Raw genomic sequence first — 221,834 nt, 5'->3', positions numbered from 1 at the left:
GTGGAGATTATTTGTAATAACCTTCATTTTTGATGGAATTTTGTTTTTTTTGTTGTTATATAATCTTTTGCTAACAGAATAAAATACGTTTTTTACTAGAATAATTGATTTATAAAGAAAAATAAAAGACTAAAAAATGATATATAATACAATTTTGTATAAAAGAGCACCTTAATCAATGTAACTCTCAAGCTCTCTTTTCAAAAATACGATAAATTTTTACTATTTTAAGAACCTTTTATTAACTATTAGTATTAGATTTAACTATTTATTATTATTATTAAAAAAACAATACATTTTAATATAAATAAATTATTGACTAATTAAAAATATAAAAATATTTTTTTATTTTTTTTAAAATAATACAATATATTTAACTTTTTTTTATCCAAAATATACGAAGACAAATAGAGATTTTGGCTATAGAAAATGACGGAGCTATTTTTCGTTTTCTATTATTATTATTATTATTTAATATAAATTTGTTCGTAGCTAGCACTGCTCTCCCTCAGCTGCCACCCTCTACTCTCTTCACAGTCATAGCTCCCGCTCCCTCCACTCTCCGCCGGCGAACAGCGTCACAGCGACACAACAACAGTCGCGTCCCGTCCAGCCATCGCGACAAAGCAACAGTCGCAGCGCCCTCGCCTACTTGCCTTCCTCCGTTCGCAGTCGTTGTTGCTTTCCTCCGTTTGCAGCGACGGCATTCCTCCCTAGCCACAGTCGCCTTTCTCCGTTCGCAGCACCGTCGCCTTCTTTGCAGTTCGCAGCGCAGTCGCCTTCCTCCGTTGCAGCGTCGTCGCCTTCCTCAGTCCGTTGCTGCCATCATCCTCCACACCTTCCTCCACGCTCTCTGAATCTCTAGAATGGAACGCCTCAGGTAATTTTATTTGTTTCTAAATGATTTGTTTCTACTTTCTAATTTTATCTTGTTATAATTGATCACATTTCATCTTTTGAGCTTGTGCTGAAATTTTATTTATGGAGTTGCTGAATGCTGCCGAACAGAATTTGTATTCGTAGGGTTGCTGCTAAACTGATTTTTTATTTGGTTCTGAACTGATATTTCTTTTTTCATATTATTTTTTGTTATGATTATGTGTTCTTGGTTCTGATTTTTGGGGTAGGGTTTTGGTAATGTTCTGAGTTTTGGTTATGTTTATTTGTTCTTGGTTCTAATTATTTGGTTTGCCCCTCTCTGCCATGTATTTCTTTCTCTGTTTACACCTCTGAAATCTATGTTTACTTGCAGCTCCGGGGTGGAGGAACTTCAAATTACTTGATTTTTATCATCACCATGTTTTGATTTTATGTTGATTCTGTTGCCATAAAATCAAATGCCCAGTAACAACAGTAAATATCATTGTTACAAACCCAAACCTGTTATTCTTCCCAGAACATGCGTCTTCGCTACCCTCACATGTTACTTGCCACCATGTCCATGACCACCCATCCTTTCTTCCGTCCCACTGGCACCCATCCATTCTCACCTCAACTGCACCATTTTAACCCCTGCAGATCCATTTTTACTATCCTCTGTTCCAGACCACCCCTTTCCAAGAACCATCCATTGCCCTCGCCACTCACATCCAACGGCTATTCTCGTTCTTCTCATGCCACTGTCCCCAGGCCAGGTATGTTATTTTTTTCTATTCTTCCGCCGGTAACCACTTTTTATTTTGTTTTATCTTTTGGAAGAGAGGAAACTAACCTTTTTTTTTTTTCTTAAGTTCATTTGGAGAACCCGGACGAGAATGAGAAAGAGAGGCGATTCAATTCGCTGAAATACAAGTTGGAGGCTGTTGGGTTGGATACTGGAATTTGTGTACCCGGCCAGTACAATCATTTGCTTTGTCCAATGGTATGTTTTTTTTGGGGGTGTTAATTATCACACTTTGTCTCCAGCAGGTACATGCTTTGTCCCTTACATGGGGACCAAAATAACCACATGTACCTACATGCACCAAAGTGTGCACTAACCTTCATCTTTTTAGTGCGTAATTTTGGTGTGCTATCATCCTATATTTCCATTGAAATTCTTCTCATGAATGGCTATTCAAGTTCGTGAGAATTAGAAGACAGCTAGTTTTGCAAAACATAGAATTGGATGCTGTTAAAATCATGTTTTACTGAAAATAAATACGAATCTAATCCATTTAAACCACTCATCAAAAGCTTTTTCCCATATTTTTCCTGCTTCAAACAAGGACAGAAAATGGGGGCATTTCAGGTACAAGTTACCAACTTTAGTGGTTTACACATTGGAAAGTATTTCCCTTGTAGTGGCTGTATATCATACCTTTGAAGACATAATCCTTTTTCATAGCATCTGTTATTGGAGTTGGTCATGTTATGGGGTGTTGAAGTTCTTTGTGATAATTTTGCACAAATACATTGTAAGTAGCATAGTCTTGTTTGTCCCTTTCTTTTTTGGGATGGAATTAATTATAATGCTTTAACTATGGTAGTCGGTATTATTTGTGAAACAAAATATTCAATGGAAGACTGTCTGAGAGTCTTTTGAATTCAGTGCATCTAACTTGGCTGTTCTTATGATTGACGAATTAATTTTGATGTCTTACTTCTGCCTCTAAGGCTCTAATACTCATTTTATTTCTGGCTTATATGATATATGATGATAGTAGCTCATTCTCTTTGCATATATCACATTTTGTTGTTTACTGCTATCAACTGTAAACCTTTTTTTGGTTGTATGTTTACTGTTATCTTTTGTGTTCCAGTGTGAAGGTGGTGAATCAGGAGAAAGAAGCTTATCTCTGTTCATTGCACACGATGGGTATGGATCAGATTTTTACGATCATATTTCTCGTATCTTATCTAGTTGTTGGTTTACCATACTTGTACATTGATATTTTGACAATATTTGAATTTAGCGGGTCTGCTGCATGGGTGTGTTTTCGTGGAAAATGTGGGTGGAGAGGTAGCACACAGGTTGGACATCATTTTCAAATGCGACATATCTTGTTTGACACGGGTGGCTTTGTTAATTGTTTCCTTGTTTGGTCTCTTGTATTGCAGGCCTTTGCTGACAGCCATTCACTCTCTACAGCAACGAGTCAAGTAGCCCAGGTTAAGAAAAAAAGAGAAATTACAGAGGAGGAGTTGCAGCTAGAACCACTTTGTAGCGAGGTCATTATATTTTACCTTACCTAATTCTGTCCTGGATCTTTTTGAACTCTGCCTGTATCATATACTTTTTGTAATAATTGGGAGTCATAATTCATTCTCCTAATATTTAAATGATTAAAATTTTAAATATATGTTATTTTTTGAAAACATAAAAAAAGATAAAAATTTGAAAACTTTTTCTATTTAGAATTTAGGAGGATAATGAAATAGGCCAGATGGCCTATTAGGGCCCTATAGCCTAGCCTAACTTGTTGTAAAATAGGTCCAAGCTCAGGCTGTTTTGAAAGCCTAAAATAGGCCAGTCTCAGACTCATAAATTAGTCTTATTGTCTTGTCAGACCTATTAAACATAAATAAATTATGTAAGTAATTTTTTATAATTTAAAGGGTTATTAAATATTTTATATTTATTATATTTTATTATAAATTATTTTCATATTTTAAATACTTAAAAAGTTTAAATATTCTTGTAAATGTTAAATTTGATATATTACATATAAGTAATTTTTTTATTAAAAAATAGTTTTTTAAAATAATATTTTTTCAATTTTTTATTTTCGTAAAATAGATGTCAGGCTTTTAAAATGCTTCAGGTCAGGCCAGACTCAATAACAGGACAAGTTTAGTACTTTGAAAAAAAGTCTATAATAGATTGCAGGCTAGGCTCAGGCCAATTAATTACCTTACAGGCCTGGCTTATTAAGGGTGAAGCCTGGCTTGACCTGTTTCTTCTACCCTTAACAATTAGGAAGATGAGTTAGTATTCTTAATAATTTTTCATATACTTTATATCTGGTGCAGACATTGCCTGTGGGAAAACACCATGCATGGTTCTCTTTATGAGCATGTTTCTTCTCTTAAAAGCAAAAATTTTAAGGTTTTAATGAATTTTCAATTAGAAGAAATACTTAATGGTTTTTAACTGAAACATAGAATTGCTTGTTCTAGTTAAAGAAAAAAGGGCAGCCTAGTGCAAAGCATCCTACCTTACGTAATTCCATGACTTAAATCCATGACTTTGAGGTCACACAGAAACAACTCAATTGTAGCTCCAAGGCTCCCCCTCTTTTTTCTTACTAAAAAGATCCTTTAAAAGGTGAAAAGAATAAGCACTTTTCTCAAAAGCCAATCAAAATGCATCCTGAGACTTTTAGTATCATATTCCTTCATGCCACTTCCTCAATAATATATAAATGTGATATCCGAGAATAGCTGAACCATTTTTATTGGAATCATGGGGTCCGACTGCTCGGGTCCTTCAATAATTTAATGAAGGATGCTATACCTTTCTCTTGAGGTTGCTTGTTAGCTATAGATTAAGCATTATGGTATTTCTAATTTGCAGTGTATGCCCCCATGGAATACTTTTTACTCATTCTAAATTTTTGGAGAGGAAATCAAATAAATCCGAAAACTTTGCAAGGATGCACTGTAGTTGGTTGGAGTGGAATGCTAGGCTTTCTAGCCAGTTTCTTGTCATTAGAACTATTTCTTGATCAAATTTTTATTTCTTTTCTGTGGTGTTCTTGTAATGTTTTCATGTTCATTTCCTCTGGGAGTAGTTATGGTGACATATTTTCTTTGATAGTTGTTTATGTTATTGTGTGTAGCGTGCTGGTTGAATGTGCTTAATAGAGGCAAATGGAAGTATTGATTTAAAAATGTATTTTTCTTCAGTATTATTTGTGTGTGTGTGTGTTTGTGTATATAGAATAGCACAATTGTGTTTAATTGAATTAACCATTAATATTATTTCGTAAGTTCTTCGGGTGCTATTCTTATGATTGCTAATGTCTTTGTTGGGCTTTTCATTTACTCATAATCTGGACTCAATAAATTTATCATTTTCGTCTTTAAAGCTTAGTCACCATTAATGATTGGTTAGATCTCCCTGATTAAAGGTTTTGTGTTTGTTTTAGACTTTTAGTTACTCGCCTAATGAGATTAACTTTGAAGCATTGATGTCTCAGGGCCCATTGGTTTGTGAAAATATTCCTGTTTTTGTTTTCAATTTTTATTTTCCAAAAATAATTTTTGTAAGCTTTCTGTGTTTTTGGAAAGGTGATTGGTTTGTCAAAATAGAATTCATTTCAAACAAAGGAAACAATGAAAATATGTTTGGCTGATCCATTTTCCAAAACATATTTTCAATATTGAATTAAAAAATATATTTGTTATTAAATGATAACATTATAAGTATATTCTATATTTTAGTTAATGCAGTGCAAATAATTTTATAAACTAGCTAGTTTGACTGTAAGGAATTATTCAAGAAAATAAAAGGTTTAATTACTCTATTGGTCCCTATAGTTTTGCGAAATTTTTAATTAGGTCCTTATACTTTTTTTTCTTTTAATTGGGTCTATGTACCAAATTTTTTTTCAATTAGGTCCCTCTTAGCAGTAATTGGCTTAATTGTATAGGGATCCAACTAAAAAAAAAAAATTTGGTGTAGGGACCCAAATAAAAGAAAAAAAAAGTGTAGGGATCCAATTAAAAAAAAAATGGTATAAGGACTCAATTAAAAGGAAAAAAAGTATAGGGACCTAATTAAAAATTTCGCGAAACTATAGGGACCAACAGAGTAATTAAACCAAAATAAAATAATAATAACAGTTCAAAATGATAAAATTTCATTGGATAATTTTTTCATTAATATAAAGTAACATTGATTTTTTTTTTTTAAGAAATAGAGATAAAAAATACAAAAAGGTGCAAAATCGTAAATATAAAAAAAATAAACATTGATTTATTTTAAAAAAAAGGCATATGAAATACAATAAAGTGCTAAAAATAAAAAATTAAAATTAAGGTGGAAGTGTTTGAATTTTGCACCCATTTGACTCCAAGTAACCTCTTTTACTCCAACTAGCTGTACTGTTCTATTTGCACCCTTTGTCATTTTCAATTTTGTGTATCTTTTCAAATTCATTTTCAATTAAAGTATTTTTAAAAATGTATAGCCAAACATATTTTCAAATTTTTTTCATTTTCACCGGAAATGAAGATGAAAATGGACAAACCATTTGGCCCCCAACGTTTTATCGAACAAATAAAGAAAAAAAAAGATGCTTTTAATTTGTTCTTCAATAAAGAAAAAACAAATAAAGAAACCATTGGCCTGCTAGGTTGGTTAGTTACATGGATTAAGTGACACCACAATGCCCTTATAATGATCTTTATGTGTTTAAACTATTTATATTTGAATTTATTTTAAGAATTTAATATAAGGTTTTCTTGTGTGTCTCTGCTACAGCTCTCCCTAGAGTGCTCACTCATTTATCTAAGCATCTTTATCTCTGATTGATTCATTTAGTTTCCAGTATTTTTGCTAGTAAATTGTTTTTTTTTTTTATAAATAATTTTTTTGTTCAAATTCAAGTAATGTAAAGCAAATTTTGTTTACCCTTTTTCAGGTGCTTGCATATTTTTCAGAGCGCTTGATTTCACAAGAGACTTTGGAGAGAAATGCTGTCAAGCAGAGAAAATATGATGATCAGGTACAATGCGCCACTTCGTTATTTAGTTTGAGTTACATAGAAAATTACATGTTAAGATGTAGGTGATCTAATTGGTAAAATGAAGCAAAGCTAGCTGGTACTATTTTTGACGGGATAGATTGTGCATATACTTTTTCAATGATAAAGGTTTAGGGATATAGTAGTCTGCAGATTAATATATACCTTGAATTAATATTTGCCTTTTATTTTTTTTGAATTTATTTTATTCCTTTCGATTGAAGGGGAGATCAAAGCACAAAAGATTTAAGGTTTTTTTTTTTGTTTTTTAATAGACAATACCCCGTAGTTCATGTGATATGGTTTTGACATTGTTTAGACAGTGATTTTCATGTGAAAGCTTGAGGTCTTGAACGGTGGGGACTAAATTACAAAATTTAATTTTGTTTAGGGACCCAATTACAAACTTTTAAAGTGTAAGGATCAATTTGCAATTTGAGTGAAAGTATAGGGGGCTAACTGTGTAATTTAACATTTTTCCATGGATTATTTGGTCATGTGAGGAGGATTTCTTAACCTTTTTTCCTGCCTTGATGCTAATTTTCTTTTTAAGAAAATCAAAGATGTTTGGAAAAGACACAATGCTGAAAATAAGAACCTTGCTATTTATGTAGTGTATTTTGGGTCATAGTTGATGACTTTTAGATAATGTAGATGAAGAATTAACTGTATTTGAGATTATCAATAAACATTTATTCTAGTATTTTATTGTAGCTGGTGCTAATTTTTTTTTAGGCAATGGCAGACTCTTTACTTTGCATGTCAGTGATGCTTTCTACTAATTTTTTTTTTCTGTAATATACATTTGGTAGATTGTTATTGCATTCACCTATCGTCGAAATGGAGCACTTGTTAGTTGCAAATATCGAGACATCAACAAGAACTTTTGGCAGGTAAATGCAATTGCTGATACTTATCTAATATGCTTCACATTAAGTTAAACTACTGTGACATAATTACATGGAAAACAACAGCCTTTACCAACTAGTCAGGTCTGTTACATTTTCAAAGAAATGTAATTTAATTCAAGGTCTTCTATATCTGTCTTTCACTTGTTTGTTTCCTCCATCTGATTAACTTCTCCCTTAGTTCAATTTTTTGTACTCTTGTTTTATTCTGATTATGTTAGAAGACATTTATCATAGTTTTTGTCAAAATTTTTGGTTTCTGCTCATGTCATGCCCTTTTAAATTTTTGGTTTCTGCTCATGTCATGCCCTTTTTAATTTATGAATATTACATCTTTTTTCTTGATATCCTTTATTTCAGGAAGCGAACACAGAAAAAATCTTATACGGATTGGATGACATAGAGGGACAAAATGATATTATCATTGTAAGTTTTGTGGTTCTTCCTTCTGTAGAAATTGATAGAGAAGCTGAGTATAAGATCTAGAAGAGTCCGGAGGCTACTAGAATCTAGAAACTGTTAGAGCAGTTATAAGAGCTGCCAGCTAGGATCGATTCCCCTAACAGTCCCGAATGACCTTTCTACCCCTTTGATCTAGAGTGCTGAACACTCTTTTTATTTATGTGTAATCACCACTCTAAAGTGAAAATAATCCCATTTTCCACAATTCTCAGTTTCTCCATCTTCTCTCTCCTTCTCTCACTTTCTCTCTATTCTGAAACATTATCAGAAATTATTCAGAGGTTACCGCTTGTTTTTCGCTTTTTATATTTGTTATACTATAGGTTGAAGGTGAAATGGACAAGCTAGCAATGGAAGAAGCTGGCTTCCGCAATTGTGTGAGTGTTCCTGATGGTGCACCTCCATCCGTCTCTTCAAAAGAGCTGCCCCCTCGTGAGAAGGTTTGTCTGGAGCTTAACATATGTTTTATCTATTGTTATTCTTTACTATGCTCACCCTTTTGTAATTTTAAAATCTGATGCTTTTGTCATCATCATCATTTTGTAAAGCTAGGATACAAAGTATCAGTATCTATGGAACTGCAAAGACCAATTGATGCAGGTCTGTAACTATTATTCTTCTTTTCACTCTGATGCACAGAAGTTATTGGCTTTTCTCAACTTTCTCACTATTCTAATGATAGGCATCCCGAATCATACTTGCCACTGACGGGGATCAACCTGGTCAAGCCTTGGCTGAGGAGCTTGCACGTCGCCTTGGAAAAGAAAGGTTCAAATTTACTGCTCATGACTTGGTTTTTCCCCATCCTTTTGAGATAAATCACAATTTTGTTTTTATTTTTTGATAAGTTAGCATTATATTATCATGTGTGAGATTCAATTTCTTACAAAATAGCCCCCAGAAGAAGGAAAGTCACACAAGGCACCCCAGAATATTATAAATGTGTGACAAGATCCCCAACCATGATGCCGTCAACCCCGTTAACGGAAGTGCCACTGTGGCATTGTCACATTTTGGGACTTTTGTCACACCTTTATAAACTTTTTGGAGCGTCGTGTAACTTCTCTTGCTTCTGGGTTATTTTGTCGAAAGTGAATGTTTCAATTGCCAACATGGTGGTTTACCATTTTTGATAAAAGAGGGATTTCATTTGGAAGAAGAGAATAATACAACATAGATGATAAATGTTCTGCTATAAAAGCAAAACAGATAATAAGATTTATCTAATAGAGCACAACTTTGAAACTTCTCAACATGTTTGAGATGGAAAGTCCTCTAAGGTCATGAGCTTTACATGAAATAGATGCTGGAGATCTAATCATATGCCATAAAACTTTGGCATCTACGGCACTTCATAACAGGTCACAATGGCCACATTTTATCCAACTAGCCAACCCCACCTAATGAGACAAGACTTTATGTCATTGTAGTGATGTAGGGCTGATGGAAACAGGTTTGGCTTAGTTTACAAGAGGAGGGTTAAGTAGTTGACTGGATGATTTTAACTGTTTAGTCCCTATTTGCTGCTAGTTGGCTGTCTATTTGTTCTTTTTGAGCTAGTTTAGTAGGTTTAAGAGCAGTAGTTCTAGTCTTACCTGTTGCCTATAAATACCAGTGGTTAGCTAGTTTTTCAATTTAGTCAAATTTCTGTTAAGTTTGTTAGTTCAGGAGAGGAAGAACTTCCTCCACAATTGGTAGTTCCAACCGTGTATTCCAACAAGGGATTATGATTTGCAATCCCTAGTTCATCAATAAAGCCTACTGATTCTGCTAATCCATGATCCTATCCACTGCTAATATATAAAATGTAAGATTAAACATGCTTATTGTTCATGCCAATTGTTCTCAAGATGTTTTTGTCATTCATTTTGTTCTGCATATTTTGCAAATTTATGATGGTTTATATGATAGAATGGTGGTGTCTTTGTCTGCTTTTTATTCTCTTATAAATTTTCTGTTGCCTTGAAGATAAGATTATTTTTCTGTTTCCTTGTGTTATTTACATTCTCCCCTCTTGGTTAATTGTATGCATTTATGAGTAAAACTCCTCCTTGTGTGCTTGTAGATGCTGGCGGGTCAGATGGCCAAAAAGAGGAAAGGGAGATGAAAGTTTCAAAGATGCAAATGAGGTCAGCTACTGATGCACTAGTTCCACTCGGATGTAGAATTGTGTGATCTAATTTTGCTCCATGGTAACTGTAGTAAGCCTTGTAACATTTAAGCAGGTTCTCATGTATTTGGGTGCTGATACACTGAGGGAAGCAGTTGAGAATGCCGAATTGTATCCAATACGTGGATTGTTTAACTTCAGAGATTACTTTGATGAGATTGATGCATATTATCATCGAACCTTAGGATATGAATTTGGCGTCTCAACTGGGTGGAATAATCTGAATGAGTTCTACAATGTAAGAGCAGTTAGTTACATTTCTCTATCTTCTACAATGTTGTCTTGTAGGGGTTTTTATTTTGACTTTTTTTTGGTTGCTTGTTTCTTTCTTTTTGGGATTGAAATTTTAAATTGAAAGAAAAATTAGTTTATATGACAAGGCATAATGAGTTGTCACAAAAGCGAAAAACAAAGATTCAAATTTTTAGTATTTTGTAATAAAAATAAAAGTTATTGATTCTGAATATGTAATAAGATTTCACTGAATTGTTTCAACAGGTAATGTATTGGTAAAATTTTAATTTAAATCTAAATATTCAATAACATATCAGTGGGTTATTTTTCACATATAACATGAATGACAATGAAGTTTCAATTTTTTGGTTGTTTTGAGAAACAACCAAAAATTGATTCTTCAATAATATGTTATATTATTATTGTTGGTGTTGTTGTTGTTATTATTATTATTATTATTATTATTTTTATTAATAATTTCGGCAATCTATTATGACACAACAAAATTTGGATAAGACACCATTGTTAGATGTCAAGAGTTTTCAGTTGGCTGGAGTTTACAATCCCGTTCTTTCCTACAGCGAAATGATATTGCTACTTCTGTTTTTGCTTAATGTATCAGTAGTTTAAAGTCCTATGAAGTACCATAATGGACACTCTATATGACAGGGATACAGACACATATTTCTAAATTGATAGCACATATAAATGGCAAACAAATATGTATATTTTCAAGATTTACACAAGTTCAGATATTCATAAATTTCAATCTATGTATCTCCTTCATACATTCCAGGTTCTTCCTGATATTATTGAACATTCTTGATCTATGTCAAATTTATGAGATTACTTACCATTGCTAAGTTTATCTGAATGGTTTGTAGAGTATCCTTTTTATTGACATTTTACTCTAGATTTAAGCTGTGATTCAGTTGGTTTCTATACTAAAAGGAAAAGAATATTTGGTTAAATAGGATTGTATGTATGGTGGGTGGATGGGGGTATCTTTGAGTGACAGACTGATTTGTGTTGGACACATGGAATGCCATTAAGTTCATGTTGGTGCTTTCTAGTTTAAGTCTGAATCTAGATGGAATGAATCTTAACAATAGCATCGCCTAGGTGTTGTAGTCCTCCAAATTCCCGAAGTAGCAAACAATCTCAGGAATGCATATCCAAAATGTACATATGCCGCATAAAAAGTAGTAGCCGAACTTTCATAAATCAAAGATTTTCATATAAATGCCTTTCAGAAAATTCCTGAAAAACATATCATTGGATTGTATGCAAGAGATATTTATATATCAAGACCTTCAATATTATAAAGTCACTAAATTGTTAATTTTGAAATTTCAAGGACCAAATTAAACGTTTACTCAATCAGTGATGTAATACAAAGAAAAATATCCGGTGATACTCTATGACATGATCCACTCTTCATTCTTTTTTCTTTATTTAAACAGAAGTATTTGTTAAATGGTATATAGTAAAGATAGAAGTTTTTGTATTTCATTCAAAACGGAGATGTTAGTGTTCTGATTAATTGCTTTTTATCAGATTGTACCAGGAGAATTGACTCTAGTAACTGGAGTTCCCAATTCAGGGAAGAGTGAGTGGATTGATGCCCTTCTTTGCAATATTAATGAAATTGCTGGCTGGAAATTTGCACTTTGTTCCATGGAGAACAAGGTGAGCTATTTCATTTGTGATTTTCAAAATTTGGGTTTGCTATGATGGGACTTAACAGGATTGCGCTTAGATTAGAATGTTGATTGACCTCTCCTTCTAACCTTCATTGATCTTTTTTGTTTACTAGATAGAAAGAAATATCATTAATAAGAAGTGAAGGATAAGAGAGTGTTTTGTTTGAGTTTACATTTTCTGTTTTTCATTTTTAGTGTTTTTTGTTTTTAGGATTTTGTGAAGAAAAAGAGAAAACAGTTTAAGCAATAAAATCCTAAATAATGATAGATATGTAAAAAGCGGGTCCGATGACGTCTATTCCTAATCCTAAATGGAACGGAACGACGCAGGGATCTAAAATACTAATTATATATATATAAGACGATAAGACGATTTTTTCGATTCCTTTTTGTATCTAAATGATATATAATTGAATTAGTATTTTCTGTTATCATTTTGTTACACACCCAAATATGGGGTGAGAATAGAAGCTTTTAAGACTATGAGGGGACAGATTCTGCCATTACCTTTTCATCACAGCAGGAAGAGGAGCGTAGAGGGTAAAAGGGGGAAATAATAAAAATGGGGATATTCTTGTAACTAACATATCATCTGGCACTAGTAGTGAGAGAAGTGTGAAAGAGGGTCAGGGGAGTGATCCTAATTGAATTGGTTGTGGGTGTAGGAGGGGTATTAGTAGTAACAGAATGAGTGAGAGATAGGAATTGAGAGAATAGGAAGGTTTAGGAGAGGCTGGCTCTCCAAATATCACCCAAGCATCTCTATACTGTTTAGTTTTCTTTCATAATTCAATAATATCAAGGGAGTGTGATCATCCTGATTCACCCCTTTTCTTTCTGTTTGGTTGTGTGTGTGAATTCTTTTTCTCAGGTACCAGTTGTTACAACCTCCTATCTTCACTTTTTTCTTCACAAAAGTTTGAAAACAAAACACTGAAACTGGAAACAAAAATTGGAAATGCAAACCAATCAGACCCTAACTTCAGTTTTAATTGATCTGTTTTGTCAACAGTTTTTTGTAGGTTGAACCATGATAAGTTATTTGCCAATTTCTCATACTTATTCTTCTTTTGTATGTTTACTTATAACCTATTTGTTATGTAAACGGTAATTAACTTTGTTTGTAATTCCTTCAATGGTCTCTTGTGGACATCTAGCAATTTTTTGGTGTAAAGATCATCATTTTATAGGAGACTTTTGCTGTCAGACTGGAGACCTATGCTTTATTGATAAATCTTTTGTTTTGTTTTGCTTTTGTATAGTGGAACCGTTATTCCTAATTTGTATTATCATTCTCATCTTATTGAAATTCTTTATGTATATATATTGCAAATTCTAGTTTGAAGATTTTTCGGTGGCTATACAAGTGTTACTAAAATTAAAATCATACTTTTTTTTATATTTTGGTAATAATTATTTTTTAAGTTAAAAAGCATTGTTAAATAATACAAAAGTGTTACTTTAATTTTAGCAACGTTTTTTCAGATACCGTAGCCACCATAGCATAGGGATCCTAGAATGTACCTATATATATATATATATATATATATATATATATATATATATATTCTGCATTTCTCTGATTGTTTTTTGGCTCACTTGTAGGTTAGGGAACATGCTCGAAAACTTTTGGAGAAATATGTGAAAAAGCCTTTCTTTGAAGCGCGGTGAGCTTTCTCTATACAATAGTTATAGTTAACACTTCTGGTCATCTTTTGTCAGCTCTCTTTTGTCATGTTTTTCTTTGTTTATATTCCTGAAATTGTCTTTTACATTTTGCATGATTTTGAAGTTTATAAGGTCCCCGTTCGTCATTATTGTAGGTCACCTACAGTTTGGAGGATTTTGCCAATTACATAAGAAAATCTTTGTTTTGGCTATAGGTTATCTGACCTAACCTTTGCTTAAGGGCCAAATTTTATAATCCTCTACATTGATTCGGCCAAAACTGAAAATAAGAATTTGTGTGTCCACATCCCCCTTCAGTATTCTAGGTTAAGATTTCAAGAATTTCGAATATTTTTCCTTTTTGTTTTTTTTTTTTAATTTTTTTGAAAAGTCCCCATTGTACTTTATATTCTCCTGACATCCTTCATTCCTAGTGGTTCAAATATTATGGTATGTGTTGGGATTGGGTGTTAGATAGGAAATGATAAAGCTAAATGAATGTTACTTATATAAATTGGCGCCCCGGGGGGGGGGTACCATTTGAAAACCATCTATTATTCTTATTTAAAGGAAATCCTAATTGATAAGGAAATAATTATGCAATAATAGTAAATATTAAAACTCATTCTTGGAAATCATCACAGATACTCCGTGATATTCCTAGAGATGTTATAAGATATTCTTTTATTTTCTAATAGTGTGCATTATTTTAAAGTTGTTAACCTTGTTGATTAACATATTTGATTACGTGTGCTTTTTCTTTGTGTCCATAGTAAACGGCGACTTCCACAATAGGAAAGGGGTGGGGCTAGAAAATTTCTGGGGCGAACATATACATGGGTAGGATTTTGGAAAATAAACAGAAAATAAAGCAATTTTTACTTCAATAGAGAAGTAGGAAAAAAACAGCTTTAATAATCCACGAAATGAGATGCCATAGAGGATGGCAAGACATACTACTACTGCTCTATTTCGGGCATCTCAATTATTTTCTATTTAGCTTTCAAATGACTGCCTTGAATGTATAGGGCTAACTGCAGCTTACCTCTCTGAACTTTGACTAATGTGCAGTATACCCTCTAACGTTTCAAAAGGTGCAATTTGATCCCCTTAATATTATCAAATTATGAAAAAAGACCTTCTTATAACCTTTCTTAATTGAAGGGTAATCCTGGAATGAAAGTTTTGCATGAGTTTCTAGCACATTTTGAAATGTTAGTGGGTAATCTGCTGGAGTCAAAGTTCGGGGGGGGGGGGGGGGTAATTTGCATTTTACCCTATGTAAAGAAGGGAATATTTGGGGTGTAGAGTCCATGATTTTTTTGCAATGTCAACAGTTCATGAGACAGAAAAGTTCATATGATTTAGTTGGATAATAGGCAGTATATCATATTGTATGAGCTGATACTTAATATTTTGGCGGGAGTTTGGGATTCAATGTTAATAACTTCCATTGTTCTTTTTCCAATTGTTTCCCGCTGATAAAATTTCTATTAGGATGAAGAAAGGAAAGTGTACATAGATATAGGAGGACAAGAGTCTGTTAGGGACTTGGGTATTATTGGGTACCCAAAATCCCACATTGGGAAGTTTGGGATGCTTGATATTGTATCAGTGTCACATGTCTTCATCTTCCTCAAGTAGCAGAGAGGGAGAGTGAATGAAAGAGAGTAGAGTGTGTGTGAAGAGGGAGAGTGAATGAAAGAGAGTAGTGTGTGTGTGAAGAGGCAGAATACCAGATCCAGAAAAGAGCTTTAGGGTTATTAAAATGACAAAGACCCTTAAAAAACTTCCAAAAAAGAAAACCGCCAATCTGCCTTACATGTATTGGACTGCCATGGCACCATCGCCAATGCGGCCGACATTTGCCCAATGCCATTTCCGCATTCTGGACACCAAAGATGGCAGTTAACCCAAAAACCGCCACACCTTAACTCCATGGCACCACCATGGCAGCAATTTATAAACACTGATCAAGTTTGATGGATTACTTCATTTTGTTATTGACTGCTTGTCCCCATTTTTTGTATCTCAGAATGTTCTATGACTGCAATAATTGTGGACATTGTTATGTAGAATTCTTTGATCATCTTAGTTGACTTGCTTATATAATGATAGTTATGGTGAACATACTGAACGGATGTGTTTGGAGGAATACGAACAAGGCAAGCTCTGGCTAAGTGATACTTTCTTTCTCATAAGGTTAGCCAATTACAAAAAACTCTTCTACTAGTGTTTCCATGCCACTCATTGTGAGATAGCTTCTCTTTTTCCCATGAATTTTGGTGCTTCATTGGTGTTTACTTTATTCATACTTAATATTTGAAAAGAGATGCATAGTATGTTTACTATTACGGTTTTTGTTTCACCACTTGAGCTCTGTTTCTCTTGTGAATGGCTTGAAAGTCAGTCTACTTATGAATATATGAACTCAATATATAGAATATGTATCTAGTCAAATCTCTTAGATTTAAGGATTTATGATTATGTGGTTATAGCAATACCATCTACATAGAAAACAAGATAATGCATTGACTTGAGAATGGATGATTATGGTTTACAAAGTGTTTTCCTAACTGTTCACTACACTGCATACAAATTCCATATGATAAATTTTCTGAACAATGCCTGTATGACTGTTTAAGACCGTATAGGGACTATACATCTCAATATGAAAACTAGACCTGACTCCCTCCAAGCAAAATAGCCCAGTGATTTTTCAATGTTGACTTCGTACTGTGTTACTGTGGAGAGGCAACGCTACCAACCAGAATGATAACATAGATGATAAACAAATTAACCAATGTCAACAAACATCTTGAATTCTTTTAAATCCTTCCCACAATAATAACAAGCAGAGTATAGAATAGAGAAAAGGATGAAGGTAGAGAGATCTAGAATAGAACAGAAAAGAGAAATAGAATAGAATAGAAATATGGAATTGTCTCATCCAAGCATATCAGTGTGATATTCCCAGGTCTGAAAGTATGTTCAAGTATGATGTATGAGTAATATGTGTAAAGTATGAACAGTAACAGAAATGATAACTTGGCTTTCGAGAGGCCAAGACTCTCCACTAATTCCACGCACCACTTTCCCGAATACAAAGGCATTTCCCTGTTTCTATTTATATCGCTCATTCCTTCTAACAGATTCCCTAACAAACTCGGTCCCACTCCCTTAATTATTTAAATTTCTTTCTTCTCTGATATGTAAATTCCAGAGTGGGGATTCCCTTTCTGCCCTTCCACCACTCTGCTATTTGGGTTTGTAACAATACCCGCCTCGGAAACACCTGCTGCAACTTGTCAGCCTGTTTCCAACTTCTTTCAAACTCAGGCAAGTTGAGCCATTTAACTAGGACTTCTAGCTCCCCTTTGGCATTGCTTCTGCTGTCCAGGACCTTCTCAGGAGCCACCACCAACTCAGCGTCTTCTGATAACTCATCCGGAATAGGCTGCGGAGACATAGAGGGGCTGATACTCTTCTTGAGAAGAGCGGCATGGGGAACACCTGACGGATCTTGGCTGTCTCCGGCAGCTTGAGCTGATACACCACTTCACCAATCCTCTCCAACACCTCAAAAGGCCCATAAAAACGAGCCTAGAGCTTCTCATTAATTGTGGATGCCAAGGACCCCATCCTATATAGATGAAGCTTCAAATAGACCATATCACCCACTTCGAACACTACATCCCACCTCTTCTTATTGGCTTGCTGTTTCATCAGATTTTGGGCACGGTTTAAATGAAATTGTAGCTCATCTAACATCTGATTTCGTTCTGACAATAGAAGTCTTACATCCTCCACAGCTGATTCGAAACCACCATTAAACTCAGGCGGTGGTTCCCTCCCATACAAGGCTCCAAATGCAGCATCCGAATGGAACCATGGTAGCTAGTGTTGTACCAAAATTCTGCCGAAGATAACCAAGCCGGCCACTGTTTCGGCTTCGACCCCTGTAAGACACCAGAGATAAGTTTCCAAGCATTTGTTGACAGCCTCCATTTGCCCATCCGATTGGGGATGATAGGCAGACGACATCCTTAATGAAGTCCCAGCTTGTTTGAAAACCTCAGCCTAGAAGGTACTCATAAAGATTTTGTCCCTACCTGAGACGATGAATGAGGGAAATCCATGAAGACGCACCAATTCTTTGATGAATAAAGAGGCCACATCCTTTGCACTAAAGGGTTGAGAAAGGGGACAGAAGTGGGCATAAAGGCAATCAACCACCACAAAAATGGTGTCCATTCCCTTAACCTTTGGCATCCCCCCAATGAATTCCATAGAAATGTCTGCCCACACATTAGCAGGAATTGGTAAGGGATGTAGCAGACCTGCTGGTTTTAAAGTGGAGTGTTTGTTATGCTGACACACCTCACACTCCTTAATGAAATCCATGATAGCAGCCTTCATACCTTCCCAATACAGCAGGGAAGAAACTCTCTTGTAAGTGTGAAAGAACCCAAAATGTTCATATCTTAAATCTTTAGGTTTTCAGATAAAATTTTCTCCAAGACATTCATTTGGAAATATAAACTTGGGTCTTTTGTTTGGCATTTCATCTTAGTTGGACTAATAATAATGGCAAACTACAAACGCACAATCTTCTGATCGCTTTGTGTTTTATATGTACTTATAGTTCAGAATTAATGTGTCATTCAAATATTTATTTATTTGTTGTTGTCCTGCTGGGATTATCTTGGATCAAGCTTTGAGAAGTTTGGGGATACCCCCTAACAAGCCACATAGTTTTTTCTTTTCTTTAAATTTTTTCACTTGATTTTGTGCCTTTGGAATTTTCATATAAAATAAGCTAATATTTTATTTTTTATTGCAAATTTTTATTTATTTGTTTATATTTTGCTATTCTATGTTGTCTTTACTATTTAGCTAGAAAAAAAAGCTAGAATTTCCAAGGGCTATCATATTTTGACAACATTTGGATATGGTTGCCTACCTTACATCCATGTGGCATTAAGCAATTCTTTTTTTGGTGTCTTTGGTAGATATGCAAAGTTTGGCATGTCTAATTTATGTGGCTCAATCTTTAGGACTTGTTACTATTTTAAATTCTTGTGAGGAGACCCTATTATCTAACTATGTGCACTTCTCTCTTACAGTAGTATAATTTTTTTTCTCTTAAAAATATTGTAATTTCATGTCAAACTAATGAATTATGGTGGTGGACTACTAGGTGTGAAGATGATTCCCTTCCAAGTATAAAGTGGGTTCTTGACCTTGCAAAAGCAGCTGTATTAAGGCATGGGGTGCGTGGACTTGTGATTGATCCTTATAATGAGCTTGATCATCAACGACCTTCGAACCAGTAATTCTCCAATTCTGAATATGGAAATTTGTTTAGCTATGTCTACGTTATTTTTATATATGACTTCATCTTCTATCAATTAAATATTTGATTTCATCATCGATACACCTTTTCTCTTATTTTTTGCGAGGGGTAAACAAGGAACAAGAAGTTATAGTCTTTTATGTTTTTCTTTTAGTTTTTTATTTTTAATTTTTTTCATCATATATAATTACAGTTTATGAAAAGAGAAGTGTTATTGACTTCCCACCTGTGTATGCGTTGTAAATATACACACTTGAAAGATAGGATGATAACTACCTAATCCTACAGCAGATAAGATATGAGATAAGCCTCATCAGTAGTTATAATATCTTATAACAGATTACGAAAACCTTTTCACTCAAGCTAAAGCTTAGTAATCTATCTTTAAGCATGTTACAAAATAGCTCAAAATAGCAAGAAAAGACACCAGAATTCAGCAACATTTTAAAGCCAAGTAACAAGACGAGATAACTAGCTAGAAAATGGGGCCATACGACTGCTGAAAATTTATTTAGGACCATACAGAACTGCTGGAGTTTGAACCATGGTTATATGGGACTGCCGGATGTTGAACTGGGGCAGCATGGGACTGCCATATAACGAGCCATATGTTTTCTATTTGAGCGAATACATAGCCAAGCAATGAGACTGAAGTTTGCTGGACCAGAAGACTAAGAAACAGAGACTGGGCAGTATTTTCTTTTTATTATCCGAGACTGGGCACCATGAATTGATGTCTGCTGGACTAGAGTTTATGACCAAATCTCACTTTTAATGGGCACTATTACACATGATAGATGCTTATTTCTGACGTGAATAAAACCAATGTCACCCCTTGCTTTGTTACTCTGATCATTCTTTCTCTTGTACCTCAATGTTGTCCATTTGGAGAATATCTAATTGCTGTTGATTTTCTGTTGCAACTTGCAGGACTGAAACTGAATATGTAAGTCAGATGCTTACCTTAATCAAACGTTTTGCCCAATTTCATGGATGCCATGTTTGGTTTGTTGCACATCCCAGGCAGGTTAGTAATAATCAACATACAACTTCAACTTCTTCTTTTTCTTTCTTTTTCTTTTCTTTTCTTTATTTTTTTATTTTTTTATTAAATTGTTACTACCATATCACTCTGTATGATATTCATATCTAATTTCTCATGTAATCTAATAGCTTCATAATTGGACTGGTGGTCCTCCTAATCTGTATGATATAAGTGGAAGTGCACACTTCATAAATAAGTGTGACAATGGAATTGTTATCCATCGTAATCGGGATCCAGAGGCTGGGCCAATTGATCAAGTTCAGGTGATTGTTTATAGCAAAATTGTGGATAGTTTGTTATCATTTAATATTCATATACTAAATAAGATAAATATGTTCTACTGTGCCTTTGGTTCAGGTGTGTGTTCGAAAGGTACGGAATAAGGTCGCTGGGACAGTAGGTGATGCCTTACTGTTGTATAATAGGTACAAAGATTATCCCTCTTGATCCTTTATTACTTTACTGCCATGCATTCTCCAATTGTTCAGTTAAACAAAGTTTCATCAATAGAGTACATGATCAGGGATTATGATGAAGCCATACTTAAGTGCTTAGTCTGATATTGGTTTTACAATAAGTTTATAGTGGCAATGGGGTTACTCTACCTTGTACCCTAAGTTCTTGTAAATTTAATGGCTCTAGTCAGCTTTTTCATCTCAGATAGCTTGTTTCTTGCTTTCTTAGTAACACCTCTGACTTCTTTTAACTTCTTTGGATTAAGCACAGTATTGCTTTTTGAGAAGTTGAAATACAAATTCTCAGAGTACTAAAACCATCCAAATATCCTTTTCTTATTGCAAAGATCCTTTTCTTCCTATAATCTTTCATACCTACCTGCCCTTTCATCCCCACCATAAAAAGATAAATAAAAATAATCTGTTTGGTTCTTGGGCTAATTCTTATAGTTTGTGTTTACTAAATTAATTATTCTTATTATTATGTTGGGCAGGGTAACTGGCGAGTTCACGCCAGTTGATAAAAAGAGGAAGCAGTGAAACAAGTACGTCTTGAAATGATGTTACCACCAATGGGCATACATGGCTATGGTGCGACATCTTATGCTTTGCAGAATTTGAATGTATTAACGTGTAATTTTGACCAGATTAGGTTTTTGTATCTTAGGAATATATCTTAGAAATTTAATGTAGTTGTTATGCTTAATAGTTGTACAGTACAGATATAGATGGTTGTTACCTTTGTAATGACCGTTGGATCCAGATTGAATGAAGGGTTGAAGGGTAGTGCAGTTAGAGAAGATTGCAGTTCTCAATCCAATTAGAATTTTACTCGGACTATTAATCGGTTCTGTTTTCGAATGTTCTAAGACAAGTTCCCAGGAATAATTCCCTGGTTGATATTGTATTCATCTTGAGTAGTAGCCGTCATGCCAAAGGATGTGACTGAAGACAGAGCATGGTCAACGTTCCAAAATCCCAAACCTTTATATCTTGAAAGAAAACTTGTTTTCCAATGTAGTTTAGGAAAAATCATAGCTACAAAGACAGTTGCTGAGGACTGGCTAGAGCACACTGACCGATTATTATTTAACTTAATGCAGATAACATGGGGGGATGTTTTAAGATTTATATAAACACTAACAAGGGTAAAATGATTTCTTTGTTGGTACGTTTAATGGGAAATATTTTTGAAAAACTTACATCCAAAATTCAAGTGCTTAAAGGGTCTTGACTAGGGTTAAAAGTTAATGATCATTATCCTTATCATTAGTCATAAACATATCAATTATTAAGAGTTAATCTTGTTTCGTTAATCTATACTACACAAAGTTAAGTAGGCATAATTGGTCTTAATTTACTGATTGAATTTAGTACAAAGTTAGTAAAAACAAGATTAACTAATTGGTTTTAACTCACTAATTAAATTTAGTACAAAGTTAGTGTTAATGAAAACAAGATCAACTAACAATTTTATAAATTACTATACCATGGGTGGGAACTAATGATTGGTTCTCTCTATAAAGATTTTGGATTTGCTCAAAATGATCAAATTATATTTGGTCTTGTTTCCACATTTTCAGTCATTTTAAATATTATTATAAAATATTAAATTTTTGTTATTTAAATCGAAAGACTCAAGATTACTTAATTCTTCAATCTCAAGTCAAGAAAGAAAAAATTTATTCTATAATCAAAATAAATATTTTATCAAATAGTTCATTATATAATTTTATTATAATAGTGTCTAAGATAAATAAAATCTTGACTAAGAAAATTAAATCAAGTAAAAAAATATGTTTGTTAAGTCATTTACAGTTAATAATAATAATAATAAATTAAAATTTAATAATTAAACCATATTTTAAAAATTTACTTAAGAACTAAAAAAATAGAAAAAAATTATATTTTGTTTTCCTCAAATTTAGTAAAAATATATTCATCCTATCGGGTCTATAAATGAAAATAAATTAATAAAACCCCCCACAAAATTTAATTGACATATATTATTATTTATGATTGATAAGAAAAATTATTATAGCTCAGTTTCAGTATTAATCATAAAATAAAAATTAAATTATATTGAAAATTGTTGTAGTTATTTCAAACTAGTTTCATTAGATACAGAAATTAAAGAAGAGAGGAAGGAAGGAAAAGCAAAGCATCTTTTGTGGAAAGAAAAATGGAGAAGGCGTTGAGAGCTTACGCGGAGGTTCTTCGTCTGGTTCGGCGATTACCAAAGGAGTCGAGAGGTTACTACGCCAAGTACGCACGCGAGAACTTCGTGAATTACCGCGACGTCGATCCCTCTGATTCCACCACTCTCCATGACCTCTTCCGTCGCACTTACAACCACTCCATTTGGCTCCTTCACAAGGTCCTTTCTTTTCCTCTCTCCCTTCAATCTTAATCTTTACTTACTCCATTTCATGGCCTTATCGTTCGTATGCAGTATTCCGTTGATGATTCTGCCGCCGATAAGCTCAAGCGGATTTGTTGCGGGTAATGCCATTATGTACCACTGTTGTGCCCTAATTTTTGTTGCTCACTTTGCGTATTCTTTAAAGGTTGTTGGACGAGAGTTGTGGCAATTTTGTTGTTAAAGGTAGCTTAAATTTGATTCACTTATTATGCTGTGTATCCAAGAACATGAATATTAACTTAAATTTGCATTTTGAATTCACGTTCTTTCTTCGATGGTATTGTTCTTTTTGTCCAAACAAAGCTTAAGATGTGATCTATTTTCCTATTTGTTGCTTGGTCGCCAACAGAACACATCCTTGTGTGATGCTTATCTGAAGTTGGGGACATGATTGTAAAATTGGATTAGTAGGCAAATTAGATATGAATCTGTTAAGTATCTAAGGGGGAAGAACCACTCTCCTTGTATACAACATCAAGCATCCCATACTACTCGATGTGGGACTTTGAGCACCCCATAATACCCAAGTCCCTAACAATATACCGGCCCTGGAGAGCCAACGTCCACAGAGGCTTCACTCTATCGACACTGACCCAACGGTAGCCACTTTGCTACGGTCTATCAATATTCGGTATTCACCTTAATCCAGCCTATAGGTAGCCCTTTCCATAGCGCCGACAACCACGCTCTGATACCATTGTTAAGTATCTAAGGAAAGTGGGAAACCACACCTTAAAAGCTAGCTGTTAAGGGGGAAGAACCACTCTCCTTGTATACAACATCATGCATCCCATACTACTCGATGTGGGACTTTGAGCACCCCATAATACCCAAGTCCCTAACAGAATCCAATTCCGGTGGTATTGTCCCCAAGTATAAGTGTAATAATGTATTACGGATTGAAGAGTTAACTATTCATAGAGCTACATGTGATGACTAAGAGCTAGCAGTAGATGCGCGTAAAGATGCTTAATTATTCCCCATGATGCAGGAGGTGGCAGCATCTCCCTGACCTGGTTTGTGCCGAGAATTTCGCATGCCATGGAATTGGGGAAGCTGTGTCCTTCTTTTGGTGTTATTTTGGAGAAAATGTATATTTGGGTGTGATCTTGAAGGCTTGTTCTGCTGCAGCTTGAGCCATTCATAAGCTGTTTGAATTTTCGGAGCTGTCACTGGATGATTGGATGTGGTGGAAATTAAGGAATTGGAAGGTGAGCTTGTTATGCAAACAGCTCCTCGTACTATAAATACCAAAGAGCCTTCGATAGGTTGTTAATCTCCGCAGACCGAAACCTCGAACCATTGACCGGGTTAGGGTTTTGGCTGGGCATTTCGGTTGTCTGTTTCTTGATTCTCTGATCTGGTCATCTATTTCGCTCCTCCTGTGCTCTCTATGCTGCACCTCGCCAGGGTGCTTGCCTCAGACAGACACCCTTGAGCCTCTACACCGTGTCACCGCCATCTCTTTTCAGAGGGTTGTGCACTCCTGCTTCCTCCGGCTCGCCACACTTGCCTCCTGCAGGTAAGTGAGTTGAAATTCTAATTTCCCAATTATTGTACATTCCGCATTTGCTTATTATTGGGTCGGAATCTGAGTTTATAATTGTATTGATTATTGTGTTTCTTCCCCTTTCTAATTGTTGTTGTACATTATTTTTCTCTTCAATTTGTTGTTGGTTCTGTTGCTGTTGGAGTATCGTGCATTCTGTTCCTAATTTTTTCCGGCTAGGGACATAGGTTGTAGTCTCTATTTCTCTTCTATTTTGTAAATTTTTCTTTGTGACAGTTTGTAGTCTGCGTTTCTCTATATATATATTTTTTTCAAATAAATAAATTTAAGAGTCACTTTTGCAATCCGTCTTATGATTCTACGAATTATTCTACACATTATGAATTTGCATCTTCCTTCTTAGTTCACTACCTTCGTTGTGGAGATTTTATTGTTATCTAGAACTCCACATGATCCTATAATCCCCATTGATGCTTGGATGAGAGTTAATGTTAGTGAGTTACAAAAAAATCTAGGATAATTACGTTTTGAGAGCGGCTCTATTTTCAACAATGACAAAATCTAGGTGTTATTTTCACTGTATCATGAAATGTGTCATTTCACTTTTGAGAGTCCTAGGTGTTATTGTTCACTGGGTATTTTGACAATTTTAAATGATTTCATCCCTGTAAATCATATTACGAATTTTACTTTGGAATTGATTGTAACTTTCTCACTGGTTCATGAAATCCAACAAAAGCATAAGTTCTTGCAAGTTATTTCCATGGTAAAAGTTTCTTGATGCTGCTACTATTGCAACAGTTGGTGCCAACATGATGCTTAGTGAACACTAAAATTGATATCAATTCGATCTTTGGACTTTGTTCTGCTGAGCATGAAGCATAGCACTGACATTTTTGCTAGTGTTTTATTCTGCCATTTTCATACATGGTGGCAAAAATTTCTTGTGCTTTTATTAGGTAGTGCAACTTTTTTAAGCTTATTTTGTTTTTAAAGAAAGTATTATGGCAATCTAACTTTCTTATTATAAAAAGAAGCTAAAGTAGCAAAAAATACCTTATCTCTGCATGTAAATCTGGGAACTTAATTCACATGTAGAGTTCTTGAATATTCAGTGGGACTTTTGTACATTTTTATAATTCATATGTAGAGTTCTTAAAGGTACTAGGGTTGTTTGAATTGTAGGACCTTCTGTATCCTTCGCATGATTTTGACTACTACATAATTTATTTAAACTCTTGGACGATGCATTAAATTTAGCTAAATCTTTTTTAAGTTTATCTATATCCTTAAGATGAGTTTCACGATTCGTATGATGAATTTTGATCTTCACATTTTTGTTTACCAATAGTATTTTCATTTTTCAAAATGTCTAACATCTTTTTTGAAGTTGCAAAACTTTTTTCTTTATTTGACCATCTTTGTGAATTCTTAAAATAATTCATCATAAGATTCTTGTAACTCATAATAATAGTTAGAAAAATTTGCGGTCTGAGGTTGGCTGTAAGATAGAAGTTTGCAACTTTGTCTTCATCATCTAAGGAAGCTAAAGAAGCGTCGGCATTTTTTCATGAAATATATGCTTGTTGCTTCTTTTGTATCTTCACTTTTTCGTCTTTTTGAATTTTCGAACAATTGGGTTTGATGTGTTCCTTCACTCTAGATTAGATTCATAGCATTTTGAATCCCTGTGTTTGCTTATTGGTTGTTTTGTTAAATTGACTTTTCTTAGAGAAGTTGTTGAATTTTCACGATGATAGTGCAAATTCTTGTTCATCATCGTCTTCATCGTCCTTGAATGTTGAAGCTTTGAGTGCTAAGCTCCTCTTATTTTCCTTTCATTGTGATTTCTTAAAGAAGAGTAATCTGATGTGATAAGATTACCTCTTAATTAATCATAAGTGAGGTCTTCAAAATTCTTCTTTTCTTGAATAGCATGTACTTTGGAGTCCCACTGATGTTAGGCTCCTTAGTATCTTGCTAATTATGTCTCTTTCGAAAAGTTTTCATCAAAGCAAATTTATTTTTGTAACAATATTTGAAAATCTTTCAATCATATCTTCAATTTTCTCGTCATCCTTCATTTGAAATTTATATTCACGAACAAGTTGATCAATCTTGCATTGTTTGACGTGGCTTGTTCCTTCCTATGTAATACTTGTCGAACTCGTATCTCTTTGGTCATTTCATGCGTTAAGATTTTCATGTAATCACTTTGAGTGATGGCGTATTGAAGATACATGATTACTTTCTGATTGAACTGAAAGTTTTCTATAATCTTTGTCTGACCAAATATCTCTTGATTTTTCTTTGAGAACAGACCCCAATCTTTATCATCGTCTTTGGGCCTTATTCTCGTTGCTGCTGCGGACGTCTCTACTCAGCTTCTCTCTCTTCAAGCTCGCTCTCTCTGATCTTACTCTGTCTCACGTGAACGTCCCTACTCGCTTGTCCTCCTTGTCATCACCTCCGTTTAACTGCTCGGCGATCACCTCCGTTTAATTGCTCGGCCATCACCTCCTTGCGCACGTCTCTGTTGCTTGGCTGTCTTTTCTTCTCCAGTGAGCACTTTTTCATTGCTTCTTCAGTCCTAAATTTTAGAGTTCCGCTATACATTCAAGTCTTTGGCAACTAAGTCTAACCAAGTTGGCCCAAATCTAACAAAAACCACTTTCACTATATGCAGTGTGTATACACGCACACTTCACTAGCGCAAACATATCCTCCTCTTCTTCGCATTCATTCTTCTTTTTCGTCGCGTTCCTTCTTAGAGAAGGAAGAGAAACGCAGAGATGGAAAAGAACGTAGAGAACACAGAGATGGAGGAGAACGTAGAAAATGCAGAAAACGTTGAGAAAATTCAAAAAAGAAATCTGAACTTGAAAATACAACGAAAGCATTTCTAAAATACACCAATTTATAATCCAAATACACCAAAATGGGGACGAACAGATTCATCAAAATAATACAATTCGTCTTGGTTCAATTGACAGTTTGAACTTGAATTATTCATTGTCTTTGAAAATGAAATACCTGTTCAAAACTGATTTCATTGCTTAATTTTAAAAAATTTGATCCAAATCTGCAAATCATATAAGAGAGTATTGATCTTGAACGAAAAAAATACAGAGAACGAAGAGAACAGAGAAGGAAGAGAAAAACCAAACCAAGTCATCCAAGCACTTTTTTGTAACGCGCCTCCTCCCTCCCTCCAAGTTATGTGAAATAGACGTGTGCCCCCCTCCTCCTCCTATTAACGTAACAGAATTACATAAAGCTTTTTTTTCAACGTAAACATTCTTCAATGTTAACAATCTGATTGCAATTTTTGGATTTGCTCTGCTACTCGTCGTTTTTCTTCTTTTTCTTCTCTATTGCTTGTTGTTCTTCTTCCTATTCTTCTTCGTTTTTCTCTCCGATCTGTGGATTTATCTTCTTCATTTTCAGATTTCAATAGGCTATCAAAACAATGAATGATTCAACTTCAAATCAATTGAATGAGAGCAATTTGGATTATTCTTTTGAATCGAATCAAGCGGACAAGGTTTTTATTATTGAATTGAATTGAATGCAATTGTTAAATTGTAGACGCTGGTGTTCTGATTTGGATTGAACTGAATTGAATTGAATGAAATGCAATCTCTAAATTTTAGATGCAGGTTTTTCGAATTTGATTATATATATACAATGTTCGAATTTGAATTTATATAATGAATAATGTTCCGTTCATTTAGTACTATATAATGTTTTCACTTTAGTAACATGTTCGGTTCATTATGCAGATAGTTGTTTAAATTTGAATTTATATTATAGATAATGTTTTGTTCATTTAGTACTATACAATTGTTTTGCTTTAATAATGTATTTGGTTCATTATGCAAACAGTTGTTCGAATTTGAAGTTCATTTAGTACTATACAATGGTTTTGTTTTAATAATGTGTTCGGTTCATTATGCAGACCAGGTGTGTTGTGGATGAACAATTTGTCTCAAAAGTTGGTATAATTTTCAAAACACTAGAAAAAGTTGAAAAGTTCTACAAAAATTATTCTAAACTTGCTGGTTTTTCTACCAAAATAAGGAACACGACTCATAATGGATATAAGATTAAGAATCAACTAATCATATGCAATGGAGAGGGGCTCTTGATGTTTAGGTGTTTTTGAAATTGAATACTAATATAAAAAAAATTTTCAAATTAGCTTTCTGCAATAGTGCTATATAGTATATACACTTTTTTCGGTTCATCTAGTGTATTAATTTTGGTTCATTTGTGTTTTCGGGACTTTTATGTTTGATAAATACCTTAAATCTATTCACTGTGAACTTAAAATAAAACAGCAACTCAAACAGCTTCAACAGATATATACATTAACATTAGATTTTTATTAACATTTACATAATATTCATATATATACATTAAAAAAGAAGTGATTGTTTTTTTAAACAAGTTAAACAAATTAGTGATAATTACGAGTAAAAAAAAACAACTTATTTACTATCTATATCACCATATGTGAATTTACAAAAAGGGCTTGAGAGGGCAACAGAAGACTTGGGGAGTTTTATGGCTTCAGATGCCTGAATCACTTGGTCTCTTATTTTGTTAATTTTGTTCATTGACCGCTGAGTCTGATATATTCTGCTTCAACTTCTTCTCCATCCTCCATCAAGGATTTTGTCCCAGCATAAACTCTCATCTGGGATATTATTAATCCCTGAAAAAGATATAAAAAATAAAATCAGGCATAAGGAGTGATTGAATAAAACATGATAAATATTCAATCAGTAAGAAAAATATTTTCTGTATGCAAATGAACTCAAGTGAACACTTAACAATCAAGTGAATGTAAATCACCAACTATAATGAACCGAGTTATATATCACAAAAAGTAAATAACAACACATGTCCATTCGTATGACCTAGTTATGGAAAAAAAAATGGAATTAGAATAAGTCGATCTACTAAATGAACCAACTCAATTCACTAAACCTTAAATCGAACTAGGAGAAACGCGAGTTTAGCGCGAAATTAAATGAACATAATAACAATAGTTTTTCTCATACCTTGGGGAATTTTTATTCTTGTTTTTGATTGTTGTTTCTTCTTCTTTTCAAAAGTTTGACGCGATTTTGGAGCAGCGGCAGTTTTCACAGAGAATACAAATGAGGTTTGAGAGATTGAGTGAGATTTAAATTTTTCCAGTAGTAGTTTCGACAATGAAGAATGAACGTTGTTTCATATTCAAGCACAAATGGTAACGTTTAGCGGGAATTTTGCGCATGTATACACGTTTCATTTAATGAGATTGAATTTTTTTTATTTTTACGCTGTTTAGATGGACTTGGATGAAAGATTGTTTGGATGTGTAGTTCAACAATATTTTTATAATTTTGAATTTGTTTGGATTATATTTTTTATTTTTGAATTTAAATTTTAAAAATTAGAAAGAAGTTTAAATTTTGTTTTAAAATATTGGAGAGATAATAATGTGCAGAATAACAAATCTACGCATATGTTTGAGGTTATTTTTTATTTTACATTTTTGTAAAGAAATGGCTGTAAAATAGATGATTTTTTATGAATATAATAATAATAATAATAATAATATTATTATTATTATAAATAGATAATATGCTAGGTGAAATTTTGTAAAAAATTTTGATTTAAATCAGTTTCTACACTCTCTCTCTCTCTCTATATATGAGATAAGTCTCAATGTAGTCCCTGAAGTTGCACTCGAGCCTCATAGTAGTCCCTGAACTTAAAAGTTCTTCAGAATCATCCCCGAACTTGCACTCCGGGACTCAAAGTGGTCCTTCCAGCAATTTCAGCACACGTGGCGCAACCGGAAAGCTTAGCTGGCAGCGTTGGTGACACGTGGGACTCACAACGGCTAGCTGATGTGGCAGAGTAAACTCTTCCGACTCAATTTGGTCCCTCAGGTGAAGTTAAAACCCTAATCCCCTTTTTGAAGGCCACATTGTTCACTCTGCTATCTCCTCGTCGGTGCTGTGCTCTTCTGTTCTCCCTCTCTGAAGCCCGAAGGTTATGGCTAGCACGAGCAATGCAGCTAGGAGCTCGAACAACCCACAATCGTTTGGAAGTATCATGAGGAGAATGAACAGAAACAGAGAAGCTCGTTTGCCAAAAATGAAAAAAAAAATCATGAAAAGCTTGGTTTCTCTGAAAGAGGTAAGCCAAAAATGAAAAAAAAATGTGGTTCCTCTGTTTTTTGATATTATTGTTAATCTAATATTCACAAAAATCTAGGCCGTTTTTTTCGATTGTAATTGGTGGGTATGAACGCCTCTGTTCTATTCTCTGTGCTACGGTTTGATCACTACTGATTTTCGTAGTGGTTTGGCTAAGAAAATCGTAGAGTAGGAGTGTTTCTTGTGTTTTGATGATATGAAAACGTGTTCTTTATGTGTTAGGGTTTACTGCTCTTAGTGGAGGAGTTTCCAAACTGTTAATGTGTTTCAGGACAATGACCCTGATCAATGAATTTGTTAAACAGAGTTTGCATGATCACAGTAGAAGTAAAGATCTTTTGGGAGTTGAAATTTTTTGTAACTCTGATAATGGATTCTGAATTTGAATGATTTACCTAATTGCCTTTCTTTGTATTGGGTTGGTTTAGTTAAACTGAATGTAATATGTAATGTTGTTTAGTTAAACTGAGTGTGTGATCATAAAGGATTCTTGCATACATAAGTTAGAGTAATATAAAGTAAGTTTTGCAATTGCTAATGAAATTAACCTAGCTATTGGAATAATCAAATTGTTTGATGAATTTGGTCTGGACTAGTGGATTAGTTGTGGGAAAGGGTATGTAAATTTGAATGATTTGATCCACCAAGATTGAAGTTAGAGAACTGCTATCCTTAGTTACACCAAAATAATGTTCTTGATTTCACACTTTCTTATGTTCACATGACACAAATCATTAGCAACATGATCAAAATAAAGGTGAAATATCATATAATTTAAAACAGTTAACAACTAACAAAGTTAGGCACTCTATTCAATACTCCGGTCCACAATAACCTTTTCTAATAAAAATTTTGAAAAAGAAAACCACAAAATAATAGAAGACTTAACTTATATTGTTAATTTGAATATAGTGATAATATAGCACAGTGAAATATTAGAGGGAGAAGGAGAAGTAGAAAAGTAAGGGAGTGGTGCTTTTGTTACCAACTATCAAGTAATAAAAAGGAGAGAGTGAGAGTGATGATGAAAATGATAGAAGAAGATTAGGACTGAATCAATGCTATGATATGAAGAAGATAACAGATGCCATTTAATGAGTTTTCATTAACTACTATTTACCATTACTATTTCTAGATGGTTTTTCTTGTTTCATCTCCACCTTCAGTGTTATATATTATTTTATTATTTTTTAATATCTCTAGTTAGTGATTATTTTAGCTCCAAATTTGACAGATTTTCTTTATTTCTGTGTGCCTTTTTTTGTTGGTAGTAAGTTGTAGTTGTATATATATATTTTCCTCAGTTACAAAAGAAAAAAAAGGGTCTTGGTCTTGGATTTTGTGAAAAACTACACGGATAGTGAAATTTGGTGCCTGTTCTTGTGATTTATTTGCGAGTTTGATTTAAGGCACATATTGCTGATTATATATGCTGAATTAATCCTGGACTGATTATATGATGATAATACACTGGGCTGCTGTCTATATATGCAGAATTAATCCTGGACTGATTATATGTTGCATAATGTTCTGTCAATCTATTGTTACTCATTTATCCTGTTCTGCATAATGTTCTGTAACAGTGCTGTGTAGGGATTAGTTTGATGTCACTTACATAAGTCTAGGGACTAGTTTGATGTCACTTGAACAAGTCTATGGACTATTTTGATGTCACTTATAAAACTGTAGGGACAGTTTTGCTGCCCGAAAATAACTATCTGATCCATTCTTTGGTATCTGAAATAGGGCCTTATAAATGCAGTTAAGGAGGTTTTTCCAGATGTCCATCACAGGAACTGCTACAAGGCTTGCAAATTTCATGAAGTTTGTGCCCAACCCTGGATTCAAGGCACCCAGACACAAAAAATGAAGATTAGGATGATTATGTTTAGGAAAAGTAGGCTGTTTTTTGTATTTATTTTGTTGATGTTGTTTACAATGCCTAAAATATTGTCCCAGTGTTTGGGATTTTAGTATTTGAATTTTATCCGGTCAATATGTCAACAACTTTGATAAACTTGGTGTTTTGGCTCTATAATGCCTTTTTTTAATCAAACATTACCAATATGAATTATGAATTATGTCTTTATTGAATTGAGTTTTCTCAGCCTTTTGTTTATATCTTATCCTCTGTTACAGATTTAAGAGTAATTCAAATCCTGTCCATTTCTATTTCATTGAAAAGAAGTCCAGGAACAAAAGTATGCATATAATCAAACACTTTAATTTCCATTTCTTTCAAACAAAAGGATAGGAACAAGTACATGAACAACGAATGCATATAATATGCATGTCATTTGTTTTTTTGCTAGATACAGTTGACCCTGTTATCTATCCAACTTTAATACAAGAACACCAATTACAATCAGTAGCATGAACACAAACATCAAAATTTCTCCCATTTTTAGAACCCTAATTTCAGCTTCTAATTTACCAAATTTTCAAGCCATCTTCATCTTCCATTCTTCATCATCAACTGAATGTCTTGTTCTATCATCACATGGCATGGCATCTTCCAAAACTTTATCAACCCACATAAACAATCCACACCATTTCTTACCCACAGTCTACACATCAAAGAAAATTCAATCAGCAAAATTTATATCCATAAATACAGCAATCAACAACAATAATACTTACATTGTAGTTCGGGCAACCTAGGAACAGTCTCCATAGATTAGAATCCGTCCCTGACCACCGCAGCACCGGTCTCGACCCGTAGGCACACCATTCTGGCAAACGAGCTTCTCTGTTTCTGTTCATTCTCCTCATGATGCTTCCAAACGATCGTGGGTTGTTCGAGCTCCCAGCTGCATTGCTCGTGCTAGCCATAACCTTCGGGTTTCAGAGAGGGAGAACAGAAGAACACAGCACCGACAAGGAGACAACAGAGTGAACAATGTGGCCTTCAAAACAGGGGATTAGGGTTTTAATTTCACATGAGGGACCAAATTGAGTCGGAAGAGTTTACTCTGCTACATCAGCTAGCCGTTGTGAGTCCCACGTGTCACCAACGCTGCCAGCTAAGCTTTCCGGTTGCGCCACGTGTGCTGAAATTGCCGGAAGGACCACTTTGAATCCCGGAGTGCAAGTTCGGAGATGACTTTGAGGAACTTTTAAGTTCAGGGACTACTATGAAGCTCGAGTGCAACTTCAGGGACTATATTGAGACTTATCTCCTATATATATATATATATATATATAACCGATATTTCACAAAACAAAGTTAGGAAAAAACTAATATTATATGGGAACGTATTTAAGCCAAAGATTTTATATATATACTTTTTGTAACAAAATTTTAAACTTTAGATATTATATTATCACCATTTTTTCTAACTTTTTAAAATGAGTTTTAGTACTCCAAAGTTTGAAGGAGTATGGTAAAACTTTTACTATTTAAAAATAATTTATAAAAACTAATTTTTAACAGATAACTTTTTAAAAAGTGTAACATTTATGTTTAGTAAATCAAACTAAAAATAATTTTTAATAAACACAAGTAATAATAATCATATTTAATAAAATAATTTCTGAAATTTAAAAATACTATAAAAGACATAAATTTAAATGTTAAATTTAAAAATAAGTTAATATACGAATTTAAATTTTGAAAAACATAAATTGAAAAACTTCACTTTAATTGCTTTTAAAAAGTATTTTAATTTTTTAAAAGTGGCAATTTTTTTTTAATTACCAAACACAGAATAGAAATTTGTGCTTTTAAAAAACACAAACACTTCGAGTGTGAGGCTGACATACACGTATCATGGGAGAGGTAGTTGATCAATGGGCAAACATTCATGAAGATATGTTGGACGAATTTACAAAGCGGTTCCATTTATATGATGACTATCTTCAACTTCGATTGATTTGCAAGCAGTGGAACTTCAAACTTCCGAAGATCCTCAATGGCAACAAAGCTCCCTGGCTGCTGTTACCTATTGGTGGCGGTGCTGCTACTAATGAAATTCTTGAAAGTAATAGTCTTGAAGAGAAGGGGATTTACCATCTCACACTTCCAGACTTGCAAGACGGCCTTATCCGTGGTTCTTGTTATGGATGGTTAATAATTGTATCCATGTATGAAGGCACCATAAGAATGTTAAATCCATTGACAAAAGTTTGCTTGGATCTTCCTCCAATCTCAGATCTGCCGGATGTAATTCAAAACGGGGATGAATGTAGTTTTTTCTTTGCTGGACACTCCATGATCACCGAGGAAACCATCCTGGCAAATAAATTTCTAGTTTGGAAGGTTATTATAAATTCAGCTCCTGATGACATTAATTTTATGGCAGTGGTTTTATATGGATCTTGTAGGTTGGCTTTTTACAAGTCAAGTAATCGGAGATGGCTGAAATTACCAACAAGGCCTCGTCCATATTTTCAAGATGTCATATTTTTTCAACAGAAGATATATGCAATACAACATGATGGGCAGCTATACGAATTTGATACAATGACAAAAGCAGAGCCCGTGGTAAGAATTTTTAAACCCTCAACTCCATTTGATACTGTTACAAAAGACATTAATCAAAAATATCTGATTGGGACTGCTGATGGAACTTTATTGATGGTGGTAAGACATCTTATTAATTTGATTTGTGAGGAAGAGGAACGTTACTATAAGACTACCAGATTCGATATTTATGAATTGAAGAAAGATTCAAATGCATGGTCAAGGATTAGTAGTTTGGGAAATTATATACTGGTAATTGGATTTAATGCTTCTGTTAAATTGTTTGCTGGCGATCTTTTAAATTCCAAAGGAAATCAAATCTACTTTACAGATAGTTTGGTTCAAGAGCAATCAATGGTAGAGACTTACTATCATAACATTGGCATCTTCAATTTAGAAGATGGGAGTTGCCAAGATGTGTTATCAGATGTTAACTTTTTTTGTCCTCCTGTTTGGATACTCCCTTGACTTTGTTTTTCTTTTTTGTATCTTAGACTTTTAATTTGTGCTTTTACAAAGTATTGTGTTTAGATCATTTTGCATACTCTTCAGTCTTCATCATTGAATCTTTGTGTGATATACAAAGTTAACTTATATTTAATTATTTTAGTCAGATATGTTTGATAAAAAAACAACATCATTGAATCTTTGTGTGATATACAAAGTTAACTTATATTTAATTATTTTAGTCAGATATGTTTGATAAAAAAACAAAAGTTGTATATCCGAATATAACATTGCTTTATAAATAGGGTTTATTTTTTTTGGAAGGGTTCAAATATTTAAATTTAATCATTTTTAAATTAATAATATTTAAAATTTTATAATTTTATGTAATAATTTATTCATATTTTATTATTAAAAATTCACAAAAAAAAAAATTTTAATTAGCCTCCAAGTTCTAAATTTTTTCAGCATGAAGTTAGTTGATCAAGAAAACAAGGACCCGTAGGATTAAGTACAAGCATTTTTATGACAGTCAAACTAAGCTAGTTCAAGTTCGTATACATTACCACTTTCTCCTTCTGGACACTTTTTTTTTTAACACATAATTTTTTGTTGAAAAGTACAAAAATTTATTAATATAGTACAAAATTTTTTACACATAACATAAATCTATTAATATAATATAAAATTTTTACATATAACACAAATTTTTGCTTTGCTTTAAAAATATTTTATTAGTTGAATAAGTCAATATTTTAGACCTATAATCTTTTAAAAATTTATATATTATTATTAGTTGGATATCAATATCTTTAACATGTGATCTTTAAAAAACTTTTATACTGTGCATCAAAATTTTTATATTGTACACCAAAAATTTTATAATGTATATCAAATTGCTGTACTAAGTAGTTTTACTAAGCATATATAAAAGAAGATAAAGAGAATGACGACGATAATAGTAATAACAAAGGAGAATAAAGAATAAAAAGAGAAAAATAAATAAGAAAAAAGAGGAGGAAGAGGGGACATCTGAAGAAGCTTAAAGATCCAACAAGAGAACTTGGTTGGACTCGGTTTAAAAGAATTTGGCTGCCTAATTTTATTGCAAACTATAATACAATTCGAAATGTAAATAATAATCGAAGAAGAAATTTATTTTGATGGCCAATGAATAATAGCTCAAATGGCATAGTTTCCTCATACTCAATTAAGAAATTGCGAGTTCGAGTCTCCTATCTTTGGTTAAAAAAAAAAAAAGAAATTTATCTTGATGAGAGATAAAAGTGAATTGCAAAAGCTGCTTAACTCAAGAATTCGTGATATCCCAACTCCTTTGCATGTATGGCGGCAAAGGTGCTGTCAACGCAAGATTCCCCACTTGGTTTAGATCGTAGTGGGGTGATTGCACATCTTGCAGTGCTCGATATATATTGGGCAAAACTATTTGCTTGCAATGAAGATGTAAACGAGGACACCTTTCGGAAATGCTTCCTTTGTTCAAAGTGAGGCCAAAGGGTAGCATTTCTTCCTTGCAAAGCTCCTCACTTGAGTCCACGTCAGACAGATTATCATGTCCAAACTTCCTGTGAGCTTGCCATCCGTACTTGTAGTCCCCAACTATCGGTGTGCCCAACACCTCGGCACAATGGACTCGAAGCTGCGGAACCAGCAAACACTATAAGCAACAAAAACACTGGATCTCATTTGAGTTGATAAATAGGTTCATTACCAATTTTTTTACCTGGTGCTTTCTACCGGTTAAAGGGTACAGCTCAAGCCAAGTGTAACCTGCATTATTAGAAGTGGCATAAGTCGGATTCTCAGGAGATATTATATTCATGAAATGAGTAAACTACTATTTCTATCTACGAATGTTCAGTCAAACAGAGCACGGAAGGAATGAGGCAAGCTGCTGATAAGAAATGGCGTGAGGTGGTTTTTGCTGTCGGGGATTTTGTGTATTTGAAGCTCCAACCATACAGGATGAAGTCCCTAGCAACCAGGTCCAATCAGAAATTATGTGCTCGATTTTATGGTCCTTTTGAGTTCCTGGAAAAGATTGGTCCCTTACAGGCTCAAGCTCCCTGATTCAGCTTCCCTTCTTTTGAACCTCAACCTCTACCCGACTTACTAAGGAAGGGGAGCTTGTGGTTCAGCCTGAATGGGTCCTGGAAACGCACTGCAATAGGCTTGGAGAGCTAGAAGTTCTAGTGAAATAGCAAAACCTAGCAGACTTTGAGAGCACTTGGGAGTTGGCAGAGAAGTTGCAGAAGAGGGGGGGGGGGTGGATATTGTGACGCACCCAGCAGCCAAGAAATTCAGCGGCAACACGGATAAATTACCCCTCTCAAATATACATATAGGAGGAGAAGAAAAAATAACTAAATAAGTGTTGAGAGCAACTTGACTTTAGCAACTGGTTGGAAGAGAAATATATATATATATATATATATATATATATATATATATATATATAGATAGATAGAGAGAGAGAGAGAGAGAGAGAGAGAGCAACTGGTTTCTTTAGGGAGAGAATTGGCCTCCGGAAAGCCAAATACCCTTTTCTGTGTTTGCTTTATACAGTTACACACTTATTTCAATACATACTTCACTGTTCTGGAGATTTTCACATTGATATATCCTGCGTCCGTGACTTGCTTCATTCTACTTCTTATTCTACTGTATCTTAGCTTAATTCTCCTATCTACTCTACTCTATCTCTGTACTGGATCTGTTGAGTTTTACGATTACATCTAGAAGTCTTACAAGGTGCAGAATGACCAAAAGCTCCACGGCTTTATTCAGAATCTGTTGCAAGTTATACACACACACATTTGTTTTCAGATGAAGCACAGGAAGCTCATGTACAAAGGGAGGTTAGTGAATGCAAACACTTCTAAGTGGATTCCTACAATCCTACAAGAACTCCATGGCACCAAAACGGTTGGTCATTCTGGTCTCTTTAGAACTTTCAAGGAAACTTCTGCCCTCATGTATTGGGAAGGGATGAAAATTCCCATTCTTTACTTTGTTTAGAATTGTGAGATATATGCCAACGGAATAAATATTCCACTCTCTTCCCCGCTGGGTTGTTGCAACCTCTTCCGATTCCCACAAATGTTTGGGTTGACATCTCCATGGATTTTTATTGGGTGCTTACCTAAGGCCTCAAGCATGACACTATTTCTTGTAGTTGTTTATAGAATGACTAAATATGCTGCAAGAGCTTGGTACCACAAATATTAAGACGAGGGAGATGCAGAATAAGAACAGATAGTGTAAGAATAGTAGAGAGGGGAGATTAGAAATGAGAGTGAAGAAAGAAAAGAGAACCTGAAAGGTATCAGCGTGACAGCATTCCAGTCTGAGTGTATTAATGGGAAAACAAATAAAGAAAAGTAGAGAACAAGGTATTTAAAGTAGGGTTTATTACTAACCATGCGATGATGATCCAATCACATGATACTCTGTAATTGCATGCTGTGAAGACAATAATGTTGAATTGTCAACTATGGTTATACGATCAGATTTTCCATTGTCAACCACAACCTGCAATCAAACAAAAGAGTTTACTACATACGATGAGCTTTTTATGTTCGTCAAATCAGTGACATGTTACCTGATAGTTAATACAAGAAGCTAATTTAGATATTATTAATAGAAAGACGGGTCAATGTACGATTTTTTTTTTCTTTTATCTTCAGAAAATGGGAGTTCATATTTTGGTATGCACATGGCATATTGTTAGCAGCACAAAAAGCTAAGACCAAGTAAAATTTTTCATATATGCAGTGTATGCAAATTACTGTATTATTAAGTTCAAGTATTCAACACATCTGAAAATTACATGAGTTGTTGTCAGGATTGATGCAGCACATGTGAAGTGTATTGCAAAATGCAGATCAGATAAGAGTTGGGGGAATTAGCAACCTAACAAGCTTCTGATAAACAAGTGGCAAGACCGTTACAACCTTACCGAGTGAAGCAGTAATCAACCCCCTTGGACGTCTTGGACACCCAATGACCAGCGCAATATACCTTCTTTGTAGGATTCTATTTTCTGCATCAATCTATTTAAGATCAAATGGCACCATTCAGTGGGAGAAAAGGAACAAAATCAAAATTGAAAGACCAATTTAAGAATCAATGTTGCAAAGATTCTAACAAGCACATCAGCACAAGTGAAGCATTCGATAGAAAAGCAGAAATCACCCACATCATCTGATGCTGTTGAAGTTTTCTCCCTGAAGATGGAATGCAAAATGGTAGCACTGGTCTGTGTCCTTCCCATCACCAGAATGCCAGAACAGTCTCGGTCTAGTCTATGTACCTGATATACATATTATTTCTCAAAGTATCAACACCAGAGCTTTAATAAGAGAGAAATGTAAGTTGATTATACCAACAATCCAACATACAATTCATTAAGGAATAAAATTTTCAGAGAGAAGCATTTAATAAACTCGAAAATAAGCTCACCAGGCGAGGGGAGTCCGGGTACTCGAAATTTAAACATGCTGCAGCTAAGACATCTAAACTCCTCTTGATGTTGGTGCCACCCTATTCATACACAGAAACCATCTGATTATAAGAAAGAGAAATGCTAAGGAGCCGTCAAAATTTATTATTTTTTGTCATCACTTAGCCATCAACACAATTCATTTAGTCTAGTTCCTTTAATCTAGTAATCCAACAAATACTTTATCCCATACTTTTAAGGTGCATGCTATGGTGCCTATATACATTTGCCTAAATATATATTTAAATTAAAAAATATAAAAATAAATAATTTTTCAATATTTAAAACTTACCATAAAAGCCAAGTTCGGCAATTTCGACACCAAAGTTATAGGCACCACAGAATTTGCCTACTTTTAAACATTAAAGGCAAAGCGACAGCCAAAAACAATAAATGCTGATGACCCTCTAGCATTCCTCTAAGAAATATCATTATTAAAGCTTTCTTTTTTTTCAAAGTTAGTTAATTACCTGCACTGGCATTCCTGGAGGTTTGTTCAAGACAAGAACAGCAGGATCCTAGTTTTGATAAGTGCGTCGCAGTACGAATTCCGAGAAAGATAAAAACAGGTTTGAGATAGCACTAGAGAAAAAAGAAGGAAAAAAAATTGAAGAGAAGCTAAAAAGTGAAGAACCTTATAAAGGACAAGACTGCGGACAAATTGAATTTGGTGAGGGGTGAGATCAGAGTGACGTTTCACCTCCGTGGGAATGTGTTTAACAGATAGAGGAAGAAAGATGGTATCTCCTGAGTTCAACGTATCCTTAGCTGCCACCTAATGTTGATGATATGGTTAGGACTTAGGAGGGAAGAGGAGGGGAAGGTAAAAAAAAAAATTAAATTAATAAATAAATAAAGTGAAATTGAGAGTAGAAGGAGCCACCCGTTTGATTATGGTAGGAGAGGAGGATCTTCGAACCTGCCTGAGACGGAAAAGCTTGTGGACGAGGGGTTTGGGAAGGTGGGGGCAGCAGCGGAGAACCCATTTGAGGGCAGTAGTGGAGGCGGAGGCGGAGGGGGAGAGAGAAGTAGGAGTGGGAGAGAAGGGAGGAAGTGTATGCCATTTGTTGTTGTTGTTGGTGATGGAGAAGTGACGTGTACTCAACACTCTGACGCGGAGGAGGACCATTATGGACTCCGCTGCCACCGCAAACATTGTAACCGAGACTCAGACTCAGCCAAGGGTTTCAGGGTTCTACTGCACTTAAGAGGCCTTTCTCGGCGTGTGGGTATTGGATGCGTAAATTTTTATTCACCCAAAAAATATAAATTGGGTAGTGCTAGGGAGCCAATGGCTTAAGTGTACAATGTGTACAATGGGCTAAATTTTTTGTCCATGAATAAAATGAACATCACCATACTAGCTAGAATAACCATCCGATACCAAGGATAACCATCTGGATACCAAGGATAATAAACATCTCAATAAAAAGTTAAACTGATTTTGGGGTTCACCAAGGATCGAATTCTTGACCTTTCGAATCTAGAACTCTAATACCATATCTGAAACCACTCCTCCCAAAAGCGTAACCTGACAGGACAATATAACACTAATGGTCATATCTCTAATACTTTTTAAACCTCCATTGTACACATTGTACGCTTAGACCATTGGCTCCCTAGACTTTTTCATATAAATTAGAGTAAACGCCTAATTCGTTCATTTTTTATGAATGAGTAAAGGATAAAGTGATTTTTGTTAAAAAAAAAATACTTCGACTCTCAACTTTTGAGAATGGACTTTTTTAATTTTTTTAATATTTGAGAAAATAAAGTTTGATTTTTTATTATTAATTTTATAAGTAGAATTAAAATTAAATATGAAAAAGAGAATAATAAAGGGTAAAAGTTTAAGAGATTACAATTGACATCATCTAATTTTTTTTACTGGAAATGATACACTCCCTCAATCTTTTTATTTTAGGACAATACGATTTTTCTGTTAAAAAATTTGTTAAATAATAACAAAAATTACTTTTGTGAAAATTTTATTTATATTTTGTAAAGAATTTTAAACTTTTATAAAATTCTTTTTAACAATTTAATCAATTATTACCACTATCTTATTATCATTCCTACGTCTATTATTCATCATTATTTTCTCTACTATTATCATCACTAATATTAATATTATCAACATTAAAGTTCTTTTCTTTCATTTTTTATTATCAACATTAAAGTTCTCTTTTTTATTTTTTATTCGATGTTTTTTTTTTTGCATCATTTTCATCAATGATTTTTCTTCACTTAACCATCATCGATAAAGGAGTTTTTCAAAAACAAATTTATTGATAGTTTGTGGAGGTTTAAAAACCCCCACAAAATACAAATAAAACTCTCCACAAAATTAATTTTTGTTATTATTTAACGAATTTTTAACAAAGGGATCATATTGTCCCAAAATAAAAAAGTTGATTATTGAAGTGTTCCTTTTTTACAAAGAACGCTTTGTCCTTCATGAAAATAGACAAAAACCGGATTAGGTGTTTATTCTAAAACAAATATGATAGATCTTGATAAATATAGAATATACTGGTAACCAAGCTGAATTGATTTAGTGTTAATTTATTATTCTATTTAAGTAAGTGTATATATGTAATAATTTATTGACTAATGACAATTTTTTAGATAGAATTTAGTACCACAACAAATTAATTCTCTATTTACTGAATTGGGAGATACATAAAAAACTAAAAAAAATAGAATACAGAGATACATAAATAAATATGTATATTTTTATTCATTAAAATTAATTAATAAGCTTAAGTAAAATTATTATTATTATATTAAAAATAAATTTATATTTTTTAGATAAACATTAGAGTGAATAATAAAAAAAATTAAAGAGAAATTACTCTAAGAAAAATAGTCCGTTAGAATCAGAATAAAAATTCCAAGCATTTGAAGCAAGGTGGATACTTTTTTGTAGTCGGAATAAGCCCATCTCCACAGATGTACTTGCTTCTCATAACTTACAACCCTTGTTTTGGATCAATTTCGTCACTTTGTTATCGGCATCCAAGATAAAATTTCTTAGCATGATTCACAAAAAGCTTAAGAACTCAGACCGGACAAAAACTCTAACCATATTCCAGTTGCTTTGATAAAAATAAAAGAAAACTCAAATTCACAATTTTTAGATAAGTACAGAAAAATTATATCATTTAAATTATAACTTATTCGCAGACCGAAATTATTTTATTTAAAAAAAAATCCACATTTGTATTTTTTTTAATATGATAATCTGATTTACATATTAGATGGAGCTTTTTTATATAATAATGAGTGAGTGACAAGCCTAAACAACCATTAAGCATTTAAAATTCATTAAAAATAAAAATAATTACTGAACATTTAAAACTCACGTATGAAAATTAAATTGCTAATTAGATGACATTTTTTTTAATTTACTAAAAATTAAAGTGTTACTAGGTATTAAAATTATAGCTAGTGACCCACTAGTGATTATAGTGATTTAAAAACTCTTCAAACATTAAAACTAACATGAAAAGATAACCAAAGATATTCTAAAATATATAATAAACAACTTATATGAATTTGCCAATAATAATATTAAATTTTAATGTTTTTTTTTTCAAGAAGAGGTATAAATTCGAGAGGTACATAATGCATCACTACGAATCATTAGCCTTAATTTAAGCACATGAAAAATATTTTTGAGAACTTGTTTTTTTGTAGAAAAATCTGTCAATGAAAACAAGGACAAAGTCACGTCATTTCTACTCTGGAGAATTCCTCTCGCAACCAAAAGAGTTTAGTTATATAAATTTTCTATATCTAAAACTAAGTTTCATTAATTATTTAATATTAATTTTATGGTAGGACTACATTAAAGTTAAATAATTTTTTTTAAATATAATACTTTAAATCTTAAAGACCAAAATAAAATTAATAAGATTAAGTTCAAACATAAAGAATCAATTTAATATTTTATCTAAAATATTATAAAAATATATAAAATTTAATTTTTAATATAATTATTATGTATTTATTAAAATAAAAAATTTAAATTTTTTATTAATAAAAAATTTAATTTATATTTAAGATATATATTAGTTAAATCTCAAAAAAAAATAAGACATGAATGTTACCAAATTTATTTTAAGGGATCTATAATTTTATATTTTATATTTTATTTATGAAAAAAATCCTAATTTTGGATCAAACCCTTCTCGCCTTTAATTCAAAGAGGGTGGAAGTTGCATCAATAGATGTCAATAGAGAAAGAGAAAGACAAAGAGAGGTGGCATCAGCATGGTACACAATGAGTTGGTTGGCTGTTAATCTCAATAAATTCAGCCACCTAAAGTTAGGGAACCGGTTTCCAAGTGAAGAAAGTCACTCTTGTATTTATTTATGAATTTTGTTAGAGAGTTAATAGAGTATTTGTATAATGTGTACAATAGATTATTTATTTGATTCAATATAAGTTAAAAAATAAATATTTAGAATAAAATATTACTAATTTTTTAAATACAATAAACTTATACTATTCAAAATAACCATCCAAATATCATGATAATAAAGCTCTGATACCTTTCTGAATCGAACATCTCTATATTTTATTATAGTATAAATATTCTATTGGCTCCTTATATTTTTTCATTATTTATAATAACGAGAACCTACCACCCTCTCTCCCTTGATAGCCCCAAATTTTACCCACCCAAGGCAGCTTTAAAAGAATCTCTAGTTGTTGTTGTAGTAGATCAAAGGAATCAAATGGGCGGTGGGTGCAGAGTAGCGGTAGCCCTTGCGGCTTTAGTCCTGGCGATGGCAGCAAGCTGCGGAGAGTGCGTTTCGCCGGCGGCAGCTCCGTCGCCGGCGGAGAACGTGTGCTTCACGGCATTGCTAAACATGTCAGACTGCCTGACATATGTGGAAGATGGGAGCAATGAAACGAAGCCAGACAAAGGGTGCTGTCCTGAGCTGGCAGGGCTGATTGATAGCAACCCGATCTGCCTGTGTGAGCTGCTTGGGAATCCAGACGCCGTTGGAATCAAGATTGATCTCAACAGAGCTCTTAAGCTTCCTTCTGTTTGCCGTCTCACCACTCCCCCTGTTAGCACCTGCTCAGGTATATCCATTTCATTCCTCACATCTTCAACTTAGTTTTATCATTAAATCCATGAGCAAAGTTTATTATTAGTTGAAGAAACTTGATTGTGAGTCTGTTCTATTTTACTAACTTGCACAAAAAAATTAGAGCAAATAAACCGTTGAAGAACGGAAATATTTGGTAACAAAATAAAATCAGCAAAAAAATAGCCATAATTTATCTTAGTTAGTATTTATTAATTGTTGTGATAATTAATGAATATTAAATAAAATAAATTGTGGTTGTTTTTTTTGTCTTTCTAATATTATCCATTAAAAAATTAGTTTCTCAACAAATACCAATAAAATTTTCGAAAATAATAAACATAAACACCAACAAGTTAGTTTAAATAAAAGATTTTACTGATAAATTTTTTTAAGATATAATCTATTTGAAGTGTAAATTTTCGTATGTTTATTAAATAAATGGTTAAATTAGTTCTTAAAAAATTATTAATTTTTTAAATTATTAATTCTTTAAATTTTCGTATTTTATTTAAGTAAATGTTTACTGTTAATTTTTTTAAATCAAATTCATCCTTTAAAAAAATTAAATTAGTTATTTTAGTTTTTTTTATTATTTTATTTATTAGCAGTGTTAAAATTTACTGTTGTAAAACATTAAATATACTCCAACATATATTTAGAAGTCTTAATTAATTATTAACATAATAAATTTATGAAATTATATCAAATCAAAATTTAATTGTGAAGAGAACTTGAGGCATTTGAATTTCTTAATTTGAAATTATTTTATCTAATTTCATAAATTAATCATGTTAACAGCCAATTAAGACTTTTATATGTGTATTGGAGTGTCACTTAAAATGTCGTATTAATAAATTCTAACACTGTAAAATAAAATAACAAAAAAATTAACATAAAATTTAAAAAAAAATAACAAAAAAATAAAATAAAATAAAATAATTAAGATAAAAATTGACATAACTAATTTAAAATTTTTAAAAAAAATTGACACTGTTAATTTTAAAAAAAAAATTGACACTGTCAACAAATAAAATAACAAATTTTTTAAAAAAAATTGACACTGTCAACAAATAAAATAACAAAAAAATTAACATAACTAATTAAAAATTTTTAAAAAAACGAATTTGATTAAAAAATTTTTTTAAGGATATTTCGAAGACTAATTTCACCTTAGATTTACATTATGTTTATTTATCCTGTACTCAAAAGGATATTTTTTATTCTTTATTTCATTTTCAATTGAAAACAGCTGTTTTTGTCCCTGGTCTTAACAAGTGTTTCTTTTGTTACAGCTGTGGGAGTCCCTGTGTCCTTGCCTCCAAGTAAATCTGCATCACCAAGTAAGTTTTCAGTCATTTGATTATTCTTTACTTTTACAGTTGTAATTATTTTACTTACCGGTTTTGTTAGGAAATGTTTTTGTGGCATTTGTTAAAATTATCTATAATAGAAATTTAAATTTTTTTGGTAAATACATTATAAATTATTGATAAACTAAATTTTCTTTCAACAAAATATTTTACTGGTAACCTTAACAATACAAAGTACTTTACCATTTACTGTATTTTTTAAAATAAAATTTGTTATTATTGAAACAATTGTATATTATTTAATAGGTTTAATTAAGATGGAGATCCCCGTAATATCTTTTAAATTTGTATATAGATTTTTAGGCATATTCTTGTAGGGAATTAATTGGTAAAACTTATAAAATATATATATATATATATATATATATATATATATATATATATATATATATATATATATATATATATATATTTTAATTCATACATATTTAAGAACTATGAGGATAGTTAGGAGAATGAAATATGACTTCTAATCATTACTAATCTATATTTAAGTTTGTATAAAATAATTATTAAACATTTGTTTCCAACAAAATAATTATCTTCTATTATACTTTTTATAATCACAAAGAACAAACAATTAAGCTTTCTTTAATTAGAAATAAAAAGAAACTTCGATATATGATAATACAGTCTAACTTGCAATTGAGTCCTTATTTTTACATTTTTTTTAAAATTTAGTTCCTATAATTATATACTTAAGAATATTCTGATTCTTTTCAATTTTTGTGATGCTAACAATCTAATTAATTTTTTTTTATAAAATATGAAAATTTAATTACAAGTTTTAAAATATAAGAATCTATTTATAAATTTAGTAAAATTATCTGAATCTCAAAAATAATTAATCCATATTAAAATATTAACTAATATTTTTCTAATTTTAAAATCCTTATGATATGATATGTTAATAACTTAATATGAATGAACTACATTTACTAAAAGTATTTAACTTTTCCATTTCATGGAGTATGTTGTTCTTTGTTAAAAATATAAGGGAGAGAAATGTAGTAAAGTAAAATTATTTGTCAAGGGAGGAGAATATAATATACTCAAATTTTTTTTTCTTAAAAAAAAACTTATAAACTTTCCTTTTTAATGCCAAAATAAAGTACTGTATTGAAACCGCATATGTTCTAACTAATTTGTTTGTGTAAATAAATAATGAAGGTTTGGCACCAAAAGGATCAACCGCTAATTCTTCAAGTGGAGTTGCTCCTAGTCCCGGTATATACCACTTGAATTTTATACACAGTTCGATATTCAATTCCTTATTAATCAACTTTGCATTAATTTAGTAAAATAATAAAATTCACTTGGAATAGAAGTTATTGATCTCTGAGAAAATATGTTGAGGTTAAAGCCATCCTTACGAAAGTAATGGGTCTATTAGATTGGTTTTAAATTTTTTAAAAATTTAGTCGTCGAGAGTATATTTTTTTATGTAAATAAAAATTTTTTGGATAAAATTGAAACAAAATAAAACTTAGGAGTATTTTTGAAACTTTTGTCAAATTTTAGAGACAAAAAATATACTTTATCTTATATAATATAGAGAAATTCTTGGGAACTAACAATTTTTAGTAATTTTAGTCATTATTGGCCAATACAAATATTAAATTATTTTTAACAAATAAATTTTATTAATTTATGTGTGTAAATTTTAGAAAACGTGGATATAAATAGTATTGATTTATGTGTGCAAAATTTGGTAAATACAAGTACAAATTATATGTTTTTTGTGTACAAAACATCTGTAAATATAAGTGTAAATTATTGCTGGCTAGATGCGGGCTAAAAATGATAATATTTGCTGGTCATGTAACATTGTTCTATAATACAAAAATACTATTCGTACACTAAAATTAGTCACCATTATATTTGTGTATAAATACATGTGTGATTTAATTTATTTTCAACGGATATTTATATTTCAGCATGTATTTTATAGTAGTAGCTGATTTTGGTGGCTGATTTTGGTGTACACATATCATAATCCATCTATAATATAAATGCATAACAATTATTTTGGAGTTTTAACTTATTGTAAACAACATCATTCAGGTAATGCAAGTCCATCTTCAAATGAAGCTGCTGCAAGCAGCCCTTCAGGAATAAAGATAATGCTAATGGAGCTCCAACCATTCAAGCCTCTGTCCTCACTTTCATTTTTGGCTTCATTGTCTCTGTATCCATGTTCTTTTAGTTCTCCATTCTCAATGTCATTTAGTTTTATAGATATTCAATTTCTTGATTGTTTCTATGTGGTCGACTGCTTTTTACTCTGAAGCTTTTATTGTAATTTAATGCATTCTTCCAAATTAAATACTACTATTATTATGAATAACAATAGCGAATAACTCAAGTTATTGAATTTTTCATTGTGTAAAGAAGAAGAGAAAACATACAAATAAAGCAAAAAGTTACTCTGCAATATAAGATAAAGAGTAAAAGACAAATAGGTCTCTAAACCTTTTTGTTTGTGGACATTTTTGTCTTTGATCATTGAAAAATACTTTTAAATTTCTGACGTCCTTAAAAGTTGGACGAATTAGTCCTTTCATCCAAATGCCTCTGTCAGACCCAATGAAAAAGTATGACGTGGCTCTTGTCACGTGCCTGGCAGACTTCCCTCTTAATTAATGGAGAATTCATGACGACGCGTACACGTGAGAGGAAAGTCTTCCAGGAGACGCTTACGCGTGACAAGCATTACGGGAGCCACATCAAACTTTTTCGTTGGGTCTGACAGAGACATTTGGACGGAAGGACTGATCCGTCCAACTTTTAAGAACGTCAGGAATTTAAACATATTTTTCAATGGTCAAAGACAAAAATGTCCAAAAAAAAGGTTAGAGACTTATTTATCTTTTACTCTAAGATAAATAAAACAGAAGAAGGAGTTAATTGTGCTTGTACTTTTTTTAAATAAATGAAATGTGTCTCTCTATGAAGATATTTTTAAAATTATTTTTGTGTTTATTACTATATTTTCTAAGACAGATAAATACTTTTGAGATGTCAAAACGACTTAGACATATTTTTTTATTTAACTTTGAATCAAAACATTCCATAACTACACGAAAGAAAAGAATGATAAGGTTAAGAAGATAAACATCGGAAGTATATTGGTGCCGCTAAAGAGGTTACATCCATTCCTCAGAAAATCTTAAATATTCTACTATTTGGATTAAACAAATATTCTTTCAACGAGTCTTTTCAGGCTTAAACTTGACTCAAATTGAATCAAACACCAACCTAACATTGTAATTAAATTTTTTATAAATGTATATTTCAGTATTTCACATGATGTCTTTATTAGGTAGCATGTTTTGAGGTGTGTTTTGAGGTAATGGAACGGAAATAGGAAGACTGAGATTCAAGATCATGTTTGTTGACTCAAGTACTAAAATTTCAATCTCTGTCTCTAAAATTTATACTTCCAAAAAGTGGAGACACAGTGGATCGAAATTTTTTAGAACGAAAACTGAAACTTTAATAACATTTTATACCTAAAATACTCTTATTTCAATTAATTAATTTCAAATTCTCTCTTTGTGCAAATTAAATTAGAACTTCATTTTTATTTCAGTTTCTATCTCCCACTTTACACCAAACACAATACTAAAACTTATTTTCTCTTAGTCTCTGTAGCTCTTTTAAATGCTATATTTTAATTTTTATTATAAGAAAGCAATCTTCACTCTTCCTTTGGAAAAAAAAAAATTACTCCTTGACCCTATTAAAAGTAAGTAAAGTGGTGGAAGAGTGAAGGCATAATCTGATGAATACAAAGACTTTCTTGCAGCATCTTACTTAGATGATGATTGGCTGTTCATAATTAATGGCTGTTCTGAGTTTGAGTAATTGCATCTGCAAAATCTTGTTACCTTTGCTGCATGTTCCTGATGGCAATATCGAAGATCTAATAAAATTTAAGCAACCACCAAGGCATCATGACAACATGATAAAATCATTTTCATCACAATATGCACAGTTTTATTATTCTCAGTACACAAAACATGTATACCTGATGTAGCATGCACAATTATTATTATTTTTTTTATCCTTTTTTTGGTTGTTGTAGCATACACTATTCTAAGTAGAGCAGATACAAAACAGACACCAGGATGTTCAACCCGTTTGAGCATTATCAGGTTCCTTATCAGTTTCTTCCGCAGCTTCTATTTCTTCATTGGTGTCTGCAGTTGTATCTTCTTCGACCTTCGATACACGAAACATAGCCAGATGGGTGTCTCCTGACGAAAAAATCATGATTATTGTAGTACTTCTTTTGTTATGGTATGCATTTCATGAGCATATCATTTTGAAAAACTATGAAAACTTGAGTTGTGGACGAAATGTAGCATAAACACCAAAGAGATTTATGTCAGAACATCTTAAAGTTCGACATAGCAACATCTTTGTTGGACACTAGAATCAGATGCAAAAGTAGAAGCAAAAGCAAAATTGTAAGAAAAGATACTGTATTATTGTCATTGGTGGGGATTGTTGACAATTTTTCAAACTTCAAAGGACTTTAGAGAGTTCCAACTCCCTCTTCTGAGACCAACTAACTTCCCAATCAATTGACCAACCTCTCTAACATCATGTAATTTTTACTTTCTTACCCTTCTACCTTATTACCTCCATCTCTGTTCTTATTTACAACTAAACTTGGAGCTCAAGCTAACAAGAAAACTAAGAATGTATGAGAATGCGAACATTATGGATCCTTGAGAGTTCCTTTGCTTTTCTAATTCCTGACTTATTAATAAGAGTAAATACCCCACCCGGCCCCTGACAATTATCTCGAAGGACAACGAGGCCCCCAAGAAAAAAAAAAACACTCAACCCGGCCGGGGGACTGATTAGCCCCTGTACAAAAAAAAAACAACATTGACTTTTTTTGGCACAACGGCTAATCAGTCCCATAAAAGTAAAGCTCAGGGACCGGGTTGGGTTTTTTTTATCAAGAGCCTCGTTGTCTTTTGAGATAATTGTAGAAAACTAAAAGCATCTATATTATTCAATGCAGTTCTAAGGTTTGCGTCATAGAAATATGTATTCACACTTCTCATCCCACACTAACTACTATTCACACCTCTTCCAACAAGTCTAATGTCATCCTCCACATCAACTAGTCATTGGAGTGACACAGAAGTGTTCATAGGGAGTAACATGATTCATAGAAAATATCAATTAACAAGTTAATTCAAATATTTTTTTTCATGGACCAACTTGATTTAAGCACCAAATTTCAAAGAGTAACATGAGCATGCACTCGTTTTTTCTTTTCTTATAAGGAAAAAAAAACTCCTAAGTGACATAGGAATAACCCCTTTTACGTTTAAATTCATTTATTCGAGGTACTATCTCCAGTAACATATTTTATCACATACTTTTAAAATTGATAGCTAACTAATAGCCAAAAACAATAAATTCTAATGGTCTTCTAGCGTTCCTTAAGAAAAATAACCAAGTGGATAAAGATGTGTTGCAGTAGGTACCAAATGTAATATTACTCCCCGGAGATACAGTGGTAACTACTCCCGGTCTCAGCCGCTTGTCGTCGACGAATGTACCATTGGTGCTATCCAAATCTGTGACAAGAAGATTTCCTTGTTTCTTCTGAATGCGTGCATGCACTGCCGAAACTGCAAGTGTAAGAGCAAATTTTATATTTGACATCAGATCACTGAATTGTTAATTGCCGAAATAGTTCAACTTGAATTGGTTAATTTAATCGATAACAAAGCATAGTGCACAAAGAATAAAACAGATGCGTCACAAAGTGGTACTTTTCGAGAAATGCTAGGAGCTATCAGAATTTATTGTTTTTGATCATTACTTAGTCATCATCTCAGTTCCTTTAGTTTAGTAATCCAACGACATATTTTATCCTGTACTTTTAAACATTGACGGCTAACTGTGGCAAAAAACAATAAATTCTGATAGTCATCTAATATTGCTCGTACATTTTACCTGTTGCAACAGGAATCACCAAGTCAGCTTTCTCCGGAACGCGTCCAACTGTCACCTCACGCTGGATAATTCAAAAAGAAGCTAGTTAATGTGAAGTATATTCAGCCATATAAAAGTATAATGATTCATATACATCTATCACTTACAGAAGCAATTTCATATGCACCTGGCATCTCAACTTTGAAGCCTATGTGCCTTGTATCTCCATCTCCTATCAATGCAAGTAGATTAGATCAGTTTTGTTTCCAAATAGAAAAAAACAATCCTATTCAACAACTAGTGCTTTAAGCGGGTAACTGAAGAGTTCAAATGGATAACTTTATGAAGGATTGAGCTTATTAGTTATCTAATCCATCGGGATAATTTACCAAACCTGTACTAACATTTTCATTTTGACAAAATGATCTAATCATTCAAAGTGATGGGTTAATGATTAGAGCATTTTATCAAAAATAAATGTGTGAGTCCGTTTTGACAAAATCAAAATTTTAGATACCAAAATAACTATTTATTCTAATAATAATAATAATAATAGAGATTTTTTATGGCTCTCACTTAGGCTAATTCTTTTAGTTATGGAAATTTAGAATATGTTATGCTCAATTATAAAAAAATGGTGTGTTTTTTACGGATATAGAGATAAATTAGAATTCACAAATCGGAGACTTAGTTTGGTTTTGGAAACAAAACTTAAGCTTTCATTTGGGATAATAGAGAAATCTGAGCTTCAGAATTGTGGGGGTTGAAAATTTTTTCAAAGGATAAACAAATCGAGTCAGTTTTGTTAAAACAAAATTGTAAATCACAAATCTGACCCTTAGATTTGATTTTTTTTTTAAATTAAAACAACAAATTTGACTCTCGAATTTATGGTATCCATAAAAAAAATACATGAAGTATTCACATTGCTGAAAAACACCATTTTGAATCACAATGCTAAAAATAAAAAGCCTCTCACACTTAGTCATCAATTCTCTAATTCCAATCCAATAATATACTTTATCCTATTTTTTTTAATATTAATGATTAATTGATAACCAAAAACAATAAATTCTAACATTTCTCGTAATAATAATTTTTCTGAGTTATGAGGTGATGAAAGTTATTAGAGTGAGGCAAAAGATGGAAGTGAACTGACCAACTGGCTGAAGAAGCCATTTTTGTGAAGCATCAGAGGCTGAGGCGTGTATGGCTCCCAAAGCCAGTCCCTTTGATTTGAGTCTGAGGCTTGGCAGCTGAGAAAACAAGCACTTGTGGCTTACGCCTACACTTAGAGAAGTTGCATTTGAGTTTATGACTTGATACTTTGGAATTCTTCCAATGGATACAGGATGCACAATGCTTTCCATTTCATACCTTATCATATCACACATTCATTCTTTCTTACATTATGAGCACTTAATCCCACATCGACTGGTCTATGTGGCGCCCATTTAATGCTTCACTAGATTTTGGATAATATCTTCAATTCTTCTTGGATCACCTATTCACTAGATTTTTTATTTTAATAAATAAATTAATTATAACCAAGTTGGGTTGGTCTAGTGGTTAGCTCACTAGTTCGCTTAAGCAAGTGTCGGGGGTTCGAATACCGCCTTGTGCATGCAGCAACCCATTGGCCAGCGGCAAACCCTTAAATGGAGCTCAGTCCTGCGACGGATCAGTCCTTGACCTGGCGGGTTAGGGGATACCGTGAAAAACCAAAAAATAAATTAATTATAATAATTACTGAAATAAATAATTTAAAAAATATTTACTAAAATAAATATTCACTTTACTTATTTTATTTTTTTTACCCTGAATTAGAATATTTAAATTATTTTGTTTCAAACAAAATAAAATCTACATTAATTTTTAAAATAAATAAGTGTGTCTCCAAAAACGCTATAATTCAAGCATTATTCAGCACTATCCAACTTAATATATCACAAATAACAATTAGAATTAGACCGGACGTGTTAGTCCAAATTTAAGATCACGTTTGATTTATTAATAATTGAATTTGTTTATAAATTTTAAATTAATTTTACTAAAGCTCGTAAATTAATTCGAGCTCACGAATTAATTCAAATAATATTAATATAATTTATAATTCTATATAAATAAAAATTTATATTTTTTTAATTATTATTTATGTTCTCTATTATAATTATATATAAAAATTTGTATGTATGTGTGTAAAATATGGAATATATATTAATATAAATAAGTAAAAATATTTTTTTTTATGAGATGTCTAAATGATATTTTCATTTTTTTTATTTTTAAAATATATATTTTTTCTTATAATAATAAAAGAACATACACTTTAGTCTATTTGATTAAAATATTTTTTAACAAATTATATATATTAGTAATAATAATATAAAATATATATTTATTATTAATATAATAAATTTAATTTATTTTTAATATTTTAACTGTGTTACAAAATATTATTGAATTTAATATACTTTAACGATAAATATATTATTATTATTATTACATAGTATAAAATATTTTAACTTGTTACAAAAACATTTAATCTAAAATTTTTATATATATACTTCATGATTACACATGTACATACATGAGATCGGTTAATTTCTCAAATTACTCAACTAAAGAGTTTACATTGATGAATATGATTTATTAGTTTAATTCTAATTAGAGTTTACACAAAGTTACAAATTATGTAGCCAAAATGATAACAAAACTGAGCCAAAAAAATTATGATATTTTTTTCAATTTCTGTCCAATACTTATATCCATCGATAGAATATATATGCTGTTTATACACTGACCCAACACTAAGGCTCAGGTCTAAATACACCAAAAGGCACAATCCAAAGATTGGCCTTCGTTATTCACCGACCTCTTTAGAAGAGGTCGGACTCAACACAGACTTCTTTCCAAAGAAGTCGGGCGCAAGAGATAGCTGGCAGATAACACTTATTCAAATAAGTAACTGCCCCTAAAATCTCTCTAACCACTTCTAGAAGCCATATCCCAACAATCCCTAGATAAAAGGGACGGTTATCCACCTAAAAAGGTGGCACTACTCCAACGGTGGTTATTGGATCACCACTATAAATACCCTGACACCCCTCAGGTATCTCAAAGTTCCAATACATTCTAAACCTGCTTAACCCCATGCTGACTTAGGCATCGGAGTATCTTTGCAGGTACCACCCCCCATCTCTTGGAACACACAACTCGGAGGCGGCTCCCAAACATACACCAAGTCGGAGACCACACTCCTCCAGCGCTTGGGCCTCAAACAAGTCCAACCACCGTCCGGTTCTAGGTAAGCCCCGGAACATATGCTATTTTTATTAATTATGTAAACATTATTCTTTCCTATGAGTTATGAACATTGTGAATGCTATTTGGTATTTATATGAAAAAATAACATATGTTTGATATTTTTATATTTTGTTGAATTATAATTATATCTAAAATTCCAAGTTTAATATGGTATATATGAATTTTAGTTAAAATTTATAATTAGAAAAGTAGTAATCTTTATCTATTACTAATTTTACAATTAAAATGTTCACATGTCACTTTTTTATTGTAATTGAAATCAAATATCTTTCCTTTCAAATTAAAGAATTCTCTCCGATCCTTCTCTTTCTCTCTCTTTCTCTATCTCTCTTATTCTTATATTTACTTTATCTCTTTTATATATCATTATCAATGGCTAATTACAAAATTAAAATATTAAAATTAAAATATAGCTATATATTATATTATTATTTAACAACTAAAATATGTCACATGTCACTCTCTTATTAAAATTAAAATAAAATATTTTCTCCAAAATCAATAAATTTTCTACCTTCATCCTCTTATCTACCTCTTTCCCCTTTTTTATTTCTCTATATCCTTTATAACTTATAATTTATATTTTATATTAGTAAGTTGATAAACTAAAATATGTCACGAGATATTCTTTCATTACAATTATATTAAATCTTTCCCTTCAAAATTAACAAACTCCCTCTCCTTTTTTTTTATCTTTCTCTCTCATTCTCTATCTCTTTTTACATTTCTGTTTTATAAAAAAAAATAAAATTAATAATATAATATAATTTAAATAAATTCATAAAATTATAAGAAATATACTAAATTTATAATTAAATATAATTAAAAAATAATTTCATAATATTATTCATATTAATATTCTATTATTATTATTATTATTATTATTATTATTATTATTATTATTATAATATGCATATTTTTTTAGTTTTTTTATTTAGTTTCAAATTTTTATCACTTATCTTTTTAATTTATATTTTTACTTCTTTTTCTTCAAATATTTATTACATATAATTTAGCTGATGGAAGCTTTTTCTCATATGATCTTTTTGTAAAAGTAATTTGATTATATAAATATTTAATTTTCTGTCATAATCTATAATATTAAAATAACATTGATATAGTTTTAAAAGATTTATACTCCCGTAATGTTATTACGGACAAAAACACTAATAGTGACTGATTTAATGATCAATTTTAAGATTTTTAGATTACGTATTACTGACTGATTTGGAGACTAAAAAGTTAGTTGCTATCGAGGGATAAATTGAAAATAGTTATTAGCGACTGATCTAGCAACAAAAAAAATTTGCTATTTAGCCATCAATTTTTAGTGACCATATCAATTTAGCAACCGAAAAATTGGTTACTATTTAGTAATTGATTTTTTTTGTGATGAATCTCATTAATCAATGGTTTGGTGGTCCTTTGGTAAAAATCGGTCTCTAAATATTAGTGGAAGTCAGTCCCTATGTTTAATTTAGTGATGACTCGAGTTTTAGCAACTATCCAAATCAATTATCATTTCGATAATTTTTTTATTTTAAAAATAATTGATAAGAAGTGAAAAAGATAAAAATTTTATCTTTTAAACTATAGAAAAAATTTAAGAAGTAAACATTAATTTAACCAACAATTTAAAAGTTAGGCAACAATGGAACATTAAAAGGAACTAACCAAAAACTAAAAACCATAAAAACATAAAATAAAAATTAAGTAAAAAGAACACTTGAAAGTGAAATAAAGTAAAAAAAAAAAATGAATAGGAGTAAAGGAACAACTTAAAAAACATTAATAATAAGTCATTAGATTTGTTTGTTTATTTACCGAAATTAGCTATTTTTTGTTGATACTCTAGTGAACTTATTACCAAAATATATACATATATATAGAAAAAAAATATATAAACATCATTTTCCATGGCTACATTACATGTCTAATATCACAGGTTAAAATTTATAAAGGACAAATGAACATTCAATCTTCAAAATCCTGGCGGATACGTTATGTCAAAATAAACAATACTTAATTTTGAAAGTCAACAAAATATAAATAATTAAAGGGAGACACTCTAATAAAAATGTTTAAAATGTCTTTTTTTTTAAAATGTTTGTTATGAACTAAAATTTAGTATATATATAATTGATTAAACTATATTATTTTTGTCAAAATTATATCAGACAAATTGATTTGGTCAAAAAATCAATAAATAAAACTTTGAACCGATTTAAATTAATATTCTCTTTTATAGAAAATGACTACGTACAATAAATTTATTATAAAAAATGATTAAAATATTTTTATTATATATATTTTTTAATTTTAAAAATCTTAAATTATAATTCTATAATGACACAAAAAAAAAAAAGAAAAGGATTAAAATTGATGATTCTTAATATATATATATATATATAAAAGAATATTTTAATCATTTTTTATAATAAAAATATTGTAATTATTTTTTATAAAAAAAATTATTTAGACCGGTTCAAAATATAATTTATCAATTTTTTGGCCAAATTAATTTATCTTATCTAATTTTGATAAAAATAACATAATTTAATCAAATATATGTATTGAATTATAATTACTTTAAAACATTTAAAAAAAAGACGTTTTAAGCGTCTTTATTTAAATAACTCTTATCCTAATTAAAAATTACCCATTCAACTTCAATGCCTTTGTTCAAACGCCAAGTATATATACATTGATCATAGTTTTGTAAACATATTAATTACAAGTCCATCCAAAAAGAAAACGTTAAAACTTGTAAAATGCAAAATCTTTCTCAAATTTTTGTCCTTGCACAACAAAAGTTGGTTATAAAATGAAAGCATTTTTCATTTCCGGTGACGCATTAGACCATGATAACCACAATGTCGATGATGAACATGATTTTAGCGAGTCTGCTTCTCGTGTTCTTCATTTGCGTTATTGCAGAAGCACATGCGAGGAAAACACTATACACAGATGACGGTATTTGCAAGAGAATGGTAGAGACACAGGGTTATACTTGTGAAGAACACAAGGTAAATATTATTTGTATATAAAAAATTAGTCACTAAATCAATTATAATATATTTGTGTATAAATATATTTATAATTTAATTTTTTTATATGTATTGTATATTTTAATATATATTATACACTAGTAGTTAATTTTAATAACTAATTTTAATATATATTTAGAATATTGTTAGAGAGTTAATAGAATAAGAAATCTGATACCATGTCATGATACCACTCATTTCAAAAGTTTAAGTTGATAGAAAAAAGTAACACTAATGATTATAACTCTAATATTGAATTGGACATCCCTAAACTTTTATTGTACACATCGTACAAATATTCTATTGACTCTATATACTTCCTCATATATTTATTATGATTATATTATTTTAAGTTTTATATTATTTATGTTTGTCATTATATATTTTTTTTCAAAAAATTAAATTGATAAAAAAATAATATAAATAATTATTATATCTTTTCCCGTTTCTTCAAGTAAGTTTTTTTATGAAGAAGTATAGGAAGCTATTGAAGTATCTGTATAATGTGTACAATGGAGATTTATGAATGTTTGATTCAGTAGAATATCAGATGTTTATTATCCTGTATCCGGATGGTTATTCTAGATAATATGAGAGTATTGTGTTTGAAAAATTAGTAGTATTTTATTCTGAATGTTCATTTTTTAACTTATATTTGACCAAATAAATAGCTCATTGTATACATTTGTACAAATATTTTATTGACTCCCTAACAAAATATTTTTTTATATACCATATCATGATATTAATTATCTCAAAAATTTAAAATAATTAAAAGAGACAATATGAATTGTTATATTTTTACAACGCCATTAATTAGAGGCATTTATTTTTTGAGGGATTTTTTTTGTTAAACTGGATCAGGTTACGACGGTAGATGGCTACATTCTTAGCCTGCAGAGGATGCCGGCGGGGCGATCCGGTAAGGCAGCAGACAAGCCACCAGTTCTTTTGCAACATGGTCTCTTTATCGTAGGTGCATTGCTTGTTGAGACAACAATATTATTGTGAATTTTATTAGGGAGCCAATAGAGTATTTATATAATGTGTACAATGAGTTATTTATTTGGCTCAATATAAATTAAAAAATAAACATCCAAAATAAAATACTACTAATTTTTCAAACACAATACACTCATATTATCTAGAATAATTATCCGAATATCCGGAATAATAATCGTAAACTCTATTGTACACATTATACAAATACTCTAGTAGTTTCCTGTACTTTCTCTATCATTGTTGTTGCTAGATTTTTTTTTAACTTTTTTTTTTTTAAAGGATGCTATAACATGGTTGTTCAACACTCCGGAAGAATCATTGGCATATATCTTAGCGGACAAAGGCTTTGATGTGTGGCTTGCCAACACTCGTGGGACAAAATATAGCAGCGCCCATACATCATTTAGTCCTAATGACATGGTTCTTTTATTTTTTATTTTTTAGTAAAATACACTTAGCCCTGCTCTTGATGTTTCATAAAAGCTATATCCAGATGAGAGCCAACTTTTATTTTGTCAATATTAGTGATTTTCTTTTAATTTTAAGATTTTCATTTTTAAGAGAATTTAAAATTTAGGATTTATAATTTAAATTGTCTAATTAAATATTTAGAATTTAGAATTTAAATTTTAATATAAACAAAATAATTTTTTAAAACCTGAAAAATTTGGTTCCTATCATTATTTTCAAACTACATAGATTCACATTCATATCTAAATTTGAAGCCAAATAAATAAGATTTCCAACTTTTTCCTTTACAATTTTCAAACCCTTTTATTTGAAGTTCTCTGCTTCTTCTCCTAAAAAGTAAAAAGAAAAAGACAGAAAAAAGTTGTTAATTAGTATTTATAAATGTACAAATAGATATGAAATTCCACCTTATTAGTTTTGAAATTTACACTCTATGTAGGTTTCTACATTGGTTGCTTATTTTTTGTTAATTTTTGTTAATTTACACAATCGTCCATTGCCTATCACTAATAGATCCTCGTTTCATTTCTCTACCTCCTAAACATATGCATATATAGGACAATAAAATAAATATTTTATTTATTAATATATATTTTTTTGAGATAATTTATGTATTTAAATGTATAATCACATCTCAAATAGACAAATACCATACATGCAAATAAAATGCCGGCAGATTTCGAACTTCATGCATCCGAGATATGTATTAAGAAGCCAATTTGGTAACCTCTAATTGGTTGGTTGTTAATTTATTCTATTATTATAATAGGCATATTGGGATTGGTCATGGGATGAGTTAGTAAGTTATGATCTTCCTGCTTCACTCAGTTATGTATTCAATCATACCGCTCAGAAAATGCACTACGTAGGTCATTCCTTGGTGAGTTTGGGTTTAACTTTTATTATTTTAATTAAATAATTTAATTTTAATACACTCTCAATGTAAATTTTACATGTGTATTTAATTACATAATGCCACAACAGTAAAATAATAACTTTTCACATTAAACACTTGAATAATCATTTAAAAAAACGAATATAATTGAACGATTGTGTAAAATTTTTATTGTCAGTATATCAAAATTATATGTAAATCTGTGTTTATGCGTAAAGATAACATGAAATTTAATTTTAGGGAACTTTAACAGCATTAGCTGCATTCTCTGAAGAGCAACTAATGAATATGTTGAGATCAGCCGCATTACTTAGCCCGATTGCTCATTTGAATCAAATTATGTCGCAACCAACAAAGCTTGCTGCCGACCTTTTCATAGCAAATGTAAGATATATACTATTTGAGCAAAGAAAATTTAAAATGATGCAAAATTATTTGATGTAATTTTTTTCACTTTATATTTTGACAGGATGTTTACTGGTTGGGCCTTCATGAATTCATTCCCAATGAGTATGACAAAATCATAACTGAAAATTTCATTTATTATTATGTCATTTTAATTTTTACTGTATATTAGACTGGATTTAGGTCTGAAAAGAGGATTAGACAAGAGACGGAAAACAAGACACAAAAGATAGAAATACAAAAATTAGTATTCTTGTATTTTATTTGGTAATAAATTAGAACAAGTCAATTTTATTTTCATTTTTTATTTAAAAAATTTGAAAAAAAATATATAATAATAAAAAATATAATTATGAAAAATTAACAAAAATAATAAAATAAAAAATAAAAATAAATTATATTTTTTGTTATAGTTTTTATGTCTTTTTGTCATGATGAACACAAAATGTACTAATTTAGTATTTCTAAACACAATGTCTCTATCCATGTCTCATCTGCCAAATACAATTTTGTATATTTATCTCAGTGTCTCGTAGTTATAAACAAACGCAGCCAGAACACTCATATGTGATATTAATTTCTTTTGGATATAGAATCAACTAACACAAATCTCTTTTTTGACAATATATTTTCTAATGATAAGGAATGTTGCATCCAAATTTCTAGAGGGCATTTGCAGAAGCTTAAAACTGAATTGTTCAGATCTAATGACTGTTTTTACAGGTACTTAATGTTATTAGAATGATGATTTTCACTCATCAATGCATGTATATGTTGATTCCACCAAAATGAGACTTTATTTTAATATTTGTTAATTAAAATTTTAGGTCCCAATTGTTGCATAAATTCTTCGAGAATAAATATATTTCTTAATAATGAACCGCAACCATCATCTACCAAGAATTTGATACATCTATCACAAAGTAAGTATTTTAATTAGGTAATGTTTGAGAATTTATTACTGTTAGATATTTTTCCTATTAGATATTTTATGTTGAAATACTTATTTTATGACTAGTCAATAAAGTTTTTGACTAATCATTTTATTTTTGTAACTAGTTAGATATTGTTTGAAATGAAGCATTTTATTTATAGAATAAATTAACAAATAAATCCATGAAAATTTATATTTCGGACAGAATAGTCTCTAAAAAAATTATCAATAAAATTCTTTAGAATAATAAATATAATACATTACTTTCAAATTATTTTTTATGATTAGGATAAAAAGTTTTAATTTAAATTTATTTGTCTATATTTATTATTTTAGAAGAATTTATTAGTACTTTTTTGAGTGAATACCCCATCCAACTCTTGAGAATTACCTTGAAAGGACTATGAGGCTTCTCAAAAAAAAAAAAATCAATCCGGTCACTGATTTTTTTTGGACTGATTAGTTTTTGTGCCAAAAAAATAATATTGACTTTTTTTTTTTTTACACATAGACTAATCAGTTCCATAAAAATAAAGGTCAGGGATTGGGTTGAGTTTTTTTTGTTAAGAACCTTGTTGTCTTTCGAGATAATTGTCAGAGACCGTTTAAGATTTTTTTCTTACCTTTTTTTTATTTAAAAACTAATTTGTCCAAAATATAAATCTTCAAATATTTATTTATCACTTTACTTTTATTTATATTTTGTAAAATTATAAATTATTGAACTAATACTTCTTCATATTCATCTATAGCTTCTAATAAACTTCACTTTTGTATGAATTATGAGTAGTGATAAGAACAGGAAAAATAGCAAAGTATGATTATGGTAATGAAGAACAAAATATACAACACTATGGAGAGGCTAGTCCTCCTCTTTATGATATGGCTAGTATTCCAAATGGGTTCCCACTTTTCCTAAGCTATGGTGGACAAGATATGTTATCTGATGTAAACGATGTCAAGCTTTTGCTCACGGACCTCAAAGATCATCATAAGAATAAGCTTGTCTTCTTGTTTATACAAAACTATGCTCATGCTGATTTCGTTATGGGTGTCAATGCTAAACAAATTGTTTATGATCCTATTATGGCTTTCTTCAATGATAATTGATTACCAATTGTTATTCACTTATTCAACATCAGATCAGATCTGCTAAAATAATCAAGTTTATATCAAGCTTTAATGAAATATATGTACTATATATCTTATGTTTTTTGCCAATCAAAACATAATTTTTTCTAGTAAAGTGACAATTAGATTATCGAGGATTTCAATTTAGGATTAATTAGTCATTGAAAAAAAAATTAATATCAATTAGGTCCTTAATTCACAACTTTAAACAGTAGACACATATGTTCTTCTGTCAATAATAGATAGTGCAAAACAAAATGAAATTGTCTATGTATTTTGTAATACCCTATTAAATCTCAAATCATGTCATCAATAATATTGTCATCATCGTTAATCATAGCCATCATCACACATCACTATAATCAATCAAAGCTTTCTTCATTTTTAGAATCCAATGAGTTTGTACTAACAAGCTGACAAATTCTTAAGAATCCGCTTTCCTCTAATAATCTATAAAAGCTTTCAAGACACATCTCTTTTGTTGAAGTTACTCAGATCAAAAATCATTTTAAAAAACATGACCAAATACTCCTTCAAATTCTTGGGAAAATTTTCAACAGCACCTCCCCAAAAATTGGAGTTTACCACCCGTCACGGGTTCCCTCAAACCAATCTCAGTACCACATCAGCATTGCAATTTAAAGGTTTCCAAACGATTCCTCTGAAACCGATCATTACAAATCTTGATCTAAATCCAAGGTCACCATGACCAAACATCATAGCACTCATCTCTCGAACACAACAACTTGTACTCAATCATCATCTAAATCTGATTACGCATCAAATGATAATTTTCTCATCCGTTTCAGAACCATCAAGGCTCACAGCCGCAATTAATTCCAATTATCTAGAATCATTATCTGTATAAGCTCACTAAACTTTTAAGTACTCAAAGCATAAGGCATTTCTAATCATATCCCACTTTTCCTTACTATTACCATATTATGCTAACGCTTTAGCAACCTTCCGCTACGCCACTTTGATTTCTCGTCAAGTATTAGCTCCATCACTTATTTTCTCAAGTACCCAACCACAACTTAGCATGATTGGCATTTCAAATCAACGTTTCCAAATCCATCATTTAGGACCATTTCTTATCTATTTAAATCAAAGGAACTAAAAGTCACGGGTCAATCCGTTTTACCAAAAATCTAGAATTCATCCAACTACATAACAAACACAACACATCATTCTCAACAGAAAATCATTTACATCATAGGCATTTATCCATTTGTATTAAGGCAATTCCTTACTCGGACCATCCGGTTTGCTTCTCAGTCTAATATTAAGCTCGACATTCTCAGTTTAACTGTACAGGCGGTATTATAAAATCATGCACTGTCCTTTAAGCTTGATGATAATAATTACCTCAATCTTACTGTCGCAATCGGCCCGTATCCTGACTCCCTCCTTGTTGGCAATTTCTTGATACATGCCCTGGTGACCCGCACTTGTAACATACACCTAACCCCAATCGGCATGGCCTATTTGGGTGATGACTTCCACACCTCTGACAGCTCAAAACATTAGAAGCAGCCGCTGCCCGTTTTCCCTTACCGTTTCTTTGGGACTCCTCACTCGTCGCAAAGTCATTTCGCCTTTGAGGAAAACGTTGTGGGTATCCTCTTCTCTTAAACTCTTGACCCCTTGTTGGGTATTCTTGATTGTGCTCCCTGCGGTGGGACTCCCAACGGTCATTCTTCGCCTCAACAGCCTTCCTCACACATTCTTCAGCAATACAGCTCTTGTTCACAAGTTCGGAGAAGACCCTAATCTCCATCGGTCCAACGGAGTTCAGGATTTCACTTCGAAGTCCTACCTCATACTTAATACACTTCCATTTCTCGAAGTCTCCCGGAGCTCCCTGACACATGCGGGAAAACCTGAATAGCTCCTCAAATTTGTCTGTATACTCAGATACGGACATAGCACCTTGCTTCAGCTGCAGTAACTCCAATTCCTTGGCTGTTCTGGCGGAATTCGAAAAGTACTTCTTATAGAATTTCACCTGGAAGGCATCCCAAGTGATATGATCATTCCCCTGTTGCAGGATACGTCGAGCCCCTTGCCACCAATGCGATGCTTCCTCCATGAGCAGATAGGTAGCAAATTCAACACGCTGCTCTTCAGGAACCAACTGCGCTTGCAGCGCTCGCTCCATGGCCTGAAACCAAGTATCAGCTTCAGTCGGATTGGTGGTCCCCTTGAACTTAGGTGGATTAACCTTTAAGAAAGTTGCCAGTGTCATCGGGCCCTGAGCTTCCCTTCCGCCATTGCCATTATTGTTTATCTGTTGCCCAAGAGCCTCCGCAGTGGCTTGCATAGCAGCAGCCATATTCTCCAACGCCGCCATAAGGTTTACCGGGTTATTCGGGTTGACTTCCGGTTCCTGCGTACTAGTACGATCTCTCTCACGTCCCTGACTGGGTCCACGAGGCGCCATCTGGTTCCTATGACACCAAACAATCGATATCAAGTTGATCAGTCTCAATATCGGAAGTATAGTGCTTCAAAGTACCAAAGGTACACTCATGGACTTCATGCTAGATGTATCAGTTAGATACCCTAACTAGCACAGGCACAGACTCAGAGTATGCATTGAAGCATAAGCAGTTCCATCCCTCAGGCTCACGAGGACGAACTGCTCTGATACCATAATGTAACACCCTAATATTCAAATCCTTATGCTCGAGTCATAAGTCAATGATATTACGGTGGTACGACTCTCAGGTGGATTTTTTTTTTAATATATAAATATAGGTAATTTCGAAAGGAGTATTAATCGAGAAGCCTGAAAAGAGTAGAAATAAAATCGCGAAGACGTATCACTCACGTTTCGACAACGAAAAGATAAAACGTGAAGCCGAAAGCGATAAACGGACAAGGCATAAAGGAGATTAAGAGATAGATAACGGATAGATATATATATAACATAAGTAATAGCCACTAGTCGCGACCCGCGAAGTTTAGGCCGGCTAGGGTACAGTATGAAAGTAGTTGACAACAGTACATCCTAATCTCTCCCAAAGGAAACATAAGAGCCTCTATAGGCAAGTTCTAAAAGAGTTCAGCACATAATATAATCTTTTCAAAACAAAAGTGGAGAGATTCTAAGGAAAACACAAAGTAGAGAAAATAAATATCTTCGCCGTCCCTCAGACGAACCGCAGCTCACTTCTGAGCACCTGAACCTGTATCTGAAAAACAAGAGATATATACGGAATGAGAACCCCGGGCCCATGGGTTCCCAGTATGGTAAAAGTGCCAAATAAATACAATGCACTGCAATAAAGACTCACTAAGCATCCTAAACTCCTTTTCACCAAATATCCAGCCTAGATTCTCACTAATCCATAAATAGGCATCTGACGTAAGGGGATACTAAATCTAGTTCATATTACACATGTTTTCCCAATCCACTGATTCTTTCACGAATCAGACTCAGGATCATAATCAAAACCATTACCAGTTGTTCTGCCTCAGCAACTCTATATCAATACATCATACCCTCGCCTGGAGCTAGTGAAATCACATCACTACGTCCACCCAGGGGGCTCAAATGATCTCATTCAAAAATCATCATCATTATGCAATCGCATTATCAATTCATCTCATCAAGAACAGCCCCCAACATCCACCAACACCATCATGAGGGATCTCTCAGTTGTACAAACACAAGCAATACAGACAAGTAATACACAAATAAGGTACAAGTAGAACAAGTAGCATGTAATCAGGTAACATAGCATATATGATATAGAAATCCAAAACAAATAGGCAAACCCAAACAATTCAAACATATGCAAATGATGTATGCCTGCCCTATGGCTGATGATATCATCTGTCGGTTATATAGCCAACCCGACACGTCCTGGTAGCTAACCATGGACAGAAACACCCCTTGTGGAGCAAGTAGGTTTGAGCTACAACCCCCTTGCTACTACCCGCTCAGCCCAGAGCCAGTGGAACAACCACTACTGCGGCTACTACCCAGGCGGGTGTTTAACAGCTCAACCTGGAGCCAGTGGAACAACCACTACTGCGGCTACTACCCAGGCGTCACAATCTCTGACCTGGAGCAAGTGGGATGAACCACAACCCTTGCTACTGCCCAGGTATCTTAAGCATTAACCCGGAGCAAGTGGGACGAGCCACAACCCTTGCTACTGCCCAGGTATCTTAAACATTAACCCGGAGCAAGTGGGACGCGCCACAACCCTTGCTACTGCCCAGGTACCTTAAAAATTAACCCGGAGCAAGTGGGACGCGCCACAACCCTTGCTACTGCCCAGGTATCTCAAACATATATTCATTCAATCTCAATTCAAATTATCGATCCTCATTGTTATCAAATCTCAAACATTAACCTGGAGCAAGTGGGACGAACCCCAACCCTTACTACTACCCAGGTATCAGAGTTACATTCATTCAAAACTCCATAATTAACTCATTTATCATAAACATCCCTTTCCGTCTCATACCCGGAGCAAGTGGACAACGCCACTGCCTACTACCCGGGGTTACACATCACATTTCAACATTTTCCATTATTATCCATTTAACACATTCATTCATTAATCATATATGCATTTATACTCAGCCATAATCAATAATGGCTTTGCCGTGACCCGGCAATAACTCAGCCATCCGGCTCATGGTTCAATCAAGAACCAGTCATTTATCAATAAATATAGCCCTTCGGCTCATGGCATACACGGTACTCCCACCGTCATCCTCCATATCTCATATAATCATCGTTGATCATCATTGATCATAACTTTTCCCCTTGCTTCACTCGCAAGTTACCACATCCCCTAACTCTTTTCTCATTGATAGGCATATCATAATGATTTAATACATAAGGGGTGAGATCGGAGGCTTAAAAGTATGAGATTTGGCGTTTAAAACTCAAAAGTCAACTTTGGGATGAAAACAGGGCCACGCATACGCGTACTCCACGCGCACGCGTGGATGGCCACAAAACTTCATCGGCGCATACCCGCCATTCACGCGGACGCGCGGATTGAAAAATAGGCAACGACGCGTACGCGTCAGCCACGCGTACGCGTGGGTGCATTTGCGCCCCAGGCACAAAACTGGTATAACTCTGGCACAACTCTCGGGAAAATGGCTGGGCATTGGGTGCAGCGCATCGACGCGCATGCGCACACCACGCGCTCGCGTGGATGGTGCCTTCTCGAAGAACGACGCGTACGCGCCAAGTGCGCCTACGCGTGGAGGGTCATTCTGCTAAAAAGATTTCTAAGTTAAAAGCTGCAGAATTCACAGATTCAACCTTCAATCTTCCGACGGACATAACTTCCTCATTTTAAATCGTTTTTCACCCGTCCTTCGAACGGCATGGACATCCCGGATCCAATTTCATTTCTAAACAAATTTGGCACAAAACAGAGATCCGTAGTCCAAGTTATGTCCCGTCAAAGTATGCCCAAAAAACCATGTTTTCATATAAAACCACAAAGTGCCATTTTCAAAACAAGCCATTTTCAACTCTTTTCAAAACCAACCAAAACATGCCAATTTCATCCCTTTTCTTTGAAATTGATCAAAGTATATCAAAATCGACAATAAGCCTCCTCAACTCATACACTAACACATTACCACAATTCACAAAACCATCATATAACCATCTTTACCCATTTCAAGCAAATGGCTAAATTACAAACATATCAACATGTCATACATCCTTCCTCATCTCAATTTCCAACAATACTATTTCCAATCAACCATCATTATACATAATCAACATCATAATCACTATCACGTGGTTTCACCCACAAATCAACCTTAATCATTCCTCAAGCATATATCACAATATATATACCTCTCATGCATCATCATACCATCAAGGCATCAATAATCATAATCACATATATGACCACATAATATTTCTCAACCCAAAACCACACATACTTCATCTATATAATTTCACCCTTCAACTCCTCAAACCTTATTATTCAACAATCAACCCAATCATTCGCATATTCATTATATGAAATTCATCCAATCACTTGTGTCATCATACAATGCACACATCAACTTACCTCCCTTACCTCTTTCCGGCCTCCGGCCCAAAATTTACGGCCTCCGGCCCAATTTCACAATTTAAATACATAAACCACAAATTAATACTCATTACCCAATACATCAAATTTTCAATACACCAAGCATACAAGGCCACACAATTCTCAACCCAATCATCAATTCACATTACATACCAACTATGCATATTAGCATCAACCATTTACACAATCCAAACTTAATCCTAGGGGCATCTAGCCTAGGAATTCTCATCACACCACACGGTACTTAAATGAAACTTAAACCGTACCTCTTGTAGCCAAATCAATTGAGCCCCTTCTATGGAAATCTCCACCAACTCTTAGCTCCAAGCCTCACCAAAGCTCCACAAGCAATACCAACCTCCCAATTGTGCATCAAAATCACCAAATACACTAACATAACCAATATCACATACATACATCAACCTAGGGCTCATAAAAATGACAAATCACAAGGGTTTGAGCACTTCTTACCTCAGCCCATATGAAGTAGGGATAGAACTCACTTAGAATTCATGTTGGAGTCCCTAAACACCCAAAATCACAAGATTTCAACACTAACTTCCTAAAAACGTGTAACAGTGGGGAAATTCGAAAACTGGGCAGAGATGAATGGAATACTCACCACAAAACTTAGATAGAAATGTAGAGGATGAGAAGAGCGACGCGTGGCCGCAAACGGCTCGTCAATCGGAGCTCCGTAGCTCAAGTTATGGTGGTTTGAAGATCAAAGAGAGTTAGGTTTTCTCTCTTCTCTTCTCTCTTCTCAAATCAGCGCCCCACACTCCTCTTTTAGGGTAAAAATGAGCTGAAATGTTCATAACTAATGTTTATATATGTTGGGTCTTGGGCCCACTTAGGCCCAGTTCACTTATTTTTGTCCGTTGGCCTAATTTTGGACCAAAACCTTTAAGATTAGCGCTTTAAATCGCACTTCAAATATTTCTACCTCCCCTAATTATAATTCCTCATTTCTTAATCTTATTTACTCATAATCAATTTTCTCGGCTGCAGTACCAGACAGGTCTCAGCCAGTACTGCCGGTCAAAATTCCACTGCGCGCTTTTACGCAGAAAACTATGTCTTCCGACTCGGAAAAACTCACTGAATCCAAATATCATATTTAAATTATCAAATTCCAATGGCCAAATCTTCCAACCATATTCGCTCCTACTTAACTCATTATTTAATTAATTTCGGTTAGACCGGGTATTACATATTTCGTTGTCTATAGTAGTGTATTTTTCCTTGCTGTCACAAGAGCATGAAAACCATATAGTTTTGGATAAAGAATCATTTATTATTTTTTGAATTTTTATATAATTTTTATCAATTGCATTTTGTTTATCATAAATCCTACTAAATTAAGTAAAGTTTGGCTCCAAAAATCATTATCTATGTAACAATCTTTCATAAATAGACTTAACAATATATATAAGTATTACTATTAAATTTCACGTGATAAATTAATAAAAAAATATAACATATTCACTGTTTATCATCATAAAAGATAAAATTAATATTTTTTTTTCAAAAACTAATTAGTCCAAAATTAAAACGTGATGGTTCAACAACCTATCTACAACCTACTATTTTCACATTATAGTATTCAAGACTTTCTTAAAGTGGTTATTCTCGTACTTAATGCATTTTCATTCTTTGGACCTCTCAAGTGTACCTTGGCATACTTCAAAGAACTTGACAAGTCCGCCAATTTGGTGTACTCTATCATAGTCATGTTTTCTTGTTTTAGTTGCATGAGTTTCAGTTCTTTAGCCGCCCTCACCATGTTTGAAAAGTATTTTTTATAAACTTCAACCTTGAAAGCATTCCAAGAAATGGCCTAATTACCTTGCAAGAAGTAGTGTACCCCTTTCTACTAAAACTCAGCATCCTCCTCCAAATTATAGGTAACAGACTCCACGTATAGGATGATTATATATTTTTTTTTAAGTTTTTCATAGATCTATATATAAGATTTTTTAATGCAAAATATTTATTTTTCAGTCTTAACTTTTGTCAAGATTACAGAAGATTATGACTTTAATTTTATCTTTTTAGGATGTTTTATTATCGGCCTTAATTATATCTTTAAGATATATTGAATCAAGATGAATTTTGACATCTAATATTTATGATAAATAATTATCTCTAAATATATTAAGAGTATTAAATTTAAAATAAGAGAGTTTTAACATAAATTTATCCTTTTAAGATATGTTATTATCAGCTCTAATTGTATCACTATCTCTATCTCTAAGATTCATTGACTCAAAATAAATTTCGACATCTAATATTCATGATAAATAATTGTCTCTAGATATATTAAGAGTATTAAATTTAAGATAAGAAAATTTTGTTATAATAATGTAAATTTATTACCTGTGCTTTTCTGAATCTTGATCAAAGTCTCGTGCTGATAAACCTCTCATATTAACATAATTATTTGATGAGAATATAATTTATTATTTATATTTGTATAACATAAATATTTGATGAGAATATTTTTTTGATCTTTTAATTTGAATGATTTTAAGAGTTATATTAGGTTGTAATTATATTTTAGTATGTTTGTTTATATTTTAATTATTATTTTATTATAAAATAATTATTTCGATTGGACTATAGTTGAACCAATAAATCAGTAACTATTTGAACGATTCGATAATCGATTTGTTTTTAAAAATTTTTTATTATTAAAAATTTGTCAAACACACAAAAAAATAAAAATAATTTTTTATTGAAAAAAATCTATTTCTACCAACTAATAACATTCAAACAAACTCTAACAAAGCAATAATAATTAGGATTTTAATTTTAGATTTTTTATATAAATAAAATCAAATATCATATTAAAATTTTATTAGAGTTCTAAGAATGTCAATAGCAGGAGGAAGGAATTTTTCACGGGTGTCTCTTCTATTCGCATTACCTAAAATTTGGGCAAATATTTGGAGGGTTAATCTTTACCATGCTAGAGTTATTAGAGCCTTCTTTAATGGTATTGTGGACAAGATCAAAAGAAGACTTACTAATTAAAAGGACAGACTTCTAAATAGAAGTGACAGACTTTGTCTCATTAATTTAGTGGCGGCCTCCATCCCAACTTATTGAATGCAGGTATCTTTGTTCTCTTCTTATATATCTGATAAGATTACTTTTATGATGCGGCTTTTTTTGTAGAAGGTTGATGGAAGGGGTTTAAGTCTGACTAATTGAAACACAATTGTCACTCCAAAGAAATTTGACGGGATTGACATTAGAGATCTGGCTTGCGTTAATGTTGTTCTGATAGGGAAGCTAATTTGGCAGCTCTTTAACTGTCCGAACAAGTTTTAGTCCAACTAATTTCTCATAGATACCTCAAAAAGTTTGATAATAGTCACTTTATGCCTTCCAAAAATGCTTCTCATGTATGGAGGAGTATTTGCAAGGCCTTTAATTTTTTGAGAAATGGTTTCACGTAGAATATTGGTTCTCTTAACCAATCCTTTTAGTTTGGAAAATGGAAAATGAAAGGTCCCTTAACTAAAGAAGTGCCGTATGTTCATATTTATGATTTTGAGAGTAATATTAGTGATTTTTGGGTGGATCGACAGTGGAAGCTTGAGAGGTGCTACACTTCCTTACCTGACCTTATAAAACAGAGTATTCTTTCTTATCATTCAGACTATCAAATAGGCGAGGGGATTGGTTGGAGATGGTCAGCAACTCCTTCTAATATTTATTCTTTTAAAAATGACTACTTGTGACTTTGTAAATGTATTTTCGGTTGGGAGGAGCAGACCAATTGGCTTTGGTTATGGCGGATCCGAATTTTCAGAAAGTTCAAAATTCTCATTTGGCTATGTATTCATGATGTAATTCCCACTGCTGCTTTTCTTTTTCATGGATGTTTGGGAAGCTCTGATTTATGCCCTTGGTGTAATACGGAACCTGAAATAATTTTTTACTGTCTTCGTGAGTGCCCCAAAGCCAAAGTTATCTGGTATAGTTTGAATTTAGAAGTTGATGGTCAACAGTTAGATAACTGGTTGTGCAGGGACATAAATTCTAATACCTTCCTCTTCTCGAAAACTACTTGGTGGATTTGGAGAGATCCTAACAATAATATTTTTAATCAGGGGCGGAGCCAGGTATAAGGAAAGGGGGGCAACGGCCCCCCCTAATTTTAATTTTTTACATGTAAATTATATGTAAATTTTAATTTAGCCCCCCTTAAAATGTTATTTTAGTCTTATTTTATTGTGTAAATATTTTTTGCCCCCTTCTAATATTTTATCTAGCTCCGTCCCTGTTTTTAATCCAACAAATCCATAGAGAATGGGCAAGATTATAGTTTTTATACATGTTTTTCAATATGAACTTCATAAATTTTTATCTATGTATTATGTGTCTACTCCTTATTTGCTGTTTTTTTGGTCTCTACCTATTTAATTTTTGGTTAAAGTCAAATGTGATACTAATAAATTTGGTGAATCTACTAATTTTAGGTGTGTGTTGTGTGATTGTAATTACTTTTGGTTACGGAATTGTACTGGTTCTTTACTACATGTTATTATTTTTTAAACTTTTTACAATCTGATGAAGACTAATTTAAATATGGAAAGCTGGTTTAGAGAACTCACTTGCAAAACAAATTATTTAGATACTTTTATTCTTGTTAATGGTAAGAACAACTAAATAAAAAATTTAGATAATGATTTAGTGATTAAAATAAAAAAAATTAAATTAAAATTAAAACCTAACTCAATCTAATTCAAAGAAATGCTAACTAAATTGCCAATGCCTTGACTAAGTATGCAGTATCTAATATCATATAATACAATAATTAGAATGGAATGAGCCTTAAAAAATTTAATGTGTTTCCTTTTTTTTCTTTTTATCCTTTGACACACGAAAAAAAAATTATTAAAATTTTATATCATGAGAATTTAGTAGCCCTCGGTGAGACGAAGACCTCTTTCCCTCCCTTCTTATCTCCCCTTTATAGGGAGAGGCAGGTCTCTATCACTATCAGACTATCACGATATCACGGTAGTCCACAAGGACGGCAAATCTCCGTTTCATCTTTATAACGGATCTCTATTCCCGTAAAACCTTGTTTTCATGGCGGGTATTTCCGAGATTACTCATTTTAATTATTACGGACCGTAAAAGTGAAGGTATAAGAAAGGTGTTAACTTGAGCGGATAGGGTTCCGGTAGAGTTGTAAGTTGTAACCCTAATCAGAAATCAGAGATGCCTCTGTCGGTTGTCCACATCACTTTCGCTTCTCCTCTTCAACAATCCATCATCTTTCACACTCTCACCCCTTCAACTCTGCTTCCCAAAACCCTCTTCCCTCCCTCCATTTCCCTAAGACGATTCAACACCTCACTATTTCCCACCATCAACTCCAACAAGACCAAGACCGCACCCTCCCGCGCCTCTTTGATCGAGACTCCAGTCCTCTGGCTCGGCAGGCTCTGCATCTTCTACGCCCTCCTCAAGGCTGGACTCGCTGGATCTCATGCCAATCCACTTGTCTCAGGTCTCTTCACTTTTTTGACACTCTTTCAGTATAATAGCTCTTTGCCATTTGGGGATGAGTGCTTATTTTGTTATTGGTTGTGTTTTTTGTGTCTGATCCAGATTTGGAAATCAGTGACGTCAATGATTCTGCTGATTTAGGGTTCTCTAAATGGACACAGACTATACTTGGAAAACCAGGTCTGATTGAGCTGTTTCCTTTTTATACCCTGTTTGAAAGGATTGCAAAGGAGGGGGATGACTTTATTTAATTGAAGTTGGTTTCAAAAGGAATTATAAATAATTCCTAGGAATTTTAAGATGGGAATATCATATTCCCACATTTGGTTCAAAGTTTGAAAAGCTATTTGTAAGCAAGTTTGATTCCCGGGAATCAAAATACCATCATTTTAATTCTCACCTCCTCCTTGGGTATCTTTGATTCCTATGGGAATGGAATATTTATAACAAAGTAATATTTGAACCACACACACTCAAAAAGTAATTTGAAGCCTGGATTGGAGTGAGTATAACTGGATTGGAGTGATAGCACATATTTCCATTCCCTTTCTTGCATTTCGATCCGGTTGTTCCTTTGAATAATTGAATCTTCCAAACATGCTAAAGATTCTGTTGCTTTATATCTAAGTGTAAATATACTCGTACTTTAGAATCAGGCTTACTTTTAGAGGACTCTTATTTGTTAAGTTGGTTATACTTTTCCCCTAATTTACTTTTTAATCATTTGGTTAGTGAAGACGCGAAGTAAAAGTCATTGATTTGTATACTCCTGTAAAGTAGTTCTTGTGGAAGTACTCTTTGAATGATCAAAATTGATTGGCATACCATGATCAGGTTTGTGTGACTAGTTTAAATAAACATGCAGTTTAAGTTTATGGAAATGGGGTATATTCATAAAAGTTAATAGTAATACTAATTGGGAATAGTCATTTATGGATGATAATAATGTTATCATACCATAGAAGGCTGATTCAATTCTTCTAGAAGACATGCTTGGTTCCGCAGATAACTGAACTACCAAAGATGGAGATCTGTCAAGTTATAGGTACTGAACTACTGACAAATTTTGAATGCTATGACTGTAATCTAGTACAAGATTAGGAAATCATGTAAATTTTATTAATAATCAAGAAAGCAATGGTGGAAGCTTGCGTTTTAGTATCCTTGCATCTCCATCCTTTATAAGACATACCATGATCCCATCCCATTTCTTTGTTCGGTAAACCTCTTTTGCTAAATCCTCTGTCTCCCCCCTTTTGAGCTAACCTTAATAACAGGTGACATAATCTCTACATGTGTATCCTGTCATTATAAGATGAACCTTTTTCGCCTCTGTGATTGAAAATAGCATTTCTTTTTTTCTTATTTATTTATTTTTTTCAATTTATAGAGAAGCAGGTTTCTGACTGATTTCTTAGAATCACTTTTTGTAGTTTTTCCTAACCCCTTCCTTATAGTTTATCCAGACACGCCTGTTCTCAAATAATAAAATTCCTTATATACCTGCATTGCATATGGTTCTGTTGTAGTCAATTTTTCTTAAATCAAATATTTGTCCATTGCTTCGTAATATAATCTTTTACTTCTTATGTTTGTGGTGCTTGAACTGAAGGAAGAAAAATGGCTGGGGGACTAGAAATACCTAAAAATTGGCCATTAATTTGATTTTGGAAACAAAATGAAGCTTAGATATTGGTATGAAAAAAATCTGAAGGGTTTTTAAAAGAAGCTTTTCATTAGGTGCACCTCCCTCACTCGCTAACTTTTACCATGTTCTAGCTACAGTTGGGGCAGAAATTGGACATACCCTTCTAACTTGATTAGCCATATCTGTGAGAAGTGTTTCTATGTGCATTAATTTTTCTAACTCTGCACCCATCAAGGAGTCATGTTCATGCTTCATGCTTCATACTGTTTCTATGTGCATTAATTTATTTGTTGTTCATATCATCTCCAGTTGCATAATGATTTTAACTCGAGAAAAATCAATGTAACGTGGAAATAAATAGTTGTACACAGTTACACATGATGAATCCTGTGCATACGTCCTGGACTGGCTTCTGTGATTCAGTGCATTGAATAGAATTAATGCTAGATACTTACAGTATGTTTAGTTTTGGAATGTATTTTAAGTTTCTATTACTATTTTTAATAGTACTAAATAGTATTTATTCAATGAATCGAGGAAAACAAGATAATTTGTGTTCACTGTATCTTTTCAAAAAGTTCTAAAAAGAAGAAACACGATGTAAATAAGATGACATTTTTGTACTTAATATTGAAAGCGAAACACATTTTCTAAAACCAAACACACCATTACATTGTGATAGGGATTGTTTGCCATCAATGATCATTAATCTAATACTAATTTTGGATTCCTATGCTTTATATTCCGTTATTGGTATTATTGTTTCAATAGACTTGTTTTCAATAACAGTGAATCAGTTATATCTGTTTGTTATTTGATCAGCAAAGGAAGGAGTTAATGGAAGAAAATTTGTGAGCAAATGGCATCCTACAACAAAGGGTACACTTAGAAGGAACTATAGAGTTCCATCGAAGTTCGAGGGGCGGCGTCTTCTTAAAGCTATTGCATCCTTATTATCAGAAGACGATCACTTTGTTGATGCTACATCTCACAAGGTATTGCATCTTTCTTTCGCTTGACATAAATTCTGTTTCTATTAGGACTGTCTTTCCTTTTTCTTTTTCCCCACCCCCTCCTCTGCACAATTGAGTTTTCTGACATCTTGCAAAATCATTCTAGGGTTGTCAAATCCGGAGGGAAAGTGCTCATGGAGAAAGCGTTTGCTGCAACAACGTGAGAGCACTCTTTGATGAGCTCCCAACTCCTCATCTCACTGTGGAAATCACACCTTTTCCCGCTGGACCACTTACAGACACGGATTACACCAAAGCTGAGAAGCTTGAGAGGGTTCTTAGATCCAGTCCTTCTGTTTGAGCCATCTTATGTTGAGCTTCATGTAAATATCCTTTGCTAGTTTGTAAATATTGTCAATGTCGAAGAGAAATTTGCTTCATCATCTCTTTACTTTTTACTTATTGAGTTGAATTGCGGTTACACCTTTCAAAAACATTACTAGTTTTTTCCTTGATCAATTATCTAATGCCCAACCGTGATAAGTTTTAATTTGTTCAAAATTCTTACAACTCACAAATCCTTTTGAATAATTTTCCTGTTCATTTTTCTAATTTCTAAATTTTCTAAGTAAAATTCCATTTCGGTTCCTATTCATTTTCAATTTGGACAATTCACATCCTATCGATTAAAAAATGACAAATTGGCTCTTGAATTTCAGCTCCGTTAGACATATTGACCCTTGTGTGAATGTCTCAAGTAAGCCTTGCAGGATTTTGTTGACATGTCATGTTAGGTTCTTGAGCTGGCCTGCACTTGGCTAAGATAGATGGTAACGATTTGTTTACAACCCTAAGTTCCTGCCTAATAATCAAAACGATGTTGATATTCGAATTGATCCCATTAGGTAACTTAACAGAAGTAGCTAGTCTTAGAACATGAAGCAAACCATGAGTGATGCAGATCAATCCTCAAATTCTTAGTGATGTGTTAGAGGGAGGAAGACTGTAAAGTTCGTGGGCTCGACTAGCAATGCAAGTGAAGGTAATAGGAGGAGAAAATTCGAGTACTCTAGATACGAATGTAGAGTGCATGCTGTTATGCAAGAATCAGGGACGACGGAAAATCCAGAGAGGATTTTGTTTGGTTGCTGCTACTATCATATAAGTGGGTTTCGATTGCTGCTTAAAAGTATGCTTTCAGTAGTTCGAGTTCAGAGTGGGTTTGCCAATGCTGCATGAACTTTGATATTAATTTGGTTGATAGTTTTGGGATGTTTGCTTGTACTGATTTAATGAACTTTATTTTACAGTGATCGACCACATTGCAAGTTTTTTGTGTAGCTGGATGAGCTAATTTGGCAATTGCAAAAGGGTGATATAGAAGGCAGAGTGAGCATGGCCAATGAGTTATTGCATGCACAAAGCGGGATTCAAATTCCGACCCTTGTTTAAACGGACTAGTGAACTAACCGCCACACCAACTCAACTTGGTTAACTAATATGCTATATAACATCAACATAAATACTCATTACGTTGGCAACCATATCTAGAGGCCCAACGTCGTTTTCTAATAGAAACATTAATGGATTATACTTGAAAAACATGATATTGGTCGTAAGAAGGTGGAAATAAGGGAAAACTGTAGAGCTCCACGGTACATTGAAATAAATTAGTTAGATGCAGTGAGGTGTATTAAAGAAAATGCCTTTTTTGTGAACGTCATTCTTGTATCAATACCTACTAATATCATTGAATTTTGTATGTTAACTTGACTACTCAGATTATTATTTTCAAATCAATAAACACCTATTTAGATTATGTGGGTTCTATCTATTTGCATTTTCACTCCCTACCAAGGGAACCCTCCTAACAAGAATCTGCATAGCATTTCAACCCTCCCACACATGAGAAAATCCATATGAATTGGACAATTGAGTGACACAAAAATAGCATGCTATGTATGAATATAGAAAAGTTGATTTATGCTTCTTTTCTTTTCTATCTGATTTAGGCATAATAATAATATGTACAGAAAGAAAAGAAGAATTGTGATATCTAGCGGCTATGCTATGTAAGAAGTAGAGAACTAGAGAGATATGTTATGAGAGAAAAGGATCCAAATAACTTACAACAACACAGATTGTGATGCATCACACAACAAAGACAACAATAACTATTCTACAACATAAAAACAATCTAAATCATACTCCAATTTCTTTCTTTCCTCTTCCTTTTAAATTTTAAAGGCCTCAGCAACCCTTCATTGCAAATTTCAAAATTATAATTAAAAGAAAAAAAAAAAGAGAGAAAATAAAAATCGATTCTCTTCCGTCATTTTCTATCACCGGCTTGCTGTCAGAGGCGCAGCGCAGTGACGCATAGCTCATCGGCGGCGAGATCTCCGGCGGTTGCGACATCGTCGGCATCCGGCGCGGGGAGGTTCAGATCGAAGGGTAGAGGCTTGCGGCGGAAAGAAGAGGTAAGGACGCAATCATCATCGTCGTCAACGACGGAGGAGGAGGAATCGCAGTCGCTGTGGCAATCTTCAAGTGCGATAGGGTTCACGGGCCTTCGGGGAACCATCGAGGGAAGAGGATTGGAAACCCTAGGGCCGCTGAAGGACTCGACCGTGCTGCTCATGCCGCTGCTGGTGGGGCGGCTGGCCTGGACCGGATCGAACTTGGAGATGATGAGATCGGAGGCGGGCTCGGGTGGGCCGGGGAGGGGGAAGTTGGTCTTGGCTTTGGGCCCGCGGAAGGAGCGGGCGGCGGCGTCGTAGGCCCGGGCTGCAGCCTCGGCGGTGTCGAAGGTACCCAACCAGACCCGGGACTTCTTCCATGGGTCTCTGATCTCGGCGGCGAAGCGGCCCCATGGTCTCTTTCGGACACCGCGAAAACGGGTTTGGGTCGCTGGTTCGTTAGGGTTTATCGATGATGGTGCTTTGGTTGGTGGATCGGTGGGTCTGGCTCGGGGCATGGGTGTTATGTGAAAAGAGAGAGGGTTTGAGGGGAAGAATATGAGTGGAGAAGCAGAAGAAGAAGCAGAAGCTCACACCACACCAGCCAGTAGCCACCACCAAGGGGAATCTCTTAATCTTGCTTCTCCATCTCTCTCTCTTTGTCCCCCCTCTCTCTCTCTCTCTCTCGCGGTCGGTACTTCTTTCTTTCTCTTACTAAAAGTTTGCTCTCTCCGGAATGAGAGATGGGGTCGGATTGCTTTTGGAGCATTGAGCATGGATTTTATAACTTGGAAAATGACAACGTTGCCCTTATCCTTTGTAGAATCATTGCCAGCAACGTGTGCCTAGCAGGTAAATAACTTTTGGGTCGCTCTACGGTACCAATGCAAATTGGTATAGATATACAGATATTCTTTTTGGTTCACTGTTAGATCGACAAATAGAAATTGGTGTCAGAGTTTGTCTAGGTGATGGTGGCTGTGGCTGAGCCAAATCTATCTATTGCTAGCGTTAGTTGGTGAATTTTTAGATTGGGTTGTGGCAGCATTGGATTGGAGGTTTCAAATAATAAATTGGATCTCAAATGTTTGGATTTTGTTAATAGAAAAAAAAAAAAAAAAGAGAAAGCAGTCCATGTTTAGCAATCAGCAGTAATAATGGAGTCTCAAATGAAAATTTAAGCTGTCTTTATGTCAATTTATTTTTTTAATATTTTCTAATTCTTTTAATATTTATCTGATTGAAAAAAAAATTGATACAAGAACTCAATTAAAAAGAAAAAAAAGTATAGAAACTTAATTGAAAATTTTATAAAATTATAAAGACCAACAAAATAATTAAATCTTAAATTTAATCATTCATGTAAATTATATCTATTTAAATTTCAAATTAAAAATTTTATACTTCAAAATTTTAAGTTAAGTGAAAAAAAATTAAATTAACTTAGCGAATTAAATGAGTTAATCTGTTTAAATCCGCTTTATTTATAAGCCATAATTTTTTAACTCGAAGCATAATTTTTTTAGAATTGAAGAGAATTAAACTCATTTAAAATTTCTTTATCTGTAAATGCATATTAATATTAGTTTTTTACACAAGTCTCTTGAAACAATTGTATTGCTGTTATATTTATTTTATTTTGTTGATTCAAACAACCTAATAAATCTTTTTTCAATATTTTATATTAATTTAAATGTTACAATGTAATATACACTTTATATTTTGACTCTACAATAAATTTAAAATTTATATTATTATGATAAAAAATTATAATATAACATAATTGTTATTACATAAGTACTTATTCAATAAAATATCATAATAAATTAGAATTTATATTTATACAAAATATAATTTTTACATTCATAAATATAAATACATATGGCATAAAAAAATTAAAAAAAAGTGATATGCATAGCATCAGTTAATATGATCCAAAAATAAGTGATATCCAACAGCATTTTGATTTAAGTGATGAAACCCACACAATATTTCAATAACAAAATAATAGCCCAACAATGATAAGCACATCCATGATATTTCTTTCCACCAGCTTAGCTTCAATATAGAACTATATAAACGAGTCCTACAAACACTGTAAGCTGCTCAAAAAGATGATCAAGTTGTCCCCCCAATTATTAGCATAGATCCACATGTCACTTTTGTATTCAACTAAAGAGAATATATGTATATATACATCTATACCCTATAATTTTAACAGAATAAACGCACTATTTATACTCACGGGTATTCAAAATACTAATAAATTTATTTACGAAAATATAAAATTAATGTTGTATTTATTAAAGAGAATTTTTTTTAAATAAGTAAAAAATATTTTATTTTTTAAAATATATAATTTATAATATTTTTATCAAAATTCATCATATTTCTTATTTCGTTTACAGTGGAAATGAAATAAGGTTGTATATTTTTCGTTTATACTATAAATGAGATAGGTGAAGATATATAACGTTACTGTAAACGAGATACATTCCGACAAATTCTCAACACTTATAAAAAGATGTGCAACTCTTTGTATTCTTCACAAATATTTCACTTCTTCTTTTCTTCCATTTTTCTTCCAAAAAATAAGTCAGAATGTCTAGTAGTAGCAAAAATGTGGTTATAAGTGTGTATCCCAATTGTCATATGAGAAACAATGATACTGGCGTGATATTTGAGTGCGAGAATTCTATTCTATTGCGTATCCGGCGAGTAAGTTCTTTGTCAGAGTTGAATAACGTTGGTGGTGGCAGGAGAAAAGAGATCGGAAGTGTGGGGTATCGGTTGCTAGCATCGATAGGAGATGTAGTCTTTCGATTTCATCTGTTTTGGCTCCATGGCGACGAGCATGTGCATCTCATGTTTGATATCCATGGGAGAATCATGGCAGAACAAGTGATAGAACTTTCTGCAGTGGTAGGTGATGTCGGTGGCGGTGGATTTGGCCAGTCGAATTTTGTGTAGGACGATACTCCTTTCGCACCACCATCGATACACGTTGTTAGTTCAGTGAAAGGCATAGACGTTGATGGCGAGAACTCTGACGAAGAGTATGTTGCGGATAGCAACAGCAGTGGTTATTCTGAAGATGAGGAAGAGGAGAAGTTTGTACCAAAGACATCAGTTGAGCCATAGTTCGGTATCTTCTGTCCGCCCCGCACCCAATTTCGGCCTTATCAGTTGTACCCAGTCACCATCATACATTGAATCTAGACACGATGCACGAGACAACTTGATTTTCTAACACGGGTGAAAACGATTACAACTTAAACGGTGCTGTGGAGTTTTGAGTTAGCCATAGGTTCAAAAAAAGAGATGCAGTGATGTATGGTGTAAAGAATTACAGCATTCGCAGAAGTGATGTGCACTGAGTTGTGGAGTCGGATCAATTAAAATACGAGGTGCGTTGCTGCCAATATGCAACAGGCTGTCCTTGAAGTCTCAGTGTTGCTTTCCGACAAAATCTCGGATATTGGTGAGTTCAAGTTTATCGTGATGTATTTTCTCATTTATGAATGTTATATTTGGATTAAATGCCAACCATGTATGTGATATTTCGTTAGAGAGGTGCGTAGGGTTGGAGGACCGCACATGTGTTTAGCACCCAACATGTCTCAAGATCATCGACAGTTGGACAGCAGTCTCATCTGCAATGTCATCTTGCCATTGATACAATCCAATCCATCCGTCAGCATCCCGGTTCTACAAGGTGCAGTTAGGCAAAGCTATCACTTCAAACCCTCATTCATAAAGGTCTGGATGGTGAAACAAAAGGCTATTGCGTAGAACATGGTGATTGGGAGGAGTCATACAATAAGGTGTCGAGGTTGCTGCAAGATAATAATTAGTAACAGGTGGTAAAACATGATAAATAATTCATATTTTCATAACTGAATAAAAGAAGCTCGCTTATGTCATCTAACTATAACTGATCCAATGCCTGATGCCATCGGAGGACTCTCTACTCGTATTGGTCCTTACTCTGTTGCGTCATACCTATCAACCTGTGGACATTCACAAGAATAGCAAAGACTCAATTTATCGCACATCATATCGAATTATATAAACGAAGAAGAAGAAGAAAACCATAAATAACAGTTACCTCACAGCCATGGGATACGTATAAACTAGTCGCTCGGGTGGACACTATTAGAAAAATTTCTGATATATCCAAGAGACTAGTAGCAGAGTGCATCCTGTAATGTCTGTGGTGGCTGGATGTGCTGCAGAGCATAGCGAGTGGTACATCCATGTAAGCACCACGAAACCCCAAGATAGAGAACAACACCTCTAAAAGTCATCAAGCAGTGACAGCCATCGGAGATGGACCTAATTGTTTGACTTGTCGGTCATCAGGTAACCCCTAATCATCAAAAGTATGTAACACCTCGTGTACTGTCGGAGAGTGTCTAGATCATCGATATCGGGCATCTGCCGGAGTTGCTCCTAAAGCCATGCCAGCTTGAGGGAGAAAGACCCCTTCCTCTACGCACCTTGCTGCTGAACTGCAGTAGGCCTGGCACCAAGTAGCCGCCCCACTAACTCCCATGTCTCAGTCCCGTACCATGTGTGGAAAAGACACGCTGTCAAGTGAGGTGGCACGCAGGTCAACCAGCAGGTCGGGCCGGATTACACACATGTCGGTGGAAGGCGCTGAGGCTCGACACGTAGATGCTCCTAGATCTATCGTTGATTGTCGCTGAAGATCTAACGGTTCTGGAAGCTTCTGGAGAGGAAAACAATGGATGCGGACAGTGACCTTGCGGTGGCGCGTCTGGAAGTTTTTTACGACGGGGCCGGGCTCTGTGTACTCGTGGCGATGAGACAAAGACAATGATATGGTCTGTGACGAAGGAAAAGGTCGGGAAGGTGAGTGAAACAAGACCGAAAATTGTCGGGAGGAGAAAAAAAAGAACTATGAACGAGTTCTCATGAAGAGAAAGAAAGAAAAAAGGAACTAATAGAATGGGTGCAGACAGAACTATTAGAAGAAAGTGTAGATGGAACTGTCAGAAGGAAGCGCAGAGGAAATTGCCATAAGGAAGCGCAGACGAAACTGCCGCAAAAAAAGCTCAGACGAAATTGTCGCAAGAGTGGCCAACTGCCAAAAAATTGCTGAAAAGATGGCAAACTATCGGCAGGTGTCGAAAAACATATGGTTTTTCCATGAGAATAAGTAAGTAGTGAATGAACTAATTGATGAAGTGAGACATCATCAAAGTATTGACAAAAGAAAAGAAAAAAAAATAGTACAGAAAAAAAGTATGAAAAATACAATGATTTTATCGAAGAAAAATAACCTATCCTCCTCAAAAAGGATACTATGACTCTGATACCATGTTAAAAATAAGAGATTAAAATAAAAACAAGTATGATGTATTATTGAGTAAGTTCTAAAGATACAATGTATAAGAATATATATATATATATTAAAAAAATCAAAACAATAAAAACATAAAATTCTATAATAAATATACAAATATACTATATAAATATAAATAATACTAACTGATTTTAATTAATCTTACTTATACTCTAACAGTCTCCTTGTGCGACCACATTGCCAGTTTTTCTTGCTGTTGGAATTCATCTTCCATGATGCTACTTGCCATCATAGTATTACAAATTTACAATACTTATCAGGTATCAATTAATTGTAGTGCCAATTCATGATAAATACAATCTAATCTAATTTTGGTAATGACATTAATTAAACTTATTGAATCTTTTTAACTTAAGAAAAATATATAATTCACAAACGAGATAAGAATCAAAGAAATCTTCCATTGTTTTAACATTTACGTACCATGTAAAGGAACACTAAAGAAAAAAGGAATCTAAATTCATGAAGCACGATATTCTATAAGAGAAATATTAGAATGTTATTAGAATAATTTATTTTTGACTATTAATTAGTTATTAATATTTAAAAATATAGAATAAAGTATATTGAATTATTAGACTAAATAAATTAAATTAAAAAAATTGAATTAATAATTAAATAATAATAAAAATAATAATTTTTGATAATTTTTTAATATTTTTTATTGTATAAATCATGAATAATCTTATGTGCATAATTTTTGCTGCGCATTAAAATGGCTGGTAGGAAGTAAAATAAGATTAAAAGTTAGTCTTTAATACCGTAAAACAGATACAAAAGAGATCAAAACAAAAATAATGCAAACATCATTTTTCTTAAATATTGTGCTGTTATTATTTTATGCTAAAAAAAGTATGTTATGCAAGTGACAATGTAGTTTGTACTTTGTACCACAGTACCGCTTAAGAGAAATGCTTATTGTCTTTATTTGTACCTTTATTTTTTATTTTCAATGCTTAACTGATCAAATTTAACATTCATTGTGGTGTTTTATTTGAGTTGTTTGTATAATTACTAGAATTGCATAATATTTGAAGTTGTTAGTTGTATAAATATTTTGGATTTAAATCTTTTATACCGACGAGGTTTTGTAACATGAGAATTTGAAAAACGTAATTAGTCTTCCATGGATCAATTAATTTTCAATATGCGTGGGTTCTGATAAATAATTTAAAAGTAATTAGTCTCTTGCCGAAAAATATAATCTATTTAAAGGAAATCCAAATAGTTTACACCAGAATAATTTTAATTGGCAAGTTATTCTAGATGCTACCAAAGTTTGTGAAACTTTTGCTCATAAATAAAAGGGTCTTAATTCTTTTAGTACTATAGTTTTATTAAATTTGTAATTAAATTTTTATTTTTTAAATTAGATTTCTATATTATTTTTAATTTTAAATTAGATCATTTTTAGTGTAAAAAATATTAGAATTAATTGGCTATTTTTTTTGTAAATTAAAGATATTTATAATTAAAAATCTAATTAAATTTTTGACCGCATATATTTTAGAAGAGATATTCTATTAATTTTAACATTTTTGACATGAAAATTATCTAATTACAAAATTTTAAAAATTATAAAGATTTAATTAAAAATTAGGTGAAATTATAAAGACTAATAAAATAATTAAACCTAATAAAAAAAGGTTATGAAAGTTTTAGTTTTAGCAATTTTGAATTATTACAAAGCTTAACACATGCTAAATTTTATTTGGGAGTGAATCATCTTCAATGGGAAAAAACTGGATAATGTTCAGTGTGTGATTTCACAATTCATTGTTCTCTCTCTTATTAATTTCTGGTCTCATTTATAGAACTAAAGGTGAGAGATCACACTTTATTCTCTCCAATAAAAAAAATGGAAAGGATTCATTTCCATTTTATTTATAGTACAATAACTGATGATTTCACTAGTAACACTCTCATTCTATGGAGCTAGTCAGCTGAAGTTTCAGTGGGTAGAGCGATATGACAAACTCCTTGTATGGTCAGTTCTGTGTTTGGTGGGAATTTTGACTCTCATTTTTCATGATCATGATACTGAACTAACTTGTACTGGAGTACACACACATAAAAACATAATTTCCCTTTGAGAACTAAAAATTTAGGCTTTGTGCAACAAGCAAAACTTTTTAGAGATTCATCACACTGGTTTGTTAAAGTGGATGTATGTAGCTTACTAGAAAAAGAAGACAATTATATGTTGGGTTATGATAGGTAACTAATGATTTTTTTTTAATAACACGAATAATTATCAATAAAATAAAAATATACTACATCTCCAAATTATTCACCTAAAGTTTAATATTAGAATAATCATTTACACATCTAGTAAAATAAACATCTGATATATCTATTGTTCACATTGTTAGTGTGAAGTTAACAAATACTGAAATTCTTTTCACTAAATATTAGTTTATATATTTTTCAGTTGCATTGCTAGATTCATTGTAAACTAATAGCATAATCCTACGTACCATTTAATTAGTTTTTGCATTTTTGGGTGATTATAGAGGAATGGATAAAAGAAATTTGAATTCGACTGTTTGTGAGGATTTAAATGAATAAAAGAAACCAATGAGCACGAAAAATGAGACAAAACAATAAGCGGTTGTTGTTAGACCACCGTTGTATTTAAAATGATTTGGTGTAATCTTGTTACTTGCGTGCCACCATTAAAAAATTACATGTATTAAGTTAAGTGCCACATAATTAAAATTGGTCCAGCATTTTTTAAATTCTTAAATTAATTTATTATCCTTAAATTTATATTATTAACATTTAATTTAAAATTTAAATCTCTAAATTAATTTTAACTTGGGATCAAGCCATAAAAACAGTCACGAGTATAATTATCAGGTTAGACTACATACATTATCCTCTTTAAGTGCGATTTTTTTTTCGAATCATATATTGATGTGAGATGATTGTGCATCCCTTTGTCCTTTTTTCAAACCATAAAACTTAAATTAAGAATATTAATCTTCATGAGATATGAAGAAATCTAACCCCAAATTATAAAATTTAAAAAAATATATATAAATATACAACAAATATTATTAAGAATTTAAATTTTATATTATTTTTTATAAAGACTTTCTTAATTTGTAACTTTATCATGTGTCTTAAAAGCATAGGTGAGCTAAACCCTTATTTAAATCAACATGTTGGAAAATCTCTAAAACTTGATCCTAAGATGATTCCGTGCATATAAGTGCAAAGACTTAGGCATAGGCATTCATGGTTCACTTACTTGACCTTGCACGATTCAGTCCATCTTTTTTGTAGTAAATCTTTGCCACCCTCGTAATGGAAGAGTTCTATTGTTGTGAAGGAGGTTAGAGGAGTAATTGTGGTGGTAAAAAAGGTGGCACTAGCAGAAGATGAAAGAAGGCAAAAGATGAGACTGAAAGTTATGAGAGTTCAATCAGAGTGTTAATACAAGCAATATTACGGATAATATTATTGTTTCAAACATATTATAAAAAATCAATAATGTTGATATACACAAAAAATGATTACCATATACAAACATATATATTTGACATCTCATACAACCTTTTTTATTAGGTGAAATATATGGTAAAGATGTTGTTTTAAAGATGTGCTATGTGGCAAAATCTGAACCACTCATTCAAAAGCCACACTTTTAACTTAAAACTGTTGCTTTTTACAAAGAAAAGCGTCACCTAATGGAAAAAACTAGTAAATTAGAAGATTTAAGAGAAGAAATAATTAATTTATCAAAATTAATAGATCAAAAACTAATGATCTTAACTAATGTTAATTGTAATGACACCAAATTCTTAAAATCAATACAAAATGATTTTTCTCAAAATCTTTATTTTACTATAAGTTTTATTGAAGGTCTTCAAAAACCTGAAAAAACTTATATTTCACATGGAGTTTCTAAAAAATGTTTTCATGGAGACAATTATCCCCATCTTCATCATACTTTTAATCCACAATTAAATTCTATAATAGACATGCTTGAAGAAATATTAGTTTCTATAAAATTTCAGAAAAATAAAGAAAAAGAAGAACTTAATATAATAGATAAAATTGAACAGATGCTTGATAAACATTTTCAAAAAGAAATTCCTAAAAAAGAAGAAGCCCAAAATAAAATTGATATAACAAATCTAAAGATTAGACCACCTCTAAAATTATGAATATTGATGAAAAATTAGAAGAAGTTACAATGCTTTTTAAACAATTAAAAATGGCTCAAGAAGACAATTTTATGGAACAAGGTTTTCAAATTAAAGAAGAACCAGAGTTTTCTGAAAGAGAAGAATATGTTTTAGACTATTCGAGTGATGAAGAACCAGTACATCCAGTACAAGTAAAAGATGAAGCTGGAACATCTGGGAATAATAATCAAACCCAATTTAAATGGGAAACAGGTTTTGAAAATTATGCCTTCAAAAAAGGTTTTATAAGAAAAAATTCGAAATACACTAAAATACCATCTAAATACATTCCTAAAATTCAAGATCTAGAAGGAGAAAGAATGCTTGATCTAGATTGTAAAAAGAATGAAAAAGAAATTTTTGAAGATTGGATGAACTCTTTTCTATTAGAAGCTTATACAAACCCAAAATTAAATGAATTATCTGAAATGGATATTTGGAATTTCATAGGATTCCACACTAAAGGAACTATAAGAAATTACATGTTAACAATAGATAATAAAATAATAAAAGAATTAGCTGAAAAAACAACAGCTTATGATAAAATAGCATATATAATGAGGGTTCTATACAAAGAGTTTTTTGGAAAAAATGTCATAGATCATGGAAACGAAATTTCTGAAAGAGAGTATTTAGAAGCAAAAAATCATTTGGCCAATATTCAGATATTTGATCTTTGCTATATAGAATCCTATATTTGTGAATATAGAATATATTATTATAAATTAAAAGAAGAAGACAAAAATCATTATCTCGACATGTATATCACAAAACTTCCATATCCTGCTAATGAAAAAATTATGGGAAGATTTATAAGAGAAATAAATAATAAAACTATTGAAAATAATTTCGGTGGAGCAACTCTTGCTATAAGAGAGGAAATAAAAGAACGCTGTATGCAAGAAGCTACTCAGAAAAGGTTTAACAATATAATTAGAATTTGTTGTCAAGATAATGAAGAAATTCCTCAAAAATATGGTTCTAATAAAAATATTCGAAAATATCATCCTTATAAAAATATCCAAAGAAAAAGAAAATATCACTTTAGAAAAAGAAAATATTATCCAGATTGGAGAAAAAAGAGATATTTTAGAGAAAGAAGTATCAATAAAAAACAAAAGAACTATTGCCCAAATAAAAAAGAAAACTGTAAATGTTGGTATTGTCAAGAAGAAGGACATTATGCTAATAAATGTCCAAAAAAGAAGGATAAAAAAGACCTAACTAAACAATTGGAAGTTGCAAAAACTTGTTTTATGGAACCTCTAGAAGAATCTGATGATGAACTAAAATATATTTTTGAATATGTCTCAGAAACAGACTCAGAAACAAACTCAGGAACTGAGTAATAGTGCTACGTTTATTACTGTAAAAATTACAGAAAAATTTATTAATGCCTTCATAGACACAGGAGCAACAAAATGTTTTGCAAGTTCAAATATAAGACTTAACTGGAAAAAATTAGAAAATCCACTAAGAATTAGAATAGCCGATAAATCTATACACAAAGTTAATTTAAAAGCAGAAATGGTGGAAATTTTCATTCAAAATTATAGATTCATTGTTTCATCTATATATAAATTAGAATCTGGAATAGATTTAATTATAGGAAATAATTTCCTAAAACTATATCACCCTTTTATCCAAGAATTAACATATATAGTTTTAAAAGCTCCATATGATTCCTCTTTAAATCAAAGGGCAAAATTAATAAAAATCCCAACTACTACTATAAACGAAATTTTAAAATTCAAAATATTTTCAATTCTAGAAGAATGTTATTTGAACTTATATTTCCAGATAAAAAGTCCAAAAAATGATCTTGAAATCAAAATAGAAGAACTTTTAAATGAAGTTTGTGCTGAAAATCCTCTAGATATTAAAAATACAAACAGAGAATTAATAAGCATTAAGCTAAAAGTTCCTACAAGGGAAATAAATGTTCCAAATAGAATTCCCTATTCAGCTAGAGATAAGGAAGAATTTTCATCTGAATGTAAGGATCTTTTGGATAAAGGAATTATAAGACTAAGTAAAAGCCCTCATGCGGCCCCAGCTTTCTATGTTGAAAACAATAACGAAATTAAAAGAGGAAAACGAAGAATGGTTATTAATTATAAAAAAATGAATGAAGCAACCATAGGTGATGCTCATAAGCTCCCAAGAAAGGATTCCATTCTAGAAAAAATCAAAGGAGCAACTTGGTTTTCATCGCTCGATGCGAAATCAGGATATTGGCAACTTCGTTTAGACGAAGAAACAAAGAAATTAACTGCTTTTACTTGTCCAACAAAAGAATTAACAGGAGTATTACTCTACGAATGGAATGTCCTACCATTTGGGCTAAAACAAGCTCCAGGTATTTATCAGAGATTCATGGAAGAAAATTTAAAAGATTTAAATGATTTTGTTCTAGTTTACATTGATGATATATTAATTTTTACAAAACAAGATAAAGAAGATCATCTTCAAAAATTACTAATTGTCTTAGAAAGATGTAAGGAAAAAGGTTTAGTCCTTAGTAAAAAGAAAGCTAAGTTAGCAAAACAAGAAATAGAATTTCTTGGATTAATTCTATCTACTGAAGGGAAGTTAAAACTTCAACCAAATGTATTAGAAAAAGTAAATTTATTTCCTGATAAAATGGAAGATAGAAAACAATTACAAAGATTTTTAGGATGCATAAATTATATTTCTGATCAAGGATTTTTAAAGAATATAACAGATTATACTAAAAACTTATTTTCAAAAATAAGTATAAAAAAGATTTGGAAATGGGAAGAAAAGGATAGCCTGCAGATTCAAAAAATTAAAGAACTTTGTAAAAATCTTCCAGAACTTTATATTCCAAAAGAAGATGACTATTTAATAGTAGAAACAGATGCTTCAGACAAGACCTGGTCAGGCTGTCTGAAAGCTAAAAAAGCTGAAAAAAGCTTGAACAAAGAAAAAGAATCACTAGATTCTAAACATTCCTCAAAGGAATTACTATGCAGATATATTTCTGGAACATTTACACCAACAGAACAGAGGTATACTACCCATGAAAAAGAAACTCTAGCAGCAATAAAAACTATTAAGAAATGGAGGATTGATCTGCTTCCAAAGAAATTTACATTACGAACAGACTCAAGTTATTTAACAGGTTTTATTAGATATAATTTACAATCTGATTATAATCAGGGTCGTCTGGTAAGATGGCAAATGTTTTTATTACAATATCCGATAAAAATCGAGTACATTAAAGGAAATAAAAATATTATTGCAGATACATTGACAAGAGAATGGAGTTCATTGTCAACACAATGAATCAGAAATCCGAAAGCAGGAGGCTAGAAGTACTCACAAGCCAGGAGGGCAAAGAGGAAGAAGCCAAGGCGATTCTGAAGTCTGATCACCAAAGTCATTAGAAAAATAATTCTAAACTCCCCTCTGGAGTTAATTTGTAAAATCTCCCCTCTGGAGAAAAACACCTATTGTAAAATAACATTAAATAAAAGTTCATCTCCAGAAAGGTACATCTTCATCTCAATCTTTTTATATTATGAATCATTTAGAAGACTTGGAAATAACTGAAGAATCTGATTATTATAAAATAACTGCTTTACTTGATAATGAAAAACAAGCTATTTTAAAATCAGAACTAGATCTTAAAGCAAATGAGAATTTTAAACAAAGCTTTTTAAAAGAAATTTTTAATAGAAAAAATATAATATATTATGGAAAAATTCAAATTGAAACCCCAATAAAAATACAATCCGCAAATGGAGAACTTGAAATAGCTCTGATAAATGAACAAGACGTAAATAAACAAATTGGAAAAATTAGAGATCAACAAAAAAGATCTAAGATTGGATGGATTCATATTAGTACTATTCAAGTTTTAGTTAAATCCACATATATGAAAGGAATTAATTCTCCAATAAGTCTGGCAATTTGTGATAAAAGAATCACTAATCCTAGAGACCAAATAATTGGAATAATCCATGGTAACTTGGCAAATGTAAATGTTAAATTTAATGCTCATATTGGATACGCTATTCCTTTATCAACTGAAAACCTCGGAAGATCTTTAAGTTTGGCTTATAAATTCCATAAAATAGATTTAATGGAACAAAATGATGAACCATTTTCTATCACATATGCAATTAATTATGCACTGACAAATAGTCATCATAGTATAGACTTCAAAGATAAAGAAAGAATTTATGTCGATGAACTATTTCAAAAGTTTGTAAAAACAGAAATTCCAAGAAATAAAGCTATTGAAAGCCCAGTTTTGTTATTAAAACAACCATCAAGAAATTCATTTTCATCATCTAGTTTTAGAATAAGAGAATCTAAAATTAACAGCCCTCTAAGTTTATCTCATTTAAAAGTTGAAGAAAAAGATTCTGAAATAAAGGAATTAACAAAAAGAATTGAAAAGTTAAATGAAACTCTAAATAATAAATTATGACAATAAATAAAGAAGAAATATACGTGTCTTATCAAGATAAGAAACAAGAACTCTTTGAAAGAGAAAAACGTTTAAAATACCTAAGGTTTTCTACAATAAATCAAAAGGCTTTTGAGACACTACTTATGATATATAATAATTTAAAAAAGGAGGTTGAAGAATTAGAAAAAATAATAGAATCTTTAGAAAATAATCATGAATCTATGGCAGAAGATGCTGAAATTTCAATATGAAAGATTTCCAAAAAAGACTTATTTCCTTAAAAACTGCTAAAAGAAATATGAAAACAAGGTTTTTGGCTATAGCCATGAAAATAAAAAGACTAACAATTGAATCTTCAGAATTGGAAGTAGAAATAAAAAAGATAACTAAAAAAATAATTAAAACAAGAAAACTTTTACAACATATAAAAACCAAGAAAACAGTTAAAAAACTAAAAGAAAGTATTAAGAATAAACGTATTTTTCGTAATCGAAGACTACATTATCTTCATATTCAAAGCATGATTGCATTACAAGCTTTAGAATCAAGATTACATGTTCAAAATATTCAAGTAATGCAACCTCTACAGGTTGAACCCCTAGAACAAGTACAAATTGAATCTGAACAAGAATTACAAGTTCCTTCATCACCCTTACAAAATTCTATAATTTAAGAAGCATATAAAATGCCTGGTTTAGCAAATCAAACACTACAAGAATTAAAAAATGATTTAGATTTTCAGAAAAGTCAAAAAAGATATTATGAAGTAAGATTACAGAATAGTAATATTTACACAAGAAATAGAGAAGAAGTAGAACAATTCTGTAAAAATTGTATAGAAAGCATATCAAGAGAAATAGAAAAGTTGTTAAAAGAAATAGAAGATTTTAATAGTGCAAACCCAACCCAAGAAAAATATTTCAAAATTTTGCATTAAGAAATCCATTAGAAAAATTGGTATCAGAGCCAAAGTAACGATTCAAAAGTAACACTTTTCTTTTAAGCAACACTTTTTAGTGACACGCTTTTTTGCCATAAAAGACAAAAATCTGTAAAGATGCATCTTCACAGTAGATGGCACCTTTTTATTATACTATTATAACTAGATATAATTATTCTACTAGATTTGATAATTCTTATAATTGATTATTTAATTGAAAATTGTGTGGAAAAAAAATACACAAATACAGAAAAATTGATTTTTAGTAAATATGTAACATTTTTTATTTAAGAATTTAAAATTTATGAATTTGTAAAATTTACTTACGTTAGATTTGAATTATGAAATCTATTTTTAGGTTACGTATGATTTAGTTTTAATTCATTCTAAATTGTGATGTAATATATATTTACAAGGAAAAGTCTAGAAAGCCAGCAACTTTTGTATTTTGTGATTAGTACTTAACCATCAAAAGAAAAGTAAGTGATCTCTCACCATTAGATGTAATCTCACACCATTAAAAATACTATTAATGACTAATTAATGATTACAAAATACAAAAGTTGTTGATCCCCTAGCACTCCTCTATTTACAAAAGGTGAATGGCATTTATGATCTGTTACGGTTCTATGAATTACGACTTGCATCTTCCTTTGAAGTTCAAGTAAAAACCTAGTTAACGGGTTAGTTTTTTTTCACTAGAAAAATCAATAGAATCATTGCGTTATCAATGAGCAAGATGGCTATTGAAGCCAACTGCACATGAAAAACAATGCTATGAATCGTGGTGGTGGTTACATATGAATAAATTCAGTTCAACGATCAACAGCTGCTAAAGTTGAAAATATCATAGCTAAAATCTTAAATTATATACATATATGCTGGATGGAAAACATTCTATCGTAAATCAACCACAAGAAGCCGCATCTTCTCTGAGTCTATCACTCATAGACAACCTTCAAAGGAACTCAACTGGGTGGTGAAGGGAATTCTGTACAGTTCTACCGATCCTAATGGCCTCTTATTATCCTGAACAGTTGCAAGTGATTTGAATAATGATAATCTTGACGAAAGTTTAAAACATAATTATATAATAATGAATAACGGGACAAACCACTATCTTGGCCCCCTGGCCCCCGAAAAATTATAATTTTGACAGAATAACCCCTCAATAAGAAAAGGCACGTGTCCTCCTCCCAAAGATCACGAATGCCTTTCTTTTATTCAAGGACTATTTTGTCGAAAAAAATATTTCCAGTACCCTCAACTTATGAAGAATGCTTTATAACTTGCCTTCCCAATCGAGTCAACTCAGGTTCTTCCAGTAGCATAGCTTGGAGTGGCTTCATGTCGATTCCTTTATCACCAGAGCTGCAATAATCACAAGGTATGTAATTTCTGTCATTAATGAAATAGTAGCAGTTATAAGTTGTATGTGCAAACATGCGAGTTTTGGGAAAGTTAAGTGATCCGTTGAATATCCTCGCTATCTAGTCATTTTTGCACAAACATTAATTCTTGGTGATTTCTAATTCCAGTAATAGGTATTAGGACCAAATTGAGGCTTAAGTATAGTTCATATTTATCATGGAAATGTTGAAAATGCATTGTAAATTTCAAGGCACCCTTGTACCAAGTAAATTCAGCCACTGATTTCGAATACTCGGCATAAATGAGCAACAGAATGAAAATGCATGGAAATGAAAACCAACCACACATAATTGTTATGGTCAGGTCCATAAGTTTCCCTCTTAAATGGGAATCCATCAAATCTACCCCAAACTTCCCTACTGAGTATTAATCTAACGAATTTTCGCAAGCTTTAGAAACATGCCAACAAAAGTTCAGTTACATAGCATAGAATCAAGAACTAAAGCTTACCCAAAAACACGATCCACCGAAAGTAGCCTGTGGTGAAGTTTGTAATCATTGCCAACATATGTGACAATTAGGCTACCTGCATCTGGGTGGGGCCAGCTTCTTGAGGTGGGGAATCTCAATACAAATGTACCTGGTTCTTGAAGTCCTGTGGGACCTTGAAGCGAAGCTTCTGCTTCCTCCTTAGTTATGAATCCTTCTATCCACTTAGGTGATGTAGAATTCCAGATAGGGTTTATCCGCTCCTTTGAAATTATGTAAGCCACAGGGTACAACCAGCACCATAACTTCTCAAAGTTTTCTTGGGCTAAATACTCTTGACATCCAGCAATAACTCTTAGAAGCTCTAGGTCCTGCAACAATTATAAAATTTCTTAGAAAAAGTAAAAACAAAAAATGACCGCTAATAACTCATATCTCTTTCTAATTTTTCAGTGCACAGAACTGGAAAGGCCTAGCTCTACCATAAGATATTAGCCCAATATGGCAATAATTTTCAATAAAGAGGATAATGCAAAAACCTAGAATACTTGGACATATATTATTTATAGGATTTCACGGTTTTGGAACCAAAATGTGAAAAACTGATGACATGCCCCCATAATGCCAATTACATATCTTTGCTGCACAAAAGATTTACAAACGAAAGCAACAATTGGAGAGAAAGTTAATATGGTTTAAAGCAGCAAGAAGTATGACAAAACAATGACAGCAACATTCCTTCATAGTAATTTAAGTATAATAATCTATACATATTTTATGAAAATTCTTATTGCTTCTGCAAGAGCTCAAATATCATGCATATGCTTATTTTGGTTTTAGAATTTCGAAAATAGATTTAGGTTTTCATTTACGGGAGTGGATCCTTTCAATTTTTTATCCTCGATTGTTTGGTAAAGTATGATCTTTTACCATCCAATATCTTCTCTTATATGTTTTCTCTTGGTCCCACTTAAAGAATGTAAGATGAAAGATCACACTTAACCAAACAATTGAGAAAAAAAATTGAGAGGATCCATTCCCTTCATTTACCATTCGTATTCATAGTTTGCTTCATGAATTCCTTGAAACAGAAATATCATCTAAAATAGTTGAAAGTAAACAGCAGCAACATGTTATCACAACTGTAAGTGATTTCATGGGCAGTAACAAAAGAAACGACCTGATGTGAGAGAGATCGCGAACTGCAAGAAGCAATCTTCATGAATTGCTCTTCAATCTCATATACTGCACTCTCCCAAGGAACGTGGTTGTTGTTTGGAGACATCACCTTCCAAAGATTAGTTCCATCTTCCACCAATTTTTTGGCAATTAATATTTGATTTCTGATTTACAGATCAAGCAAGTAGTTAAAAAGGAATAGGCATGATAAATTACAATAAAGACAAGCGATTATGTTGAATAATACTAGAAGAAAATTGGTACACTTTGTTTAGAAAGTCAAAATACATGGATAGAAGAATGCCGGAATACAATCTGTTAGGAAAGAAAGATCAATTTTAATAGAGTGAGCTGAGTAAAGAATCTACAAGAGTCTAGAAGCTGTTAAGGCAATTATACAATTGCCAGGTAGGATAGATTCCCTAACAGCCCCTAACTAAAGTATGTAAGGACTTCTCTACCCTCTTCAACTAGTGTGCTGAACACTCTTTTCTCACTTGTGTATATAAGTACTGGTTCAGTACTCTCTCTCCCTCTCCCTCCCTCTTTCACCTTTCTCTTCTTTGAATTCTCAAACTCTATTATGGTATCAAGAGCTTCTGATTGCAAAAGCATCGATTCTCCTCCATCGCCTCTGCTAATGAATCCGCCAACACCGACTGATCCTCCTCATCTGCCTCTGTGTCCTCTTCCCAATCGTTCTCTCCGACTTGGTGATCGAAACTTTCTCTGGCGCAGCCAAATTCTCTCTGCGATCAAGAGCAATCGTCTCTTCAGCCTCATCGATCGGTTTGCTATTCAGCCTCTTAAGATGCTCTCCACAATGAAATCTCAAGTGCATACGAATTTCACACTAGTGGTTAATTGCAAATTTTCATGGCAAGCGTGGGAGAAGCTCCTACTTTGCGTCAGAAACAAGAGCGCACGTCCAGCAACTCAAAGCTGAGTTAAGGTAAGGGGTACTAATGCAATTATATAACACTACATCAATAATAACCTTACCCATGGTGTGAACATCCTGAATAAAGTGACACATGATGGGCCAACTCTGAAATTTCTTTCTTTGAGGCCAAGGATGCAATCTCCTTAAGCATCAGCGATCTCTCAGCCAAGCCAGCCAAGCAGTACTTAAAAACAGTCATGTCAGATATTGGATATCTTCTACTTGCCACATTATTTGAAGGTGAATTTCTCTCCCCTATACTCTCTGAATCAGACAGAGTCTCATATGCCTCGTAGTTAGCAGGTGTGCCATACAAGCCAGTTGTAAGCCCATTCTCAACCTAATTCACAGTAAATTTGCCGTGATATTCAATAATTAGTAAAAGGAAAATCACATTAAGAAAAGAGCTATTTAAGATAAATCTCACACACGATTTTAAGACAACTATCCAAAAGAGACAATTTAAGACAAATATCCTAAAGAGATAATTAAAAGAAAAATCACCTAAACTTCCTAGTGTCTATTTTTCAATAACTTTTTTTTTTTTCAATGAAGTTGTATCAGTATAAACCAAATTTAGAAGCACATTTAGGTCATTTTTCAAAATGTTTTGGAGAATAAGAGAATATATAGATTGTTTCAAAAATGTTTTGGAGGATAAGAGAATATATAGCTTGTTGTCAACGGAAAAAAATATTATAATAATAATAAATAAAAAATTATTAGATAGAGATAAGGATAAACAACCAAAATCGCACCAGATTTTTGGAAACGCTGACAAAAATAACCCTCATTTTTTAAAACGACAAAAATGTCCTTAAAATATTATAAAACGCAACAAAAATAACCAAAAATAATATCATTTTTTTATAAGTAGCAAACGACTTTTGTATTTGACAAACCGCTTATGCATTTGATCCAAATTTGTAGGAATATTTGAATAACTATTGAGAAAGTATACACACAAAAAATCGGATAATAATTCGATTTCTAGAAAAAAAAAATATTTTTTAAAAGTGTTATTGGTCATTTATAAAAAAGAATCGCAAAAAAATCTACTTAGAATAAAATTATCAAATTTAAAGGATAAAATGGTCTCGCTTTTCTAATCATACTTGCAAAAAGCCGCATCAAAATCCAATTTCTAAAGCACTTTTTGAGAATATATATTTAACGTTGGATATTTTGTTGCGTTTCAAAATCTTTTGAGGACATTTTTGTCCTTAACAAAAGTGAGATTTTTTTATAAGCATCTTCGAAAATTGGGTATGAATTTTGTAGTTTACACTAGAAATAACTTAAAATTGGTTTGGGTAAACCAGCAAAATTGCACCCGAAATATCTTGATGCTGACAAAAATGTTACCGAATTTTGTTATCGATAAAAATATCCTCAAATAATTTGAAAACGTGCCAAAAATGCTCAACCGCAATTAGAAACCTACTCCGTTAACAGAAAATCGTGACGTGACTCATTTGTTAATGTCAGAGTTTCACATGTCATATATGAAACTCCGTTTGCCACATCACTGTTTTCCTTTAACGATGTTTTAATTCACGAGTGTGTATTTTTGTCACATTTTTAAATAATTTAAGGATATTTTTGTCGATAACAAAATTGGAGGCATTTTTGTCAGCGACAAAATAATTTGGTTGATTGTTGGTTATGAATTAATTTTAACTTAAAATTGTCCTAATTAAAAATTGGTCCAAAACAATTTTCTTGATTATCAAGCAACATTTATCCAAAATCTAGGCCCATTGCACACAGATGTTTGGTTTTTAGAGGTCGCTAAATAGGCTTAGATTGACAAAGGAAACAGACAAGCCACCTGATTAGTAGTCCGGGCATGAGAATTACATTCCTCGTCAGGTTGCTCTACGTTGGTGTCAGCCTTCACTGATACAGATATCTTGTCATGTCCAAATCTGAATCGCTTCGTTAATGGATTAGATTTTGCCTCACAAACAGGATGCTGATGTTCAAAGGATGCATCATCCATTCCTGAAGATTGCATTAAATTATGCTTAGCAAGACCAGGTGACCTTTTCCACACCAGGGTAGACAATCGGGTATTACGACTCCTGGAGATGCATCGAATTGGACGGGAGAGTGCCTCAAAAAAAGGATAATTTCCTAATTTTGGAACACAGAATTTGATGAGGAACAACCTGTTATCACACTTGGATGAAAGCTGGCAAATGGAAACATAGTTAGTGATGGTGCCAAACTGCCAAAGAATATCAGAACTTAATTGGAGAGTCATGTATGACACCTTGAATTTGAGTCAACATATTCTTATATTTCATGGCATTGTAATTGATGTCAACAAGGCAAGTACAATCACATTAATCTCTCTAACATATACCATCTTTTTAGTTCAGGATATGATCAAATTAAATATTTTAATTCAGAACTGTTTCAAATGCACAACAGTTTAGAGGAGAGAAGAAGGGGGGGGGGGGGGGGGGGGGATCAAACTGTTAACCAAAGGAATGACAACATATGCGAATTATGAAATCACATGGCATGACACCTTGAAGACTGCCTCACAGTGTAGCACAACACCATTTTCCGATAAAACAATGTGGCAGCTCAAATACAATGTACAGAAGTATCTTTTAATAGTAGACAGTAGTGTGTTCAGCAATGGGATTTCTCATTAATGTTTTACAGGAATTTGTCCATGTTACTTTGTTGTATGAGTCAGGTGCCCGTGTATGTCAGTTGCAACAGGAAAAATAAAGGCATCATTTTAGGTGATAGCAACTAGCATAAGTATGAATGATAGTCCCATTGATGAAAATATTGGGTATTTTCCTCTCGAAATAAAATTTGCTTCTCATGTAATTATCAAATGGAATATTGGGCAAGAGCTGGAAAATGTACAGAAGGGATAGCATAAGCCAAGATTGTATGTGGTGATATCTTTACCTGAGATATCTTCAGCTTAAAAGATGCACGGCCCAGTAAAAGTTTACTCGGTCTTTCATAAGAAGGAAATTCAATTCCATCATAGCTAGCCAAAATGGGTGCTTCTTCATCAATTGTATTCTCCACTGGTGCCCGCGTGTCAGCATACAAAAGTGAAGCATAAACCTGCTAACATCATCAACAAAGGATAATGTTAATACCAAAAAGCGTCCCTCTCTTCTAAGTGAAGAGCACTAACTTGTTCAGCATTAACACCAGCACACAAACCTCATTCTCCTTATCAACAGGTTGGCCAAAAACATCTAATAGTACAACGTCCAAAGAGAAGTTCCTACGACAAGATGCCTGTACCAAAATAAAGAAAGGCAAAATTGTTTCCAAAGTTTCAACGAAAAAAAATAGCAATTAATTTGTTCCATACTAGACAGGTTCATTATCAGGAAAGAAAAAATGTAAATATTAACAGTTGAAGTTTCAAGATTAACATTATGCATGCTAGTGGCTTGCAATAAATAATGCAGTCAATCTACATGACCAGATAGCTGTACAAAAATGGCAAACATTTGTTTTATCTCATTGGGAAAATGTTGTGCTATTATACATATGCACGAGATTTTCACCAAAACCAAAACTAGTAAATATTAATCGTCTCTTAGTAACCTAGAATAACTATGAGACAAATGTTCACTTTTGACTAATCAAGTTAACACTCATGAACTCAAGCTTATGCTAGATACAACAACTACTAACCTTTTCATAATAACTAAGGTTAGCCACATGGATTAAATGATGCCGTATTACTTTGTCATAAATCATATATATGTAACCTCTGATAATAATTTCTTCCAAGGTTTTCTTGGGTCACTCTCTGCGTCCAGCTACCAAACTCTTATCTGATCCACATTCCTAATAGGAGCCTCAACAGGTTTTCTTCAAACATTTTCATACCACTCTAAACTTTTGCTAGGTATCAATAAAGATCACATGTCACTAAACTTTGCTAGGTATGAATAAGATCACATGTTGTTGACTAGATCAAATCAAAATCAAATTCCTAATTCCTTTCATGAATCTTTTATGTAAATAGAATTAATTATAAATCTTTTCCTTTTTTAGTTTAGCTTAATTTTAGGGATTTTATGATTAGAAATCTTTCTTTTATTTTAGGCTAGTATTTTTCCCTTCTTTCCTATTTTCTAGTTATTTCTATTTCTGTAATTCCTCTATAAAGAGGCTGATTCCCTGTATATTTGATAATATAACATATTCAAACACTTCAACTTGGTATCAGAGCAAGATCTCTGCACTGTGCCTCTGATTTATAGCTATGGCTGACAGTTCCTCAGTCATTAATCTTGAACAGAAGGAGAACACTATTCCTACTCCATCAGATTTCAAATCTGAGCAACGGGTACTAGTTAGTGGTGACTCCCATTCAGTTCAGATCACCACATTTCGACTCAATGGGTTGAACTATCTTAGGTGGTCTCAATAAGTTCAGATGTATATCAGTGGAAGAGGGAAGATTGGATATCTCACCGGTGAGCAAAGCCAACCTAACATCACTGACCCGCAATATAATGTGTGGGATACCGAAAATTCTATGGTGATGACATGGCTGGTGAACTCAATGGAGGAGGATATCAGCAGTAACTACATGTACTATACCACTGCCAAAGAATTGTAGGATAATGTCAAGGAGATGTACTCTGATCTTGGGAATAAATCCCAGATTTATGAACTTACTCTAAAAGCTAGAGAAATTCAACAAGGAAGTGACAATGTCACCAAATATTTCCAAATATTTCCACACATTGAAGTGGGTGTGGCAGGATCTTGACCACTTCAATAACTACAAGTAGAATTCAGCCGCTGATGCCAAACACCACCAACAAACAGTGGAAGAAGGGAGGATATTCCAGTTTCTTGCAGGCCTTAACGTGGAGCTAGATGAAGTTCGTGGCAGAATTATTGGAAGAGCGATCCTATCCTCCATTGGAGAAGTATTTGCTGAAGTTAGAAGAGAGGAAACTCGTAGAGCTGTGATGATGGGAAAAGGCAAGATTGAACAGATTTCTTTGGAGTCTAATGCACTCTTAGTGGCACTTGCTACACTTAAAAGTTCATCAAATCAGAAGCATCCCTCCAATCTTTGGTGTGACCACTGCAATAAACCTCGTCACACCCGAGAAACCTATTGGAAGATTCATGAAAAACCAACACATCTTAAAGACAGCAAACCTGGTCCCAAAATACGCTCTACCCCAACTGCTCATGAGGCTGAAAAATCATCATTGAGTAAGGAACAGGTTGAGCAGCTCATAAGGCTGTTAAATTCCAGTTGTGTCTAGTACTCCTAGTGGTTCTTTGGCTCAAACAGGTAATTTTAGTATTCCTATGTTCCTTAACTGCACTTCAAACTTAAATGCACCATGGATTGTCGATTCAGGTGCATCTGACCATATGACCAGTCTCTCCCCTTTATTTAAAACTTATTCTCCTTGCTTTGAAAATGAGAAAATTAGAGTTGCTGATGGTAGTTTTTCATCTATTGCCGGAAAAGGTACAATTAAACTGTCCAAAAATATTGACCTAAGAAATGTTCTACATGTACCAAAAGCTTTCTTGTAATCTTCTCTCTATTAGTAAAATCTACAATGATTCCAATTGTGTTGTGACATTCTTTGACACTCATGGTATTTTTCAGGACCTGACCTCGGGGAAGATGATTGGCAGTGCTAAGATGATGGATGGGCTTTATCATTTTGAGGATATCTCGGAGGATACAATAGCTCAAGGATTTAGTGGTATAAGTTCTATGTCAAATAATGCTCTGGCACAATAGACTAGGACACCCTAGTTTTCCATATCTCAAAACATTTGTTTCCAAGTTTGTTTAAGAATATTGATTCTTCCTTACTTAAATGTGAAAGTTGTATTCGTTCAAAGAGCCATAGAGCTCCTTATTACTCTCAAACTTATCATGCATCTAAACCTTTCCACTTGATTCATAGTGATGTATGGGGTCCATCGAAAATAACAACTCAATTCAGTATTTTTCAACAATGGTAGAAACACAATTTGACACAAAAATTTTAATAGTAAGAAGTGATAATGGCACTGAATACTTTAATAAAAATATTGGTGAATTTCTTCAAAAAAAAGGTATTCAACATCAATCTACATGTCCCAATACACTCCAACAAAATGGCATTGCTGAAAGGAAGAATAAACATCTTGAAGTAGCACGTGCCATTATGTTTGAGGGTAATGTTCCAAAGTATTTATGGGGAGATGCTGTCCTAACAACAGCCTATCTCATAAATCGAATGCCCACACGACGTTAAATTACTGCACACCATTGGATACTTTCAAAAAGAATTTTTCAGCATGTAGGTTGCATTCTGACTTACCTTTAAAAGTTTTTGGTTGCACTATGTTTTTACATACACCTTCATATCGAAGTAAACTTGATCCAAGGGCAGAAAAATGCATTTTTATTGGCTATTTTTCAAGTCAAAAGGGTTATAAATGTTTCAATCCACACACCAAGAAATTTCATGTGAGCATGGATGTTTTTTGGAACATGAAATATTTTTTCAGAAAAATTCTCTTCAGGGAGAAAGTCTAAGGGAAGAAATTTTTTTGTATGAACGTTTACCCATTCCTATCTTACATATTAAAGATGCAACTTTCACTAATCAAGTAAATTCTGAAACAATTGCAAAACAAGATTTGGAAACCAATTCTGAAATTGTGCCAGAATTAGTTGGAATCCAAACAGGAAAAAAAATACCACAATCAGAAAAGGAACTTCGGTGTTATGTTCGGAAATATCCCAAGACTAGAGACCAACCTATCATCTCTGCACCAACCCAATCTGAAAACCCGGAAGACAGCCCAACTGTAGTACTTCAGGAACTTCCAGGTAAATCTGAAATTGTCACTTCTAATAATAACTTGCCAATAGCCCTTAGGGAAGAAACCAGAACCTGCACCAAAAAAGTACTCAAAACCAGCACCAACCATCCTATTTCTAATTATGTCTCTTACCAAAATCTCTCTCAAAAACATCGAACTTTTACTTCTAAAATTACAAATCTGTTTGAGCCTAGGAACATAGAGGAAGTACTAGATGATCCCAACTGAAAATTAGCAGTGATGGAAGAGTGGCATGCACTCAAGAAGAATGAAACTTGGGAGATTGTAGATCTGCCACAGAATACAAAATTGGTTGGCTGCAGGTGGGTTTTTACCATCAAGTGCAATGCTGATGGAAGCATAGAGGGGTATAAGGCTAGGTTAGTAGCTAGGGGATATACACAAACCTATGGCGTAGACTATCGAGAGACTTTTGCTCCAGTTGCCAAATTCAGCTCTATGCGGATTCTCTTATCTCTTGCTGCAAATTACAATTGGCCTTTACATCAATTGGATATAAAGAATGCTTTCCTGAATGGGGAGCTAGAGAAAGAGGTGTTCATGAAACTTCCACCTGGATTTGAGACTGAACTAGGGAGGAATAAAGTGTGCAAACTAAAGAAATCTTTCTATGGATTGAAACAATCCCCAAGAGCCTGGTTTGAACGACTTGGAATGGTGGTGAAAGAACTTAGTTATACTCAGCCAAGCTGACCATACACTTTTCTATAAACATTCAGCAGCTAATAAAACTGTCATCTTAATTGTATATGTGGATGACATTATTCCGACAGGTGATGATTTTTTGGAGCTAAAAGACTTGAAGGAAAAGCTTGTCAAAGCATTTGAAATCAAAGAACTTGGCTCATTAAAATACTTCCTTGGAATTGAATTTGCAAGGTCTAAGGAAGGCATTTTTATGAACTAACGAAAGTACATCCTAGATCTTTTAAAAGAGACGGGATTACTTGGTTGTAAACCTGCTGAAACACCTATAGAGCTTAACCTGAAATCGAAGCCAGCTGAACCAGAAAATGTAATGGACAAAAGGAGATATCAGCGGTTGGTAGGGAGGCTAATCTATTTATCCCATACACGCCCGGATATAGCCTTTGCTGTGAGCATGGTAAGCCAATTTATGCATTCACCTGGTCAAGAACACATGGATACTGTCTTTAAAATCTTAAGGTACTTGAAAAGGTCGTCTGGGAAAGGGTTACTCTACTAAAAGCATGGACATCTTCAAGTAGAAGCTTATACAAATGCGGATTGGGCTGGGAATGTCATGGATAGAAGGTCAACATCTGGGTATTGTACTTTTGTTGGTGGAAACTTGGTTAGTTGGAGGAGTAAAAAACAGAGTGTTGTGGCACGAAGTAGTGCAGAAGCTGGGTTTAGAGCAGTGGCTCATGGAATATGTGAAGCACTATGGGTAGAGAAAATCCTACAAGAACTAGAAGTTTCCATTTCTCTACCAATGAGGTTGTATTGTGACAACAAATCTGCAATTTCCATTTCTCATAATCCAATGTTGCATGATAGAACTAAACATGTTGAAGTTGACAAGCATTTTATCAGGGAAAAGATTGAAAGAGGACAGATATGCATCTCATATATTCCAATCGCGGAACAATTAGCAGATGTTCTAACTAAAGGATTACCCAAGAAGACTTTTGATAGCATAATAAGCAAGCTGTCAATGAATGATATCTTCAAGCCAGCTTGAGGAAGAGTGTTGACTAGATCAAATCAAAATCAAATTCCTAATTCTTTTCATGAATCTTTTATGTAAATAGTATTAATTATAAATCTTTTCCTTTTTTAGTTTAGCTTAATTTTAGGGATTTTATGATTAGAAATCTTTCTTTTATTTTAGGTTAGTATTTTTCCCTTCTTTCCTATTTTCTAGTTATTTCTATTTCTATAATTCCTCTATAAAGAGGCTTATTCCTTGTACATTTGATAATATAACATATTCAAACACTTCAACTCATGTCATTTGACATTTTTCTCCCCATGAATGATCCCACATTTATGCATGTTTTTGGGATCCAATTTGAATTTTTGGTAACATAAATTTGTCACAACTCAGCAAACTTGCCCACGTAGTGTTTGATACTCATCATTATGTTCAATTTTAAAGTTTCTCCCTCCTGCCCCCCCCCCCCCCCTCTCTTCTTTTTCTTTTGGAGCCAAATAAAAAACAAACAAGGAACAATGCTAAAACCAGTACCTGCACCTAGGGAAAAACAAACACACACAGAATTGAATGGGATGAATTAATATGATTACACCCTAAACTGTATATTATTGAATAAACTAGTGCAGAAAATGAAAAGGAAAACAAGGAACAATGGGCTGAGATTTGGAAGCCAGCCTCTCTCGCAAGTCTATTTTGTTTCCTTCTAACTGAATTCCTACCCTCTCCAATTCCTAGCTCCTCAAATACTCTCCTCCTACTCTCTCTCTCTTGATCCTGACGGTATCATGCTTTCTCACCTCCTTTCGCACTGCCCTCCTTGTGCCAGGTGGCAAGTTAGTTACAACAGTCTCTCTTCTTTCACTCTTTCCCTTCTTACCCTTAAGCCTACTTCTTCTTGTGTAATGAAAAGGCAGTGGATTAATCTTCTCTTGTCAGCTATTATTTCCTCCCTCACTTGGTTCCTCTACTGCTCTAAGGTGTGTGAAATATTCATATGACTATTTTATGAATTTTATGACATGAACATTTAGGTAGTGTTTGTTTTCAAGTACTGAGACAGAGACTGAGAGACTGAGACTCAGTATCGTGTTTGTTAGTTCAGAGACTGGTACTAAAATTTCTGTCTCTGTCTCCAAAATTTCAGTATTTCAGTACCTCCAAAAAGTAGGGACACAGGGGACTGAAATTTTTAGAGATGAAAACTGAAACTTTAATAACATTTTATACCTAAAATACTTTCATTTCAATTAATTAATTCCAATTTTACCCTTTGTGCAAATTAAATTAGAGTTTCATTCTTGTTTCAACTTCTGTCTCCCATTTTGCACCAAACAGAATACTGAGGTTTATTTAAATCCCTGTTTCTTAGTCTCTGTCTCTCAGTCTCAGTCTTTCTGTCTCTGTCTCTCCACCAAACGCTACCTTATGGTTAGGCCACCCATGATAGTTCTAAGGATATTGTTGGAAATAGAATTGACAACCTAGAAACTAGGATCAATATTGTAATTTGAGATCCCATATTAAGACAATTGTAAGCATCTTTCAAAAGACACATAAATAATGCAAGTGATATTCAAACTGAAAATATCATGCTCCCACAGGAGCATTCTTCTTATGATTCAAAACATTCAGCAGATAGATTAACAAAGTGCCTTGAACAAAACATATTCCATACCTTGCCACCAACAATGCTCCAAACACCATCACTTTCTTCTTCAATCTCAGAGGCAGATGACTCATCAATAGATAACTTTAGAGGAGGATCCTGGCATCAAACATTAGAGTTGTCAGGAAAGGAACAACTTATGTTTTATGCCTAATTCAGATACTCAGAGATATGGAAATTACAAAACTGAAATGAAATTATAGTGCCATTTCAAGGAACAAAATTATAATTACCCAATCACCTTCATATGGTGATCTTTAATAGATGAAACAGAAGGGAAAACTTGAAAATTGTACACATAACCGTGTGAAATATTTCCATCTCCACCAATATTTGCCAAAACTATTTTCCTCAAATCATTTGAACTGGGTTCCTTATTTGATGACAGCGGTTTTTCTCCAACAATCTCTCCATTAATCTGTAGTTTCATGTGATTAGGGCAAACCTGTAATGACACAGATAGCTGCATCATATATGTGGAATCGTGGCCCCGGGGGGGGGGGGGGGGGGGGGGGGGGTGTGGAGTTAAAGAGAAAAAGAGAGACAGTGGAAAAGGATTAGTGTCTCAAAAGTAAAAGCAAGAAAAATGCCTTGTTATTTGCTAACTATTATGTGCTTTAAGGGAAGGTTTATCGTTGAGGAAATTGCAAGTCTTTTCTTTTTGTTCAACTTTGTTTACTTCTTGTTTTAATTAAATAAAGTAAACACACAACATCGAATGCAAATTGGTCAATGTCTTAACAATAATAAAATATAAGTAAAGGCAGGTCATAGTTATAGCTCAGTGATGAAAAGGCTATACACCGAAGAAACATGCAATATATTGGACACAACACAATCCTCAAGTAATCATAGAAGATACCTCACATCCAATGTGAACCCAATTTTGCAATGGAAACTCAAAATCTACAGTTGCATATGCAACTTCCGTCAAGGAATTGATATTGCCAGTATCAGGAGCTTCTTCATGTAAGAGAAGAAGCGGTAGAAGATTAATTCTCTTGTGATCATTTATAACAAGGAAAGGAGCACTTTCAGAAACATCAGAGCAAACCTGCATACCAATTAGTTCATTGAACTTCAGCTTGAAGCCTTGAATTATCTAACTGAAAACTTAGAACATACACCACAATGGTAACCAAAAAGAAAAGAATCACTACTGTTAGACAAAAGCACTGGACTTGAAAGTTTTCAACCTCAGAGTTAAGTGTTCAGGTAACAGCACCAATAGTGATTTACTCTTACCTCTCCAAGACACAATATTAACGTAGCACAGTAAAATATATTCAAACCCTTATATGTACATCATATATAACAATATCAAATTGCAAAGGTCTATTCTAAATTCCGAAAAAATACACACAGGGCAAGAGGTTTGTGGTCAGAGTTTGAAGTAGAACTGGGAGCAGAAAATTGAACTCAGAATGGGAATCGGAGATCAATTCGCAATCCACACAAATATAGCAGGGGAATACATCAAGAAAACACCAATGATGTAAATACATAAAATATAGAGAAACCACACATTAATCTAGCACATTAATTGTCAAAACAATTTAAATGTGCAGTGACAGTGAAATATGCAAGTTAAAAATTTTGCAACTTTCTTATGCTTGTGTGATTCATACAAGAAAATTGTAACAGAATATATCATATTACATTCGCAACTACTGGCCAAGGAAAACAAGGTCACCACGGTAATGATACAATTTCAAGCTAAATATCATTAAATTAAAGTAACTAATCAATAATGTTTTAAGAGCTAACTTAACCCTCCTTCATATCAGGAAAAAACCAACCAATGACACAAACAACAATTCTAAAAGAACAATGCCATAACCAGAAGCGATGAAATTTTTGCCATTCTTACGAGAGAAAAAAGGCCAAAAAAAAAAAAAGAAGCACATACCTGCTGAATAATGGTAGCAGGAAATGTAGTTGAGTTGGCCAAATAAACCCAAAAGCAGAGAGAAAAAGTTCCATCCTTCACTTCAATTTCAGCTCTTAAATCCTTCAGCAGAGAGTACCCTGCATTCCCTATTGCATCCGTGAACATAATTTCTTCTTTTTTTGTTTTTGCTCTCTATAAAACTTTGGTCTCTCAAGCGTAGCCTAATTGATTGACAAATTGTTAATGAAACTGAAGTCAATGAAGATGCATTAATCAAATTTAATTGATTGTACAAAAGAAACCCAAGGTAGAAGCATTCTTTCGTAGTCACAGAGAAATTTAGCATTGTATTCTGTAATTGAGTATTTGAAGCTCCATACCAAGTAAGAAACATACTGAATTTATTCTGAATCATTTATGTTGGTCTCACCTCATATTCTTCATGGTTTGGTACAGAATTAAAGAGACAAAATGTATTTGATGTTCTATGATCATCTTAATTCATAGAGGGAAAAAAAAAACAACTGAATTGGAAGCTTATCTCAAGCTTAGTTTTGACTTTATCATGCATGTTGTGAATCCGACCGTGGCTACAAACTTGCATTAATTATTTATATATATATATATATATATATATATATATATATATATATATATATATATATATAAAGAAAAGAAAGTATCTACACTATGTGACCTTATACCTTTTTAGAAGTTGCAGTTCTTTCGAAGTTGGAGTAACTGGACTAGCTTGTATCTGAGTTTTTCCTTCTCCATCTGTTTGTACAATTGAAAAAAGCATGACTGTTGGCACATATTATGTTGATACCCTACCATCTAAATTGAGTTGCTTCATATGATTGTAGATATTATACAACAATTGCAGCCATATGACACAGCATGTATACTATGAAGGCAAAATCCAATCTTAAAGTGTACCACTTCAATAACTAACAAAATTTTGGTTAAATTATTACTTTACTTGGCTTATGATGAAAATAATCAAACAGCTTTAGACTAATAAAGACCCTACTAAATTAACTGGTCAAGAACATTTGTATCCCAGGACAACTCTTTTGTTCAACGGAAAATATCATAATTTAATCTTTCAATTTTGTCAAGTCATTGTGAAAAGAAAAGTACACCATTGGCAAGCAAGTTCTCACCCATGCAGCGTTGCCATCAATGGAACTCTCTGTATCCAAACTGTTCATATTATCATCATAAACTTAGTTATCCATGGGAAACTCATAGAATGACCAACTTATTGACTAGTCTTCTAGATAAGGGATAAAATTAGAGTTCAATCCCACTAAAGAGTGTCTGATTTCCCCTCCATCACCCCAAAACATAAACAAGTTAAAAAATAAATTAAAATTTTTTTGTTGTTGCCAAAATTTATATAGAAAGGAAACAGATTACCAAACCTATGATAGCTCACTTTCAGTTCTAAGCTCTGCAGTATCAATGTGGCCATTTCCAATTGACATTGCAAGCCCATCAAACACTTTCAATTTCTTGATCAAACCTTGATCATAAATATTCGAATTATCTAGGTACACAAACAGCTTTCTCTTTCACTAGATACGCATTAAATACTCACTCTCCAAGTAAGGAACACAGAAAAGTAAATAGAAAAGGAAGCAATAAGGAAGATGTAATTCTTTGTACTAGTATTATCAGTGATGTGTTTCTTACAAGGGAAAAGAAATAGAGCCAATTGGGTCTCAATTGCTCAAGTAAGTAGGGAGAAAAGAAACCGAAGTATTGAAGAAAAATAAGAGGGATAGGGCGACCATTCACATCAACTAAACACACCCTTCCTGATACCTTATTCTCCTATTAATACCATCAACCTATTACAAAATCATCATGTCCTGGGTGGGATCCTCAAATCCTAGCACTGTGGCGGATCTCCTTGATTTCAACTTCTTTCTCCACGTGTCCACCAATAGACAATAGTCCAATACTAACGGGCATTTTCAGCTCCTGAGTTACAGAGAGGTGTGACGCTATCCAATTGAGAATAGCCTTGAGTAATTACACTTCACATACATATCACAATGATATTCTAAGTTTATCATATTTATAATCCAATGATACTCTTACGTCTAATTTGACATACGGTTAACTTGCATATCTTACTTATTGGTTTTTAACACAATAAAAAAAAATCAGAACACAGAACATAACAACTCAACAATTATATGAAAATTAAAAAAAGGAACAAAAGAACAAAACTATCCTCATACATTAGCACCAAAACTAATTTCAGTTCTCAAACAATTGATTCAGCGCAAAATTAGCTTCTTAAGAGAATAAAATTAAGTAAACTAAAATGAGGTGAAGAGAGAAGGACAAACCCTAACGAAGGCATGGTTGCAGTGGAGAGCGAGGAATGAGGACAGCGTGGAGGGCTGGAGGCAGCGGAAGTGAGGACGACGTGACGGCGACTACAAGGACGTACGAGACAGGGGCGCTGTGTTGACGGCGTCTTGGCAGAGTCACAGGGAGAGCGGGTGAGAGGAGAGCGTCCGAATGAGTGAGTGAGTGAGTGAGTGAGTGAGAGGATGAAGACGGAGGAGAAGGCAGAGACTGATTGAGAAGACGAGTTACCAAATTGCAACGGAGAGGAATAACAATGGACTTAAAGCAAGGATTTTAAAACGAAACATTCGACGGTTTTGACTTTTAAACCGAACCGGAATCAGTGGGTTATTAGTTATTACTTATTACTGGTAATCAAAATGATACAATGAGAAAGATATAAGAGCCCGTTTGGGAAGTAGCAGAAGCTACTTTTTTTTACTTTTGGATTATGAAAAGTCATAATTTATGTGTTTGGCATTATATTAAAAAAAGCTTTTAATTTTTCGAAAAGTTAATTTGCAGTTTTTTAAAAAAATAGAAATATATGACTTCTTGTTTCTCAAGAAGTCATTACTTAAAAAAAATTAATTTTAAAACAAAAAGAAACTACTTTTCTTCTTGACTCTATAAAAAATACTGACCCTTTATCACCATTTTCACACAAAGTCTGTTAGAAGCACTGACCTTCCACCATCATTCTCACGCAATGTTATAAGTCTCACCATTTTTAAGTAATGAAACATGTGATGGAAGTATTGATTCTCCACCACATTTTCAGACAATATTACATCTAAACAACTTACTGCATATATTCCTTCTACATATTTTTTTTTATCATTTTATCACTACTTTTATTATTAAATTTGTATTCAAGTGTGGTATGAAATTTCATATGTAATTTTATAGCTTATTATTATTTTCATAGTTAATTATAACAAGTTCTTGACCTCAATAAAGGAGAAGAGAGTTCTAATAGGAGTAAAAATAAAAAATAAAAAATAGCAATAAAATATACATTGACACACATTTTATATTTATTTTTTATTTTCACCTACCATATCATACACAATATTAGTGATTAGGTTATGTAAAATCAACATTCAATATTGTAAAGTATTTGTTATCATCGTTATTTTAATATTCATTCTCTTTTGTAAAAAAAAAAAATATCTTTTGAGTTATTTATCCAAACGCTACAACTTTAAAATAAGTACTTTTATAACTAAAAATCCAAACACAAAATAACTTATTTATAAGCTGCTATTAATAAAAGTCCTTATGTTTTAAGCTCTTTTTCCAAAAGAACTTATTTAAGTTATTTACCAAATTGAGCCTAAGACTTGTGAAGTTGTGTTTAAGTGAAGTTGAGAATTGATTATTATTAAATAATAATTTAGTTAAATTTATTAATTATTTAACGATTTACATATTATATACAAGTAAGTTTTTACCATCTAAGTATATTCTCTTTATGAGAGTATTTTTTAAAAAAATACTTCCAATTATCATTTAATAGAAAAAAAATTTTGTAATACCTACTAAATATTTTTTTAATGCAAATTTTTTGTTTGAGTTTTTTATTGCATAATTTAGTCTATTTTTGAAATATATCTAATGACATAATTTTTTTTAAAAAAATACTTCCAATTATCATTTAATAGAAAAAAAATTTTGTAATACCTACTAAATATTTTTTTAATGCAAATTTTTTGTTTGAGTTTTTTATTGCATAATTTAGTCTATTTTTGAAATATATCTAATGACATAATTTTTTTCTCTAAAATTTCTGTTATGTTTAGAATTTCATTGATTTTTTTTTCATTATGAGAATTCCAATAAATAATGAATTTATTATAAAAAATTTGTTTTTTTTTGTTAAATGGTCTATTCTTTTTTTTTATCATTTTTTAAAAAATCAACAAATTAGGTGAATAATTCTTTTTTTTTCATCATTTTGACATGTATAAAAAAAATAACATATCATTTCGTATGATATTTTTAAATTGAGTGTTTTTTATATATCGTAACGGTTGCTTCCATCTTCTAAATTAAAAAAAAAAATTATTATAAAAAATTTGTTTGATACTAATATCTTTTTATGTTTGGTTTCTATTGATTTTTTTTAAATTCTTATCCTTCATTATAAAAAGATAAGAAGTATTATTTTTTAAAAATATTGATGACACATTATCTTAAATAATTTTTAATTTTTTTTATTTATTTTTTTAGATTTTAATTAATTTTTTTATATTTTTTAATAAAATTTAATAAATAATTAAATATTTAGAGATAGGATAGTGTTTTTATATTTTTAAAAATTTTGCACTAAAAACATAGCAAAAAGTAAAACTTTTTCACAAAAAAAAAAAACACGAAGGAAATAAAAACTTTGTCCAAGAAACGTGGCCCAAAAAGTGTAGCCCAAAGAGTAAAGCAACACACCCCTGAAGGATTCCATTAACGCTCAAGCACGCCTGGCAGAAGCTTCCTGCGCCCGGCAGCCCAACTTCACGCCCAGCGACCCAATTTCACACCCAGCGGCCCACACACCATGCCTCGTGTATACATCCTCCTCCAAGTGTGATTTTAGACCTTTTGCCTAAATTTCTTCTCATCTAATCCAGCTTAAGTTTAATTACAACTCATGGATTCAATAATTAAAGCCCAAAACTTAACTATCCACATTATCAGAAGCTTTAATCACATCCAGAAAATTTGATACTCTAGAAAATTAATTATTGATTCTGTAGAAGCATAAGAGATTTAATTGTTTATATTTAAATTTTCGTTTTGAATTTAAAATTGAAGTTTGTAGTTTATCTTTCTTTTCTAAAAATAATATTAGGATAGCTATCTTATCTTTCTCTTTTACGGATAAGATTAGTTTAGTTTTGAATTTGAATTCTATAATTTAGGTTATAAATAAGTGAGCATAGTTTATAGAAAAGAGCATCAAGTCTTCGAATTACTACTTTTTTTTCTTGTTTTTCTTACTTTTTATGGGTAATTAATTCTCTATCAAAAAGGTTAGGAGTTTTATTTATATTTTCTATAGATAATTAATTTATGTTTATTTTATTTAAAATTTTGCATTGATCTATTTCATATTTCATAATTGAGTTATTCGTTCTTCATTCGAATTAGTGGATCGAAAGATAAGCTAATTCTTCTTGGATTCTTTTATTATAACTGAAAAATTTGATACTTGAATCAAAGTTTGAAAATTATTTCATATGACTATTTGAATTCGGTTAAGAATAGTGGTTCAATTAGTGTTCAACACATACATGATTTTTAATTACTCTAATTTTGAATAAGTGACATTCGGATTAGAACAACTTTTGAAAATTATGTTTTCTTTTAAGATTTAACTGGACAGGACTAATTTGAATACGTGACATATAATTCGACCTAAGGACTACTTTTACATCTTTTTTGAATATAAAATAAGTTTTTGTGCTTAATCTCTTGATTAATTAATTGACGCATAATTAATGCTTGAGAAATTGAGGAGTCAAGGAATTGGAAATCAGTTACTAAAGGTTTTATCGTGAAAGATCTTTGCAAACTTTAAGATAAATAAACAAGATTGATTTTCCTAAGAACATAAGTATTTTCAAAATCCTTGAATCTCATCATCACAGTCTTCTCTCAATTCATCATTCAAGTTCATTATCTGTGGCATCCAAACATTCAGCATTCAAGATTCTCAAGGCTCCCATCAATATACTCTCTTGCCCTTTTCGATAATCAATCAGGTTTTATTACTCTAATTAGACTTTTTAATTGAAAATTTGCTTGTTCAATCATTTAATTCTCGTGAAAAAGATATCCACTCACCGTGGTATTACTTGTGCGATCAGGTGCAGTTGCTGGCATCCGTGAGCATTAATTTTCACTCATCAGATATCTTTTTTCTCCGTTGTTATTATTTCTGAAATTCTTTCAACATCAAATTTGTGTTTTTCAATTTCACCGCTTTCTTTATTTTTTAAATCTTTCTTTTTAATAACAAAGGATAAGGATGTTCGATTTAAATAGCACAAACACGTAAGAAATAAAAAATACTAAAGAGTTGAGTAATAGAAGTTCGAAATTCTGATAAAATAGACTTCCTAGAGCAAATGAATTCATTATATTTAATAATATTATTTTGTTGTATCCAAACAAATACAAATTCAATCCATTTTTATGAAAAAAATGTGACTAATTAACTAACCTCCAAAATCACTTGCTAAAAATAATAATTTATTGTTGCATCTAAATATATAGATGTTTACTAATCTAATTAATATGAAACTTGGTAAGACAAAGGGGTTAAATAACTGAAAAATAATATTAGTAAAAAATATTTTTAAAAGCTAAATTTACGTGTTGAATTTTTTTCTTGTCCTCATAATTCAAAAAGTTTTTTTATTATTGTCAAAGAAATAAAATAAAAGATAAGGTAGAGCTATGACAGTTATTATATGGGATCTATCCAATGCTAAATGCAAAGGTATATAATAGATCAATATGAATATAATGCCTAATTGTTGCTGATTGTTTTTTCTCAGTCTTTTCTTGCATAATTCGAACTTGAAGAAGGAAGAGATAAGAGAGTCCTTTGAAAAATGTGCTCCGAAATCCATAATAAAGTCCGACCACAATGACTGAATTCATTATTTTCATGCATAAATATATTAGATTATCCAGTAAAAAAAATAAAAAATCATGGCAAATTTTTATTTTTTATTATCTATTGCAATCTCCAATTTATTATCTAATTTTCAATCCATATATTTGTATAATAATTTTTCAACCTTCCATTTTTCTATAAAAAAATAGGAAGAGATAGATTGAAAATGACTTCCCTTATCTCAGGATCTAAAATGAGTGGAATATAATGAAATAGAGCCACTTTGAGATTCCCTATGAAATGAGGCATGAAACGGAGCCATTTCAAAGAGTTCCATGAGTTACGAAGAAAGTTTCGAGCTCGTATTGGTCATCAGGTTGACAACAGGAATTGAACTCTATGAGATCAAATTTTTCATTTCAGGTTGACTAGTCGTAAGTTCGAATACTACTTGGGGAGGTTTAGTTATGCGAAATGAAAGACTTAAATTCGCTTTGACCGTTAAAAGTAGGTAATACGTTTCTTCTATCTTTTATTTGTCTCTATTGCATCATATCTTATTTGAGAATCACCGTCAATACTTCAGTGTAGGTTCGGAATACTTTCTTGTTCTATAGTTTGGAGCTATTTAAACTAACTAATTGAAAATTTTTCGATATCCTAGTATTAGCAATAGCAAGTGTATCTTTGATGCAGTCATCAATTCTTTCGAAAGGCTACAATTACTGTGAGCAAACATATTAATGACGAGGAAGACATTTTTGCTATACTACAAATACTTTATTTAATTTGCTATTCTGCAAAAACTTGACTGAAGAAGAATTTATGAAAGATAAAAATATGCAAATTAAAAGTTAAAGCTTAGTACATACTTTTTTTTTAGAAATAACCACTATTTACAATTTTTTTTAAAAAAAAAATAATAAAATAAAATCATTCCATTTCGATAAAATACCCACACTCAAACTTCATAATTTTGGATTCGCTAGTCCAATCATAATCTTTTTACCTCCATAAATAAAGGTCTTTACTTATTTAGCCGTTTGTGAATGAAAAAGGATTCGAACCCCAACATTTTAATTCGTAACGACGTACTTTAATCCTCTTATTTGTTTCTTAATACCAGTAGAAAAATCTAAATCAACACAAGTTTTGGATAGTTATATCTCGACTAAAATTCTTGATTCTTTCACCCATCCTAAGCTGTATAGTTTGATTGAGAAATTTATGGTATATGGTCCTTGTAGATTAAACAATATGAATTGTCCTTGCATGGCAAATGAAAAGTGTTCAAAGTATTATATATAACCATAAAAGAAATACTATATAAGTATATATAACTTTTTGTAGCATAAAATAAATTATAGAATTGATATCAATATCAATTTCATACTAATTAATACACACGTGCATAATCTATCTATGAAGGTAAATGTTATATTTATAGCTAATTATATTTGATTGACAATTATATTATAATAATTTGATAATTAAAATAATTAATAATTAGTATAATTATTGATCAAATGTTAATTTTTATATAAATATAAAAAAGATAATTTTTTAAAATAAGTTGAGAAAAAGAGTTATACATACTGATATTAAAAAGCGTCACGTTAGCATTTTTAACACTAGAATGCTACTTGTTATAAAATAATATAATGGTTCTTAAAAAATTACATTCAATTAAAATGTGTGTGGAGCAATTGATATTCAATATTGTTCTACTTGATTCGGGCTAGGGGCGGAGCTACATACTAGGAAAGGGGGGCAACGGCCACCCTAATTTTAATTTTTTATATGTAAATTATATGTAAATTTCAGTTTAGTTCCTCTTTAAAATTTTATTTTAATATTATTTTATTGTGTAAATAATTTTAGCCCCTTTCTAATATTTTTTTTAACTCTGCCCCTAGTTCGGGCTATTTAAGTTTAAATGTTTTTGAGAAATATTAGAGAATGAATACTTTTTATTAATATTAGCTAATATTTTAGACTAACATATTATTTAAGATTTAAATTTTACAATTTAAAATCTAGTTTATAGTGATTAGAATTAACCAAGTGTTAGTCAAAATATTAAATTTTTTTAGTCATATAATATTATTCAATTTTTTTTTATTCAAATTAAATTAATAATTCCAAAAAAGGAAGATTTTGGCCGTTTTCGACTAAATTCTTGTAGTTATTACCAAACATTTTTCTAAAATAATGTTGAAATAGAACAATATTAATGTCAAAAGTTGACAAGTTAAGTGTGAATATAAAATATAAACGTTTGTTATACAAAATAATTTCATATAGTTATCAAGTTTTGTTTTTGGTCGGATATATAATTATCAAGTTTATCTGGTCCTCCGATCCACTCCAATCTGGCCACATTGTTCTCCTAAAATTTCTTTTATTTTTAGTTAATACATTGTTCTCATAAATTAATAAGAAACAAAATTACAAACAACAAATGAAGGCCTGTAACTGAGTACCCATATATGGGGTACCATGGACAATCGGCCCAACAATCCCACACATTATAATAAATATAAACAAAAAAAAACCCCAAGACAAAATGAGGGGCAACCAAAAATGCTAGAGGAAAATAAGATGTTTTTGGCCCTTATTTTTTCGTAGTTAATTCAATTTTTTTAGTTTAATAATTTAACAATATATTTTAAGGTGAAAATTTATATGCAGTTAAATTTAGGTAAAATTAATAGTGGAAAACATGAGTTTTCGGTTCTCAACTTTACATGAAGTCAAATGCAACAGCTGAGTTTCTATCATAGTTTAATCTACATTTTTAAAGTGAAAACTCAGGTATAGTCGATTTCACGTGAAGTTGATAGCTAAAAGCCGTTAGATGAAAATTTAGTCGAATCAATCAAATCATCTAACAACTTTCAATTATCAACTTCGTATGAAGTCGATTGCACCTGAGTTTCCACTTATTTTTAAACATTAATAAGTAATTCATGACCAAAATTAATAAATTGTGATGGTTTTCTATCATTCCTGTTAATGGCGGGCATTGATGGCAGTAAGGCCGCAAGCGAGAGCCTGTGAGGGAATATTCCTGACCTTGTGCAAAGCCTCAGCGAAAATGACACCCATACCCATGTGCAAGTGAGGTTCAATGTGGCAATGGAAGGCCCAAACGCCAGGGTTATCTGCCTTGAACCTCAACGCAGTCCAACCATAAGGGAATATAACCGCCGTGTTCCTCAGCGGCGCGTGTGTCAGGTTGAATCTCTTTTCATCCTCCCCCGCTTTGAACTTCCCTTCTCCGTACCCCAAAACCCAGAAGTCATGCCCATGCAGGTGCCATGGGTGAATCTCACTTCCCTTCCCCGTTAGTTGGTTCGCATTCTGTAGAATCACATCCACAACCTCCTTCAGCCGGAACACGTACACGCCGTTGCCGGTGGTCGCGTTTACGTTCACCGGAGGGTTGAATATGTCGTAATCGCTGGGGAAGTTCTCCGGCGGGGGGGTTCTGTCAAAGGTGTTGTTGAGCTTGAACTTCATGGATCCGAGGTATGGAGTAGTGGGCAAAGATAAAGAGACGTTGTTAATGGCCCATTTGATGAACCCTTGGATCTTGTTCTGCGTGTTCAAGAGCACGATCCTGCGGTGGGAGTAGCGCGGAGGCTGAGGTGTCATCATCTTATTGGCTATGATTTTCTTTGTGAAGGCCTTGCTCCGCTCGAAGTCATCCCATCGCGGGGTGACAGGGGGCGGAGAGGCCGGAAAGACGGAGGCAGAGATGTTTTTGTAGTTCAGAAGGGTGAGAGCCGTGAGGACTTGTTGTGGGATGGGTGGCTTTCTTGCTCGGACTCCGACTGAAAGCCAATAGTTTTTGGTGGGATCTTGGTCTGTAGTCAGGAGGACTGAGTAGCTCTCACCGGAATAGATGTCTATGTCATCCACCGTGAATGGTTCCACGTAGTTTCCGTCAGCTTCCACCACCGTCACTTTGTGATTCTACTCATACATAAATAAAAAAAAATTATATTAGGTAACTAATGATTTTTTTGAACAATATGAATAGGGAGCCAAGCTTAAGTGTACACGATGGTTACCAAGGATAATAAACATCTCAATAAAAAATTAAACTGATTTTGGGGTTCACCAAGAATCGAACTCTTGACCTTTCGAATCTAGAACTCTAATACCATATTTGAAACCACTCATCCCAAAAACGTAACCTGACAGGACAATGTAACACTAATGGTCATATCTCTAATACTTCTTAAACCTCCATTGTACACATTGTACGCTTAGGCCATTGGCTCCCTAGACTTTTTCTTAGAATAATCATCTACACATCTAATGAATTAAACATCCGATATATTTATTATTCGTATTATTTAATATTTTCGTTATTCTACCTATATTTTTTCATACAATAATGGTAACATTACTTAATTTCATGTATGTATAGCTCAGATATTTATTCAATTCAAAAGTAGTGAAAGAAAATATGAACCAATAATACTGGAGGTAAATTGAATTTATTGTTTTGCATAGAGGTAATATTTAATTTGTCTCTTAAAATTTAAAGTCGAAGTCAAATTAATCTTTAAAATTATTATTCACTCAATTTGACCCAAAATTTATAATAATAATTCATGTTTTAGTTTATGAGATGATTTTTGTAAATAGTGTGTTGATTTTACAGGTTAATTTGTCAAAATTTAAATTTTTCGTCTAAATTATATATAACTAAAATTTACTAGACTTTTTAAAAATTTGTTTGGTTTTCCAAAAATTTTGCAAAAAAGACAATGACAAATTTAATTTAAAAATAATAATAATAAAATTTTTAGAATTTTAATAAATTTTGAATACATAGAAGTTAAATAAAAAATTTAAATCGTAACTTATTAATGTACCAAAATAATATGTGGTTAATGAAAACTAATTCAAAAATTAATGTAAGTCACCATTATAAATTTTAAAATTTAATTTAAATTTATTAAATTTTGAAAGATTAAATTGAATCAGACTTTAATTTATGGTGAAAGGCAATAACCTTTTGTCTAATCTTTCACCTGCCTACTCCGACCAAACTCCCGGAATTCCAGTAATAATTTTGTTCTTTCACATTCTTTATGCTTTCTACTTCTATATTTTAACTTCTTATTTTGTCTCTCTTCAAAATTTTGTTATTATTTGATTGTGCTTTATTGACAACTCACCGATTCCAAATTAAATCATGCGAGCACGTATAATATAATTTGTTATTCTAAAGATGGATCACCTAGCCACACCTTTTTAATTATGTCATTGTTTTTCGAGAAATGTTATTTAAATTTCACCATTTAAGAACATATATTTCAAATTCACGTGCTAATAATTTCATGTAAAATGATTAGTTGAGAGTTATTAGATAATAATTTAATTAAATATATTAAATTATTTAATAATTTTTAATTATTAATTTTACATAAATTAACTACAAATGAATTTTTATTTTAATTTTATGGAACAAAATATCTTACATGTGATGATCAAAGAAGAATAAAAAAGAGATTGTATAATAATTTTCTTAATATTAAAATATTATGTGTAAAACATATTATATCATTACAAATAAAAATATTTTATTTTAGTAAAACAGACATTTTTATATTAAAAAATAGAGTTATTTAATCAATTTCACAATTTATCAATAAGAAAATCATCATTTGTTTTATGTGAAATTAATATTTAAAAATATTAGATGATTTAAATATTTAACTCAACGACTATATTACGTATATATTATAATCAATCATCAAAGTCTGTTATCAGTATAAAATATATATTAAATAATACAAATATACATTAAAAATAAATTAAATTATATATATATTATTTATACACAAATACATTAATAACTGATTTTAATAATTAATTTTAATATACAAATAATATTTTTATTAACTAAATTACTACTAAATAATTTATAATCATTAATTTTATATGAAAATAATTTTATAGAAATTTCCACTATTAGATATTTGCATTGATGACATCTTAATTCTTAACCGCTAATTGTGCTTCCTACAGAAAGAGTCATGGATTTCACCATCAAACAGGACTTATTTAATTCTTCCTTTTTTTCCTTTTAGATAGTCTAATTAATCGTGTATTAAAGGGTCGATTCATTTGTACTACCTTATCATACCTACTTAATTGCACACAAATTATTCCATTGTTTAGCGACTATAATAATAATAATAATAATACAAATGGATTTGAGTGGGTGAAGGCATCATGACTCACTTCCATTATTGCATATCCTTTTGGACCCTTTTTTTCTTCATTCACCAAATATCTTCTTCTTAGAGAAACTTTATAATTAGACAGCTATTTCTCACATATATAAATGCTCAAAAGCTAATCACAACCTTCCCGTTATACTTTTATTTATAATGGCACGCACGAACTTTAATTTAACAAAATGATATAAACCGAGCGACATATATATTTCAAATAAATATGAGGTGTAAGTCACAATCATTTAAATTTAATCAAATGAATATATAATAGGTTTATTTATTTTATTAGTTTTTACAATTTTATTAAATTTATAATTATGTTTTATATTTTTTCTAAGTGAGTTTTTATATTATTTTTAATTTTGTATTAGATTCTTTTTAGTATAATAATTATTAGAGTTTACTAAATATTTTTTCGTAAATTGAAAATATTCATAATTAAAAACTTAATTAGATCTTTAATCGCGTATTTTTTTAGAGAAATATTCTGTTAATTTTAACGCTTTTTATATGAAAAGAATATAATTACAAAATTAAAAGTAATATAAAGATTTAATTGAAAAAAATATAGAGACCTAATTAAAAATTTGATAAAATTATAGAAACTAACAGAATAATTAAACATATATAATATATTTTAAGAATTTAATTTTAATATATTCACAATATAAAATAATTTTATACTGCATATAATTATATAATATTACATCAATAAAAATTAAGTAATTTATTTTCATATAAATATAATTACATGACTATATATTTTATAATAGTATATCAAAATTAAACTTATATATTAAAAAGTTTTTAGATCTAACAATACTTTAATGAGTATAACCATTTTTTTTAGTTTCTCACTTAATTCGAAAATTTTTTATATCTTGAGTTATAGTTCTCCAATCCATCCTAACCGCTTTTTAACAAATAATATCATTAAAAGAGAAATTACTTTTTTAAAACAGAGTAAAAAGTAGACATAAAAAAGCTAAAATATATTTTTTATCTTTAAAATTTGTTAAAAATTTTTAAAATTTTTTAAAATTTTATTTTATTTTAATTTTATCTCAAAATTTTTTATTTACATCAAATATATCCTTAACAGTTAAATTTTTAAAAGATTTAAGACTAATTCAGCAATAATACATAAAAATTATCTCTAATTTATTTATATTAATAATTGTTTTCTAAATTTTAAAAAAATTAATCGTTAAAAATATATTTAATATAAATAAAAAATTTTAAAATAAAATTTAAAAATATTTTTAAAATTTAATAAATTTTAAAAACAAAAAATATATTTTACGCAATATAAAATGAATTAATTAACTTACTGAAATGGCGAAGTTGAGGGAAGCTAAGGAAGTAGTACTAGAAATCCTGATTCGGTAGGTGTGGTTTGGGTCCACATGAAGAATCTGAGGTGCGCATTCTTCACCACCCTTAAGTTGACATTGTGGCAGACTTGTGTTTATGAATTTTGCTGCCAGGGAACAATTAAACTGTCCTCTTCCATTTATCAGCACTGACTGAATTCAACAAAGTCAAAACCGTGTGTGTCAAAAACTGACACAAAAATAAAAGTAATAAAAACAAGATAGAGTCTCATTATGATGACTAAAGGGCTTGTATAGTAGTATAGGAAAATTTTAAAGTATACTGCTATATTAAATTTTAATTATATATTTTTTATAATTAAAATTAACAGTTAAAAATTATTAAAATATTAATATATCGATATACTTAATAATAGTCTCATAAGTGTTTGTTATAATAATATTCATAGAGTTAATAAATATTTTTTATGGAATTTTTTTTTTTGTCAGAGACAAAAAATATAAATTACACACAGAGATATAATTATTTATATTTTTTTATTACTTTTAAGTTTTTTAAAAAGGTATTTAATAAAATAATAATAAAATTCTATATTCAAAAGATTTAAAATTTGATTATTGGTGAATTTAAAAAATAAAAATAAAAAATAAAAAAAATTAATTGAAAAAAAATAATATAATTATTTATATTATCTCTTTTTATTAACTTAATTTTTTTTTTAAAAATGGTACAAAAAATAATATGTAATTTTTTCATCAATAAATTATTTTAATAACTCAACAAGGCAAATAATATACGTAAAATAATTTATATATTTTTTTCTGAACATATTTAATGCTTAAACTAAGATTGATTATAATTTTTCTATTTTTAATATTTTATATGAAGTTAACTATTGGTAAAATATCAGAAATACCTATAGAAAAATAATTCTTTTTAAATAAATTGTATCCAACTATATTTTTATATTTATATAGAACATTTCTTAATAATAATAAAAAAATACTTCTTTCTTGAAAAACTAAAAAAAAAAAAAGAATCCAAATGGACACTAATCCTGAAAAGTTCAATGATCTGGATTAAAAATATTATTGTCGGAAAAGTGGGTCACCTATGCATCTTTTCCTAATTTCATCAAAGTTTCAAATTTCTCATTATTGTTCTATTTTCATTAAACAACTATTTGTCTATGAAAGATGCATACCAAATAGAAAGTTATTTTTGAAAGATCTCATGATAATAATTTAATCATAAAACCAGATCATGTAAACTCATTGCCACTTTAAAAAAAACACTGAAAGCCTAGATGCATGTTCCTTTAGAAAACCAAAGTTATACATTAGATATATGACACTTTAGTCACCCAAGTTAATAAATATAATAGTAAAAAATATATAAATAATAAGAGTTTAACTAGAGAATTAATTTTTATTTAATTATAAATTTTAAATTTTAAACGTTAAATATTAAATCTTAAAATTTTCAAAAATAAAGGTTAAAAAAGTTAAAAAAGTTAACAAATATTGACTTCTTAAGATTTGGTTTTATATAAATTTTCAAATGAAAATGATCAAGACAATCCGTTTAGTAATTATTATGCTAGATCGCTCTAAATCGTCAAGTGTTGTTCAGTAAAAAAGAATGTGAAAGAGTTAATTAATTCGAAGTAAGTTTTTAATTAATTAAAAATATAAAAATATCTATTATTTTTTAAAATGTGAGATATTTAGTTTCATTTATCCAAAAAATATATAAGGATAAATAGATCATTTAAAAAAATTTAAATGTCTCGCATTTTAAAAAGTAAAAGACGTTTTTTTTATTTTCAATTAATGAAGGAATTATTTATCTTCGAAAAAATATTTAGTTTGATATCTGAGATTACACTCGAGTATCAATTTAATCCTTAAAGTTTTAATTGTCTCAATTTAGTCTCTAAATTTTTTAATTGACTCTATAACAGAAACTACCGCAGGGACTAATGCACGTGATTAAAATTTGAAAAGTTTAAGGACTAAATTGAGCCAATTAAAATTTCAAAGACTACTTTAAGACTTAAGTGTAACTTTAGGGATCAAACTAAGTATTTTCTTATTTATCTTCGAAATAAAAAATTAATGACCGTTTTGTTATTATTATTAATAATCACCTGAGGTTCACCAATCCATCTGAAGGGATTGGAAGATAGGCCAACCTCCTGTTCATGAGAGCTTGTGTGCCATAAATCACTGAGGAGAAGGTTGAATTCACCATCATAATGGAATGGCTCCTTTTCTCCCTTTGCTAAATCCACTATCAATGAACCATACAACCCCGCTGCTCTCTGCATTCCATAATGTCCATGGTAGAAATATGTACCCGCCTGCATATTATCGTAACAACTCAACAAAGTGTCCGTGTTTTATAAAAAAATAACACAAATAAACGAAGGACAGAAAAGGTAATTCACCTTATCAACTTTGAATCTATAATGAAAAGTTTCTCCTGGATTTATAGCACATTGTGAGATAGCAGCAGTTCCATCTGCCCAAGGAGTCCCAACCTGTGAACATGAAACAACAAATTAAATTTATTTTAGTAGGTTCTTGGAATGATAAAACTCTTAATTATTTCAAAACTTCAGCTTAATCTATATCTATGAAAATCACTCCTCAAATTTCTCAAAGGCAGGCATAGTGGAAAACCAAATTTCTGTGAACTTAAAAAAGAACCCAACGCAAATAAAATAAGAGTAGTGGTAGGAGAACCAACATTGTAACAATTAATTTCAATCCAACATGATAGTAAATTATGAAACAAGTCCGTTGAATTTGGATTTTGGATTTATTTTATGGTGAATATTTCGATGTCTATCACAATGTACGTAAGTTACTAAAAAGAGTAAACAAATAATATTTAATAAATTTTATATAATTTATCTTTTATTTTAAATATTTTATTTTTTACTTTAAAAGGTAAGTTAGATAATTTAGGTACTATAACAAAAATACCATAAAACTCATTTTATTTTATTCAATTTTAGATTTTTTTTAAAGAGTTTGAGTTTTAGATGTTTTTTTTTCAATAAATACTGGTTATAGTAATGACACCGTAATGTTGGCTTCTAAGATTTTCTCAAAAAATAAATAAAAAATATTAAAAAATTATCAGAATTTATTGTTTATCAACTCAATTTTTTTAGTTTAGTTTTTTTAATTTAGTAATCTAACAAAATATTTTATCTTATATTTTTAAATATTAATGACTAACTAATGATAAAAAATAATAAATTTTGATAATTTTTAAACATGTATTTTTTTATTTAAATTAAATAAATATAAAAATTACGGAGATGTATAAAATATAAAGTAATTACCTAAATGCAGAACGTATCACATCTCGAATATTGAAGAAGGAATTAAAAATAAGCAGATCTCAGATATTTAGGTCTTGATGTATGATATAACGATGACTAACGTATCCAGGGTGCACTCATAATACGTGTTAAACTAGAAAACGGGTACTGAACATTTGAGATACGTGTAAACGCTAAACAAAGTCTCAGAATTCGAGATACGTGTAAACGACTAATACGAACTGAGGTATGCTCAATAAATAATTAAGTAAATAATAAAAAAAAAAAGGTAAGAGGAAATTAAAAAGACCTGTCTGATTCCATGCCAGTGAATAACAGTACCCTCAGTGGAGAGCTTATTGGTGAGTGCAATGTGAAGAGTGTCACCAACTTGAGCTCTAATGGTTGGACCTGGAAACTTTCCATTGATTCCCATCACAACATGCTCCAAGCAATCTGGTTTTTTGATCATATACTCCACATCAAACTTGTAATGCCTCACTCTTCCTCCCTCAATCTTCACTACTAATAATAAACCCACCCATACAACCCACCAAGCAATCTTCATTATCACTTTATCAATTCAATCAAACACATACACTTCAATTTATTGCTTCTGAATTGTGGTATAGGCCATAGGCTAGGTGATGAGCATATATATATATATATATATATATACAAGAAGACAGAGGCTTCTATGTGTTTTTTTCACTTTTTTTATAATTTTTTATTGAATAGATTCCTTGCAAATTGGCAAATTACGCGTCCAATGTTTTTTTTTATCATTATTATATATTAAGTAAATCTTTGCGTGACTTCTTTTTAAAAATTAAACAGCTAGGTAGGGAATTTTATAAAGAAAAGGGAAAATTAAAAGATTCTTTTATGGTCCACTAGTGTGTTTGTTTAATGGAAAAGTACGAGTCAATAAAATATTTGTACAATTAATATGTAGTATTAGAAATATAATTATTAGTGTTACCTTTTTTCATCAGTTGAAATTTTTGGGATGAGTGGTATCATGATATGGTATTAGAGCGCTAGATCTAAAAAGTTAAAAGTTTGATCATTGGTGAACTCCAGAATTAGTTTATGTTTTTGGAAAGATGTTTATTATCCCTAGTACTCGGATGGTTATTCTAGATAATATAGAGGATGTTCATTTCATAACTCAATAGTCAATTGTACACATTATACAAATAGTCCATTGTGTTTCTAACGAGACTCTTGTTTAATTTATCTATGGAATATAGGTTTTTTCTTTTTTATTAATTAATTAATTAATTAATAATAAGGAAACAACCATTGATCCCTGTTGGTAATCGTTGACTTATATGATCATCATGATCAGACCTACCCCCTTGTAAACTCTTGTAAATTTGTTTCAACTTTTTGTCCTTTTCAATTATCTTACCTGAAATTAAAACGGCTAAAAGTAAAGTACTACTAGTTTTTAGGTTAATTTATTTTATTAATTTTAATAATTTTATTAAATTTGTAATTAAATTTTTATATTATTTTTAATTTTATAATTAGATCATTTTTAATATAAAAAATATTATAATTAATTGAATATTTTTTATAAATTAAAAAGATTCACAATAAAAAAATTAATTAGATTTTTTATTATATATTTTTTTAAAAAATATTATTTTTAATATAAAAAAATATAATTATAAAATTAAAAATAATATAAAAATTTAATTAAAATATATATAATAATCTAATTATAAATTTAATAAAATTATAAAAATTAACAAAATAATTAAATCTAATTTTTATTATTAGCTAAGAAAAATTATACTCCGTTATTTGAAGATTAAATACAATAAAAGACCTTTTAGGCTAGCTATTTTTTTAACTCAACACTTTTGTTTTACCTAATTTTTTTAATAATTTTTTTACTTACCATTCTCATGCAAGTTTATAGCTTATTGAAGTTACAATATTTCTGTTACCATTATTCAAAAAGAAGAAAAAAATAGAAGTTTTTTCTGATTCAATTCAACGACTAAAAATAAAATTAAACTTTTGAATTAACAGTACAAATTAAATTATTGTTGTCCATCTTTTATGCACTTTTAGTCTTTTACGCATACTTTATTCTGTATTTTTTGGATAAAAAAAACTCAATTATTCAAATTTTTAAAAATTGACTTTACACATTAGTTCAAATTTTGGATGTTTTATAAAAAAAGAATAATAAACCAGAAATTAAAGCAAAGAGAGTAAATCAAAATTTTAAATTTTTATAGCATCTCTATCACTCAAAATTAAAAGTTTTTAGAAGTAATACATCTATATTAAAAAGAGCATTCTACTAAGATAAAAGGTAAATAAAAAAAAGTTTAAATATAATTTTGCTCGTAACTTTAAACTATCATATTTTTTCTCTTTCATGAATTTATATTGTATATCTTACTTTTTCATTTTATCTTTTTTTTCATAATAAAAGACATTTTATGAGGTATATGAAAAAACTATTTGCCAGAAAAAGCAAAAAGAGTTAACTTAAAGAGAAAAATTATTATTATGTCAAACTCTTTTGTATGTATTTCTATTTTATGTTATGAGTTTGAGAAGTTTTTCTTAATAAATTAGATAAGCATTTAATGTTGAAAGTCTAGAAAATAAACCTAGCCGAAACAAACTTGGCTAGAAGTTTAGATCATCTCAAATAAGATTAAGAAAAATAATAGAGAATTGATGTTTGAAATTTTTAAAAAGAATATTAAAAAATCTACTATAGTTGTAGTAGAAATTGAATGTAGACCATATTATATAAAGTGGTTGAATAAAAATACATGACTGTGTATTTTTCTCTTCTCTTATACACATCAATAATAAAATTCTAGAATCTATTTTAATGATCAAATTTGTAAAGTTAAAAGTAGTTATAAATTTAACTTTTTTTTAAGTCATTAAAAATTTTCAAAAAACACATAAAAATTAAAAAATAGATTTAAACTCAAATAAATATATACGTTTTAATTTCTGCTCTCTCTCTTTTTTTTTTATCCGTTGTACATACTTTGTCTTGTAATTAGAGAATCTCAGACGATCATTGAAATGCTTAAAATTAGTTGATAGGTGTGAATGTTTTTCCAAATATTGACCTGTTCATGGGGAAAAAATATTATCTTATTATTCCATGTGCGCCGTCATCAAAGACAAGAAAAGGAAAAGGAAAAGGAAAAGGAAATTAAAGATAAATAATTAAGCATACGCTCTTGGAAAATAAGCAAATAAAAAAGGAAATAGATTTCCTTTTCATAGTTCTCAATTTCTCATAATATATTTAACGTGCCGCTATATGCATGTGCTGCCCGGGAGATAGATTATTATATTATATATTTAAACTGTAAGAAATTTTTTACTTTAAATTTTAAAATAATAGATCAAGTAAAAAGAGTACACATTTTTTCCCTCTTAACAACATAATTTAAGATATTGGAATTCACGCATTCAATTCCGATCTTGTGCAATAGTAAAAATATTTGTTTTTGAAAAAGTATAGACCAGCAACTTTATTAAATTTTGACCAGTATATAATCAGTAAAAAAAAATGAGTTATTGGATGAAATTTTACATCAATTTTACGCCATTAAAATCATCATTGATGACTATTTGATTTTTTAATACGATGATATTTGTTTGAGTATTATTAAATTATTAAAAAAATATTTTTTATTAAAAAAGAATTTTTATTTTTTAATATTTTTTTTAAAAATTTGTTTTGCTTAAAAAATATTTTTAGCATAATAAATAATTAAAAATATTTTTATATTATTGTATTTAAATATAATTATTAAATAAAAAATATTTTTATATAAAATATCTAAATATAATTTTTTTTTTATAAAAACTCACTGGAACAAACCCTTATATAAGTATGTTGATCCATTGCCGTTTGATATAAGAACATTAATGACTCACTTTGTCAAGTAATTTTCATAGTCAACTTTATGGACTTCCACTATATGTGTTATATCTCCACATGTAAATAGTTTGTTTGAGATTCATAGAGTCAACTTTGTTCATCCATTACGGAAAAATATGTATGTTTACTGTGTTAGCTCCAAAAATCTCTCGAATAAAGTTTGGATGATGATGAACATATTTAATTATGATAATTTGAAATTTTCATAGCACTAGAAAATTTGAGAAAAAAAAATTGAAAAACCTTAGATTAGTGCAACTTAAGTTAGTTCTTGGTCTGAAAAAGTTTGATAAAAGAATATTTAAAGGTGTTAGATCTAAGTATCTAAATTGTTTGAGTTGAGAAGGATAGTAAAAAATTATTTTATATGTTGAAGACATAGTTAAAATAATCTCAATCGTTGTTGGGAACTAGATATAGACAAATTAGAGTATTTAATTTAAACATATTTAATTTGAAAAAAACTAGAATATAATAATGATCATTTTATTCTTTAAAGTTACATGAATAACGTAGGGGTGTTATCGGTTCGATTTGGTTTGATTTTAGATAAAAAAAAAAAAACCAACCGAATCGATATGTTAAATTTTTACAGAATATCAACTAATTAGTTTGTTATCTGTGTAGTAATCGAATCGAACCGAACTAAAAGCGGTTTGGTTTGGTCAATTTTTTTGTTTTTAAATCCTAACTAATAAAAAATTAATCTTAGTAAAATGATGTTCAAAACAATCAATAAACTGAAATAATATTACATTACATTCAAATTCAATACAATTTCAACTCATTCCAACAACTAAACATAAAACAAACACATTTGTTAAATTTAAAATTTTCATTTGAATGCATTACTAAGCCACTTCTTCGATTCAGTTCGGTTCAGTTTCTGCTGAACAAACTGAAAATTGAAACGAACCGATCGGTTTATTTCGAAAAAATCAAAAAACCGATTTTTTCGGTTTTTTACTCGATTGTTATAAATTTCAGCTTGGTTTTGCGGTAAATTTCGGTTCGATTCGATAACTTACACCCGTATGAATAAGTGAATTTGATTCTTGAGATTAAGAAGTGATAAATTTAGTCTCTAAAATTGCAAAATGCAAATCCCATCTATTTTATATGATGCATTTCCACTTTTATCATTAGTCCCCTTTATTTTATGACACAACATTATATATATCAAACTTTTTGATAGCTAGGAGATAACATCTCATTATCAATGAATACTTCTTAATCAAGAAAAATTATATTATTGAGCATAGTAACATGCATGGGTTATATTATTGAGCTACATATGGGTTATAATTCAAATTCAGATTTGTCAAAATTCATTTGTATGCATGCCATGAACCACAAAAATGGAAGCGTGAGTTAGAAGCAGGAAGAAAGGAAGAAAGAAAGAATGTGTATATAAAAGTTCAGACGTGAAGAATGCAATTATACAAATCATGAAATTGGCCACATCTTTAATAATTGCTCTTCCTTTTTTAGTGTTTGACACTTTGCCTCAAATATCTTACCAACCATGTCATACTCGGAATCTTTCATAATTAAATAACTCCAATAACATAATGGCATAATGTCACTTTGACACTTTCAGTGTAGTTGAGTGAATATTACCCAACACTTATATTAATATTAACTTAATTAAATTGATTTAAAATAATAAATTTTATTGGTCATGTAAAGTGCTAGCTTTTGGATGATGAGCAAGTATTTGAATCATTTCATTTTCACAAACCAGCTTTCTAGCACTATTCTAAGGAATTATTTGTGGAGAGCTTTTTTTATTATTTTATATTATCGTCTATATCTTCACCCAGAGAATCGAAGATATGTAATTAAAAGAATTATGGTTTTATGAACTTTGCTTATTAGCGCCCGAGTTAAGCTAATTTCAAAAATGTTAAGTGTATATTAAAATTAGTTATCAAAATCAGTTACTGTATTTTTACATATCAAATACCGACATCCAACTCACTCAACCATCACCGAACTACTACCACTACAAAAAAGACAGCAGATAACGGCAGGTTTTTAGCGACGGTTTTCAAAAACCGCAGTTACATATAATCTGGCGGCGATTGTTGCAGCAGATTAAGAAAGGACTTCCAAAAACTTGTTATTTTGCAGCGGTTAATGCGGTGGTTAATACTAAATACTCCATTAGCAACGGTTTTCTTCTAACTGTCGCAATATGTTTTTAACTCAAATTTTTTATCTTTAAACATTGCCCTACCTCCATCAATTTTTTCACCTACTCTTTTTTTTCTTTCATCACTATCGCATTCTCTCCTCTACGCATTCCCCTGTTTTTCCCCTACACAATAAATTCGAATGTCTGCATTTTAATTCACTTGTCTTAATCATTTATTCTCTTCACGTACATTTTCTACTCATTCCTTTTGTTTTATTTTATTTTTTTGTTACAATAGCTTTAACGGTGAATTCAACGTGGTAAAGTAAATTTGCAATTGAACCTTTTTCATTAAAACTAAGTCTTCTTTTCCAATCTACTACTATATGATAAACTTAGTTGTTTCATTAAAAAACCAAGTCCCCAACTCATCGAATAATAGAACCCACATACTATATAAGCCAATGAAAAAAATAAAACTACATTCTTTGAACTATCCTTTGGATGAGAAAACGAAATTGTTGATTCTAATTTTGTTCTTTATGAAAATCATGCATAAAATGTCTTTTTCACTTATTTTTCACTCTCGATCATTTCATTATAGAATACAATCTCCTAAACAATTACCAATATATTGTTATGAGTCCTGAGTTTTAACTTCGTACGTAGTGAAGAAGGACCTTGACCCAAAAAGGAAAATTTAAAGAAAAAAAAAACACAAGAAGCGTATTTGATCATACTAAAATGAAGACATAAACATCTCTTCGAACAATTCCTTTATATGGTTTCACATTTGAACTATAAAACGAGCTTCAAATGAAGCAAAGTATGGTAATTGATGTAAGCCTAATAGCTTGGATAAGAATCTCAGAACCTAGAGCCAAAAAATCAGTACCCAATCAAAAGGGAACTGCTGTATCAAAATTTGACAACCTAATTTCATCAAAATTTTCTCCGACTTGATGCAAAACTTACAAGCCATAATCAGTTGGTCAATGAATTTGAACGAGTTCAATGTCATAAGCCACCCACAAATTCCGCAGTACTTTCTCCTATGCCTCAATGTTCCCTTTACTTTTACTTTTACTTCTACTCTTTCCTTTCTTAACCTTTTCCTCATTTTGATTTCCATTGGAAAAGTCATGAGCACCATCCTCCACACTCCTGCATTAAAATTATTAGAGATATTAAAGTATAATATTAGTGGATTAGGTTAAGATTAAGGGCTTGTTTGGATGTGCTTTTAACAAAAGATCTTTTTTTGAGTTATCTTTTTTTAAAAGATCTTATAGAGAAGTAAAAGTAATTTTATGTTTGGATATCTCATGTAAAAAGATCTTTTTATCTATCAATTATGTTTGGGTATAACAATATAAAAGTACTTTTTTGTTTATTTATTACATGAAAAACATCTTTTAAAAAAAAATATAAATTACAGCTTTTCAAAAAAAGATCTTTTTTTTATTTTACTAGTACTTTTACTTTTGTTACTAGAAATTTGCCAAACACGTTAAAAAATATAAAAGATCTTTTCATTGAAAAAAGATCTGTTAAATATAGTTGGAATAGTGAAAGGTTAGTAAATTATGTGTGTTTAGTAGAGTTGTTAGTAATTATTATATAATTTGATTATCAATATATATATATATGTTTCATTTGTGGTATCAGAACATAAGATTTTCATACAATACATTCCATTTCCTTTAATATATGTGCTTATAACTTGGTATCCCGAGCCAATTTTTTTTTCAGTTAGTGCAGCAACTTTTCTTCCTTTTTCGACAATTTTACCCTTGTTTTATTAGTTCACCAACCATCTCAGAAGCTACTATACATCGTTCTGAGTTGAAAGAATGAAACACTGTCCGAATTAACCGCCACTCACGCTCTCACATGCTTCCTTATTCTTGGCTGTTGGAAGTTGTTGCACTACCTTTCCCATTCTCACTGCAGCGTTTTCACACTCCATTTTCGTCATCTTCCCAATGTTTTCGAGAAATCTTCACCACATCATTGTGTTTGCCTCACTGTTGCAAGTGCAAAGAACAAAACTTCACTGTTGTCTACTAATGTTGATAAAGCCTTTGCCAAGAAATTGGATGATTGAGATAGTAAAAATCATCAAATTATTACTTGGTTTCGCAACATATCTATGTCTAGTATCCACCTTAATTTGGATGTTTTGAAACTGCTAAAGAGGTGTGGGATCATTTGGCAAAATGCTACACCATTTCTAATCTTTCATATCAATATCAAATGCTTAAAGAACTTCACAACCTCAAGCAAGAATGTGGTCAAGTTGTTTATGATTTTCTAATACGGATTAAACGCATTTGGGATCAATTGACCTCTTGTGAACATGTTTTTAAAGATGTTGTCGATGCTAAAGCTTACAAGGATTTTCGCAATCAGACTCGTCTAATTCAATTTCTCATGGCACTCACGGATGATTATGAGCCAGTCAGAACATCTCTTATTTGCAGTTACCGACAAAAAATGGCAAATTTTATCGAAATTGTAGTCATTCTGGTCACCTCCCAGATTGTCCCTCCATCAAACGTCGTAAATGCAAGCAGAAATGTCATATTGCCACCAATTGTTCCATCTTGTATTGTCACTTCTGCAAACAATTAGGCCACTTAATAACTACTTGTTCTACTCGTCCAGCTTAGAACAGGTATGACCTCGCTCCAATGCTCCTGCGCCCGTGCCTGTTATTGCAGCTGCTACTGCTAATGTATCAACCTCATTGACTTCTGATAGTCCATCTTCTGTTTCTCCATCCGATATTAAGTTTTTTTCTTAAACAACTCTCATTCTCTGGTAATATTTTTGCTCATATATCCGGGAGTGGATCCTCTCCAGTGGAAAAAAAACTGGATGATATTCAGTGGAAGATCTCACCCTTCATTGCATTCTCTCTCATATATTTATGGTCCCACTTGTAGAATTAAAGGTGGGAGATTACACTTTATTCTCTCCAGTAACCAAAAAAATGGAGAGGATCCATTTCCCCTATATCCACTCCTCCAAGTAATTCTAAATAGTATTTTAATTCTGGTTGTTTTAATCACATGTCACATGCATTATGTTTTCTCCTCTTTGTCTAGCACTATAACCGCACCATCTATTCACATTGCTGACGAATCCTTTATGCATTTAAATTATAAAGGATCTATCTCACAATCTAATCTTCACCCACTCGATACTTATTTCATTCCTAAATTGAAGTTCAATCTTATTTCTGTGGGTTAATTAGTTGAACTTGGTTTCAACGTTAACCTTTCTATTTCTGATTGTCGTGTGCATGATCCTCGGACAGGACAAATCATCAGGACTAGATGTAAGGTTAGAAGATTGTTTGAACTTAGAAATCTTCATGTTCCCTCTACCGCAAACTTTTGTGATGTTTCTCCTCATCCACACTTCACTTTGGCATCGTTGTCTTGCTTACAATTCATTAGGAAAATTGCGTCCTCTCGTGTCTAAGGGAGTATTAGGATCGGTCAATAATGAGCTTTTTTTTATTACATTTCTTGTCAAACGCAAAACAACCAACTTTATTTTCATAATAGTTCATCTTTTGCTTGTTCTACTTTTGATCTTATGCATTTTGATGTTCAGAGGCCTGTTCCCACAACTTCTATGGGAGGAATTCGATATTTTGTTATATTTATTGATGATTATTTACGCTTTACTTGGGTCTATTTAATGTCTAATAGACATGAATTGCCTCAGATTTACATCAACTTTGCTACTATGGTTAAAATACAATTTTCCAAAGGCATTAAAGTTTTTCGATGTGGCAATGCAATAGAATACCGTGACTACAAAGTTCTGAACATTTTTATTGAATAAGGCTCCTTGTTTGAGTTCTCTTGTCCTAAAACGTCTCAACAAAATGGTAGAACTGAATGCAAACATTGTCACATTTTTTATTCTGTTCATGCAATGTTTCTTTTCTCTTCTTGTCCTAAATGTGTTCAGGGAGAAGCTGTTCTCACTGCTGTCCATGTAATCAATCATATTCCTTCCTCTGTTCTAGGTAATATCACTCCTTTTGAGCATCTCTATAATACTTCACCAGACTATAGTTCGCTTAGATACTTCGGTTGTGTCAATTTTGTTCTCCTTCAACTCCATGAATATAATAAACTTGAACCTCATACTCGCCTAGGATGTTTCCTTGGTTGTGACCCTGATCATAAAGATTATCGTTGTTGGGATCCTATCTCAACAAGTTCACATATCTCGTCATGTATTCTAGAAACATCACATGTTTTCTAGTTTCTCTTCTTTAGTCAATTCCTTATACCCATTCACGTTTCTTTACAAATCCTTTTGTTAATCTTTTCCTGAGTAAAGATAATACAGGCAAAGTGACCGGATCACCTCTTGAGCCTCCTGTTCATGTACCTTTTACTGTTCCTAATGGTCCAAGCTTGAACAATGATCTTACTCCTATGGTCCTTCTTCCTACATCCAATCATAGTACTAGGATAAGAAATCAACTTCCCCATCTTCGTGATTATCTCTATTTTGCTACTATCCTTCACATCCATGAACCTAGGTCATACAAAAAAGCCTCCAAAGATCCAAATTGGCAAAAAGCAAAAGAGGAAGAAATTTAGGCCTTAGATAAAGCACACATTTAAGATTTAGTTTATCCTTTTTTTATCAGAAAATTGTGGGCAACAAATGGATATACAAAATCAAGATCACTTTGATGACTCTATTGATAAGTATATGGCTCATTTGGTTGCTCAAGGATGCACTCAATAATATGGTATCAATTATGAAAAAACTTTGCTCTTGGTGTTCGACTCACATCTGTTCAAACTCTTCTTGCAATTATTGTTGCCAGCAAATGATATCTAAGTCAGCTGGATATAAAAAAATGTTTTTCTCAATAGGGACTTGAAAAGGAAAATCTACTTGAAACCTCCTCCAGGATACTCTTGTTCTCCTAACAAAATTTGTCTCTTCACAAGGCACTTTATGGGCTTAAACAAACTCCTCGAAAATGCTTTGAAAAATTTAGCAATACCGTTTGCAACCTGGGTTTCACACTTGTAGTTCTCATGAGAATGCTCTTTTCATTCGCAAGTGACAAAGGTGTTGTTCTCCTAGTGTTATATGTTGATGACATGATTATTATTTGAAATGATGATGATGGCATCCCTAATCTCAAAACAAGCCTTCACCACCACTTTGAGATGAAAGACCTTAGATTTAGATCTCTTAGTTATTTTCTTGATCTTGAAGTTATCACTTCCAATGATGGCATTTGTCTTTCTCAAGCAAAATATGCATCTAATTTTTTTGCTAGGGAAAGAATAAGTGATAGTCGCAAAAAATCTACTCCTTTTGAATCAAATGTTTGCTTTACTCCTATGGATGGAACTGCGTGGGATAATCCCACCCTTTACAGACAGTTCATGGTCTTGTCTACCTAACTATTACTCGACCAGATATTGCCTATGTTGTTCATGTTAGCCAGTTCTTACCAGCACCACACACTACTCATTCTACTCATTATGTCGTCGTTCTTCGGATTCTTCACTATATCAAATGTACTATATTTCAACATCTTCATTTTTCCGCTCAATCTTCTTTAACCCTTCATGCATATTTAGATGCTGATTGGGTTGGTGACCTCACCGATCGTCGTTCTACTACTAAATATTGTTTGTTCCTTGATGACACTAATCTCGTGGCGTGCCAAGAAACAAACTTTTAACGCTCGATTAAGCACAAAAGAAAAATATTGTGCTCTGGATGACACTTCTACTGAAATCGTTGCAATTTGTTGGCTTCTTAAAGATTTAAAGGCTATTCAAGTCTTCTCCCACTGATCTCTATTGTGATAACAGAAGTGCTATTCAAATTGTCCATAATAATGTCTTTCATGAGCGCACTAAACACATTGAAAATGACTGTCATTTTGTACAACGACTTTTCATTGGTGCTATTCGTTTAATTGTTGTTGAGACTATGGTTCAGACAGCTGATATCTTTACCAAGGCTCATCATCCTACCCTTTTTCGGAATTTAGTGTACAAACTCAACATAGTCTCTTTATCTTCCACTTGAGTTTGAGGAGAGATATTAGAGATATTAAAGTATAATATTAGTGGATTAAGTTAGGATTAGTTAAATATAGTTGAAATAGCGAAAGGTTAGTAAATTAGGTGTTGTTAGTGATTATTATTTAATTTGATTATAAACACCTATAATATGTATTTATAGCTAGAATTTTTACGAAGATGATTGCACGGAAAAAAGGTTAGAAGTTATCACATATCAAGGCCATTCACATTACATCAAGATATAGAATACAAGAGAAGTTGTTGCTTCCCACTTGAGCTTAGTTTGGTAAAGCTTTTACTTTTCAAAAGTAGCTTATAAAAATTAACTTTTCAAAAGTAGCTTATAAAAGTTAACTTTTAAAAGATGGCTTTTTAAAAATAATAGCATTTATGTTTGGTAAATCAAATCAAAAATAACTTTTAATAAACACAAGCAACATCAATTGCATTTTGTAAAATAGCTTTTAAAATTTAAAAATACTATAATATACATAAATGTAAGCATTAAATTAGTTAACATATGAGGTTATATTAGACTTTTAAATTTTGAAAAGCACAAGCCAACTTTAAGAAGCTTTATCTTAGGTGCTTTCAAAAGTACCCGATCTTTTAAAAGCTGCAAGCACAAGCACATGGTCTTGTTGATTTAGCAAACATAAAATGAGGAGAGTTTTTAAAAAAGCACAAGCACCTCTTCGAAAAGCTTTACCAAACCAAGCCTTGAAGTGATAAGAATAACTTTGACAACTTTACCAAAGCACAAAAATATAGAATAATTCAGGTCATATTACTCATAGAATTTGTCCAACTTTGTCTTGTTCACCGTTAAAAGTTACCAAAAATCATATTATTACTTTGCAAATTTATTTTTCCCACAAGTTCAATTTAGCTTTAAAGCTCGTTAAAGTGTATTGGCCGTCTGCTATATCAAAATCTAAGGAAAACGAGTGGACTTACCTTTCACCTTCAAGATGTAAACCTTTGTTTATTTGTTCTTTCTTTCTCCTCTTTGTTTTAGCTTTTCCAGCATCCTCTACAAATGCAGGCAGTGCAACAGCAGCTACAGTCTCAACATCTCTACCAATTTGCAGTCCATTAGATGACAAATTTTATTTAAAAATAATTTTGCACTACTAATAATACCAAATAAGCACTATTTGAGGTCTCTCTTTTGCATAACCGGAAGGATAAGTGAGTTGATGTTGCAAATGTACAAAGCATGAAGGTTATTATCAACTTCTGAATGAATGCATTCAATACGTTGTGGGTTTATACTAACAAAAAAGGTACTAACTAGCATTAATTATAAAACAATGGATAAAGGAAAACTCACTCATTAACTGTAGGTTGTTTCATGTGTTCCTTTTGCCGCTCTTTCCTTTTCTTCTTGGGTTTTTCATCTTGTACATGACCAGCCTCAGAGGAGGGCAGATTTTTATCCACAGTTTCAGTTTGCTTGCTGATATGTGACAGAAAAAGATCAATAACCAAATCAGAATCCTTTGCCGCTAACACAACAAATTTAAGTACATGGAAGACATACAAACTCACTCATCATTAGCACCATCCTTGATTTGTTCTTGTCCTGCGAGAATATCCAAGGTCACCTCAATTTTTGGCTTATCTTGCTCACTTTTATCTAGATTTATAGAATGTCCATTAGGGGAACTCGTGGTTTCCTTTTCCTTCTTTTTCTTTTTTGATTTTTTAACATCCCCAACATCTTTCTTTTTGTCTGACAGAGCTGCTTCCCTGTTTCATGGAAACAAAACTCATGAAGGAAATAAAAACTAACAAAAACTTAAAGCAGAGAAAACAAGCATGGACACAAATTATAATATAGAATTATTTATATCACCTCTGCATCTGGCTATCTTGAATAAAATTGTTAGTTTCAAAAGTTGTTTGAACAATACTATCGCCACCATCTTTAACATTCTTGTTACTTGCATTAAATGCTTCATTATCACCAGTTATGTGGTTTTCTTCGTCAAAGATCTTTCGACGTGATTTAATCTTGTGAACAGGTGAAATCAGCGGGCTATCTTCAGAAAGGGACAGCATCTTATCCACAGTTTCAGTTTGCTTGCTTGATATTTGAGACAGAAAAGAGCAACAACCAAATCAGAAACCATTGCAGGTGACATTGAATAGTTAAGTACATGGAAGACATAACAACTCACTCATCATCAGCGCCGTCCTTGTTTTGTTCTTGTCCTGCAAGAATATCCTGGGTCATCTTGTCAATTTTTGGCTTATCTCTCTCACTCTTATCTAGTTTTATGGATTGTCCATTAGGGGAACTCTTGGTTTCTTTTTGCTTTTCCTTCTTTTTCTTTTTTGATTTTTTAACATCCCCAACATCTTTCTCTTTGTCCAACACAGCTGCTTCCCTGTTTGAAGAGACAAATTCATGAATAAGGTAAAAAAAAAAATTGCAAAAGATTATAGCCAAGGAAAGCAAGCATGCACACAAACTATAATTTATAATTGGTGACACTCACCTATCCCTCTGACTATCTTGAAGGACATTGTCAGTTTCCAAATCCGTTTGAATATTACCATCACCATCATCTTCGTAGTTCTTGTTCCTTGCATCAAATGCTCCACTATCACCGGCATTAATTTCGTCATCTGAGATCCTTTGGCGAGCTTTAACCTTGTAAAGAGATGAAATCAGCAGGCTATCTTCGTTATCACTTTCTTTCATCTGGTCATCCCTAGTATCATTTACAATTATTTTTTCCTCAAAACCCCCATCACCATCGTCATCTGACTCTACTGAATAATACTTCTTCCTAAGCCGTCCAAATTTGCTTTTCTTACCTTCTGGTTTGTTATCATCAGAAGCTTCCTCTGCAGTCACAACAGAAACAGCCATACAGATATCAAACCAATCTGAGTTTTAAAAATCTACCTACTTATCAATCAGCGAATCATCTCTAACATGTACAATAATAAAAGTGATGTCACATGTGGTTATGAAACTTAATCATTGGTGAATATCAAAAGACATTGGAATAATTGAAAAAATAATGAAAGATTAAAAGGTACTCTATTACAAGAATTAATATCAAGTGGAGAAAAGTGGAATGAAACAGCAACAAACACAAGCAAAAAATTAAGAAGGATGAACATTGAACGTGCCTCCATTGGAAATAGGAGATGGCGGGAAAACCTCCGGATTAGGATCATCATCAATAAAACTATCGTCCAAATCATCTTCATCGCTGCAATCCGACCTCTCATTCTCTGTATCAGCAATATCCTCCCCGTATGACTCTCTGTCGATAGTAGCTGAGGAAACCAAAAGCATTTTTAAAAGAAAAGGAAAAAAGAAAGGCAAATGCAGTTGGGGAGTGAAGGATACGAAGAGTCTCCATGGAAGATGGTCGTACGAGAAGTTCTGCCAAGATAGTAACCGCAGAGATGAATGCTGCGAGCTCCGATGACGGTGAAGACAACTTGATCGAGTTCCTCAAGCTCCAAATTCAACTGCAATGACTCAGTGGTTCCAGGATAGAGAGAGCAGAGATACACGGGGCTACTATTGCCTACGTTACACTGCAGCGTGCTTCTTGTGGTCGCACTACCGAACCCTAATGTAGCCTGAAAAAATGAGAATGAGGATGCTTGAATTGGAGCAACTGAAAATATAAAGGAAGATGTGTTAAGTTACCATTGAAATATGGAGGCGTCCTTTGGAATCATCATAGTTATGGATAAAAGGCCTTCCAGATTTGACCTCCACTCCTACATCCACCAAAGAGTTGAACAGCGTCGCAATCGCAGAAAAGAACAATCAAGAGTGAATTGACTTATACTTACCCCAGAAAGCCATGTCTTTTCCGCGTTTCTAAAACCCTAAGAGGGTGTTTAGAATGAATTCGAGCCAGGAAAGGCTCACGGTGATGACGAAGGTGATCAACTGCGACTGTGGACGTATGGAATTTTTTGTGAAGCCAGGGTTTGAGGTGATTGAGAAAATTGAACGCCGCATTCACAGAGGAGGAGTAGCGGTATGAAAATGCAAAATATCTCCCGCACCCGCCTTAGCGGATTTTATTTCAAATTTTCAAGAGTAATTGTCAAAGAAAAATTAATACTTATATCAATCTCCAAAATTTTTATTTCGGGTAATTATCTATATCAATTCCTAAGAATTTAAAAAGTGGATATTTTAATCCTCAAAAAAAATTAGAGTGAACTATTAATTCGGTCTCTGTCCATCTTGCAGAATGACAAAGCAATCCCTGACGAATATTGTAATCCGCTTCAGTCCCTGTCCTATACTTCCGTGACACAAGACGATCTCTGTTGGTGAATTTCCGGTAACTACAGTCGGAAAACGCTGAGCTGTCACGATGAGTGTGTGTTAGCTTGCTGATGTGGATGAATGCTGTAGACGTGGACACCTCAAATGGTCAGCGGGTTAATTGTCCACATCCACGTCAACCAAAACGACCTCCCTCTTCCATCTTCGCTCAACTGCTACGTCGGAATGGAGGAACCGCCACCACCACCCACCTCCACCATCCCCAACGCCCGCACCCAGAGCAACTGGCGGTGGAGTAAGCAAGACTTCTTTTCGGAACCCTCGTCTAAGGTATCGCCTCCTTAGCCGCTTCTTTGACAACAACGAGCTCAACATCCTCCCTCACGCTAGCGAGAATCCCATGCGCCGCTGCCTCACCGCCTGGGACCTCACTTGGTTCGCTTTCGGCTCCATCATTAGCTCCAAAATCTTCGTAATCACCGGCTAGGAGGCCCGCATCGACGCAGGTCCCGTCATCGTTCTCGCATGCGCCATCTCTGGCTTCTCCGCTCTCTGCTACACTGAGTTCGCAGTCGAGGTCCCCGTCACCGACGGCTCTTTCTATTTCCTCCGCATCGAGCTTGGTGACTTCATTGCCTTCCTTGCCGCCGGAAACATCCTCTTCTAGGCTGTTGTAGGCACTGCCGGCCTCGGCCGTTCGTGGTCCTCTTATTTTGCCAGTATGATCAAGAACGATCCGGATTTCTTCCAGATCCGGGAGAATTCCTTCCAAGAAGGGTTCAACATACTGGATCCAATTGTTGTTGTCGTTTTTTATTGCCAACGGTGTTGCAATGAGAAGCACGAGGAATACCTCAATCCTGAATTGGCTCCTTCCATTGCCACTACGCTTGTTATTGTGTTCATCATCGTAGTTGGATTTGTTCACAGTAAAGTCTCAAACCTAATGCCATTCTCGTCATTCTTTTCTATGGGGATGAAGGTTCCTCCATCCGGCGTAGCAGTTGAGCGAAGATGGAAGAGGAAGGTCGTTTTGACAATTAACCCCCTGGTCATTTGATGTGGATGGGGACAATTAACCCCCTCACCATTTGACGTGGATGGAGACAATTAACCCCTGACCATTTGAGGTGTCCACGTCTGCAGCATTCATCCATATCAGCAAACTAACACACGCTCACCGTGATAGTTCAGCATTTTCTGATTGTAGTTACCGAAAATTCACCCACAGAAACCGCCTTGTGTCACGGAAGTATGGGACAGTGACCGAAGCGGATTACAATATTCGTCAAGAGTTGCTTTGTCATTCTACGAAATAGATAGGGACCGAGTTAGTAGTTGACCATACCGTTTTTTACACTGGTTTTTTGTTGAACTGGTTCAACCAATCGGTCTAGTCCAGTTTTCAGAATATTGATAAAATCTACAATTATTCAATTCAAGAAAGTGACAATAACATCTCAGATAAGCAAAAATAAAACATAAAATATCAAATCCAGTAAAAGTAAACAAAGAATCAATAAGGAGTCATAATCTAAAATGTCAAAATAAAGAAACTAACAAAAAAAATTCTAATAAAAGTAAAGTTGTAGAACAGTAAATACAAAATAAACAAAACTGGGACAAGATTAGAAGTTAAATATAAAGAGAAATTGATGAAAAATCTTCAGAATTCAAGCTAAAAATTCTAATACATTGTAAAAAATAAATGTATGTTGTGTATGTGCATTCCCTTTTCATGTTTGCTTCATATCTCCTCAACAATAGGTTGAGATGGGCCAAAAATGACCCCTAAATCACAAGTCACGTGTCTTTTTTTAATGAGGCACGAAATCAGAGTTGTGCGTATGTACAGGGGTGTGTGCGCACATTAGCGAAAATTTCATATATGTGTATTTGCACAGGGGTGTACGTATGCAGCATCCAGCTTTGCTTTTTTTTTCGCGAAATCTCTACTTTTGCATGCTTTCCTTCCATCTTTCCTACCCATCCTTGTTTCCTAAACCTTAAATAGTTTAAACAAACACATCAAGGCATTAAAATGGGATGAGAATTGAAATTAATTTGAAAATTTTAAAAACCTAAAAAGCATGTTTACTCAATCAAGCTCAATTAGAAAAAAAAATCACAAAAGCATGCATTTATAAGGATTAAGTGCAAGCTAAATATATAAATTTCACTCTTTTCAATCCAAAATTACAATACAATATGAATTTATCACCCGGCCGAATTGAGAAAGTAAGTAATAGTCAGGATTAATAAATTAGTAGACAATCATACACACTTACAAACACACAACAATCCATACTTCAATACTTCTCCTTCAGATCTCAACCAATAGAAAAGTTTTGTTGCTCTTCTTAATCTTGTCACACAATCGTCCTTTTTTCCCTTTTTGTGTCTCTCCGAGCTCGTCATCAATATCACTTCCATTACCATTGTTCTCCTTGCTACCGCCATTGTTGTGATCCTTACTATATATTTAGCTCTCGTTTCTGCCACTACTTTGCTCTTCGTCGCTAAGACCTTGTTGCCACCATTGCTATATCCCTCGTCGATTAGATCTTGATGTCACTTCTCTTTGTTAATCAACATTTTTCACCGAATTTGGTTATCTTGTCTTCGCTCAATTTGTTCTCTCCATCACGTCACTACTAAATTGCATCATCATTGTGCTTCACTCTTTGTTGCTAAGGGTAATGTTGGGCCCAGGGTTTAAGAAGAGTGACATGAAACAAAGGAGAACGTTAACAACAAGAGAAAATCAAGGGCATAAGCAAGGAATGCTTGATGATAGAATTTGTTAGAATATAATTAGGATCAATTAATATTATTTAGTATATTTGAATATTTATTATAGGAGATTACGTCTTTATTATTATAATTCTCTTAGTACCTATAAATACCCTTTTATATTGTATCATTCTAGACAATTTGAAAAGACAACTTGAATACACTCAATAATATACAAATCCTTTCACCGTAGCTTTTGCACTTTTTTTATGCCATTCTTCTTTTCCTTTTGTCACTCCTTTGATGCTTTTTCATCTCACCGGCTAGCCTATTTTCTCTGTTTTGTGTTTTTTCGAGTCAAATGATCAAACACCATTATCATCCGCTGCTTACCTATTCTCATGAATAAATCATATAGTTTTCGCTCTCTCTCGGTAGCTCCGTCTGTGTTCTCTCGTGGCAGTTCCGTCTGTGTTCTCTCGTGATAGTTCCGTCTGTGTTCTCTCGTGACAGTTTCGTCTGCGTTTTCTCATGGCAGTTCTATCTGCGTTTTATTTGTGTTTTCTTGTGGCAGTTCCATCTGAATAATTAGGATCAATTAATATTATTTAGTATATCTGAATATTTATTATAGAAGATTACGTCTTTATTATTACGATTTTATTAGTACCTATAAATAGCCTTTTATATTGTATCATTTTAGACAATTTGAATAGACAACTTGAATAAACTCAATAATACAAATTCTTTCTCCAGTTAGTCTCTTGTTTCTAACAGAAGTAACAAACATTGTTAGATATATAATTTTGTTATTTCGTTGTTATGAATGAGTTTTTCTCCTAGGAACTCGTTTGAAGAAAAGGGATACGAAGGATATAAAGTATGGAATCTCTACTTTTACGTGATTTTCTTCCATCTCTCCAAGTAATTATTGTCTCCTAAACTTTAAATAACATAAACAAACATATCAAGACATCGAATAAAATAAAAGTTGAATTAATTTGACCATTTTAAAGGCATAAAAAATATGTTTAATCAATTAAGTTCAATTAGAAAAAATTTACAAAGACATATATTCACAAGAATTAAGTGTAAGTTAAGTTAATAAATTTCACTATTTTTAACCCAAAAATTATAATATAATATAAATTTATTAGTCTTCCATTGGGCCAGTCATAAGATGGAGGTGGGGGTGATAGTATTGGAAAGGTATACTCAGATTTAGTTTCTATAGAGTTGTTTGGAGTTGGGACGTGGTTGAGTGTATTGTGGTTGTTATGAATGTTAAAGGTAGATTCATACAGATATGGTATTTAAAAAAAGGTTCATAACCATAGCAAGCAATAAATATCACTATTTCTGTTGAATTGGCGTGCATCATAAGGTGGTTGTATTCATGAAAGGGTGAAGGAGGTTGATGCCAGGAAGATCGTTCATATGAACACGTACCTCTCTCATTTGATTGTATCTCCTATGGTATGAACCATAATTGAAATTTCTATTTTCTACAACATCCCAACAACCATACAATTCCAAAATCATAAGAGTAGTTTGTGTTTAAGAAAAAATAAAATAAAAGCTACCAAAAAATTAAAAAACCAACCATATTTATAATGTTTACACTATTCATAATAGTTAACTACTAGTGCATTAATGAAGGGCCAAACGTCGGTTTAGAGTTTTTCAAAAAGAATTGCTTCGTCAATAATATTAAATTGCAGCGACGTATGTGTATTCTCGGTTAGGAGATTAAGGGGGTTGGAGGTAAACAAACAAAAAATTAAATTACAAGAAAGTAAAACTAACAACTAAAGAGAATGTAAATGCTAAAAGACACTCCTAGCAAGGATTGAGAATGAAAGCTTCATGTTCAAGTCATTGACCACAAACATGGCGATTACTTAGAGTTAATCCCATTTAGCCATCACCAACATCGGGAGAAAGTCAAATAGGCATAGTTAGTCTTAATCCATAGGTTTTACTCGTCAATGGAAACAAGAACAACTAACAACCATAAATCATCAATCAATATTGGACATCAACGACCCTCGTGTCACTAACCACGATATGATAGTTACAAGAACAAACCCAATTAGTCAACCTCAATGGTGAAACAAGCCAACCGGGTTTAATCAATTTCTGTCCACAGGTCTTACTCGTTAATGAAAACGAGATTAATTAAAATCTCCAAATTGTCAATCAACTAGGATATTAGTGACTCAATGTCACCTCAATCACTCAATTTCAAGCCAAAAGTATAAAAATCTATGCTAAAACTAAGAAAGATATTTTCACAAACACTTGAAAGGCATAAAAGTAAACATGGTAAAATAGTAAGAATAATAAAATCTAAACTATCAAATGCAATAAATCAATAATAATAATTAAAATGAGCAACAATAAGCATGAAAATATAAATTGCATTTAAAAAAATAAAAATCAACAAGAATTCATGAATATAAAAGCAATAAAATAGAGGAGATTAACAAGTAAACTAAAAGAATTAAGATGTAAGAATCATTAAAGATAAAGAAAACTAAATTAAAACAAGATCAAAACCTAAATCTATGGAGAGAACTAAACCTAAAATTCTAAATTTTATAAAGAATAAAGAGCTTCTCTCTCTAAAAATCTAACCTAAAATATGGCCTAAAACTATCCTAATTGCTTCCTTCTTGATCCTCCTCGAGTTTGGCATGAAATACTTTAGAAATGAGTTGAATTGGGCTTGAAAAAGCCTGAAATCGCGACCCATGTGTTCACTTAAGTGAAATCACGTGCTGGCAGTCATGCATACGCATAAGACATGCGTATGTGCAATATGAAATTCATGTGTATGCATAAGGCAGGCGTATCATAAGGTGCTCCAAACTTCATTTCTTCATAAATTCTCTACTTTTGCATGTTTTTTCTCATTTATTCAATCCATCCTTGCCTTATAAGCCTGAAATTACTCAATAAATACATTAAAGCATCAAAAACATAATTAAAGTGAATTGAATTTAGCAATTTAAGGGCCTAAAAAACATGTTTTTACTCATTAAGCACAATTAGGAGGAATTCACAAAACTATGCCATTTAAGTGAATAAAATCAGGATAAGTTGATAAAATTCACTCATTTCAATATAAGATAAACTATAAAGTTGTGGTTTATTAAACTCCTTACACTTAAATAATAGCATGTCCTCGTGCTAAATATCAAGAAAGACAAAAAATGGGTATTAACATTTATTTAATACAACCTATCTAAATGTAATCTATCTAAATGTATGCAACTACTCTACCTAATACTATCTAATTATCTATATACTTTATTTGCTCCTATTTACTTTGTCAAAATAATTCCATTTCCAAGAGAACATATATGCATAGAGGGCCAAAAGTAATAACAACCAATTCAATTCTACAATTGATTGAGTTATAGAAAAGAATTTAACTTGCAAGATAAGAGATAATATCAGGTAGAAATATAAAATTGAGCAATCGTACCTCTCACCGAATATGTATACACTATAGTAGCTCAAGTGTATAGGGTTGATTCACTCAATTCTCTTCTAATCATGCTTTCTAAGATTTGTTATTCATCTAACATTCAACAATTATTCAATGTATGCATATAATTATCACGAGGACTTTTCCAAGGTTGTAATGGGGTTAAGGTAAAGGTAATGATATATATGGCTAAGTGAGCTAGAATTTGAATCTTTGATTAACTTAAGCTCTCACCAAACACATATAACAACCTATACAATTCTAATATAAAATTCTAACTACCCATTATTTCACTTTTCACACACTTATGCATTCTTTCCAATTCACATCCCATATATATTGTTATTATTACTTTTCATTGGGTCTTTGTCATCTTTTTATTGCTTTTTTTTCTTTTTTCTTTTCTTTTTCTCTCTTTTTTTTTTCTTTTTCTTATTCAAAGTGAAATATATACACAAGTGTTAATTCATATAGTTTACACAGTTAATACTTGAATAAGTACCTAATTTCCAAGATTTTCAATAAAAATACAAAACACATCTTTATCAACCAATGTTTCCAAATTTTTATATACTTAGAAATTGCACACTCTCACTGGTCTAAGGTAATAAATATCCAAATCAGGGACATTTATTAACCATCACTTAAGGCAAGTAATGTACTGAAATTAAGAATTAAAGGAAATTCAATAGGCTAAAAGTTGGCTAACAAAGATATATGAAACAGTAAGACTATTTGGGTAAGTGAGCTAATTGAAATAATAGCCTCAATCATATAAATACATATATACACAGAATAATGGATATAAAGAATCAAACAAATCAAATATTACAATTATAGAAAGAGAATAACACAAAAAAAGATAGTGGTTAATATGATGTAACCACATATTAAGGCTTAAAACTCACAAGGTTGTGTGTTCTAGCTCAAAAACCATGTTCTACAATGCATAATTCAAAGCAAGATTCAATAAAAAATATCAATTCAAATCAATTAGAATGTCAATGCGCTATATAAAAAGAGGTTTTCTTGGAAATTTCATTAATTTTACTAAACTTATTCTCTCTCTGTATATAATGTGATTGGATGAAAAATTAAAAATCCTAAGTTCATTTCCTAATTTCAATCAAACCAAATCATCATGTGTATAGGAAACTAAACTAGGTGCAATTATCACCTTGTCTAATCATAATGAACAATTAAAGACTAAAAGCATATCTACAAGCCAAAATAAAAGTGCATCAAACAATAAAGATACTAGTTATGTACAAATCAAACTAATAAAAGTGCCATAGACTAAAAAAAATACTCAAAATAACAAGATAAAGCTAAAAGTGTTTGGAATAAAACATTTCACCTAAAAAGATTCTCGTCGATCGGTCAGACGATCTGTCTCCCACTTAGCACTTTTAGTTATTGTCCTTAAATTAGCATTTTGGTGAATTCTTTGTCAAGAAGGCTTGTGCTTGAACTCATCATCCTTGAACCTCGACCAATGGTTGGACTTCCAATGATCTTCAAAATTTTCAATTAAGTGCACCAAGTTTTGATAAAGTTTCACACAAATTCGGAGCTCCCAAAATTGATCGCATGATGTATACCAGGATCTCAAACCTTGTTTCTACACCAGTCTTCTTGTTGACTCTTATGATTCCATCCGGGTGGCAAACACTCAGAGCTCTCACTTAAGCACTCAAACATCCCTCGAAATCCACTCAACTGAGCATTACACCAACCACAAAAATACAGCTTCAAAGATTTAACCTTAACGAACCTAGAATGATATTTTCAACCACTAACCATATCTTTTTTACTCTTGAATCCACAAAGAGCTCTAAACTGACTATCCGTCTCAATCAAACTATATTCAAGCGGGATAATAAAGCTTAAGGATAAGAGTTTTATCCATTTTAAATGAAGAAATGGATGGTGATTTAGGAAGAGAGGTTTCTAATGGCATTGGCAATGTGATTTTCACTCTCTTTTGCTTCTTTTGGGTGATCTCTACCTCTTTACAAGTCTCCTCAAGCTCTATTCTTTGTTCAACTTCTCCTAACTCTTCAACCACTTCTTCTGGTTCCTTGATCTCAACCTCCTCCACTTGTTGCAAGTCATGCTTCAACTCCTCTTTTTTCTTTCGAGGTTCCAAACTCTCTTCCACTCTGCATGCTCCAATTGGACTTGGTTCTTCGAATTCATCCGTGGTAGTGCTTGAATTATTGGAATAGTGTATTGAGGCTAAGTGAGATAGAGTTTCAATTAAGGTAGCCATGATGTTTCCTTGCCTATCTTGGATCTCTTCTTGCTCTTGGAGGAACAATTAGAGTGCCTCCTCCATTGAGGATTGTGGAGAGAAAGAGAGTTCTCAATTGGGAGAAGGTCTTCGTATATGGAAAGTGGTTCATATTAGTGAGAATATTGAGGTGATATGTATGGGGATAAGTGTTCAAAAGGTGTTTGAGGGTATTAGTATTGGAAGGGTGATGGTTCTAAGTATAGTTCATATGGTTGTTCATGAGGCACATAAGGTTTGTGGCATGGTAGATATGGAGTTGGATTATATAGAGGTGGTTGTGATAGTGTGGGGCTTGAGAATTTTGTGGTTGAGGACTATGTTATAGACTATGTTGAGGGTATGGTTTATAGGCATATAGTAGTGGAGGTTTATAACAATGAGAATCACCATATTCATTGGATTGGTATGCACCATGAGGGAGATTATGCTCATAGTAGTCTGAAGGAGGTTGTTGCCATGAAGGTTGTACGTATGCATGTGACTCCTCCCTTAATTGATTTTCCGTCCCATAATGCGAACTGACATTGAAGTTACAATTCCCTACAACATAGTTACAACCAAACTCCAAGCCAAAAGAGTAAGAATTTATAGAAGAGATAGAAAATAAAAACAAAAGATATTAAAAAATAAGAAAAACAAAATTATAACTACTAACAAAAATAAGAAAACAACAAAAAAGTAAACTATTCACAATATTCACATATTCACAATAGCCAATAACAAACACACAATTGCAATTCTCCAGTAACAGCGCCAAAAACTTAATGGAGGGCCAAACGTCAGTTTAGAATTTTTCAAAAAGAATTACTTTGTCATTAGTATAATTTTAAACCAACAAATGACCCTAATCAAAGTTTAAATGACTGTCACAATTAAAATCAATAAAAACCAAGAATATTAGATCTCGGACTATCTCTCAAATGTGCGTATTATCGGTGAGGAGATTAAGGGGGTTGGAGGTAAACAAACAAGAAATTAAATTGCACAAAAGTAAAACTAACAACTAAAGGGAATGTAAATGCTAAAAAACACTTCTGGCAATAATTGAGAATTAAAGCTTCCTGTTTAAGTCATTGACCACAAACATAGCGATTACCTAGAGTTAATCCATTTAGTCATCTCCAACATCGGAAGAAAGTCAAATAGGCATAGTTAGTCTTAATCCATAGGTCTTACTCGTCAATGGAAATAAGAACAACTAGCAACCCTAAATCACAAATCAATATTGGACATCAATGACTCTCGTGTCACTAACTATGATATGACAATTACAAGAGCAAAACCAATTAGTCAATCTCTAATACTGAGATAAGTCAATCGGGTTTAATCAATATCAATCCATAGGTCTTACTCGTTAATGGAAACGAGATTAATTAAAATCTCCAAATTGTCAATCAACTCGGGCATTAGTGACTCAATGTGAATATGTGAAGGCCTCAAATCTGTCCATCTTATGAAATGGTGCTAAATTGGAGGGGTTTCATCCTCGGAGGGGTCTTAGACAAGGGAATCTCATGTCGCCCTATCTTTTTAACATCTGTATGGAGAGGGTGCTACTTTCATTGAATTGCAAGTTAGTTTTGATGTTTGGGAAGCTGTGGCCATCTCCTGGGGCAGGCCTCGGTTGTCCCACTTCATGTTTACAGATGATATTCTCTTGTTTTGCAAGGCTAGCAGGTCCCAAGTTCAGAATGTCATGAAAATTATGGATCTTTTTTGCAAAGTTTCAGGTACGAAGGTAGATCTTGAGAAATAAAAAGCTTTATGTTCCAAGAATATCTCCAATAGGTGTAGAGAGGTCTTAAACAGAGTTTCTCAGATTTGGTTGACTAATGATATGAGAAAATGTTTAGGTGTTAACATTGGACATCCCAAAATTTTTAGAGCCGGTTTTGTGGATTCTTTGAATAGAATCAAGTATAGATTGGCGAATTGGAAGGTTAGGCTTCTCAGTAGAGAATGTACACTTTGTTTGATAAATTTGTAGCATTTGCGTTACCTAATTATGAAATGCAAGTTTCTTTTTTCCCTACATCTTTTTTGCAAGAAAATTAATGTTGTAACGAGGACTTTTCTTTGAAAACGAAAAATTGATGAAATGTGCCTAAATCTTGTTAAGTGGGATACTATTATTACCCCCCGCAAGTTTGGTGGCCTAGTGTTAGAGATACGAGACGTGTGAAATTGGCCTTAATGGATAAACTTTTGTGGCAACTCCTTCACAGTTCTCATAAGCTTTCCATACGAGTTTTGATTGATAAATATTTCGAACGATTCAAATTTGGATGCAAGGGACCTGGTTCATGCTTCCAAAATTTTGCGAGATATCATAAAAACTAAGAGTGGGATGTAGAGGGGACTAACCTGGAGTACTGGTTCTCTTGATCAATTCTTTTGGTTTGATTCTTGACACACAAACGGCTGTGTTTGCCAGTTTTGTTCCTCTTATTCATATTTCAGATACAACCTTGTGGGTGGAGCATGTCTGGCCTTTGGATCACTGGAATTGGAATGTTCTGGATATTCCCATTGATGAAGAGTATAAAATAAAGCTGTCTAATATCTTCCTTATCTGGCATGGGAAAACCGAACCTGAATGGATTTAGTATAGCTCTAACAACAAGGACTATTCGACTAAGAGTGGATATTCCTGGCTTTTGCAAAAGAAGATTGCTTGGAATCCAACTAATAATTATCTATGGCTTTGGTAGCTACGAGTTCCGGAGATAATTAAATTTTTAATGTGGCTTTGTATCATAATGTTCTGCCAACTAGCTGGCTTCGGTTTCGTAGAGGATTGGCTGGCTCTTCAGTTTGTCCCAGGTGCATTTCTGATGAAGGATGATATTTTCCATTGTCTTAGAGACTGCGTTAAAGCTCAAGATGTGTGGAATCACCTAGGTATTGGCTGAAATAGAGATGATCTCATCATGAACTTCCATTACTGGATCCACTGTAATACTAATGCTTATGAATACTTCTTTTCAGTTGCGTTGGGGTAGATTTTGCGAGATCGTAATAATGATGTATTTAATGGGAATGCAACTTGGAACACATTAAATGGTGTGTATTTAATTAAGCAAGCAGCCAAGGGATTTGGAGAAGCTTTTGATTCCAATCTAAGTATCTTGGTCTCTCAAAATATGGCTAGGTTTGGATGTATTTTTTGAGACAATTTGGGTAACAGGATTAATGGTTATTCCGATGCTATTTTTGTGGGTACTAGTGTTCGTTGTGAGCTGTTTGGTATTTTTTGTGGCCTTTGTCTGGTTGGGACTATGGGTTTAGTGAAGTCATTTGTGAAATAGATTATTTTGAGGCATTCCAGACAATTAATTAAAATTTGGAATGTGATAACTGATGCGTGAGCATCTTGTCTATCTTTTTCTAGTGAATTTGCATCTAATTTGTTGAGTTTAATTAAGAATTAATTATATTTTAGCCACTATGGATGCTATTTTGAGTTTTGTGCAATTTTATTTATTTTAGGTAGCATTCGGAGGGATTTGATGAAGTTTCTGCAGAGAAAAAGAAGAAACCAAAAAGATGACCAGCGAAGACCGACGCGGACGCATGGCTCACGCGACCGCGCGGAATGGAGAAATCGCAAATGACGCGATCGCGTGCCTGACGCGAACGCGTAGACTGGAATCTGCACAAATGATGCGAGCGTGTGGACGACGCAGACGCGTCACATGCGCGATCTGCAATAATTCAGAAAATGCTGGTTACGAATTTTGGGCTGTTTTGACCCACTTTCCAGTCCAGAAAACACATATTAGAAGTTGCAGAATGGACAAATCAAGTGGTCCCCAACCATCAACTGAAGATCTGTTAATTAATTCGAATTTAAATTCAAATCTTATCTTTGAGGAAAAGATATTATTTTTAATTTTTGATTTTAAACCTATTAGGATTAGTAATAAATAGAAACTCTGTACATTTAGACTGGACCAGATTGTTACCAGAACCCTTATTTTTCTTCTCTGAACCATGAGCAACTAATCCTTCATTGTTAAGGTTAGGAGCTCTGTCTATTTGTATGGATTTATTCGTTTGATCTTTCTAATTTAATTCATGTCTAGATTTATATTTCAATAATTGTTTTCGCTCTTTATTTTATGAATATGGGTGGAACAAAAGTATGACCCATGTTCTAATTGAGTTCTTGTAAAACTTGGAAAAGCTTTTTACTTGAACAACAGCTTGAAAACATATTATACTGAATTTCTAATTGTTTGTATTTAACGGGATACGTGACATATAATCCCTTTATTATTGGATAATTAGAATTCTTTTGGCATATAAACTAGAAATTGATCATCACCCTCTAATTAGAATTAATTGACCAAGGAATTGGCAATTAATGAATTTTAGAGGAGACTAGGAAGGTCTAAGGAATTAGGGCCTAGTCACATATAGTTTGCCATAAAGTTATATCTTGCATAATTAAATTAGTTAGTGATAAAAATAAATCTGAAAAATAGATAACTCTGAAACCTTAACTGCTTTCTCAACATTTTATTCCCAACTCATTTATTTGTCTATCCTTTTGATATTCTAAGTTCGAACTTAAACCTTTTGAACATCTTAAAACCAAGTTTTGCTTGCCTAATTAATCCAATCAATCAATCATTGTTGCTTGATCCATCAATCCTCGTGGGATCGACCCTTACTCACGTAAGGTATTACTTGGTACGACCCGGTGCACTTGCCGGTTAGTAAGTGTGGGTTATAAATACCGCACTAATAACCTTAACATCATTAAGAAGATTATAGATCTTTGCAGGAGTTGAAAAATGAGTCTGCATTAATTCAGCGTACTGCTAATGCTGTTGCTGATCATATGGCTAAGTATGCTGCACGACATGTTCTTCTGCATGCGTAATGGTTGTTGCCTAGATCGGACTTAGGCAAAATTATTGCAATGGAGGAAATCTTTTTATTTTAGTGTTTTTTGTTCTTATTTGGTTTATTTAGTCACAAAATCAGCTTATATACACAAAAATATACACTAGTTATGAATTAAAACAATAAAGCTCTATATCCAAACAAAATATTTAACCAAGTATAACGAAATTGTTATAATAACTTTTCAAATTATGCGCCTCTTTCTCATTCTCCTTCCCCGTTTTCTCCTCCTCCTCCTCCTCCTCCTCCTCCTTCTAAATTTGCGCACGTAGATTTTTTTCTTCTTCTTCTTCTTTATTGTCATCACCAATAGCACCAATATTTTGCAAACATGTTTATTAGTTCTATTTTCTCTGCTACCATTATTAAATAATTTCGGTTCATTTCTTAATTTATTTCGGTTCATTTATGTGTTAATTGAGGTTCACTTGATGCTGCTAATAAGTATTGACTAATTTTTTATTTCTTAAATAATTTCAGTTTATTTCTTAATTTAATTAAAGTTTATTTGGATCCAGAAATGAATTCGATATGTTTTTGTTAATAATTGAGACTTTTTGACTGTTTGTTCAAATCTGAACTAATTTAAGTTAATTTGTTTGTTAATTGAGGTTCACTTGATACAATTGATAAGTATTAACTAAATTTTTTATTCTTTAAGTAATGTCAGTTTATTTCTTAGTTTAATTGAGGTTCTTTTGAAAAAAAAAGCATATATGATAGCACATGAGAGAGTTGGTGGGTAGTGAACCAAAAAATGAAAATTTCAAGAACTTTTTCGTCAATACACTATATCTCTCTTACTTTTCTAGTGTATCTATGTATGTATGAACAATGTGAGCCTAGTGAAAAGTCTAATTTATAGAGGGAATTGAAGCATATCCTCCACGTATGGCAAGTGCTTCTTCGTAATATTAGTGATTAATGATATATAATAATTATCAACAATATCACGTGAACCTCAATTATTAACACATAAATGAACTGAAATTAATTCACAAATGAACTAAAATAAATTAAAAAATGAACGAAAATTATATAATGATAACACTAGAAAAAATCAGAACCAATAAAGATATTAGCAAAATATTGGTGTTGTTAGTGATTTCGATAACAAAAGAGAAGGAGGAAGAGGAGGAGGAGAATCAGAAGAAGACAATATCAGCATTAACAGCAACATTCAAGACAATATCAACATTAACAGCAGAAACTCAAGCATACAGAGAGGCACTCATACTCATTAAGAATCTTCAAATACCCAATTGCATAATTGAAATAAACTGCTTACCTCTGGTTAAGGCAATCAAGGCTAAAATGCCTATAGCGGAAGCAGATGCAATCATCCGTGACATTCTTCAATTGCTATACGAGGTTTCAGATGTGGGAGCTACCTGGACTCCAAGGGATGGCAACAAATTAGCTCACCAACTGGCAGTGGGGAATAATATAGGGAGATAGTGGACAATGAATCCTCCAACTCAAGTTAGGAATATCATCATAACAGAAGCAAGTTTTGCATCAATTTAGCATAATCAAGGTATACAGAATCAAGGTATAGAGAATCAAGTCAACAAGGTTTCCGACTCAGCCAGCCATCAAGAACTGCAAATGGAAGAGAGGTTACCTGAAAGGGTGGAAACGGAAACCCGAGACAAGCCATCATTGGAAGACAAGGAGCAGCATCGACCCACAGCAAGGCACCAACCCACCAACGACAGCCACAAGGAAGCCATCGACAAGCAGACAAGGACCGAGGAGGAGGTGCAGCTGATCGGGCAGTGTTGCAGAATGCGTTATGTCAAGGATTGGGTAGAGATCGTCAAACCAATGATTTGTCAAAGGCTTCAAGGCAGATCCGATTAAAGCCCAACGAAAGGGGGGTGGCGCGCAGAATGGCATATGGAAGGAGGAAAGGGGATGCAGGTCAGGAAGGGACATCCTTGGTGAGGCGCAGTAATGGCCTAATTCAGAAGAAAATCCTCAGGATTAGGGATGACAAGGGCATTGGGAACAGAGGAGCTCGGAATTAGGAACATGCATCACGAAGAACACAGCGTTGGAGAACACGTTGTGAAGGAGGAAGAAGATCAAGCTGAGGATTATAGGGTCGGGTCGCATCCGGGTCGGGCGCGAAACTGGGTTGGGTGCGGGACTAACAACTTCTGTTGCTTTGGGCTGGGTCGGTTGGCTGGCCCAAAGACACGTCCAATAAAAAAAGAAGAATCTGCATGTGCGAACAAGAGGAAAAAGGAAAGAAAAAGAACATACCTGTGCGAATTTAAAAGAAGAATGAGGAGGAGGATGATTAGGAGGAGAAAGAGGACGAAACGGAAAAGGAGAAGCAGAAAATGAAGACAAAGAAGAATATGTTTTGCGTTATTGAAACGCTCACACACGGATATAATAAAAGTAGTTTTTGTTGAGTTTAGGCCAACTTAATTGGATTTGGTTGTCAAAAATCCTTGAATGTATAGTTAGACTCTAATTTAAAAAATGATAATATTAATTAATTATTAATATAAGCATTAGAAAAAAGAAAAAGGAGAAAATTGAGAGACATATATTGTTGAATAAATTATAATTTTTTAAAATTATATTATATATATTTATATTAAAATCACTCATTAAATTATTTTTTTATTATTTAAAAATATAAGATAAAAGATCATATTTTACTAGACCATCTAGAAAAAAATTTGAGAGGATATATTTTCGTATTTGACTATTTCCAAGAAGCCCACAGCCCAGTGTTTTTTCACTTCACTGCGCTTTGCGTCCTTTCTTCTGCTCTCAGTTACTTTTAGGTTTTAGGGTTCTTCTGCATACTCAGTTTCAGCCACAGCCAGTGTGTCTTCACTCTTTGGGTAAGAAAATGAAATATGCGTTTTGTTTCCTCTTGTCACCTATTTTTACTTCAAAATTCACTCTAACACCGCAATTTCTCATTTTCATCACTAAATTTGTTTTTGTTGTTTCTCTTCTTCCGTGTTGCTAAAACTCGAAAAAGGTTATTTTCGTTTTGTTACATTGTGAGATCATACAATGCTGTTCTAGAATTTTGAGTTTGTAATGTTTGAGTTTCTGCATGCGTCTGATCTTGTTCTTGTTTTCACTTTCGTTGTATATGATTTGGGAAACGTTTTCGAAATTGCATTTTCTTTCAGAAATGATGCTTCCCTCTCAATTTTTTTTAGTAATCTTTTTTAGCTCTTCAGAAGTAGAAAACTCTGTTCCGTACAAATGCTGTCTTTTTTGGGCTTTTTGGCTCTTTCGCTAGCTTTAACTCTCATTGCATGTCTTCGTTTTGTACTTTCTGTTTTTTATTTTTTTATTTTCTTAAATCTATGTCAGCATCTTACTTTGTTTCAGCTTTGAATGACGTTTTTCATGGTAATTTTTCATTTTCTTCACTTGTTTTCTGTCAAATAAGACTCCATTTCCTTTCTGTAAAATAATGACATTTTATATTTTTATTATTTTACTTTTTAATTTAAATATTAGTAGTGATTCATTTGACACTGTATTGCAGTTGTAAAAAAGAAAAAAAAAAGAAAACGAGATAAACCTTACTTTGGTGCTTAAGAGTAATTTTCATTTCACGTTAGTCTTATGTGATCTTACAAATATCTTGAAGACTGAATTAATGTTTCATAAGTCGTTTGGTTACACACAAAAGAAAAAAAAAAAAGAAAAAAAGGGAAAAAGAAAAGATGAGCTGTTTCTCTCATAGTTTATGTTTTGGTTATTTCAATGGCTGTTTTGATAGATTTGATGTTAATTACTACCTTTTCTGGTTATTATCGGGGATTGGTTCCTTGTGTCATGTGATTTTTTTAGCCTATTGGTTACTTGAGTCGATATTTTTGCTATTTTGTACTGAGCTTCATATTATACAATTTGTTTCATTTACTCAACTTTTTCAGATTGTTCATATCTTTTGATATTATACACTCCAAGTCCAAGTTTATTTCAATTCTTACCTTGTATGTTATCCGAAATAGGGATATGGATTCATCTGAGCTGGATGGAAATGGTACCGAGGCATCCCTGCCACCACCACCCCCTGTTGTTCCACCTGATGTTGTCCCAGTTAAAGCAGAAGACGCACTTGCTGAACCTGTTAAGAAAAAGGTTTCTCGCCTTCCGATCGCCAGGCGTGGGCTGGGATCAAAAGGAATGAAGATAGCTCTTCAAACCAATCACTTCAAAGTTAATGTCACTAACAATGATGGAAATTTCTTCCATTATAGCGTATGTCCCTCTCACATTCCTTTGTTTATTATTATTATTATTATTATTATTATTATTATTATTATTATTCAGGTTTATTCTAATTACCCAAATATGACTGTTGTCACTTGTTATGTTATTTGAACAGGTTGCGTTTGCTTATGAAGATGGACGCCCTGTAGAAGGTAAGGGTTTCGGGAGAAGGATAATGGATAGGGTGCATGAGACGTATGCTTCTGAGTTAAATGGTAAGGACTTCGCATATGACGGGGAGAAAAGTCTGTTTACCATTGGTGCTCTTCCAAGCAACAAGCTTGAGTTTGAAGTTGTTCTGGAGGATGTTGTTTCGAATAGGTAGAAATGACAAGCATATAATTGTTTTAGCCTTCCATAGAGTTTCAGATCATTGTTTCAGCAGTGTGTAACCTTTTATTTTTTCTTGTGAAGAAATAATGGTAACTGTAGCCCTGATGGTCATGGGGACAATGAAAGTGACAAAAAGAGGATGCGACGCCCGTATCGTGCGAAGAAATTTAAAGTAGAGATTAGCTATGCCGCCAAAATTCCAATGCAGGCCATTGCCAATGCCTTGCGTGGGCAGGAATCGGAGAATTTCCAAGAAGCCATCAGAGTGCTCGATATTATATTGAGGCAACATGCTGCTAAACAGTAAGACCTTTCTTCATTTTACTTGTCATAACATGTTTTCTAACATTTTGATGCATTATAATTTACAAGGCACCAAACCATAGTTCTCAACTGTGCATTTGTCTATTGCAGAGGTTGCCTCCTAGTTCGGCAATCCTTCTTCCACAATGACCCAAGGAATTTTGCTGAAGTTGGAGGTGGTGTGCTTGGCTGCAGAGGATTCCATTCAAGTTTCAGAACTACTCAGAGTGGCCTGTCTCTGAACATAGGTTAGATCTGTGTACTGTGTACAACCTTCTCATCAAGGCTTTTTGTCTAACTCCTATAATCATCCAATTCGTTTAGATGTCACAACTACTATGACAATCCAGCCTGGACCTGTTGTGGACTTCCTAATTGCCAATCAAAATGTGCGAGATCCATTTCAGCTTGACTGGGCAAAGGTAACAATGCTGTTGAAAAACTTAATTTATTACTCTTTTGTTTGATTATTTTACACAAAGGCCTGTCTGTTACTCTTTTTATTTTAAACAGGCCAAAAGGACCCTAAAAAATCTGAGGATTAAAGTAAGCCCATCCAATCAAGAGTACAAAATTACAGGTCTCAGTGAACTCCCATGCCGAGATCAGACGTACCTTCTCTCTCTCTCTCTATTTCTTTCTTTATTCCTCCCTTTATTTTCTCTAAATGCATTTGGCTTTGATGTCAAATTATAAAACTTGAATATATGGTGCATTATGATAGTAGAATTGTTATTTGATGAGTATAGGTTTTCAGTGATGGCTTGGATTTTGCAGGTTTTCTCTTAAGAAAGGTGGAAGGGATGGTGATGATGGTACTGAAGAAGTGACTGTTTATGATTATTTTGTCAATGCTCGTAGGATAGATCTTCGATACTCTGCTGAGCTTCCTTGTATCAATGTTGGCAAGCCTAAACGACCGACATACTTCCCCATTGAGGTGAATCAATGTGTTTATTTTTGCAGGTTTTGCATGCTGCAATTTTAGCATTCTGGATCTTAACTAAAACCTAAGTTATTTACTTCTCCTGTTGTTTTAGCTTTGTGAATTGGTGTCCTTGCAACGTTATACAAAAGCGCTGTCCACGCTTCAAAGGGCTTCATTGGTAGAGAAGTCCAGGCAGAAGCCACCAGAGAGGATGAGGGTTTTATCTGATGTATGTTGTTATTCTAAATTTTAAGTGATGTGGTTACACTGCTTATGTCTTGGTTAAGGAAGCTTATTAAATATTGTTTTGTTAGGCACTAAAAACCAGCAACTATGGTTCTGAACCTATGCTTCAAAATTGTGGAATTTCTATAAGCACTGGCTTTACTCAAGTGGATGGTCGGGTTCTGCCTTCACCAAGGGTATTTAATATTTCTCTGTCAATGTGCTCTTGAAACTTGTTTATTGTGTGTTGCCTTGTTTTATTTGAACTTGGTGACCTGAGGTTTTCTTAATTATGACTTGGCAGGTCACTTGTTCGAGAAATGATTTTTCTCATTTAGCAAATGCTCTAGTAACTTGTTTTTTCTTGACTCCCACATGAAACTAAATGAAAGTCCTTTTTAAAAATCCTTTGTTTGGAATATGGATTTATATGGAAAAACTCTCTTTTTGCTACTGTCATATCTAAATGCTAGGCTGCCTCTGATGAATTATAAATTATTTTGAAGTTCCCTTTGCTGTTTGTGGCGTGTTGGTATTATTTTTTGTTTCTTTTTTTTTACCTATCTAAGAAAATGATGTTAAGTTCTTGCTGGTAGTAATTCTTTGAAGGATGTAAATGCTATATAAATGACTTTGTTCTCTTTGTTATTTTGTGTTGATTCTGGTTGTTTAAGATTATAAAACAAATTGGTTGAGCAATATTGTAAGCAAAATTAATTATGGTATGGTGACTCATGGCTCCTATATTGTCAATCATCAGTAACCTTATGTTTTTAACTTTCATAGTTTGATATTGATTATTGAATGTTTTCCAATAGTTGAAGCTTGGCAATGGTGAGGACTTAAATCCAAGGAATGGGAGATGGAATTTTAGTAATAAGGTATTCGGTTTAGTTCAATTTCCATTGAAATTTTCATCTGGTCCAGATTCTCAGTACTGTATGAGGTTCTAATAACTTAAAAATGCTTTTCCAGAGTTTTGTGCAGCCAATAAAGATAGAACGGTGGGCTGTAGTTAACTTTTCTGCACGATGTGATGTAAGAGCTCTTGTGAGGGATATGATTAGAGTTGCAGGAACGAAAGGAATTGTAAGTTCCATCTCCTTGTATCAGCTGAGAAGTATGAAAGATCTACTGACTGAAATGTTCTTTCCTGCTTTTGTTTTTGCAGTCAATGGAAGATCCATTTGATGTGCTTGAAGAGAGTCACCAGTTTAGGCGTTCCCCACCAATGGTTAGAGTGGAGAAGATGTTTGAAAGCATCCAGTCTAAACTTCCTGGAGTTCCTCAGTTCCTTCTATGTCTAATTCCCGAGAGGAAAAACTGTGAAATTTATGGTTAGTCATTAATAAGTGGATTTCATTTATCTTGTGTAAATAATTGAGAACAAAGATTTATTCTAACATTGAAGGTCCATGGAAAAAGAAAAATCTTACCGAGTATGGAATTGCCAGCCAGTGCATGTGTCCTTTAAGGGTCAATGACCAGTTTCTGACTAACGTTTTGATGAAGATAAATGCCAAGGTATGTTGGGCATGGTATTCTAGTACTATTGGGCAACAGCTTTGTACATTTTATTATTTTGGCTATGACCCAGCTTTTAATATCTTGTTTCTCACCTTCTCTTGAGTGATAATAACATGGGAATAAATGAATGACTTTGCATCCTTTCCCCATCTAATGGAGCAAAGGTGGTTGTCATTGTTTTATGTTGCCTAGTCATCAGGCTTCTGTTTTATTTCTTCCTTTTCAATTGAATTATTTTTTTGATCTGCAGCTTGGTGGATTGAATACATTATTAGGCGTTGAACACTCTCCAGCTCTTCCAGTCGTTTCAAAAGCACCCACACTTATCCTGGGCATGGATGTTTCGCATGGCTCACCAGGGCAATCTGATATTCCTTCAATTGCAGCGGTAAATCATAATTGTCATGTTTTCAATGAATATAATATAATTTTGGGTAAAGTATATTTTTTGTCCCTAAAGTTTGTCAAAAGTTTCAAAAATACTAGGTTTTATTGTTTCAATTTTGTTTTGGAAGTTTTGGATTTGCATCAAATATATCCCTGACAGCTAAATTTTCCAAAAGTTTAGGACCAATCCAACAAATGCATGATAACTATGTCTGATTTGCTTGTGTTGAAAGTTGTTCTTGTGAAATTGTTGCTGAATTAGTCCTATATTTTTTGAAAAATTAGCCGATAGAGATATATTTGATGCAAATTGGAAACTTCTAGGACAAAATTGAAACAAAATAAAACTTCGGGATATTTTTGAAGCTTTTAGCAAACCTTAAGGACAAAATATACTTTACCCTATAATTTTTATATCAATGCATATATTGGTGCCAGGTTGATCTAATTCTACCCTTCTTTTTTTTTCTTGATGAAATGTTGCTGTTTTCTGAGAGTATGCAGGTGGTCAGCTCTAGACAATGGCCTCTTATATCGAAGTATAGGGCCTGTGTTCGTACCCAGTCCGCAAAGGTTGAAATGATAGATAACCTGTTCAAGAAAGTATCTGACAAAGATGATGATGGAATTATAAGGTTCTATCTACATGTAGTTAAATAATTAAACTATGCTTCTGTGTTAGATGGCACATGATTGTATACCATGATGTCTTGTAGTATTTCTTTCTGCCTTGTAAGAGCGGTGGCTTTTGAGCAGTCTGTTTAATGTTGTATTAATCTTCACACTATATGTATATGGTCAATGTGAAATAAGTACCTAGCTTGATCGGTTTCATCAACTGCAGGGAACTTCTACTTGATTTCTATGTTAGTTCTGCGAAGAGAAAGCCAGACAATATAATTATTTTCAGGTAATCTTTTCTTGTAACTCCGAAGTTAGAGCTGAAAACACTTGAGGTATTGCCAATAAATTGTGTTTGTTAATGGGATTTGTCACTATTGCTATGTTAGGGTTGTGTAATTCCTGTGTCCCATTTGCCATTTATGTTTTTAACTGCTCCAAACCTACTGCATATTTGTTTTGATGTTGATACATGGCGATCATTGCATGTTGTATTTTTCCAATAGCTACAAAATGCTTTTGGTGTTCAATGCTTGTTTGTTATACTGATTTATTACTATGCGATTCTTTTCTGATGAAACTAAACGTAGTATCTTTATTATGCTGAATATAGGGATGGTGTTAGTGAATCACAGTTCAATCAAGTTTTGAACAAAGAGCTTGATCAAATCATTGAGGTTCATAAGCTTTTGACTCTGCTATTTGGGAAACATTTTTGGTCGTAAAAGGGGCTAACGTTGACTTTTAACTTTGTAGGCATGTAAATTCCTTGATGAAAAGTGGGAGCCCAAGTTTGTGGTTATAGTTGCTCAGAAGAACCACCACACAAGATTCTTCCAGTCTGGTTCTCCTGACAATGTCCCACCTGGTAAATATCAGTTCAGATTATCCAAAGATTGTTGGCTACTTGGCTTTTTACTAAACCTGTTGCTTTACAGGAACTGTTGTTGACAACAAAATTTGTCATCCAAGAAACTATGATTTCTACCTATGTGCACATGCTGGAATGATAGTAAGTATACAATATTCTGTTTCCCTTCTTTTTAAGTATAAAGATTAATTTACATGCTTGTGGCTTGTGGTAGTTGTGTGGTTCGACGTGTTAGGTGTGTCTTCATCGAGTTGATTGTTGCCCCGAAATGAACTGTTTGGGGGTCTAGATGTGTGTGTGTGTCAACGATCACTATTGTGAATATCGTGGTGTCTATCTTTTAGTAATATTCTCTGTATTCCTTCAAAAATTTCCTCCTCAGGGCACTAGCAGGCCTACACACTACCATGTTCTTCATGATGAGGTTGGTTTTAGTGCTGATGAGCTACAGGAGCTTGTACATTCTCTGTCATATGTGTAAGTGGAACTTTTTGACATGTATTGATTTGGAATTATGCACATGCGTCTTAAGGAACCTATCATTAGATGTTTGTTGTTTATGACAGGTATCAGAGGAGCACCACTTCCATTTCTGTTGGTAAATTCTTGCTTCACATCCGGCTATTTAGATAGATTCATGTATGATATCTGATATCTGATTTAATTTTGTGATTGACACACTTGTACTATTTTCTCTCCTACGCAGTTGCTCCAATATGCTACGCACACTTGGCTGCAACCCAGGTGGGGCACTTCCTCAAATTTGAAGACAAATCTGAGACATCCTCAAGTCATGGTGGACTGAGTGCTGCTGGAGCTGTCCCTGTCCCGCAGTTGCCGAAATTGCAGGACAGTGTTTCCAACTCAATGTTCTTCTGCTGAGGTGTCTCAGTTGCTTATGAGAGAAAGCAATGCTTGTACATAAAAACCATGCTCAGATCTAGCTAGCTATCTATCTAACTATCTATCTAACTCTGGATACTGGTAGACTTAGCCATGTTAGCCTAAGACTTATCGTCTATGTTTTAGACTGTTTTGTTTTATGTGATATATGGCATGTGTTTAGCACTGGCTTTCAAGTGGCAATGTATTGAGATGCTTTTGTAGTTATGTTTGGTTTAAGATCTGATTATATTTGATTATCCAGCGGTGTTATTGGAGGTTATTGAAAATATCTTAGGAATATTCTTCAATGAAAGATGGGGAAACACGGTGCTGATGTTTATGACAAAGGAATATATATAAAATGTTCATTTTCGCAATAGCATTGTTTTGCTTATAAGAGAAAGAGTAAAGTGACATAAATTCTGGGATTTAGATTTTCTAAATTTTGAATTTGTACTTTAGAGTTTGTACTTTAGAGGGTAAAGTGTGAACTTCTATCTTTAAATAGTTTCTTTCTTAAATAAATGAGAGAGATTATATTTTATTCTCTAAAGTGAAATTCAAAATTTAGTGAAATTCAAAATTTAGAAGACCTAAATTCTAAATTCTGATGGTTTATATTTTGAACATATTAGTCTTTAAAAGAAAAAAAACATCAATAAGTTTTTTTAAAATAGTAAATATGGATAAGTTAGTTTAAATTATGTTTTTTAATGCTAAATTATGGTTTTTAATTCTAATAAGAGGGGTTAATTTAAAAGCGTTTTATTTGTCATTTTCAGTGGTTTATTTGTGATTTTATTCTAAGAGAAATATTGCTGGTGGAGGAGGTAATGTAAGCAGCCATATACCAACAAAATTATCAGTTTATTCAAACAAATTATTCTATAACATTAATAAGGCAAATTAAATTGCATGAAGGCCATTATTTACTAGCTAGCCTTGCCCAGTCTTAGGGAAATAAATGACCACACACCATAGACATGCATTTGTAAACATTAACTACGAATATAACAACACATTAAATTAAAGTAAATATAACTCGAGCATGCATGGCATGCACAATTGACTCAACATAAATTACTCCTAGGAGGAACATTAGGTTGTTCAAGACCATGGCAGCACTTGTAATTAACAGATGTGACCTCCATTGAACGGCCACAATCAACATTTGGGCATGGAATGCGTGCAAGGATATCAGAGGGGTATGTAATTTCGCTATGCTCACATTTGGGAGGACCATCTTTAAGCTTGATCCTCTCATAGTATTCTTTGAATGCAACATCAAAGCTTACTTCTTGGTCATCCAACTTCCTTGGCCACTTCTCGAATTCTTTGACCGTTCGATACATGACCTCGCCTTGACCAAGAAGCTTCACATTTGACCCTTTGCTAAGTATGACCCACCCTTTTGGGTCTTGTTTAAGAAACAACAACCTCTTCATCTCTCTTGTTGAAAAGTCCATAACGCCCTCGCCGCCGCCACCCTTCGTGTGTTTCCTGTTGGCTAGCAAGCTGTCTATGGCGATCCAGAAGCGTGGAACAACCCTGGAATCATCCCTCCCTAATCGATATAATTCGATTGGGACGGTGGTTTCTATCTGCCTTTTCAAAGTGTTCAAAGCTGTCTCAAACTCTTCGATCCATTTGCTGGATGTCCCTCCAAAGATGAAGATGTAATAATCGTCTTCAATCTGAAATTTTTTGTTTCTCACTAATTATATCCAATGTACTAAAGTACCAAATAAACTCATTACTCCCTATTATTAAATACAACTTTGTTAGGCGTACACCAACATGCAGAACTTGTTTTATTTAACATTCATTCATTATTGTAATAATTAATAAATGTTAAATAAGATAAGTTTTGGCTATTTATTTTGTTTCTCCAATATTGCCGATTTTTTTATTCTCTAGTTATATCACACTCAACTCAACCTCAATAATATTAGTAATACCTACTAAACTATTAATGTTAAGAGTAATTTCGTAAATTATTATTAGGTGGAAACTCAGGTGCAGTCGACTTTACGTCAAGTTGATAACTGAGAGTTGTTAGATAATTTGACTAAATTTTCATCTAATGGCTCTCAACTATCAACTTCACGTGAAGTCGACTGCACCTGAGTTTTTACCTTATTATTAACATTGATATTTATACGCTTATATTTGTTATTTTCACTTTTATATAGGGTTAATAGTCAAATTCGTCCTTGAAAGATCACTCAATTTTCAAATTAGTTTTCAAATGATTTTTTTAGTTATATTAGTCATTGAAAGATAAAACGTAAGTCAAATTGATCATTTCGTTAGTTAGATGATGACATGTCACGTTAAGTGCTACGTGGCATTAACCTACCATATCATCATGCCACGTGGCACTTAATGTGACACGTCATCATTTAACTAACAGAATAATCAATTTGACTTGTATTTTATTTTTTAAGAATTAATATGACTAAAAAAATTATTTAAAAACTAATTTAAAAAATAAATGATCTTTTAGACACAAATTTAATTATTATCCTCTTTCATACAAGTCCCATATGCATAGAATGAACTTACAAAGTCTTTCATCCTTGGATTGAGTTTTGTGATTTCATTCCAAAACCAGTTCCATTGTTGAGTGAGACGAGTGTAATCAGAAGCCTTGAAGGGGAAGCCATCAATCCCCCAAACAGAAAGAAGAAGTTTGGTATCATCATTTTCCACCTGACCTTGAGGACTTAAGAGTGGGATAATTGATTTGTCTTTGTATTTGAACACCTCTCTGATAAGACGGATCCCTGTTTTGAAATTGAAATCTTTCACCACATACCATCCAATCTTAGTGTCCTCCAACATCTTCTCCAAATCCTTCTTGTTTCTTTCATTCCATTCATCCACAATGGGGATCCAAAGAATCTTGAAATCCTCTTTCCTATACCCCTCTACTTCTCTTGGTTCCTCTTTCAGCTTTTCATATATTCCCTTTAAGAGCTTAATTTCATCTTGAATGTTCTCCAGTCCCGAGATGAACAACAACACATGCTTCTTCTTCAGATCCTCAATTTTCACCTATGCCATCATAGTAATTAATCTCAGATCAGTCCAAGGTAGAAAAAAAATCGAAATTTATGATAAAATCGAAAAAGTAAATTAAGTACGTGTAAAACGTAAAATATTAACAAGTTATGATGCACGGACATTGATACGGGATAGAATATGTCGACACGCGAATTACGGAGACACGCATACATATAGAATATAAAGTATTTTTTAGATAAATCGTAATGATATTTTAATATTTTATTGATATTAAAATATAAATTAATTTTTTACTTATTTTTAATTATTTTATTTTAATTATATCAAATATTTAAAATAATTTTTTATTTTAATAAATAATAATATAATATATCTAAATTTATTTCAAAAATATATGTTAAGAATAAGATGGGACACGTTGACACGTGATGGTATTTAGGAGTGTCCAAGCGTGTTCGGAAAATAATTTTTTATTTTTTATTAAGATACGATTGGACATAGCCGCAGATACGCGTGTTGGACTAGTGTCATATTCGAAATACGTCCGACATGCAGACACGACAACTCAGTAAAATGTCCGTACTTTATAGTTAACAATATTTAAATCGTAAAATTGTCAGATCTCGTACAAATTTTATAAAATTGATTGACTCATTTAAAATTATAATATCAAAAGATTTTTAAAAGTTAAATCAGAATTCTAACTATTATGCAAATTACATATATGCCAATTAAGATTTTTGTTAATTAATAGATTAATGAACAATTTTCTGATACTGGTTGGTTAGTGTAACGTGACAATAAATAAGGAAACATACCTAAAGAAAAATAAGAGTATATATATATATATATATATATATATATATATATATATATATATATATATATATATATATATATATATATATATATCCCAAATCAATCTACAAAATATTTTTAGTCAACATTTGATCTTTAATAATAAATTTTAATAATTAAATCCCTCACCAATTTTTCATCTAAATAATTTAGTTTCTATATCAAATTCATCTTTTAGATGATAATAATTTTATCCCATCAATTTTTATTATTATTTAAAAAACACATGATAGTCTACAAATTTTCAAAATTTATAGATTTGTTTTTTCATATAGGTGAGTTCTTAGTCTCTAATACTTGGAAATTAATTTATTTAATGAAATAAAAATTTATGATTAATTTAATAATTAAAATTTATTAAGGACTAAATTATCCGACTGAAATTTGAGAATTGGTTCGGGTATTCCTAAAAAAAATACCACCACTCATAAATAGTCGAAAAGATGAACAACATAGAAATATAATAATAAGGGATAGGGTGGTAGTAAATAAGTGATTTAATTACTTTGTTAGCTTATATAATTTTATCAATTTTTTAAAAGAAATATTAGATATATATATATAAAATATCAACAATTAAATTAGTTATTATTTATTTATGTATAAATATACGTTAATTTAATTCATTTTTAATATCTATTTTATATTACAACATATATTTTATATAAATAACTGATTTGATAACATATCTAGCATGATTGAATTTTTAATTTTTAATTAAATTTTTATATTAAATAAAAAATTTTAATTAAATTCTTATTAGTTGTTATTTTTAAAAAATAAAACAAAATATTACTAAAATATTTATGCTTAAAGTATTTCGTAATTCATCCTACTTCAACACATAAATAAATATTCCAAACAAAAAAAATATTTTTTAACCAAAATATTAGTTAGAAAGAATCTATTTTTTTATCTAATACAAATACCAAATTACGAATTTTAAATTATAACAACTTAATTAAAAATTTGATGAAATTGAAGAGTAATTAAGCCTAATAAATAGAGTCATTGATGAATTTTATTTATATTTTGTTACCGGTTGTCCATTGAGGCCACAATAAACTATTTGCCTTGAGTCCGAGTACTGATGAGTGGAGATGATAAGAGCTCTCAAAACCCTCACAATATCTTTATTACCGCCATAAATGATATTCTTACGCTTCGTGTAATCTTCTATTGTTTCTGTATTAGGGTTCACACAAAATGTTTTATTAGAATTTGACATCAATTGCTAGTTAGTTTGGACTAAGATAAAAATTCAGGTACAGTCGATTTTACGTAAAATTGATAGTTGAGAGTTGTTAGATGATTTGACCGATTTGATTAAATTTTTATCTTCAACTATCAATTTCACGTAAAATCGATTGCACATGAATTTTTACCTTGGTGATAATGTTAGAAAGATAAAAAAAAAATTTAAATTTATCGTATTTAATATTTATTAATTTTAATAATAATAATTAATAAATACTAAATAACATAAGTTGATATTATTTTTGGTTAATTCTTTTTGTTATCAAATATTTCCGTAAAAAAGTGTGTGTATTAACAATCATAAGTCATAACTAACCTATTTGTTTCTTGCAGTCTTCTAGGTTTTCCTGAAAACTTTTAAGAATACCATCAAGCCTATGATCAAAATGCTTGGGCAATTCATATCTGTTATCCCTGCTGGATGGAAACAATTTTAGTAATTAAATTGTATTCTTTATATGGAAAAATATAAAATTTAGAGGGTTGCTTTTGTAAAGAAGGGAAACCTGAAGGTTAAATATTTTGGATACGTGTTTTACAATATAGAGTAATAATATATTAATTGTTTTAAAAATTAAATGCATTCATGACTTGTTTTAACTTTTAACTTTTCGAAAATAACTTATTAAAATTGGTTTTTAAAAAATAAATTTTTAGTTGTAACACTTAAATTTAATAAATAAAATTAAAAATAATTTTTAAAAAGTATAAGCAACAATAATTATATTTAATAAAATAATTTTTAAAATTTAAATCAATTATAATAACTATAAATATAATGATAAATTTAAATATTTATTAACTTACGAGGTTTTATGAAATTATATTAGATTATTTTAATTTTAATAAGTATAAACTAAATTTTAAAATACTTTTTTTATTAGCACCTATTTAGGTACTTTTGAGAATATTAATAACTTTTAAAAACTGCAAATAAGCACATAATTCTTTTTATTTATTAAATAAAAAAAAGTGAAGCATTTTTTCAAAGAATTCTACCAAACTAAGTATAAATATCTTACCTACAGTAGTAAAAATTAAAAAGAAATTTTCTTACTTAAAACTTAATTAAGCAAATGTACACATGGAAGAATAAATATATTCTTCTAGTTTTTAAAACCAAAAATTCATATTCAAATGCATTATTTAATATTCTAAAAGGATAAAACGTATTCAATATATTTTGGATAATATTAATTATACATATTAAAATTAGTATTTATTAAAAATGTTAACTTAAAATTAAGAACTTAAAAGATGAAATAGATAAAAATAAATGAATATAATTACAGTTTAAACATCATTTTCAGTACCGCTACCATTGTGTTTTAAAAGAATGGATGAGTATAGAAAAAGGAATAATGAAATGGTTAAGTAATAAGTAATATAATAATATTTGAAAGATTACAAAAATTAAGCTAAAATAGTCTAAATTTATCTTATTTAGTATTTATTAATTAGTGAAAATTTATACACAGTTATTTTTATACGAAGTTAATAGTTGAGAATTGTTAGATAATGATTTAATCAAACGTGTAAAATCGTCTAACGATTCTTAAATATCAACTTTGCATAAAGATAACTGCACGTGAATTTTTACTTTATTAATTAGGGAGCCACTCAGATAAAGACGCTTAAAACGTCTTTTTTTAAAGATGTTTTTTAGTAATTAAAATTTAATACATTAACATTTAATACATATAATCGATTAAATTATGTTATTTTTGCCAAAATTAGATCAGATAAATTGATTTGGTCGAAAAATTAGTAAATCAAATATTGAACTAGTCTAAATTAATATTTTTTTTTTATAAAAATGACTACAATAACGTTATTATAGAAAATAATTAAAATACTTTTATTATATATTTTAAATTTTGAGAACTCTAAATTCTAACTTTATGACGACAAAGAGAAAAGAGAAGGGTTAGGAGTATTTTATAATAGAGATATTATAGTTATTTTTATAATAGAGATATTATAGTTATTTTTATAAAAAATATTAATTTATATCGGTTCAAGGAGTAGTTTACTGATTTTTTGGCCAAATCAATTTATCTGATCTAATTTTGATAAAAAATAATACGATTTAATCAATTATACATATTGAATTTTAATTATTAAAAAATATCTTAAAAAAAACGTTTTAAACGTCTTTATTTGAGTGACTCCATATTAATTATTGTTAAAATTAATAAATATAAAGCTTACTTGGTATGATGAGTGGTAGTGAAGTAATTAATTTGAGCAGTACAAGTGACAAAAGTGAAGATGGTCCAATAAACAATGACAGGGATCTGATGCAAAGTTTGAGACAAGATTGGAACTTCTTTTATCTCATATTCTTTACTTATCAGCTCCTTCCACTCTCTGATGCATCCAATCATTTGCATTACCTTCTTCACCAAACCATTCAAAATAACAAGCTCTTCTGACTTCTGCCGGAGGCTTGGAAGCCCGTTCAACTCCGCCAATGACTTTTCAACTTCCTGGAGTTGGTCAACTACTTCACCTTGACTTTGACTTTGACTTTGTGGAATATGGGATAGTTTTCCAAACTCCAAGGCAAATGCTGCTTGAACTATGAGTGCTTTTGCATCCCAAGAATATGCCTTCAACTGTTCCAGTATCAACATTGTTGTGTGATGCGCATACTTATCGCCACGTCCTGTGCATAACATCTGCGATATTTGTTCCAAAAATAAAAAAATAAATGACTATTTGTACTTATAAAAGATAAAAATACTGACATATTATATTAGATTCAAACTAAATTTATATTCATATAAGATAAAAATACTGTGCATAACATCTGCGATGTTTGTTCGAAAAAAAAATATCTTTTTATAATTAATTTTTTTAATTAATATCTGACTATTTAAATAATTAATTTATGCAGTCTTTATAAAGGGTGACCTGTTGATCAGTTGATGTATTAGAGGTTGGCTAAACTAATTAGGGATAAGTATTGTTTTGATTCCTAACGTTGAGGGTTAGAATCGAAACCGTCTCCAACTATTAAACTCAAGAAATTGTTGTTGTTTGGTTTCGATTCTAACCCTCAACGTTAGGGACTAAAACAATACTTATTCCAACTAATTATTTCAATAGTTAAGATTCTATTAAAAATATTTAAGTTGTAGAGATCAAAGGTAATTTGTTCTTCAATTTAAATAAATAGTCAAGAGAGAAAAATAAATAGTAATTTGTATTATATTCTCAAAGTATCTTATTCATTTTGAATTTTTCCGTTTTTTTTTTTTTTTTACAATTGAGTCTGCATGTTAAGTTCTAAGGGTTTTGTCTGCACCCAAATTTTCATAATTTTTTTATGTGACTGTTTTCATTTATTAAGTTACAAACTCAAATTGCAATATAGATTAAGTTTGAGAGGGAATATTAAAGAATAATATTAGGATATTTAAATATTAATTAGGTTGATCTTAATTGATACACTTGTCAATAATGAAATATTAATTATTTGACTGTTTTTTTATTTACATTGTTCTCTCTTTCGAATTACAAAAACTTTATTTATGATAGTATTGCTAAAATCGGATTAGATTGCCCGATTCATCTAAAAAACTACTAAACTAATGGTCTAGTTAATTTGATTCATGATTTAAATGTTAATTAATATATAGCATATACCACCTTCAATTAAATTATTTTATATTAATTTAATTTTAACTTCAAATTCATTTTTACTCAAATTAATTGTATTTTTTAATTATACACAACTGATAAAATAAATATTAATTTTTTTAAATTTTTATAAATTAAAAAAGAAGACAGAAACATTATTTATTAAATATTAATTTATTTTTTGTTTCTATAATTTTGTGAAATTGTCTTAATAAATACTTGAAGTATGTAATAGGTATACACTACTTACTAGGTATACACTACTTACTGAATAATCAAAATTAAAAATAATAATTAATTTAATATAAAATAAAATTTAAAAAATATTTATTATGAAAAAAATAAAATATAATTTTATATAATTATTTAATTATTATCTAGTTACTGATTTAATCAGTAATGCCAGTGATCCAATATTCTGGTCGAATTAACTACGAGTTTGGTTTTGATAATTATAATTTATGGTAACTTTTGGATAGTACAAACATGACTATTATTCCAGCTTTCTATGTTTTGTTAGTTAATTATTACTTGTATCCAACTAAAAAAAGTGAGTGTATAATTTATTAAGAATAATCGTGTTATAATTCTTTCAGTTAATACATTGTAAATAATTTATATTGTTTTGTTATAAATATATTTATGATGTTGAGAAATTCATTATTCCAAGCAATAATTTTTTGTTTAACAATAAAACACCTGATTTGTAATGAATTACATATAACATTTAGTTATTTATATATATCCACATAAAATGTTTAACAGTCACCTATAATTCAAATGATATAATCTTTCTCTCCTCAGCTAAAAATTTTGGGTTCGAGTCTCATTCACCTGGCAAGCAATCCGTTTTAGTTTAGCCGTGAGTTGTTGAACACAACCGAAGCTCGATCCTTCATGGAATTGATCACTCTGCTGGCTACCCTGTTAACAAAATAAAAATATTGTAAATTTTGTTGATTTTATAAGTTAAAATGATTGCTGGGAATTGGTTTGGATTATTAATATACAGAATAAATAATTAAAAATAAAATAGTTATTTTTTTAATATTAAATTGTTTTAGAGTTAATTAGGGGGAGTAGTTAGTGTAGTCTTTAATTTATTCTTTAAACTAACACTTTGCCGGACACTCTATGTCCAATAAGCCACATTTTTGTTAACGCAATAAATATAAAAAGGAATTATAATTTAGTGGTTAAAGAATACGTTGGAATATAACTTAAAGGAATAAGTTTAATTGATCAAAATTAAACTATCTTAATTTTCTTTATATATATACATATAGAAAAATGTATCTATCTATCTTTTTAATCCAATGTATCTATCTATCTTTAAACTTAACATTCTCATGTTCGGAACATTAATTTACTATTTACTACTACTATTATTAATATTTCAGCCATGTAAAATATTTTTTATTTTTTGCAGCGAGATAAAACTTTTACTTTAACTTTAGATAGATTATATATTTTTTCAAAAATACTATTTGTATACCAAAATCAACCACTAAAATTAGTTATCAATGTATTTGTGTATAAATACATATATAGTTTAATTTATTTTCAATGTGTATTTATATTCTAATATATATTTAATAATGTGACTAATTTTGGTGATTGATTTTTGGTATACACGTTGCATAGCCAGTATTTTTTTTTCACATATAAAGAACAAAAAATAGTTCTAAATTAATTTGATTCACCTAGTTTACACTTTATACTACTGTATGTACCCATCAATTTTTTGTCAATAATTATTTATATAAAATTCAAGAAATTTAAAATGTTAAATATTTCATCAATCATTCGATCTTGATGATAAACCAAAGAAATTTAAAATGTTATAACAACTTACAAATTTTTAATATATAAAGAAAATGATTTAAGATTAATTAATAAACAATAATTGATATTATCACGTAAAATAAAAAATGCTTTACTAATTTGTCAGAAATTTATATTTCATTAAAATGAAAACTCACATACAGTTATTTTTATATGAAGTTGATAATTAAGAGTCATTAAATAACAATTTAATTAAATCTGTCAAATCATCTAACGGCTCTTAGTTATCAACTTCACATGAAAAAGACGACTGCATGTGAATTTCCACCTTTTATTAAATATACATGACATTTAGACAAAAATTAGATATCTTGACATGAACTCAATATAAACTAGAAAAAAATAAAAAGAAAAGTAAAACAAGTTGTTAATATATATGTTTGATTTATGGTGGAAACTCAGTTGCAGTTGACTTTACGTAAAGTTGATGACTGCAAGTTGTTAGATAAAAATTTAGTCAAATCAGTCAAATCATCTAACTGCTCTCAACCACCAAGGCATCAATTTCACGTGAAGTGGAGTGCACTTGAATTTTCACCTTGATTTATACATGATATGATAAAGAAGGAAATAAAGCGAAGTAAATTACCTTGTTGATGAGGCAATCAGTAATTGCAATAGAGTGGTGTATAACATTTGAAGCAACACTGTGAAGACATTGAACGTCACATTTTTCAACACAATGGAAATGGGTTTTGTATACATTCTCAAGGATTTGATCATCATCTAGTTCAAGAGGGCTTTGCAGCACATTGCTACTTGCAATTTGATAATTCGACATATTGGAAATGAATGATGATGGCTACATATATTTAGTTCAATGGCATATCAGGATCTATTTATACATTTTTGGAAAGAGGCCAAACAGCACTTTATAATGCTATGCCTACCTATATCACACCACAATAATAAATAAAGAAATAAAATAAAAAGGAAAATTAACCTAGTGTTGGCCAGAAAATATGACAACGTATTTTTGTAAAAGAAGAGTGTTTTAATATTTGTGATTTTTTAAAAATATTTTACATATTTAATTTTATCTCTAATATTTTTAATTTGTGTCAAAATTATTTTGTGACGTTAATTCCATTTAAAACATCAGGGACAAAATTTAAAACGTCAATGGATAATTTTGACATAAATAAAAAATAATTGGAACAAAATTGAAAAAACCGAAAATATTAAGAATAAAATTAAAAGAAGAATTCGAGTCTAAATAACTCATAAAAAATTTTATGATTCCCATATGTAAAGCTATGGTCTAGAAGACTAGGTGGATTCAACAATGTAAAAATACAAATTGCAAAAGGAAAAGTATAAGGAGACAAGTTTAGTGGACAATGTGAATAATAGTGTTAAAAAGAATATTAAAATCAGATGATAATTAATTTAATTAATTTCAAATAATTTTACTGTTTGAATTTCAAAAAAATAAGGATTTGCAAATGGTGCAGTTATTATACGGTAACTTTTCCTCTCCATGTGTGATTTCCGTTTTGCCGAACCTTTCTCTCGCCCATTCTCTTTCCATCACTCCGGTTCGTCACCACCAGGAACACCAACTGCCACCATCCAAAACCCCAGTCGACGTTGTCCAGTTTCTCCGCGTTCCGCTTGCGCACCGTAGCAACGGAAGACTGCGCCGCAACAGTCCCGTGCATCCTCGTTACCACTGACCACCCGCCGCTGGCCGTGCAGGCCCCACCGCAGGCCGTGTAAGCCCCATCTCGTAGGCTGCCGCCTCCCGTCGCGCTGTTTGAGACGCATGTTATCCATGTGTTATATATCTACTATCCATAATCAATGAAGATACAAAATCTTTAGCTCTATTTTCTCTCTTCTTTAACACCTCTAATTTAATTCTGCTCTCTTTCACAATCTAGTTGCTATCGACTCTTTCTACCCTTCAAATGTGCTGGATATTCAATTCACTAGGTATGTAGATGGTTATTTTAATTCTTAATTGGATGGTTATTTTGTTCGATTCAGTTTAAGTATATACAATTAGCAAATGTTAGATGGTCATTTCACTAGGTAGACAGATGATTATTTTAATAACTACGTAGATGGTTGTTTGATGACGATCTCACGACGGTAACAAGGGAAGGGGCTACACGGGTGGCTGCCGGGTGAAAATTATTTATAATTTAGGGTTCGGATGGTTATTTCTGAAATAATTGAATGAGAGTTTTTGGAATTAAGGTAATTTATGGAGTGATTTTTATTTTTATTCCTATTAGGCTAAATAATGAGTCCATTGTTCATATTGTTAAGATTTTTCATTGTCTCTCGAGTAGAGTTGATTTAAAAAATATGAAGCAGTTGACATGATCGACCCATGCAAGCATGCAGATAAAGATTTGTATTGAGTACGTTCTTACTCTAATTTGTATTTCATTTCTTAACCCTGATATTATGTAAAGATTAGGGTTTTAGATGTATTTGTTTTGCTTGGATTTCTATAAAGTGTGAGGCAAATATCTTGAAGATTTATTGATTAGTAATTAATTTTTATGTACGGTTAGTGTAAAGTAGTTTTACACGTGCATCCAATTACGTAATGATATATTAACAAAAATAACTACTTTTTATATTAACTGCGTAAATGGTCATCCAAAAGAACAAATGTAATTATACAACTGTGTACCGTCAATGTTTCAAAATTAAATGTATTTTCAAATAAATATATTTTGGCATGTTTATATGCAGTGTTTTGATTGTAAAACACTTATATCCTTTCCTCTTTGATGAACTTTTTTGGCTAATATCCATAAAAAAAGTAAGTTTTGCTTCCAAACAATGGATCTTGAACAAAATTATCTAAGTCTTTATTAGTAATTAAGTCTTGAACGAAAATAAAGCTTCACATAAATTGCCAAAATTAGAAAGCATTAAATTGTTGCCTAAGTTACTAAACAAATAATATGACTTTTATTATATAATTCTTGAGTTTAGAATAAGCTGAATGAAACATGCTTGATTCTTCAAAACGTAACATTAATGTTTTCATCAAAGAAACTACTATTGACAATAGACATGATCAGTGACATTTTGTTAGGATTCCCCTACTAGTTATCAGAATTACGTTTTTCTTGAAACCTAATTCATTTTTAACAGAATGAATTGATGAAACCAACAAGAAAGGAATCGGGTATATACTTCAATTCCAAAAGATAAGAGTCATATAGTGCATTTATATGATAATAGTATTTTGTAACAACCATTAAAGTGAAAAAGATTTATGAGGCTCTTTAAGAATGTTGCCATCATGTGTGACATTCAGAATATATCATCATTCATAAATAATACTTGTGTAAACGTGATTGCATTTAGAATAAATTATCATTTATACTCATAAAAATACAGACACTAACAAATATACCCATATAAGAATAAAACGACAATTATAACAACGGAAGATGATCTCCGTGTGCTAAGAGTATTCAGACGTTAGTTACATAATTGATCCGTTAGAATATTCTTGACGCACAAAAGTCATATTCTGTAGTTAGAATTGTCGTTTTATTTTTATATAGGTACATTTGTCAACGTCTGCTATTTTTCATGGATACAAATAATAATTTATTCCTCGCCTTCTTTATGTATCTTCGTTCTAAATCTTTAAAAAACTGTTACGTGGTCACTTTCATGCATCGGATCGGACATGGAACTGAGCTTGAATTTGTAGGAATTAAAAGTTTGACAAGAAATAATTAATATATATAAAATATCATGTTTTATGGTTTAGTTTGTAGCTTTCTTTGTTCACGTGTAACACATTTTTTCTAATACATGGATAATATTGGAAACTAAGAGAGGACACTTGTGAACACGCTTGTATGAACAAGAGTAACGATGAAATTTTAGATTTTTTGGTCATAAAAATTTCCACACTCCGTTATAAAATTATTTTATTTAAAAATTTAAATTCTCACACTACATTATAAAATTATTTTATTTAATTAATAGATATGGATAATTATATTTTTGACAAAAACAATATAACGTACAACTTATTTATAGTTGTCCAAAAAAAAAATTAAAGTGATAAAAATATAATATTTTATAATAAAAAATCATGAAATATCATCCTAATTAATATATCATATTCTAATACTATTCTAACCTTCGCTATCAAACTCAAGTCAGAGATAATAATACTATTTTTAATTTGGACACAAAATTGTGAATTCTATTAGGATGATAGGCTTTGGTAAGGTAGTTTTGTAAGGATAAAATCGTAAAAATTAAATAATAAGAATAAGATTGTCCTATTCTAAATATAATAAAGACAAAAAAATAATTATAAAAAAAACTTAAAATATTTTAAAGAAAAGATTAAATAACATAATGATAATTTACTAAAGAATTAAAGACAAATCGCCTTAAAAAAGATTTAGAATGAGAATATATCATAACATAAGAAAAGAGTAAAAATTGGAATTTAATAAAAGATTGAAGGCAAAAGAATCCAATGCTGAGAATAAAACAATATAGTATAAGTTTAATATTAGAAGAGATGGTTAAAGATTTTAAGATTTTAGAATGTATACCCTTTTAGAGTGATGCCTGGCGAGGATAGTGGTTGCGTCTCTCTTACTTACTGTTTAGCTGAAATTAATGGTGGGATACCCATAAGAGTGTATACTGTTTCTTCAACTGTTAGCATACTATGACGTCAAGTTCTGCGATAATTATCAGTTGTCAAAATGTATGTGGCTTTGTCCATTAGACACTATGCAGAATGTACACAGTTTGAAAAACCATTTTTAGTCTAAGCCTCGAATAATGTTGGGTTACGAATAGTCAACCAATGCGTAAATTTATGACATGTTTAGAACAGACATGCATCACATTGATTACCACATTTTTTGTGCTTAATTTCTATGATTATATTTATGCTTGTTTTCTTTTTTTCCTGTGTTCTGCAATAAATATGTATTTATTTCCTGTTACTGATTTTGGTTACTGGAATGGATTAGAATCTAATTAACGAGAAACTGGAATTAGGATAGAAGAGCAAATACTAAACCTTGAACATAGAATTAACACGATGATTTAAGATGATAGAGCTATTGCTTAGTACTATTAGAAAAATCACTTTTAACAATCATTTATTTTTCTTTTAGCGATAATAAAAATAGCCGTTGATATATTTATTGGCAATTATTAGACATTAGCTATCTTATGCTTTGTCAATAAAATATTTTAATAGCAATTATACATTGCTGGTAAAGCCCTTTTTAATAGCCGCTAAAAGTTATCAGTTATAACTTTTAGCGGCCATTTTTTTTGACAATTTTTATGGCCACTAAAAGTAATTCTAATTTGGTAATATTATTCACTTTTAGTTGTCATTACTATTTCCGCTAAAACCGATTTTACCGGCAATTTATATGGCCACTAAAAGTAATTCTAAATTTGTGTATGTCCACCAAAGGTGTTGAAACCTACTCCAGCTGATCGGCAGATAGAAGCTGTGTATGTCCACTAAAGATAGATGCAGAAGTACCAGCCAACATAAATTGACCTCCCTGATAATCAGTCAGTGCTTCATTCAGATCCACGTTAAGATCTACTACACCTCCCTCAAATTATGGCCTATAATCACCACATGGGCTGACAAATTGGGCAATCTCGGCAAAAAAATCACTAGCCGCACCAAAACCCTGCCCCATCTGCCTCAGGCTACCGTAGTTCGAAAATAGGGTTGATGCCTTAACTTAGGAACTTCCACCCCCCACCCTCGACACCACTACCAAATGCAGACCCCAAGCTCCTTCTCCTCTAGGACCTACAGAACCACCAGCTCCTCCCCGCCTAGTGTTACCCCCACCCACTCCCTAACTAGAGCCACTCACACCTCCTCCCTAACCGGAGCTACCACCACCCCAACCCCAATCCGACCAACCTCCACCCATACCTCCACCCCTATTGCCTCCATCATCATCATCATCAATGTCCTGTTCCTCATCCAACACCAACACATCCTGGAATCCTGTTACCATAGGCTAGCTGTATCGGGTGCCAACGTGCTCACAAGTTACCTTACACCTGTTGTCTGGCACGTTTGGTTCCTGTTGTCTTGCTAGTGCAACAATATGATCCCCAACAGGAGCATCTGCGGGAACCCCTCCTTAGCGAGGATCTATAAGTAACCGATCATGTGAAAAGAACCTACGAGCTAATCCAAACCACCAATCAAGATACTTAGCCAAAGGTCGAGGGTCTGGAACCAACTGAAACTCAAGCACGCTTTGATGTCTTTGGTCCTAATATTGATGCCATTTGGCGAATGCTTCGGGGAACCATCGGGTCGGTTCTTGACCATCCTTCGACAACAGAAAGTCAATGTTGATGACTGATTCGGGGATATGCTGAATCCCCCAATCTGAGATAAAATCCTGTCAACATGATACTGCTCAATTGATGCAAAGTAGATCAACGCAGTAGTCGACTTTCATAATAGTGTGTGACCAGGCTTGAGGATATCAGGATAGACCACTTGGATAGCCTCAAGAGCGTTGTACTGAATCCAAATGAACTGCAACATGACAATTAGTCAAAATTAACCAAACCATAAATAGATACATGTAAGTATTATGTCATAAACCTAAACAATTATCTCATATAATCGAAAGCGATTAATGGAAGCTTATACTTACATCATCTACACCCAACCTGTTTAGCCTTAGTCGAGTAGCGATGACCCGAGGACCCTTCTCGTCTGACGATAATAGGTGCCTACCTCACCTGGAAGATTCATAATGATAAGCATTAAACTTAGGAAAAAAGGTTTATGAACTAGTGCACTGTAAATATCATCCATGAAAAGTACTCACCTCGATGCAAGCGTCCAAAGTATGGTGTCGAATCCTCTGGGCCTGAACGTGGGAAAATGACAAAAAATGCAAGACTGCAGCAATGCCAGTGGCCTAACTAAGTTCTTAACATTTAGGTTAGCAATTTTGTAAAGACACCTGTACAACCAGGACAAAGTAGTCGAACCCCAACTATACTTGCCGAGCCCATCAAGGTCCCCAACATACGGAAGCCATCGTAAATGAACCCTAGCACTAGACTAGTTTCTGAAAAGTGTCGTGGACAATAACATCATAATATAACCACACGCATAAATATATACCGTTGTCTCCGATGCATTGGCAGGCAAGACTTTGAACTTGTTCTGGAACCACGAAAAAGAAACTGTAAACTCATCGATACAATCATCTGGTGGAAGTTCACCGAATAACTCTCCAAACCCACTCAAGCAGTCTTTCTCCCTCCATCAACTACTTAAAGTCACTGAGACGCCCAGTAACTGCATGTCCATCTTTAGGGAGGCCAAACTGATTTGCCACATCCTGCAGAGTTATCGTGCACTCCCCGAATGACGTATAAAACGTATCGGTCTCAGGACGCCATCGCTCCACAAATGCACTGATCAGCGGCTCATCAAACTTAAACCAATAATCATTCAGCAGATCAATATGTAGTAAATTAGCACGATCTAAGTTGGACACTATAGGGTCATGTATCATCATCTTCTGTTGCCTACAGACACTCCTAACACATCAAGTTGGCTGATAAAACAAAAATATTAAAGCCATAATTTATGAGGTCAGTATACAATATATATATATATATATATATATATATATATATATATATATATATATATATATATATATATATTTAAAATTCAAAGTAAAAAAAGAATACGGAATAAGCTAATGACGTAAAACAGGCCAGGTTATAGGTATTTATTATAATATCACAAGTCTAACATCACAAGCATAAATATATCATAAACGAAATTTCTGAATTTAAGTCTCCAGGTTCACCTAAGTCTAACATGCTTTACAATCATCCAAAAACCTGAAAATTCACTAAATAATAAAATCCTAAATTTCATAATCACAAATGTTGTAACAGTCAATTATACCTATCGGCCTTTAAATCAACCAAGATCTCATTAGATATTCATATTGAAATTAGATTAAATTCATTAGGATATAATTGGCATCAACCGGTCAATGGCATCAACTAAATCAACTAAATACGAATTTTGATAACTAACCTCTTCATCAATAAATCTGGCAACATGCGCAATACCGTTTAGGCGGTACATATCTCCCTCGTTGGTGGCCATCCTTGCTTCAGGACTGATTCTTTCCACTCTGCCGCACAAATCGCCACTCTGTGCCACACTCCGCCGCACAGTGGTTGCTCTGTGCCACCCGCCGTCGCAACCTCGTCGCTATATGCCGCACGCCGTCACTCATTGCCCCTTCTCCACCGCTGCGGGCTCTCTTCCTCCCCAACCTTCTCTCCGACAGATACGGTGAAATTGGTGGCAAGGTGAATCACTGCAACATCTTCAGCTTCCAATCTGAGTATAAATCGTCGCAACTTCCTCAGGGTTAGGTAAGTTGAGGATAAATCGTGGCTGTGTGTTGAGGGTGTACAATTTTAAACATAAATTGTGGCTGAGTGCTGAGGATTAACTGTTGCACATAAATCGTATCAATCCCTTGTGTTTTTGTCTTGAAACACGTAAATCCTCTCACTTTGGGATGATTTATACACAACTTATAAAGTTGGTCACTTTAGGACGATTAATGAGTGTTTTTTTTAGAAGCTATCCATGCATAAATCGTCATAAAGTGTAATGAATAGTATATTATATAAACCACAAGACCCTAAAACAATTATATATTATCAAAAATAGGGGATTCACCTTTTAAAATCTTTTTTAGCAGAATCAAATAATTTTAGAAGGTCTTTATTTTATTGGCTCTAGTAGTTCTATTTTTGGGTTATGGGTAGCTCTTTGTTGTTCATAAGATTTAATTATATTTGGATAAAATGTAACAATTTTTTATAGTTAAACAAATGAATTAATTAATAGCAAGTTTGTATTCGGAAGTTTTGAATTGCCTAGCTAGTTTAACATAAAATATGTGACAAGTATCACAATGATATCAACAACACTCAAAGTACATTGTTTTTGTCCCGAATTTTACTTTTATTATCTTTTAGCGATGAGATGCTCTTTTCGTATTAATATGTAACGAAATTCTTTTCTCAAATTTTTTTTTGTTGAGATATACATGTTCATTGGTGAACAGAAAAAGGGTACGACAATCTAATCCTACAATGGCTTTGTAAGATGGTAAATACCATGGTGTTTATCACTTTGTACTTAAGTTATTAAAAAAATAAATAAATAATATTTAATAAATTTTATATAATTTATTTTTTATTTTAAATATTTTATTTTTTACTTTAAAAAATTAAACAATTTAAACACCATAACAAAAGACACCATAAAACTCACCTCCTAAGATATGCTCTTTTCCCCCTAATCACATCACATCCATCTCGAACAAGTTAAAATGGTATATTAATACAGTTCACATGATGACAAACTTAAGGCACACAAAAGCTACATCAATTTTTTTATATATATTAAAAAAAATACTACATATCTAATAAATATTATAACACAAAATATATTATTTATACTTATATTTAAAAAGATTTTATATAAATAAATCAATCAAGTTTATATTTATATTTTTTAAAAAATATATATATATATATAAATTAATAAAATTTATTTATTTAAAATAATTTAATATTTATACTGATTAAATAATGACAAAAAATATTAAAAATTGTTGATCCACAAGAATTTTTGTATTGGCAATGTAAATTAATTTGCTTTATTTTTATCCTAGCTATATATATAAATAGGCATCTAAAGTGTTCATCTAATGAACTTTGAAAACAGGCCTAATTAAATCACCAAAACAAACATAATAATGTTTAAGGCAATTCCTCATCATCAGGGTTTGGTGAACCCATTCGAAATAAGTGATGAGAAGATTCTAGAGAAAGTTTACCAAACACATTTCCATTGTGTTGAAAAGTACGACCATGGATCGCTCTACCTTGTTGCTTCAAATGTTATCAAACATTCAATTGAAACTTCTGAATTGATTTTCAAGGTAAAATATATTTTTATATTTTTAAGCATTCGATCATTGGCAATGATTATGATTTATTTTTATTTTTTATTTTTTTTAAACAGAATGAGAAACAAATTAATCAAGATAAAGAAGAAACGGCTCCATCAATATCTTTCCCGCGACTCCCTCTCTTAAAGCGTATTTCATGCCAGGTAATAACAAAGTTTAAATTAACAAAGTTATAACTCTATTTCTAAACAGTAATATTAGAAAGAAAAAAAATATCTTATTTAATATTTATTAATTATTATAATAATTAATAAATACTAAATAAAATAAATTTTGACTGATTTTAACTATTTCTTTTTAAATATTTCTGATTTCTACATACTCCTTCTCTCTAATGCGGAATATTATAATGTCTCTAATAATATATGATTAGATTATAGAATAAATATCCAAATTGTTTATCAAAAAATTTTAGATAAAATATTTTAATTTAAAAAAAAAATAATAATTTATCTGATATTTTTTGAAAATCTAATTATTTTATAATAAAATTTATTAAAATTTTATATGTTTAAAATCCATTAAAATTTTGATTGAAAATTATTAAAATATTATTAGAGTTGTTAGTAGTTAAAAATTAAGTCAGTAATAACCAGTAGTTAGTAGATAAATATTTATAAAATTAGTTAAAAATATCTTTATAAATAGCATAACTCTTGTATCATGTAACAACAATTTCAAGTATAATAATATTATCTTTTTATTCCGTTCTTCTTCCTGAAAATCAACAAATAATACAAATTTTTTTAATTTTTGAATATTATTGTAGATGATATGTGTAGGTAGCGGTGAGAAAGATGAATATGCAGATGAAATAACAATATTGATACTGAAACAGTTGAGATCTTACTCATGGGAAGCAAAAGCAGCGATATCTCTAGCCGCATTTGCGTTAGAGTTTGGAAAGTTCTGGCACCTAGCGTTGCCGCCACGTGGCGACGAACTCGGAAAATGGTTGGCGGAGTTGAATGGGATTGAAAACTTGAGTGAGAACAAGGAGCAGCTGAGTAGGTTCAATGGATTGATGAAGAAGGTGATGGAAGTGATCGATGAGTGCATGACCAACAATAATGAAGAGTACAACATTGAGGATGTTCCTGCCTTGGCGGAAACATTGCATCACATCCCTGTTCTTGTTTATTGGGCAATCATCACCCTTGTCACCTCTGCCACCCACATTCATTCCTTCACTCATAAGTAAGCTTCAATTCCGTTAGCCAACTTCTGTCAACTCTTGTTTATGACTCTGTTTAATGGAAAGATTTTTATAAATATATTTAATAAAAATGTCTTTTTTATGACTGTATTTAATAAAAATGTCTTTATAGATATATTTTTTAAACGTGTCTCTTTATACATGTATTTAAAATATAATAATTAATTATTATTGACAATAAATTAACAGATAATATATTAATACCCAATACTTTTCCAATCTATTATATACAGGATCATTCAAATATGCATGTACTATCGTGGTTAAGATGATTGGATCAAGATTTTTTAAAGTGAGAAAATTGGTAAAGTAATAAAATGATGAGTTAATTATTCTTAAATTAAAATAGTGGGACATATTTTATTATAATATCATCAGACATACTTCTAAATTTTATTGCATATATATCTTATTTAAAAAAAAAAGTTTTTACTAACAAAGGTTACAAGTTTAGTATTTAAAAATAATAAAAAAATAAAATTTAATTATTGAAAAATAAAAATATTTAAGATTTCACTCATATTTAGTTATTGCAAAGACACTCTACTTACAACCGAAAATATTTATATTGTTAAGGGAGAAGAACCTGGTATCCAAGTTACCAGGTGTTAGTTAGTTAGAAAGTGAATTCTGTTAGGAGCAGGGACGGACATAAGGGGGGGCGAGTGGCGGCCTCGGCCCCCCCAACTTTTTTTAAGAGTAATAAGTTATTATGTATAATTTATTTTTTTAAAAAAAATATTTAGTATTTAGTCTAGTATAAATAAAAATTCAGTCTAATTTAAATATTAATAATTTTTAATATCTAAAAAGTAAGTAATAATATTAAAGAAATCTGAAAAAGATATTATTACTAATATTTTTTAATTAAATAAAAAATTTCAAATATCATAAAGTGAATTCTTTTTCTTCTTGTAGCCGTCTTTTTTTATTCATTTGGTATTAATTCTCTCTGTTTTAACTGCTACAATTAAGAGATCTTTTTCAACTATGAATATTGTGAAAAATAACTTAGAAACAAAATAAAAGATGAATTTCTTGATAATTTTCTTTTAATTATATTGAAAAGAAAATTACTGAAAAAATTTTACACAAATTCCATTATCGGTGAATTTTATGATATGAAGAATCGACCATTTCGTTAGTAAAAAATATACACATATTTCTTTTTACTTTAAAATATATTCTCTGTCAATATATTTTTGTAATACATCTTATATTATATAATTTTTTTACATAATTTTTAATATTATATGTGTTATTGGCCCCCCCATAATATCATTTCTGGATCCGTCCCTGGTTAGGAGCTGTCAGAGGTTGTTAGTGCAGCTTCTCTAGTAGTATATATAGGTCTTAAGGGCCTTTGTAAACACACACTCTAATAACAATTTCTCATTCAATGTCTCTTTTAATAACTCTTGTTCATTCTCTCTGCATCACTAGTTGCAAGATCATTCACATATATTGTGGTTTTAATGTGTGCTTTATTTATTCTTTTCACTTTTATAGTGATATACACAAGTTTAAATATATAAATAGAATTACTCAGAATATATATAATATGATTTAATTGTTAAAAACACTCTGAATTAATATATTATATATACAGAATTAACTTTTTTTTTTTATTTTGTGTAACTTTTTTTTCATATAGTTGGGATTGCTTTCATTCTTTCAGGGGTTATAAGTATGAATTATCCAAATTTGATGAAAAGATTGACTCCATTCTCAAAAATTTCAGGGAACTCCGGGAGAAGTGCAAAATGCAAATAGGTAGTTAATTATAGGTTTTGTAATTAATTAACTAGCGGCCTTTAATTAGTGAAGGGTGTTTATTCTCTTACATTATTTGATCTTAGAATCTTCAATTCATGGTGAATGTAGGAGCAATAGAAGATTACAAAAGGCGCAAGGATATTGTCAGTAGTGCCATTGAAACTACTACTAATAAGGATATTGATATTGTAAATTTTCTGGATGCTCTTATTATTCCTAATAATGGAAGCCAAGATCAAAAACTAGTTGTCTATGATGGAATTAGCAAAGAACAGCAGGTAGTATTTGCATTACTATACTGATTAATAATTTAGCTTTATCTGATATACTCCGTTGTTTAATTATTAGTATTATTCATCAGTCTCTAATGATTTTTTTTTAGAAAAAAAATCCTAAACAGTCCTTTGACAATTATTTCGAAAGATAACGAGGCCTTCACAAAAAAAAAAACCAATCTAGTTCCTGAGCTTTATTTTTATAGGACTGATTAGCTCCTATGCCAAAAAAAGTCAATGTTATTTTTTTCAGTCCCAAAAAAAACCAAGGACCAGATTGGGTATTTTTTATCGTCAAACACCTCGTAATCCTTTCGAAATAATTATCAAGGGTTGGACGGGGTATTCACTCTTTTTTTTTTTAATTTCTTTCATTCTATATTATTCATTGTTTCTAATGGCTAGAATTTTAGTATCATAATATTACTTTTCCTAAAATATTAAGTTATAAAAAAAAGTATATGAACGATTGTATCCTTAGTATGTTACTTTTTAAGTTATAAAAACTTTAGTACTATATCATGATATTGCTTCTTTCAAAAGTTTAAACTGGTAGGAAGAGGTTCATGAATGATTATATCTATGACATTTAGGGTTAACGATAAAAAGTTGATCCATAATATTTGAATCTTAACTGCAGATTGGCGTTCAAGATTTTAAGAATAAGTATGTATTATTGTTCATTTCAAGTATTGATGACAACTTTGAAGGTGAGATTCAACTACTAAAATCAATGAATGAGAAACTAAAGCAAGATCCAAAAGAGATACAAGGCTACAAGAAAGAGGACTTGAAGATTTTATGGATTCAATCAGTGGATGAGGGTGATGGAGATGAGAAACCAAGCAAAGCATCATTGGAGAATCTTGAGAAAGGGTGGTATGTGGTAAAGGAATTTAAGTTCAAAACAGGTATAAGGTTGATGAGAGAAGTTTTCAACTACAAGGACAAGGCAATTATAATGCTCATAGGCCCTCAAGGCAAAGTAGAGAACCATGATGCAAAGCACACAATTTCTACATGGGGAATTGATGGATTCCCATTTAGAGCTTCTGATCACATTCGTCTTACAAAGCAATGGGACTGGTTTTGGAACGTACTCACCGATCTCAGTCCATCAATAAGGGAATTGGTATGTGAATATTTGCACCTAAACATCTATAATTGTTTATGTTTTATCCTTCTTACTCCCTTGTTACGAAAATGAATCTTCTCAATTGTTAAAAAAAATTAAGAGTGTAAAATGTGATCTTTAACCCTTTATTGTTCTTTTTCATATTTATTTTTAGTCCCATTTATAAAACTAACGATGAGAAATCACACTTTACTCTTTCAATTGTTAAAAAAATTGAGATGATTTATCCCCTTATTACTATGTATATATCCACCACCTCAACAATCTCACCCCTTAAAGGGAAGAGAAAAGCGCAATAAAAGAGAAAGAAGAAGAGGAAGGTGTATAAAAAGAGAGAAAAGTGTTAGAAAGAGAGCGTTAAAGTTATCGTTAAAGGAATGATAGAGAACGATAAAAATCGTTTTGGAGAAAGTATGTTGTTGGATTACTAAACTAAATGAGTTAGATTAAATAAATAGTTTTGTTAGGTAGATAATAATTTTTCTAAATAATATGAACAATAAACTTTAAAATTAGTCCAATAAAATAAAAACACACAGTATCCCTATGAAAATCACAAAAATCACAAGTGGAAAAGGAAGATTATTAGTCACTAAATTTATTGTCTCCTTATACTTTTCCTTAAATAAATTCAGATGGTTAAATAATGATTAAAATCAATAAATTCTGAGGGCCCTTAACATTTATCTTCTTGTTATTTACAAATAATTTTTTTTTTTCACCTTACATCCAAAAATAATAATTTTTTTTTCCATGAAATCAGATAGAGAAGGGCTGCTACCTGTTCATCTATGGTAGTACCAACAATAAGTGGATCCAAGATTTCACTACAGCTTTGGAGAACTTGAATGAAAGCATGAAATCATCAGAAACCACATCAATTGAGTGGTATCAATTTGGAAGGGAAAGCCCAAAGATTATACCATGCTTCTGGATCGCCATAGACAACTTACTACTCTCCACCAAGAAACAGAAGAAGAATGAAGAACAAGAAGAAGAGAACTCTGTAACAAGAGAGATACAGAAGCTGCTGTTACTTAAACAAGACCCAAACGGATGGGTAGTTCTGAGTAAAGGGCGTCAGGTGAAGCTTCTTGGTGAAGGTGAAGCTATGCTTTACACAGTGAAAGCTTTTGATGCTTGGAAGAAGGGAAGATTGTATAAAGAAGTAAGCTTTGATTCTGGTTTTAAACATCATTATGAGCATGAGAGAAGCAAGCGTAAACAGAAATGTGCACATAGAGAATTTGCTAATTATCCCACAGATATTTTAGCTCAAATTCCATGCCCTGTTAAGTGTGGACATGAAATGGAGGTAACTTCTGTTAACTATAAGTGTTGTCATGGACTTGAATCTAGCCATCATGTTTAAACTTTTTTGTTTACACTTGTAATCATCTTTGTTAACTATAAGTTGAGGAATAAGTGATAAAAAATATTATTTATACACTAAAATTAATCATTAATGTATTTGTGTATAAATATACATGTAATTTAATTTATTTTTAATGTATATTTATATTTTAATATTATTTTTATACTAGCTGACTTTAGTAACTGATTTTAATATACATATAGTGTTTGTTTGGATGTCATTATTTTGATAAAAAAATATATTTTTCAATGAAAATGATCTTTTTTTATTTTTTAGTGTGTTTGACAAATTTCTAGTAGTAAAAGTAAAAGTACTAGAAAAATAAAAATTTTTTTTTGAGAAGTTGTAATTTACATCTTTTTTTAAAAGATCTTTTTTCCTTAAAAAAATATTTTTCATGTAATAAATAAACAAAGAATTACTTTTATATTGTTATACCAAAAAATAATTGATAAATAAAAAGATTTTTTTGTATGAGATATCCAAACATAAAATTATTTTTACTTTTCTATTAGATTTTTAAAAAAAATAATTCAAAAAAAATATCTTTTTTTTAAAAGGTCATCTAAATAAGTAATATAGTTGACTTAATATTATTTATATCTTTTTTTTTAGAGTGGGCTTATAGGCTTTTTAAATGGACTGAAAAACATGTGATCGACCATGTTTGTGAATGGATCTGATTGGAATACATGCTAGTTTAACACGGATAGCAAGAACCTAACTTCTTGGGTATCTACAAGAAGAATATTTTAAAGAAACATTACGACAAAGGAGAAAAAACAAGAAGCGTTACAAGAACCTTTGATACACTTGACATAGCTGAAACTCCAAATCTAGGTAGACATTCACGTGAAATCAACTTCGAGTTTTTATCATAACATTTTATTAGTTATTTACATGTCACTCAATGACATTATTATAAATACTTTAAATAATCACTAAATTTCGTTAGACGAATCAAATTTTTAATATTTTTAGGTTTATTAATTTTTTTTTATTGTGCTCATATTTGTGTAAAGACTACTTTAGTCTACGATTTTTAATTTTAGAGATTAAATTAAGTAGTTTAACAAAATTCAGAGATTAAATCAAGTCACTTGTAATCATAATATATCAATAACAAATAGATAAATCACAAAGCAAAATATGTTTTTGTCATGTAACACTATCATTTACATTAATATGTCACGTGTCATTAATTAACATGCCATTATTCGATTATACATAGTCGAACCATGTTTTAACTAGTGACATTGATAATCCATATCAGATAAAGCAAGTAAAATGATTACTCATTATTTCGATATTTTTAATATTAAAAACAAATTAACCATTGGTTTAATGAATTTTATAAAATTTTTATTGTAATAACTACTATGTGTGTTTTCAATTTCTTTTAAAATATTTAATTTCTTTTATATATTTTTGCATGTGATATCGTATAGGTAGAGGTGGAAAAATAGTTCTGTTTGTGTTGTTTTTTGAGAAAGGAAGGCAATACGTTAGTTTAACGTTGAGGGAGTGGGTTTCGAGAGAGAAACGACCTCATTTTCTTTCATTTATGCGCCACAATAATACTACGTCGCATTTTCTTTGCCCGCGTATTGTAGAAGAGTACAGAACAGTTTTTCGGTGGAGTCAGGTGGACAGAAATTGCTAAAAAGACGACTGTGGGTCCCGACGTATAACTTCAGGGATAAAATTGGGTAACTAATAAATTCAGAGACTATTTTGAGACTCCAATATAATTTTATGGACCACTTTAAAACTTAACTCTCATATATAATATATATAAAATAATTAATAAAATATTTAATAATATTATATCATATTTAAATTTTTACTTTAATTTATGTTATGTATGTAATGATAGTTATATAAATTTTAATTTTTAATTTTATTTGTTGAATTTTAATAATTATAGAAGCAAGTAGAAACAGAGTAAATATCTACAAAAATAAAATAAAATTTAAATTTTTACTACCTACGTATAAAAATGACACGAATTGGATGCGAATTATTATAGGACAAAACAAAGTCGGATAGGACAAAAACTCGTCCATGACCACCGTAAGTAGAGGACACGGGTAGATTTGCTATAGCTGGCAACAATTGACAAGCAAATTCATTATGTTCTCTCCATCCAGCTCAGTTCACAATAAATCCACTTTGCTTGCTTCAACTTCTGGTGGAAACTCCGGAACCTAACTGGTACTTGTTCAATCTTCGCTCTCTGTTTCTATGTTCCTAATTATCCATATTGTTCAAATTATTTTTCGAATCTAATATTTGATCAACGACCAATCTTGTATCTTTTGTAATTAGAATAATTGTCAAAATTCAGATTTTGTTACAATCAATAATATATAGTAATTTAATTAATTGTATAAAACCTCCATTAAAATCCGTAGTGGGGCATCAAGTTATTAAATATGTATAAATATGACAAAAGCATGGAATGTTGATGATGTGTAGAGATCCAAGGAGGCATGGGTTGGAGATGTTGGTGTGTGGTTCTGGTTGTTCTTCTTCTTCAACCACTCATAGATTCTGCTTCTGCGAGCTCCATTGTTAAGAACCTACCGGGTTATGACGGCCATCTTCCATTCAACCTTGAAACCGGGTCAGTACTTATAATTTATTTTTCCTTTTTATTTCAAGTCATTATTACAATAAAAGAGTCTCGTGAGTCAACACTTTCTAATTATTCCGGTTTTTGTGCCAATGAAATATGTAATAAAGACGAAGAATATAATTATTTTAAAGCATATATATATTCCGAAATATTATATTTATTTTATTTATAAAAAAAAATCTCTATTGTATTCCTATAGGTTGGGTTTGTTTTAAGAATAGAACAAGACAAGACACTAATAATAAGACAGGATAAGATATTGATAGACAGAAACATAAAATTCTGTGTTCTTATATTCTGTTTAGTGATAAATTAAAACAAATTATAAAAATTCAATATATTTTCATTTTTTTATTAAAAAAATTTGAGATAAAAAATATAATAATAAAAAATATAATTATAAAAAATTAACAAGAATAATGAAAGAAAAAATAAAAAATAAATTGTGTCTTTTGTTACTATTTCCAATGGACACAAAATACACTAATTCAGTATCTTTAGACACATTATTTCTGTTTATGTCTTCTCTGTAAATACAATTTTGTATCTCAGTATTTTTATTTTAATGTACTGTCTCTATAAACAAACGCAGTCATATTGTTTGATGCATTTTTTTAAAAAGAAATATAGGTCATGGGTGCAAATATTCAAGTCATTTTGTGTGTGTAGATATGTAGGGGTTGGGGAGGAGGAAGCTGTGCAATTATTTTACTTGTTTGTGGAATCTGAAAGAAATCCTTTATTTGATCCACTTCTGCTCTGGTTTGTTGGAGGTCCTGGTTGCTCTGCACTTTCTGCATTCTTTTTCGAAAATGGTAAGTCACTTAGATTGAATTAGTATTTTTTAATCAAAATATAAATTTTTTAAAATTATATCAATTTTATTTTAATATTATAAAGTATGACATAAAAAATTTATATAATTAAATTATTTTTATAGAAACAAGATTAAAGTTTTATATAAAAAAATTAAATAATAAATTTTTTATTATTATTTTTATATAAAAGAATTTATTTTTTATTAATAATTAATTTTAATATTCGTTATCTAAAACTTGAAAAAAAATTAGTTATTCAATTTTGTATATTTAATTAGATATTAAATTTATTACACAAATAAAAATAATTAATTTCCATACTTGTTATTTAAAAATACAATTAGATATTAGTATAAAAAAATTATATTAATAGTTATAAAATTAACTCAAAAATATATTTTTTTAAATAATTAAATCTTGATTCTAATGATTTATTACAAGATTAGTATCCTCTCCAAATTATATGTAATAAGTTTCTAAAGAAAATAAAAATAAGACATATAAGTCTTTTCGATACACTTTTAAAAATCTATTTGGCCAAGTAAAAATAGCAAATTTGACTAAGGTAAAAACTTATATGTCTTATTTTTGTAATGTTCAAAATCCTAAATGTAATAAAAAGTTTTTGAAAATAAAAATGTCCGATATAAGATTTTTTAGGGACCTTTTTGGGTATATACTCTTAAAATTAAATGGAAGAAAATCACTCTGCCTTCTATTCAATTTTCTAATGCAACAAGAGAGGGACTCGTCCAATCTCACCTGTGTCTACACTATGCTTTCATCATGAGACCAAAAAAGCTGTTTCACTCTTCTAATCTCTCTCTCTTTCTCTTCCTAGTGTCGGCTATAATAATTTAAGAAATATTTAACCAAGTTGGGTTGATTTAGTAGTTAGTTCAATAATCCGTTTAAAACAAGTGTTGGAGGTTCGAATCCTACCTTGTGCATGCAGTAATTCATTGGCCAACAACAAACCCTTAAATGGAGCTCAATACCGTAACTGATTAATCCTTAGCTTGCTAGGTTAAGAAATACCATGAAAAAAAAAAGTATTTATATACCTCATATTAAGTTAACGATAAAAATTCTAAATCCACTAACATAAAATTTAATATATTATCTGAAAAAATAAAATAAAAAACATAAATTAATCTAAACATTTTAACACTTAAAAATATAAACTAATACCTATAAAATAATATTTATATTTCTAATGTCACACCCGAGCGAGAGAGAAAAAGAGTAAAAACATTATGAAAATTTTCAATATATCAAAATATATGAAGCTATAGAAAAATTTATCGTAATAAACTATTGAAATCATCTTTTTATAAAAATATTGACATCGAAATAATTATAAATGTATCTTATTTGTACTGCTAACAAAATACATGTAAAATTTTTTAAAAACTTATCTTGTGTGCAATGAAAATACATGAGCTAATTAATTTTGCTAATAGGTTAACCATTTGCAGGACCTCTAAGAATGGATCGAAATTTGAGTGAAAATATTCCAAAACTTGAGCTGAACCCATACTCATGGACCCATATGTTGAACATGTTATACATAGATATTCCGGTGGGCACTGGATTTTCTTACTCAAAAACGCAACAAGGTTACTATAGTAGTGACACATTATGGGTTGACCATACATATGCTTTTCTACAAAAGGTGAAGAATTCTTATACTTTAATACTTCATAAGAATGTACATAATTTGGATTTGGGTTTGGTTAGGGTTTACTGGTTTAGGATTCTGGTTGAATGGAAAATTAAGGATAAATATAGGAAAAAAATTAACTACTTATTGATTATAAAAAAAATTAACGGTATATATAAAATTAAAACTTATTTAAAATATCAAAAATAAAATTTAATCATTTTAAATATTAAGAATAATTTTATAAAAAAAATTTAATTAATAAAATATAAAATTTATAAAAATGTGTAATACATGAAAAATTACTATTTAAAATAAACATTACACATCTCGAGTATATAATTTTGAAAACTAATAAAAACACAAAAACGGGTATATACCCGAGATATGATCTAATTAGAGTAAAAAGGAAATTAGTTGTATCCGAAATATGACATAATTGGGTTGTTGTATATAAATCGGTTATTGAGTACTCGATATATGATCAGTTAAAAATTGAAGTTAGTGTATTTGAAATATGTGTATAATTATTTAAGTGTTTCTATATTTTAGATAATTACATAAAAAAAATTTATATAAAAATTTATTTACCTCAATCATTAATCACACTACATCTATTTCTCTATCTTATTCTCCTTATCTTTTTTATATATATGTCTAATAATCAGTTTTTTTTGTGGTAGTTTATCCCAATAGAATAATAAAAAACAGTGAAAAAAGAGTAATATTTAAGTGCAATTTATCTGTGATATTGTGTATTTATTGTATTAATTTTTTAGATGCACTAAATAATTTCATATTGAACAACATGGAAGCAATAAGTTCTAAGGAGGTTGGAAGAATTGCATATAGATTTCTATCAGCGCTGCCGAGTGAAGGGTTTATTAACATAATACTTTGTGTCGAAAATAACCAGCATGTGAGAGTAATGTTCGACATATATGCTCGATTAATATCGCAATATGTGATGGAGTGGTATACCACAGTTCGTGATGTAGGTGGCGGTTGTGGACCGCCCCCTTCGGTCTCGCAAGAAGTCCCGGTAGCAGCAAGACTGATTCATTTTGTCGAACCTCGAGATAGTGTCTAAGAAGACGAGAGTGAGTCTGATTCGGATTACGTTGCCAAAACTAAATCATCTAACAAGAGTGATTCTTTTGAGGAATATGTGCCAGAGACTTTAACTAGTGAGGGTGTTCAGTTTCTTCTTCTCTCTCCTTTTGCCATTTAAATGATTATTAGAAGTTCTAAAGCATTAACATACTCTTAACTTAGATGCAATACAATTAGATGATCTTTTTAACTTTGGAGAAGGAAAAAATGAGAACGTAGATGGTGGCATAGAATTTCGGATAGACTATAAGTTTAAGAGTAAAGATATTATTCTTATAATACTAAAAAACAACAATATTCAAATAAATGTTGAATACAAAATTTTAAAATTAGATAGACTGAAATATCTAATTTAATTCCTTTTTGAAATTACTATGAAAGCTTGTTTACATTTTAGGGGAGTTCATAACCAAAAAGTTTTGCTAGTTTAATGTCTATAGCTCTATTGTGTTGGTAGAGAAAAAAGGAGGGGGGAGAGGGTATATATAGTTTAATAAATGGTGATAATTCGTATAAACATGTCTTAGTTATCATAATTTAATAAATATATCTTCATGACTTCATGTAAGTAGCTAGCATTCTTGGGCCGACGTGCCTCTAAGTGCAGCATTCTTGGGCCGGCTATTACATCGAGCCCAATCTAAGGGGTTGGTACATAACAAAAAAAATCATACATTTTTTTGGTTTCCAAACATGCTCTTAATTATGACGGATTGCAGATAGTGATAGGTTTCAATTTGTAATGCAGTGGTTTATTGATCATCCAAAGTTCAACTCAAATCCATTTTACGTTGGTGGTGGCTCGTATTCAGGATCTCCTACTGCTCCTCTCGTTCAAAAATTATATGATGGTAAATAGGGTGAACATCTATTTTAATTTATGTGAAAACTCAGGTGCATAAATTTAGTCAAAATCGATCAAATTATCTAACCTCTCTCAACTATTAATTTCATGACTGTACCTGAGTTTCCACTTTTAATTTATTTGATTGCATAAATTTGGTCCGAAACTCGGTTTGATTTATTCGACTTTCTTTAATTCGCAGGTTACGTAGCAGGTCGTGTACCACGCATTAATATCAAAGTACAGTATACCAATAAATTCAACACATTTTTCGTATTTAATTTTACTCTCTGTCTCGTTTTTTCACTCAAAACTGTATATATTATTTTGACTTAAATACACTTTTGGTCTTTATTTTTTTTATTTTAGTTTTCATAAATTTTTATTTTGATTTTGGTCCAATAAAATTTACCAGGGTTACGTGATTGCAAGCCCAGCGGTGGACGCATATGAGAGCGAGAACACGAAAGTGTTGTATGCATACCAGATGTCTCTCATACCAGAATTACTCTATCAGGTAATTTAATTCGCCAAATATTTGGTAACCAAAATATATTAATAGTTAGAAACAAGAAACTAATATGGAAGAAGAATTTGTGTATTATTGAGTGTAATTAAGTTGTTTGTAATGATACAATATTTATAAGTATTAAAGAAATCGTAATAATAAAGACGTAATATTCTATAATAAATATCCAGATATACTAAATAATACTAATTGATCATAATTAATCTTAATTATATTCTAACATTAATAAAAATAATTATAATTTATCCTTTTTAATATTTATAATTAGGTGCAGTCGACTTCACGTGAAGTTGGTAATTGAGAGCCGTTAGATAATTTGACTGATTTGACTAAATTTTCATCTAGCGACTCTCAACTATTAACTTCACGTGAAGTCGACTGCGCTTGAGTTTTCACCTTATAATTATTATAATAATTAATAAATATTAAATAAAATAAATTATAATTATCTTTTTTTTTTTCTAACATTATGTTAAATTCATGACTTCTTTATTTGCTGATTTTGTTGCTTCATCTTGTTTCTTTCCTTTTTTTTTCTTAAATGCAGTCGATAAAAGAACATTGTGGTGGTAATTATGTAAATATTGATCCAGAAGACACAAAGTGTGTTTCAGATTATGAAGCTTATTCCGAGGTTAGTACGATATGTAACAACGAGTACATTATATTTTCTTCTTTAGATTTTTAAAATTTTTTAAAATTATTCGTAATATTTTATTTAATTCAATTTTGTTTTTTATATTTAAAATTAATTTAAATTTTATTCCCATAATTAAGAGAAAAAATTATCTGTGCAACTTATATATTTAATTTGTATCTGATATAAATTTTACGAATAATATCTAATTTATTAGTCTATTTTAGGACAGAGATTAAGATTGGATAAGTGGGGCAATGACTTTCTCGAAATTAAAAATTTTAATATATAAATGTCACTACTTATTTTTATATTAATCTCTTTTAATTTTAATTTTTTTTTAAAGTTATATTTGTATAATGAATATTATCATGAAGATTTTATAATTATCTTTATATAAAGATTTTTATTATTATTAAATAATAAATTGTAAGATTTCATTTTGATATATTATAAAAGTGTTATTTTTTTAAAAAATATAATTAAATAAATTAATTAAAACACATTTTTAACACAAAAATTTTCGTAAAAAAATATTTTTAACATCTTCATTTAAATAAATACCATATTTTTATATTGATCTTCTCTTAAGAACTGCTCTAACTCCATCTTGGTCTATTTAAAATATTTCAAAAACTTTATAGACAAAAAGTATTATTTATCACTTAAGTTTTTGGGTCTCGCAATTAATATTAAGTCCTAGTACATATAAGATATAATTAAAATAATGATGTAGCTTATGGATTTGCAGTTAGTTCGTTATATAAATCCACAACAAATTTTGGAACCTTTGTGTGAAACGACACCTGGTGTGAATCATGGAATTTTACAATCCTCACTTCAACATCCTTCAGAATTTTGGTGTAGAGTTAAGTACATTCACTTTATTATTTGTCTTTACATAATTCATTCTCATCATCCATTTATATTTGAATACAGGATTAAGAGAAAATTAACATTAGACCTAACTTGATTATGCTAACCGTCTATTTTAGAGTTATTCTCACATTCTTGTGGACACATGGGCAAATGATCAAAGTGTGAGGAAAGCCTTGTACATTAGAGAGGTAATAATGCTACATACTTTGAATCATGATTTCATATTTAGATTATTAGCCGGTAGAAACTCAGGTGCAGTCGACTTTAAGTGAAGTTAATAACTAAAAGTTATTAAATGATTTGATTGATTTAACTAAATTTTTATCTAACTAACTTTACGTAAAATTGACTGTATTTGAATTTTCACCTTATTAACCAATGATGAGTAGTAACTTTTTTTAATCGGGACAAAATACGATAGGATAATTAGTTCGAGATATTATTGTATTTTAGTTTAATTATTTTGTTTGTTTTATAATTTTATTAAATTTATAATTAATTCTTTTATATTTTTTTAATTAAGTTTTTATACTGTTTTTAGTTTGTAAAAAATATTCAATCAATTATAAATACTTTTAACTTATAAAAAATATTTAATTAATTTTAATATTTTTTATATTAAAAAATTAATTATAAAATTAAAAATAATGTAAAAATTTAATTAAATATATATATATAAATTTAATTAAAATTTTAATAAAATTATAAAAATTAATAAAATAATTTTATTGATCTGCGTATTTAAACATATTTGTTCATGATAACTCAATAAAATAGTTATACTCCATAGATATTAATTAATTACGGTATGTAAATGAAAAGGTTTTTTTCTGTTACTCTTGTACAGCTTATTAAAAAAGCTATCTTGATGGATGTATATAGTTTTAATATATTAATTAATAATCAGTTTACTGAGAATTAATTCCATTAATATTGGGATGTAAATACTAAATAGGGAACTAAGGGAGAGTTCTTGAGATGCAACAAGACTTTGGCATATAACGTCACTCTACTCAGCGTTGCAGGATATTATCAAAATTTGACCAAGGCCAACATCCAAGCTCTAGTTTACTGGTTAACTTCTTAATTATATTATTAATGGATTATATTATGGGTATACTAAAATTAGTTATTAGTATAAAATATAAGAGTTATTTAAATAAAAATATTTAAAATATTTTTTAAAAATATTTTTTAATAATTAAAACTTAATACATATAATTATTAAACTGTGTTATTTTTATTAAAATTAAATCAAACAAATTAATTTGATTAAAAAATAATAAATTACACATTAAATTAGTTTAAATTAATATTTTTTTATAAAAAATAACTATAATATATTTATTATAAAAAATTATTAAAATATTATATTATTATTATTATTATTATTATTATTATTATTATTATTATTATTATTATTATTATTATTATTATTATTATATAATTTTGAGAACCGTAAATCTTAATCCTTTTCTTTTCTCTGTGTCGTCGTTATAGGAGTATTTTAGTTATTTTCTATAATAAGATTATTGTAGTAATTTTCTATAAAAAAATATTAATTTAGATCGGTTCAATGTTTAATTTATTAATTTTTCGACCAAATCAATTTATCTAATCTAATTTTAATGAAAATAATACGGTTTAATTGATTATATGTATTGAATTTTAATTACTAAAAAATATCTTTAAAAAAATATTTTAAATATTTTTATTTGAGTGACTCTTATAAAATATATATTGAATATAAATATATATAAAAAATAAATTAAACTATATATATTTATCCACAAATATATTGTTGTAAGTTTAGTAGCTATATTTTGTATTTTTTTTTTAAACGAGAAACTTTAATTTGTGTTGTTCTATATAATTGCAGTTCTGATCTTGATATGTCGATACCACACATAGCTACACAAAATTGGATAAAGTCATTAAACCTTAGCATATATGACACGTGGCGTGCATGGTTTGTTGATGGTCAAGTAGCCGGGTAATATATTATAAAATTTTCTTCTTTTTTATAGCACTTGGTAAAATATAATTCTAAAATATAATACTAAATGCTATACAGATATTTGTTTGTTGTTCTTCGTATTGTTGTGTTGAGTTAGTTTCTTTAAAAAAAAATTGCTGCACAGATAGGTTGACAACTGATTATTAATATAAGTTATGAGTTATTTTTTTTGAGTTATGACAACGGATTATTGGTATACAAAGCATTTTATACAAATTATATAAGTATTCTATCGTAAGTATCTAGCTAGACTAGACTAGTAAGTAGTAAGTATATTATTTAATTTTATTTATTATGCTCCAATTTATTTATATATATAATAAGTTATACCCAAATCATATTAGTTCTTCATAGCTTTTAAAATTCTATCTTTTTCTATCAATAAATAATTTTGTGCATTCACATCACAAATTACATGCTTCATTTAATGTTTACACAGATTTACGGAAATTTACAAAATGAAAGAAGACCATTACTTAACATATGTGTCAGTAAAGGTAAGTTACAATGCCATTTTATGTTACATTTAATTTGTCAGTTTAATAATGAATTTGCATTTTTCTTAACAAAAATCACGTATACTTCACTAGATGCATGTATTTATTATTGTAATAAAAATGCAGGGTGCTGGACATGTAGCGCAGACATTTAAACCCAAGGAAGTTTACCATATGATAAAGAGGTGGTTTTCATATTCTCTTATATGAGATTATATATGCTTCCATTATTGAAATCAAATTTAATAAGAGGAAAAACTTGATTATTGTTGTATTTCAATCAATTGTGACACCATTCAAGTATCTCTTATAGTAGTTGATTCATAATATGCAAGTCAAATACCAATTCCAAGGAGAATTGCTATTTACATGACAATTGCTATATATCTCAAAGACATAATAATAATAATAATAATAATAATAATAATAATAATAATAATAATAATAATAATAAATAAATAAATAAATAAAAGAAGGTTATGCTTTCAATTTTTTAATATAAAATAAATATTAAATTTTATTAAGTGCAAATATTTTCTATGAATTTAACTCTGTTAACATAATTTCTCGAGTTTATCATATATAAAATCAAAATTCAAATAAATTTTGGAAATCAACAAAACAAAGTTTAGACTATTTTATCACAAATGTTAGAGTCAAATTTTTTTCTTATATTTAATTTATCTTACATTTAAGTCCACATTAACTAATTCTTTATCTTCTTCGCTAAAAGCTTTGGGCCCCTAGTGTTTCTTATTGCGGAGATTTTGATCGCTTTATCAACTAAACAATTTATAAATTTGTATATTTGAATGAAGTATAGAATTTTTCAATTTAATTTGGAGAAATATAGAGAAAATTACATATTTTTGTGTTGTATCTTGTTTGTTTCATCAAAAGAAATATATTTACACCTATTTTCAAGTTTGACATCTAACAATAACTCAGAAGATGGTTCAGAAGCAAATCGGGCTGGTTGGCCCGATAAATTGATGGCCTGGCCGGTTCAGGTGGCAACGTGGATGGTTCGACGTAAACCTGCGCAAACTGGTTGATTCAACCCAAACCTGTGAATCGGAGTCATTTCTTGCTCCAATGCATGCTCCTCATGTTGTTTCACGGAAAAGAAAAATATGAGGAGCAAATACTCTTATTGTACAATGCATACAATAGGGTTAAATTGAAATTAAAATTAAATTATGGACAATTAATTAATTTTGATTTCTTTCTAATTTAAAATTTGAAACAAATTAGGATTACCGTTAGTTATAGAATCAAAACAACAACCTCCCTCTCTCAATATGGCGTGATCTCCATTCTCTCCATTTCTCCGAAAATCTCGCTGGTTCAGTGCTGCCACAATCACCGCCTGCTGTCCGAGTCTGTTCCGACCGGCTTCTGGTCCGCACAGTCCACTGCCCAGCACGACGTTCCTTTCGTTAGGTAGATCTTCGCGGCAACGCAGCAACCCGGACGTCTAGCGAGGATAGTGCGCAGACGGTGTGTGCCTTTTTCCCGATGCCGACGTCGCAAGATGAACGTGTTTCAAGTGTGCATCCTCCTTCATGCACATCACCTAGCCGAAGTTCCTTAATGGAGTGCGATATGGTTGAACCACTGGGTTGTGTTTCATCTGCCGTCGGTAATGAGAATTCATCAAATCCACATGAAAACGTAGCCGACTGTTTCGTCGTCGATAGTGAGCAATCAAACAAGGTGAGCAACTTACATTCAAAGCATTAATAATGGATGGTTATTTTTCAACTAATTTAGATGTTAAATCGCAATGCAAATGGCGTGATTATTTTTATGTTTAATAATATTTACCCAAATGTGATGGAAGATTTGTGATTTAACCAAATTTGTGATTGTTTTATATTGAATAGTATGCTTATATGTATGGAGAATTTGCATAAATTAATTAATCATGGCATGCTTATATGACTATTTTTTAATGGTATGGTATCCTTATATGCTTCCTTATATTTTATGCTTATATGCTTATATGCTTCTTGCACATTATTATATGTGTTCCGGGGCTTACCTAGAACCGGACGGTGGTTGGACTTGTTTGAGGCCCAAGCGCTGGAGAAGTGTGGTCTCCGACTTGGTTTATGTCTGGGAGCCGCCTCCGAGTTGTGTGTTCCAAGGGATGGGGGTGGTATCTGCAAAGACACTCCGATGCCTAAGTCAGCATGGGGTTAAGCAGGTTTAGAATGTATTGGAACTTAGAGATACCTGAGGAGTGTCAGGGTATTTATAGTAGTGATCCAATAACCACCGTTGGAGTAGTGCCACCTTTTTAGGCGGATAATCGTCCCTTTTATCTAGGAATTGTTGGGATATGGCTTCTAGAAGTAGGTTGAGAGATTTTAGGAGCAGTTAGTTATTTGAATAAGTGTTATCTGCCAGCTATCTCTTGAGCCCGACTTCTTTCTAAAGAAGTCTGTGTTGAGTCCGACCTCTTCTAAAGAGGTCGGTGAATAACGAAGGCCAATCTTTGGATTGGGCCTTTTGGTGTATTTGGACCTGAGCCTTAGTGTTGGGCCAGTGTATGAACAGTGCCCCTACTCGAGTTCAATCTCTTTTTCTTAAGAGTTGGATTCGAGTATTTAAACTCGGGCTTGTAGGCTCTGTATAATTGGTTTTAGCACATCTTACTTAATCAAAGAATATTTCTTGTCCTAGTTTCGTACAACTCGTTCAATTCGAGTTGTTTTGAGGAAACATGACTTGTTTTAATACAAATCACCTTTCTGAAACTTATTTTGATTTCTTACGACTTGTTTTGATACAAATCGTTTATTTCAAAACTCGTAATTATTTTTTAGTATAACCTCATCTAGCTCGTTCGATGCGAGTAGTTTTAAGGTTTTACGATTTGTTTAATTTCAAATCGTTTAATTAAAACGTGGCTATTTCTTGATCTAATTTCATACAACTCATTTAAATTCGAGCTATTTTTTAGGACTTCACAACTTGTTTCAAGTACAAATTGTTTATTTTGAGTCCTTTTAAACTATCAGATCATCTTTATAATCATCGGACTTCGTTGCTTTATCCATTATGCCCCTGCTCGAGGTCGAGCTTTATGAAGTCGGACTCGAGTAATCAAGCAAAAAGGATTTTCGAATGAAGCCTTTTTTTGTTGAACTCATTCATTCTGAGTTTTCTAGATGACTTGTTTTTTATACAAGTCACTTTTTTGAAGCACAACTCGTTATATATCAAGTTGTTTTGCGCAATTTATTTTAATACAAATTACTTAAATCATATGGTTATTTTTTACTCGATTTTGTTCAACTCATGGGCTTGAGTTTTTAAATCATCAAGCCGTATTATAACCATTGGACACCAATTTATACCTCGTCGCTTTATCCGAGCGACCATTGAAAAGGCCAGCTCGTGATTTTTGCGCTTTGTCGAGCATAAATTGGCGCCTTAGGTGAAGGGATTATATGCTTATTCCCTCCCCTTTCTAGTTTTTACAAGGTTGTCGTCCTTGTGTATGATACAACTTGTTTTATCCAAGTTGTTTTGGAGGATAGTTTTTACGTTTCGATTTTGTTCAAAAACGTTTACAATCCTTCCTTTTTAACTCGTTTCTATACGAGTCGTTTGAAGTGATTTATTTTGATACAAATCACTTTTAAAGCCTTGCTTTTAGATAGACACGACTTGTGCTTAACACAATTTCATTGAAAATATGGTTGACTGGCATAACTCGTTTAATCCAAGTTATCCTTATGTTGTTGTGAATGCTAGAACGAGTTTTCTTGGAACAACTTGTTTTTGTGAAAATGTTCCATTTTATACGACTAGGTCGTTTATTTTTAGAACTTGTAGAGATGAGATTGTGGGCTTGAGATTTTGTACGATCCATTTGTTATCCATGTGGATCGAGTTGTTAGATCGTATTTATGCCTCAAGGGGCATATTTAGTTAAGTTACTTTTGCGACTTGTTCTAAACACAACTTTTTCAACCCGTTTGGCCCGAGCTGTTTCGAGGTGTTTTCTTTCCAATTCGTATATGTAACTTCTTTCCACCAATTGGTTCCTCGTCGCTTCATCCAGGCGATTTCTATATGATCGGCCTGTGATTTTCGCGGTTTATCGAGCTTCAATTGGTGTGTGTTAATTGTAGAAAATCAATTTTCATAAGGAATTGTTTTATCACCTTATGTTGGAGGTGTGTTGTGACTTGGGTAGTTTTTCACCCTCGAAGTTAGACACTTTGTAGTAGCCCTTTTCTAAGATTTCAGTAATCTTAGAAAAAACCTTTTTGATCTTTGTTTTGAAAAACCTTTTTCTTGGCTGACTGTCCCATTCTTTAAGTTAAGTTTTCCTTAACAACTCGGGACAGCCTTTTGCCTTAGTGCTTTCAATAGGTTTCCTGATCTCTTTTTGGTATTCCTTATACTCAATTTTTGATTTATTGAGCTCTTATGATTTAGGTTATTTTTGCGATGCGTTTCCTTTTTTCTCGGTTTTTTCGACTTGTAAGTCAGATAATTTCCGAGTTTATTACGATCGACTTTTATAACCTCTTTACACCGACTTGTACCTCGTCGTTTTATCCTGATGACCATCTAGGTCGGTTCATGGGATTTTCACGCTTTGTCGAGCTTAAGTCAGCGCGTTTCGTAGAAAGAAAGAAAAACGAGAAGGAATTTATAAGAGATAAAAGATCTTTATTTATTTGCGAAGGTACTTTTACCGCTACTAAGGGTTTTTCACTATCTATGATCCCTTAGTCTCTACTATGATGCCTCGTTAAAAACCTTTCTTCAGAAAAAATCCTTTAATTTTTGGGAAAAAATTATGAAGTTGGAAAAAAGAGTACATCAGGGAGTAGAGTTCGCTTTTAGCTATAGTACCTTTTCATGTTACAAGCATGCCACGACCTTGGTAGCTCGGTGCTGTTTAAGTCGGTCACCTTATAATAACATTTTCCTGAGATCTTAGTAATCTTGTAGGGTCCTATCCTTTTTGTTGTCAGCTTTCATTCGCCCGAACTCAGTAGCCTGATATTTTTTCTTATCAAGATGAGGTCTTTTGCGGCGAATCTCATAGCCATCATTTGTCTCAAGAGCTCTTTCCTTATCTGAGTTTGCTCTCAGGTTTCTGGAAGGGGGTCACGTTCTTCTTTCGTGCTCTAGCATCATTGTAAAATGTTGTCTTTAGTTTTTAATAATTTTGGACTTAGCTTTCATGATAAGCCAGTGCCCCTACTCGAGGTCGAGCTTCATAAAGTCGGACTCGAGTATTCAGTCATGCCATTCTTGAATCTTACTATTTGTTGCTATGTGACTTTTACAAGTTATTTTGGACTCTCTTTTTGGGAGGTCGGATAACTTGTTTTATACTTGTTGTGTCGACTTAGTAAGGTCGGATACTTATCTCTTGGCTTGAGGAGGCATTCTTATAAATCGCCATCCTTTCTCAATTTGTTTTAAACAAATTGTTGTGACGTCGGGTTTACATCCTCTTCGTGTTGATATTTGATTATGATCACGTTGTCCTTAAGTTATTTGTGCAGTTCGTTTGAGGCTTTGCCCCTTGCCAGTTTGATTTAGTACAAGTGGCTTAATGAGGTCGGACCACGATTTGCATTTATAACTTCTTACGCCACTTTGGATCTCATCACTTCTAGTAAGAAAAAGTGTGCATTAAGGAGTAAGGTGTGTTTTCTAGCTGTAGTATCCCTTTTGTTGTAAACATGGCACAATCTAGGTAGATTGTTTTCGAGTAAGTTGAGTATGTTGTAGTAGTTCTTTTTCAAGTCTTTAAGTGACTTTGTTGGATCTTTTCATTTTGGTGTTGGTTTTTCTTCGTCCACTTTTGGTCCGATGTCATTTTGGATCAAGACGAGGTTGTCAGTTGAGAAATTTCTTCGTATGACCTTCTCATGGCCATTTATGCTTGGGATCTGGTTCTCGAAGTTGTACCTCAAGAAAGAAGTCGGACTTTTCTTTGTAAGCTCTTAAAGGAAGTCGGATTTTTATTTGTAGACTTGAGTCCTCAGAGGAGGTCAAATTATCTTCATAAGCTTGGATCTTTAGAAGAGGTCGAATTTTTCTTTCTAAGCTTGGAAAGAGGTCGGACTTTCTTTCTAAGCTTGGAGGTTTTCGACCTCATTGTAGACTCTGATCTTTAAAAGAAGTCGGAATCTCTTTCTGATATTCTTCGAGGTTTTTGACTCATTGTAGAGTTGATCGTGAAAGAGGTCGGATTTTTTACAGACTCCAAAACGAGGTCGGATTTTTTCCTTGTCGGATCTAAAGAGGTCGGATTCTTCTGAGCAATGAGGTTTTAGACCTCATTGTAGAGTCTAACCTTTAAAAGAGGTCGGACTTTCTTCGTGGGATCTAAAAGAGGTCGGATTTTCTTTGTGAGCTCCCAACTCATCCGACCTTGTTGTAAAGTCTAACCTTTAAAAGAGGTCAGACTTTTCTTCATGAGCTCTCTAAAAGAGGTCGGATTTTCTTTGGTGAGCTCCCAACTCATCCGACCTTATTGTAAAGTCTGACCTTTAAAAGAGGTCAGACTTTTATTCGTGAGCTCTCTAAAAGAGGTCGAATTTTCTTTGTGAGCTCCCGGCTCATCCGACCTTTGAAGAAAAGTCTGACCATCATTCCCTCCAATGAAGATTGGGCCTTTGTCACCCCGACTTTCTTTTTTCTTTGGATCGGATTCCAGTTTTCTTCCTGGAAGACATCCATCTTTATTGGTGTGCAAACAACATCAAATTCTACCACAAGAATATTTCTTTCCAAATTCATTGGCAGTGATGTAATTTGTGAGCAACCAACGAAAGATGTACCATAAGAATTCTTTGTATTATTCACTGTTGTAATTGACAGGTGAATCCACTGAAGAAAAAACTGGATTCATCACTCCGTTGTCGAATTGGGTTGCGTTCAAATTGGCTGATGCTGTGTATTTGGAACATGCAACTGTTCCATTTCATGAGTGGGTATCATGGATTTTCCCGAGATTGTAAGTTGGCACAGATGTCGTTGTCCATCCTATTTCACGAAGAGGTTGGGATTAGTCACGTTCCCTTTTCCTCTTTTTTTTTTTTTCTTCACGTAACTTCTTTTGCCAATTGAATTTTCTGAATTGAAAATTCTTTTATTCAATTGGCTTTCGAGTTCGTCTTTTTTTCACGTAACTTCTTTTGCCAATTGAATTTTCTGAATTGAAAATTCTTTTATTCAATTGGCTTTCGAGTTCGTCTTTTTTTTTTCACGTAACTTCTTTTGCCAATTGAATTTTCTGAATTGAAAATTCTTTTATTCAATTGGCTTTCGAGTTCGTCTTTTTTTTTTCACGTAACTTCTTTTGCCGATTGAATTTTCTGAATTGAAAATTCTTTTATTTAATTGGCTTTCGAGTTCATCTTGGTTTGCTTTCTACAATGGCCTTGGGACGATGCTTTCTTCTCTTTTAATCCAATTTAACTGTAGAAGTAGAATCATCATCCCTATTTGATATCCTCTGCCCATTGGGAGAAGTTTTTACGGGATTTCTGGTATCCATAAAAACTGTACTCCAGCTTCTTTTTAACATGCTTGCATCTTATTCATGTCGAGTGGTTGTCTGACTATGTTATTGATCATCCGCCATTATCAAGAGCTGAGCTCCAGGTCCCCGGCAACGGCGCCAATGTTTCGGGGCTTACCTAGAACCGGACGGTGGTTGGACTTGTTTGAGGCCCAAGCGCTGGAGGAGTGTGGTCTCCGACTTGGTTTATGTCTGGGAGCCGTCTCCGAGTTGTGTGTTCCAAGAGATGGGGGTGGTATCTGCAAAGACACTCCGATGCCTAAGTCAGCATGGGGTTAAGCAGGTTTAGAATGTATTGGAACTTAGAGATACCTGAGGAGTGTCAGGGTATTTATAGTGGTGATCCAATAACCACCGTTGGAGTAGTGCCACCTTTTTAGGCGGATAATCGTCCCTTTTATCTAGGAATTGTTGGGATATGGCTTCTAGAAGTAGGTTGAGAGATTTTAGGGGCAGTTAGTTATTTGAATAAGTGTTATCTGCCAGCTATCTCTTGAGCCCGACTTCTTTCTAAAGAAGTCTGTGTTGAGTCCGACCTCTTCTAAAGAGGTCGGTGAATAACGAAGGCCAATTTTTGGATTGGGCCTTTTGGTGTATTTGGACCTGAGCCTTAGTGTTGGGCCAGTGTATGAACAATATGGTATGCTTATATGCTTCTTGCATATTATATTCTTATTTTTCATGCTGACGGGCTTATATGTTTATATGTATGGTGAATTTGCATAAATTAATTAATGGTATGCTTATATGAATGTTTTATAATGAATGGTATGTTTATATTCTTTCTGTATGTGTAGATAAAAATTTACGTATATAATTATACATGATGGTCATTGAATAATAAAAAAAGCAACTCTAGGGTGATGCAAGTGCTGAAATCGAGCACTGAATTATGTGTATGATAATTGTATTTACTACATGTCAATCATTGCATGCTTATATGACTGTTTTAAAATGGTATGGTATGCTTATAGGCTTTTTGCATATTTTATGCTTATATGCTTATATGCTTCCTTGATATTATATGGTATGTTTATATGCTTCCTACATAGTATATGCTTATTTTTTATGCTTACGGGCTTATATGCTTATATGTATGAGGAATTTGCATAAATTAATTAATGGTATGCTTACATGAATGTTTTATAATGAATGGTATACTTATATGTTTCTTACATGTATAGATAAGAATTTATGTATATAATTATACATGACGGTCATTGAATGAATAGAAAAAACAACTCTAGAGTGATGCAGGCGTTGAAATCGAGAACTGAATTATGTGTATGGTAATTGTATTTACGGCATGTTCAGCTATATGAGGTACAATGACATTGTGAAAAAGAATCCATAATAGTTACAATACTTATATAATAGGTAAAATGAAATAATTAATTCAATTACCCATCATTGTCATTTTCATGTATTTGTTTTTAAGCTAAAATGGGTAGGATGATTAACTTGATTTCTAGTTGTTGTTGTGTTTCCAAGAACTTCAACGCGGCCTCAGCATCTATCGCGCCTGCCCGTTTTTGCTTCTCTATTGCATTATAGATATCCTTTATCTCGAACTTAACAGTCTCGAATTCCCCTAACTGATTGGCAAAGGCTCGAAATATCGTCGGCACTTGCAACCCAGCTTTCCTCATCGAATTGATTTGGTGCAAATCACCTTCCTTTACTGCTCTGTGTGATCGCATCAGATCCCTAAACCTGGCATCCAGCATGGGATGATTATAATTATCATAGAATTGTTCAACAAACTATCACCCATTGGTATCATCGACGTGCACCTTAATTCGAACTTCACACCCGCACCCTATGATTGGTTGTGGATCCGTTTTTCTCTTTCTCTGCTGCATGTGTTTTCCATCTCGCTCTCCTTCCCTCGAGCACACGAATATCTGCTAAATAATTTCACCCTCCATCCTCTGCTTTGTTCTACATCCCACCTTCGACCTCCTCACCGAGAATCCCTTAATGCAACCGTATTCGTTGTAGTAGTCATAAGCTGCCTACAAGTTTATGAACTCCGTCGTTAGGATGTCCTTCGTTGTGAGGGCTGAAAATTCAGTTGCGCTAAACGATCCTATCTCCTCAAAAATCCTCATTGATGCTTCTACATCTATGTCCGCATCTGCGGCGGACAAATCCATCGCTTCTGCTTCCTCCACCGGCACAGTTTCACTGCTCATCCCATCTCCTGCATCTTGCAACAAACAACATACGGCATGGGTGACAGCAAGTGGTGGGCCACATCAACAAAAAATTCATAAAATGAGTAACACATAACCTGCGGCGCATGGACACAGTAAAAATTAGATGAAAACTCGTAGCTGCGCTCCACAAACCCATTTTCCTGCCACAGTTCAAATATCGCACTGAGTGAAAATTGGCATTATTAATGATAACTACGAACACGCAGCTATATCCCACACCCCCTAAAATAAACCCGTACATATACCGGATCCAACTAAAATCCATTCAAGTATAGCGACCAACCCCAATTTCAACAAACATTTTAATAAGCAACAACTCAAATTCGCCTGTGTGCCGCCCTAAATAGCAACCACGAAAACCATTTCCAGACCATTCCTCCACCAACCTCCCTGAGGAAACAATAAACGGTAACAAACTTAGAGTTATCGACACAGCGTACCTGCGAATCTAATTGTCTCGTGTAATTCATTGCCTTCTCTTATGGTGAATCACAAGTCACCCAGATCTCGATTTACGCTTCCACGCCGCTTAATAATGAGTTCACCGCCGCCTTGAAGCACGGTCTCTTTTCAGGTGGTCCAAATGAAGCTTCACAGTGACCACGCCGCAGCATAACCCTCCATATTAATTGACTCTAAGAAAATCTCGTCTCTTTTCTCCCTTATTATTTTTTTTTCAAAATTCACCTTCAACTGCTATTTTATTTATTTGTGAATTGACCCCATATTTTTTCTTAATTTACATTACTACCTAATTCATGAAAGACCAGAAAATACTTTTTTTCACTTAAAAAACTCCGTAAAACAATAATTTTCTTTTGTTCAAAATCTTATCCTAATATGCCACCCGAGTGTCAATCTTTTCGCAGTACGCATTTATGTCCCCACCTTGCAACTTCCTACGTCACAATATTTGAAACAAAGTGACACGTTGAAAATTTTGTAAGAAGAAACTTCCCACTCTTTTCAATAAGCTCGAACCCATATGTTGACCAGTACACTGGTGTTGGATTATATTATACTAACTTTTAAACCCATTTTATCATCATACATTAAATTATTTCGGTTCTTTTGAATACTATACTCTTTGATTTAGGTTTTCATAAGAGAATATAGTTATAAACTACAATCTTAAAAGTATTTAGTCTTGATTTCTATAGTAATCTCATTTAAATATGAGCCGAAAGTTTAAAAAAATATTTCACTCAAGACTTTGAATTTTTCTTTAAGAAAATGATAAAATAATTTATTTTTTTGACTAACAAATTATTATTTGAAATTATTTAAACTAAATTACCATAATATTCAATAGAATTAACGCAAATATATTTTAATACGAAATTGAGGACTTAACCAAAATATATTAGGAAATTACCTGAATAAAAGTTCTATGAAGATCGAAATTAAATTTCATTTTTATATATAGAATTTAGTTAATATATACGTTACAGATATATGATAAAATTATTATTAATAAAATATTTTAAATATTCTTATTTAATAAGTAAAAAATAAATACATTAAAAATTTAAATTTTTGTATTTTCAAAAAATAAATTTTTATTTATTTATTATCTTAAGATGTATTTTTAGCAGTGGCGGAATTTGAAATAAAATTTTGGGGGGCAGATAGAAGATAATCTTTAAGATATTTTTTATATGAATCCCATTTAAGATAAGCTCGTCTAACCTTATCTCTCTGATTTGGGTGACATTGCCAAATTTAAAGCCATTTTTCAGTGTCTCGTTCTAAAGAATTAAAGTCAAACTCATCAGATGCAACTCTTTAAACATTTGAAGGTTGTATCTCATTTTCTTCGTGATTTATTAAAGTAGAAGAACTATCTACAGGAATTGATATTGTAAAAATTATATGTTCTCCTTCTTGAATATTAGCATTCCTCTTAAAAATGCATCAATTCTTTGATTTTTCATGATTATTTTATATAAAAATTTGAATATATATCCTGTAAAATATGTAAAAAAGAAATTAGAAGGATAAATATTAAAATTTATAATATTTATTGAATTTTTTTATCAATTTATACAAATACAATAATATCAATACTTATTGAATATTCTAATATTTTTTATCATATAAAAAATTAAATTAATAAAAAGTAAAATATATAATAATATTAAATTACATAAATAAAAATACCTAATTTTTATATTTGAACTCAAAGATAGAAGGAGTATTACTTATTGAATAGAGAGCTGCGAAATGTGAATACACTCAGTTCAGTCAAAATCCAACAAGGTTTGAATGTTTAAAACTAAAAACTATTGTGCAATAAAAATAAGAGATGAAGATTGAACTTTGATATTTTAAGTCATAGTAAAGTATTTGAGCCAACTGAACTATTTTTTATTTTTTGAAAAGGTACTACTAATTTTTTTACATACGACTCTTCCTTATTTTAACTAAGCTCCGTCCCTGATTTTTAGAGTATAAATTAGATAAACCTTTATATATAAACCATAAAAACAAAAGGTGTTGAATGAATATTAAAGGATATTTTTGTTAAATGAACTAAATTAACTCAATTATTATTAAAGACAGGGACGGACATAAGGGGGCGAGTGGCGGCCTCGGCCCCCCAACTTTTTTTAATAGTAATAAGTTATCATGTATAATTTAATTTTTTTAAAAAATTATTTAGTATTTAGTCTAGTATAAATAAAAGTCCAGTTTAATTTAAATATTAATAATTTTAATATTTAAAAAGTAAATAACAATATTAAAGAAATTTGAAAAATATATTATTACTAATATTTTTTAATTAAATAAAAATTTTTAAATCTCATAAAGTGAATTCTTTTTCTTCTTGTGGCAGTCTTTTTTTATTCATTTAATATTAATTCTCTCTGTTTCAACTGCTATAATTAAGAGATCTTTTTTAACTATGAATATTGTGAAAAATAACTTAGAAACAAAATAAAAGATGAATTTTTTGCTAATTGTCTTTTAATTATATTGAAAAGAAAATTACTAAAAAATTTGACACAAATTCTATTATTGGTGAATTTTATGATACGAAGAATCGACCACTTCGTTAGTAAAATGTATACACATATTTTTTTTATTTTAAAATATATTCTCTATCGGTATATTTTTGTAATACATCTTATATTATATTATTTTTTTATATAATTTTTAATATTATATGTATTATTGGCCCCCCCATAATATCATTTCTGGATCCGTCCCTAATTAAAGATGTACATTTTCTTAAGATAAAATATATTATATATCTCAATTATTAGTAAAGGAATTTTTTTAAATGAACTAAATAATACCTTTATTCTAATTATGTAGGGGAGAGAATTGTAAATTTTTTTTTAAAAAAATATATTATTTAGTATCTCAAGAAAAATGAGTATATTTTTCAAAAATAAACAAATAAATAAAATATTGTTTACCTGCCCGGCCCCGGCGGTTGTTCTTTGAACGTTCTAAAGCGCACTGCTCTATTTTATTTTCCCCTAATGGAGCTATATTAATTGTTTTCTACTGAGACAAATTTAATTATTTTAGTTAAAAAATATAGAATAAAATGATAAATAAATTTTTGAAGATTTATATTTTAAATAATTAATTTTTAAATGAAAACAGTATTAATAATTTTTTTTAGAATAATATATATAGATATATTATTTTTAAATTAGGTCATATATTAAAGTAGAATGTCTTAATTAAACTAATTTATTTATATTTATTATTTTAAAAAAAATTATTATTATTTTTTTAGTTTTAAAAACTAATTTGTTGGAAATATATATAATTAATTTAGTGCATGATTGATTATGACTTTATATGAGTGTACATATAGATGGAAATCATATGCAATTATATTCATATAAAATTATTAAGATTTTATTTGGTAGATAATAATTTTTGTGAACAATGTAAATAATAAATTTTAAAATTGATCAAATAAAGTAAAAAAATACTCCACTTCTAAATTACTTCTTAAATCTTAACATTAAGATAACCATCTGTACTCCTAGTAAATTAAACATCGAGTCATTGTTAAGTATGCATAAGTAAATCAAATTAAAAAAAAATCATCCAACTAAAAATAATAAACATAATTATCTGCATACCTATTAAATTGAATATTTAATATATTTATTATTCATATTATTTAATATTTTCATTATTTACCTGTACTTTTCTAAAATACTAATATA

The 221,834-nt window shown here is 31.6% G+C and overlaps 17 protein-coding genes and 1 pseudogene across 31 annotated transcripts; 9 read left to right on the top strand and 9 right to left on the bottom strand.

Annotated features, from left to right (window-relative positions):
• Positions 1-505: 505 nt before the first annotated feature.
• Positions 506-21,904, top strand: LOC130974301 (twinkle homolog protein, chloroplastic/mitochondrial). Of its 2 annotated transcripts, XM_057899113.1 has the most exons (22): positions 506-880; positions 1,253-1,634; positions 1,731-1,861; positions 2,742-2,797; positions 2,895-2,952; positions 3,040-3,150; positions 6,567-6,650; positions 7,481-7,561; positions 7,937-8,002; positions 8,362-8,478; positions 8,591-8,638; positions 8,721-8,806; positions 10,104-10,167; positions 10,264-10,446; positions 12,000-12,131; positions 13,751-13,812; positions 15,932-16,015; positions 19,014-19,145; positions 20,100-20,196; positions 20,343-20,477; positions 20,572-20,639; positions 21,164-21,900. In XM_057899113.1, the coding sequence occupies exons 2-22, from the start codon at positions 1,400-1,402 to the stop codon at positions 21,207-21,209; spliced, it is 2,076 nt and encodes a 691-aa protein (XP_057755096.1). In that variant the 5' UTR covers positions 506-880; positions 1,253-1,399; the 3' UTR covers positions 21,210-21,900. The 2 variants fall into 2 exon arrangements, with proteins under 2 accessions (XP_057755096.1, XP_057755094.1); XM_057899111.1 differs by having other exon boundaries at positions 2,895-3,150; positions 21,164-21,904.
• Positions 21,905-22,793: 889 nt separating this feature from the next.
• On the top strand, positions 22,794-32,587 carry LOC130973171 (LYR motif-containing protein At3g19508). Of its 6 annotated transcripts, XR_009084041.1 has the most exons (4): positions 22,794-23,046; positions 23,122-23,171; positions 24,083-24,613; positions 26,922-28,015. XR_009084041.1 is itself a non-coding variant. In XM_057897606.1 (3 exons), exons 1-3 carry the CDS (start codon positions 22,852-22,854, stop codon positions 32,570-32,572), a joined length of 255 nt encoding a protein of 84 aa, XP_057753589.1. In that variant the 5' UTR covers positions 22,794-22,851; the 3' UTR covers positions 32,573-32,587. The 6 variants fall into 6 exon arrangements, 5 of the variants coding, with proteins under 5 accessions (XP_057753589.1, XP_057753588.1, XP_057753586.1 ...); XM_057897606.1 differs by lacking the exons at positions 24,083-24,613; positions 26,922-28,015 and adding an exon at positions 32,563-32,587; XM_057897605.1 differs by lacking the exons at positions 24,083-24,613; positions 26,922-28,015 and adding an exon at positions 28,049-28,244.
• Positions 32,588-33,257: 670 nt separating this feature from the next.
• Positions 33,258-33,763, bottom strand: LOC130973886 (uncharacterized). The gene is made up of 2 exons (XM_057898572.1): positions 33,457-33,763; positions 33,258-33,383 (listed from the first exon to the last, which is right to left on the bottom strand). The coding sequence occupies exons 1-2, from the start codon at positions 33,646-33,648 to the stop codon at positions 33,258-33,260; spliced, it is 318 nt and encodes a 105-aa protein (XP_057754555.1). The 5' UTR covers positions 33,649-33,763.
• An 822-nt stretch (positions 33,764-34,585) lies between these two features.
• Positions 34,586-35,746, top strand: LOC130973885 (putative F-box protein At5g55150). The gene has a single exon (XM_057898571.1). It carries the CDS (start codon positions 34,586-34,588, stop codon positions 35,744-35,746), a length of 1,161 nt encoding a protein of 386 aa, XP_057754554.1.
• A 1,037-nt stretch (positions 35,747-36,783) lies between these two features.
• LOC130973508 (RNA pseudouridine synthase 4, mitochondrial) lies at positions 36,784-41,455 on the bottom strand. Of its 2 annotated transcripts, none has more exons than XM_057898069.1 (9): positions 41,167-41,455; positions 40,882-41,022; positions 40,718-40,765; positions 40,208-40,288; positions 39,945-40,058; positions 39,700-39,798; positions 39,166-39,277; positions 37,470-37,516; positions 36,784-37,385 (listed from the first exon to the last, which is right to left on the bottom strand). In XM_057898069.1, exons 1-9 carry the CDS (start codon positions 41,401-41,403, stop codon positions 37,035-37,037), a joined length of 1,230 nt encoding a protein of 409 aa, XP_057754052.1. In that variant the 5' UTR covers positions 41,404-41,455; the 3' UTR covers positions 36,784-37,034. The 2 variants fall into 2 exon arrangements, with proteins under 2 accessions (XP_057754052.1, XP_057754051.1); XM_057898068.1 differs by having other exon boundaries at positions 36,785-37,385; positions 41,131-41,455.
• A 3,339-nt stretch (positions 41,456-44,794) lies between these two features.
• LOC130976235 (non-specific lipid transfer protein GPI-anchored 2-like) lies at positions 44,795-49,075 on the top strand. Its single transcript, XM_057901038.1, is given in 5 exon segments — positions 44,795-45,345; positions 46,646-46,693; positions 47,894-47,950; positions 48,788-48,843; positions 48,846-49,075. Coding segments are annotated over 5 exon segments (600 nt in total). The 5' UTR covers positions 44,795-44,990; the 3' UTR covers positions 48,930-49,075.
• A 1,391-nt stretch (positions 49,076-50,466) lies between these two features.
• LOC130973342 (uncharacterized) lies at positions 50,467-54,125 on the bottom strand. Of its 2 annotated transcripts, none has more exons than XM_057897826.1 (5): positions 53,847-54,125; positions 52,855-52,919; positions 52,709-52,769; positions 52,234-52,380; positions 50,467-50,979 (listed from the first exon to the last, which is right to left on the bottom strand). In XM_057897826.1, exons 1-5 carry the CDS (start codon positions 54,079-54,081, stop codon positions 50,858-50,860), a joined length of 630 nt encoding a protein of 209 aa, XP_057753809.1. In that variant the 5' UTR covers positions 54,082-54,125; the 3' UTR covers positions 50,467-50,857. The 2 variants fall into 2 exon arrangements, with proteins under 2 accessions (XP_057753809.1, XP_057753808.1); XM_057897825.1 differs by having other exon boundaries at positions 50,655-50,982; positions 53,847-54,123.
• Positions 54,126-58,882: 4,757 nt separating this feature from the next.
• LOC130976947 (triacylglycerol lipase 2-like) lies at positions 58,883-63,897 on the top strand. Its single transcript, XM_057901907.1, has 9 exons — positions 58,883-59,040; positions 59,926-60,033; positions 60,343-60,483; positions 61,304-61,414; positions 61,670-61,813; positions 61,899-61,939; positions 62,478-62,557; positions 62,662-62,757; positions 63,559-63,897. Exons 1-9 carry the CDS (start codon positions 58,888-58,890, stop codon positions 63,876-63,878), a joined length of 1,194 nt encoding a protein of 397 aa, XP_057757890.1. The 5' UTR covers positions 58,883-58,887; the 3' UTR covers positions 63,879-63,897.
• An 11,094-nt stretch (positions 63,898-74,991) lies between these two features.
• Positions 74,992-78,676, top strand: LOC130973398 (uncharacterized). Its single transcript, XM_057897895.1, has 4 exons — positions 74,992-75,515; positions 75,617-75,694; positions 77,985-78,157; positions 78,282-78,676. Exons 1-4 carry the CDS (start codon positions 75,224-75,226, stop codon positions 78,474-78,476), a joined length of 738 nt encoding a protein of 245 aa, XP_057753878.1. The 5' UTR covers positions 74,992-75,223; the 3' UTR covers positions 78,477-78,676.
• A 1,519-nt stretch (positions 78,677-80,195) lies between these two features.
• On the bottom strand, positions 80,196-81,347 carry LOC130973399 (ethylene-responsive transcription factor 3-like). Its single transcript, XM_057897896.1, has one exon. The coding sequence runs from the start codon at positions 81,090-81,092 to the stop codon at positions 80,472-80,474; it is 621 nt and encodes a 206-aa protein (XP_057753879.1). The 5' UTR covers positions 81,093-81,347; the 3' UTR covers positions 80,196-80,471.
• Positions 81,348-96,088: 14,741 nt separating this feature from the next.
• Positions 96,089-114,250, bottom strand: LOC130974291 (SH2 domain-containing protein A-like). Of its 2 annotated transcripts, none has more exons than XM_057899096.1 (14): positions 113,997-114,250; positions 112,338-112,410; positions 111,652-111,854; positions 110,605-110,796; positions 109,984-110,187; positions 109,752-109,841; positions 102,721-102,798; positions 102,454-102,621; positions 101,351-101,713; positions 99,579-99,859; positions 98,578-98,740; positions 97,419-97,768; positions 96,831-96,908; positions 96,089-96,566 (listed from the first exon to the last, which is right to left on the bottom strand). In XM_057899096.1, the coding sequence occupies exons 3-14, from the start codon at positions 111,796-111,798 to the stop codon at positions 96,548-96,550; spliced, it is 2,133 nt and encodes a 710-aa protein (XP_057755079.1). In that variant the 5' UTR covers positions 111,799-111,854; positions 112,338-112,410; positions 113,997-114,250; the 3' UTR covers positions 96,089-96,547. The 2 variants fall into 2 exon arrangements, with proteins under 2 accessions (XP_057755079.1, XP_057755080.1); XM_057899097.1 differs by having other exon boundaries at positions 96,090-96,566; positions 102,454-102,618.
• A 3,655-nt stretch (positions 114,251-117,905) lies between these two features.
• On the bottom strand, positions 117,906-118,701 carry LOC130973884 (uncharacterized mitochondrial protein AtMg00370-like; annotated as a pseudogene).
• A 2,418-nt stretch (positions 118,702-121,119) lies between these two features.
• Positions 121,120-130,196, bottom strand: LOC130976093 (L-ascorbate oxidase-like). The gene is made up of 5 exons (XM_057900856.1): positions 129,861-130,196; positions 128,666-128,758; positions 128,366-128,578; positions 126,213-126,407; positions 121,120-122,599 (listed from the first exon to the last, which is right to left on the bottom strand). The coding sequence occupies exons 1-5, from the start codon at positions 130,116-130,118 to the stop codon at positions 121,634-121,636; spliced, it is 1,725 nt and encodes a 574-aa protein (XP_057756839.1). The 5' UTR covers positions 130,119-130,196; the 3' UTR covers positions 121,120-121,633.
• Positions 130,197-136,386: 6,190 nt separating this feature from the next.
• Positions 136,387-145,769, bottom strand: LOC130973087 (peptidyl-prolyl cis-trans isomerase FKBP43-like). 3 transcript variants are annotated; one of them, XM_057897485.1, is made up of 11 exons: positions 145,545-145,769; positions 145,396-145,469; positions 145,087-145,325; positions 144,864-145,000; positions 144,221-144,572; positions 143,900-144,109; positions 143,575-143,805; positions 143,268-143,468; positions 143,050-143,175; positions 142,674-142,793; positions 136,387-136,791 (listed from the first exon to the last, which is right to left on the bottom strand). In XM_057897485.1, exons 1-11 carry the CDS (start codon positions 145,555-145,557, stop codon positions 136,680-136,682), a joined length of 1,815 nt encoding a protein of 604 aa, XP_057753468.1. In that variant the 5' UTR covers positions 145,558-145,769; the 3' UTR covers positions 136,387-136,679. The 3 variants fall into 3 exon arrangements, 2 of the variants coding, with proteins under 2 accessions (XP_057753468.1, XP_057753469.1); XM_057897486.1 differs by having other exon boundaries at positions 144,864-145,013; positions 145,115-145,325; XR_009084018.1 differs by lacking the exon at positions 136,387-136,791 and having other exon boundaries at positions 142,775-142,793; positions 143,260-143,468.
• Positions 145,770-162,169: 16,400 nt separating this feature from the next.
• On the top strand, positions 162,170-170,025 carry LOC130974126 (protein argonaute 4-like). The gene is made up of 23 exons (XM_057898880.1): positions 162,170-162,289; positions 163,427-163,676; positions 163,804-164,009; positions 164,103-164,324; positions 164,436-164,572; positions 164,649-164,746; positions 164,838-164,935; positions 165,102-165,264; positions 165,365-165,481; positions 165,567-165,674; positions 166,296-166,358; positions 166,453-166,566; positions 166,649-166,814; positions 166,889-167,001; positions 167,255-167,392; positions 167,896-168,026; positions 168,236-168,301; positions 168,626-168,689; positions 168,769-168,880; positions 168,951-169,024; positions 169,266-169,360; positions 169,450-169,481; positions 169,590-170,025. Exons 2-23 carry the CDS (start codon positions 163,431-163,433, stop codon positions 169,763-169,765), a joined length of 2,739 nt encoding a protein of 912 aa, XP_057754863.1. The 5' UTR covers positions 162,170-162,289; positions 163,427-163,430; the 3' UTR covers positions 169,766-170,025.
• Positions 170,026-170,674: 649 nt separating this feature from the next.
• LOC130976535 (protein SIEVE ELEMENT OCCLUSION B-like) lies at positions 170,675-181,192 on the bottom strand. 2 transcript variants are annotated; one of them, XM_057901419.1, is made up of 7 exons: positions 180,990-181,192; positions 179,390-179,479; positions 177,122-177,591; positions 175,227-175,327; positions 174,693-174,838; positions 172,334-172,825; positions 170,675-171,462 (listed from the first exon to the last, which is right to left on the bottom strand). In XM_057901419.1, the coding sequence occupies exons 1-7, from the start codon at positions 181,179-181,181 to the stop codon at positions 170,839-170,841; spliced, it is 2,115 nt and encodes a 704-aa protein (XP_057757402.1). In that variant the 5' UTR covers positions 181,182-181,192; the 3' UTR covers positions 170,675-170,838. The 2 variants fall into 2 exon arrangements, with proteins under 2 accessions (XP_057757402.1, XP_057757403.1); XM_057901420.1 differs by having other exon boundaries at positions 175,227-175,324.
• A 9,035-nt stretch (positions 181,193-190,227) lies between these two features.
• Positions 190,228-196,258, top strand: LOC130973882 (protein SIEVE ELEMENT OCCLUSION B-like). Its single transcript, XM_057898570.1, has 7 exons — positions 190,228-190,413; positions 190,497-190,586; positions 191,213-191,640; positions 193,338-193,432; positions 193,544-193,713; positions 194,351-194,842; positions 195,609-196,258. Exons 1-7 carry the CDS (start codon positions 190,228-190,230, stop codon positions 196,215-196,217), a joined length of 2,070 nt encoding a protein of 689 aa, XP_057754553.1. The 3' UTR covers positions 196,218-196,258.
• Positions 196,259-198,254: 1,996 nt separating this feature from the next.
• On the top strand, positions 198,255-208,135 carry LOC130973534 (serine carboxypeptidase-like 10). 3 transcript variants are annotated; one of them, XM_057898114.1, is made up of 14 exons: positions 198,255-198,434; positions 198,699-198,846; positions 199,528-199,673; positions 201,155-201,351; positions 203,201-203,303; positions 203,499-203,536; positions 203,712-203,813; positions 204,373-204,459; positions 205,199-205,330; positions 205,458-205,529; positions 206,297-206,415; positions 207,221-207,334; positions 207,798-207,855; positions 207,982-208,135. In XM_057898114.1, the coding sequence occupies exons 2-14, from the start codon at positions 198,713-198,715 to the stop codon at positions 208,063-208,065; spliced, it is 1,386 nt and encodes a 461-aa protein (XP_057754097.1). In that variant the 5' UTR covers positions 198,255-198,434; positions 198,699-198,712; the 3' UTR covers positions 208,066-208,135. The 3 variants fall into 3 exon arrangements, with proteins under 3 accessions (XP_057754097.1, XP_057754099.1, XP_057754098.1); XM_057898115.1 differs by having other exon boundaries at positions 198,315-198,434; positions 205,214-205,330; XM_057898116.1 differs by lacking the exon at positions 199,528-199,673.
• Positions 208,136-221,834: the final 13,699 nt, after the last annotated feature.

The sequence above is a fragment of the Arachis stenosperma genome, chromosome 4, assembly GCF_014773155.1.
Source record: "Arachis stenosperma cultivar V10309 chromosome 4, arast.V10309.gnm1.PFL2, whole genome shotgun sequence".
NCBI classification, from domain to species: Eukaryota; Viridiplantae; Streptophyta; class Magnoliopsida; order Fabales; family Fabaceae; genus Arachis; species Arachis stenosperma.
The sequence above is the reverse complement of the archived record's forward strand: the minus strand, read 5'-3'. Positions and strand labels throughout refer to the sequence as shown.

Coding starts and splice junctions, on each gene's coding strand:
- LOC130973885 (XM_057898571.1), top strand. CDS start 34,586: ATGGGAGAGGTAGTTGATCAATGGGCAAACATTCATGAAGATATGTTG.
- LOC130974126 (XM_057898880.1), top strand. CDS start 163,431: ATGGATTCATCTGAGCTGGATGGAAATGGTACCGAGGCATCCCTGCCA. Junction 164,573..164,648: donor TGGCCTGTCTCTGAACATAG/GTTAGATCTGTG, acceptor CAATTCGTTTAG/ATGTCACAACTACTATGACA. Junction 167,002..167,254: donor TGATGAAGATAAATGCCAAG/GTATGTTGGGCA, acceptor TTTGATCTGCAG/CTTGGTGGATTGAATACATT.
- LOC130973087 (XM_057897485.1), bottom strand. Junction 144,573..144,863: donor ATCTCCTATTTCCAATGGAG/GCACGTTCAATG, acceptor TTGTGACTGCAG/AGGAAGCTTCTGATGATAAC. Junction 143,176..143,267: donor AAGGATGGTGCTAATGATGA/GTGAGTTTGTAT, acceptor GTCACATATCAG/CAAGCAAACTGAAACTGTGG.
- LOC130973882 (XM_057898570.1), top strand. CDS start 190,228: ATGTTTAAGGCAATTCCTCATCATCAGGGTTTGGTGAACCCATTCGAA. Junction 190,587..191,212: donor TAAAGCGTATTTCATGCCAG/GTAATAACAAAG, acceptor ATATTATTGTAG/ATGATATGTGTAGGTAGCGG. Junction 194,843..195,608: donor GTCCATCAATAAGGGAATTG/GTATGTGAATAT, acceptor CCATGAAATCAG/ATAGAGAAGGGCTGCTACCT.
- LOC130973508 (XM_057898068.1), bottom strand. CDS start 41,403: ATGTTTGCGGTGGCAGCGGAGTCCATAATGGTCCTCCTCCGCGTCAGA. Junction 41,023..41,130: donor CTCCTACCATAATCAAACGG/GTGGCTCCTTCT, acceptor CATCAACATTAG/GTGGCAGCTAAGGATACGTT. Junction 37,517..39,165: donor GATTGGATCATCATCGCATG/GTTAGTAATAAA, acceptor CTAATAATGCAG/GTTACACTTGGCTTGAGCTG.
- LOC130973399 (XM_057897896.1), bottom strand. CDS start 81,092: ATGCCCCGAGCCAGACCCACCGATCCACCAACCAAAGCACCATCATCG.
- LOC130973171 (XM_057897601.1), top strand. CDS start 22,852: ATGGAGAAGGCGTTGAGAGCTTACGCGGAGGTTCTTCGTCTGGTTCGG. Junction 23,047..23,121: donor CCATTTGGCTCCTTCACAAG/GTCCTTTCTTTT, acceptor GTTCGTATGCAG/TATTCCGTTGATGATTCTGC. Junction 23,172..24,082: donor CTCAAGCGGATTTGTTGCGG/GTAATGCCATTA, acceptor CCCATGATGCAG/GAGGTGGCAGCATCTCCCTG.
- LOC130973342 (XM_057897825.1), bottom strand. CDS start 54,081: ATGTGTGATATGATAAGGTATGAAATGGAAAGCATTGTGCATCCTGTA. Junction 52,920..53,846: donor ATGGCTTCTTCAGCCAGTTG/GTCAGTTCACTT, acceptor TTGCATTGATAG/GAGATGGAGATACAAGGCAC. Junction 50,983..52,233: donor GGGGAGTAATATTACATTTG/GTACCTACTGCA, acceptor TTTTTTCGTCAG/GAGACACCCATCTGGCTATG.
- LOC130973534 (XM_057898114.1), top strand. CDS start 198,713: ATGGGTTGGAGATGTTGGTGTGTGGTTCTGGTTGTTCTTCTTCTTCAA. Junction 203,814..204,372: donor TACCAGAATTACTCTATCAG/GTAATTTAATTC, acceptor TCTTAAATGCAG/TCGATAAAAGAACATTGTGG. Junction 206,416..207,220: donor ATCCAAGCTCTAGTTTACTG/GTTAACTTCTTA, acceptor ATATAATTGCAG/TTCTGATCTTGATATGTCGA.
- LOC130974301 (XM_057899111.1), top strand. CDS start 1,400: ATGCGTCTTCGCTACCCTCACATGTTACTTGCCACCATGTCCATGACC. Junction 10,447..11,999: donor ATCTGAATGAGTTCTACAAT/GTAAGAGCAGTT, acceptor GCTTTTTATCAG/ATTGTACCAGGAGAATTGAC. Junction 12,132..13,750: donor TTTGTTCCATGGAGAACAAG/GTGAGCTATTTC, acceptor GCTCACTTGTAG/GTTAGGGAACATGCTCGAAA.
- LOC130973398 (XM_057897895.1), top strand. CDS start 75,224: ATGCCTCTGTCGGTTGTCCACATCACTTTCGCTTCTCCTCTTCAACAA. Junction 75,695..77,984: donor GACTATACTTGGAAAACCAG/GTCTGATTGAGC, acceptor TTATTTGATCAG/CAAAGGAAGGAGTTAATGGA. Junction 78,158..78,281: donor TTGATGCTACATCTCACAAG/GTATTGCATCTT, acceptor AAATCATTCTAG/GGTTGTCAAATCCGGAGGGA.
- LOC130976535 (XM_057901419.1), bottom strand. CDS start 181,181: ATGTCGAATTATCAAATTGCAAGTAGCAATGTGCTGCAAAGCCCTCTT. Junction 175,328..177,121: donor ACTACCACTCATCATACCAA/GTAAGCTTTATA, acceptor GTTTCCATCCAG/CAGGGATAACAGATATGAAT. Junction 174,839..175,226: donor AGACTGCAAGAAACAAATAG/GTTAGTTATGAC, acceptor ACCCTAATACAG/AAACAATAGAAGATTACACG.
- LOC130973886 (XM_057898572.1), bottom strand. CDS start 33,648: ATGGCTAGCACGAGCAATGCAGCTGGGAGCTCGAACAACCCACGATCG. Junction 33,384..33,456: donor TAGGTTGCCCGAACTACAAT/GTAAGTATTATT, acceptor TTTGATGTGTAG/ACTGTGGGTAAGAAATGGTG.
- LOC130976093 (XM_057900856.1), bottom strand. CDS start 130,118: ATGAAGATTGCTTGGTGGGTTGTATGGGTGGGTTTATTATTAGTAGTG. Junction 128,759..129,860: donor ACTGGCATGGAATCAGACAG/GTCTTTTTAATT, acceptor TCATGTTCACAG/GTTGGGACTCCTTGGGCAGA. Junction 122,600..126,212: donor CCCTCAACTTCGCCATTTCA/GTAAGTTAATTA, acceptor ATGTATGAGTAG/AATCACAAAGTGACGGTGGT.
- LOC130974291 (XM_057899096.1), bottom strand. CDS start 111,798: ATGTTCACGGATGCAATAGGGAATGCAGGGTACTCTCTGCTGAAGGAT. Junction 110,188..110,604: donor GGGTTCACATTGGATGTGAG/GTATCTTCTATG, acceptor GTGTCATTACAG/GTTTGCCCTAATCACATGAA. Junction 97,769..98,577: donor CGCGATCTCTCTCACATCAG/GTCGTTTCTTTT, acceptor TAATTGTTGCAG/GACCTAGAGCTTCTAAGAGT.
- LOC130976947 (XM_057901907.1), top strand. CDS start 58,888: ATGTCGATGATGAACATGATTTTAGCGAGTCTGCTTCTCGTGTTCTTC. Junction 59,041..59,925: donor ATACTTGTGAAGAACACAAG/GTAAATATTATT, acceptor AAACTGGATCAG/GTTACGACGGTAGATGGCTA. Junction 60,034..60,342: donor TGCAACATGGTCTCTTTATC/GTAGGTGCATTG, acceptor TTTTTTTTAAAG/GATGCTATAACATGGTTGTT.